Here is a 288358-nt window from a genome sequence, read left to right on the forward strand (position 1 = left end):
AACTTTGCAAGGCTGCAACGTGGTCTTCAGTTCACACATTTACATCTCACTACTGCCTTGAGTATGATACCCAATGTGACAGTTGGTTTGGGCAGTCAGTGTTGCAGAATCTGTTTGGGGTCTAGAATCCAACTCCACCATCCTAGGCCCATTTTATTCTGTTCCAGGCTGCACTCTCATTCAGATTTTATATAGTTTCAGGTTAATCTGTGTTATGTCCTTACTGTTGCCAGGGCCAATTGACCAATGTTTGTTGTTTTGGGTGAGCCTGGATTCCCCACATATGTCCTCGGAGAAAGCGAAGGTATTCTCCGAGGACAACAGGCTTCATATTCTCACAATCCCGCCCACCTCCCCTTGGAGTTTACGCTGGGACCTGGTGTGGCTAAGGTGGCGCTTCCACTGTGAGACCTCTGATCAGTGCATCAGGGAGTGCTTGCAGCGAAAGGTGCGTACCGACAACCTGTGTGAGGCAGGGTGAGTGTAGGCCTCCAAATAACACAGCCAGCCAGCTTGGGGAAATACTTTTCTCTATTATTCCCTGGACATCCAACCCACTTCTCTTTATATAGTTCTGACTCTGGTTTTGTATTGTAGAATGCGTCTGCTGCCTCTAAATCACACTGGGGTCAATTTAGGGTGCCACCTCACCCACTATTTCATAGGCAGGGGTAATCCTTCAAGGAACTGCTCAGGGGGGATAACTCTACTATACTTGTTGTTGCTCTTGTTGCTGTTCCTGCTGCTGTTGTTGCTGTTTTTGTGGGAGCTCTTTCCTGTTATTGATGGCCCTCCACTAAGTACTGGAATAGCCTTTCCATGTTTTTGCTGTAGTGTTAACACCCAGAAGTGTGCAGTATACAAACAAACAAAAATAAAACCTGACTGTCTGGCACTAGGTACACTTCCCCCACTCTTATTCCGGCATGGTATCTGTAACAGTCTCAGAGCTCCAGAGTTTGAGAGTCTCGGATTCCTCTGGCAGAACAAGATCTAAATCCCACCATTGCCACAACAATGGTAGCTATTGTTTGATAGATGCAGGAACAAAAAGTACGTCTCTTTAATTTAGAGGGGAAGAGGTCATGGCCCAAGCACAGTATATTCGATACTGGAATGTGGCACTTTAAGAATATGGTTAAAATAATGTAAAGAGCTATAGAAAAAAGTTTTAAAAGTTATTTTAACACTCTTTAGTGCTACATATGTCCATGGGTCCCCTGCTTGTTTATTACCTTGTTGATGTCACACATCACTATGTTACTTGTATGTTGCTTTATTTTATTTATATTTACTATCATTCTAATGTAAATAAACTGCAATTTCCCCCCCCCCCCCCCCCCATGACACAAATATGGTTTTTCCTAAACTAACAAGCTATTGAAACAATATAGCTGCCTTACTGAAATGGCCAATAGAGGTGTATAAGTTTTCTCCATTAGGGTGATTTTTACCTGTGGTTTCTACATTCATAGTATGTATCGGGTTTTATTGGCACTTGTTGCACTACACATTTTTATTCTTGTTGATGTCCATACATTACATTCCACTGTTTCAATACTTGTTGTGGTGAAGTTGTTTTCCATAACATATTCACATGGACTAAAATGCTGCATAATCAGAGATGGAAGCCTGATGGATCGGCTATGCACTAGCTAATATATACATATGCAGCTGCCATACTGTGGATGTCACCTGTGTTGTGCGCAAACAGCTCCTAGGTCAACTCTCCACTAACCAGGCTGTGACTGTTCTTGGTGAAGGTAAGTTACCCCACTGCATGTAAAGGACTGTTTTCATTCAGCCATAAATAGCCATCAGCCACCATCCCATGGATATTAAGGACCCTATACTCCACGCCCTATTTCATCTCTTTCACCATTTTTAACCCCGTTTCCTCCGTCGCTTAAACCCTTCAGAGACACATCCCCAGTACCCCCGTCCTCTACATCTCAACCTCTCACCAAACTTCATCCCCTTTTCTTGCCACTCTTCTCTTATCCCTCAACATGCTCCCAAGAAAGCAGTACCCCTTAAAATTCCCATGCCATCTATCCATCTCTGCTCTGCTTGCCAACAATCTCTAATTCAATTCTGATCTGTCTTTTCTCGTCCCATCAGTCTTCTGCTCTGAAATGTCTCCAGCCCATTTGACATTTTTTCCTCTCTTCATATCCACCATCATTTCTTCTGTGCCCTTATCTGTCATGTCCAGCATCGCCCCTATCTAGCCCTGTCCCTATCCCCCTCATGTTCAGTATCTGCCCTCTGTCACCATCTCTGTGACCTGTGTCCAAGTTCCTCATCCTTTCCCCCTGCACTCCTGAGCCAGCATCTCTTACTCTCTCTCTCTCCCTGGCTCCAGAAAGAGCTCGGGTTCAGTGTGGCTTACATTACTGTTAAAGGAAAATGATATAACCATTTACAGGAAGAAAATGAAAAACCATACCAAGTCCTGAGAAATAAAAACCTTTATTTTTCAAATGCTTAATACATTAACCAACTCATAAATACCCCAGATCATTCAACCACACTCACACATATGCATATACATATTCTAACTAATACATCAAATACTAACTACCCTTAAACACTTCTGAACAACCTGCCAACCTCAACAATTCTTTATCACAGCAGTTTTAGAGCAGAAAATGTTTTTTCAATACAGTCACCAGATCTTCTTATCATCAATCCTCCTGAGATTCCAACTGCTCAATCACAAACCAAATGCTTTTTCGTTATGCAATATCCTTATGCAATACTAAATATCTATTTTCTAATGTAATTCCACTATTCATGATGTAACGTAAGCCACAATGAGCCTGCAAAGAGGTGGGAAAATGTGGGATACAAATGCAATAAATTAATTATTCAGCATGAAGTCTTAAAGTCTGCTACTCATTTGTAATCCTTAAATTCAAAACTGCTCCATAGTCATTTTCAAATCCGTTGTTCAAACGGTTTCCGGTAGTAGGTCATCAGTTCTAGAAAATCACTTACAGCCAGAAATGCTTAATTCACCATGCATAAAACCAGACCCTACACAGCCTGTGTTTCGCTACTGAAGCGTCATCAGGAGTCGGGTTCCTAGACAAAAATAGTACAATGGCGCATGTTGAAGATAATTCTGGTCTCTCTTAACATCATAAATGTATCCTCTATAACAATATTTACTCACTTTTGCATGTTTCTCACAACTCATGGGTACTGCTTGGTGGACTCAGCCCCATTCGCTTGTATTCACTCTCCGGCGAAAAAATGCCAGTGCATGCGTATGGGTACCTGCACTCCTCTCTGATTTAAACCACATAAATCCCGCCCATTCTTTCACACAGCCAACCATTCCACTTCCCTATTCAATCCAGCTGGTTCGATCGTATCCCACATGAAAATCGTGTGCTGCTCCCGACGCAAGAGCCTTAAAGACACATTACCCCCTCTACTGTTCTTCTGTGCTTTAAGTAATGCAACAAAACGCAACTCCTGGAGCGCGTGTCCTGCCATACTCCAATGTGCTACCAGCGGAGCCTCTTGCTTATAAGGCGAATATTACTCAAATGTTGTGCAATTCTACTCTTAATTTTTCTGATGGTATGACCTACATACCACAGGCCACATGGGCAGCAAATTCCATACACACATTGTACAGTATTACAATCTGTCCTGGATCGCAATACAAACATACGCCCCCCTGAGTGTGGAATCTCTACCATAGTTGTCTGTTTCCACATATCGTGTGCCCTGCATGTGGTTCTTCCCCTCGTCTCTCCTCCATCGTTTTATAATTGGAGAAAATTTCTCCCATATTGCGCCCCCTTGTATATGTAAATCGGGGACTTTCTCAAAACACTTCATGCACTGCTAGAATGGGCCACAATCGTTTGATTAATTTTTCGATTGCCATGCTACCTGTGGTGTAAGGTAGTACACAAGTTAACCTATGGGATTGTTGCTGTTGAATTCTAGGGGCAGACAACCACTCCCTATGGGCATTAAATGCCCGTTTAGCTGCCTTGTGTACCACATTTAAAGGATATCCCCGTTGTTTAAATGAATGAGTTGGTTAATGTATTAAGCATTTGAAAAATAAAGGTTTATATTTATCCATTATAACTGTTGGGATCGATTTAGGATAAAATAATTACAGTTATTGTAATTATTTAAACCCGAGTATATATAAAGCCCTGAGAAATGGGAAGTGACATGATGGCCCAACTTGCAAAAGAAGGGACCCTGAAGAGAGAACTTTGACAATGGAAAAGATCCCAAGGCCATGGTCTTGCATTCTGTTACTTGACAGCAGGCAAAACCGGCTACATCATTTGATCTTGTTACAGAGCAGAAGGAAGATCTAGTCAGTTATATAACTTCATCTTGAACCCTTTTGAAACTTTATGCCTCTAGAATGAAATTGCAGATCTAGGACATGCTCACTCAGACAAGTAAGCATGGTATTGTGCAATGAATTATCCCTCAGTTGTACATTGTCTAAACTGTTGTCATTTCCAACCTTCTTTACGATGTCATTGAGCACCAATCTAGTCCTGTGCTGGTTCATCAAGTGGCTGTAGTTTCAACTGTACAGAAAAAACCACCCACTTGTGCAGTTGGGGTTTGCCAATGCAAGTAAAATCAGACTACACACCACATTTAAAATTCACCTGTTAGAATTTGTGGTTTGTCTTGTTTGGAATATGCTTTTGCTATAAAGTGGTCCCAAAGCAAAGAAATGGGTTGCCACACTTTTTAAATATCCAATAAATTGTAATAGATTTCCAAATATATATTTATCAACAGGCGCAGGAGTACACCAAAGTAACAGATTGCTGTAGTTTGAGCTTGTGAGCTTTAAAGGGCATAACGAGTATGCTTGTCTCATTCCCCTGCAGATTAGGAATGTTGAGGAGTTCAGGTGTCATTATACAGAGCAAGCAGAAAACCAGCCCTGAATCCTAAAGCAAGCCAGTAACTCAAATAGGTAATTCCTGCAGACTTTGTCAAAGGTCACTCAAACATCTGTCACCATTGTCGGTAATAATATTTTTGAGAAAAGCTTTATGCCTATATGGTTTGTTGGCTTGTTGGGCTTGGGTGAGCTTTGTCATTGAAACCTGTTAAATAATCTCTATTCCTCACAGTTCTTGTCAGTTGCCGTTCTAATGGGATGATGCTGGAAGCTATGTAAGCGTTTCAGGCACTGACAAATGCGATCACCCCCCCCCCCAAATTACATCCTTCCCAATGTCTCAAAATAGCAAAGGCTAGTTTGCATGCTGTCCGTTACAGAGCATAAAGGATTCCCACCTATCTTCCAAAAACCTAAGGAACTCAAAGTTAAAACAGCAGGGAATCTCCAAACCCTGGCGGGTTAGAATGAGGTACTGAGCTCCAAGCCCACCCACACCATGGGTCCAAAACTCCCTCCCTGGGACCCATGAAACATATTGAAAAAGCGTTCATAGTATAAATACATAATCCAACCTGGATTATGTTCCATTGGCCCTCAAGGTATGAGTGAAATCGCGATCACACAGATGTTATCATCTACAACACCCCATCACCTGGGTGTCGTGACCTAACAACTTGGGCCAGTAGAACGGTCCTGATAGTTATCAAGACCTAATCGGGTATCAAATGAGTGAAGGAGTGGCCTTGTGGTTAGAGCACCAGTCTTGCAATCCAGATGTGGCCAGTTCAAATCCCATCTTGGGCCAGTCACTTAACCCTCCATTACCTCAGGTACAAACTTAGATTGTGAGCCCTCCTGGGACAGAGAAATATCCAGTGTACCTGAATGTAACTCACCTTGAGCTACTACTGAAAAAGGTGTGAGCAGCACATAACATCCATTGGTATCCTTGAAAACCAGCTATGCCTTGTAGATCAGAGACTTGTATTAATGTAGCCACTTCTTCCCGCTGACCTCTTGTGGAAGAAAAAAGATTTCTCCCACCCCATCCACATAATATCGATTGAGCCTGGTCAATATATTTGAATGCTTCAGGCCTCCCACATTCCATGTGGCTATCTTACAAGGGCTCACCCATTTTTAGAATTTGGAAATGGAAAGGATGAGATTCAGATAAGGGGAAAGTGTCCCCGCCCCAGTGCTTGTTCCCCACGAACCACCATTGGAAACCATCCCTAACCTTTGTGATTAAGGGATCGCTCCCCTTCTGTAAGAGAAGACTAGTATTGCAGTATTTTAGCCCCCTGCTTAAGAAAGCATAGGCGGAAAAGTAATGTTAAACCTGAAAAATTTACAGGAAACAGCAAAATAAAAACCCCACATATCATATGCAGTCAACCTATAAATAAACCCTGAAAACTTGCAACAAATGATTCCTGTAATCAGTCATCTTTTACCCAATGTGTTAAACCAATCCATGGTGGCTAGTGGTGTGCTGTAAGATGACCAGGTGCTTGCTACAAGGACCCACAGGGTGGCCGGGTATTGCAATTGAAACTTAATTTTCCGCTCAACAAGTGTTGTGCAAATAGAAGAAAATGCACGATGTTGTGCAGAGAGGGATGCTGAGTATTTGGGGAACAGCCTGACAATGGTTCCGTCAAAACGAATATCGTATTTTTGCACTCTATAAAATCACAGCACTGCGGCCTTGTGAGAAAAAAGGTGAAACTTTTGTGAATGGAGCCCATACAAACCATCACTCTATAGGGTAAAATTTGCAGTTTTATAGTGATACTGCTGGATTATTCTGTGTATAGGAAGATTACCAAGCAGCTCTCAACCTCACATGACTCACAGCATCAAATGACTCCTTTATTTTATTTGTTTATACAGTTTTGATATACCGCTAAGGCCTCGAGTTACAGGCAAAAAGCAGTTTACAGTAAAATCCAAAATGTAAATTAATTAATTGATGATTAACAAAAAAAAAAGAGGACATGAGAAAAATATTAGGTGAGGCGGAAAAAAATTAGAAAAAAAATGGGTTTTGAGAGTTGTTTGAATTTAGGAAGAGAGGGCTGGTTTCTGATGAAAAGTCTATCCTTTTGTAATAGGCTCCCCTTTCCCACAATGTTGCACAATTCCTAAAAAAATTAAATCCCTCATCCCCGTAATATTGACTGAACTGTGCAATGAGACCTTGGAGCTCTGTTTGCTTCTTGGGGGTCTATGTCCATATTAAATTTCAAGATAGCCATCTTCTCCCAGGAACTATCTAGTGAGGTTCCCCACCATCGTACGAGGTAGGCAAAGTGATCTTCATGTCCACCAGCCACCCAGCTATCTATAATGATTGACTAACCAACTATAACAGCTGTCCTAGCCCTTCAGTGCAAGAGGATAAATTAAACTAGGCATTGCTTTGCTTTCTGTTAATGCTGTAGGCAGTGGCAGAAAGTTCAAGTTTAAAACTATGGGGAAAAATTCAGAATGATTTCCTTGGGCACCTTTACTTACAATGATTTAAGAGTAAGATTTGCTATGCTCTCTGGACTTAAAAGAACGCTTATAGCCACATTCAGATATATCCTGGCAACAGCAGGTATCTCAGATTTCAAGCAGGGAAACACCATTACCAGTACAGTGTTCTAGCCTTTGACCTCATGTAAGCATCATTTTTCAGGGCCGTGCCTAGGGTCTCTGGCACCCCCCTGCAGACTATCAGTTGGCACGCCTCCCCCGGACCTGCCTGGCAATGGGCTCCGCATTCTATAGCGAGGCTCCAAGAATAAAGTGGTTGCTCAAAGCATATACTAACCACAATTGCTCAACTGCAAAACACTAAACACAAACTTGTGCAAAAACACACTCATAACCTCACCAAACCATAACAGCACTAATTCCAAGGACAGGACAAGCTACAACCTTACGCGTGGAAAGGCAGCACTAATTACACCAGGCTCTAAAACACCAGTACACAACCTAGTGAAACAAAAAAAAAACCACCACCAAAAAGGGCTGAAAATACTACTTGCTAGCAGAATACTGCACCTTGATCACACATGAAAACCACATGACACAACAGATATGAAGGCAAAATACTGAACTGGAAAGTTACCTCAAGAAGTCAGACTCAGCATGCAGCAATACTAGAAAAATTGAAACTTACATGCAAAATATCACAGATGCACATTTCCAAAAGCTGACATATTCCAGTTAATAAATTCTGAATAAAATACTTTTTTCTACCTTTGTTGTCTGATCATTTAGTTTTTCTATTCGCTTTGGTCCCAGTGACTTCTGTTTTATGCAGTGTCTTCTTTCCATTTGATATTTTTTCTCTCACCATGTCCATCATCCTCCTGTGTCCTTATGCGTACTGTCTACCATCTGTAGCCCTGTCCCTATCCTTCAGTGTCCCAATCCAGCTCTTAAATTCAGCAGTTTTCCCTCCATCCATATCCAGCATTTCTCCTCACTTCCCTCCATCCATGTGCATATACTTCCCTCCCCTCCATCCATGTCCAGCACCATCCCTCTTTCTCTCCTACCCTTCCATCCAGTGTCATCCCTCTTTCTCTCTCCATCCTTCCACCCATTACCCTCTCCCAATCCTTCCATCCATTGTCTCCCTCTATATCGACCCTTTTCCATTCAGCATGTCCTCTCTCACCCCATCCTTCCAGTGTTTTTCCTCTTTCCCTCCCTACCAGCGTCTTCCCTCATTCTGCCCCCTCCTTCCAGCATTTTCCTCTTTCTCCCTCCTTTCATCCAGCATTTCTCAGTATGACTGCTAGGGTCTCCCCCAGTTTCTCCCCAGCAGCTTCTCTCTCTCTCCTGCCCATGTCCCCTCTTTCTCTCCCCATCTTTAAACTCATCTCTCTCTCTCTCTCTCTCTGTACCCCTCTTCCATCCAGCATCTTCTCTCTGCCTCTCCCCTGTTCTTTTCCATGGCCCCTCTTTCTCTCCCCATCTCTTTTTGGCTCTCCCCTGCTCTCTTTACATGTCCCTGTTTCTCCCCTGTTCTTTTCCATGGCCCCTCTTTCTCTCCCCATCTCTTTCTGGCTCTCCCCTGCTCTTTTCCATGTCCCTGGTTCTCCCCTGTTCTTTTCCATGCCCCCTCTTTCTCTCCCTATCTCTCTCTGGCTCTCCCCTGTCTTCCCAATCCCAACCCTGGGACCAGCATGTCTTCTTCTCTCTCTCTTCCTTCCCTCCCACCCCACTCTCTGGGAGTTCAGCAACTATTTGTCTTTCCTCTCTTCCTCCTGGGATCCAATAAATATCCATATCTCTTCTCTCTCTCCTGTTCCCCCTTCCCCTCCTTCTGTGGGTCCAGTATGTCCCCTGCAGGTCCCAGCATCATTGCCCCCCAGTCCAATAATCTCTCACTCTCTCTGCTCTGCACTGGTCCAGTCATCTCAATCCCTCCCCCCTCAAAGCTTGCTTTAGGTCAATGGCAGTGGCAGCACTCCACCTGGGCTGTCTCCGATCCTGCCCCCCCAAAAACAGGAAGTCATGTGGCAGTACCTGGCAGAGGAAGGCGCTGACATAAGAAGAAAAAGAAGCACGGGGCCGCAGCAGCCTTCAGACATGCGCTGTCGGCTCTGCCGGTCCTCTGCCCCCGGAATGGGAAATTGCCGTCTGGGGGTAGAGAACCGGCAGAGCCGACAGCGTATGTCTGAAGGCTGCTGCAGGCGGCTCCGCGCTTCTTTTTCTTCTTATGCTGGCTGTGGAAAGAAGCAGCGCTGGCGGCAGCAGTGGATCAGCGTAGGTCTTGTTTGTCGGGAGTCTAGTACAACACGGTAAGCAGGGTAAGCGCAGCGCCCTTGAAGGCAGGTGCTCCCCTGCGGTGCTTACCCCGCTTACCGTATTGGCATGGCCCTAATTTTACCATATGAGCGAGAGTGTTGAAAGCACATGGCATGAGCTTTTGGCATGGCATGGCATGAGCTATGGTAAGCAGAATGCGCAGTCTCATCTTGGCATTATGCTTCTGACAATTCAGGAACAGCTTTCCAAGGACTTTACAAAATATCTAGCAGTAGTCACAAACTACTTGGACAGTTGTCTGGTAACGAGTACGTGAGCTGCAACAGTTGTCATGAAGCTGGACAACTACTATGTTAACCACATACAACAATATAGCTACACCTGCCACCTATTCACTATTTAAATCTTATTAACTCTACATATATTGATGCACAATAGGTATTGCTACTTGTCTCACGCTTAAATACATTGAGCCGCACTATTCATTAGGACTGACTCATGAGGTCCAACATCAAGAGTCACAAAGACTACAAACTATCTGACCACCAAGAACCAAAGAGCACCTTTTGCCAGACCCATGAAAGGATGAAGGTGTGAAAATGACCAAAAAAGGGGTCATCATCCAAGAAAAAGATCTTGGTGCCATAGACAATATGCTGAAATCTGCCAGTGTGTGGCGGTGGCCAAAGAAGCAAACAGGAAATAAATGGTAAATAATATCGAAAATACTATAATGCCTCTGCATTGCTCCATGGTGCAAACTCACTTTGAGTTTTGTTTTCTGGTCGCCTTATTGCAAAAAATGTATAGTAGCATTAGAAAAGGTTCAAAGAAGAACGGCCAACATCATAAAGGGATGGAATTCCTCTCAAATGAGGCAAGGCTAAAGAGGTTAGGGCTCCTCAGCTTGGACAAGAGACGGATGAGGGGAGATACAGTTTGAGATCTACAAAATCCTGAGTGATGTAAAATGAGTAGAAGTTAATCGATTTTTTTTACTCGTTAGGGGACATTCAAGGAAGTTACATGCTTCCGCATTCAGTTTAAACTTATTGTACTGACCTTTACATGCATCCACTCTGCAGCCCCCCATTACCTCTCCACTCTCATCTCTCCCTACATTCCTCCCCGTGAACTCCACTCACTGGACAAATCTCTCTTGTCATCCCCCTTCTCCTCCACTGCTAACTCCAGGCTTCGCTCCTTTTCTCTTGCAGCACCTTATGCCTGGAATAGACTTCATGGACCTATACGTCTAGCTCCATCTCTACCTGTTTTCAAATCTATGCTGAAAACCCACCTTTCACTGCTGCTTTTTAGCAACTAGCCACTACTCAATTGCCCTCCCCTTGTCCCTTCCTTCCTTCTCACCCATTACTTCCCTCACCCGTAACTGTCTTGTCTGTCTGTATTATTTAGCTTGTAAGCTCTTTAGAGCAAGGACTGTCTCTTTGTATCAGATGTTCAGCGCTGTGTGCGTCTGGTAGCGCTATACAAATGCTAATAATAATAATAATAATAAATACTTTTAAAACAAATAGAAGGAAATATTTTTTCACTCATCTTCTGGAACTCTTTGCCAGAGGATGAAGTAACAGTGGTTGCATATCTGGGTTAACAAAAGGTTTGTACAAGTTCCTGGAGGAAAAGTCCATAGTCAATAGTTTGAGATAGACATGAGGAAGCTGCTTGGCCTAGGATTAGTAGCATGAAATGTTGCTGTTATTTTACTTGGCCACTATTGGAAACAGGATACTTGGCTAGATGGCCCATTGATATGACCCAGTATGATGGCTTGTTGATGGCAGCAGAATGAGAAGCTACCTGTTTCTGGGATTGCACAACCTCCTGGTAATGGCTGGCCAATGGATTACACAAACTAGACGTGTGTGAGTAGCAGCCTCGCTCCAATCCATTTCCAGTCCTCACCTCCAGCCTTGCTCCAATCCAGATCCAGTCAGCATGCTTTCTGGCACCCTGTTTCTGTTGGACATGTCATCTCTGCTCCTGCCATCCTGTTCATGTCTCTGGCCACAGATCTTTTAAACTCTGAGACTTTGGCCTCTTGCCGCTGCCTGGTCTTGACATGAGTGGCTGTGCCCCATGGCCTTTCTTAGGACACACTGCTGCAAGTCACACCGTAAGCCCATGATTAGGGTGTTCACCAACCAAAAGCAGACATTGTTAACAAGTTGATTACTCAGATGTCCTGCATCCTTTAAGAGTAAGCGATGCAAGATGATCAGACCCTTCTCAGTAGCAACGTGGTGTATTTTGGAATGAGGGTTTCATGGACTGGCCGTTTGTCATTTATAGGTGTCACATAGGTTGTGTATGTCCTTCAAGAAATAACAAACTAGGTGCCATTAAAATGCAGCTGTTCTCGGGGAACAAAGAGGGTAAGGTAATTTTGGGATGGGAGCAGGGAAGGGTGGGAGGGGAGGGCAGGAGCAGGGGAAGGTAAGAGTTCAGGCAGGGTGGATTACACTGTGGTTAATGGGAATAGGAATAATGGGTGACAAGCATTGGTTCAGGGACTTTTGGGTAGCGTTGATGACTAAGATATGGGAGACGAGGAGAAGGAAGGGTCAGAGGCTGGGCTGGCTCTTCTATGTGGAAATGGATGTGGATGGGCAGATCATCTATGAGCAATTAGCAGATCCTGGTTAAGATAGTAACTTGGAATGTTGGGGGTATTATCTCCAATAAAGAGATCGAAAATATTACAGTATCTGCAGCGTATACGAGCAGATATTGTATATTTGCAAGAAACGCATTTAACCGACAGTGAACATGCTAAATTAGAGAGATGGTGGGTAGGTGAATCTATAGCTTCCGCAGCGGTTGGGCGAAAAGGTGTAGTAGCAATACTTATAAGGAAAGGAGTAGCCACACAGCTCACTAATATTGTGAAAGATCCTGAGGGGCACTTTATTTTTGTTTCTGCATTGGTAGCCTGCCAAAAGGTGTTGTTGGGCAGTATATATGCCCCAAATTAGCTGGACCTTAAATTTTATAAAGGGCTAGTGGCGGTCTTAACCAAAGTAGAGGCAACCCCATTGCTACTGGGCGGAGATTTTAACATGGTGTGGGATCCTGCTGTAGACAAATCTCATCCTCCTCCCAGACAGCGACTACCTGGGACAAGGGGATTGCCCAACTTTTGCACATTGCTTGATCTTATAGATGTTTGGAGGACACTACACCCCTCAGATAGGGAATACACTCACCAATCGAGAGCTCATGGCATGCACTCAAGAATAGATTACCTGTTGGTCTCGAGATCTATCTTTTCGGACATTTCAGAAGCTGAAATTGGTCCATGTGTAATATCAGATCATGCCACGGTATGGTTGATGTGGACCCCTGGGACTCAAAATATGGGCGTGAAGAACTGGTCATTCCCTAGTTATTTGTATAAGGATGCGCAGTTTAAAGAATATTTAATAGGGAAATGGACAGTATTTGCGTAATAACAAAGGTTCCACGCCGGACGCTACTTTGTTATGGGAAGCGGCCAAGTCAGTACTGCGTGGAGATATAATCAGCTATGTCAGCCATTATAAGAAGGTCAGGGACCGGGAGATTTTGCGACTGGAAAAACAATTGAGGGGCTTGCGGCGACTCTTCGGACTACAATCGTCGATGGGGGTCCACCGAGACATTCTAGCAGTCCAAACTACCTTAAATTCTTTAATACATGACCGTGTAGTTAAATCCCAAATGTATTATAAGTATCACCTTTATAAACATGGAAATAAAGGCGGGAAAATGCTGGCAAGATTGGCGGCGCCAATGTAGGCCTCGAGACAAATTTTAACACTAAGACATGGGGGACGACTTCTTCATACTGACGCAGAAATAAGTGATGTATTTAAAGCCTTTTTCCAACAATTATATGATACAGAGGACGAGGGGGGCCTAACAGGGGATTTGTACATGGGGAATATTAAGACTCCCACCATAACACCATCAGATAACAAAAGACTGAATACACCTGTTACCACAGACGAGGTTAGCTGGGCAATCGCAAATAGTAAGGCGGGGAAGGCGCCGGGTCCTGACGGACTCAAGGCAGAGTTCTATAAAATGATGGGAGATCCCATAGTGCCAGCATTAACTGAGGCATTTAATTCTTGGATAGCATTAGGCCATCTGCCAGACCATCTTAACTTAGCTCAGATTATAGTACTGCCTAAACCGCAGAGAGACCCCACACTTGTGACATCTTATAGACCTATTTCCCTATTAAACCAAGAGGTAAAATTGCTAGCAAAAATACTTCCTAATAGATTACGGAGAGTGCTTCCAGATATAATTCATGAAACACAAGTGGGGTTCGTGCAGGGGAGATCGGTGGCATATATTCGAGTTTTGAGTGGCTGTTATATCAGACCAAACTGTTTGATGATAACTGCTGCCCAGTTGGGCACCCACTCAGACATTTGTGAGCAACAGATTCAGCAATAGATCCAGCGTCACTCCTTCCCTTATAGGTTCTGTCACCATGAGGCTTTCCAACTGTAGGATTTCAATTGGCCGATTCTGTGCAGGGAGGTCTGTGGGACGAATGCCACAGGACTTCCTCAGATGCTACAGGACATCTTCCCTCATGGGTTTTGTCACCACTTGTCTTTCCGATTATGCAGATGGAACTTTCCAATCCACTGCCGGCAGGTTGAAATTTCCCAGAAACAGCACCTCTCTTTTCTTTCCCAACGTTTGGATATCTGTCATCGGAGCTTTATCTAGTCCCTCTGATTGTGTCGCAAGTCTGTAGACAACACCCATGTGGACAGAGGTTCCATCATTTATTTTCAAAGGCCCATGGCATTTCATTTGTTGCCATATTGTTTCTAACATACAGAGCTACTCCTCCATCTTTACGACCGTCTCTGTCCTTCCTAAATAGATTGTAGACTAGTATGATTGCATTCCATTTATGGGAACCATTGAACCATAGCAACAATGTGTAAGTCTGCTTCTAATATCAGGGCTTGCAGATCTTGAACTTTCTTTCTTATACTACGAGCATTTCAGCTGCATTTCAGTGGCAGTCTCATATTCTTGTTTAGTTTATTTTTTACTCTCACTTCCTGCTGTATTGGTAAGAAGTGATTGCTAAGATTGTTGTTTTCCTTGTTTTCTTTACTACCTTAGCTGGAGGTGGCCACTGGAAGTGACCTCCTTCCACATATCACCCCCGTCTTCCAGTTTAAATGCCTGATTTTTTGAAAGTTTTTTCCGTACCACAGTGAAAAGCAGTCCATTGTTACATTATAGTCTTTTCCATTTATTACCCCATCCGCCTATGTACCTAAAATCTTCTTGATGACACCAGGCTTTGAGCCATCTATTAAAATTCTCGGTATTTTGTTCTGGTCCAGCACATAGAATGCTTCAAAGAAGTCTGTGTTTCTCTATTGAAACTAGTGTGGCTTTTTCCACGACCTTTGCATTGGTGCAAAGAAGGCTTGGTTACAACCTATAAAGTAAATCTTTCTCATGAATCTTCATTGTCAAGATCCTGAAAACCCTCAGAAATGGTTTTGACAACTACTCCTTAATGGTAATTATATATTCCTGTGAACCTCCCTTCAAGGTCTCCGAATGTAAATTTAAATGTTGATTTTGCCTTTTATTGTGCCTTGTCTCTCCCCCAATATTGTGGACTAATACAAGATGATTATAACCTGTTTTCAATAACACATTAATATGTTCTTCATTACAATATTGTGAATATAATCCTCTGATTTCTGTACAAGATATGTTCTTGGAATTGTTAAAAGAAATATAAATAAAGAATTTTAAAAAAAGATTCTGAAAACCCGAATGGCTGGGATAAGCAGCAAGTAGTTCCCCAACCTGGTTTTGGAAGCACCCCAGCCAGGATCTCCACAAATAAGATTCATGAGAGAGATTTGCATGCAGTGGCAAAAAGTACAACTTTAAAACTATGGGGAAAAGTTCAGAATGATTTCCTTGGGCACCTTTGATTACATTGCCTCCTGTGATGGGGAACTTGGCAACTCTGTACTTACATTTTGACAAGAGACCCACACCCCTCCCGTCTAAACAAGGTGATAGCCTATCAGAGGTACATAATTCAAACTGAGTACAATACCTGGCCGCATCGAAGGACTGGAAGAGGCAAGAGTGGTGCAAAATGTAGGAGACGTGGACTGACCCTGGGAAACTCGCTACCACATATCCTTGCTGCAGCTTACAAAGCTTGATTACAAACATCTTACAAAGGTGAATGTGACACATTGCCCCCTAGGATCACAGCCCCACTCATGTGCAAGAACCGTACACAGGCAGGGTCAATGAGGCCCCTTTATTGTTGCAATACATGTTACTGCTTTTTCATAAGAAAGAAAAAAATTGCTACAGAATATCCAATGACAACTAATTATGGTGCGATGATAAAATGAGGGGCTATATTGAACCTCCTAACCTTGACCCATGCCTACATATGATGGAACATTGGCAGCAGCTCACTAAAGTACCCAAAGGCACACCTGCTTTATACCACTGCCCATCCCAATCTCCCAGCAACAGTGTAAAAACTTCACCACACCACCCTCTGTCCCCATGGCTATCATAACTTAACACCTGTGCCTGTTCCTTCCTGTTTATCACCCAATGTTTTTTCTTTGAATTACAAGGTTTAAATAGATTTGCAAGCAAAGTCCTGGGAAAGGAAAGACTGCAGAGAGGTGGGGAGAGAAGTGTCCAAACGGCCCTCCATACCACAGGGCTGGATGAAAGAAAAGGGATCTAATGGACCTTGGAGCAAAAAGACCCTGTGGGATTCACACCTTTCCAACCCCATGCCCTCCAGCTGTGTTTCTAGTAGCTAACTTTTAGGTGACGGCAAATGTCAGGGTTTGCCACTCCTTTCTCAGAGCTCATGGCTGGGAGGAGGCATTTCTCAATCTGAGTCAATAGGCCAGGTATTTGGCCTCCCTGGTCCTGAGGACAGGCTGGCCCCTTCAGTTGGCGAGACAACTGAGGGATATGCACTGCTTCATGCAGATGTGTTTCACATTGGGATGGTAATTCAGTCTCCAGGACCAGTTTGTCTTCTTGACTATGTTTGGGAAAGGCTTCACCTCCACTTACCCTACAGCCTGTCAGTGTCTCTCTGAGGTGAGGCGGAAAAAAATTAGAAAAGAAAATGGGTTTTGAGAGTTGTTTGAATTTAGGAAGAGATGGCTGGTTTCTGATGGAAAGTCTATCCTTTTGCAATAGGCTCCCCTTTCCCAATTCCTAAATCCCTCATCCCTGCAATACTGGCTGACCTGTGCAATAAGACTTTGGAGCTCTGTTTGCTTCTTGGGGTCTATGTCCATATTAAAGTTCAAGATAGCCATTTTCTCCCAGGAACTATCTAGTGCGTATGAGGTTCCCAATTTTCTCCCAGGAACTATCTAGTGCATATGAGGTTCCCCATTTTCTCCCAGGAACTATCTAGTGCGTATGAGGTTCCCCACCATCGTACCAGGTAGGCAAAGTGATCTTCATGTCCACCATCTTCAGTGCAAGAGGAGAAATTAAACTAGGCATTGCTGTGCTTTCTGTTAATGCTGTAGGCAGTGGCAGAAAGTTCAAGTTTAAAACTAGGGGGAAAGTTCAGAATGATTTCCTTGGGCACCTTTTCTTACAATGATTTAAGAGTAAGATTTGCTATGCTCTCTGGACTTAAAAAGAACGCTTATAGCCACATTCAGATATATCCTGGCAACAGGAGGTATCTCAGATTTCAAGCAGGGAAACACCATTACCAGTACAGTGTTCTATCCTTTGACCTCATGTAAGCATCATTTTACCAGAGTGTTGAAATCACATGGCATGAGCTTTTGTCCTGCGATAAAGGGCCTCTGCTATGGTAAGCAGAATGCGCAGTCTCATCTTGGCATCTGACAATTCAGGAACAGCTTTCCAGGGACAGTAGTCACAAATTACTTGGACAGTTGACTGGTAACGAGTACATCCAAATGGAGCTCAGGAGTTTATTTCGAGTACTATTTAGATGTTGAAGCTACTAGGGGTGATTATCAACTATCTAAAATCCTATTTCCCTTCCAATGATTAGAGTTCATTGAATACCTGAAAAACATGGTTTAAGGCCGGGAGTTTCTCATCTACATTGCAGCCCCAGTCTGCATTTGTCAGCAGGTCACTTGTTGGCCAAATGGAGATGTTCACATTCGATTTTGAACGTTATGTAAAACATGGTTATTCTCAAACCAGAAAAGATCCTTTTGGTTCTAAAATCACACTATTTTAGATGTTTTTGTGTTCAGTCTAAGGGAAAAACACAAAAAAAATGCTTTCCAAAGTGAGCTTTCCAAAATCAGGATGTCCAACAGCCACTAAGAAAACGATCTTCAGGTCAAGTACTTCAGATGGCAGGAATTCAGTGGCTCAAAAGGAGCTCTCATCAGCTGGCTGAGAACAACGTTGAGATCCCATGACACCAGCAGAGGTTTGACAGGGGCTTCGACAAAAGCAAACCTCTCATGAAGCAAACAACTAAAGGCTATTCATGTATCATCTACACATTGATGATAAGCACTAATTGCACTAAGGTAAACCCTTAACTTAGTTGGTCTTGAGACCCAACTCTGGTAAGTGTCTCAAGCAGAGTCTGTGTAGGACAAGAGGATCTAGGGCCCTGCTCTCACACCAGACGGCAAACCTCCATTTTAAAGAATAACATCTCTTAGTGGAATCTCTCCTGGAAGCCAGCAAGACTCCAAAAGACCCAAGGAAGCAAATTCTAAGCTCTCAACATCCAACTTGTGAGAGCTTCCTCATGTCTGTCTCAAACTATGGACTTTTCCTCCAGGAACTTGTATAAACCTTTCGTTAACCCAGATATGCAACCACTGTTACTACATCCTCTAGCAAAGAGTTCCAGAGGATGAGTGAAAAAATATTTCCTCCTATTTGTTTTAAAAGTATTTCCATGTAACTTCTTTGAGTGTCCCTTAACGAGTAAAAAAAATCGATTCACTTCACTCCCCTCATCCGTCTCTTTTCCAAGCTGAGGAGCCCTAACCTAGCCTTTCCTCATTTGAGAGGAATTCCATTCCCTTTATGATGTTGGTCATTCTTCTTTGAACCTTTTCTAATTCCGCTATATAGTATTTTCGGTATTATTTACCATTTGTTTCCTGTTTGCTTCTTTGGCCACCGCCACACACCAAGATATTTTTCTTGGATGCTGACCCCTTTTTTTGGTCATTTTCACACCTTTATCCTTTCATGGTTCTGGCAAAAGGTGCTCTTTGGTTCTTGGTGGTCAGATAGTTTGTAGTCTTTGTGACTCTTGACTCTGTTGGACCTCATGAATCAGTCCTAATGAATAGTGCGGCTCAATGTATTTAAGTGTGAGACAAGTAGTAATACCTATTGTGCATCAATGTATGTAGAGTGAATGAGATTTAAATAGTGAATAGGTGGCAGAAGATGGTTGTGTGCGGGAAAAAAACACCCAACCCCAGTTTGGCAAACTATAGAAAAAGTTTTTTTGTTTTGTTTTTTTAACAAAACAGAATGTGTGTTTTTTTAACAAAACAGAACAGAACTAAAACGATTACACAATGTAACCAAAACATATGTGTGTGTGTGTGTTGGGGGGGGGGGGGGGGGGGGGTCTTGCAAGGCCTATCAGACATGATCTGATGAGTCCAATCTGTACTAGGGAAAACATGAGGTTGGACAAGGTCACTAAGATGAGACCTTGTTGTAAATTCATGTTTGCCCTCCTTTCCCTGCCACAACACCAGCATGGTGGCCAAAGTGACGTCTTCAGGGGTCGGCTGAGGTGCTGCAGCACTTGGACCAGCCTCTAAAGCGGCCTGCTGTTCTGCCCTACAGCAGGGGTGCGGTAAGGGCTTCACATCTACGCACATGCAGTGTGTGCCCAAATGAGACTACCACCAGTCCAGCACGCCCCCCCCCTCCCCGGTAGTTTCAGATTTGGCACGTGCCCATAATGCCTGTATGAATTATTTTCTCCTACTCGCGCCATTTCCAGTGGTAATCGGCAGTTGACGCACACCGACCGGTCACCGCGTGTGTAGCCCTTAGCGCTAGATCAATGGGTGGTTTTAGACATGTGCTGGTTTCAGTTTTACCACATGCCCTTTTCCTGTCACATAAAAAAACCCCCCACTTTTTTTAGATGCAGTGAAAACTGGCCAGGTACACGTCTAATACACGTGCCTACACTACCAGAGGCCACTTTTTACCGCAGCCTAGTAAAGAGGCCCCTAAGTTTCCTGAGCAAATAAAAATATTTCTCCACTACAGTCTAGGTATGTGCTGTTAAATTGTTTAAGTATCAGGCCCTCTATTGACCATTTTAAAACTGTAATATAATATTCATAGTTTGTCATTTATCTGTATATCGTATTTGAGAAGCTTTGCTTTGGCTACATTGGATATTATTTTTGGTTTAACAACACCTGCGCCTTTTATTCTATTCATAACACTGTATTTGATCTGTTTTATGACACAATTTGTTGTAATATTTTATTTTATTTTGTTTCTTTATTGTATCCAATGTTTAACATTTCAACCTGCTGTGTAGGCTTATGTCATGTCATTCTGTGCCTGAAAGAAATGCATACTTTGCATTTGAAGGACTTTTGGCCGTGACTCTGGCACTATCAATTCAGTTATAGCAGAGAGAGGGAACAAAGTACAAACAGAGATCAAAAAAACAAAAGAAAAAGTACCAGGAGCCTTCAAAAAAAGGGGGACATAAGAACCCTCAGGGGGAGGAATGCTGGCTTCGGCCTAACCCCTGGTAAGCCTTTCCTCAGCTGAGAGGTGCCCAGCTCTACCACCGGCTGCCTTTCAGGTGCTGTGGAGGACTTGCAGTTCATCTGCATATCCTTACAGCCTTCTCCGGGGTGACACCCAGGTCCACTCCGATCCACTCAGGGCCTCCGCTCTAGGTGCCCAGCGCTCCCACCAGGTGCTGTGTAGGACTTGCAGCCGTTCTGCATTTCCTCACAGCTGTATCCGGGGTGACTCCAGGTCCACCCCGATCTTCCCAGGGCCCTTGCTACAAGTGCACAGAGTTTCCAGGTGCTTTTTGGCTAGGATCAGGCGACCCTCAGGGGGAGGAATGCTGGCTTCGGCCTAACCCCTGGTAAGCCTTTACTCAGCTGAGAGGTGCCCAGCTCTACCACCAGCTGCCTTTCAGGTGCTGTGGAGGACTTACAGCTCATCTGCATATCCTTACAGCCTTCTCCAGGGTGACACCCAGGTCCACTCCAATCCATTCAGGGCCTCCGCTCTAGGTGCCTCGTGCCTAACGGCGCACGGGGCATTTTTCTCTTTACATCTAATCTTCTTCCCAGTTGCTAAAGTACCTCAGTCATTTATGGCCCCAATTCACATTCTCTTCCTAGCCCTGTCTCTTCCTAATCTTTTCCCTCACCCTCTACCTCTCTCCGCTACAGGAACTCACTGCCCATCCATCGACTTCATCACCTCACCTTCTCTCCTACCCTCGTCCTCCCTCTTGGCTTTTAATCTCCGTCTCTTTCTTCCCTCCATTTTGCCTTCCCCATTCCACCTAAATACCTCTCGCCTTACGCCTTCGTGGCCACACCTCTCCTACTCTCCTCCGCTCTCTTTTACTCCTTCTCTTACTCTCAGTCGGTGACATCAATCCCAATCCTGGCCCTCCTCACCAAATATTATCCCAACTCTACAGATCTCACCGCGACCTCTCTAACCTCATCTCTATTCCTGTACTCCCCTCCTCTTCTCTGCCCTTCTCTTGTGCCCTATGGAATGCCCGCTCTATCTGTAACAAACTCCCCTACATCCAGGACTGCTTTATCTCACGTCACCTCCATCTGCTCGCCATAACAGAAACCTGGCTCTGCCCTGATGACTCTGCTTCAGTCGCAGCCCTCTGCCATGGCGGTTATCTTTTTTCACATACTCCTCGCCCTGCTGGTCGCGGGGGCGGTGTTGGACTACTTCTCTCTCCCTCCTCCAGATTTCAACCCCTTCTTCCACCTCAATCTCACTGTTTTTCCTCCTTTGAAGTCCACGCTATCCGCCTTTTCTCTCCTCTGCCTCTTCGAATAGCGGTCATTTATCGTCCCCCTGATAAGTCCCTTTCATCCTTTCTCAGTGACTTTGATGCCTGGCTTGCCTTCTTCCATGATCCTTCCTCCCCCTCTCTCATCCTTGGTGACTTTAATATTCCTGCTAATGATCCTTCCAATGCTTATATTTCCAAGTTACTCGCTTTAACATCTTCCTTTAATCTCCAACTATGCTCCACCTCCACCACTCATCAAAATGGTCACTGTCTTGATCTCATCTTCTTCTCCAACTGTTCACCCTCTAGTTTCCTTGCCTCTGATCTTCCCCTCTCTGATCACCATCTTATAACTTTCACACTTAAATCTCCTCCCTCCCAGTCCCGTCCTATCTTATCTAATTTATCTAGGAATCTTCAAGATATTGACCCTTCAGCTCTATCCTCCCATGTTTCAAACCTCCTCTCTACTGTGGCACCATCCACGTCTGTCAACGAGGCTGTTTCTTCTTACAACAATACTCTTATCCTCTGCCTTAGACACTCTTGCACCTTTGATGACCCGCCCTATAAGGCGTACAAAACCCCAACCTTGGCTGACTTCTAATATCCGCTACCTACGTTCCTGTACTCGCTCCGCCGAACGCCTCTGGCGGAAATCTCGGGCCCTTGCTGATTTCTTACACTTTTAGTTCATGCTGACCTCCTTCCAATCTGCTCTTCTACACGCCAAACAGGATTATTATATCCAACTGACCAACTCTCTTGGCTCTAACCCTCGTCTTCTCTTCTCCACATTGAACTCTCTCCTAAAGTTGCCCCCTTCCCCCAACTCCCCCTTCATTATCTCCTCAGACCCTTGCTGAATTCTTTCATGACAAGGTTCAAAAGATAAACCTTGAATTCTCTACCTCGCCACCTATCCCTCCACTAGTCCGTCCCCCTCTCTCTCCTTCCCCTTATTCCTTTTCCTCCTTTCCTGAAGTTACTATAGAGGAAACTACACTTCTCCTTTCTTCCTCAAAATGTACCACCTGTTCCTCTGATCCCATTCCCACCCACCTTCTTAATGCCATCTCACCTGCTCTTATTCCTTTTATCTGTCACATTCTCAACCTCTCACTTTCCACTGCAACTGTCCCTACTGCCTTTAAACATGCTGTGGTCACACCTCTCCTTAAGAAGCCTTCACTTGACCCTACTTGTCCCTCTAATTCCGACCCATCTCCCTCCTCCCTTTTCTCTCCAAATTACTTGAGCGTGCTGTTCACCACCGCTGCCTTGATTTTCTCTCCTCACATGCTATTCTTGACCCACTACAATCTGGTTTTCACCCTCTCCACTCAACCGAAACTGCGCTTACTAAAGTCTCCAATGACCTATCACTGGCTAAGTCCAGAGGTCTCTATTCCATCCTCATCCTTCTTGATCTTTCCGCTGCTTTTGACACTGTCGATCACAGCATACTCCTCGATATCCTGTCCTCACTTGGATTCCAGGGCTCTGTCCTTTCCTGGTTCTCTTCCTACCTCTCTCTCCGCACCTTTAGTGTTCACTCTGGTGGATCCTCTTCTACTTCTATTCCTCTGCCTGTCGGCGTACCTCAGGGTTCTGTTCTTGGTCCCCTCCTCTTTTCTATCTACACTTCTTTCCTTGGTTCATTAATCTCATCCCATGGCTTTTCCTACCATCTCTATGCTGATGACTCCCAAATCTACCTTTCTACCCCTGATATCTCACCTTGCATCCAAACCAAAGTTTCAGCATGCTTGTCTGACATTGCTGTCTGGATGTCTCAACGCCACCTGAAATTAAACATGACCAAAACTGAGCTTCTCATTTTTCCCCCCAAACCCACCTCCCCCCGTTTTCTATTTCTGTTGATGGCTCTCTCATTCTCCCTGTCTCCTCAGCTCGAAACCTTGGGGTCATCTTTGATGCTTCTCTCTCCTTCTCTGCTCATATCCAGCAGATTGCCAAGACCTGTCGTTTCTTTCTTTACAACATCCGTAAAATCCGCCCCTTTCTTTCCGCGCACTCTACCAAAACCCTCGTCCACACGCTTGTCACCTCTCGTTTAGACTACTGTAATCTGCTTCTTGCTGGCCTCCCACTTAGTCACATCTCCCCTCTCCAATCGGTTCAAAACTCTGCTGCCCGTCTTGTCTTCCTCCAGGGTCGCTTTACTCATACTACCCCTCTCCTCAAGTCGCTTCACTGGCTCCCTATCCGTTTTCACATCCTGTTCAAACATCTTCTACTAACCTATAAATGTACTCTCTGCTGCTCCCCAGTATCTCTCCACACTCGTCCTTCCCTACACCCCTTCCCGTGCACTCCGCTCCATGGATAAATCCTTCTTATCTGTTCCCTTCTCCACTACTGCTAACTCCAGACTTCGCGCCTTCTGTCTCGCTGCACCCTACGCCTGGAATAAACTTCCTGAGCCCCTACATCTTCTTGCCCCATCCTTGGCCACCTTTAAATCTAGACTGAAAGCCCACCTCTTTAAAATTGCTTTTGACTCGTAACCACTCGCCTCCACCTATCCTCCTCTCCTCCTTCCTGTACCCATTAATTGATTTGATTACTTTATTTTTTGTCTATTAGATTGTAAGCTCTTTGAGCAGGGACTGTCTTTCTTCTATGTTTGTGCAGCGCTGCGTACGCCTTGTAGTGCTATAGAAATGCTAAATAGTAGTAGTAGTAGAACTTTACTCATATGCATTAGGAAAACAGTCTTTTGTGTGGACCCAACACGGTCCGTGTTTCGGCACGCAGCGCCTGCGTCAAGGGTCACGAATAGTAGCAGGAAAAAATACGGCAGTATTGTGAAACACAATGCAGTTGTTAAAAGCAATATACTGCAATGTCGTGTTGTCCCTTTGCTAACAGATACTGATAGTGAGATTCTCTACTGAAACAAACGTACTCCCTCGATCGCAAAAAAAAACGTACTCTGCGATCGAGGGTGTGTGTTTGTTTCAGTAGAGAAGAGAGAAGTAGGGTTCTGCTGGGACCGCTGCTTTTTAACATATTTAATGATTTAGATATTGGAATAACTAGTGAGATAATTAAATTTGCCGATGACACAAAGTTGTTAAATCGCAAGAGGATTTTGAAAAATTGCAAGAGGACCTTACTAGACTGGGAAACTGGGCATCCAAATGGCAGATGACATTTAATGTGAGCAAGTGAAAAGTGATGCAAGTGGTAAAGAGGAACCTGAACTATAGCTATGTTATGAGTCACCAAACAGGAAAAGGTGACTCCTAGGTGTCATCGTTGATGATATGTTGAAACCCTCTGCTCAGTGTGAGGTGGCAAAGAAAGCAAATACAATGTTAAGTATTATTAGGAAAGGAATGGAAAACAAAAATGAGGAGGACTAAATCCACTGCTTATGTCTAGGATAAGAAGCATAAAATGTATTGTACTGTTTTGGGATCTTTCCAGGTACTTGTGACCTAGATTGACCACTATTGGTAACAGGACTTGGTGGACCTTCGGTCTGTCCCAGTATGGCAATGCTTATGTTCTTATATACATAAAGTATTTTTGACTTTTACCTGCAATCTGTATGTATGTGCCACAGCTGTGTGAGGTCCTGCAGCTTGCCACTAGCGACAATTTACTTGTAATATTTAACCGTTAACATGATTGTTTCTAGTATGGTGCTATCATCTTCATGGGGAAGAGAATTTTCAAAAGCCATTCATTAATTATTTATTTGGACTTGATACACTGCCATATATATCTACATACACTATATCAAGGCAGTTTACATAAGCTGAAAACGAGAATAAAAGTTGGTAAAAGGACTGTCTGAAATATGTTTAGTTTAACTCTCCATTGCCTCACATACAAAACCTTATGTCCCACTAGGGACACAGAAAGTACCTGTACATAATATGTAAAAAGCTTTGTTTGTATACTTTTAGCTCCAGGGATGCAAATGCACAAGATCACATTTTAAAATCTATGCACATTAAGAACCAGTGCAAAATGTCCATGAGTACAACATTTTTTCAAAATTAAAGTATTTCTATGCTTTTACTTTGAAAATGGTATTATGACCATTGGCCTGGTACTTAAAAGCATTTAGCTGGACATAAGCACTTGCTGATCAGTTAAGTGCTACTCACCAGGACTATGCAAAGGTTTTCTCTGGTACTTTCCATATTAAGAGACATTTTTATAAAGAAAAGTAAGCAGTTACTTTTCTTTATAGAATGCTAGCACGAGACATAAATTCTACCTACAGTACACGGGCATAGACATTTATCAAGCCCTAGAGCTGCCAACACCAAAAATACTCTTCCTTCCCTACCCCACACTTACCTCCCAAACTCTTGATCTCCCCCCAACCCCACATATTATGATTTTTTCTCACTGTGCCCCCATTGTCCTCTTACTTCCTCCTCTTCATAACACTCTCTTTTCTGTAACTGCCTCTATCCCTCCCCCACCTCTTACTGCTGATTGGCTTATTCTGCTGGTCCAGAACAATCAGCGGCAAGAGATGGAGGGTTAGAAACTTCCCCTGGATTCTTACCTCAGTCACTGATTTAGTGCCTGTCTTTTTCTTGGCCTATACTGTCAGTGCTGCTTGTTCGAGCTCTGGATCCTGCCACTATCAACCCACATTGCTACATCTTGTCTTTTATATCATTGTGGAAGCCTGTTTGCAGATATGTAGCCCTACCCCATATTCCTTTCCTGGCTTTTGCTACCACTATCGGTTCCAGGATGAAAACCAGAACCACTCAATCCTTAGCCACAGGAAGAACAGAAAACTGGTTACTGAGGGGGATACATATATTTTATTAAAAGGATTTCCAAAATAAATCCACAAGTATCACTTTTTAGAATTCCCAAAACATGCTACATAAACAAACCATTGAAAAATTATGTCATGTAGATCAGCATTACAGAGTGCAGTTTAAGATTTCTCTTTTATTTGGCTAATAGCCTTAAAATCTACTTGGAATTTACACAAAAGAACAGCTTTCAGCTATCAGGCTTCAGCCCTCTGGAATTCCATCCTTTAGAATAATCAACATTTCACTCTCTTAGAATTGTATTCAATAGGAATATTTATGTTGTATATCATTTTGGTTTATTTTATTCTTCTAAGTCTGTAAACTGCTTTGACAAGTTTTATTTTCAAAATGTGATTTGGCAAATAAATTAAACCTTACATTTTACATTGCTATCAGGCTGTGATTTGGACCTCTGCCTGCTTCTAACCTTGCCGCTCACTGGTTCCCCCAGACCTTTTACTAGGTTTGTGGCCTTGATTTCACAACTGCTCTAGGACCCAAGTGCCTCTGTTTTTCCCTCTGCTCCCTGCCTTACGGGGTGTAGTCAGGCACTAGGGGGTGTAGCCAGACTCTGGTGGCCAGCAAGACCTAGAGGCTAAACCAACAGGTGAGGTGACTGCTATAAAGTGAACACTCTACCTTCCTTTTCTTTCTTCTCCCACACCCCCAGAAGAGTCCAAGATGCTTAGCTGTGTCTATATCACAGAGCAAGAGCACAGATGGAAACATATGCAAGGACCATTTCAGGGATCAGTGCCCAGAGCTTGAGGAAAAAGAACCCCACTCGATAGGGAAAGGAGAAACCTTGCAGAGTGGAGGTCTCCATGCCAAAGAAACCAAGCCTCATGATTCTTACTACTTTCCTGCAACAGGGAATAGCAGCCCAATTAGATGCCACCAGTAGAATGACCATGGAGAACCAAATGGTTCTTGATATGATGTTAGCGTCAGATGGTGGGATCTGTGTAAAACTGGGAACTCAATGCTGAACTTTTATCCCCAACAATACCGCTCCAGATGGATCAATCTCCAGAGCTCCGAAAGGCCTCACCTCACTTTCTGAGGAGCTGGCTCACAACTCTGGCATTGACACTTCCTGGACCGGATGGCTGGATAAAATGTTTGGAAAATGGAAAAATCTTTTTGTTTCAGTCGCAATAGCTATTACTGTTTGTGTTGTCATTTTCAGAGTTGTAGGATGCTGTATCATCCCATGCACTAGAGGATTAGTATAACGGGTAATTGCAACTGCTATAAGCAAGAAAGAACCTACAGGTCATTGTGTCCTGTATGAACGCCTTCTAGCCGATACCGAGCTGGTTGCCGGAACAGAGGAAGAAGGAGAATATGCTCCGATGTATTTTCCAATACGCTATAACCTAGCAGGGCCTGCATATACAAGTCACAGAGTGCTTCGTCATCGACCTTACCTCCTATTTAAACTTCATGCTACAACAGGGACTGTTTCATCATGAGCATGGACACATTCTTCTCATGCCTATTCCCAAGAATCCTAAAGTAGGAGTAGATGTCCTTTCAAATTATCGACCAATAGCATCTATACCTTTGCTTGTTAAAATTATGGAAAGTTTGGTCAATTCTCAACTAACGGACTACATGAAGAATTTCGATATTCTGCATTGTTCACAATCGGGGTTCCGTCCGCAGTTCAGTACCGAAACAGTCCTGGTTACTCTTCTGTCTCATTTTAAAAGGGAAATGTCTACTAGCAACAAAATCTTATTACTTCAATTTGACATGTCCAGTGCGTTTGACATGGTGGATCATGAGCTTTTACTCTACCTGCTGGACACATTCGGATTAAGTGGGAACGTGCTAAACTAGATTAAGGGCTTCCTCTCCTCCCGTACCTACCAAGTCAAAGCTAATTCCGTCATTTCTGCGCCTTGGATAGCCAGTTGTGGGGTGCCTCAAGACTCGTCCCTCTCTCCGACCCTTTTCAACATTATGTTGATTCCATTAGCAAATGCATTATCAAAGCTTGGCCTTAATCCATTCATCTGTGCAGATGACGTGACCATCTATATTCCATTCAAGTCCACATTAGCTGATATTACCGATAAAGTAGACGCAAGTTTTTCCATCATGGAATCCTGGGCAAAGTCATTTCTGTTTAAACTTAACCAAGACAAAACACAATGCCTAATCTTTTCGACCCAGTACAATAAAGTAGTCCAAACTACACTCAACGTTAAGGATTACAAAACTTTCAGTATCACCAAGCCTAAGACTCCTTGGAGTCTTGCTGGACAGCCATTTACAACTGGATACTCAAGTGCAAGCCATTGCAAAAGAATGGTCCACACCATGTGGAGGCTGAAACGTATAAGGCATTTCATAACAAGAGAGCTTTTCCGTACCCTTGTTCACTGGCTAGTCCTATCACATATAGACTACTGCAGTGGGATCTATGCTGGATGCCGGGATTACATACTGAAAAGGCTTCAGACAGTCCAAAACATGGCTGAAAGGCTCATACTGGGGAAATCGCGCTTTGAACCTGCTCAACCACTTCGGTTTCAACTACACTGGCTCCCCGTAGCAGACCGTATTACCTTCAAAATCTGTTCACTCACACACAAGATCATGTATGGTGAAGCTCCAGAATATATGCTTAATCTCATTGATCTACCATCAAGAAATGACATTTTGTCTGCAAGGTCCTACCTCATTCTCCATTTTCCAACCTGCAGGAATGTTAAATACAAGACTCTTTTTGCATCATCCTTCCCTTACATCAGTCCGAAATATTGGAATGTCCTACCGAAACAACTTAAGGAGAAGTCCTTAAAGACGTTTTTATTCATCAAGGCTTACTCCACTGGCAACTCCAATACTTAGCCTCTCCCACTTGCCGTCGCTTCTCCCCTGTCATCTACCCTGTGTTATCCCCTGTTCCTACCCCTCCTGTCACTTTCTGTTTCTGGGCCATCACTGTCCTGTTTTGTATCCTGATTTATTGTAAGCCACATTGTGCCTGCTCATGTGGGTAAATGTGGGGTAGAAATGTACTAAAATAAATAAATAAATATACAATACAAATATAGATACAGAGTTTTTGCCAGTGCTTGATTTGTAATTAAGATACTGTTTGGCTTGTATTAGTTCTACATCAAAGTTTCACTGTGTCCAGGGGGGTGGTTGTAGGATAGTTAGGCTCCTTGGGTTAGTTACAGTAAAGGGGAATCCCAATGCATCTCATTTAGCATACCCACATATTGATTCTTGTTATGGTCTTGTTTTCCACTATGTCAGACCACCCATGTCACCTCTGATACATCGCCTCACCAGATTCTAGGAGCCCTCTGGAAAGGAAGGCCACATACTAGAAGTCACGTGTGCTGGCCCCACCTATGGGCCTGGCAAGTTGCCTTCAGTAAAATACAGGTCAAGCCAGGCCTAGAGCTCAGAACTAGGCATCCAAAAATCAAAGAGCATGTCTGACCCAGACAATGCCACTACTGTAAAATGCTGAATTAAGCGACTGAGAGCCGACAGAGGATGATGGAATCTGTTCTCAAAACAACAGGTGGACAGACAATAACAAGAGGTTGCGAGTGAAGATATTTTGTTGAAGGCCGATAACAATGGGTCAGACGAAAGTAAAATAAGAACATCCAGGGGGGCTGAAGGAGGACTTGGAAACATGTGAACTCATTATTAGCAAAGATGTTGATACTTAGAACTTGGAAACATGTGAAGTCATAATTATCAACTGATAATATGCAAAGACGGCCAGTGGGAAAATGAAAACCTAATAGGGATCAATGATAAAAAAAAAAATGTATTTAAAGGCTAGTAGTTAAGGTATTGCCCCGGAGACTACAGAACATGCTGACGGTAACCATTGTGTGTCACGGAGCGCTGCACTCCCAATATGAGAAACGAGTGTCTGATATATGCCCTGTGATGATTTTGTACTAATCTAGCTTTTGGTAAGTGAGCTAATAAACTTTGACAGCTACTTTCTCAAGTTTACAGAATCCCTGTGTCCTTCTGTTTGTGGAGTTCCTTAGTGCCTAGGCTGGGTAGATTAGTCTGGGACTGTGCGAGGTCTGCTAGGTAATTAAACAGTCAGACAGGGGGCACGTAAATCATTGGGAAGTTAAATTAATTTCCCGGTGCAAACTTAAGGTTTTCATTGATTCAGAAGCATTTCACAAATTCAACCCTTGCAACATTCCCATTTTTGAATGGGAAGTCTCACGCTAAAATAAAGGGCTTGTTTCCTGCCAGTTTTCTTTAGTTTGAAAGTAGGAAGCCATCAACCAAAATACATCATTCTGTTACTTACTAAATCATTCACTTGTCTTGGGATTTCCTTGGCTAGAAAATCCCCTGAGGGGCACTTTTGATATGTCTAAATCCAATTTTGGCCATTTTGTTGAAAACACCCAAAAATCAAGTAGTGAACACAGCAATTTTCGAACCAGAAAAATGTCTATCATTTTGTTTCACAAATGGCCATTTACGAGATGTTAATGCTCAGTGTATTTTTCTTTTGCCGGTATCAGCTACATATAGGTGCAGTAGGTTTTGGAGGGCTCAACACTTTCCACCACAAGTGTGGATATGGGCCTGGGTTCCCTTCTCTATTGTGCACTGCACCAAACCACTGCTTGCTGCTCTAACAGGACTAGTCATAACATCTGAAGCTGTCATAAAGGCTGGTATGTATTGTTTCTTTCACATCTTGGGGGGGGGGGGAGGGGAATCAGTGACCACTGGGGGAGTAAGGTGGGGTATAATGCCTTAATCCCCCCCCCCCCAGTAGTCACTGGGTCATTTAAGCACCTTTTTGTGGCTTAGTCATGATTAAAACAGGTCTAGACCAAAACATTTAACTTTTAACCCTGGATGTTTTTGCTTTGTTTCATTATGGTAGAAAAAAAAAAGTCTAAGATCCGGGAACGCCCAAATCCTGCTCCCTGCATAGAAAACTGCATATGGAAATGTCTTAAAAATGAGTTTCAAAAATAGCAATTTGGACGTTTTGGTATTTAAAAAAAAAAAAAAAGTCCATCTGCCGCTTCGTGGACATTTTTCTGTTTCAAAAATAAGCCCCTTAATCAGGCAAATACTGTTCCAGATGCCTTATTTTGCTATGGTGAGTCTAAGAACCATGGAAGAACTCATTGATTCTGCAGCTGCTACTGGGTCCTCTGTGTTTACATCTTTCAAGTACACGTCTAGTGATCTACAACACTGACAAACACCACCTGAGACCCTCCTGCGATAAAACTGCTTTCCTCACTGTATCAGCGCAGAAGCTCCTTAGGGAGGAGCTCATGGATTTGGTGACTTTCAGAAAGACATACAGATACCAAGCTTTCCTTCAGGTTGCCAGAGAAACTCTTCATATGAGCTTAAGAAAAAAAAAGGTTGTTCTTAACTCTAAGAATAGAAGTTTCTAAAGAGGCCTACTTGTTGTCTGCTATAAACCTACCAAGGGTGCACAGTTCAACGAAACCCCTCCAAGCTTCACCACTGGGGTAGGGAACCCTATGTTCTCCAGAAAAAGGTTCTCAAGAGAGGGAAGGCCCAGCACTGCCTCCCAGGAAACATGGGCACAATGTCTCATAGCAGTTTGTGGCTGTCACTCACCTGGTTCTCTCTGGTGCCTCTACTTTGGGGGGTAGGCACGGCCTTAGCTGCTGGGAGTTTGATGGCATGAAACACAAACTGTATACACCATAGTGAAAGCTAAAGCAATAGAGAGCAGCACACTTGTTATAGCTCTCTCATAGCTATCAATAGAGCCCTAAAGAAAGGTCGTGTAGTTCAGACTCTTTCACCATCTGCAACGTCTTGAGGAGCAAGAATGAGTGGTTCTCTATAACTAGCAAAACCTTTTCCTGTACACCCTGCTTAAGCTGTTTAGGGATGATATCATCACCTATCCTGTCTCTAACCAAACACATCACATCATTCTGCAGGCAGGCATGGATGGTGCTTTGCATGGGATGAGAACAGGTGAACAGAAGCTTTATTTCTTATGGCAGAAGAAAATTTCACCAGGCATGGCATGCTCACTGACTGTGCCCAGAAAGGGCTAATAAGTGCCTCTAAAGGTTGTTGGTGCAGCTGGCACCGATGATGTCCAGGGTCAGAACTCCAACTAGGTGCTCCTGTTGTCCCAGTTGCACTTCCGCAACACCAGGCACTGCTGCAGCAAGTGATGACCCCACCCCTGTTCCTGCCCATAATGGGGCTTCTATAATTCATTTCTTCACTAACATAACTACAGTACAGTCTCGATTATCTGATCTTGGCTAATCCAACCATCTGGCTTATCCAACAGATTCCCCCCCCCCCCCCCCCATCCCTCCCCTTGACATCAAGTTGTCATTAAGGAGCGCGCACGTTCTTTTCCTGTTTTCCAGCTTCACAAGTTATTAAATACTGTATTTTAAATATATGATGTTCTGTATGCATAAAGTATGTTTTCTGTGCATTTTTTAACAGATTACCATTGTTTTCTGTATTATCTGACTTTTCACTTATTTGACAAAGGCTCAGTCCTGTTTACATTAGATACTCGAGACTGTACAATCACTGTCTCTTGGGCTTCCACCATTAGCCATAAGGATACAAGAAATATGGGTGCTTTGGCCCGGAAAAACAGGCAAAAAGTCCATAGCAGCCAAAAGAATACATAGGCATTGCCCCTGCTCTCTCCCTTCCTTATTCAATAAAACAAGAAGAAAGAAGCACTTAACATCAGGGAGTATGAAAATTACCACAAAGTTGGTGAAGATTCAGTATTACCTGGTGAGTTTCTTTGGGCATCAGTCACCTAAGAACAAGAGAAGAGAGGCATGCATGCTGCCTCTTCTGCATTTAGGGGGTCTTTTACAAAGGTGCACTGAATGCTAGAGATGCCCACTGGAATATACAGGCAACTCTAACATTTAGTGCATGCATAGTTAACACAGGCGCTAAAATCGCTATGCACCTTTGTAAAAGGACCCTTTAATGGAGACGCCCCTTAGACCTTCCCCATTTGATCCCTTCTCTGTAATTTTGGACAAGCAGAAAAGGGAAAAGGAAGACCCACCCCTCTGCTGGAGCTTCCACCCATTACTCTCTACACTCCCCTCTCAGTTGTCAATCCTCCACATCAAGAGCAGTATATCAAATATGGCTAAGTGAGCTTGTTTTCAGGATAATGTAGGACATGTGAAGTAATAACCATAATAACAAAGATAGACATTTCACCGCCACCACTGCTGCTCTTTCTATTTGCACACGGTTACTACCCTACCCAGTGACACTCTTCTCATCCCACTGGTGCCTAGCACAGCTCTTTCACTACTTCCTACCACAGCACCTGTCTTGACTCCTTCCTCCAGTCTACCTCTCCTGTTTCTTTATACTTGCAACTTAATGCTCAAAGCCTACCAGTTTCTCCTTTCAACCAGTGTCACCCATAAAAATTAAAATACTTTCCCCAAGTTTCTGCCACCATTCTATTTTCATCACTGTCTACCAATGTGTCTCCTATTCCTCTTTCCAGCAGGCCTCTTCCCTCCTCTGTACAGTAGCTACTGTTCACTCTGTCCTAGGAATGGCAAGAGAAGTAAAAAATAGAAATACAGGTGGGGTAGAGGTGAGAAAAGGAAAAAATATATAGGGCAAAAGAAGACAATACAGGAAATACCCTTGAGATAGCAGAAAGACAAGCAAAGAGGTGGGACAAGCTGTCACAGGACTAGAAATGGGGGAAAATATACAGGCTAGCTATAGGATAAGGGATAAGGAGGGAAGGACGGATAGGCTGGGTTGGAAAACAAACGGCACTAGGCAAGAGAGAAGGAATTATAAGGAGGCTTGCAAGGTCCACTAGGGCACAGCATCAAAGGACCACAGCAGTCCATCCAGCTACCTTGCTTATTGGAGGAGACATCATTGTGGAAACAATTGGTACCAAGTTCCAAAGCATCTTTCCAGCTGGGCGCCTTTAAAAACCTAAAATATGCACACCTGCAGTGAAGTTTTATTGTTCATTCCTGTTCTTAATCAAGAGCCAAGTATTTATTTTGAATGTGGATGCTAGATTTCTTTGCGTTTCCTACTCATCTTTCATATAGATAATTTCACCCGGCTTTGTGAGATGGACTGGCATGTGTCTCACAAGGTCTCGCTTCTGCCTAAAACATTTCTCACAGTCACTACATTTGTATGGTTTTTCTGCTGTATGAAGTCTTTGGTGTGTGGTAAGACTTGATATCTGTCTAAAGCTCTTCTCACAATAGGGGCACTTAAATGGTTTTTCACCAGTGTGGATTCGCTGATGCTCAGTAAGTGTTGAGCTTTTGCTGAAGCTTTTCTCACAGCCAGCACAGTGGTATGGCCTTTCACCAGTATGAATTCGCAAGTGTTGCACAAGGTTTGCGCCACTACAAAAGCTTCTCTCACATTCAGTACACTTGTATGGTCTTGTACCAGTATGTGTTCTCTGGTGTGTAACAAGATGTGATGACTGGCTGAAACTTTTTCCACACTCTGCACATTTGTAGGGTTTCTTCCCGGTATGTGTTCTATGGTGTATGATAAGATGGGATGACTGATTGAAGCCTTTCCCACACACAGTACATTTATATGGTCGCTCTCCAGTGTGAGATCTCTCATGCTTTTGGAGGTTCGCATTTCTAGTGAAGCTTTTCTCACACTGAGAACATTTAAATGGTTTCACTCCAGTGTGCACACTTACATGGGCAATTAGATTTGATTGTGTATTGAAGCTCTTTCCACATTCACTACATATATAGAGTTCCTGTCGTTTGTTGTTTTCTTGCTCATTTACCAATTCTGTAAGTATATAGGGTGTTTGCCCAATGTCGCCCTTCTCTTGAACAGTGGGATATGCTGGTTTCCCAAGTCCACCTGAAGAATTAATGCATTTCCCAGGTGTCTGTTGTACTGGCACCCTTGTCTTTCCTTTGAGTTGATGCTGCTGTTCACATTCCTTTGGTTTTCTTTCTGCTGATGGATGATAGATTTCAGAAAGTTCTCTGGGTTCTTGATTATCTTCATTTAACATAACAGCGTTGTGGCCTGTTGGATTAAAATAAAACCGTAGTCAATTTTGCAGGCTTATAATGAAGACCATTTTTAAAATCCTTACCTTTCCATTGCAATAAAGGAAGGCTTGGTCCATCAACATTACACACAGCTAGGATAGATCTCCATCTACAGTCTCCAGCAGAAACACTATTAAGTGACATGAGGTGACTTTGGTTACATGTCTCAAAAGGGCACATTACAATAGGACCACAGCAACTTGAACACTGTGGAATACATCAAAAAAGCAAATAAGTGCAGTTTCTCAAGAAAAACATTTGAGACTCTAGAATAAAATGGTGCTCTTTCTGTCCTTGAGAAACATAAAAGTAGGAAAAATAATACCCACATTCAATGTTTGGTTATTTTTGATAATATATATGCTGATCCCATATGAAAGATCCATCTAGTCATGTTTCATATACATATGTGTGTGTTTGTGAGAGAGAAATATAATTTTGGTCATCATCGCCTATACATATCAGTCAGTTTAGAGTGTGTGATTGCCATGCTAACAGTGTTGCTTCCAATATTCAAAGCAATTAAAGCAAAGATACCTATAGCAGATATTCTCCGAGGACAGCATGCTTCATATTCTCAAACATGGGTAGATGCTGATCTGCATCGTCCGGTCTGGCATTTATGCCACAGTAAAAAAACAGATTCTCACACATGGGGAATCCCTAGCATCCAGGCTCACCCAAAACAACAAGCATTGGTCAACTGGGTCTCACAACAGCAAGGACATTACATAGATTAACCTTAAGTAGAGGAGTGTGGTAGCCATGTTAGTCCACTCTTAAGGTTATCAATAGAAATCAAACAAAATAAAACATGGAAAAGAAAATAAGATGATACCTCCCACCCTGTCAGACTGTCATAGTAATGCTTGAATGTTTTTTCACTTATATACACGGTCAGCTAGCACATTTGCTTATTTCCGATCTGAGGAAGAAGGGCAACCTTCGAAAGCTAATCAAGAAATGTATTAAGTTATGTCCAATAAAAAAGGTATCATCTTATTTTCTTTTCCATGTTTTATTTTGTTTGATTTCTATTGATAGATTAACCTGAAACTATATATAATCTGAAGGAGGGTGCAGCCTGGAGAACAGAATAAAACGGGTCTAGGAGGGTAGAGTTGGATTCTAGACCCCAAACAGATTCTGCAACATTGACTGCCCAAAACAACTGTTGTGTCGGGTATCCTGCTCAAGTCAGTAGTGAGATGTGAATGTGTGGACTGAAGACCACGGTACAGCCTTGCAAATTTCTTCAATGGAGGCAGAGCTCAAGTGGGCTACAGAGGCAGCCCTGGCTCTGACATTATGAGCCTTGACATGACCCTCCAAGGCCAGCACGGGAATAAGTGAAGGAAATGCAATCTGCCAGCCAAATTGAGATGGTGGGTTTCCCGATGGCGACCCCCATCCTGTTGGGATAAAAAGAAACAAAAAGCTGGGCGAACTATCTGTGGGGCCTTGTAGTCCAAGTGTGCAAGCTGCTTTCACCAGGATGGGTATGAGGTTGGGGGAAAAAATGTTGGCAAGATAATTAACTGGTTCAGATGGAACTCCAACACCACCTTCGGTAGGGACTTAGGGTGCATGCAGAGGACTGCTCTGTTGTGATGAAACTTAGTATAAGGTGCATCCACTACTAAGGCCTGAAGCTCACTGACACTACGAGCTGAAGTAACAGCTACCAAGAAAATGACCTTCCAGGTCAAGTACTTCAGAGGACAGGAAATCAGTGGCTGAAAAGGAGCTTTCATCAGCTGGGTGAGAACAACATAGAGATCCCATGACACTGGTGGAGGTTCAACAGGGGGCTTTAACGAAAGCAAACCTTTCATGAAGCGAACAACTAAAGGCTGTCCATATATGGGCTTACCTTCTACACATCGATAAGCACTAAGGCGAACCCTTACCGAGTTGGTCTTGAGACCAGATAGACAAGTGTAGAAGGTATTGAAGCAGGATCTATGTAGGACAAGTAAGGGGATCTAGCTCTCACACCAGACAGCAAACCTCCTCCATTTAAAAGAGTAACACCTCTTAATGGAATCTTTCCTGGAAGCCACCAAGACCTGGGAGACAAGCTCTCAACATCCAAGCTGTGAGAGCCAGAGACTGGAGGTTGGGATGAAGAAGCAACCCCTCGTTCTAAGTGATGAGGTACTCCGATCTCCACAGTTCTTCAGAGGATAATTCCAGAAGAAGAGGGAACCAAATCTGCCTCGGCCAGTAAGGTGCAATCAGAATCATAGTTCCGTGGTCTTGCTTGAGTTTCAACAAAGTCTTTCCTACTAGAGGATAAGCATACAGGAGACACTAGTCTGCTGAGGGCCTGAAGCCTGGTACAGAACTGAGGGACCTTGTGGTTGATCTGAGTGGCAAAAAGATCTACCGAGGGGGTGCCCCATGCTCAGAAGATCTTGCAGGCTATGCCTATGTGAAGAGACCACTCGTGCAATTGCATTAGCCTGCTCAGTCTGTTGGCCAGGGTGTTGTTTGCATCCGCCAGATAAGTGGCTTGGAGAAACATGACATGCAGGCGAGCCCAATGCCACATCTGGACAGCCTCCTGACACACAGGGTGTGATCTGGTGCCCCCGTGCTTGCTGATTGCAACCTGATTATCTGTTTGAATGAGAATGATTTGATGGGACAGCGGATCTCTGAAAGCCTTTAGAGCGTTCCAGACTGCTTGAAGCTCCAGGAGGTTGATTTGAAGATTTGTTTCCTGGAGGGACCAAGTTCCTTGAGCCCATCTACATGAGCTCCTCATCCCAGGAGAGATGCATCTGACAGCAACACTTTTTGCGGCTGAGGAATTTGAAATGGAAGTCCCAGAGGCAAATTGGATCGAATTGTCTACCATTGAAGAGAGCAAGCAAGCTCTGGGGACACTTAGATGACATCTTTTAGACTTCCCGAGGCTTGATACCACTGAGAAGCTAGAGTCCATTGAGCTTGGGTGTAACATACACTGTGGAAGCCTTGTGGCCCAGCAAGCTCAACATCTGTCAAGCTGTGACCTGTCGAGAGGTTCGAACCTTAGAGGCTAGCAAGACAAGATTGTCTGCTCTGGCCTCCGAGAGGTAGGCATGAACATTCTGCGAGTCGAGCAAGGCTCCTATGAATTCCTATCTTTATACAAGGTGGAGATGGGACTTGGGGTAATTTCAAATGAACTCTAGTAGCTCATCCGCATGGACTCCCAAGCACCATTCTCTGCTCTTCACCAGCCAATCATCAAGATATGGGAGCACATCCCAGTCTGCGTGACGATTCTAGACACTTGGTGAAGACCCTGGGAGCTGACGCAAGGTCAAAAAGTAACACACGGTATTGAAAGTGATTTGTTCCCAGCCGAAATCAAAGATACTTCTGGTAAGCAAGAAGTATTGGGATATGTGTATGCATCCTTTTAGTCCAGAGAGCATAGCCAATTATTTTTCCTGAATTACTGGGAGAAGGGTGCCCAGGGAAAGCATCCGGAACTTTTCTTCAACTAGAAATTTGTTCAGGGCCCTTAGGTCTAGGATAGGATGGGATGCACCTCCCCCCCCTCCCCGTTTTCTTTTGCACAAGTAAGTACCTGTAGAATCCCTGCCCTTCTTCCCCTGGTGGAACGGGTTCGACTGCATGGGCCTTCAACATGGCAGAGAGTTCCTCTGCAAGTACCTGCTTGTGCTGAGAGCTGAACAAATGAGTTCTTGGTGGGCAATTTGGAGGTTTGGAATGCAAATTGAGGATGTATCCGAGACGGACTAGTTGAAGAACCCACCGGTCGGAGGTTATGAGAGGCCACCTTTGGTGAAAAAATTTTAACCTCCCCCCAACCAGCAAGTAGTCTGGAACGGGGCCACAGCGGGAGGTATGGTAGGCACAAGCACCCCCGATACAGGCGCACACCGCTGCATAAGGCCATCCAGCAGCTCAGGGAGCAAGGCCTAAATGCCAGGCTGCAGAACTGCTGAGGTTGATATGGAAACAGGATCTCAGCTGCTTGGAGACAAGCATATTGGCACCTCTTAAACGGAGGGAGAGTGGTCCTCCCGGCGCCGACGCTTCTCAGGTGCTGTATCCCTCGAAGCCCCGGAGCTCCCGGCACCGTGTAATGAGGGAGATCGATGATGGTGCATCTTGGCCTTCGCCCGATGCTCATCACCCATGCTCCTCAGTGCAGACAAGGTTGAATCCTCACGTTGCCTCGAGGTCGGGTCTGACAATAGATAGTCCCAGTGGGCCTGCGTAGCAGGAGGCCTCAAGACACACTGTTCCCAGTGTCCTAAGGTCTCGAGGCAGCCATGTTAACCGATACTCCCAGTGAAACACTCAAGATCAATACCGACACCTCAGACCTCGATGCTGATAAGGATCCGGACCTGGCTCCTCTTCTTCATATGAAGACAGCAGGGCCCCAGACACCAAGAATGGATGTATTTTCCCGAGATGGTCCGGTTGCACCGAGTACAACGCTTGAAGCCACTAGGAATCTTCATGGACATGGATGGGAAGAATTTGCTGGCCAAATCAAATGGCTTGATGGTGCCTGAAAAAGGGAAAAAGGCACACACACACAAAAAAAGGGTTCCTGACCGGAGTCGGGGCCTAAAGGCAGCCCAAATCAAAAAATAAAGTTAACAAACATGGGTCAAAAAGAAAACTAAGATGAAAGAGAGAGAATAAAAACAAGAAAAACAAGCAGAAGGCACTCAAAAGCTCCGAAAACCGAACGTGTAAAGAGCACTGGTAGAACGCAGCCTCTCTTCACACGGAGAAAACAAAACTGAGGAGCTCTGGGTTTTTTTTTTGTTTTTACTTTGGCATAAATGCCAGACCGGACAACGCGGATTGGACGCTACCCACCTCTTTTAACTCCTAACCCTTACTCACTTGTTCAGTACCCTTATTTTATCATCCCCACCTTAGTAATTTCCTTATCCCTTATTTGTCCTGTTTGTCATCTGTCCTAATTAGATTGTAAGCTCTGTTGAGCAGTGACTGTCTCTTCATGTTCAAGTGTACAGTGCTGCATACGTCTAGTAGTAGTAGTACCCATGTGTGAGAATATGCAAGCCTGAATATGTCCTTAGGAAATGACTTTAATCACAAGTTTATTTGATATCTGGGAAGCATTATGACTTGCTGTATCTACTTTTGATGTACTCTGGTATACTGAGAAAAACAGTCTCATTTGAAATGTGCTGCAATACCAGTGTCACGACTTACCACCGGCAAGGCAGGTTAGTTTTCGGTGCGGCGGTCTGGCTAGCTGCCACATTGCTCCACTCTTGCTCCTCCCATTGGCCGACAACGTGGGTGGCCGCCACAGCGTTTTGCCACATCTCCAAGGCATTCTGCTCTGCCCTCTCTCGCGCGGCCACAGCCGCATTCCCAGCAGCCTGCGCGGCGGCGTGGATGGCCGCCACAGCTTAATACAGCGCCGGCTTCTCCTCTTGATTACTCCTCCAGAGTGTGGACGTCCTCCTGACATCAGACGCCCCCACCTCTTAAGGAGGAGCCGGACTACTATCCAGTGCCTCAGCTATGCCTTGTTTGCAGCTAGAGCATTCCCTAGAGCTCTCAAGTACCTTCAGTCTACCATCTTCTTGGACCTTACGTCTGGAATCCGAAGCTGCCTTCTGTCTGCCACCTGCCTGGACCTACGCCTGAAACTTGACGTTGCTTTCTGTCTGCCACTTGCCTAGACCTTACACCTGGAATCTGATGTCTTCTGTCTACAACCTGCCTGGAATCTGACGCTGCCTTCTGTCTGCCGACTGACTGGACCATACGCCTGGAATCCGACCCTGCCTGGACTACGCCTGAATCTTGACGCTGTCTTCTATCTGCCGCCTGCCTAGACCTTATGCCTGGAATCAGATGCTGCCTTCTGTCTGCAACTTGCCTGAACTTACACCTGAAACTTGACGCTGTCTTCTGTCTGCTGCCTGCCTGAACCCTAAGCCTGGAATTCGACACTGTCTGCCACCAATCCTTGTCCGGAGCCTGCATCTTGTTCCTGCCCCATCCTCCATCTAAGTTCTGTCAGCTGCCTGCACCCAGGGGCTCAACCGCTGTGGAACAGCAGTCGTTGCAGGTGAAGAATGGGGCTTTTCAACTGCTGCTCCTATTCTGGAATCAGCACAAGGGTTCACTGATCCTGACAACCAGAGAACAGGAAAAGTTGAAATTTTTGAAAAGGCTGTATCAGCAAAGGATGTGATACAGAAAGGTTGGTGAATGGAATGGTCTCACAGTGGAAATAGAGACACCCCCAGCTGATTTTACTGATCACCTGCCTAACTTAACAGAAAATTTTATAATACTGCACAGTAGTCCCCCACCCCCACCTTGCTACTCTTTCATGCTATCCAGCTGGCAAAACATTTTGTGGATGGGTGGAGGGTTAAATTTTCTGTCTCCATACAACTCTCTACACCAGACCCTGCATACTCTCCAACGCAGTAATTGCCAGAGCCAGGTAATGCGGGAAAGAGCCTGTCTACTTCTCAGCGTCCTAAAATTAGTTTGGCGGCCTCTGCACTTTTTTTCTGCGACATCACCAAACTCCTTTGCTAATGTGGCTCAGATACCACGACTGAAAAGAAGAATAGGAGAATGATTATGTTATTTGCTAAGCAAGAGCACTATATCTGCAGTAAATCACATTTCAACCAGGGATCCACCCCAGGATATTGAGGGAACTCGGAGAGGTTCTGGTGGGTCCTCTTAAAGATTTGTTTAATATATCCTTGCAGACGGGAGAGGTTCCGAGGGATTGGAGAACGGCGGAGGTGGTCCCTCTTCACAAAAGTGGTGATAGAGAAGAAGCTGGAAACTACAGGCCGGTAAGCCTCACTTCGATTATTGGAAAAATAATGGAAGCGATGCTGAAGGAAAGGATAGTGAATTTCCTGGAAGCCAATAAGTTGCAAGATCCGAGACAACATGGCTTTACCAAAGGGAAATCGTGCCAAACGAATCTCATTGAATTCTTTGATTGGGTGACAGGAGAATTGAATCAGGTACGAGCTATAGACGTAATCTACTTCGATTTCAGCAAAGCTTTTGACACGGTTCCCCACAGGAGGCTCTTAAATAAACTGGATGAACTGAAGATAGGACCCGAAGTGGTGAACTGGATTAGGAACTGGTTGACGGACAGAAGCCAGAGGGTGATGGAGAATGGAATTCGTTCGGAGGAGGGAAAGGTGAGTAGTGGTGTGCCTCAAGGATCGGTGCTGCTGAACTAAACATGTATACTCTGGAGGAAAGGAGAAACAGGGGTGATATGATACAGACGTTCAAATATTTGAAAGGTATTAATCCGCAAACGAACCTTTTCCGGAGATGGGAAGATGGTAGAACGAGAGGACATGAAATGAGATTGAAGGGGGGCAGACTCAAGAAAAATGTCAGGAAGTATTTTTTCACGGAGGGAGTAGTGGATGCTTGGAATGCCCTCCCGCGGGAGGTGGTGGAAATGAAAACGGTAACGGAATTCAAACATGCGTGGGATAAGCATAAAGGAATCCTGTGCCGAAGAAATGGATCCTCAGGAGCTTAGTCAAGATCGGGAGGCGGGGCTGGTGGTTGGGAGGCGGGGATAGTGCTGGGCAGACTTATACGGTCTGTGCCAGAGCCGGTGGTGGGAAGCGGGACTGTTGGTTGGGAGGCGGGGATAGTGCTGGACAGACTTGTACGGTCTGTGCCAGAGTTGGTGGTTGGGAGGCAGGGCTGGTGGTTGGGAGGTGAGGATAGTGCTGGGCAGACTTATACGGTCTGTGCCAGAGCCGGTGGTTGGGAGGAGGGGCTGGTGGTTGGGAGGCGGGGATAGTTCTGGGCAGACTTATACGGTCTGTGCCCTGAAGAGCACAGGTACAAATCAAAGTAGGGTATACACAAAAAGCAGCAAATATGAGTTATCTTGTTGGGCAGACTGGATGGACCGTGCAGGTCTTTTTCTGCCGTCATCTACTATGTTACAATGTTACTATGATTCTGTTCAATATATAGGGTATGATACATACCTGTAGCAGTTGTTCTCCGAGGACAGCAGGCTGATTGTTCTCACGACTGGGTGACGTCCGCGGCAGCCCCCACCAACCGGAAAAAGCTTCGCGGGACGGTCGACACGCAGGGCACGCCCACCGCGCATGCGCGGCCGTCTTCCCGCCCGTGCGCGACCGCTCCCGCCAGTTGAATAACTAGCAAAAGATGAAACACACAACTCCAAAGGGGAGGAGGGAGGGTAGGTGAGAACAATCAGCCTGCTGTCCTCGGAGAACAACTGCTACAGGTATGTATCATACCCTTTCTCCGAGGACAAGCAGGCTGCTTGTTCTCACGACTGGGGTATCCCTAGCTCTCAGGCTCACTCAAAACAAGAACCCAGGTCAATTGAACCTCGCAACGGCGAGGGTACAACAGGAATTGACCTACGAAGAACAACTAACTGAGAGTGCAGCCTGACCAGAATAAATTCGGGTCCTGGAGGGTGGAGTTGGATTTACACCCCAAACAGATTCTGCAGCACCGACTGCCCGAACCGACTGTCGCGTCGGGTATCCTGCTGGAGGCAGTAATGTGATGTGAATGTGTGGACAGATGACCACGTCGCAGCCTTGCAAATCTCTTCAATAGTGGCTGACTTCAAGTGGGCCACCGACGCTGCCATGGCTCTAACACTATGAGCCGTGACATGACCCTCAAGAGTCAGCCCAGCCTGGGCGTAAGTGAAGGAAATGCAATCTGCTAGCCAATTAGAGATGGTGCGTTTCCCGACAGCGACCCCTAGCCTGTTAGGGTCGAAAGAAATAAACAATTGGGCGGACTGTCTGTTGGGCTGCGTCCGCTCCAAGTAGAAGGCCAATGCTCTCTTGCAGTCCAATGTGTGCAACTGACGTTCAGCAGGGCGGGTATGCGGCCTGGGGAAGAATGTTGGCAAGACAATTGACTGGTTAAGATGGAACTCCGACACCACCTTCGGCAGGAACTTTGGGTGGGTGCGGAGCACTACTCTGTTGTGATGAAATTTGGTATATGGAGCATGAGCTACTAGGGCTTGAAGCTCACTGACCCTACGAGCTGAAGTAACTGCCACCAAGAAAATGACCTTCCAGGTCAAGTACTTCAGATGGCAGGTATTCAGTGGCTCAAAAGGAGGTTTCATCAGCTGAGTGAGGACGACGTTGAGATCCCATGACACTGTAGGAGGCTTGATAGGGGGCTTTGACAAAAGCAAGCCTCTCATGAATCGAACTACTAAAGGCTCTCCAGAGATGGCTTTACCTTCCACACGATAATGGTAAGCACTAATCGCACTAAGGTGATTCCTTACTGAGTTGGTCTTGAGGCCAGACTCCGATAAGTGCAGAAGGTATTCAAGCAGGTTCTGTGCAGGGCAAGAACGAGGTTCTAGGGCCTTGCTCTCACACCACACGACAAACCTCCTCCACTTGAAAAAGTAACTCTTTTTAGTGGAATCCTTCCTAGAGGCAAGCAAGACCCGGGAGACACCCTCAGACAGACCCAACGCAGTGAAGTCTACGCCCTCAACATCCAGGCTGTGAGAGCCAGAGACTGAAGGTTGGGGTGCAGCAACGCTCCGTCGTTCTGCGAAATGAGAGTTGGAAAACACTCCAATCTCCACGGTTCTTCGGAGGACAACTCCAGAAGAAGAGGGAACCAGATCTGACGGGGCCAAAAGGGCGCAATCAGAATCATGGTGCCGTGGTCTTGCTTGAGCTTCAGTAAGGTCTTCCCCACCAAAGGTATGGGAGGATAAGCATACAGGAGGCCGGTCCCCCAATGGAGGAGAAAGGCATCCGATGCTAGCCTGCCGTGTGCCTGAAGTCTGGAACAGAACAGAGGCAGCTTGTGGTTGGTCTGAGAGGCGAAAAGGTCCACCGAGGGGGACGCTTCTTGTCCTTTTTTCGATGCACGTCACCGGCGCCGGATGGCATGGAGGAGGAGGAGGTCGATCCCCCTCGGTCTCGAGGTACCGGGTCAGACAGGGTTCGGTCCCGTGGCTCACGAGCTGAGGGAGTGACCGGGGCCGATTGCCCACGCGGCCTCTCAACCCCACTCTCACCGGCGGACCGGCGGGCCGACGGGACCTGTTCTCCTGGGGTCGCTGCCATCGGTGCCGATGTCTCGGGCATCGATACCGGTACCGAAGAACCGGCCTTCGATACCGATGCCGTCGAGGTCGACGTCGAGGGGCCGGCGCAAGTTCCAAAAAGACGGTCCCGCAGAACTTGCCTCGCAACCTGAGTCCGTTTCCGGAGACCGAGACACAAAGCACACGACTTGAGATTGTGCTCCGGCCCGAGGCACTGGAGGCACCAAGCGTGGGTGTCGGTCTGCGAGATCGGCCGGCCGCAGCGACCACACTTTTTAAATCCACTCGGGACCTTCGAGGACATCGACGGAAAAATCGCGTCGGCGAAGTCAAAGTCGTCAATGGTGGCTAAAATCACACCACGAAAAAATAACGACCGAGCGACCACTAGGCCGTAATGTGGCGTCCCCGCTGGAAGCGAGGGAAAAGGGGAGCGCGTGCTCCACACGCGCAGAGATTTTTTTTTTTTTTTTAACAAACAAGAAGAGGGAAAACCGAACGGTAATCCGAGCGAAGCGGCGATCCGCGTAAACGCGGTCGAAAAATCCGGCGGCTGAAACAGAGAGAGTGGCAGAAGCACAACTCTCTCCAGTCGCGGAAAAAAAGGAACTGGCGGGAGCGGTCGCGCACGGGCGGGAAGACGGCCGCGCATGCGCGGTGGGCGTGCCCTGCGTGTCGACCGTCCCGCGAAGCTTTTTCCGGTTGGTGGGGGCTGCCGCGGACGTCACCCAGTCGTGAGAACAAGCAGCCTGCTTGTCCTCGGAGAATTGTGAGTGACATTGCCGAAGGGTTAGAAGGTAAAGTTTGCCTATTTGCGGATGATACTAAGATCTGTAACAGAGTGGACACCCGGGAGGGAGTGGAAAACATGAAAAAGGATCCGAGGAAGCTAGAAGAATGGTCTAAGGTTTGGCAATTAAAATTCAATGCGAAGAAATGCAAAGTGATGCACTTAGGGAATAGAAATCCTCGGAAGACGTATGTGTTAGGTGGGGAGAGTCTGATAGGAACGGACGGGGAGAGGGATCTTGGGGTGATAGTATCTGAGGATCTGAAGGCGACGAAACAGTGTGACAAGGCGGTGGCCGAAGCTAGAAGGATGTTAGGCTGTATATAGAGAGGTGTAACCAGCAGAAGAAAGGAGGTGTTGATGCCCCTGTATAAGTCGTTGCATTACAAGATGTATTAGGAGAGACTTGATGACCTGAACATGTATACTCTGGAAGAAAGGAGAAACAGGGGTGATATGATACAGACATTCAAATATTTGAAAAGTATTAATCTGCAAACGAATCTTTTCCGGAGATGCGAAGGAGGTAGAACGAGAGGACATGAAATGAGATTGAAGGGGGGCAGACTCAAGAAAAATGTCAGGAAGTATTTTTTCACGGAGAGAGTAGTGGTTGCTTGGAATGCCCTCCCGCGGGAGGTGGTGGAAATGAAAACGGTAACAGAATTCAAGCACGCGTGGGATAAACAAAGGAATCCTGTTCAGAAGGAATGGATCCTAAGGAGCTTAGCCGAGATTGGGTGGCAGAGCCGGTGGTGGGAGGCGGGGATAGTGCTGGGCAGACTTATACGGTCTGTGCCAGAGCCAGTAGTTGGGAGGCAGGGATAGTGCTGGGCAGACTTACACGGTCTGTGCCAGAACCAGTGGTGGGAAGCGGGGCTGGTGATTGGGAGGCGGGGATAGTGCTGGGCAGACTTACACGGTCTGGGCCCTGAAAAGGACAGGTACAAATCAAGGTAAGGTATACACAAAAAGTAGCACATACGAGTTTATCTTGTTGGGCAGACTGGATGGACCATGCAGGTCTTTTTCTGCCGTCATCTACTATGTTACTATGTAAATCACATTTCAAGGAAAGTGAATCTTTCTAAACATTCCACTGCCAAACTGACAATATATTTTGTTTCCAATAAAGACACACACAAAACAACTTTAGAAACTAAATATATTGTCAGGATCGATATTGGAAGTGACATCATTACTGAAGATGCCTAGATCTGGGGCTCCAGAGAGAGTCTGCAGTACCTACCCTTGGAATTTAAGTAATCCTATTCCTTCTGTGCTTCAATCGTGGTATCTGAGCCACATTAGCCAAGGAGTCTGGTGATATCGCAGAAAAAAAAAGTGCAGAGGCTGCCAAACTCATTTTAGGATGCTGAGAAGTAGACAGGCTGTGGACCGCATGGCCAGGCTCTGGCAAATACTACTTTGGAGAATGTGCAGGGTCTGGTGTAGAGAGTTGTATGGAGACAGAAATTTCACCTGTCTCCGCCCATCCCCACTGGAATTTCCTCCATTTTTGCCCATCTCCTATGCTAAAATAACCTGACAGTAGCCCATGTTAACTTCCCCTCTCAGTGATTATGGGGAGGTCAGTGGACCTGAAAGTGATCCCTGTGGGATTCCTGCTAACCCTGTGCAGCTCTCTAGTCTGGTGCAGAGCCTGGAAGGCGAGCAAATCAAGACTGCAGTGGTGCTGGGACTCCCCAGAGTGATTTACAGAAGTGGTTTGGGGAGATTTAAAGTGGAGACTGAAGTGGTGAAGGTGCAGATCAAGAACGTTGTGCAGGAGATTTTTTTTTTTATTTTTTACTAAATTTTTATATTCTGAACATACATAATAAACTCTGAAAAGATTTGTTGCCCCCAATCCCCAAGTAGGCCATAAGAACCTCATTCTCCCCATTGAGAAAACTAAGATTCAACTCAATAATAACCATATACACAACTGACCACCAAAAGGCCATAACCAATATTAACCAAAGGTTCCCCTTTTAAATATTCAGTAGGACCATATGAAAGTAAGACTGTATAAAATATTTTTGCAACTATTCTTGCAAGGCCACTGCTTGAAGTCTCGGCAGCCATTTTAAAGAAGCAGCAGAAGCAAGTGGATCAGTGGCAGCGGACAGAAAAAGAGTGCATATATAAGTACATAAGTATTGCCATACTGGGAAAGACCAAAGGTCCATCACGCCAAGCATCCTGTTTCCAACAGTGGCCAATCCAGGTCACAAATACCTGGCAAGATCCCAAAAAAGTACAAAACATTTTATACTGCTTATCCCAGAAATAGTGGATTTTCCCCATGTCCATTTAATAATGGTTTATGGACTTTTCCTTTAGGAAGCCATCCAAACCTTTTTAAAACTCCGCTAAGCTAACTGCCTTTACTACATTCTCTGGCAACAAATTCCAGAGCTTAATTACACATTGCGTGAAGAAATATTTTCTCAGATTCGTTTTAAATTTTTAAATTTACTACATTGTAGCTTCATCGCTTCACATCTACCCATTCAATTCCACTCATTTTAAAGACCTCTATCATATCTCCCTCAGCCGCCTCTTCTCCAAACTGAAAAGCCCTAGTCGCTTTAGCCTTTCCTCATAGGGAAGTCGTCCCATCCCCTTTATCATTTTCGTCGCCCTTCTCTGCACCTTTTCTAATTCCACTATATCTTTTTTGAGATGCAGCGAGCAGAACTGAACACAATATTCAAGATGCGGTCACACCATGGAGCGATACAAATGCATTATAACATCCTCATTTTTGTTTTCCATTCCTTTTCTATTTGCTTTCTTAGCCGCAGCAGCACAATGAGCAGAAGGTTTCAACGTATCATCGACGACACCTAGATCCCTCTCTTGGTCTGGGACTCCTAACGTAGCTATAATTTGGGTTCCTCTTTCCCACATGCATCACTTTGCACTTGCTCACATTTAGACGCCCATTTAGACGCCCAGTCTCCCAGTCTCATAATTTTTCACAATCCTCCCGCAATTTAATGACTTTGAATAACTTTGTGTCATCAGCAAATTTAATTATCTCACTAGTTACTCCTGTCTCTAGGTCATTTATAAAAAGCAGCGGTCCTAGCACAGACCCCTGGGGAACACCACTAACTACCCTTGTCCATCAAGAATACTGACCATTTAACCCTACTCTCTGTTTTCTATCTTTTAACCAGTTTTTAATCTACAATAGAACACTTCCTCCTATCCCATGACTCTCCAATTTCCTCTGGAGTCTTTCATGAGGTATTTTGTCAAACGCCTTCTGAAAATCCAGATACACAATACCAACCGGCTCACCTTTATCCACATGTTTGTTCACCCCTTCAAAGAAATGTAGTAGCTTGGTGAGGCAAGATTTCCCTTCACTAAATCCATGTTGACTTTGTGAGGATCTTTCCTGCCCCCAAGAGGCCACTAGACCACCAGGGTGCATTGAGGTACATTCAGGAACAGCACCCTGACTCAGTGCTGAAGGGGAGAGGAGGTGGATGGAAGGGGGCTGTAAAAAGGGTGGATGGAGTGTGGGTGCAGGGAGTGAGGTTAGAAAAAAAGATTGGTAAGCAGGACATACATGGAGGGGAAGGGAACAGGGGGAAATACAGCACTGGGACAGAAGGGGATGGAGAGGAGGAGGAGAGGGGGACATGCTGCTCATGCATGGGAGGGAAAGGAAAGGGGAACATTGCTGCTGATGGATTTTTTCTTTTTTTGAAAATGTACATCTTTTAAAACTTTGTATTTAGCAGAGTACGGAAGAAAATGCATTTATGTTAAGCTGGTTTTCTTGGAGGGAGGTCAAGATGACTGTGCAGCGGGGTGTGATGTGGGAGTGGTGTGGGCTAGGGGTAGGGATGGGGGAGTTGACTTGCGGCGGTGGGGACTGGCAGGGACAGGTTAGATTTCTGTCCCCATGCAACTGTGTAGTATAAAGTTGAGAATGACATAGGGATGGTGATCCGAGGTGACGGGGACAGAGTCCACAGGGCAGAGAACATAAGTACATAAGCATTGCCATACTGTTATAATGCCTCTGTATGTTAAAAAGCAGCGGTCCCAGTACAGACCCCTGTGGAACCCCACTAACTACCCTTTTCCATTGAGAATACTGACCATTTAACCCTACCCTCTGTTTTCTATCTTTGAACCAGTTTTTAATCCATAATAGAACACTTACAGTGGTGGAAATAAGTATTTGATCCCTTGCTGATTTTGTAAGTTTGCCCACTGACAAAGACATGAGCAGCCCATAATTGAAGGGTAGGTTATTGGTAACAGTGAGAGATAGCACATCACAAATTAAATCCGGAAAATCACATTGTGGAAAGTATATGAATTTATTTGCATTCTGCAGAGGGAAATAAGTATTTGATCCCCCACCAACCAGTAAGAGATCTGGCCCCTACAGACCAGGTAGATGCTCCAAATCAACTCGTTACCTGCATGACAGACAGCTGTCGGCAATGGTCACCTGTATGAAAGACACCTGTCCACAGACTCAGTGAATCAGTCAGACTCTAACCTCTACAAAATGGCCAAGAGCAAGGAGCTGTCTAAGGATGTCAGGGACAAGATCATACACCTGCACAAGGCTGGAATGGGCTACAAAACCATCAGTAAGACGCTGGGCGAGAAGGAGACAACTGTTGGTGCCATAGTAAGAAAATGGAAGAAGTACAAAATGACTGTCAATCGACAAAGATCTGGGGCTCCACGCAAAATCTCACCTCGTGGGGTATCCTTGATCATGAGGAAGGTTAGAAATCAGCCTACAACTACAAGGGGGGAACTTGTCAATGATCTCAAGGCAGCTGGGACCACTGTCACCACGAAAACCATTGGTAACACATTACGACATAACGGATTGCAATCCTGCAGTGCCCGCAAGGTCCCCCTGCTCCGGAAGGCACATGTGACGGCCCGTCTGAAGTTTGCCAGTGAACACCTGGATGATGCCGAGAGTGATTGGGAGAAGGTGCTGTGGTCAGATGAGACAAAAATTGAGCTCTTTGGCATGAACTCAACTCGCCGTGTTTGGAGGAAGAGAAATGCTGCCTATGACCCAAAGAACACCGTCCCCACTGTCAAGCATGGAGGTGGAAATGTTATGTTTTGGGGGTGTTTCTCTGCTAAGGGCACAGGACTACTTCACCGCATCAATGGGAGAATGGATGGGGCCATGTACCGTACAATTCTGAGTGACAACCTCCTTCCCTCCGCCAGGGCCTTAAAAATGGGTCGTGGCTGGGTCTTCCAGCACGACAATGACCCAAAACATACAGCCAAGGCAACAAAGGAGTGGCTCAGGAAGAAGCACATTAGGGTCATGGAGTGGCCTAGCCAGTCACCAGACCTTAATCCCATTGAAAACTTATGGAGGGAGCTGAAGCTGCGAGTTGCCAAGCGACAGCCCAGAACTCTTAATGATTTAGAGATGATCTGCAAAGAGGAGTGGACCAAAATTCCTCCTGACATGTGTGCAAACCTCATCATCAACTACAGAAGACGTCTGACCGCTGTGCTTGCCAACAAGGGTTTTGCCACCAAGTATTAGGTCTTGTTTGCCAGAGGGATTAAATACTTATTTCCCTCTGCAGAATGCAAATAAATTCATATACTTTCCACAATGTGATTTTCCGGATTTAATTTGTGATGTGCTATCTCTCACTGTTACCAATAACCTACCCTTCAATTATGGGCTGCTCATGTCTTTGTCAGTGGGCAAACTTACAAAATCAGCAAGGGATCAAATACTTATTTCCACCACTGTACATCCTATCCCATCACTCTCCAATTTCCTCTGGAGTCTTTCATGAGGTACTTTGTCAAACACCTTCTGAAAATCCAGATACACAATATCAACTGGCTCACCTTTATCCAAGTTTGTTCACCCCTTCAAAGAAATGTAGTAGATTGGTGAGGCAAGACTTCCCTTCACTAAATCCATGTTGACTTTGTCTCATTAATCCATGCTTTTGAATATGCTCTGTAATTTTCTTCTTTATAATAGTCTTTACCATTTTGCCTGGCACCGACGTCAGACTCACTGGTCTATATAATTTCCTGGATCTCCTCTTGAACCTTTTTAAAAAATCGGCATTACATTGGCCACCCTCTAATCTTAAGAATAAATTACATATTACTAGCAATAGCTCCACAAGGTCATTTTTCATTTCTATCAGTACTCTGAGATGAATACCATCTGGTCCAGGAGATTTGCTACTCTTCAGTTTGTAGAATTGCCCCATTACATCCTCCAGGTTTACAGAGAATTCATTACGTTTCTCTAGCACCGGTATCCCACCAAACCTTCCTTGGTGAAGACCGAAGCAAAGAATTCATTTAATCTCTCCGCTACGGCTTTGTCTTCCCTGATCGCCCCTTTTACTCCTCAGTCATCATGCGGTCCAACTGATTCTTTTGCCGGCTTCCTGCTTTTAATATACCTAAAAAACTTTTTACTATGTGTGTTTGCCTCCAACGCAATCTTTTTTTCGAAGTCCCTCTTAGCTTTCCTTATCAGCGCTTTGCATTCCTTATGCTGTTTCTTATTGTCGGTTCCTTCTTCCATTGTCTGAAGGATTTTCTTTTAGCTCTAATAGCTTCCTTCGCCTCACTTTTTAACCATGCCGGCTGTCGTTTGGTCTTCCATCTTCCTTCTCTCGTTGGCTCCTGTACCAGCTGATCCAAAAAGCAGTCCTTGATTTCATCAAGGAATTTTACCTCCCTAGCGTGCCCTGATGTTACATTTACCCAGTAAATATCAGGGTAATTGAAATCACCCATTATTATTGTGTTGCCCAGTTTGTTTGCATCCCTAATTTCCTTTAACATTTCTGCATCCGTCTGTTCATCGTGGCCAGGCGGACGGTAGTGCACTCCTATCACTATCCTTTTCCCCTTTACACATGGAATTTCAATCCACAGTGATTCCAAGAAGTGCTTTGTTTCCTACAGAATTTTCAATCTATTTTGATTCAAGGCTCTCCTTAATATGCAATGCTACCCCGCCACCAATTCGATCCACCCTATCACGACAATATAATTTGTACCCGGGTATGACAGTGTCCCACTAGTTACCCTCCTTCCACCGGGTCTCAGAGATGCCTATTATATCTAATTTTTAATTTAGTGCATATATTCTAACTCTCCCATCTTATTTCTTAGGCTCCTGGCATTCACATATAGACATTTCAAACTATGTTTATTGTTCTTATTTACATCATGCTCAGTACTTGACAGTATTAATTTGCAATCTTTTGTCTGATTTTTATTTAAGGACACCTGCAGCCTTATTTTCGAAAGTGATGGGCCCCCAGATTTCGACCCAAATCGGGAGATGGGTGCCCATCTTGCAAAGGCGCCCAAATTGGTATAATCGAAAGCCGATTTTTGGCGTCTTCAACTGCAATCTGTTGCGGAAACGGGTAAAGTTGACGGGGGCGTGTCGGAGGCGTGGTGAAGGCGGGACTGGGGCGTGTTTATCGGCCGAGGAGAGATGGGCGCCTTCAGCCGATAATCGAAAAAAGAAAGGCGTTTTTAGTGCAAATTTGGGTCATTTTTTTTACCCTTTTTTTTCCCGAACAAGTCCCAAAAAAGTGCCCTAAATGAGCAGATGACCACCGGAGGGAATCGGGGATGACCACCCCTGACTCCCCCAGTGGTCACTAACCTCCTCCCACCATAAAAAAAACAACTTTAACAACTTTTTTTTTTCCAGCCTGTATGCCAGCCTCAAATGCCATACCCAGCTCCATCACAGCAGTATGCAGGTCCCTGGAGCAGTTGTTAGTGGGTGCAGTGGACTTCACCCAGGTGGACCCAGGCCCATCCCCCCCTACCTGTTACACTGTGGTGGTAAATGGGAGCCCTCCAAACTGCCCCCAAAACCCACTGTACCCACATGTAGGTGCCCCCCTTCAGCCATAAGGGCTATGGTAATGGTGTAGAGTTGTGGGCAGTGGGTTTTGGGAGGGATTTGAGGGGCTCAGCACCCAAGGGATGGGAGCTATGGACTTGGGAGGTATTTAATTTTTTTTTAATTGTTACAAGTGCCCCCTAGTGGTGTCCTGGCATGTGAGGGGGGCCAGTGCACTACAACTCCTGGCCCCTCCCACGACCCAATGCCTTGGATTTGTTTGTTTTTGAAATGGGCACCTTCGGTTTCCATTATCGCTGAAAAACTAAACCGCCCAGCTCAAATCCGCACAAATCCGATGCATTTGCCGGGCACAAACCATATTATCGAAAAAAAAGATGGCCGCACATTTTTTTCGAAAATGCGTTCTGTCCCGCCCCTTCACGTACCCATTCTCGGACATAGACGCCCATGGAGATGGGCATTCGCATTCGATTATGCCCCTCCTGATCTACTATGGTCTCTTTTGCAACCTCACTATCAGGATACCCTATCTTCCCTGTTGTACACAATATTGTTCCTTTTTATACTAAAAATATTTAAATATAAAATCATGTGTTTGAGGCTTCTGCAGATGAGGAGAGGATGGGCTGAGGACAAGACTTGCGGGGACAGGGTCCTCTAGGACAGACAAAGAGCCTGTGGGGACAAACTTTGTCCCATGTCATTCTCTAGTATAGTGTTCCACTTGAAAACAACAACTGTCCTACTTCGTTTCCTTCATAGGATTCCCATCTGCTAAGAGCTGAATATTCCCAACTAGGGAAGTACATTTAAAAAGGAGATAGAGCAGCTTTTAAACTAGAACCTGGGGGAAGGCAGACAGTCATTCAAAAGCGCATGGTTCGGAACGGCATCTTTCAAAGATATCACCAAAACTGGAAAAATAGGGTATCCCAAAAGCGAGGTTGCAATAGATACCATAGTAGACCAGGTGTCTTTACATAAAAAGCAGACAAAAGATTGCAAATTAACTGCTGAGCAAGGCCCAACAAACAGTTTGAAATGACTATATGTGAATGGCAGAAGCCTAAGAAATAAGATCTGAGAGTTAGAATATAATGCACTAAATGAAAACTTAGATATAATAGGCATTGTTCTGTCCTCCGACAGCCTCGCACTAGTTTATAACGTGATCCTAAAATGTGTGTAATGCCTTTACTGTTATTCTCAGTCCCAAGGACTATCATTGTTGCAGTTTCCCCACTGGAAAAATACATGAGCAATGCACTGTGGGTAATGTAGTTCACAGGCAGTGCAACCACACTTGTTTGGCTGTGTAAGAACTGCTATCACTGGTTGTGAGGCTGCTCAGACCTTCTCTCTCCCCCTCTCTCTCTGCCAAGCTTGGCTCTTTTGTCTTCCTGCTCAGTCTTACTATTCTGTCCACAGAGGTCAGCCAGGTATGACCTTTCCCTCCTATCTCTAGGACTACCCCTTGCCATCCGATAGCAGGCTCTGTCCCCATTGGTCTCTATCTGCTCCTCCCTGTGTGAAGCCCCACCACTTCCTTGTCCTTTCAGCCACGAGGGGCTTCTTCCTCCATTACAGCCAGGGACATGGAGTTAATAACACCATCTCGCTCCAGACAGCTCTGTCCTGCTGAAAATCCCTGTAACGTCTAAGCCCTCACACTCCCTGTAACGAACCTGGATTTTTTACCCTGTAAATATCTTCTTCCAAATGAGATATTGCACATTGCAGTCACCCAGCTTTGGACTATTTCTACCTGTTCAACTACTTTCCCCTCCCCCTACAATACAACTACCTCTCTTCAGATCTCCACCTCCCACAGCCTCCAGATTAAGAAGTCTCTGTATCCTGAACATCTATCTGTGAGTAAATTATCTGTGATTTATTCAATAAAAGAGACTTTACAAAATAATAGAGACTTCAGGTGATTGCTGTGCCAGGGTTATGCTCCATGATATTGGGGCTTCTTATTATCAAGCCCCGAGAGTCATGACAGTAAAAAATCCAGGATTATAACTGAATAGCTGTGAGGAAAGTTTGGAGCAGGACAACTGTGCCTTTAAGAGAACAGAAGGGTCAAGTGTGTGAAAAGAAAAGGAAAATCAGTAACTGCGCATTGACTGGATGTTAATTGATCTGCATTCTAGTGAAGCCATAAGGAAAGCAATGTTGGATGATCTGTTAAAGTTAAAATGCATTTACTAGATAAGTGGAGCTTGTGAAAGAAGCAGAAAATCGTGGAGGTTTAAACTGAATCCAGTGTCTGCCTGCATTCTTGATAGTGATTAATTTAAATACCCTCTCCTGCACAGAAGGGACCCCTTCTCATCTGGCTTGCCAGTAAGCAAAGTAAAAAACCAGAATTAAAACAGCCATCTGCACTGTGTTTAAAGAAATCAGTGACTGCTGGCACTGCCTATGTTAATTGAAATGCATTTAAGTGAACTTGCAGCTAAAGGAAGCAACATTGGACTGTTTAAAGTTTAAAAGCATTTGTCAGAAGAACTTAGCTGGGAAAAAACAGTGGATTTGCAGAGTTTTCAAAACCAAAGCTTTGAGAAGACTGTGCTAGCAATGGGTCACATTCCAGAGAGCCATTAAGAGGCAGATGCACGAAAGTTTAATGAGCCTTTAGTCAAAAGCACTGTCCTATCGCCCTCTCCTGCTGGAGAGCAGCCCCCCCCCCCTTTTTTCTGGGTCATCAGTAAATGAAGCCAGCAGCTAAAGGGTCAGAGAGAGAAGAAAAATGTTTTGTGTTGACAAACCTGTGAACGTTTAACCTTCAAGCAAGATATCAGAGTGAGCCAAAGAATGTGCAGCTAGCTCTTTGTCTGAATATCACACCTCTGCGATTACTGAGGACAATTGGAAGGTCCCCCTCCCCTCTCCCTCCAGCCTCAGAAATCTGAGCCCTGAAGGTCTTTGGGCAAGAAGGGCGGGAGGCAATCTGTTGCTAGGTTACTGCTTGAAGCCACAGCCCTAACTCAGAGCTACTCTCTCCAGTCCTCCCTCCCTCCTCCTTTGCCCAGTAACATAACAGTGAAACTTGATCCAGTTGAATCCAACAGCTTGAAAGACAAACTGCTTCGTGCTGGGTAATCCTTACATCCCCAGCCCCCCTGCACACAAGAGTTGACTTTTCACTTAATAAAGACAGATAAGCAAACCAGGGCAGGATGGCAGAACTTAACGCCTTACAGACAAGACCAGATGAAGTGTCCCCTGCACCAGGCGCACAGAAATGGCCAGAGGGCATCGCATTGTTCAAGAGCAGAAGAACTTGCCAGGTAACCCAGAAACTCCTGGAACTTTATCAAGCAAAGCAAGAAAAGTACAGCGAGAAACTAAGCCGTTCCAGCCAATCGACAGCCAGGTCAGCGGCCCGTCAGGCGCGGGTTATGGCACAGGTGGCCAAGGCTCAGTTTCCTTACATTGCACAAGAAGCCGCCCTGAGGCTAAAACTGGTTGCGCTGGATGCCGAGGAAGCCCGCAGAAAGGCCAAGATGGAGGTTGGAGAAGCGCGCGTAAGGGCGGAGATAGAGGCTGAGACTGTGCGTGAAAAAGCTGGGCGAGACATTATCACAGAAGTGCTCCAGCATGAGAAAAAACTAGCTTCACTAGAGGCAAAGGCCAAGGCTCTCGAAGCTGCTGCAGATCAGAATGACAGAAAGAAACGACTTAACCGCCTTGTCTCTGAAGATCCTGCGCTAAGAACCAAAGCTCATGCGATGGCACACACCCCATCACCTACTAGCACATTAAAGCAATTTGAACCAGAAGAACCCTCATATACCGAGGAACCTGATCTACTTTCGTCAGAGTTTAACGCACCCAAGATGAATGAGCCTAAAGCAGAGCACACTACAGAGGCAAGCTCGTACGACAGTGACTCACACGCAAGCATGCACATGGATGCACTACCACTAGCACTCGCTCCAGAAAGATGCGCTAACAGAGACGCTCCATCTCAGCAACAGAGTCTGAGCCTTCACACAGACTGGAGGCAGGGGGGACACGAGCAGGAACGCTCACCGCAGAGTCCGAGCCTTCACGCAGACTGGGGGCAGAAGAGACATGAGCAAGAACGCTCACCGCAGAATCTGAGCCCTCGCGCAGGGCGGAAGCAAAGGAGGAACGAGCAAGAACGCTCACCGCAGAGTCTGAGCCCTCACACAGGGCAGAAGCAAAGGGGGAATGAGCAGGAACGCTCACCGCAGAGTCTGAGCCTTCACACAGACTGGGGGCAGAAGAGACATGAGCAAGAATGCTCACCGCAGAGTCCGAGCCTTCACACAGACTGGGGGCAGAAGAGACATGAGCAAGAACGCTCACCGCAGAGTCTGAGCCCTCGTACAGGGTGGAAGAAAAAGGGAAACGAGCTAGAACGCTCATCACAGAATCTGAGCCCTAGCACAGGGCGGAAGCAAAGGGGGGATGAGCAGGAACGCTCACCGCAGAGTCTGAGCCTTCACACAGACTGGGGGCAGAAGAGACATGAGCAAGAACGCTCACCGCAAAGTCTAAGCCCTCGCACAGGGCAGAAGCAAGAGAGACCGGAGCAGTCGCTCTCAAGCAGAATATCGGCTGAACTCCTTTGGTCTAAACCAGAGGGAGCTGGACAGCCACACTCCGCATCAAGTGTCGGAAAGGCGCAAGCCAACCAACTGGCAGTGACGTCAGCTGCTCGACTTAAAGCCACAGCAAGAGATGAGCCAGCAGAGTGTCTGACCAGCAAAGATCTGGGGAGCGCAGAGCTTACCCAGTCCAATGACCGCCCTGAGCGGCACAGGACGGAGAAATCCGATTCCGAGGATGCCATAGCAAGTATGAAGCTTACTCCTAAGCAAGAGAAGCACACGATGCTGCACGGGCTGAGAAAGGAAACGGCCACACGTGTAGAAGAATTGAATTCAGATCATCCTGCCAAAAATGGCAGAGTACCTATCAAGGGTACAGAACATGGCAACGACCAGAGCGTCTATGCCGTACACCCAGATGATGCCGAACCGAGTTCTAACCCCGCATCGAATCATGGCGGGGAGACGGAGGAGGAGAAGGCACCAACATTCCAAGCCACTCCGAGATGCACGAAGGCGTGTGAAGGAAACTGCGAAGGTAGATGCCGCACCAAGACATGCTTGACCGAAGTGCACCTTAAAGGACGACTTGACGAAGCAGCCAAAACGTACGTTGTCATAAATGAGCAGAGCAACAGGCCTCTTGCAAGATCAGAGCGCCATGACCTGTTCGACATCCACCAAAACTACGCCCAAGACAGCATCAAAACTTGTGCAAAGGCCGTACAGACGGCAAGGCAAGCAGCAAGCGGTTATGCGATAGAGGCTATGAATGGTGACACCATGCCACAGTCACTCACAAAGTTTGAACGTGACCAGATACCAAATGACAAGGGTGAGAGTCCCACGCTACAGGCTGCCCGGAATCACCCTTACCTGAGGCCCACCACCGACCAGCTTGCATACTTGAAGCCAGACGCTGAGATCTCGCCTTTGCCAGACAGAGATGCACCAGAACCCCTGGGTATCCATGAATCAGGCAAGAGCCCATGCAGTGCTCCCTATGCACACCCACTCAACTTGGGTGGGACAACAGCAGGCGATGCCTGCCTCAAGCGAACAAGAAAGTCAAATGTCAAGGTACTTCACACCAATGTCCTAGACAGCGGGTGCTCTTCCTTGTTCGAGCCATGTACCAACCACTTAACCACCAAAGAAGCTCCCGCCCAGAAGGAACAGAGCATTGTCCCAACGCTCTACAAAACAGTCTCTCCAGCAGATCTAGGAGAACACCTGGGAAGCTCGGTGTTCCAGAATACCAAAGATGGAGACGAACCAGCCTTCTCCATAAAGGATAAAGAGTTCCTGAGCATGATGAACAAAGAGTTCAGTAAAGATGAGTCATCCCCTTCTGTAGACCATGCCAGAGACCTGAAAGATCTAGACTTGGGTGTGGACACACCCTCGTTTCAACGCCGCTTTGGCCTAAACTGGGAATTCACCCTTTGGGTCTCCACCCAGCTGCGCCAGCGCACCCAACGAAGCATCCTGTCTACAGTGAATGGCCCGTATGACCCACCGCCAAGATTTCACTTCCTGGACCACCCAAAGAAGCACAAGCACAGAGAGTCGCCATCCTCCCATGAAGACCAAGGACTCAAAGACTATCTCTCTCTTTTGTGTTGTCTAGTGTTGTTGTTGTCTGTCTCTCGTTTCAGCTCCTGTGTGATGAAGAAGATGACCCTTCAGCCAGTACCACAACTGTGGTCGTGATCCCCCTCTGGTCCACACCTTGTCCTGAGGGTCAGCTGCTGTGCTGGCTACTGTCTGCGTGTTTCTCTCCTGTGTGTGTCAAGCCTCACTTTGGGTTCTGTGTATCTCCTGCCTCTGTCCTGTTTATAAGGAAGCGTAGCACTTCTACCTCGTTCATAGTCTGTGTGCCTATGGGCGCTTCTGCCTTTGCTCTTCTCAGTCTGTTTGTGTGCTGGGTTCAACCTTCAGCCATAGTTCTGTTGTTTGTCTGTGTAGGTCAAATCTGTGTCCTGCCTAGTCGCCCTTGCTTGTTCTAGTCCCTCTCTGCCTTAGCTTCAGCCTTAGTCCTGTTGTTTGTCTGTGAGGGCTAGCTTTGTATCCTGCTTGTGTCTATCCTGGTTGTCTTCAGCTCCAGTCCCCTGCCTGCTCGTCTCTGCTTTGTTTGCTTTCAGCTCCCGTTCCTGTCAAGTTTGTTCCAGCATCCTGAATCCTGTTCCCGTCCAGCTTGTTCGAGCATCCTGAACCTGGTTCCAGCATCTTGAATCCTGTTCCTGCTAAGCGAAGCCCGTCCTAGCAACTGGTTCCAGCCAAACCAAGCTTGTCAGTCCAGTCCTGCTTGGGAGGTTTGCCTCCTGCTGTCGTTCGACGACAATAGGTCAAGAACTCACATTGTTCCAGAGTTCGCGACTGTTTGTTTGAAGTCTGGGATCGTGACAGCCGATGGACAGCCTGAATGTCAATAATGGACCTTGCATGCGATTAATTTGATAAAGTGTGATAATAAGGATAGTGGTATCTACCGATACCAGGCGGGGAGTGTTCTGTCCTCCGACAGCCTCGCACTAGTTTATAACGTGATCCTAAAATGTGTGTAATGCCTTTACTGTTATTCTCAGTCCCAAGGACTATCATTGTTGCAGTTTCCCCACTGGAAAAATACATGAGCAATGCACTGTGGGTAATGTAGTTCACAGGCAGTGCAACCACACTTGTTTGGCTGTGTAAGAACTGCTATCACTGGTTGTGAGGCTGCTCAGACCTTCTCTCTCCCCCTCTCTCTCTGCCAAGCTTGGCTCTTTTGTCTTCCTGCTCAGTCTTACTATTCTGTCCACAGAGGTCAGCCAGGTATGACCTTTCCCTCCTATCTCTAGGACTACCCCTTGCCATCCGATAGCAGGCTCTGTCCCCATTGGTCTCTATCTGCTCCTCCCTGTGTGAAGCCCCACCACTTCCTTGTCCTTTCAGCCACGAGGGGCTTCTTCCTCCATTACAGCCAGGGACATGGAGTTAATAACACCATCTCGCTCCAGACAGCTCTGTCCTGCTGAAAATCCCTGTAACGTCTAAGCCCTCACACTCCCTGTAACGAACCTGGATTTTTTACCCTGTAAATATCTTCTTCCAAATGAGATATTGCACATTGCAGTCACCCAGCTTTGGACTATTTCTACCTGTTCAACTACTTTCCCCTCCCCCTACAATACAACTACCTCTCTTCAGATCTCCACCTCCCACAGCCTCCAGATTAAGAAGTCTCTGTATCCTGAACATCTATCTGTGAGTAAATTATCTGTGATTTATTCAATAAAAGAGACTTTACAAAATAATAGAGACTTCAGGTGATTGCTGTGCCAGGGTTATGCTCCATGATATTGGGGCTTCTTATTATCAAGCCCCGAGAGTCATGACAGGCATCTCTGAGACCTGGTGGAAGGAGGATAACCAGTGGGACACTATCATACCAGGGTACAAATTATATCGCAGTGATAGGGTGGATCGAATTGGTGAAGGGCCTTGAATCAAACAGACTGAAAATTCTGCAGGAAGCAAAACACATCTTGGAATCTCTATGGATTGAAATTCCATTTGTAAAGGGGAAAAGGATAGTGATATCAGTGTACTACCGACCACCTGGTCAGCATGGACAGATGTAGAAATGTTATCAGAAATTAGGGAGGCTAACAAACTGGGGAACACAATAATAATGGGCGATTTCAATTACCTCAATATTGACTGGGTAAATGTAACATCAGGGCATGCTAGTGAGGTAAAATTCCTTGACGAGCAGCTGGTACAGGAGCCAACAAGAGGAGAAAAAATTCTAGACCTAGTCCTTAGTGGAATGCATGATCTGCTGCAGGAGGTAACGGTGCTAGGGCCGCTTAATAATGGCAATCAATATATGATATCTGCTTTGGAGTAAGTACACACAGGAAATCCAACACGTTTGCATTTAACTTTCAAAATGGAGACATGATAAAAACAAAAAAAAACAAAATTTAGAAGAGCAGCTGCGAAGGTCAAAAATTTACATCAGGCGTGAATGCTGTTCAAACATACCATCCTGGAAACCCAGACCAAATATATTCCATGTATTAAAAAAAGGAGGAAAGATGATCCAACGACAGCTGGTATGGTTAAAAAGTAAGATGAAGGAAGATATTAGAGCTAAAAGAAAATCCTTCAGAAAATGGAAGAAGGATCTAACTGAAAATAGCATAAGGAATGGCAAGGCAAATGCAAAGATGGCAAGTCAAAGGCAAAGAGGGACTTTGGAAAAAAAGATTGCGTTGGAAGCAAAAACATATAGTAACTATTTTTTTTTAGGTATATTAAAAGCAACAAGCCAGAAGAATTAGCTGGACCGCTGATGACCAAGGGGTAAAATGGGGCACTCAGAGAAGACAAAGCCGCAGAAAGATTTAATGAATTCTTTGCTTCACTGAGGAAGATTTGGGAGAGATACCAGTGCCAAAAATGGTATTCAGAGCTGACAAGTCAGAGAAACTGAATGAAATCTCTATAAACTGGAAGATGTACTGGCACAATTTGACAAACTGAAGAGTAGCAAATTGCCTGGACCAGATGGTATTCATCCCAGAGTACTGATAGAATTTAAAAATGAACTTGCAGAACTATTGTTAGCAAGAGTATTGTAATTTATCTTTAAAATCAAGCATAGTACAGGAAGATTGGAGGGAATGCTGATTTTTAAAAAGGTTCCAAAGATGATCCAGGAAATTATAGACCAGTGAGCCTGACACTGGTGCCGGGCAAAATGATAGAGACTATTATAAATAACAATTACAGAGCATATTCAAAAGCATGGATTAATGAAAAGCCAACATTGATTTAGTGAAGAGAAATCTTACCTCACCAATTTATTACATTTCTTTGAAGGGGTGAAGGTGAGCTGTTTGATATTGTGTATGGGGATTTTCAATAGGCATTTGACAAAGTACCTCATAAAAGACTCCAGAGGAAATTGGAGAGTCATGAGATAGGAGGTAGTGCTCTACTGTGGATTAAAAACTGGTTAAAAGATAGAAAACAGAGAGTTGGGTTAAATGGTCAGTATTCTCAATGGAGAAGGGTAGATAGTGGAGTTCCCCAGGGGTCTGTGCTAGGACCGCTGCTTTTTAACATATTTATAAATGATCTAGGGATTGGAGTAACTAGTAAGGTAATTAAATTTGCTGATGACAAAGTTATTCAAAGTTCTTAAATCGCAAGAGGATTGTAAAAAAATTACAAGAGGACCTTACGAGACTGGGAAACTGGGCGTCCAAATGGCAGGTGACATTTAATGTAAGCAAGTGCAAAGTGATGCATATGGTAAAGAGGAACCCGAACTATAGCTACGCAATGCAAGGTTCCACATTAGGAGTCACCGACCAGGAAAGGGATCTAGGTGTCATCATTGATGATAAATTGAAACCCTCTGCTCTGTGTGCGGCAGCGGCTAAGAAAGCCCCCTCCCTGCCCATCTTCTTTGCCTAAAACCCACCTCTTCAATGCTGCGTTTGGCACCTAACTCTTACCTTTCAGTAAATCCAGACTGCCCCAATTTGACCGCCCCTATCAGACTGACCGTTCACTTGTCTCTTAGATTGTAAACTCTTTGAGCAGGGACCGTCCCTCTTTGTTAAATTGTACAGCGCTGCGTAACCCTAGTAGCGCTTTAGAAATGTTAAGTAGTAGTAGAATGTTAGGTATTATTAGGAAAGAAATGGAAAACAAAAATGAGGACGTAATAATGCCGTTGTATCACTCCATGATGCGACCACACCTCAAATATTGTGTGCAATTCCGGTCACCGGAAACGGTGCATTAGGGGTAAAAACTATTGGGGATTAAAATCAAACCTTCCCCTAATCGAGCAAATCCAAAAGCAATACAGCACTTCTCTTCCCAGAGCAAAAGCATTCCCACCACACTGGCAAACACAAAGAATCTGCCACCTTGTTGGTACAGTTGATTTTATTTTCTCTCTCTAAGGTGGAAGGTCAGCTTTCACATTATGCTGCTTAATACTAACCAGCACAATAAAAACCTTAAATAATGATTTGAATGTGCTAAAACCGGCAATGTAAGGGTCTCAAAGTGAATTTAGTGTTATAATGTCAATAAAATATTAAAATCTCTGTGATGTATCAAAAAAAATCAATCTTTTAAAACTGCACCAAATTGAAAACCGAGGGTGGGAATCAATGTAGCTTATTCTGCCAACTTAAAATCAGGCAAAAAGTGGCTACATCGGGTGATTGTTTTAATAAATTGCTCATCTCTTGAGACTGCTGGTCTGCTTCTCTTTCTACTGCTGCGCTTAGTTGCAGATCATCCCCTCTCTTTGTTTGCTATAATGGTTTCCACTACTCCACATCTAAAGAGAAAATTGCAGTGTTTGCAATAAAACTGGGCAATATTGAGTGGGGCTCATATAGCATAGAAATCTGTACAGGTATTTCTCCCACAACCTAGTGGGACATTATTGGCAAACTGATCTGGAAAGATCCCAAAACAGTACAATACATTTTATGCTGCTTATCCTAGAAATAGCACTGGATTTTCTCCAAGTGGGAGTTGTATTTGTAATACTATTTGGTTCTGGGGGAGGGTTGTTGAGGTGTGTGGTGTGAATGGGAGTTTGATTGAATGGAAGGTGACAAAAGTATTGAATGGTGAGAGGTGAGGGGCTGGGGTGGTGAGATGGATGGCAGTTTGGGCTTGCGGGGGGGCTCACTTTCTTGAATGGTGGAGTGGGAGTTGGGGATATTCCCACTAAGGGCTGAGGAAGCTGGTGGGGAGGGGAGAAGGTGATTGGGGTGAGGCAGATGGAGTAGGACTTGGATTGGGGGAACTGGAATCTATTCCTATGGAACGATCTCACTTAAAAGGTCCTTTCTTATAATGTTAGGGGAGGAGGAGATTACAAGGGGCCATTTGTCTTGTGCAGGAAACCTCTCTTAGAAGTGGTGCATGAAAAACTTGTTGCGGACGCAAGATTTCCTAGTCTAATATGGGCCTCCAATATAAGGTAAAGAAAAAAAGGAGAGGGGTGCATATGCTGTTTGATAAGGCCCCGAGGATGGGAATAAAACAGGAGCAGAGGGATTATGAAGGATGCCTAATGTGGGTCAGGGTATTCTTTTGATAGATGTTTGACTTTGCTTATTGGGGGAGATTTTAACCTAACCCTGATACTGATCCACAGGTGGCCCAAATGTTGGAGCATAAGTACATATAAATACATAAGTCCCATACTGGGACAGACCAAAAGTCCATCAAGCCCAGCATCCTGTTTCCAATAGTGGCCAATCCAGGTGACAAGTACCTGGCAAGATCCCAAAACAGTACAATACATTTTATGCTGCTTATCCTAGAAATAGTCAAAACTAATGTGAAATAGCAGAGGGTATTCAGCGGGAGAGCTTAATAGATTAATTAACTACGTGAGGTAGAGTCTCATATAACTGACACGGCTATTTTCATTTCACTCTACTGTGAATCTTTGCTCGTGTGTATATTTCAATCATGACTCTTCCCCCACCTACCTATATCATATCTCTTTCAGGTTTCTCATTGACATGCGCATGTCAATGAGAAACCTGAAAGAGATATGATATAGGTAGGTGGGGGAAGAGTCAATAATTGAAATATACACCCAAGTAAAGATTCACCGTAGAGTGAAATGAAAATAGCTGTGTCAGTTATATGAGACTCTATCTCATGTAGTTAATTCATATATTAAGCTAGCCCGCTGAATACCCTCTGCTATTTCACATTGGTTTTGACTATTTGAGAAGCGAGCAGAGTCTGGCCAAGGAATTCTGGTAGTATCCTAGAAATAAGCAGTGGATTTTTCCCGTCCATCTTAATAATGGCTTATGGACGTTTCTTTTTGGAAGCCATCCAAACCTTTTTTAAAACCTGCTAAGCTAACTGCTTTTACCACATTCTCTGGTAACGAATTCCAGAGTTTAATTACACTTTGAGTGAAGAAATATTTTCTCCAATTTGTTTTAAGATTTCAACATTTTTATTGATGACAAAGCGGTATAACACATCCATGACCCAACATTAGGTCCAATGAAGAAAACATATAGAAAGTATAAATACATTACAGCCAGTCATCAATCGTTTTTCACCTTTATGAATACCTCCCCCCTCCCTTCCCCTGTTATAGAAACCAGCCTCTTCCACCCCATCGGTATGACAGCATAAATTCAAACACATTAACCCCCAGAACTACAACAACTTTCATATATCCACTTTATAACAAGTAAACAAAGGCATCGAACTAAAGACAGGTGAGAATGCTGAGTCAAACACCCCCACCGAGAGAATCAGAGGACCTGTGCTCTGATAGCCCTCCCTCCCCCTTCCGGCAGGTGTCTTTATCAGAAAAAGACACGGTCTGAGATACATCCAAGTACTACTTCCCCCCCCCATAACCTCCCCCTTCTCCTAATCCCCCCTCCCGCGTCTGCTCTACCATCACAGTCCCAATTCCAAAGAGGGAAAAACCTTAATCCCAGTCAATTGGCATTAGTTGCCAAGATAGAATTAGACAGCGCTCCAAGTTTGTTGATAATATTACTCCTTGCCTTATGAGACATTGTGTTAATATATCCTACCCAAGTAAGATAGAAATTATTTTGTGTTTTAAGCAGAGAGTCCTGGAGTTCCATCATAAGTAGTTCATGTAAGCGAATCCGCCATTGCCAAAAAGAGGGGGCCAATTCCTGAGTCCAATTAACAAGGATGCACTTCATACCAACAAGGAAAGCTTTATGAGCCAATACATTCTGATAAATCATGCCGCCCTCCAATCCTTTCTAGGAAGCTGCTTTACCTTACACCCTCCAATCCTTTCTAGGAATTTGACTATCCTAATCCAAAAAGCTGTTATAGCCAAACATTTCCAAAAGGCGTGGTAAAAATCATTATGTGCCGCACCACATCGTCTACATTGAGCCAATTCTAAGTACCCCATTCGACACAAGCGTGACTGAGAGGTACATGCCCAATATATCACTCTAATCTGGCATTCCCGAAGGATTGCGCTCTGTGTCCATTTCAAAACCCCTCTCCAACCCCTCATCAAATCTCGTGGGGTGACCATGGAATGTTTAGAAAAGCTCACTTTCCTTGAAATGTGATTTACTGCAGGTAGTGTTCTTGCTTAGCAGGGCAGTATGGGACATACTAGATAAGCATGTATGACTGGAAGAGATAATGGTACAAAGCAAGAGGTCAATATTGCAATAGTAAAGGGTCATGATGAGGCAGCTTGAACAAAAGAAATTGATTAATTCTGAGAAATCATATGAAGGGTTAAGTCTGTTTAAAAATCTGGGGTTTAAAAGCTTGGTGATTTGAATTCTAACTTTTTACCTTGCAACTAAAGTGAAGGAATGCCAGATGGTTCAGATTACTTAGAAATCTAGCTTTGTCGAGCTAAAGGTCAGAAAGGTCAGAAAGACCTTTGTGAGTGATGGATTGCTAAATGCACACACATCTGTATACCATTAAATCTTGAGGGGATACTATTATGAATGAACAAGGCAAGCAGGCAGTTTGTTTAGGATTAGTTTAAAATGCTTAGAAGGAAATACTGTTTAGAAGTTCTTGATACTTAGAATATGTTTTATAAGGATGCTTATTTTAGAATATGTGTGTTCTGTGTAGTTAATATGTAGGAAACCTTTTTAAATTCTGTATCATTCTTTGTCTGACGTTCTAAGTAAGATTAGACTGCAGTGAAGAGGCCAACATGTGTTTTAAGTTATTCTGCAGTTCTGGCTGGTTCAATGTATAAGCTGATAGGTGAAAAAGGTCAGGAAAAGTCTTGATTAATTATAGGTAAATGTAGAAATGGTCCTGAAAGAAATAACAAGCTATGCCATTAAATAAGACTGGCCTTTGACCCTTTAATGAATACCAGAGTTCAGTTAAGCAGTTAGTATGAAATTGACTAGGAATATGAGAAATCAATCATAATGAAATGCAAGAGTTCTGGAGCCAAAATGTCTGGCATGAGGGGCCCCAGGTCACAGGTCAGTTTGAGAAATATTAAACCTATGTAACTGATATTTGTATGGAGCTGATTGGTTGAGGCAAGGTAATCAATCTATTCCTTAACCAATTGGAGAGTAAGGGGGGCTAGGCTAGGCTAGATAGAACTGTATTTAAGTGGGAGCAGAAGCAGCTTACGTCAGAAGGAGAGCTGAAAGAGAGCAGAAGGAACAGACAGAGGAGAAGAGAGCTGAAGAGGACAGACAGAAGCCATAACATCCAGAGAGCTGAGAGAGAGAGAAGAGAGCTAGAACTGATGTCCTGCTTTGTTTGCTGGCAAATAAAGAAGATTTCTCCCTCATTCTGGTGTGTGCTGTTTGACTCCTGAAGTACCACAGGTTCTGCTAACAATAGGGGTAATTCATGCCTCAATTCCTGCAACAATTCTTGGTGGCAGCGGTGGGATCCTGAATCCTGCATTAATCCCAGCACCCAACTGACTGAAGAACATTCGCCGGGTATGTATTCTGTATTCTGTATTGTAATCCTAGCTAGGAAACTGTAAACCAGCCCCTCAAAAATTGGGGGAAGGAGAGTCTGATCAACTCTCAGCGAAGGCCCTAGTACCTTCTAGTCTAGTGGAGATTAGAAGCGAAAACGCTTAAGCTTATCTGTATCTGAGAAATCTGAAATTGTTGGGTGGGATTTTCTGTACTGAATGAATGTGTGATGCCTGAATGTTAATGAGTGCGGACTTCTTATAGCTGCGTTTTCAATTAACGCGAGTTCAATTGGCCAGTGACGGAAGGAAGCGATTGCTGTCTGTCTACCTAGTGTCTCGAGAGTGCGGACCCCTTACTGCACTTTCAAAAATCCCCCCCCCTCTTTGTGTGTTGTAACTGTAAGCATTATGGGAGGGAAATCGTCTAGACAAATTGCTACCCCCCTAGATTGTATGCTTAAGAATTTTAAAAAAGGATTTTTAATTAATGACTATGGACAGACTTTAAGCTCAAGTACTCTAAGAACCTTGTGTGAAGTTGAGTGGCCATCTATGGGAGTGGGGTGGCCCCCTAGTGGCAGCTTAGATATTGAAGTAATCCGGAAGGTCTACAGCATAGTTGTAGGAGAACCAGAATATTCTGAACAACTCCCTTATATAGATTCCTGGGATAGCCTTGTGACTGACCCTCCCTCCTGGTTGAAAACTTATATGGGATCCCCAGTAAAATTCATGTTAGGCCGTGCTCAAAGAAAGATTAGAAAATCTAAACTAGAAGAGGGAAAGAGCCCTAGGAAGCCTACCACCCAATCGGTGGCTTCCGCCCCTACCCTGTCCGAGAAACCCATACTCTCTGATGACCCCTCAGATCTTGAGCCACCACCTTATGGCCCATTGTTGGGGTTCCGTGCCGCCCCTAGAGATCCACGCCGCCCAGCCCAAGCTTCTCCAGTACAGGCTTCTCCGGATAGTTCCTCCCCCACTGTGCGAACCCCACCACATCCTAGGTTGGACTTTTCAGCCAGTCTCTACCCTCCTCTGCCACATCCTTCCCTGTTAACCTCCGAAGACCCGCTTTGGGCTCCACTCCCTGACTCCTCAACTCCTGACAGCCCAGCCTCTCCCTCTAATACCCCTACCCACTCATCAGGGGCCCGGCATCCCTTTCAATGGACTGAATCACCTGTGACCACCTCTCAGTCTATGAGTACCCCTCCCCATCCCTCAGGGTTTCAACACACCTCCACTGAATGGGTTAGACCTGCTGCAATCACCTTTGAGCATGATAGGAGGGTAGCTCCTAGCTCTACCTCAGGTTCTACTCCCACCTCCTCGAGAGTTCTGCCCCTGCGTCAGGTAACCACCACTCGACCGGATCCTAATAATCAGGGTCAGGTTATACAGGCACAGGCCTATCAGTATGTACCCTTCACAACCACCGATCTCCTGAATTGGAAGACGCATTACCCCTCTTATACTGAAAAGCCTCAGGCAGTGGTGGACCTAGTGGCTAGCATTATGGCCACCCATAACCCAACCTGGACTGATTGTCAACAACTTCTCCTGACCCTCTTCACAACTGAGGAGAGGCGGAAGATTTTGCAAAATGCTGAGGCCATCACGCGAGAGCGTGTCCCCGGGGGGACACAGGACCCAGAGGGATGGGTTAGAGCTCGGTTTCCTCGCGCAGCTCCAGCTTGGGATCCAAATGATGGGCAGCACTATGAACTGTTGTCTGGCTATTGCCGGGACTTGCTGGAAGGTATGAGGAAAGGCATAAAGAGGCCCATTAATCTGGCAAAGGTCTCAGAAATTCTCCAAGGGGCAGCTGAATCCCCTGGGGCCTTTCTAGAGCGACTAATTGAAGCCTACAGAACATACACCCCATTTGATCCTGAAGCACTAGAAAACCAGAGAATGGTGAATAGCGCATTGTTGGCCCAGAGTATGCCAGATATCCGGAAGAAGTTGCAGCGTCAGGAGGGATTCGCAGGGATGAATACCACCCAGCTAATTGAGATCGCAACCAAGGTTTTCATTAATAGGGATCAGGAGGTGCGCCGAGAGGCTGACCGGAAGATGCAGAAGAAGGCCGACCTTTTAGCGGCAGCCATTACTAATTCCACCCTTAACCGAGGTCGACCTCTAGCTAATGGGAAGCCAAAGTGGGACCCCGGACCACCAGCCAGGCCCCGAGATTCCTTCAATCAATCCCGGCCAAGGGGGGAGAATCCCAGACCAAGATTGGAGAGGGACCAGTGTGCCTACTGTAAGGAAAGAGGGCACTGGAAAGATGAATGCCCCCAGAGGCGCCAGGGACTGAGAAGGGGACCAGGAGATCGAGGAAGCCGAGGCCGAGTTCGAGAGGGAAGATATGAGCCTGCTGAATCTGACATCATCGGGATAGCCGAGATGGCAGAATGGGACGAATAGGACAGACCGGGTTCCTACAAATTGGGCTCCCAGGAACCTATGGTCAAGTTAACTATAGGGAGCCGCTCAATTCCATTCATGATTGATACAGGAGCTGAACATTCTGTTGTGACGGAACGATTAGCGCCTGTGTCTGGAAAAACTGTCCGAGTGGTGGGAGCCACGGGGGTGTAGAACCGGAGGCCCTTTCTGACGACCCGTAGATGCCAATTAGGCTCACACATAGTCACTCATGAATTCCTTTATATGCCAGACTGTCCAATCCCTTTGTTAGGCCGAGACCTGCTGTCCAAGCTTAGGACCCAAATTTCCTTTGACTCTGATGGCCAGACTTCAGTCTCCTTTCGGCCCCCGACATCCAGCCCTAAGTGTATATTGAGTTTCTGCTGCCCTCTTGAAGAAGAATGGCGGCTGCATCAGTCGCAGGGCCAAGTTGACCTACCCCTGGCAGACAGCTTTCAGGTCAGTGGGGTATGGGCAGAAGATAATCCCCCAGGGTTGGCCCGAAATATTCCTCCTGTCCATGTAGACTTACTTCCAAGTGCCCGGCCAATCCATCTTCGCCAATACCCAATTCCCCGAAAGGCTCTGGAAGGGATCCAAGCACACCTGAATCGTTTGTTATCCCATGGAATTATTCGTCCTTGCCAGTCTCCATGGAATACGCCACTATTGCCAGTTCAGAAGCCAGGGACTGAGGACTACCGGCCAGTCCAAGACTTACGAGTGGTCAACAAATCCACTATCTCATTACACCCTGTAGTGCCTAATCCATATGTCCTGTTGGGATTGATACCTTCTGGAGCTACCCATTTCACGACACTAGACCTAAAAGATGCCTTCTTTTGTATTCGGGTGGCCCCCGCCAGTCAATTGCTTTTTGCCTTTCAATGGGAAAACCCAGTAACAGGAAGGAAGCTTCAGTATACATGGACCCGCCTGCCACAGGGGTTCAAGAACTCCCCCACCATTTTTGGGACTGCCCTAGGGCAAGACCTTAAGACTTTTAAATCTGAGCCTTCCAGGCGAGTTTTACTCCAGTATGTAGATGACCTCCTGATTGCAGCAGTGACCCAGGAAGAGTGTTTTGAGGCTACCAGAGAATTGCTGGAGCTACTCTTGGATGCAGGCTATAAGGTCTCACGCTCAAAGGCCCAACTCTGTCAGTCAGAAGTGAAGTATCTGGGCTTTTGCATTTCCCAGGGAAGTCGGAGACTGGATGTTAGTAGGAAGCAAGCGGTAGCTGCAATTCCCCAACCCAAGTCCAGAAGGGAAGTTAGGGAATTCCTGGGAGCAGCTGGATTCTGCAGAATTTGGATTCCAAATTTTGCACTGATGGCGAAACCCCTTTACCAGGCCACAAAGGGGGGTGAAAAGGAACCATTTGAATGGGGACCTACTGCTCAACAATCCTTCATTGCCATAAAGAAAGCCCTACTCCAAGCCCCTGCGTTAGGCCTTCCTGATGTGGAGAAACCTTTCTCATTGTATGTCCACGAGCGACAGGGGGTTGCTCTGGGTGTGCTGACCCAGATGATGGGATCCTGGCAGAGGCCTGTTGCATACCTGTCTAAACAGCTGGATGGAGTGGCTAAAGGATGGCCAGCCTGCATGAGGGCCATTGCAGCAACAGCCTTACTGGTCCAGGAAGCTGATAAGCTGACCTTGGGGCAAGAACTGGTTGTTAAAGTCCCCCACGCAGTTCTCACCCTCATGGAGTATAAGGGCAACCACTGGTTTACAAATAACCGCATGGTTAAGTACCAAGCTAGCTTATGTGAGAATCCACGGATACACCTGGAAACAGTGGCTACATTCAATCCCGCCACTCTTTTGCCAGCATCTGAGGGACCACCGGATCATGACTGTATCCAAACCATGGATGAAGTGTACTCCAGTCGACCAGATCTTAAAGATGTTCCTTGGAGGGACCCAGATGTAATTTATTTCACAGATGGAAGCAGTTACGTGGAGAACTCCAAGCGATTGGCAGGCTATGCTGTGGTGACAGAGGACAAGGTGATAGAAGCAAGAGCCCTGCCCCAAGGAACTTCAGCCCAGAAAGCAGAACTTGTGGCCCTCATACGAGCTCTGGAGCTAGCAGCAGGACTGGTAACCAACATTTATACTGATTCTAAGTATGCCTTCACAACCCTACATGCTCATGGAGCTTTGTATAAGGAAAAGGGACTCATAAATGCTGCAGGCCAACCTGTTAAGTATGGACCTGAAATACTTCAGCTGCTAGAGGCTGTGTGGGCCCCTAAGAAGGTAGCTGTTATTCATTGCAGGGGACACCAAAGGATAGATACTCCAGTGGCCCGAGGGAATCGCCATGCTGATCGGGTGGCCAAGGAAGCTGCTCGAGGACCCCCAGCAAGTACTGTGACCCCCCTGTTCCAAATTCGATTGCAAGAATGGACGCCTATGTACACCCAAATGGAAGAGAAATGGGCTCAAGAGGAAGGTGCAGTAAGGAGACCTGATGGCTGGTTACATATCCCTGATACCAGAGTTCTGGTGCCACGCCACCTAGCTTGGCCTGTAGTGTCTCAAGCTCATGACCTATCACACTTAGGGAAAACAGCACTAGCCCGACTACTCAATCGAGTAGTGGTCTTGGAAGGATTGGATAGTCTGGTTGCCACTGCCTCTGCCCGATGTACTCTCTGTGCCCAGAATAATGCCCGTCAGGGACCCCGTATTCCACCAGGAGTTCAGTCTAGAGGACTAACACCCTTTGAGTCCCTAGTTATAGACTTCACAGAAATGCCCAGGAGCGGTAGGCTCCGATACCTCTTGGTCATGGTCTGTACCTTTTCTGGGTGGGTGGAAGCATATCCTACAGTCACTGAGAAAGCTACAGAAGTAGCTCGAGCCCTCCTTAGGGATGTCATCCCCAGGTATGGACTGCCCCTTGCCATAGGTTCAGATAATGGTCCCGCCTTTGTTGAAGCTACACTTCAGGCCCTGTCCCGCGCATTGCGCATTACCTGGAAATTGCATTGTGCCTATCGTCCCCAGAGTTCAGGGCAGGTTGAGCGAGCAAACAGAACCTTGAAAAATAGCCTAGCAAAGATTTGTCAGGAAACCCAACTGAAATGGCCACAGGCACTGCCACTAGCCCTCTTCCGCCTCCGATGTACCCCAACTAAAGGAACAGCCCTCTCTCCCTTTGAAATTGTGTATGGGAAGCCCCCAGCCATTTTGCAGGGAATTAAGGGAGATATAGGGATTTTAGGGTCTGCCCAGGTGCAGGAGCAGGTAGCCCTCTTGGGCAAGATAATTTCTGAGCTTCAGTCTTATGTGAGAGAAATAAACCCTGTCCCCTTCCAGGCTCAGGTACATTCCTTCCTGCCAGGGGATAGAGTTTGGGTGAAAGACTGGAAGCTCCAGCCTTTGGGGCCCCGATGGAAAGGACCTTTTACTGTTTTGCTTTCTACCCCTACAGCTGTGAAGGTCGCAGGGATAACTCCATGGGTCCATTGGTCTCGAATTAAGTCTGCTGACCAGACTGAGCCCAGCACGGATCAGACGGAGCCTAGACAGTGGAGAGCAGAAAGTGATCCAGCGGAGCCATTGAAGTTGCGCCTGACCCGAACCAAAGAATCTACTAGCTGAAAAGAAGGGTCAACTGCATATTGCAGGAGCTGCTGAACTTCGGCTTCACACTGAGACTCTTTCTTGCCCAGATTCTGGCTTTCTTGGAATTTGAGAGCTTGATCCTTGTCAGTTGAGGGTCTACCCCAACTGGTATAAGAACTCAAAGACTGAGAACATTATATGAGAGTAATCTGTGATTAGCACAGACTGTTGGAATATTATTGCTTAATTAGTTGCTGTATTTGTTTTAGATTAGGAAGAAAGAAAATGTTAGTAGTTTGGATGCTTTTGTTGTTTTCTACTCCTTGCCTCCTTTTTCCTAATACCCCAACTCGCTCCAACCTTTGGTTACACTCTGTCCAGGAACTAATTAGCCAGGCAAAGATTACTTCCCCTTGTATTGTGTGTTCCCGATTTTCTCCTTATACTATAGATGTCCCAGCTGTTCCTGTCCCTGTGCAGCTCCCAGCTCTTATACCTCCCTACTTTTCGAGTTCAGGCCCTTGGAGCCAGGATTATACTTGGTGGTCCTTTTATAATGCTACCTCCCCCTCTGAATCTTCTCTAAGGCCAGTCTTTACGTCTCCCTATCCAGCTTCTGGAGTGTTTTGTTTAACAAGAAACATCTCAACTGTTCTTCCCATTCCCTGTAACTATACTAATGTTCTCCCAGAAAAAGGGGAATCTGTGTGGGTAGTTTCTCCAGGTACTCCTATGTGCCCTACTACCGTACCTGCAGATTATGACCCAGGTGATTATCTGGCTCCTAAGCGTACCACTGAGAGAACTATAGTGTCCAAGCTTATTTTCTACTTTCATAAGTCCCCGGGGTATGAAGAGTTAATAACAAATGAGCAGCCTGTCACAATTGGGGATTGGCACCTATGGTGTGCAAAGTCTCCATTTCGTCTTCGTTCCCCCTGGGATAGGGGCTCGCATTATGGGCATCCTAATCTCCATCCTGTGCCTACATTTATTGGGAACTTTCGTCGCCCTCTCCTTGGTCATTACTGGCTCTGTGATAATGTCCTCCACATGATTCTTCCCTCTACGTATGATTTTTGTGTATTGGTAACCTTGAATTATTTTCCTAAAGTTATTCCTCTTCTCAAGCCACCATCCCCGCACCGCTCTAAGCGAGAGGCTTTGTCCTTACCCTCCTCCGTTGCCACAGAGGATGAGGCGATTGAATTAGCCCTCCAGTATATCAATTCTACTTATCCTCTGACTAAAAAGAGACTTGTAGCCCTTTCTGCCACGGCTTGGATTCCAATTGGGGTAGCGGGTATTACTGAACTAGGTATGGCTACTCGGAGACTTCAATCCCTACTTCATGTTTTAGTTCATGAGCTGAACGTGGTAGTCAATGCATTGCAGGATCAAATTAATGAATTAAGTATAGTTTCTCGGTATAACCGTATGGGCCTTGATTATCTCTTTGCAGCCCAGGGTGGCCTCTGCACAGTGCTAAATTCTTCAGAGTGCTGTACTATTGTCATAAATAGGACGCATGTAGTTAGGCATGCCATGGATAAAGTCCTACAGTTGGCTAGCCTTAATGTGGAGGATTACCGAGGAGGATTAGACCTTACCTCCTGGTGGTGGTCATTGACCTCCTGGATACGTCCCTTGTTCATTTCCCTAATAGTTTTAGTTTTAGCAGGGTTTTTGTTTTGTTTCCTGGCCTCATGTGCTTCGGCAGTATGCCGTCGGACCTTAACAAGTAGGGTAATGGTGATTCACAAGTCTATTCCTAGTTAGGATCACTATAATCTCCAGAGTTTGAGTTGTGAGACTTATTTCTGCATAAGCTGATTTTAGTCTCAAAGGGGGGAATGAGGCAGCTTGAACAAAAGAAATTGATTAATTCTGAGAAATCATATGAAGGGTTAAGTCTGTTTAAAAATCTGGGGTTTAAAAGCTTGGTGATTTGAATTCTAACTTTTTACCTTGCAACTAAAGTGAAGGAATGCCAGATGGTTCAGATTACTTAGAAATCTAGCTTTGTCGAGCTAAAGGTCAGAAAGGTCAGAAAGACCTTTGTGAGTGATGGATTGCTAAATGCACACACATCTGTATACCATTAAATCTTGAGGGGATACTATTATGAATGAACAAGGCAAGCAGGCAGTTTGTTTAGGATTAGTTTAAAATGCTTAGAAGGAAATACTGTTTAGAAGTTCTTGATACTTAGAATATGTTTTATAAGGATGCTTATTTTAGAATATGTGTGTTCTGTGTAGTTAATATGTAGGAAACCTTTTTAAATTCTGTATCATTCTTTGTCTGACGTTCTAAGTAAGATTAGACTGCAGTGAAGAGGCCAACATGTGTTTTAAGTTATTCTGCAGTTCTGGCTGGTTCAATGTATAAGCTGATAGGTGAAAAAGGTCAGGAAAAGTCTTGATTAATTATAGGTAAATGTAGAAATGGTCCTGAAAGAAATAACAAGCTATGCCATTAAATAAGACTGGCCTTTGACCCTTTAATGAATACCAGAGTTCAGTTAAGCAGTTAGTATGAAATTGACTAGGAATATGAGAAATCAATCATAATGAAATGCAAGAGTTCTGGAGCCAAAACGTCTGGCATGAGGGGCCCCAGGTCACAGGTCAGTTTGAGAAATATTAAACCTATGTAACTGATATTTGTATGGAGCTGATTGGTTGAGGCAAGGTAATCAATCTATTCCTTAACCAATTGGAGAGTAAGGGGGGCTAGGCTAGGCTAGATAGAACTGTATTTAAGTGGGAGCAGAAGCAGCTTACGTCAGAAGGAGAGCTGAAAGAGAGCAGAAGGAACAGACAGAGGAGAAGAGAGCTGAAGAGGACAGACAGAAGCCATAACATCCAGAGAGCTGAGAGAGAGAGAAGAGAGCTAGAACTGATGTCCTGCTTTGTTTGCTGGCAAATAAAGAAGATTTCTCCCTCATTCTGGTGTGTGCTGTTTGACTCCTGAAGTACCACAGGTTCTGCTAACAATAGGGGTAATTCATGCCTCAATTCCTGCAACAATGATCTGCTTTCATATTCTAGATTTCTGAATTCTGGAATTTGTTCTTGGTTAATTTCAGGATTGAATGTTATTAACTCTGGATTTTTTTTTCTTTCTAAAATTAAATAAAAAACATGTGTCTGTAGTTCATAGTCAGAAGACACATGCATGGTTCATCAAGGAATATGTTATTTTTCACCTACACAAAAGGGAATGCTTGAGAAGCACAGACATTACCCAGCTGTCTACTGATTTCTATCACCTAACTGCTAATGCATATCATCTGTGGATCATTCTTATGTTTATGAAAGTCCAATCAAAGGTATCATCACTTATCCTCCTAAGGCTGCTTACCTGTGGAATGGATGAGAACTTGTTCTGAGTCAGCGTCATTCTCATCACTAAAATGTGGCTCTTCCTTCATAATCCACAATGAAAGGTCAGGATGGAATACTGCTGTATCTGTTATCAAAAACAATATAAATCAACAAAAAAGAAAACCAAAGGGGAGCTCACAAAATACGGGTAGTAACAGTACACCGTGGGAAATACCAGACAAATGAGCAAAAAGTCTAATCTAATCTGGTTCTTATATTCTGACCGTTGTTCCGGTACAGATTCACAGCAGTTTACAGCTCTTTATTGTACAAACTTGTAAAAAGGACTCGACACGAGTCATGTTTGTGACCAACTGCCTTCTTCAGCAGTCCATAAACCATGCAATAATATAATCGTGTATATCAGATAACAAAATAAACACGTGTTTGGCATTCAGTGCAGATCTCCATTTAAATATACTGTTCGTTTGTCTGCTATTTCCCACGGTGTACTGTTATTAATAAACACATTAATCTAAGAGTCAAAGATGAAAGCTTTACTCTTATTCATAAATATCCAGTGTAATTTCAACACTACATACTTGCTCAGCTTTAAAAAACAAAACAACAACAACAACAACAAAACACCCCAATTTGGTTCAAAATGAGTTTTCCCTCCACTGGGTATAGGAAATATAACTCCACAGTGGCACCTTGTGGCCAGATGTAGCATGTGTATCTGTATGCAATGGCTTGTGGCTTCTACATAAAAACACTGCTGTGATGGTTAGGCTGAAATAGGCATAAGATTTAAAGTTTGAAAATAAGCACTCATGGTGCCTCTGACTAGTTCCAGTTCCAATTAAGCTGAAGTGCAAAGAAGCAGGAAGAAACTGCTAGGCCAAAACTCACTCTTCTCTGTATATGGAGTGAAGGTATATACTATGTATTTAGTGTAGGCTGAAAGAAGATGGTTGAGGCTAAAACAGTGAGAGTTCATGAAGATTAATGAGGATTAGAGAATGATGAGGGGACATCTCCACGAACTCTGTCCCTCATCCACAGAACCCTCAAACAGCTGATTATATATATATATATATATATATATATATATATATATATATATATATATATATATATATATATATATATATATATATACATACACAGTGCACTCCATTTAAGTGCACGTCGGATAAGCGCATGCTCTATTTAACTGCATGCCGTACTTCGGTCCCGTTTTTGGCACCATCAATTTCTATGGGGACAAACTTCGGTTTAGCGCACCACTGATATGTGCAAGATTCGCTTATATGCATGGTTCAAGGCTCTGCATAAGCGCGCGAATGGAATATGGAAGCGGATTGGCGCGTGACAACCAACGAGATTTCAAATTTACTGCTTCTAACTGCCACAGCCAGAATAAGCGAAAGAATGTTGTTAGGGCGTAGACTGGGGTCGTCATCGCGGTGGAACACTGGCTGAACGAATAGAAGTTCTTAAAAAATTAGAAAACAAACAAAGTCAAGCATCTATTGCTAAAGAATATGGTGTCAATCACAGTCAAATTTCACGTATCTTGAAGCAGAAAGACCAGCTTCTGGAAGACTGGCAAAACAATACAAATCCACACAGGAAACGAAAACGGGCGGGAAAAGCTGAGAATGTAGAAGATGCTTCTCTTCGGTCGTTTTCTCAAGTCAAGAGCAGACAGTTTCCTGTCAGTGGTCCACTGCTTATGGAGAAAGCTAATCAGCTAGCTGAAAGTCTTGGACTAACTGAATTCAAAGCCACTGTTGGATGGTTGGAAAGATGGAAGGAGAGGAACAGCATAAAATTCAACAAACAACATGGTGAGAAACAACACGCTGACGACTTTGGAGCTGAAAATTGGGTTGTTTCAGTTCTTCCTACCATCTTGAACGAGTTTGCACCTTGTGACATTTTCAATGATGAAGAAAATGGTCTCTACTGGCGAACGATTCCTGATGGAACACTTGCATTCAAACATGTCAAAACTACTGGAGGTAAAACATCGAAGGACTGACTGACAATCCTCCTTTGCTGCAATATGGATGGGAGTGAGAAGTTGGAACCCCTCGTCATTGGAAAGAGCAAACAGCTCCATTGCTTCAAGAAAGTTAAGCGACTTCCTGTGTCATATGAGGCTAACGCAAATTCATGGATGACTGGGGAAATTTGGAAGCAGTGGCTAAAGAAGTTAGACACTAGAATGCGGGCACAAAACATAGTAACATACATAGTAGATGACGGCAGAAAAAGACCTGCATGGTCCATCCAGTCTGCCCAACAAGATAAACTCATGTGTACACCTTACCTTAATTTGTACCTGCCTTTTTCAGGGCACAGACCGTACAAGTCTGCCCAGCAGTATTTCCCGCCTCCCAACCACCAGTCCCGCCTCCCATCACTGGCTCTGGCACAGACCGTTAGATTTTGCTGCTTTGTGATAATTGTGCTGCACACGGGGATGATGTCAGGCTAACGTCAAGGTGGTCTTCCTGCCACCAAACACTACCTCTCTGATCCAACTTATGGATCAGGACATAACAGCCAATTTCAAACAACATTATCGGACTCTTGTGCTACGTTGTCTGATCAGCGTTATGGATGACCAGACTGGCAAGGACAAACACGCTGTTGAACTGGCTCGTAATCTATCACTGTTGGATTCCCTACACATGCAGAAAGAAGCCTGGAATTATGTTACACAGGCAACCATTGTGAACTGCTACAATTGGGCAAGATTTGTTAAGGATGAGGAGAGGGACGAAACAGATGCAGCTGTTGCAAACGCGTCAGATGAACAGGTTATTGACATTCCAGCCGGTGTTACTGAAGAGGAGTTCCATTGCTACATAGCTGTTGATTACGATCTACAAACAGCTGAAGACAGTACTGATGTTGAGATATGCGCCTACACAAAGGCAACAACAGCTGACGATGGAACAGATGAAGAAATGAACAGCGAGGCACATGCTGAAGAAATTCAACAACCTCCTCCTGTCACTTTTGCAAGAGCGCTGGAGAGTCTCAACACCGTGCGGGCCTATCTGGAGGCCACTGGATGTCAGTGCTATGACAGTGTTTACCATCTGGCAGACGTAGTCTATGGAACTCACAGACCCAAGAGTGTACAGAGGACTATAACTGACTACTTCAGGTAAGCCTGTCAGTTAACTGAGACTGTATACTGTATGTATAATAATAAACAGTACTGTACATATGTTTATCAGATGTCAAGCTTCTTTGGGTCACAATGGTTAAGTGCATGCTCCGGTTTAATTGCATGCATTTCTTTGGTCCCAGACCCTTGCACTTAAGCAGACTGCACTGTATATACACACACACACACACACACACATATATATACACACACACACACACACATATATACACACACACACACACACACACACACACACATATAGTCCTGCTGGTAAGCCAAAGCTATTCTAAAATGTTTACAGTAGAAGTGAAACATCTTCAAAAGCAATCAAACCTGTGGAGTGGAGGAGTGGCCTAGTGGTTAGGGTGGTGGACTTTGGTCCTGAGGAACTGAGTTCGATTCCCACTTCAGGCACAGGCAGCTCCTTGTGACTCTGGGCAAGTCACTTAACCCTCCATTGCCCCAGGTACAAATAAGTACCTGTATACAATATGTAAGCCGCATTGAGCCTGCCATGAGTGGGAAAGCGCAGGGAACAAATGTAACAAAAATATTTAAAAAAATAAACTCATCCTTCTGATAAGCTGAACCAGAATATATTCCACATCAAACTCATGGTCATTTAGCAAAAAATATTTAATGTAACAGTCTTCAGCAATCAGCCTTCAATAAATAATACTATATCCTAACAGGATCCCGACACTGACAATGTTTTGTTAAACACTTTTTCAAGGAACCCAATGAATGACTGCTGTCACCCCGGGTCTCCCTTCCAGCCGGGGCCCGGGTGGCTCCTGCTTGGCTTGCTTCCCTGGGGAGTAGCCGGAGTTCTATGCTGTGGGTGGGTCTCCTTATCTTGCTTACTCCACGATAGCAGAGGAAACCGGGAAGGTTACAGTTCCCTCCCTTTCTGCGTGCCATTGGTCTTTTATCAGGAGTTCAGTAAACAAAACCAGAAGGCACTGGATAGATTCTCCAAGTCAGATTTCCTTTAATCAGTTTATTTCTAGCAAACCACTTAGCACAACCCTGCTCCACATCGGTAGTGCTCACACAGCTTCATTCCTCCTCTTCTGGTTTACAGTAACAGTTAGTGCTCAATACCGCTGCACCACACTGATCTTGACATTCAAACCCCTGTAGCCTGTCCTTTGGTTCACTTATCACCAGGGCTTTTTTTGAGGGGGTACTGAGTACCGGCACCTTTTCCATTCTCTGCTAAAATTGACGCATGGTCCCCAAATTTTAACGAACGAGCTCAGGCTCTACACACCAATTCTGCCTTGTTATAGATTCTGTGACTGGTTGCAGGGGGCCTATTATGGGGTGGGTCCCTCAGTGATAACCCCATCATGAAGGGTGGCCTGGCATTTGAGAACCGGCACCTTTTTCGCTAGAAAAAATGCACTGCTTATCACAGTCTAATCATTTAGTAGTACTCCTTACATTCTGCCTAGATAGCTTGCTAGTAAAGCTCTCCCACAGCTTTTTCCCAAACTCTGCTATCCTTTCCTCCCCCTTTTTACACAGGTCTGGCAATAACCTGACCCATAAAGCTTTTACCTTTCCTTTGGAGACTCAAGCTAGAGCGGAGATGTATATCAGTTCTACTACTCCCCCTTTCTGCCTATCCCTGTCATTCTTATCTCACTCCATAGCTTCTTCCGCCTCTGCCTCCTGTAGCTGCTGCTCATCACATTGATTGGAACTCATTTCCCAATCATTCCCTTCCCCCTCTTCTCCCTGTGAGTCATGGGTTTTACCTTGCCCTGGTGGTTTCTGGGGACTGCAGTTCTCTCCCCAATATTGATCTCTTACTGAGCTCTTTTCCACCAGAGGGCAAACTTTTCCTCCAGGGGGAATCTGGGACTTGTAGTCCCTTTCCCTGGAAGGAAAGCTCTCCTGTTGTTTCCTCCTCCACTTGTCTAATATAGTGCTCCTGCTACCCTGCTCACACTGCACATAAATACAGCATGATCTCCTCATTGCAGCTTTAAAGTAGTCTGAATGAATACCTGAAAATCTCTCACCCTTATTTTATGTTGTTTCTGTGTCTGGTTGTTTACCCCCTCCCCCCATTCAATCTTGCCCTTCTTGAGATTTGATGGATAACTGGATCAATGACAGAGGGTGATGGTAAATCCAATAAGCACAGAAAGATGAGTAGTGGAGTGCCACAGGGATCGATACTGGGACTGAATCTATTCAATATTTGAGAGTGACATTGTCGAAGGCTGGAACGAAAAGTTTGCCTTTTATTTATTAATTCATTTATTCTTATATCCCACATTTATCCAAAAACAAGTGGCTTACAATTAATAGGAAAAATTACAGTTGTGTTTTACAATTACATGGCAGTACAGAACATCAATAGGAGATATAATTAACTATAAACTCTCAAGGTAGGTTTTTATGCAAATGACACAAAGATTGCAACAGAATGGACACCCATGAGGGAGTGGACACGTGAGACGTGATCTACAAAAATTAGAAGAATGGTCTACAGTGGTGCTTCTCAATCACCTCCTGGAGGTAAACCTAGACAGTCGGGTTTTCAGGAATACCACAATGAATATGCAAAAGAAATCTGCATACCATGGCTCTCCAATATATGCAAATTTATCTCTTACGTATTAATTGTGGTGATCCTGAAAACCCAACTGTGCTTCCAGGAGAACCAGTCTAAGGTCTGGCAGTTATTTTAATGCAAAGTAGTGCAGAAAACCAAAGGACTTTTATGTGATAGGGGGCAAAAGGATGATAAGCATGGATCAGAGAGGAACCTTGAGATGATAGTGTCTGATCTTAAGGTGGTGAAACAATATAACAAATCAGTGGTCAAAGACAGAATGATACCAGGCTGCAGAGAAAGAGATAACTAGCAGAAGAAATGGGTGTTAACACCATTGAACAAGTTATTGGTGAAGTCCCACTTGGAGTACTGTGCTCAGTTTTGAAGGCTTTATCTCACTAAGAACATAAAAAAAGTTGAAGTGGTTGAGAGGAAGGTGCACCAAAAGAAGTATAAGAAAGCAAAGTCACTCACCTGTAACAGATGTTCTCTAAGCACAGCAGGAAACATATCCTCACATATGGGTGACATGATCTGAAGGGAGCTCTGGCACGGAGACGCTCTCCAATGTTCATTTATTAGTGGAGCACTTGATCTGGTGCAGGATGTAATGGTGATGGGGCCGCTTGATAACAGTAATCATAATATGATCAGATTTGATATTAGCTTTGGAGTAAGTATAAACAGGAAATCCAATACGTTAGCGTTTAACTTTCAAAAAGGAGACTATGATAAAATGAGAATGGTGAAATTACAAAAAAAAACAAAAAAAAAAAACTAAGAGGAGCAGCAGTGAGGGTATTTTTTGCATTTTATGTTTTCTGTCATGGTATTAATGTATTCTCGGCTGATGCGATTTTACTGTTTTTAATATTAATTTTTAATACTTGTTATTTTGTTTTCTATTTTTGATACCCGACAGCCCTGCTGGGCGAAACATGGCCTGTGTCGGGCAATATATTTTATATGCAACTCTGTCACTGATCTGCTTTGTTGTCTTCCACAAGAAATACTTCTTTACAGAGAGAGTGGTGGATGTGTGGAACGGCCTCTTCAAATAACTTACATCTTTGCTGGCTGAAAAAGGGGAGAATAGATCACTTACACGCAATCTAAGTAAAAATATCCAAAGTTCTCAATTTGCAGGTATTAATGAATAACGCAATAATGATTTTGCTACTGAAAGAAAAACATGTGATTTATACTAAATTGAACCCGCCGATTCCAAATATGAACTCCAAATCTGCCTGACACATCTAGATTTTAAGTTATACATGCAAAGCCTATTCACTTATAATATTCATGCATTATATATTGGAAATATTCCAACGGACATGCCCGGACCTGTCCGGACGCGCTTAGACAGGTCTACTGGCTGATGTCAGCAGTAAGTATATAAGGTAAGATGGATAAATGCAAATGTGTTAACGATCCGGACAATTTCTGCTACATATGTCAGCTCGTTCGTACCTCAATCTCCACTACCCAGCTTTTAGTGGCCTAAAATATAAGACCGTCTATGCTTCCTCATTCTCTTATCTCAGCACTCAATTGTGGAACGGGCTGCCTCAAGTGGTCAAATTCACTCCTGATTACCCGACCTTCAAGAAGCGACTCAAGACCTTCCTTTTTGGTAGAGCATACGCCGTGAGTCCGCCTGGCGCCACATCCTTCTGAACCACGGCTATCTTTGCGACACATTGTCACCTTCTCCTCTCTCCCTTTCCCTCCTCAGTTATTTCTCTTTCCCTCTTACGACTTTGAATATTGTATTTTGAATTATTGTTTGCTTAATAAACTATTGTACGCCACATTGAGCCTGCCCATGGGTGGGAATATTGTGGGATATAAATGCTATAAATAAATAAATATGTGGCAAATACACTGATCAGCACAAGAATTTGATAAAGCGAGTGTGCCTTGCTTACAAGTATTACTTTGACTGTCAAATTGGAGATCAAGATAAAAGCTGGGCACCTCATGTTTGTTGCACTGTGTGTTACTCTGGGCTAATGCAGTGGTTGAATGGTAAAAGGAAAGGAATGGCTTTTGCAGTGCTGATGGTTTGGTGTGAGCAGAAAAATCACCATTCAGAATGTTATTTTTGCATGACTAAAATCGCCGGATATTCAAAGAGAAACAAGTCACAAATTGTGTATCCTGACTGTGAGTCTTTTCTTAAACCAGTACCACACGATGTAGAGAATCCAGTGCCTGCCCCTCCTGCAGCAGGAATGGCAATTGAAACTGATGCTTCTGATCCTGATGAAGATGTTGATTGGCATGAAGTATTTCCTGATCCAGAACAACTGGAGGGTCAGCCGCACTTGCTGAGCCAATCAGATTTAGATGAAAGTCAGAACTGCTAGCTTCTAGACTTCGGGAATGGAATTTGCTACAACAAAGCACCACAACTTCACACTTTCGTCATCGACACACCAAGTTAGCTGCATACTATGCGATGGAAAGCGATGTCTGTTTCTTTACTGATGTAAATGGTCTTATTTATTTATTTATTTAGAATGTTTATATCCCACATACTCCCAACATAGCAGGCTCTATGTGGCTAACAGCAGCTACAGAAATAACAACATACTAATTCAGGGCGGAACAGAGAATAGGGATCAACATGGGGGGGAAAACAACAGAGGAAACAAAAGAGGGACGGCAGGCAGTTAAGTAACAGTGGAGTAGGCTCTGCAACAGAGATAAGTCTTGAGGAATTTCTTAAACAGAGTGTGGTCAGTAGTCTCTTTTAATGATGATGGTAGAGTATTCCAGAAACGAGGGCTCACAAAGCAAAACGTGGAGGCGAAGAGCAATTTGTATCTGAGATTCCTACAGTTAGGATAGTGGAGATTAGGATAAGTGCGAGACGGCTTTATGGAATTTCTAGGAGGGAGGTCAATCAGGCTGAACATATATACTGGAGCATCCCCGTATATGATCTTGTGGGTGAGAGCACAGATTATGAATTCAATACGTTCTCTTTATCGGGAGCCAGTGGAACTTCTCTCTCAGAGGTTTTGCTGCTTCAAACCGAGATTTACCAAATAGTAATCTTGCTGCCGTATTTTGCGCTTTCTGGAGTTTCTTAAGGGTGTGTTCTTTGCATCCAGTGTAAATCCCATTGCAGTAGTCAAAGTGGCTCAACACTAGAGAGTGGATTAGAGTCCGGAAAAGGTCAAACGGAAGGACCTGCTTGATACGTTTGAGCGAGCGCATGGAGAGGAACATTCTCTTCGTAATAGTTGATACCTGAAGGTCGAGGGACAGGTAGGAATCCAGAATGACACCAAGGAGCTTCAGTTTATCTGCGATAGGGATGGTGAAGCCCAGTGCAGAAATCGTGCCTGGGACAGATTTAGTGAACTGGGAGGAGAGAATGATACACTTTTTTCTTTGTTTAGTTTGAACTTAAATGCGCTCGCCCAACTGGCCATGATGGCAAAACTATTCTGTATGGCGTCAGAGATTTCAGTTACAGAAGATCAGAAGGGAATGTAGATAGTTAAATCATCTGCATATATGTATGGCTGCAGGCCATGATTGGATAGGGCCGCAGCAAGTGGAGACATCATAATATTAAATAGGGTAGGTGACAGGGGGGAGCCCTGAGGGACTCCACAGTGGGATCTCCAAGGCGGCGAAACAGAGGAATGGACTTTGACCTGATAGGACCGACAAGACAGAAATTCCCTAAACCATTCTAAGACATATCCTCCAACACCAAATTCAGATAGCAGAGTAAGGAGGGTGTGGTCCACCATGTCGAATGCGCTGGACATGTCAAATTGTAGAAGTAAGATATTTTTCCCAATTGAAATTTCCTTCTTCAAGTTGGAAAGCAGAGTGACCAGAACTGTCTCGGTACTGTGGTGAGACCGGAACCCGGATTGGGAGGCATGGAGAATAGAGAATTTATCCAGATAATCAGTGAGCTGTGAATTCACCAAGCTCTCCTTAGTCTTGACTAGCAGCGGGATAGTGGCAACAGGGCAGTAGTTAGATATTATGCTAGGCTTGATCTTAAGATCCTTAGGGATTGGCGTAAGGAGAATGCTACCGTGATCGGTGGGGAAGCGCCCTTGTTGGAGCATGAAGTTCAGATAGGAGGTAAAGTCGGCAATAAAACACTCCGGCACTGATTGGAGCAGGTAGTTTGGACAGCTGTCCAGTTTGCAGTGCGTTTTAGAGAATTTGCGAATGGCTAGGGAGACCTTCTCAGTAGAGACTGTGTCAAAGGTAGTCCAAAAGTGGTCAGCTGGACTTTGGCCTTGTGGAAGCGCAAGGTCAGTGAGAAATTCATCTATATTAGAGGTGCACAGGGGGAGCGAGTTGTGAAGTGACAGGATTTTTTCCCTGAAATAGTTTGCCAACTGAATTGCTGATGGCATACCTTCATTTGGTGAAGTAATCGGGGAAGTGTCAAGGAGAGAGTGCAGTTGCCGGTAGAGCTTTCTAGCATCCTTTATAACTGTTAGAATTCTTTTCTGAAAGAAAGTTCTTTTGGCTTGCTTGATTGCATATTTGTACTTGCGGTGGGCTTGCTTCCAAGCTGATAAGGCGTGATTACTTTTTGACTTTAACCAAGCTCTTTCCAGCCGTCTAGTTTGGAGTTTGAGTGAACCAAGCTTTAGATTTGCGATGGCGGGAGGATTTAATTTGCAAAGGAGCCAGGTCATCCAAGATGCAGAGGCATCTGTTATCCCAATGTGTAAGGTAATCAAACGAGGCTGCGGGTGCTTGCCAGTCACACCTATAGATTTGTTCCCCAAAAGATGCCAGGTCGATTTCCCCTTGTGTATAGTGTTTTTATCTACCTCTTCTTATAGACCTCTTTCTGACTCCGTCACACGGGGGACTAAAGGTACTTATTGCATATATCAGGTTCTGTATAGTTTCTCTAACCTCCATTGTCACCCAATCACAAGGGGGTGGCATTAGGAGCCGTAATTGAAAACTAATTCCCATAACTACTGCTTTCTGTTTTTCTGGATCTAGGTATATTCTGGGCCATTTATGTTCCCACATAACTCTTATTAAACATCTGTCTAAGTTTCTGCAAAGACTGAGTGTCACTTGTATTTGATCTACCTGGTAGGCTAAATGTAAGGTAAAGAGAAGATAGAATCAATAAAAATAGAGACAGAGATAGGTTTAGATAGATAGGTACATTTTATTTCTTACCCAAACACAAGTCTTCAAGTTGATACAAATACAGACATCAGATTCTGGTTTCAGCCGCACAGGGCTTCGCCGTCTGACAGAAGCTTTGGAGAGGACTCTCAAACTAAGCCAAAATCTCCCCTCTTTTATACTCTATCTTCTCCATAGAAGTGAATGGTGAGATACCTAGCTCCTAATATTTCTCACTTTCTGAGATCATACTTTCCCATGCGATCTGCTATCTGATGTACCCAACTCCTTCCGTTCTCAGCTACTGCTAATTATCAACATGTTTTGGGAAGCGTTGAGATAACAGTTTCACATCTTCCGGCTGCAATACTTTTCATACCTTTCTCATGAACTCTGTATTACCTCTGTATCATTGTATACCAAAACTAATAAGCTCCATTTTATTCATCTGATCTTTCATTACAGATGCTATATTTGATTTAAAAATTGTACCAATTTGTGTCAGAAGTCATTATTCAGACCTGCTCTTTGCAGATTCTCAAATATTAAATCATTTACTTGTTGTTTGGCCTAGTCAGTACTTTTTCAGTTGTTTTAGGCTGCATAGCTTTGGCCATCACTATTCCAGTGGTAGCCTTAAAGCTAGGCCATATATTAACAATAGTAAGAGGTAAGCTCATCAGGGAGTGGCTGGCCAGCCCTCCGCCAGTTGATCGTAAAGGTCAGCTTGTAGAGATCTGTCCACAGAGCGGCAGACCATTTAGTATTTGCCAGACAAAGGATAGCATCATTGAGGAACTTGTAAGTAAGGAGATCAAGGGTGTGGTCTTTTATTTATTTATTGCATTTGTATCCCATATTTTCCCACCTATTTGCAGACTCAGTGTGGCTTACAATACATTGTGAATGATGGAAATACAATTTGTTACAATTCGATTATGGGTTACATTGTGAGGGTTATGGGAAGACAGTCAAAATATCATTAGGGGAATAGAACAATGGAATGTAACAATGGGAAAATGATAGGGCGATAGAACAATAGTAAGAAACATTCGGGTATAACAATTTTATCTGTGGGTAGTGTTTTAAATGTGGTGAGAGTACGGGGGAAGAGAATTCAGAAGAGAGTGTATTGATGCATTTCTATTAGTGTGTATGGACTTCATGTGTTTTGATCCTTGCTATAAGTTTTATCAAAGAGATGAGTCTTCAATAGTTTGCGGAAGTCGGTTAATTCGTAGGTCGTTTTCAGGTTGCATGGTAGTGTATTCCAGCATTGCGTGCTCATATAAGAGAAGGTTGAAGTGTGCAGTACTTTGTTTTTTATGCTTTTGCACTTTGGGAAGTGGAGATTGAGGAGAGTTCGGGATGATCTTTTAGCGTTTCTGGGTGGCAGGTCTATTAAATCAGACATGTATGCAGGGGCTTCCCCGTGAATGATTTTATGAACTAGGGTGCATACCTTAAAAGTGATACGTTCCTTAGGTAGGAGCCAGTGTAGTTTCTCACGTAAGGGTTTTGCACTTTCGTATTTTGGCTTTCCGAAGATGAGTCTGGCTGTTGTGTTCTGGGCTGTTTGAAGTTTCCTCAGTATTTGCTCTTTGCAGACTGCGTATAGTGAATTACAGTAGTCCAGATGACTGAGTACGAGTGATTGCACTAGGCTGCGGAAGACAGATCTTGAAAAGAACGGTCTTATTCTTTTCAGTTTCCACATGGAGTAGAACATCTTACATTTTACATGTGTCGGATGCATATCGGGATATTGGAGATCCAGCAGTTGGAGGAAACTCAGGCACTGACGAGCATTAAGTGAGAGTTGATTTTCTAAATGAAGGTTCAGGTCACCAAGGATGAGGACATTGGAGAAATTGGTGCAGGAGTTGGAAAGAAAGTCCATGAAATGGGTTTGATTGTCAGCCCAATTCTTCAGGGGCCTGTAGAACAGGATACAACATAGAGGATCATGAAGAGATGTGCTGTGAACCTTGACTGATGCGATTTTCAGATGGGGCGATATGGATTTAGCTATAGAGTCAACTCCGAGGCCCGAGTGATAAATCAAGGCTAGCCCCCCACCCCTTTTTCCTTGTCTAGGCCAGTGCACAATTTTGAAACCAGGGGGGCAGAGGTCTAGGAGAATTGGGTCTAGAGTCACGTATCCACGTTTCCGTGATGAAGAGAAGGTCAAGTTTGTCATTTGACAGCCAGTCTGAGATAGTTTCGGTCTCGTTGACCACAGACCTAGCATTAGCGTAGCCCACTTTAACATTTTGATATAGATCCGGATGGCTCTATGTGCAGAGGATGTATTTAAGGTAATGATGCTTGGGGGTACTGCTGCGTGAGAAGTGTGCCGTTGAAGTGCTCTTGAACGGAGGCCTGGGAGCAAATCCGCCGGGCTCCGATTGGAGAGACTAGATCATTTCTGAGTGGATATCATTACGGGAATGGAACTGCAGAAAGTGCGGAACGAATGAGTCACAAAATAGAGAATAAAGAGAATATTAGAGGTGGGCATGGTAGGAACCACAGCAGAACAATCCAGAATCCAAAGCTGAGCAAGCGTGACTTAGGGGACTGTATTCTTCAGAGGTGGAGTGACCAGGTTGTCTGCAATCCAGCTCACGCAGGGCGCAGGTGACTTGTTAAGCTTTGCAGTGAGAGATAATGGATGACGGCAGGAAGGAGAAATTAAGACCAGTTAGTTGGAGAAGAATTCTTAGTGGTGCAGGACTGAACGCTCCTCCTCCTCAGGCCGCAGCCAGTTAGGTCCTTTAGCACACTGACACTGTTCGAAGAAAGGCAGGAGAGAGTAGGAGAAACAAGGTGTGTCAGAGAGCTGATGTGCTGGTCTTGATCCCGCTGAAGCGGAGTGGCTGGTGCAGATCCAAACACTCTCCAACCCAGGAACAGCCGACGGGGCAACAGGCACAGATCAGGGCGAGCAGGGTAGACGGCCCCCAACAGTTCAAATCCTGGGCAGCAACGGGCCGACACACCCCTCCACTCCGAAGGAGAAGCCTGCCTCCAGGTGCGCAGGGCAACGGCTGCCGCCAGGCCCAACAGGAGCCAACCGCCCAAGCACAGCAGACAACCCCGAACCGCGATCCAGGCAGACGACGGCAAGGCACCCCCGACACAACAAACGGGCAGACCCTGGCAAAAAAACGGCGAAGGTTGTAGGTAAGAGCTGGGAAATCGGACTAACGGCCGGGAGGAACTCGGGGCGCGGCTTGTTAACTCGGCGCCATTTTCATTTTATGATGGAGTTAGATGGTACACATGTTCCCGATGAATGTAGACTATTCATAGAGTCTAGCAAAACGAGTTTGAAAGCTGTCTTGTTGCACAATGGTAACGAAAAACCATATGTTCCATTGGCTCATGGGGTTGGAATGAAAGAGACCCATGCTTCTATGGAGTTAATTTTGAAAATGATCAAATACTCTGAACATAAATGGAATATTTGTGCTGACCTGAAAGTGGTAGCTGCTGCTTGGCCTACAGTTAGGGTACACGAAGAATATGTGTTTCTTGGGCCTATGGAACAGTCATGATGACAAAAATCATTATAAACTGAGACAATGGCCTTTCACAGTCGAGCACACAGTTGGTCGGTACAATGTACAACACAAATCACTGGTCGATCCACTTCAAGTTTATCTTCCACCACTTCACATTAAACTTGGTTTAATACAAAATTTTGTAACTGCACTTGATCGTGATGGAAATGGTTTCCAGTATTTGAAGGAGATGTTTAGCACACTGAAAACCGAGGCTAAACTAAAGGCCGGAATTTTTATTGGCCTCAAAATCAACAAACTAATGCATGATGACACATTCAGAACAAAACTCAACCCTCTGGAACTTGCAGCTTGGGATGCATTTGTGCTAGTAGTGCAGAACTTCCTTGGGAACAGACGAGCTGAAAACTATGCTGAACTAGTAGACAACATGCTTAAAGCATATGAACAACTTGGCTGCCGAATGTCATTGAAAATGCATTTCTTACATTCCCATCTTGACATTTTCCCACCCAATTTGGGACACGTAAGTGCCGAACATGGAGAGAGGTTCCATAAAGACATTTCTACAATGGAGAACAGATATCAAGGCCGCTGGAATCCCAACATGATGGGGGACTACTGCTGGTTTTTGCAACGGGAAAATATGACCGGTCACAAACGCAAAAGCAGATGCCTTAAGCACTTTTAACAGTACTGGGCCTTGCTGAAGTAAGACTTTTAAACTGGAATACGAGGCTTTTTTGAAACTTTGTTATTCCATTACATTTTCATATACTGTTTACTACGAAAACTTTGATGTAGATCAGGTAATTGTTGGAGTAAACCTCGTTCTGTAAAAAATTATTCAATGCTTTCCAAGTGCTTAATTCATTTTGACAAACTTATGCATAACAAAATTTCCTGACGTGTTACAACAATTCTGACTTCGGATTTGGAATACGCACACTGAATTTAGTATAGGACAAATGGTTTTTGCCCAGAAGCACACAAAAATTTTGTTTTTGTTGTGTATATGGCAGATAAAGGGTGTCCTGCAGGGGTCAGTCCTATCAGTGGATACCAATCAGAAGTCTTAATAAACAAAAACAAGGGAACCAAATTCCACTCAACCAAATGTGCTAACAACAAAAAAACATACAGTGGAAAACCTCTCACTTTATTCACTTTATATCTAGTGATCGGCATCACTTTTTGAGATAAGTGTAGTTACACCCTGTTTATCAATATTGAGTGCTTTGGATGTTTTTGATGAACACATTCTTATGATTGATTTCAGCACACGAGTGGAGGTTTTTTGATCCATGATTATGCCACAGCCCAGTTGACATAATAAGCAGTGTGACATGTTGGATAAGATCACTGCTAGGGCATATGAGGCTTTCCTCCACACTGATGCTGATCACTACTTAGTGAGAGGTTTTCCACTATTTGCTTTTTATTGTTACCAATCAGAAATTACATACCCAGAGACAACTGTTGTTGTTGTTAGTTATTTAAGAATGATATAAACTATTGCATCATCACTCTACCTATATTTATTCCCACCAACAGTGACAATAAAATGACGTGAAAAGCACAATTATCTAATCCTTGCAAAATGGAATTCATTAAGTGGGTAGGGTTGCTAGACTATATCCTTTCTAAAACCCATGCAGAATTTTATCCAAAATATCACTCTTATCTACAAAACTTTAAAAATTCTGTGCTACCTGTTCAATCAACTTTGTCAAAAACAATGTTTGAAATAGGGCAGTTATTAAAACAATCACCTGCTTCCCCATTTAACTTAGATTGAGCCCACTAGGGGTAGAGAAAATACCTGCATATAAAATAAATAAAAATATAGTGTACTGTTCTAAGTAAGGTATACTGTAGCTTAAACAGCCAGCATAAACCATCTCCAAGCAGAAGCTTCACCAGTAGACTCTCAGTACTTAAGCAAATCTTCTTTATTGTAGTACTCAGAATAAACAAAGAAAAAGAACTGTGGCCTTCAGCACCTAAGAGTCTGTATCTAGCCACCTCAGAGACAAGGATAAGGAAAATAAGGAGGAGAACTCAGAGAAAATACATGAAGTATGACTTTGGTAAGTCTTTGGGAGATGACTTGGGAAGATGACTTGAGGAATATCCTGGGGAATGCCTTGGGGCGATGACTTGGGGAATGGTGAAAGATCTTGATGGAATTACAGTAGATTAAGGAGGAATCAGCCCCTAGAACAGCTGCTGATCACAAAGGCATGCTAGGAAGACTGGCTGGCCCTAGCTGACAGCTAACAACTTTGTGTAATAGCACTGCTTTTCCTATAGTTTGCAGTTCCTCTGGTACTTACATTTCTCTCTCTCTTTTCCTATAGTTTGCAGTTCCTCTGGTACTTACATTTCTCTCTCTCTTTTCCTATTCATAATGGAGTTCTTTTTCTCTTTCTTTTTTTAAACAGTTTATTGGATAAATTTGCAATTGTACACTGCCCATAAGGCATTTGATGGGTGGTATAGTAAAAAATTAATAAACTTGAAACACACATACATACGCACATATACATATCAAATCCCCGACCCTCATTCAAAGAAAATATTCCTAAGGTGGTTATTTTTGAAGTGTCTCCATGTGTAGACTGCAGATAAAAGCCACTATTTCAAGGGAGTGCATTGGGCTGTGGTTTGGGCAGGTCCGACAACTACACTGGCATTCTCCAGTTTACAATGAAAACATATATGAGAAAAATATCATTGTTCAGTTTTGCACCAGTTCACAGGCACATATAGTTTTTTTAAAAAGTGCTCGTTTCAGCCAGGTCTTTACATGAGGGATTATGGAAGTAATTCTCCGTAATTTCCCAGTGTTTATTTCCACCTCCAGAATGAACCCCCCCCCCCCCCAAAAAAAACAACAGTGTTTCTATCAAATGAGTCATTAGTCAGCTGTACAGTCTGAACAAGCATACACTTATAGCCCCCTTAGCAGCCCCAACCCTTCTGTGGGTTCTAGTCTGAAAAGGAAAATGGGGAAAGGAGAGGGTGGATGTAAGTAAAAATGAAAAGAGAGGGGATGTGGGGTAGAAAGTTACTGGTGAAGTGAATTGTAGGATGTGCAATTTCTGTTTTCTTCTGATTCTCAGTGGCTGTTCATATATAAGGAAAAAAAAACTGTACAGTACGTTTTAAACATCTGTACGTATGAATTCCTACTCACTTGTACTATCTGATTCCAGATTGCCTTTGAAATTATCATCTTCCTCTTCTTGCTTAATTCTTAACAAAATGTCAGGTCTGTTAAGTGGAATGCCTGTTAATAAAGAAACTTGCTTATAAAAATTGTCCACTGCTGGCACCTCTGAATATTTTTAAGTCATCAATATTAAGACAAAATGTTAGCAATTGTAATCAATTTTCTAGAAATATTTACAGTCACCATAAATAAAATGTTACTTCAGTTAACACAGGTTTTCAACTTCCATAGAGAATACTTCTATAAAGGAAAATATTTATCGGGCAAATATTCAAAAGCACTTTATGTTCAGTGGTGGCTGCTAAATGTTTAAGTGCCCTACCCATGAATTTTCAGTGGTGCTATACATATACCCCTGGATTCTATATATGGCGCCTGAAAATCCGCACAGAAACTGAAGTGTATTCTATAACAATGCGCATAACTTAACTGGTTAACTAGCTAATCAGCGCTGTTAATTGGATGTTAGCAAGCAACTATCAGCACTGACTGCCATTAAGATTTATGCACACAACTCGCTAAGTGTATTCTATAACGTGGTGCATCTAAATTCTAAGTCGCATAGTTGAAAAGGGGACGTGGCTATGGGCGAGATGTGGGCGTTTCTAAAATCTATGCACCCGAACTGCGCCTAATTTAGGGGTCCTTTTATAAGATACACTAGCGGTTTTTGGTTGCACTAATCATTAGCGCACATTAAGCAATGGCTGACGCCTATAGAAATATATGGACGACTAACGTGTTTATTTTTAGCATGTGCTAAAAATGCTAGCGCACCTTTGTAAAAAGAACCCTCAGACATTGGGATTTATACCAAGTAAAACATGGCCTAAATGGACGCAACCAAATTTAGCCACTAAGCGGAAATTTAAGTCTATTCTATAAAATTTAGGCATACTTTAAAGAATATGCCTAGGCGTAATATTTTTCCGTGCGGATTTTTCAGGCACCGTATACAGAATCTAGCCCGAATTACTCTGTCTTTTACAATTCTTCCTAATGTAACCTATAAGCGCACTGCAATCTGTACTCCCACATACTCCGCTGTTCCATCCCCAAATGATACCCTGTATTTACTTTGTTTTCGATAACTCTTCACAATGTAACTCAGAATTGTACTGCAACCAATTGCACTTCCATCATTCACAATGTATTGTAAGCCACACTGAGCCCGCAAATAGGTGGGAAAATGTGGGATACAAATGCAAGCAAATAAATAAATAAATAAAATAAATAGTGCTGCTGAAAATTCTTAGTGTCGAATCAGAGCAAGTACAGAGTGTGATCAATCCACCTAAATATGCAAATAGTCAGTAATATTCAGCTGCTATCTGTATATGTAGGTCAGCAAAAAGGCTACTCTATTTATTTTTTTCTTTGCTCTCGAATCGGAAATTGTGCACACTGTTTGGAGTCATTTGCTTATTAAACTAACCAGAAGTGCAATCCTAATTACCTGGATGACAGGCTTGAATAAATTATGACAACTCCATTTCTACTACAACTGGCTTTTACATACTGTATCTATGTAACATCTTGTCTCTTCTTGCCAAACTACAAAGTTCTCAAATGTGGTGCTAGGATTTAAGATGGATATTTCCAAGCCATTCACAAAATGACGACTTGGGCATACGTAGCTGACAGTGTCACTGACTGAATGAACAGAATGCGTTAAGTGTGGATAGAACATTACCAGAAAATGAGACAAGAAAGTATAACTGTCAGAACAGGATAATAATTCCCTACATTAAAAACAAAGCAATAAATTTACTGAGCCTTAACCTAGGGCAGGTGCCAATCACCCCATAGGGTGGGAAGAATTGTTTTTTTATTGTTTGTTTTGCAGCTGAGGCATAGACTGGACACAATGCTGATTTTTAGTTTTACTAGCCTGAATGGATTTTCTTTTTTTGTATACAGGAGAGTAGTGTTAATTTTTACCAGGAATCTGAAAGATTTTCATGTTTTGGATGCTGATGGAGCAGTAAGATGGCAGCCAGTGTACAGTACAAGAACAGTACTGGGCAGACTTCTATGGTCTGTGCCCTGAGAAAGGCAAGGACAAATCAAACTCGGGTATATATATACAGTGGTGGAAATAAGTATTTGATCCCTTGCTGATTTTGTAAGTTTGCCCACTGACAAAGACATGAGCAGCCCATAATTGAAGGGTAGGTTATTGGTAACAGTGAGAGATAGCACATCACAAATTAAATCCGGAAAATCACATTGTGGAAAGTATATGAATTTATTTGCATTCTGCAGAGGGAAATAAGTATTTAATCCCTCTGGCAAACAAGACCTAATACTTGGTGGCAAAACCCTTGTTGGCAAGCACAGCGGTCAGACGTCTTCTGTAGTTGATGATGAGGTTTGCACACGTCAGGAGGAATTTTGGTCCACTCCTCTTTGCAGATCATCTCTAAATCATTAAGAGTTCTGGGCTGTCGCTTGGCAACTCGCAGCTTCAGCTCCCTCCATAAGTTTTCAATGGGATTAAGGTCTGGTGACTGGCTAGGCCACTCCATGACCCTAATGTGCTTCTTCCTGAGCCACTCCTTTGTTGCCTTGGCTGTATGTTTTGGGTCATTGTCGTGCTGGAAGACCCAGCCACGACCCATTTTTAAGGCCCTGGCGGAGGGAAGGAGGTTGTCACTCAGAATTGTACGGTACATGGCCCCATCCATTCTCCCATTGATGCGGTGAAGTAGTCCTGTGCCCTTAGCAGAGAAACACCCCCAAAATATAACATTTCCACCTCCATGCTTGACAGTGGGGACGGTGTTCTTTGGGTCATAGGCAGCATTTCTCTTCCTCCAAACACGGCGAGTTGAGTTCATGCCAAAGAGCTCAATTTTTGTCTCATCTGACCACAGCACCTTCTCCCAATCACTCTCGGCATCATCCAGGTGTTCACTGGCAAACTTCAGACGGGCTGTCACATGTGCCTTCCGGAGCAGGGGGACCTTGCGGGCACTGCAGGATTGCAATCCGTTATGTCGTAATGTGTTACCAATGGTTTTCGTGGTGACAGTGGTCCCAGCTGCCTTGAGATCATTGACAAGTTCCCCCCTTGTAGTTGTAGGCTGATTTCTAACCTTCCTCATGATCAAGGATACCCCACGAGGTGAGATTTTGCGTGGAGCCCCAGATCTTTGTCGATTGACAGTCATTTTGTACTTCTTCCATTTTCTTACTATGGCACCAACAGTTGTCTCCTTCTCGCCCAGCGTCTTACTGATGGTTTTGTAGCCCATTCCAGCCTTGTGCAGGTGTATGATCTTGTCCCTGACATCCTTAGACAGCTCCTTGCTCTTGGCCATTTTGTAGAGGTTAGAGTCTGACTGATTCACTGAGTCTGTGGACAGGTGTCTTTCATACAGGTGACCATTGCCGACAGCTGTCTGTCATGCAGGTAACGAGTTGATTTGGAGCATCTACCTGGTCTGTAGGGGCCAGATCTCTTACTGGTTGGTGGGGGATCAAATACTTATTTCCCTCTGCAGAATGCAAATAAATTCATATACTTTCCACAATGTGATTTTCCGGATTTAATTTGTGATGTGCTATCTCTCACTGTTACCAATAACCTACCCTTCAATTATGGGCTGCTCATGTCTTTGTCAGTGGGCAAACTTACAAAATCAGCAAGGGATCAAATACTTATTTCCACCACTGTATATATATATATATATATATATATATATATATATATATATATATATATATATATATATATCACATACCATGTAAAATGAGTTTATCTTGTTGGGCAGACTGGATGGACCCTATGCTTGGAATAAACTTGCGCCAAGCCCCCTCCCTACCCATCTTCAAATCCTTGCTCAAAGCCCACCTCGTCAATGTTGCCTTCAGCACCTAACCTTTATACCTATTCATGAAATCTAGACTGCCCCAATTTGACTGACTGTACATTTGTCCTTTAGATTGTAAGCTCCTTGAGCAGGGACTGTCCTTCTATGTTAAACTGTACAGCACTGCGTAACCCTAGTAGCGCTTTAGAAATGTTAAGTAGTAGTCATTTACTATGTTACTATATAGAACACTTCTTATTCCTCTCCCTTAGCTTTTTTATTTTTAAGTTTATCATTTCAGATCAATCTTTTTTTCATTCTGTTTTGTTAGTGACATTAACCCTCTTAGGGCTAGGATGTTTTTATAGTAACACTTTTACAGGTTTGGAAAACGTGGGGGGAACCCCCCCCCCCCCACCCCCCCCCCCCCACCCCCCCCCCCACCCCCCCCCCCCCACCTTTCCATAACATTCGGTGTGTCACAGACTTAACTGGTATCCTTCTGTAATGTTGTCTTTGGCTTTACAATGTGCTGGAAAACCCTATGCTTTACTTTTCATCCTAAAGAAGAAAGTGCCTGAACATAGAAACATGATGGCAGATAAGGGCTAAAGTCCCATCCAGTCTGCCGTTCCTTAGTACCCACTAACTCCTCCTTTTCCTATGGGTTCCCACGTGCCCTTCCCACGCTATCTTAAATTCTGACACAGTCTGTCTACACAACCTCCACCGGGAGGCCAATCCACACATCTACAACCCTTTCTAGAGAATTTTCTTAGATTCCTCCTAAGTCTATTGCCTCTTAATTTCATCATATGCCCACTCATTCCAGGGTTTTCCTTCATTTCAAAAAGGCTCATCTCCTGTAATTGAGGTATTTAAACGCCTCTATCATATCCCCTCTCTCCTGCCTCTCTTCCAGCATATAAATGTTGAGGTTCATGAGCCTATCACTTTGTGTTTTATGACCGACTCAATCCTGTTTATATCTTTCCGTAGGTGCAGTCCCCAGAATTGCACGCAGTACTCTAAATGGGGCTTCACCAGAGACTTATACAAGGGAATTATCACCTCTTTTTTCCTGCTGGTCACCCCTCTCCTTATGCACCCAAGCATCCTTCTGGCTTTGACCGTCGCCTTTTCTACCTGTTTGGTCATCAGATACAATCACCCCCAAGTCCCACTCTTCTTTCGTACACAGAAGCACGTCACCCCCTATATTGTATCGTGCCCTTGGATTCTTGTAACCCAAGTGCATGACCCTATATTTCTTAGCATTAAATCTTAGTTGCCAATTATCAGACCACTCTTCAAGCTTCGCTAGATCCTTCTTCATGCCATCCACACCCTCCTAGGTGTCCGCCCTATTATAGTTCGGTATCATCTGTAAAGAGACAAACATTATCAGACAGCCCTTCCGCAATATCACTCACAAAGATGTTAAGAAGAGCCAGCACGAGGACCGATCCCAGCGGCACACCACCGATAACATCCCTTTCTCCAGAGCAAGCTCCATTTAACCAGGTTTTAACACAGTCAGTCACTTTGGGTCCCATACTGAGGGCATCCAGTTTATTATCAGTCACCTGTGCCGAACCATGTCAAAGGCTTTGCTAAAATCAAGTACACCACATCTAGCACCCCTCCCACATCCAACTGTTTGGTCACCCAGTCAAAGAAACCAATCAGCTTTATCTGACATGACTTGCCTCGGGTCCTGCAGGCCAATTGATTTGAGAATCCTCATGATCAAAACACGGCTGCAAGACTTATCCTGGGGAAATCTCACTTTGTTCCTGCTCAGCCACTCCGTATTCAACTACACTGGCTCCCTGTCAAAGACCGTATTACATTTAAAATCTGTTCACTTACACACAAGATAATTTATGGTGAAGCCCCTGAATACATGCTTACTCTAATCGATCTGCCCTCTAGAAATGCCCTGAGATCTGCAAGGACCTACCTCAATCTTCATTACCCCACCTGCAGGAATGTAAAATACAAGACTCTTTATGCTTTGTCCTTCCCCTACATCAGTCCACAATCCTGGAGTGTTCTGCCACGGCAGCTTAAGGAGCTCGTTGACCATCATCACTTCAAGAAGACCTTAAAAACCTTCTTATTCACCAAGGCTTATCCCCCTGGCTACTCCTCTGTTTAACCTCTATCTCTTGTTGGCTCTTCACCCCTGTCATTTACCCGTGTCATCCCATGTACCTTCCCCTCCTGTCACATTCTGTTTCTGTGCCATCTCTGTATTGAATTGTATCCTCTTGACTTAATGTAAGCCACGTTGCGCCTGCTTATGTGGGAAAATGTGGGGTAAAAATGCACCAAATAAATAAATGAATAAAATCCTTCACTTTAGAAGCGTTTCCATTAGTTTATTCACCACTGAGGTCAGACTGGCAGGTCTGTAATTCCCAACCTCCTCCTTACTGCCGCTCTTGTGTAGAGGGTCCACATACGCCCTTCTCCAGTCCTCCGGGATCACTTCCAGGGCCGTGCCAACCCGGTAAGCAAGGTAAGCATGGCAGGAGGGCGCTGACCTCTAGAGGGCGCCGCCGTGCCATGCTTACCCTCGCCGTTTACCTCCAGACCCCGACAGCAGCCCTGCCTTCAGTGGAATACCAAGGGTGGAGAGGTCGGACTGGTCCGCCCTGGGTGTCACTGGGGGGGGAGGTGCTGTGCTCCGCTCCCGCTGTTAAAGAAAAATCGGTTAAGCAGTGTTGCAGGCAGCGCCTCGCTTCTGCCCTGCAGCTGCTTGTAAAAGAAACAATTTCCTTCTCCTCGTCGTCTTCGTTGGGCCTTGCTTCTCTCACTATGTCCCGCCCTCGCGGAAAGAGGAAGTTACCTCAGAGGAGGGCGGGACATAGTGAGAGAAGCAAGGCCCAACGAAGACGACGAGGAGAAGGAAATTTGTTTCTTTTACAAGCAGCTGCAGGGCAGAAGCGAGGGGCAGGAGAAGAGGGCTGCTTCTGGTCGCCATCTGGTCAGGAACATCCAGCTGGAGCAGCCCTGCGAGTGTAAAGCTGGCCAAAAGAAATGCACTTGCCACAGACCAGGGAAAAAAGAGACCTGGTTGTTTTCCCGGTTTTCAACCGGTTGGAGCTGTGGATTGCAAGCAGACTGGACGGACCTGAGTGACAAACTGTGTCCCTGCTGTTGTGGACAACAAAAAGAAGTCAAGCTGAGACCCACAAGGTGAGTTAAAACTGCAGCAGCCTGCACACACTGACAAGGGCGTGCTTTGCCAGCCCAGCAAGTTTATGCAGCACGGGTAGGAAGGGTCTCTGCTCTAAGACTCAGATTTCTGATTTATTAACACTTTTTTAAATGGTTGCTGTAAAGATTCAAGATCCTTCCTGGCCTGGGGTAGAGTCTTTTGTTTGCAACATGCCTCCTGAGGGGCGGGGAGTTTTTAGTATTATTTGCTTCCATCCACACAAACAAACCGCAACCCCTCCCCCCCTTGCAGGAGCCCACAGAGCTCATAACCATGGACTATTGAAATGTTTGTGTTTTTTTGTATCTGCAGGTGTTAAAAGATGGTGCTGTATTTGTAAAGAGAGATCACCAAGGATTTTTTTTCAACTCTTTATGTAGGCCATGAGTGGGAAAGTGCGGGGTACAAATTTAACTAAAATAAATAAATAGCAGCAGAATCAGGTACTGGGCCAGCTTGATCAGAAAAACAGTCACCAGACAACAAAGGTAGAAAAAAATCATTTTATTTTCATTATAATGTTTGGAATATGGCCCCTTTGATAATCAGGTGCTCAATGTTAAAAGTTTATATTTCTTTACTTATTTATGGCATTTTATGCTAGACGGGGGGGGGGGGGGGGTGCCAACTGATAGTCTGCAGGGGGGCGCCAGAGACCCTAGGCACGGCCCTGATCACTTCAGACTCTTAAGGAAGTGTTGAAGCAGTCTGACAGTGGAGCCGCTAGAACATCTCCGAGTTCCTTTAGTACCCTCGGATGTATCCCATCAGGCCCCATCGTTTTGTCTACTTTTAGTTTAGCTAGCTCCTCACAAATACAGTCTTCTGAGAATCGGTCCTGGTCTACCATACATCCGGGGGGGGGAAACGAATGGACAAGTCTTCCATCTAAAAATAACTGTCTTGCATCTAAACTATGCAGGAATTTTCAAGTGACATTACATATATTCCTGTGGTTATCATAATCTCTAGAAATCAGATCCAGATCAGATAAAGAACACTATTATGATTTAAAGGTCACCACTGATAAGACAGAAAATAAATGAGGCAAATGTGAGATACAGAGAGAGACAGCTTTCCCTATGCTGATCTGGCGTTTATGTATCCCACCTTAATTTTTTGGTAGGGGTCTGCTGTTTTCGAGGTTATATTGATTTTTGTTAATTGTCTATTCTCTTGTAGTATGGGTTTGTTGTGATTTTTCTTTCCTTTGTGTTGATTTTGTCCTCATATTGAAGGTCTTCCATTGTTTTGGTTATTGTTCGTTTGGTAGGATGTGTTATATCTGGGCAGTCTATTGATGTTGTGTATTTTGGGTATGATATTGGCTTCTGTGAGAGGGGTGGTTAGTGTATAGTGGATCACGGATAAGAAGTATACTATTAGGAGTAATTTGATGGTGTTCATTGTGGTAGTGGTTCTCTTTGGGCTACTAGGTGACCGCTTTGGTGGTTATGTTGTTGGGCTTTGTCCTTAGGATAGTGTCTATGGAGATCTGAAGTGTTTCTACAGTTCTGTTATGTTATGTTGATGAGCGGGTTAATTGGTTGTAAGTGTTTAGCTTGCTCACATTTTGATGTGCAGGTGTTTTTCCTGTGGATCATTAGTTTACTCACAGTTAGATGCTCAGATATTTTTCCTATGAATCTGGGATTTAAAGTGTTTCGATGATTGGAGGTAGGAGACAAGTGGTGAGGTGGCTTTAAGGGGAGTAATTGAGCCAGTTGATCCCGATGAGCCAGTTAGGGTAGTTGATAAGTTCTACCGCCACTGGCTCCTCATGGGAAGAGGTTCACTTGCCTCTCCCTTGTATGGGGTGGTAACGGCTCTCCCGTCAGTCAGTAATTTCATTTTTTATGTGTGTCCACTAAGCATTTTCCAGCATGCGGCGGTAGCTGGGCATTGTACGTGCGTAGACCATTACCACCCAGTTAATATGTGAAACATTACCGCTAGGTCAATGGGTGGCAGTAAAGTCTCAGGCCCACAATTTTTATTTTGCCACACGTCCATTTTTGGCCAAAAAAAAGGCCTTTTTTGCAGGTGAACTAAAAAATCCTTCAGAAAGTGGAGAAGAGAACCAACTGAAAGTAACAGGATAGATCATAAGGAATGCCAAGCCAAATGCAAAGCGGAGATAAGGAGGGCAAAAAAGGACTTTGAGAAGAAATTAGCGTTGGAAGCAAAAATACATAGTAAAAACTTTTTTAGATACATTAAAAGCAGGAAACCGGCCAAAGAGTCGGTTGGGCCGCTGGACGAAAATGGTGTTAAAGGGGCGATCAAGGAGGACAAAGCCGTAGCGGAGAAATTAAACAAATTCTTTGCTTCGGTCTTCACCGAGGAGGATTCAGAAGGCGTTTGACAAAGTGCCGCACGAAAGACTCCTGAAGAAATTGCAGAGTCATGGAATCGGAGGTAGGGTATTATTATGGATTAAGAACTGGTTGAAAGATAGGAAGCAGAGAGTAGGATTGCGTGGCCAGTATTCTCAGTGGAGGAGGGTAGTTAGTGGGGTCCCGCAGGGGTCTGTGCTGGGTCCGTTGCTTTTTAATGTATTTATAAATGACCTAGAGATGGGAATAACTAGTGAGGTAATTAAATTCGCCGATGACACAAAATTATTCAGGGTCGTCAAGTCGCAGGAGGAATGTGAACGATTACAGGAGGACCTTGCGAGACTGGGAGAATGGGCGTGCAAGTGGCAGATGAAGTTCAATGTTGACAAGTGCAAAGTGATGCATGTGGGTAAGAGGAACCCGAATTATAGCTACGTCTTGCAAGGTTCCGCGTTAGGAGTTACGGATCAAGAAAGGGATCTGGGTGTCGTCGTCGATGATACGCTGAAACCTTCTGCTCAGTGTGCTGCTGCGGCTAGGAAAGCGAATAGAATGTTGGGTGTTATTAAGAAGGGTATGGAGTCCAGGTGTGCGGATGTTATAATGCCGTTGTATCGCTCCATGGTGCGACCGCACCTGGAGTATTGTGTTCAGTACTGGTCTCCGTATCTCAAAAAAGATATAGTAGAATTGGAAAAGGTACAGCGAAGGGCGACGAAAATGATAGTGGGGATGGGACGACTTTCCTATGAAGAGAGGCTGAGAAGGCTAGGGCTTTTCAGCTTGGAGAAGAGACGGCTGAGGGGAGATATGATAGAAGTGTATAAAATAATGAGTGGAATGGATCGGGTGGATGTGAAGCGACTGTTCACGCTATCCAAAAATACTAGGACTAGAGGGCATGAGTTGAAGCTACAGTGTGGTAAATTTAAAACGAATCGGAGAAAATTTTTCTTCACCCAACGTGTAATTAGACTCTGGAATTCATTGCCGGAGAACGTGGTACGGGCGGTTAGCTTGACGGAGTTTAAAAAGGGGTTAGATAGATTCCTAAAGGACAAGTCCATAGACCGCTATTAAATGGACTGGAAAAATTCCTCATTTTTAGGTACAACTTGTCTGGAATGTTTTTACGTTTGGGGAGCGTGCCAGGTGCCCTTGACCTGGATTGGCCACTGTCGGTGACAGGATGCTGGGCTAGATGGACCTTTGGTCTTTCCCAGTATGGCACTACTTATGTACTTATGTACTTATGTACTAAAATGGACCTGCACGTGTCCAATACACACGTCTACACCAGCACAGGCCACTTTTCGGTGCACCTTAGTAAAAGGACCCCTAAAAGAGGAGGCTGTTGGAAGGTACTGTGATATTTTTCATCTCTATTTGGATGCTCCTTTAAATATTTTCTAAGGGCAACATAGAGGGGCATTTTCGAAAGGACGTCCAAGTGAGAATAGGGACATAAACGTCAGAACGTCCCAAATGGATGTCCACCTCACATGTATTTTCACACAGGAAATACGTCAAGACTTTCTGTTTGATAATATGTGAGATAGATATCCATGTGCTAGAGACGTTCATCATGAACAGCAATTTTAGAAACTAGAACGTCCAAATTATGAACGAGGGGTGGGGGGGGGGGATCAAGGAACATGGATGTCTGTCTGGCAGCATTCTTAGAAAATGGCCACACAGATATCCTTGCAGAGCAGAGGGGTAGCCTAGTGGTTAGTTTAGTGGGTTATAAACTCAGGGACCCAGGCTCAAATTCCACTTTAACTCTTTTAGCATTTTTAGCGCATGCTAACAAACAGGGCCCTAAAATGATGTATTTTACTTTCTATTAATATATTTTGAACATGTTCATGCTTTTCTAATTGTTATGTAAGCCACATTGAATCTGAATTCTACTTGGGCTAATTTGGGATATAAATGTCATAAATAAATAAACAAACATGAACCTCTGGGAACAGAAAAATAACTACTGAACCTGAATGTACACCACTTCACTAGCCTTCAGGCTTGCAGGTGGCTTATATATATATAGGTACAGTGGTTTTCTGTTCCTGGAGGGCTCACAACAAAACAAATAAAGACGTCCTTCTTTTTAGACTTGGATGTTTCTTCCCCTTCAGTAATTGCTGTTGGATGTTCTGATTTTGGGCCCTCCCTAGTCCCACCCAAAACACTCTGACAACACAACCCCTTGTTATTGGACGTACAGCAGTGTTGAATATCCAAATTCTGCCTTTGGAAAATTGGGATTTGGACATTTTAAGCACATAGATGTCCGTTTCCGTATTTTGGGACGGCCATAGGCTTAAAAATAAGCACCATAGAGCCATATATCAAACATATAAACGGCGAGTGACCGTACTCACTCGCAAATGCGCAGTAGAGACTTCCCTCTCTGCCCCGCCCCCGCTTCAATACGTGATGATGGGGGCGGGACAGAGAGGGAAGTCTCTACTGGCATGCTGCAGACGTCGGAACCGCTCCCCCTCCCCCGGAGTCGCCGCCGCCCCTCCATCTGGCCCGAGCACTGTGAACTTACATCAGCACGCAGCAGCAGGCACATCAGCAAAGCTGCCGTCGGCTTCCTTCTCTGCCTTTGTCCCGCCCTCGCCGACGTTACGTCACACGAGGGCGGGACACAGGCAGAGAAGGAAGCCCGCCCCGACGGCAGCTTTGCTGATGTGCCTGCTGCTGCGTGCTGATGTAAGTTTACAGTGCTGCTCGGGCCGGGTGGAGGGGCGGCGGCAGCGACTCCGGGGGGGGGGGGGCTCGGAACCCCCCCCCCCCATTCCAACGGCTAGTACTTCTATAAAATATACATCTACAACTAGTCCTACCTGCCCTAACGAAGATGTAAAAAACATTCATATATCGCAACTCCACCCCCACCTACTTTTCCACTGCACAGGAATGTATATATGCAGTGTGTTTATGTAGATTCTGCCAAATGCGCATGTATAGCAGTTATTTTCTGCAAATGATGATATTAACCACATTTAATTTGGCCATTAAACCCCTAATTTCCTAGTCATTGTGGGCTCGTCTATTGTGTTGTTGTTTTTTTTAATAATGCTGATATTCTAACATATATGTGTGTAACGTTCAGGCAGTTGTGAGTGTTTAGCTTATAGAATTGCCCTGATAAGAGGTTATGTAGCCTTCATAGTACAGGCTGTTTCTGGACATTTTTATGGCTGTCCTGTTATAAAAATGTCCCTGTAGTGCTTGAAAGATAAACACTTTTTGAAATTTACTAATATCTGGAGAAGCAACGCCTGTGGTCCTAAACTCTCATGAACAATGACAGCTTTGAATAATTCTTGAACTGTCTCAGTCTGCGGAGTTTTGCATTCACTGGGTCACTTAGAAGAGGGGTTTGAGAAGACAGAGTATCCTTCTGTTTTTCTATCAGGCCACACATCTCACCTAGTGTGATTTTGGCATTGTGATGTCTATAAATGCTTCTTCTCTGACTAAATGTTTTCATTCTGCTCAGGGACTTACCACTTTGTTGCACACAAGAAGCCACCTCATATGCTGGAGAAGCCAGTGGAAACACCTGTACAAGTTTTGTAGAATCCGGCCTTCTTAAGAACATTAGACTCATACCCAGGCATTATGGAAGATGATGTGTACAATGCTGGATACATCTGAACTGCAGCCTACATGCTCACTTAGCAGTTTTTGTCTGCATAACTTGAGGTTATGTATTTGTGCGTGGAACTATGATGTGGAACACTCACGACTTTTGTGTTTTTTTTAATTAAAATTTATGTTTATCCACCAAATATAAAGACATTTTTCTATCCAGAATGAATTTCCAGCAATTTCTTATCTGCTCATAGTTTGTCAAAGTTCCCACATGTGTGTTAAGTTGTTGTCTAGGCTATCCTAGGCTATCCCATGTCTAGGCATGGTCACTGCCACATTGCAAAAACAGCGAGGCATCACTGTTTGATGTATTCCGTGTCTCAGCGCTTGCTTGGGTGCAGTCTTCCTCCTCCTCAGCAACTCATTGCCAGCATGAATGCACATCCCATGCGTAGCTTGCTTAACAGGTGAGCTAGTGAGGCATTGGCTCAAGGCTTGTCTACATAAAGGATGCCAAAATTGCATGGACAACTAAGGCCTATCATGCACATACATAGTAACATAGTACATGATGGCAGAAAAAGACCTGCATGGTCCATCCAGTCTGCCCAACAAGATAAACTCATATGTGCTACTTTTTGTGTATACCTTTCCTTGATTTGTATCTGTCATTTTCAGGGCACAGACCGTATAAGTCTGCCCAGCACTATCCCTGCCTCCCAACCACCGGCTCTGGGACAGACCGTATAAGTCTGCCCAGCAATATCCTCGCCTCCCAACCACCAGCCCCGCTTCCCACCACCGGCTCTGCCACCTAATCTCAGCTAAGCATAAGTTTTCATTAGATAATGGTTTGAACTATGTCCTTGTTATGCATAGTCATTATGCTAGTCCCCCCCCCCCACCCACCCTCCTCCTGAAGTTACAATTTCACCCACACCCACTTACTTCTCCTTCTGATTGTTTATCTGGATAAGTGTCCTTAGTCATACGAGTCCCTGAGGGGCATTTTTGAAAGAAACATCTAAATCAGAATTTGGATGTTTTACAAAGACGTCCAAATTCTGAACAGGAAAGAAGGTAATTTTTGAAAATAATATGGACGTCCTGTGATTTGGACGTCTTTGTTTTTTGGCCGTTTTCGAAAAGAAAAAAAACGTCCAAGTGTAAAACGTCCAAAATCAAGCCATTGGAACGTAGGAGGAGCCAGCATTTTTAGTGAGTTTTGGAGGGCTTGCAATTTCCTCCACAGTTGTAACAGGTAGGGAGAGGTAGGGAGCTGGGTCCACCTGTCTGCAGTATACTGCACCTACTACTAGACTACTCCAGGGACCTCCAGGGACTAAAACTTAGACGTTTTGAGCTAGACCTGCTTTTATTACGAATAAGGCACAAAAAGGTGCCCCAGATGACCACTGAAGAGAATCAGGGATGACCTCCCCTTATTCCCCCAGTGGTCACTGACACCCTCCCACTTCCCAAAAAGTTATTAAAAACATTACTTCCCAGCCTCTGTGCCAGCCTCAGATGTTATACTCAGGTCCATTAGAACAGCATGCAGGTCCCTGGAGTAGTCTAGTGGTGGGTGCAATGCACTGCACCGCACCAGGTACACCCAGGCTCCTACCTCCCCATACCTGTTAGACTTATGGAGGAAACTGTAAGCCCTCCAAAACTCACCAGAAACCCATTGTACCCACACATTGGTACCCCCTTAACCCGTAAGGGCTATGGTAGCAGTGTATAGTGGGGTTAGTTGGTTTGGGGGGGCTCAGTAGACAAGATAAGGGCGTTAGGCGGTGAGAGTCTGATAGGTACTGAGGGGGAGAGGGATCTTGGGGTGATAGTATCCGAGGATCTGAAGGCGACGAAACAATGTGACAAGGCGGTGGCCATAGTGAGAAGGTTGCTAGGCTGTATAGAGAGAGGTGTGATCAGCAGAAGAAAGGAAGTGTTGATGCCCCTGTACAAGTCGTTGGTGAGGCCGTACCTTGCGAAGGATGTTAAAAAAAATGTAAGCGGTGCAAAGAAAAGCTACGAGAATGGTATGGCATTTGCGTTCCAAGACGTATAAGAGAGACTTGCTGACCTGAACATGTATACCCTGGAGGAAAGGAGGAACAGGAGTGATACGATACAGACGTTCAAATATTTGAAAGGTATTAATCCGCAAACAAATCTTTTCCAGAGATTTGCAAAACATCCAAAGTCGGACTTAGATGTCATATCGAAAATGCCCCTCCACGTAATTTTGTAAGTCTAACTGCCCTGTCTACAAAGATGTGCTAGCAGCTGCCAGTGCAGTAAAGCCGACACAGCCCATCACCTTGAATAGGATGTGTTGGCATTGCCGCGTGGTTTTGTAAACAGAAGATCCAAAGTCACAGCTAGTCAGGGAGGCTGTTCCTGTCCTGTTTATCATCAGATGGGTAGTCTAAAGAGTTTCAAGTTGCACTTGACTCTGTGCCCCATCATGATAACTGCGTTCTGAGCCTCTCTGAAAAAGACTGTTGTATGGCTTCAAAGAAGAAACTGCAGGTACAAGGAAGAGATTTATGGTGCTTGGGACCTCACATACCAATAAACTCTGACCTTCTGGCTGAGAGGAGAAGCTTTTTTAAAATTCTGTATCATCTTGTTTAGGCAGATTTGGCTCACTGTTGAAAACCAGCTACAGCTGAGGAAAGAGTGAATTTCATCTTATTGGAGACTCAGTGACCAACAGGGTGTGTTTGGAACATTTCTATGGTTTGGGTTATCTAGAAATATCTCTTTGAAAGGAAATGTGGAAACTTAAAAGAGTAAAGCCTTTCTCCTCAAGGGCTATTTTTCGCAACCTGGTGCAGTCATTAGTGCTGAGCCACCTAGACTACTGGAACGCAATCTATGCTGGCAGTAAAGAGTATATTATCAAAAAACTTCAAACAGCCCAGAACACAGCAACCAGACTCATATTTGGAAAAACAAAATACAAAAGTGCAAAACTACTAAGAGAAAAGCTACACTGGCTCCCAAGCAAAGAACGTATTGCGTTCAAGGTCTGCACTGTAGTTCATAAAATCATTCACGGAGATGCCACGGCCTACATGGTAGACCTTGTTGACTTGCCACCCAGAAATGCTAAAAGATCAGCCCGTACATTCCTTAATCTACACTTCCCCAGCTGCAAAGGACTGAAATACAGACTAACACATGCGTCCAGCTTTTCCTACATGAGCACGCAGTTGTGGAATGCATTACCACTTATCTTAAAAACAAATTATGAGCTAATCAATTTCCGTAAATCTCTGAAGACCTATCTATTCAACAAGGCATACCACAACGAGTAATAATTTAATTATAACACAACACCACTTCAACTTTACTCTGAATATTTTCTCGCTTTATCCGTCTGCTTGTCATCCATGTACTCCATGTAACACCAATGTAACTTGTACTCCGGAATGGCGAATGCCATAACGGAACATTGTAAGCTTAATTCTATATCGTCATCCATGTAACACCAATTGTATCTTTTACTCTGGAATGGCGAATGCCATAACGGAATATTGTAAGCCACATTGAGCCTGCAAATAGGTGGGAAAATGTGGGATACAAATACAACAAATACAAATAAGTCAAATGCAAAGCACTGATAAGGAAGGCAAAGACGGACTTTGAAAAAAAGGAGAAATTAGATCTCACCTGCTAATTTGCTTTCCTTTAGTCCCTCCGGACCGGTATTTTCTCAGTCTCCATCTGCTGGAAGGCGAGCACAACCCATCAGTCCAATCCTGGTCCGGTCCGGAAAGACGCTAAGGAAGATTGCGTTGGAGGCAAAAACACATAATAAGAATTTTTTAAAGGTATATTAAAAGCAAGAAGCCGGCAAAAGAATCAGTTGGCCCGCTAGATGACCAAGGGGTAAAAGGAGCGATCAGGGAAGACAAAGCCATAGCAGAGAAATTAAATGAATTCTTTGCTTTGGTCTTCACCGAGGAAGATTTGGGAGAGATACTGGTGCCAGAAATGGTATTCAAAGCTGATGAGTCGTGGAAAGTGAACGAAATCTCTATAAACCTAGAGGATGTAATGGGGCAATTTGACAAAATGAACTGGCGGAACTATTGTTAGTAATATGTAATTTATCTTTAAAATCAAGCGTGGTACCGGAAGATTGGAGGATATCCCATGTAATGCAGATATATAAAAAAGGTTCCAGAGGGGATCCGGGAAATTATAGACTGGTGAGCCTGACGTTGGTGCTGGGCAAAATGGTAGAGACTATTATAAAGAACAAAATTACAGAGCATATTCAAAAGCATGAGACAAAGCCAACATGGATTTAGTGAAGGGAATTCTTGCCTCACCAATCTATTACATTTCTTTGAAGGGGTGAATAAACATGTGGATAAAGGAGAGCTGGTTGATATTGTGTATCTGGATTTTCAAAAGGCGTTTGACAAAGTACATCATGAAAGGCTCAAGAAGAAATTGGAGAGTCATGGGATAGGAGGTAGTGTCCTATTGTGGATTAAAAACTGGTTAAATGATAAATTTTTTTTTGGTTACATTTGTACCCTGTGCTTTCCCACTCATGGCAGGCTCAATGTGGCTTACATATTAAATACAGGTACTTATTTGTACCTGGGGCAATGGAGGGTTAAGTGACTTGCCCAGAGTCACAAGGACCTGCCTGTGCCTGAAGTGGAACTTGAACTCAGTTCCCCAGGACCAAAGTCCACCACCCTAACCACTAGGCCACTCCTCCACTCAGAGATAACACAGAGTAGGGTTAAATGGTCAGTATTCTCAATGAAGAAGGGTAGGGAGCAGGTTTATTCTCTTTTACTTGTGTATTAGGAAACCTGGTGCTAAGCTTTAGTGCAGAGTCCTAATTCACAGCTTTCTGCATCAGGACTTCATTCATTGATTTCATTTTTATTTTGTTCATCTTATTTTTGCCTGTATATACTTTATTTTTTTTGGGGGGGGGGGATATCCCCAATAGAGGTGTTTTTAGTTGAAGGGAAGAGATTGGGATTCTTGGATTTAGCTCACGTTTTATCTAGGAGTCTTGACTACAATTTAAGTTTCATAGAGCAGAGACTGAATCTTTTATATGTGTGCACAGCATTGCATACAGCCTGTAATGCTATATAATCAATCACTGGTTGTTACAAAGACCCGGAGCCCTGTTGGCTAGCAAGATACACGTGAAGGGTAATTCTATAAACTAGGTGCCTACATTTATCAGCCTCTTGCACATGTTATCGTAGCCTTGACAAAAAAAAGTGTAAGCAGTGCACCTAAGCACTATTTTGCAAGGGTGTGTTTAAATGACATAGAGGGGCATAATCGAACGCGAACGCCTATCTCCATGGGCGTCTATGTCCGAAAACGGGTACGTGAACAGGCGGGACAGACCGTATTTTCGAAAAAATTGACATTTTTCAGCTGGGCGTTTGTTTTTTTTTAGTGATAATGGAAACTAAAAACGCCCAGCTCAAAAACGTCCTAATCCGAGCCATTTGGTCATGGGAGGGGCCAGGATTCGTAGTACACTTGCCCCCCTGACATGCCAGGACACCAACTGGGCACCCTAGAGGTCAGTGCGGTGGACTTCAGACAACGCTCCCACATGCATAGCTCCCTTACCACGGGTGCTGAGCACCCAACCTCCCTCCCCCAAAACCCACAAATGTCCAACACTACCATAGCTCTTAGGGGTGAAGGGGGCACCTACATGTGGGTACAGTGGGTTTTGGAGACCTCCCATTTACCAGCACAAGTGTTACAGGTAGGGGGGTTGGAACTGGGTCCACCTGGCTGAAGTGCACTGCAGTACCCACTAAAAGTGCTCCAGGGACCTGCATACACGCAGGCCTCTAGGACTTGTTGCTGCTATATAACATTGGCACACCAGTTGACACCTGAAGACTAATCTCTCCGAAAACGTCCTTTATTGGAATAAGCACGCTTACTCACAGTTAACTGCAGATCAGAGGTTGTGCCCCACTGGCAACGAGTCTCCCTGGTACTGAGATTAGCAGTAGGTCAGAGCTGGCAGAATGGTGTACAATGCCCTCTTTCAGCAAACATTCAAGGTAAGAACTAAGTTCTGTAACGTGGCTAACACGTGAAAGGGATCTAAAACTGGCTTACAAAAATGGCCACTACCTCATGGACTACCGGAAACAAAACAGGGCACACTCTCTGACCCAGTAAGCAGAGGGAAAAGCACCATGGGAGTAGAACCTACCAACTGCCAACATCGTGAGCAGTTAACACAAGCTACTGGAATCACGGAGCCCAATACCCTACACCCACCACAACGCATTGCTGATGTGACTCTGCAGTGCGCATAACAGAAAAGGTGTCACACTTACCCGAGACTACTCCCCTAACAAGGCTCATATATGGTTTTAACCTCCACCTTAACCATATATCATATAGAAATCATTCATATGTTTTTTATCGCCTCAGCAGTGCACATGACCAACTTCACTCTTTTATTGGACATTCAATAGCACCCAAATCCTCACTGGCGATAATATTTTATTACACTGTTTCTTCATTTACTTATTTAACTGTTCATTTTACTTTTTAATCTCTAAGTTACTTATAAGCAATACTTAACTTGCACTGAACGGTCAGACCAGGGGTTCAACAATGCCCGACATGCATGTTTCGCCCTAAAAGGCTGTGTGTCAAGGGCTCCCCTAAAAAATACATAAATATAAGTGCATTAAAACATCATCTTTAAGGAGGCAGCACAGGTCCCGTATTTTACAAATGCCCAGCTGTCTCCCCATACTATACCCCATATTTTATTCTAAACCATACTTCCAACCTACCCTTAGCCGTTCTTAGTACCAGCCTCGCAATGTTTTCTTTCTGGATTTCCTCCTGCTAAGATGGCGACGGCTTCCTACTCTGTCCTTTTAGCTTCTCCTTCTCCTATTGATGTCTCCAAGCCCCGATTGTAGAACATTGGCTTGAGAAAGGACATAGAATAGAAGATATGCAATGGCGAGTATTGGAACATGTGCATGTGGGCAGGGAGGGAGGATCGGTGAAAAAACTTTTGAATTACAGAGAGCAATGGTATATATATTTCTTGAAAACAGTGACCCCACAGGGACTAAATGCTGAGTTAGAATGGGCTACCTTAATATAAGGAGCTACCTTAATGTAGTGGGGAATTGTGATTGGTCCATCAGACTCAGAGGGTGGAGACATCGATAGGAGAATGCAGGGTTAAGTAACTTACCCAGGGTCACAAGGAGCTGCAGTGGGAACCAGTTCCCCAGTTTCTCAGCCCTCTGCACTAACCACTAGGCTACTCCTCCACTCCACTGCCTATATACAGTGGGGGAAATAAGTATTTGATCCCTTGCTGATTTTGTAAGTGTGCCCACTGACAAAGACATGAGCAGCCCATAATTGAAGGGTAGGTTATTGGTAACAGTGAGAGATAGCACATCACAAATTAAATCCGGAAAATCACATTGTGGAAAGTATATGAATTTATTTGCATTCTGCAGAGGGAAATAAGTATTTGATCCCCCACCAACCAGTAAGAGATCTGGCCCCTACAGACCAGGTAGATGCTCCAAATCAACTCGTTACCTGCATGACAGACAGCTGTCGGCAATGGTCACCTGTATGAAAGACACCTGTCCACAGACTCAGTGAATCAGTCAGACTCTAACCTCTACAAAATGGCCAAGAGCAAGGAGCTGTCTAAGGATGTCAGGGACAAGATCATACACCTGCACAAGGCTGGAATGGGCTACAAAACCATCAGTAAGACGCTGGGCGAGAAGGAGACAACTGTTGGTGCCATAGTAAGAAAATGGAAGAAGTACAAAATGACTGTCAATCGACAAAGATCTGGGGCTCCACGCAAAATCTCACCTCGTGGGGTATCCTTGATCATGAGGAAGGTTAGAAATCAGCCTACAACTACAAGGGGGGAACTTGTCAATGATCTCAAGGCAGCTGGGACCACTGTCACCACGAAAACCATTGGTAACACATTACGACATAACGGATTGCAATCCTGCAGTGCCCGCAAGGTCCCCCTGCTCCGGAAGGCACATGTGACGGCCCGTCTGAAGTTTGCCAGTGAACACCTGGATGATGCCGAGAGTGATTGGGAGAAGGTGCTGTGGTCAGATGAGACAAAAATTGAGCTCTTTGGCATGAACTCAACTCGCCGTGTTTGGAGGAAGAGAAATGCTGCCTATGACCCAAAGAACACCGTCCCCACTGTCAAGCATGGAGGTGGAAATGTTATGTTTTGGGGGTGTTTCTCTGCTAAGGGCACAGGACTACTTCACCGCATCAATGGGAGAATGGATGGGGCCATGTACCGTACAATTCTGAGTGACAACCTCCTTCCCTCCGCCAGGGTCTTAAAAATGGGTCGTGGCTGGGTCTTCCAGCACGACAATGACCCAAAACATACAGCCAAGGCAACAAAGGAGTGGCTCAGGAAGAAGCACATTAGGGTCATGGAGTGGCCTAGCCAGTCACCAGACCTTAATCCCATTGAAAACTTATGGAGGGAGCTGAAGCTGCGAGTTGCCAAGCGACAGCCCAGAACTCTTAATGATTTAGAGATGATCTGCAAAGAGGAGTGGACCAAAATTCCTCCTGACATGTGTGCAAACCTCATCATCAACTACAGAAGACGTCTGACCGCTGTGCTTGCCAACAAGGGTTTTGCCACCAAGTATTAGGTCTTGTTTGCCAGAGGGATCAAATACTTATTTCCCTCTGCAGAATGCAAATAAATTCATATACTTTCCACAATGTGATTTTCCGGATTTAATTTGTGATGTGCTATCTCTCACTGTTACCAATAACCTACCCTTCAATTATGGGCTGCTCATGTCTTTGTCAGTGGGCACACTTACAAAATCAGCAAGGGATCAAATACTTATTTCCCCCACTGTATTATCGGGCTAGGTTTAAGTTGTTAGTGCATAGGGGGTTCATTAATTAGTCCATATGTTCCAGCTAGAGGATTGACATTAGTATCCCACCGCAGGATGGTTCTTTCCTTACTCACTATGACATATTGGGAGTTTACCCATCAGGGCAATTTCTTTTGGTTGGCACCCTTCTTGTGGAATCAGTTCTCGTACAAAATTTGTGCAAAGGAGTCTTTGAAGAAGTTAAAAAAACTGTTGAAAACATGTTTGTTTGTACAGGCATTTGGGGTGGCCGATACATAGGGGAGACTTGATTCTGGGCATCTGTATGATAGCTGTTCAACAGCTAGATCTTTCTTGTATGCACGGATTAGGACTGACCTATATCCTTTTGGCATTCCTTTCTGTATTTTAACTGTTTTCTTATGCTTTATAAACCATTGATTGCCAGGTGGAATAGCAAATTTAAATAAATGGTAAACATGGGCAGGGCTCCCACCTAACATGTACCTTACAGAATACCGTCAATTCCATGAATCCCTGCTCCATTTATACAACTGCACTTACATCAGGTCTATGGCTGACTTAACTGAACTGTAAGGCACACTGATACTGGTTTACACTATTATTGTATAATGGAATCTGAGCGCTCACATGCTCCACTCATGAATACAACATGCCTTGCAATTAATACACTATGCAAGAAACACATGTATGTATTTACAGAATAGCATTTAGACAAAAAATTGGCATATACATGTGTACGAGTGCACATATGCCTGTATATACTAACGTTGTAAACACTTAAGTGCATATCCCAAGTGTAGATGTAAGCCCATAGTTGGACTGAAAAGCATGTAATTATTTTGCTCTATGTAATCAGAGCTCTGCTCCTCTCTAGCAGAAAGGATCTTGATATCATACTGTGTAACTGATAAACCATTACCCAAGCTCCTGCCTCTCGTTGGTGTTCTACTTGTCTTGCTGCTTCTTGCAGCTGACCCCAGGGCTAACACAGCACCACAGGCTTGTGGGAGATGAGGATGGGGGAGGGGGGGTTGTGGTTAAGGAAAAAGGAAAACAAGAAAAGTGTATATGAAGGACAGAGAAAAAAGGTAGATGGCACAACATAAGAGTCAAGAAGGGAGTATTTTAAAAATGGAATATGAAAATAGAGATTAGAAAAACATGAAATTAAACAAACGTACACAAAATGGATCAGAAAAGTTTTTTTTGTTTTTTTTTTAATTAGACATTTAAAAGAAGGAAATTCAAAGTAAGTATTACAAAAAACCAAAACATTTCAAACTGTAGCTCACATCATGGACAGAGAAATTTAAGAATAAAAGAACACTACTAAGATGTATACCAAGAAAAATATCATACTATATAGAGTATACATTATGAGAATATCCACAAAACTACAGGCAATTTGTACTCACTGTAGAAATAAAGAAAAACTGGTGGAGGAAGAGATCTCAGCTGAGCACCTCATATGTCCTTTTCAACAATTTGGACTCACACTGCTGCCGCCAAACTTCTATCATTAACCTGAAAAACCTCCACCAGATAAAATCTGATATTACATTTAATTTCACTTTCTATATAGTATCACTTTACATATAATATATAAAATCACTTATCACTAATACATAATATATAGAGGCTCATTTTAAAAGCACTTAGACATACAAAGTAACATCAACCTATGTACCTACTACTACTACTACTACTACTTAACATTTCTAGAGCGCTACTAGGGTTACGCAGCGCTGTACAATTTAACAAATTTTACCTTTGTATGTTTATATGCTTTGAAAAAGCCTCCAAATATAATATCACTTTATATGTAATATATAATGAGCATATAATATCACTTTATATGTAATATATAATGAGCGGCATTTTCAATATGTCTACATCTGACTTTGAACATTTTGCAGAAAACGTCTGAAAATCCAGTAGCGAACATAGACATTTTTCTGTTTTGAAAATGGCCATTTGCTAGATGTTGTGCTTAGTAAGTCTATCGTTTTGGACCATTTTTGGACAAAAACATGTCTAAGTGAAAATAACACAAAGTCAAGCTATTGGGATATAGGAGGAGTCAGAATTCTTTGTAGACTGGCCACACAGACATCCTGCAGAGCAGTTGCGCACCCTAGGGGGCACTGCAGTGGACTTCACCTAAAAGGTCCCAGGTACGTATCTCACCATTTCCCCTTTGTATTGTATGGGGAGCCCCCCAAAGCACACCTAAAACCTATTGTACACCACTACAATAGCCCCTATAGTTGCAGGTGTCACCTATATCAAGTTTCAAGTTCATTAAGGAAGTTCTAACCTGTCTAACAGAGCAAACTATCTAGGCGGCATACAGGCTACAAAGAGAGAAAATTACTTACACAAACAAAGAATCTGGGAAGAACTACAATAATAATATGTGGGTACAGTGGGTTTTGGAGAGCTCAAACATTTTACCACAAGTGCAACAGTTAGAGTGGGATATGGGCCTGGGTCCCCTTCTCTACAGTACATTGCTCCGACCACTAGGCTACTCCAGGGACCTGGTTGCTGCTCCAACAGGACTGGCTATAACATCTGATCTGTCATAGAGCCTGGTATGTATTGCTTCTTTGACATCTTTAGGTAGTGGGAGGGGGTGTCATGCCTTAATCCCTCCAGTGGTCATCTAGTATTTAGGGCACCTTTTTCTGAATTAGTCGTGATAAAAAAAGGTCTAAACCAAAACATCTAAATTGTAGCCCTGGACACTTTTGTTTTGTTCCATTATGGCAGAAAAATGTTCAAGTTTGGGTAACACCCAAATCCTGCCCCCAACATGCCCCCTTGTGATTTGAGCAACCTGCAGATTAACTGCATTGAAAAATGTCTTTAAAATATGTTTCAAAAAATAGCAATTTGGACGTCCGTCTGCCACTTTGCGCTGCTTTTTAGACATTTTTCTGTTTTGAAAGTGAGTCCCAATATCACATCACTAATATATAATGGGGCTCATTTTCAAATGAGAAAAACGTCCAAAAAGTGGCATAAATCTGATATTGGACATTTTTCTCACAAGAACGTCCAAATTGGTATTTTTGAAACCAATTTTGAGACATTTTTCTATGAAGTACATCAAAAGTGCATTCAAATTACAAGGGAGCATGTTATGGGCAGGATCTGGGTGTCCCTAACACTTGGACGTTTTTCTGCCATAATGGAACAAAACAAAAACATCCAGGGCTTTAAGTTGGATGTTTTGGTCTAGACCTGTTTTATTAACGGATAAACCACAAAAAAGTCCCCTAAATTACCACTGCAGGAATAAAGGAATGACACCCTCTTACTCATTCAGTGGTCACTGACCCCCTCCCACCCCACAAAAATGTAAATGAAACAGTACATACCAACCTCTATGACAGCTCCAGATGTTATGGCCAGTCCTATTAGAGCAGCAAGAAGGTTCCTGGAATTGCCTAGTGGTCAGTGCAGTGCACTGTAGAGAAGGTGACCCAAGGCCATAATCCACTCTAATTATTACACTTGTGGTGGAAAGTGTCAGCCCCCACAAAACCTACTGTACCCACATATGTATGACACCTGCAGCCATTAGGGCTATTGTAGTGGTGTATAGTTGGGTACAGAAGGTTTTTTGTAGGTTTTGAAGGGCTCACCATACAGTATAAGGGGTAGTAGTAGTAGTAACGGTGAGATGTATACCTAGGACCTTTTATGTGAAGTCCACTGCAGTGCCCCCTAGGGTGCCCCACTGCAGTGCTAGGATGCCTGTGTGGCCAGTCTACTAAGACAGCTGGCTCCTCCTACGACTCAATGGCTTGATTTTGTGCGTTTTTCACTTGGACGGGGTTTTTTTTTTGTTTGGAAAATGATCCAAAACGATAGATGTACTAAACACAACATCATCTAGGAAATGGTCATTTTCAAAGAAAAAAAATTAGACATTTTTCTGGTTTGAAAAAGGTCATTTTCCCTACTTGATTTTTGGATGTTTTCAGCAAAATGTCCAAAGTCGGATTTAGATGTCATATCGAAAATGCCCCTCTACATCACCATATGTGAATTATTAAGTATACCTTATGAACCATTTCTACTACACTCCCCCAACAATATCCCAAAGAAACTGTTTAAGGAACTTTATCAAACAGAAACTGCTCCAATTGTAAAAAATATGTTGTTTCCCCTGCCAAGTTACTAAACACTTTCATGGAAACCTTTAAAAAAAAAAAAAGTACCCCCCCCCCCCCCCCCGATACAAGAACTTTTGAATGTAACTCAGGAAACTATTTCATTCTCAATCAGGTGGCACAAGCCACATCAGGAAAAACACTGACCACAAAACAGGTAAGTTAATTGTATTGAAATCTTACTTTAAGAAAAAAAAAACATCTTTGGTATTGGAGAAGGTAGCTAGTAGCTTCAAGAAAATATCTGAATGAGGGGATCTTTTACTAACGCCCAACGTGCACCAATTTGGAGTTATCGCCCATCTACCACGTGGCCCTTGCGGTAATTTCATTTTTGATGTGTGTCCGCTATGTGCATCCCAAAAATATTTTTTTATTTTCTGACGTATGTAGCGGACGCGCATCAAGTGGCTTTCTACGTGTGCAGGTCATTACCGCCTGGTTAACGCGTGAGACCTTACCGCTAAGTCAATGGCTGGCGGTAAGGTCTCAAACCCAAAATGGACGCGTGCCAATTTTGATTTTGCCGCAGATCCATTTTCGGCAAAAATTTTAAGAAGGCATTTTTTACAGGCGCGCTGAAAAATGAATCTACATGTAGCCACAACCCGCCCCTACACTAGCACAGCCCATTTTTCAGTGCACCTTAGTAAAAGGACCCCTAATTTTCAAAAAAAAGAAAAATGTTTAATTTGCAAATCATTTTTTAAAAATGGCTTTGTGATCAATGAAAAATTAGATTAGATTAGGCCCTATTTGTCACATAGGGCCTAATTTTTAGCATGTGCTAAAAATGTTAGCGCGGCCTAGTAAACAGGGCCCATAATTTGATAAGCCTTGCCTTTTAACGCCCCCCCCCCCCCAAGTTTCCACATGAGACTGTGGAAAACCATCCTATTTTTGATCCTCAGTTTTGTTGTCATGGAAGCATTATAACAGATTGTTGGCAAGTGGGAGTAATGTAATATACTGGAGTTATGCAGCGCTAGAACTTTGAGGGTCATTACTACAGCAAGCCTGAAAATTCACTTTGAGCAAGTCTAGGGTGCGGAGCACTAGGAGACACTCCTTTTGGGATGGAAGTGCTGTGCTCTAGAAGTTCAGCAGAGAGCTTGGCACTTGATCCTAGTTTCTTCTCACTTATGTATGCAAGCAGTTCAATCATACCTGGGGGAGAGTGAACAGAGAGTTACCACACTGATATGAAGAAAAACACACAGAAATATATCTACCTGGATGGCATCCTTTTTTATTAAAAAATTGCATAAAGGAAAAAAAGGGCAATAAAGCCTGTGAATTGCTTCTCACCTGCAGTACACAGTGCTGGAATAGTGATCCAAGACATATAGAAAGCCCAGGAATAGGAGTGTGGGATCGGCTCAGGTGATAGATCAACGTGTCCATACCAGGAGTCTTCTAAACGTTTAGGCTGTAGTAGTTGTTTAGGCTGTAGTAGTTGTTGTAATGTAAAGCCTAGCTGTACATCATTTACGAACGCTGGGATATAGTGAGTGAATACTGCCATCCCTATAATAGCAAAGCCACCTGTGCAACAGAAAGAATAGCTTGAAAAACTATACAAAAAATGAACAAGTTGTTTCCAGTGTACAGGGGAATAAAACAATTGTGAGCAAACTGTTGCTAATTTTTTAAAATTAAATTTCTTATATATTGCCTGCAAGCCCATGCAGAGTCAACGAATCTAACACCGAGAAGTGAAATGCATGAAAGAATACTCCTCTCTCAGCTCTGATCTATATCTCTCTGTGCATGTGGAAGTCATAGTATGCCGTGTGAAGGGAGGAGACTGGGCAGATGACGTCGTCAATAAAGTCTTGGAATTTTCTTGGTTGCAAAGGAAATGTGTGTTCATAGCTATAATCAGGAAGCCATCAGAGACATGGAATCGTGTGCCTACTGGGAGACACGAACAGTTTAGGGGCCCTTTTACAAAGGCGCACCGAAAAATGGCCTGTGGTAGTTTAGACATGTGTTTTGGGTGCGCGCAGAATCATTTTTCAGCGCACTTGTAAAAAAAATGCCTTGGAAGACCAGTACCGGTAGGTGAGCAGTCCACCAGACCCACAGCAGACCCCGGAATGAGCTGCAGCACCCGATCCCAGCACCCCATGAGTGAGACAGGCAAGATGAGACACAGTAGGAGTGGGGGAATGGCCCAGGGTGTGACGCGACACCCGACTCCCAGCTGTGGGTCAGCAGGTGTGCTGCGGAAAGAAGAGGCACGGCAAAGCCGTGACACGGGTACTATTGCCTTGTTATTTGGTAATTTACCCCTATATTGTGGTCTTGGATTCCTAAGTGTGGACTTGAGTGAAGTGAAGAGAGGTGACAAGACCTTTGTCAGATATATTAGGGAACTGAGAAAAGTTAGAAATGGAGTTGGAAGACTGAAAGATGCTGAGAATAGCTATGTGGAATGTGACGAGGATAAAGTGAAAGTGATAAACAAATACTTCTCTTTGGTGTTCACAGAAGAAAACCTTGGAGAAGGAACTGCGGTCGGCTGCTGAAGGTAGATCTGGGAATGGCGTAAATACTGCCCCATTCATGGAAGAAAGCGTTTATAAATAACTTGAAAATCTGAAAGTGGACAAAGCTGTGGGGCCGAATGGGATACATCCGGAATACTGAGGGAGCTTAGAGAAATCCTGGCGGGACCTCTTAAAAGATTTATTTAATAAATCTTTAGAGATAGGAGAGGTTCCGCGGGATTGGAGACAAGTGGATGTGGTCTCTCTTCACAAAAGTGGAGACAGGGAAGAAGTGAGAAACTACAGGCTGGTAGGAAAAATAATGGAGTCATTGATGAAAGAAAAGATAGTTAACTTTCTAGAATCCAATGAGTTGCAGAATATGATGCAACATAGCTTTGCCAAAGGAAAATCCTGCCAAACGAATCTGATTGATTTCTTTGACTGGGTGACCAAAGAAATGGATACTTGGATTTCAGAAAAGCCTTTGATATGGTTCCTCACAGAAGAATCGTGAATAAGCTGAGAGAGCTAATCTTAGGTCTCAAAGTGGTGAACTGGACTGAAAACCTGGTTGACCGACAAGTGACAGAGGATGGCGGTAGTAAATGGAATTCACTCTGAGAAAAAGAAGGTGAGTAGTGGAGAGCCTCAGGGGTTGGTACTGGGGCCGATTCTGTTTAATATATTTGTGAGAGACATTACTGAAAGGTTAGAAGGAAAAGTCCGTCTTTTTGCAGATGACACGAAGATAGCCAATAGAGTGGATACCCTGGAGGGAGTAGAAACCATGAGAAGAGATCTTCAAAAATTAGAATGGTCAAAGGTTTGGCAGTTAAAATGTAACACTAAAAATATGTCAGAGCATAATAATCTATTTGGTTTCTAAAGATCTCACCTCTTTACAAAGAAACCTAATAACAATCCTTAAATTCACATTTATTCACTATAAAATATTTTTATATATAATAATTGTGATTGTTGCTCACATATTGAGAGCAATTTTCAATGATGTTATATTCTACTCTAAATCAAGCCATCATCACACCAGATTGTCCACCCTGCCTACCTCATGGACTAAACGAATGTCCTAAAAAAAAAATCTTGATGATTACTTCAAATAGTCCAAAATAGCTCAATACTCAGTATTTCAAAGTTCCAAATCAAGTGAAAAGTCATTTATCTGCAAACTGGAGTGGCCACGAAAATCCTTTCCCAAGTTAGCCAAGCATTCTGTTCTCCTGAAGACACTGGACATAGCGAAATATGGGACCATGTTGGGAACAGAGTGAGATCTGGGAGAATGATACTGTTTGCACTATATCACCTGTTTTTCATTGAGAAGAGGATCTATTCATACTTTGTAATCAAGTGGAGCACCAGGAGTACCCGACTAGATATGTGACTTTTCACTAGATCTAGTGCTTACTCTGCAAGAGTCCCATGAATCCCTGTCAACCTTTTCTCTCAACCCCCCCTCTTGTTCTGACCACTCTCTCATCCTCTTTCACCTTTCTGTACCTTTGCATCCCGCAACACCATTAGTTATCTACCAGCTAGAGAATGACACGGGGACGGGGACCCGCAGTAACCGCAGGGATGGGGACAGAGACAGAGCTTGCGGGGACGGGATGGGGACAGAGCCCACGAGGACAAGGTCAAACTTTGAAGCCTGTTAATGAAATAAGTACCTGTATATGTAAGCCACATTGAGCCTGCCATGAGTGGGAAAGCGCGGGGTACAAATGTAACTAAAATAAATAAATAAATAAACTGGACTCTTATTTATGTTTGAGTGATGCAGACAACAATATTTTGATTTTTTTTTTTTTTGAAAAACAAGCAAACATGCTGGCCACAACTAGCAATATTTGCATGCGGGAACCTGTACATTCCTGCTACCAGCACATCTTCTAAGAAGACATCTTCTATTGCAGGAAGGACTATGGAAGACAAGAGAGCTAGACTGAATCCCAAGATTGTTGATGACTTCTTATTCATCCACAGATTTAAAAATCATAATAGTGCTTCATAGGGCATATTTCTCCCCTCTAGGGCATACAGAACGGGTTGTATTTTGTAGCCCTGGACATTTTAACAGGGTGGATTAGGATTCCTTGGGGTAGTAGAAATCAGCTATTGTTGGGGGTTGGAAGGGTAGAGGATGGTGGTAAGGAGTGTTATTATAGCTGCTCGCTGTTATTATTGTTTTCTATTTGTAATTTATACACAATAGTTGCACAGTATATTGTTCCTTTTTATACTTTAATAGAATGATTTAAATATAAAATTATAATTGTTCGAGGCTCCTGCAGATGAGGACAGAGCCCATGGAGACGGGACGGGGCTGGGATAGAACCTGCGGGGACGGAGACAGAACCCACAGGGACGGGGTGGGGACAGAGACAGAACGGAAGGGCCAGGGGACAAACTTTGTCCCCGTGTCATTCTCTACTACTAGCTATTGGACTAGAGCCCTTTCCCAGATTAATGTGTTCTCTCTCTCCCCATCTCTTTTTGATGTCCTTTTGGACTTTTCATCCAAATCACTTAATGATCAGACTGAATCTTGGTATGTTATCCTGACAGAAGGCCTCAACAGGGTTGCTCAAAAAAACTTTTGTCATGGATTCAAGGATAGTGAGCCCTTGGGTTGTTGCCGGCAAACGGCAGCAGCAGGCGAACCACCCAACCAAGGATTGAAGCTGAAGGACTAGAACTGAAGCTGAAAACAGGCAGGACTGGAACAAGCAGGCCTGGAACTGAAGCTGAAGACAGGCAGGACTGGAACAGGCAGGACAGAATACAAGCAGGGTAGGGACTGAAGCTGAAGGCAAGCAGAAATAGGCGCCCCATTTAAGAGGCTTGGGGAGGCTTACCGTGACCTTCCCCTGGCTGCTGCCCCCCCCCCCCACCACCAAATGCAGGGCTGGCGCAGCAGCCAGGCAGCTCTCCGACGGTCCCTCCTTCCTGGCTGCTCTCCCCCCGCCCCCCCACGTGTCTGTGATTGTGTTTAACCCTTTTACTTTCCGTGGCAGCAACATCAGTGAAGGAGAAGGCACTGCAGGCTCACCTCCAGCTTCTTCCTTCCCTCAGTGTTCCACCATCTGCGATGATGCATTTCCTGTTTCTGCAAGGGCGGGACAATGTGTGAAGAGGGAAGGGAGAAGCTGGAGGCGAGCCCGCAGTGCCTTCTCCTTCACTGACGTCGCTGCAACGGAAAGTAAAAGGGTTAAACGCTTGGGGGGGGGCAGGAAGGAACGGAGAGGAGGACTGTCGGGGAGCTGAGGGAGGGCAGGGAGAATTGCTGGACATGTATGGCATGGGAGGGCAGGGGGAGAGAACAGATCGCTGGACATGGAGAGGAGAATTGCAGGGTAGGGGAGAGAGGAAATTTGATGGAGATGGATGGAGGAGAGGGCAGGGGAGAATGGAGAGTTGCTGGACATGGATGGATGGATGGAGGGGAGGGCAGGGGAGAGAGGAGAACTGCTGAACATGGATGGATGGAGGGGGCAGGGGAGAGAGGAGAATTGCTGAACATGGATGGATGGAGGGGACAGGGGAGAAAGCAAATTTGCTGGATATGGATGGATGGAGAGTTGTTGGACATGGATGGATGGAGTAGAGGGCAGGACAGAATGGAGAGTTGGTGGACATGGATGGATGAATGGGGGCAGGGGAGAGGAAAGAACTGGACATGGATGGATGGAGGGGGCAGGGGAGAGAGGAAATTTGCTGGATATGGCTAGATGGAGGAGAGGGCAGGGGAGAATGGAGAGTTGCCTGATATGGATGGATGGAGGGGAGGGCAGAGGAAATGAGAATTGCTGGACATGGATGGATGAATGGGGGCAGGGGAGAGGGGAAATTTGCTGGATATGGGTTGATGGAGGAGATGGCAGGGGAGAATGAAGAGTTCCTGGACATGGATAGAGGGGAGGGGAGAGAGGAGAATTGCTGGACATGGATGGAGTGGAGGGCAGGGAAGAGAGGAGAAATGTTGGACAAGGATGGACAGAAGGAAACACAAAGGAAGGAGATGCACATGGATGGAGTGGAAGGGAGACAGGGGAAATGCTAGACATGGATGGAGGGGAGGGAAGACAGAGGAAGTAGATACACATGGATGGAGGGGAGGGGAGTGAGGAGAAATGCTGGATATGGATGGACGGCAAATTCTTGAATTTAAGGGCTGGATCGGAACACTTTGAGGGCAAATGTGATTGGAGGAGAGGGCAGGGGAGAATGGAAAGTTGCTGGACATGGATGGATGGAGGGCAGGGGAGAGAGGAGAATTGCTAGATATGGATGGATGGAGGAGAGGGCAGGGGAGAATGGAGAGTTGATGGACATGGGTGGAAGAATGGGGGCAGGGGAGAGAGGAAATTTGCTGGATATGGGTGGATGGAGGAGAGGGCAGGAGAGAATGGAGAGTTCCTGGACATGGATGGAGGGGAGGGCTGGAGAGAATGGAGAGCTCCTGGACATGGATGGAGGGGAGGGCAGGGGAGAGAGGAAATTTGCTGGATATGAATAGATGAAGGAGAGGGCAGGGGAGAATGGAGAGTTGATGGACATGGATGGATGGAGGGCAGGGGAGAGGAGAGGAGAATTGCTGGACATGGATGGATGAATGGGGGCAGGAAATTTGCTGGATGGAGGAGAGGGCAGGGGAGAATGGAGAGCTGCTGTACATAGATGGATGGATGGATGGATGGGGGGGGGGGCAGAGGAGAGGAGAATTGCTGGACATGGATGGATGAATGAGAGCAGGGGACAGAGGAAATTTGCTAGATATGGGTGGATGGGGAGAAGGCAGGGGAGAATGGAGAGTTCCTGGACATGGCAGGAGGGGAGGGGAGAGAGGAGAATTTGCTGGACATGGATGGAGTGGAGGGCAGGGAAGAGAGGAGAAATGTTGGACAAGGATGGAGGGAGGGAAGGAAAGACAAAGGAAGGAGATGCACATGGATGGAGTGGGAGAGGAGAAGTGCTAGACATGGATGAAGGGGAGGGAAGACAGAGGAAGTAGATGAACATGGATGATGGGGAAGGGAGTGAGGAGAAATGCTGGATATGGATGGAGGGAAAATTGCTGAAATTAAGGGCTGGATCGGAACATTTTGAGGGCAAATGCTGATGGAGGAGAGGGCAGGGGAGAATGGAGAGTTGCTGGGCATGGATGGATGGACAGGGGAGAGAGGAGAATTGCTGGACATGGATGGATGGGGCAGGGGAGAGAGGAAATTTGTTGAATATGGATGGATGGAGTAGAGGGCAAGGGAGAATGGAGAGTTGGTGGACATGGATGGATGAAAGTGGGCAGGGGAGAGCGGAAATTTGCTGTATATGGGTGGATGGAGGAGAGGGCAGGGGAGAACGGAGAGTTCCTGGACATGGATGGAGGGGAGGGCAGGGGAGAGAGGAGAACTGCTGGACACGGATGGATGGAAGGGGCAGGGGAGAGAGGAAATTTGTTGGATATGGATAGATGAAGGGGAGGGCAGGGGAGAATGGAGAGTTCCTGGACATGGATGGAGGGGAGGGCAGGGGAGAGAGGAGAACTGGACATGGATGGATGGAGGGGACAGGGGAGAGAGGAAATTTGCTGGATATGTATAGATGAAGGGGAGGGCAGGGGAGAATGGAGAGTTGCTGGACATGGATGGATGGAGGGCAGGGGAGAATGGAGAGTTGCTGGACATGGATGGATGGAGGGCAGGGGAGAGGAGAATTGCTAGACATGGATTGGTGAATGGGGGCAGGGGAGAGGAGAATTGCTGGACATGAATGGATCGAAGGGGCAGGGGAGAGAGGAAATTTGCTGGATATGGATGGATGGCGGAGAGGGCAGGGGAGAATGGAGAGTTGCGGGACATGGATGGAGGGGAGGGCAGGGGAGAGAGGAGAACTGGACATGGATGGATGGAGGGGACAGGGGAGAGAGGAAATTTGCTGGATATGGATGGATGGCGGAGAGGGCAGGGGAGAATGGAGAGTTGCGGGACATGGATGGAGGGGAGGGCAGGGGAGAGAGGAGAACTGGACATGGATGGATGGAGGGGACAGGGGAGAGAGGAAATTTGCTGGATATGTATAGATGAAGGGGAGGGCAGGGGAGAATGGAGAGTTGCTGGACATGGATGGATGGAGGGCAGGGGAGAATGGAGAGTTGCTGGACATGGATGGATGGAGGGCAGGGGAGAGGAAAATTGCTAGACATGGATTGGTGAATGGGGGCAGGGGAGAGGAGAATTGCTGGACATGAATGGATGGAAGGGGCAGGGGAGAGAGGAAATTTGCTGGATATGGATGGATGGCGGAGAGGGCAGGGGAGAATGGAGAGTTGCGGGACATGGATGGATGGATGGAGGGGAGGGCAGAGGAGAGGAGAATTGCTGGACATGGATGGATGAATGGGGGCAGGGGAGAGAGGAAATTTGCTGGAAATGGGTGGATGGAGGAGAGGGCAGGGGAGAATGGAGTTCCTGGACTTGGAAGGAGGGGAGGGGAGAATTTGCTGGACATGGATAGAGTGGAGGGCAGGGAAGAGAGGAGAAATGTTGGACAAGGATGGAGGGAAGGAAAGACAAAGGAAGGAGATGCACATGGATGGAGTGAGAGAGAGGAGAAATGCTAGACATGGATGGAGGGGAGGGAAGACAGAGGAAGTAGATGCACATGGATGGTGGGGAGGGGAGTGAGGAGAAATGCTGGATATGGATGGAGGGGAAATTGCTGAATTTAAGGGCTGGATCGGAAATGCCGAAACTGGAGGAATGACAGGGCTACAGATAGTAGACAGGATGCATAAGGACAGAGGAGGATGATGGACATGGTGTGTGAAAAAATATCAGTTGGAAAGAACACACTGCATAAAAAAGGACACTAGGACCAAAGCTAATAGAAAAACTAAATGCTCAGACAGCAAAGGTAGAAAACATTTTTTATTCAGAAATTATTAATTGGAATATGTCAGCTTTTAGAAACGTGCATCTGTGATATTTTGCAAGTTTCAATTTTTCTAGTATTGCTACATGCCGAGTCTGACTTCTTGAGGTAATTTTCCAGTTCAGTATTTTGCCTTCATATCTGTTGTGTCATGTGTTTTTCGTGTGTGATCAAGGAGCAGTATTCTGCTAGTGTGTAGTATTTGCAGCCCTTTTTGTTTTGTTTCACTAGGTTGTGTACTAGTGTTTTAAAGCCCAGTGTAATTACAGTGCTGCCTTTCCACGCATAAGGTTGTAGCTCGTCCTATCCTTGGAATTAGTGCTGTTATGGTTTGCTAAGGTTATGAGTGTGTTCTTGCACAAGTTTGTGTATAGTGTTTTGCAGTGGAGAGATTGTGTGTTGGCCTTACTGAGGTGGCACCAAAACATCAGAAAGGGTGTAGAGCCTAAATCATGACACACTACCTCTTGAAGAAGGATCTACTACTACTACAAATGGTTGCTAATAAAAGGAGCTCATTGTGAACACTATCAACCCTAAAAGGGTGTTTTGTGGCTCTACATGAGAATTGTGATATTATGATCCCTTGTTTCATATTGTTGACGGTCTGCATTTTCCATCTGGGTGGTATACTGGTGTATTAGGGTCTGCCCAGTGTAATATTTATGGTACAGTAAGGTTCTGTTTTTGCACAAAGTTGTGCATAGTGTTTTGCACTTGAGCGATTGTGGTTAGTATATGCTTTGAGCAACCACTTTATTCTTTGACATATGATATGTATCTAATATCTAAATTTAATAAAAGGTATTAATTGTGACTATTTTATTTTTACTTATTTTTTTTCTGTGTGTTGTCAGACAATTATGGATATAAGCTCCGCCCCTGGCCCCACCCTAACCCCACCCCCTTTAGCCTCCCCAAACAGTTGGGTCACTGACCGCCTATGCAAGCAGGGCTAGAACAGAAGCAAGATTACAGACCAGAGACAAAGCAGAAGCAGGCGAGGAAGTGCAACAAACACACACAGATGAGAACTCATCTGAAGACCTCCATTGCAAAGGCAAGGCATGAAAGTTCCAAGGTGCTTTATAAAGGACTTTACTGACGATGTCACAACTAAGAATGAGGCTTGGCTGCAGGAACACCAGAGCAAGGCTAGAATGCTGGAACACCAGAATAGGACTAGAATGATCTCTGGAACACGACTGGGAAACAGGGAAAAAGCAGTCTACAGCAGCCACGGGGCCTGGTCACTGGGAAGAGTGGTGAGTATAAACATTGGGCACGGCTACAACCGTGACACCTTTCATCAATGTTGTTCATCTAAAAAGGAATGTTTGGTACTCATCTACTCTATGGCTTCTCAAGCATCAGTACTGTCAAGCCTAGAAGCGAAAAAGTCTAAGACTCCTGCCAATCTCCAGAAATGCCATCAATTTCATCAAGATTTTAATTATCATTAAAGGAAAAAAGGGAATTCATTGCCAAGAAACTTCTACCATCCTCTAATCCCTCTAAAGATATTTTTCTATTTACAAACAGATTACAACACCCCAAGTAACAAATATTGTGCACAAACCTCCTTCAGCTGAAGCTCTTTATTTTTTCTCAATAAGATACTTTAGTGAATAAGTCCTGCCCAGTCCTCCAGCACCTCACAATGACACTCCAACCCTTGGTATAGCTCACCACACTTTCAGGCTGGTCCTTCCTCTTGGTCTTCCTTTGATGCCCCAGCCCTTTTGTCCCTGCAAAAAACTATGTCATTCATCAAGACTACTTATTGCCCGTGTGATCCTCTTCTATCCTCCTGGTGAAAAAATACCAGTTGGGTCTGCTGCCAATTTGGTTATCCCTGATTAACCTTAGTTTATCCTCTGGCCAGGTCCCTGGTCTATGGAAGTGGTCCATAGTCCGCCCCATTCTGAAAAATCCCACCCTGGATCCTACTGTTCTTAACCACTATTGCTCGGTCTCCAACTTCTGCTATATGTCCAAAGTTCTTGAAAAAATTGTGTTCACTCAGCTTACATCTTCCTCGGCAATCAGGATTTAGGGCACATTACAGTACGGAAACTGTCATGACTGCCCTCAGTGAGCTCCACTCCCACTTCAATCAATATAACACTGTCTTAGCCGTTTCTTTAAACCTCTCTGCAGTTTTTGACTTGGTTAACCACTCTCTTCTACTTGCTCATCTGTCTTCTCTAGGAATTTCAAGTACGGTGCTGTCCTGGTTCAACTCTTTCCTTTCTTGCCGCTATTTCCAGGTTATTCTCTCCAATACTGCTTCTGAACAAAGGGAATTGGATCATGAGGTACCCCAGGGTTCAATCCTCTCACCTCTTCTTTTTAATATTTTTTGAGTCCTATTCTGCCCTCACCCAATCTTTTGGAATCTATTTTTACGCAGATGACATTCTTCTACTATATCCCACACCTCCCCATCCTCGCCTTCCCTTGCTCCGCTTCATACTTGCCTCGAGTCAGTCGCCAGGTGGCTTAGAGACCATCAATTAGTACTTAACATCAATAAAACTGTTGAATGTTGGTTCTCTAGAGCACCTCTACCCCCTCTGTTCCCTGTTACTCTCTTTGGCACGTCAATCATTCCAGTATCCCAGTTTTCGATATTTAGGCATTATCCTTGACTCTTCTCTCTTTTCTGCCACAAGTCTCGCATTTAACTAAGGTCACCTTTTTGGTTTTCCGTCAACTCAGAGCAATTTGACATCTCTTTGATATCTCAAATCTCCAAGCATTAATCCTTTCCTTTTTTAGCTGTTGTCTTGATTACTGCAATACTGTCTATGCGGGTAGATGTGAAGCATCTTGTTCACACTTTCCAAAAATGCTAGGACTAGGGGGCATGCGATGAAGCTACAATGTAGTAAATTTAAAACGAGTCGGAAAAACGTTTTCTTCACTCAATGTGTAATTAAATTCTGGAATTCGTTTCCGGAGAATGTGGTAAAAGCGGTTAGCTTAGCAGAGTTTTAAAAAAGGTTTGGACGGCTTCCTAAAGGAAAAGTCCATAGACCGTTATTAAATGGACTGGGGAAAATCCACTATTTCTGGGATAAGAAGTATAAAATGTTTTGTACATTTTTGGGATCTTGTCAGGTATTTGTGACCTGGATTGGCCACTGTTGGAAACAGGATGCTGGGCTTGATGGACCTTTGGTCTTTCCCAGTATGGCAATACTTATGTACTACATTGCGAAAACTACAAACACTTCAGAATATGGCCAACAAGCACAGCTCAGGAGAGAGGCCTTGGGGTCATGGTGTCTGAGGATGTCAAGATGACAAACAATGCGTTTGCGCTAGTGATGGAGCCATTGGCTGCCAAGATTCGAGCGAATCAAGAGATAAGGGGCCTTAGAGGAGAGGGCATTGAAACCAAGATACTCCTTTTCGCAGATGACATTCTCCTCACCCTAAAAGATCCTCAAACAGCCCTCCCGGTGGTAGGAGAAGAGATACAAAATTATGGGGCAATATCGGGTTTTAAAATTAATTTTGACAAATTCGAGGCACTTGATGTGAATATACCTAGCTCCACACTAGCCTTACTAAAAAGGCAATTCCCTTATAAATGGGCTACTAATTACATTAGGTACTTGGGGATAAATATAACACGCCGAATAGAGGATTTATTTGAGTATAATTTTCCAGGTAGGGTACGTGAATTATTTCGGGAAATGGAAAGATGGGAAGGCCTGACACTATCCTGGGTGGGCAGGATTAATGCTATTAAGATGATAATGCTTCCGAAATTGTTATATTTGTTCATGGCACTACCCATAGACATACCTGATGCCTTTTTTCGAGGCCTACAAGGCAAAGTCTTTTCCTTTATTTGGAGGAAAAGACCACCTGGGGTAAAACGAGACACAATGTACCAATCCTGAGACAGAGGAGGTATGGGGGGTCCCTTCCTTGTACGATTATTACTGTGCGGCACACATCAAACTTTTAGCAACTTGGTCCCAGAACATAGAGAAGATATGGGTTGGCATTGAACAACATTGGCTGGAACCATACCCACTTAGGGCGATCCCATGGCTGCCCAAACAGACACTTAAGGAGCTAAGCCAGAGAAGCCCTATCTTCTACAATGGCCATTAGCAGTATGGATTAAGATAAGGGAACAATTCTTCCCAGAGCGCACTTACTTTCAACATACTTACCTTAGATTTGCTCCTCAGTTCGGCTCTGAAGAATCTGGCAGGGTATATAAAGACTGGGAAGAAATGGGGTTGTATGAACTGGGACAAATGTGTAAAGAGGATAGGATCCCTACGTATCAGGAATTGTGTCAGGAACATGGGCTCTCCCCGCTTCAGGCTTTTCACTATTTCAGGGTGCAAACTCTTATTAAGCGAAAAGCGGGAGAGGAACTTGAGCTAATTGAAACACAGTTGGAAAGGGGGATGACGGGAGGAGGAGGACGAGGGTGCATTACTAGAATATACAAGGCTCTACTAGCACGAGAGTACCCAGTAGAATATTATACATAAAAATGGGACCTAGCTATGGGAATAACCCATAACCCCTCACAATGGGCAAGGGCTTTTAAATCTTTGCTGCGGGTGTCGGTATCCAGCACTATGGTAGAGAATGGACACAAGATTTTATATAGCTGGTACTACACCCCTAGCCGTCTGGCTAAAATGTTTCGACTAAGCTCAGCAGAATGCTGGAGGGACTGTGGAGAGGAGGGTGATATGTATCACATCTGGTGGTCCTGTATACATGTGCAGATACTGGGCAAGCATTATAGATTTTATTTGCTCAGTGACTACTTTACGTTATCAACTGAAAATGGAATATTGCCTATTACACCCAATATACCAGGGCATATACAGTGAATGATACATACCTGTAGCAGGTGTTCTCTGAGGACAGCAGGCTGATTGTTCTCACGACTGGGTGACGTCCGCGGCAGCCCCCACCAACCGGAAGAAGCTTCGCGGGCGGTCCGCACGCAGGGCACGCCCACCGCGCATGCGCGGCCGTCTTCCCGCCCATGCGTGACCGTTCCCGCCAGTTGAATGACAAGCAAAAACTATGAAACGCAACTCCAAAGGGGAGGAGGGAGGGTAGGTGAGAACAATCAGCCTGCTGTCCTCGAAGAACACCTGCTACAGGTATGTATCATTCACTTTCTCAGAGGACAAGCAGGCTGCTTGTTCTCACGACTGGGGTATCCCTAGCTCTCAGGCTCACTCAAAACAAGAACCCAGGTCAATTGAACCTCGCAACGGCGAGGATACAACAGAAAATTGACCTACGAAGAACAACTAACTGAGAGTGCAGCCTGACCAGAATAAATGCGGGTCCTGGAGGGTGGAGTTGGATTTACACCCCAAACAGATTCTGCAGCACCGACTGCCCGAACCGACTGTCGCGTCGGGTATCCTGCTGGAGGCAGTAATGTGATGTGAATGTGTGGACAGATGACCACGTCGCAGCCTTGCAAATCTCTTCAATAGTGGCTGACTTCAAGTGGGCCACTGACGCTGCCATGGCTCTAACACTATGAGCCGTGACATGACCCTCAAGAGCCAGCCCAGCCTGGGCGTAAGTGAAGGAAATGCAATCTGCTAGCCAATTGGAGATGGTGCGTTTCCCGACAGCGACCCCTAGCCTGTTAGGGTCGAAAGAAACAAACAATTGGGCGGACTGTCTGTGGGGCTGTGTCCGCTCCAAGTAGAAGGCCAATGCTCTCTTGCAGTCCAATGTGTGCAACTGACGTTCAGCAGGGCGGGTATGCGGCCTGGGAAAGAATGTTGGCAAGACAATTGACTGGTTAAGATGGAACTCCGACACCACCTTCGGCAGGAACTTTGGGTGGGTGCGAAGCACTACTCTGTTGTGATGAAATTTGGTATATGGAGCATGAGCTACCAGGGCTTGAAGCTCACTGACCCTACGAGCTGAAGTAACTGCCACCAAGAAAATGACCTTCCAGGTCAAGTACTTCAGATGGCAGGTATTCAGTGGCTCAAAAGGAGGTTTCATCAGCTGGGTGAGGACGACGTTGAGATTAGAGAGTTGCACGGGGACAGAAATCCTACCCATCCCCGCCCGTCCCTGCTGGAATCTTACCCGTCCCCACCCATCCCCGCTGGAATCTTACCCGTCCCCACCCATCCCCGCAAAAATTAAAACCATCCCCACCCGTCCCCGCAAGAATTTAACCCATCCCCACCCATCCCCATAAGAATTTAATAGTACATAAAAGAAAGTTCCAGTCAGCTCCCTTTCTGGATTTGAGCCACAGCACTGTAGGCAAGGAAGGAATAGAAGTTGGAACTTGGAACACTCTGGTGCGCACATGTAAGATTTGTCTCTGATTCACTGGCAGTGTGTGCTGAGGATGAGTCCATTCACGCCACATGCACGCGCCAGTAGGTCAGGTGACATCTGATTCTCGTGCCTGTGTCAGAGCTGAGGTCTGTGCACCAGCCTGGGAGCAAAGAGGATTAACAGTAACATAGTAAGTGACAGCAAATAGACCTGAACGGTCCATCCACTCTGCCCAATAGTCACACTCATGATCAATTCATCATTAAATCAACGAGTGTGATATTATATACTTGATTATGGTCTTTCTTTCGTGTTTCTGGAACAAAGACCACAGGAGTCTATCTGGCCCCATCCTTATGTTCCAACTGCTGGAGTTGCCATTGAAGCCCACTCCAGCCTATTCATGTTCTCATTTGTGGGACACAGACCATAAAAGTCTGTCCAGCACTGTCCTCATGTTCCAGCCACTGAAGTTGCTGTCTAAGCCCTTTCCAGCCCATCCTACACCAGATTGCCATGTATAAGACACAGACCATACAAGTCTGCCAGGTATCAGCTCTAGTTCATCACAGCCAGAGTCGCCATCTAAGTGTCACTTGACATATCCACACACATGCAGCCATTTAAGGTTAGCACGCCTTTTTGAATTCCGTCATCATTTGTGACTCTACCACCTCCTTAATGGAAGACTTTCCACATTTATGCTGTTAAAGCAAGGAAGAAGAGGAGGAAGAGACAGCACTCAAATAAATTGGTATTCGGTAGATGAGAGGCTGGTGCAGGTGCAGCTTACACTTCCCACAGAACTGGTTCCATCCCCGCGGGAACCCCGCAGGAACTGCCTCCGTCCCCGCGGGAACCCCGCAGAACTGCTTCCATCCCCGCGGGAACCCCGCAGGAACTGCCTCCGTCCCCGCGGGAATCCCGCGGGTTCCGCGGGATTCCCGCGGGGACGGAAGCCGTGCAGCTCTCTAGTTGAGATCCCATGACACTGCAGGAGGCTTGATAGGGGGCTTTGACAGAAGCAAGCCTCTCATGAATCGAACGACTAAAGGCTCTCCAGAGATGGCTTTACCTTCCACACGATAATGGTAAGCACTAATCGCACTAAGGTGATTCCTTACTGAGTTGGTCTTGAGGCCAGACTCTGATAAGTGCAGAAGGTATTCAAGCAGGTTCTGTGCAGGACAAGAACGAGGTTCTAGGGCCTTGCTCTCACACCAAACGACAAACCTCCTCCACTTGAAAAGGTAACTCTGTTTAGTGGAATCCTTCCTAGAGGCAAGCAAGACACGGGAGACACCCTCAGACAGACCCAACGCAGCGAAGTCTACGCCCTCAACATCCAGGCCGTGAGAGCCAGAGATTGAAGGTTGGGATGCAGCAACGCCCCGTCGTTCTGCGAAATGAGAGTCGGAAAACACTCCAATCTCCACGGTTCTTCTGAGGACAACTCCAGAAGAAGAGGGAACCAGATCTGACGGGGCCAAAAGGGCGCTATCAGAATCATGGTGCCGTGGTCTTGCTTGAGCTTCAGTAAGGTCTTCCCCACCAAAGGTATGGGAGGATAGCATACAGGAGGCCGATCCCCCAATGAAGGAGAAAGGCATCCGACGCTAGCCTGCCGTGTGCCTGAAGTCTGGAACAGAACAGAGGCAGCTTGTGGTTGGTCTGAGAGGCGAAAAGGTCCACCGAGGGGGTGCCCCACTCTCGGAAGATCTTGCGTACCACTCTGGAATGAAGCGACCACTCGTGCGGTTGCATGACTCTGCTCAGTCTGTCGGCCAGACTGTTGTTTACACCTGCCAGGTATGTGGCTTGGAGGAGTATGCCGAACTGGCAAGCCCAACGCCACATCCCGACGGCTTCCTGACACAAGGGGCGAGATCCGGTGCCCCCCTGCTTGTTGGTGTAATACATTGCAACCTGATTGTCTGTCCGAATTTGGATAATTTGGCAGGACAGCCGATCTCTGAAAGCCTTCAGTGCGTTCCAGATCGCTCGGAGCTCCAGGAGGTTGATCTGCAGATCCTGTTCCTGGAGGGACCACAGACCCTGGGTGTGAAGCCCATCGACGTGAGCTCCCCACCCCAGGCGAGATGCATCCGTCGTCAGCACTTTCGTGGGCTGTGGAATTTGGAATGGACGTCCCAGGGTCAAATTGGTCCGAATGGTCCACCAGAGCAGTGAAGTGCGGCAACTGGTGGAGAGGCGGATGACATCTTCTAGATTCCCGGTGGCTTGGAACCACTGGGAAGCTAGGGTCCATTGAGCAGATCTCATGTGAAGACGAGCCATGGGAGTCACATGGACTGTGGAGGCCATATGACCCAGAAGTCTCAACATCTGCCGAGCTGTGACCTGCCTAGACGCTCTGGTCTGCGAAGCGAGGGACAGGAGGTTGTTGGCCCTCGCTTCGGGAAGGAAGGCCTGAGCCGTCTGGGTATTCAGCAGAGCTCCTATGAATTCCAGAGACTGTGTTGGCTGGAGATGGGACTTTGGGTAATTTATTACAAACCCCAGCAGCTCCAGGAGTTGAATAGTGCACTGCATGGACCGGAGGGCTCCTGCCTCCGAGGTGTTCTTGACCAGCCAATCGTCGAGATATGGGAACACGTGCACTCCCAGCTTGCGTAGATACGCCGCTACCACCACGAGGCACTTTGTAAACACCCGTGGGGCAGAGGCGAGCCCAAAGGGCAGCACACAATACTGAAAATGCCGTGTGCCCAGGCGGAATCTGAGATACTGTCTGTGAGCTGGCAGTATAGGGATGTGAGTGTAAGCGTCCTTTAAATCCAGGGAACATAGCCAATCGTTTTTCTGAATCATTGGCAGAAGGGTGCCCAAGGAAAGCATCCTGAACTTTTCTTTGACCAGGAATTTGTTCAGGCCTCTCAGGTCTAGGATGGGACGCATCCCCCCTGTTTTCTTTTCCACAAGGAAGTACCTGGAATAGAATCCCTGCCCTTCCTGCCCGGGTGGTACGGGCTCGACTGCATTGGCGCTGAGAAGGACGGAGAGTTCCTCTGCAAGTACCTGCTTGTGGTGGGAGCTGAAGGATTGAGCTCCCGGAGGACAATTTGGTGGCAGGGAGGCCAAATTCAGGGCGTATCCGCACCGCACTATTTGGAGAACCTACTGGTCGGAGGTTATGAGAGGCCACCTTTGGTGAAAAAATTTCAACCTCCCTCCGGCCGGTAGATCGTCCAGTACGGACACTTTGAGGGCGGCTATGTTCCCATGGATCCAGTCAAAAACCCATCCCCGGCTTTTGCTGTGGAGGCGCAGGGGGCTGCTTAGGCGCACGCTGTTGACGAGAACGAGTGCGCTGGGGCTGTCCCTGTGCCTGACGAGGCCTTCGGGCCGGCTGGGTATACCTACGCTTGGTAAAAGCATAGGGTGCAGCCTGCCGGGCACGGGAAAAACATCCACCTGCTGAGGTGGATGCTGAAGGCGCCCGGTGGGAGAGCTTGTCGAGGGCGGTTTCCTGCTGATGCAGTTGGTCCACCAGCTGCTCGACCTTCTCACCAAAAATATTATCCCCCCGGCAAGGGACGTCAGCCATTCTCTGCTGGGTGCGGTTGTCCAGGTCAGAGGCACGCAGCCATGAGAGCCTGCGCATCACTATACCTTGGGCCGCGGCACGAGATGCTACGTCACAGGTGTCATATATACCCCTGGACAGGAATTTTCTGCACGCCTTCAGCTGCCTGACCACCTCCTGAAAAGGCCTGGACTGCTCCGGCGGGAGCTTGTCAACCAGGTCCGCCAGTTGCTTCACATTGTTCCGCATGTGGATGCTCGTGTAGAGCTGGTAAGACTGGATGCGGGTCACGAGCATGGAAGATTGGTAGGCCTTCCTCCCAAAAGAGTCCAGAGTGCGAGACTCCCGCCCTGGGGGCGCCGAGGCGGTATCCCTCGAACTCCGTGCCCTCTTGAGAGCAGAATCCACGACCGCCGAGTCATGAGGCAATTGGGGCCGCATTAACTTTGGGTCCGAGTGGATTCTGTACTGGGACTCTGCTTTCTTGGGGATGATGGGATTAGATAATGGTCTCATCCAGTTCCGAAGCAGTGTCTCTTTGAGGACATTGTGCAACGGTACCGTGGAGGACTCTCTAGGTGGTGATGGATAATCGAAGACCTCGAGCATCTCAGCCCTTGGCTCATTCACAGAGACCACGGGGAAGGGAATGCATATAGACATATCCCTGACAAAGGAGGCAAAGGAGAGGCTCTCAGGAGGCGAGAGCTTTCTCTCTGGTGAAGGCGTGGGGTCGGAGGGAAGGCCCACAGACTCCTCTGAGGAGAAATATCTGGGGTCCTCCTCCTCCCCCCACGAGGCCTCTTCCTCGGTGCCGGACATAAGCTCATGCAGCTGAGTCCTCAACCGGGCCTGGCTCGACGTCGAGGCACCGAGGCCTCGGTGTCGTCGAGCGGTGGACTCCCGCGCCGGCGGGGACGAAGCTCCCTCCATCGACGTCGACGGGGACTCCACCTGCGTGGCGGTCGAGACCGGCGCCGCAAGCGGTGTCGGCGTCGAAGGCCTCGGCACCGGGCTAGAGCTCGCCGGCGCCACAGTCAACGGCGCCGAAGGCACAAGCACCCCCGGCGCCGGCACAGTCTGGCGCATCAGCCCTTCCAGAATCCCCGGAAGGATGGCTCGGAGGCACTCGTCCAGGCCCGCTGCCGGGAAAGACGGGGGGGGGGGGGGCCCGGTAGAGGCGTCGGTGCCGGAAGCTGCTCGGGTCCAGGAGACTGCACCGAAGTGCTGGGACCCTGACGCGTCGGTACCTCCACTACCGAGGGGGACCTCTCCTCTCGACGCTTACTCGGCGTCGACTCCTCTCCGGCGCCGGGGGCCGAATGTATCGATGGCGACCGATGACGGTGCTTCTTTGTTTTCTTGCGATGCCCGTCATCGGCGCTAGGCGGCATGGAGGAGGAGGAGGTCGATCCCCCTCGGTCTCGAGGGACCGGGTCAGACAGGGTTCGGTCCCGAGGGCCATGGGCAGAGGGAGTGACCGGGGCCGATTGCCCACGCGGCCTCTCACCCCTACCGTCACCAGAGGACCGGCGGGCCGACGGGACCTGTGCTCCTGGGGTCGATGCCATCGGTGCCGATTTCGCGGACATCGATACCGGTACCGAAGAACTGGCCGTCGATACCGATGCCGTCGAGGGGCCGGCGCAAGTTCCAAAAAGACGGTCCTGAAGAACTTGCCTCGCAACTTGAGTCCGTTTCCGGAGACCAAGACACAAAGTACACGACTTGGTATCGTGCTCCGGCCCGAGGCACTGGAGGCACCAAGCGTGAGTGTTGGTCTGCGAGATAGGCCGGCCGCACCGACCACACTTCTTAAATCCACTCGGGACCTTCGAGGACATCGACGGAAAAAACGCGTCGGCGAAATTAAGGTCGTCGATGGTGGCGGTAAAATCACACCTCGAAAAACAACTCGACCGCGCTGCCACAAGGCCGCAACGCGACGCTCCCGCTAGAAAACGAGGGAAAATACAGCGCGTTCTCTTTTTTTTTTTTTTTTTTTTTTTTACAGAAAAAGAAAATCTTAAGAACGCGGAACAAAATAAAACGAAGGTTCGCGAACAACGCGACGGTTTTCCGGGGCTGAGGAAGAGAGATAGGTGAACACGTCTCTCTCCAGGCGCGGAAAAGAAAAGACTGGCGGGAACGGTCATGCACGGGCGGGAAGACGGCCGCGCATGCGCGGTGGGCGTGCCCTGCGTGCGGACAGCCCGCGAAGCTTCTTCCGGTTGGTGGGGGCTGCCGCGGACGTCACCCAGTCGTGAGAACAAGCAGCCTGCTTGTCCTCGGAGAAATCAATTTGCCACCCAGATGTTTGTGGCAGGCAAATTAGTACTTGCAGCGGCTTGGAAATAACCGAGCCTGCCGGACATCTCAGTGGTATTGGGAAAACTGGAGTACATTCAATTGATGTCCAAACTTACTGCCTTAAGAAAAGGGCGTTTGACTCAGCATCAAAAGATCTGGGAACCTTATACAGCCTGGATGGCTTCCACTGTAAAATCCTAATGCCATATAATTTGCAGAAGAGTGAAATAGGGGAGATGGGAAGGGGGGGGTTGGGGGTATGGGAATTATATCAGAAGACACATCACTGCTATTGATTAAGATTTGGCAATGTTAACGATTTGATCAGTTAATGTATTTTGGAGAATTATAGTGTTTGAACTCTGGCTTGTATAACTTTGAAAATGCAAAATAAAAGATCAAAAAAAAAAATTGACAAACAATGCGACAAGGCAGTGGCCACGGCCAGAAGATGCTAGGCTGCACGGAGAGGGGTATAACCAGGAAGTGCTGTTGATGCCCCTCTACAAGTCATTGGTGAGGCCCCACTTGGGAGAACTGTGTTCAGTAAGAGGCCGTATCTTGCTAAGGAAATCCAATATGTTAGCATTTAACTTTCAAAAATGAGATTGCAGCTGCAAAGGTCAAAAATTTACATCAGGCGTGGATGCTGTTCAAAAATACCATCCTCAAAGCCCAGGCCAAACGTATTCCATGTCTTAAAAAAGGAGGAAAGAAGACGAAGTAACAGCCAGCACGGTTAAAAAGTGAGGTGAAGGAAGCTATTAGAGCTAAAAGAAAATCCTTCAGTACATGGAAGGATCTGACTGAAAATAATAAGAAACAGAATAAGGAATATCAAGTCAAATGCAAAGCGCTGATAAGGAAGGCAAAGAAAGACTCTGAAAAGAAGACTGTGTTGGAGGCAAAAACACATAGAGGGGCATAATTGAACTAAAACGTCTATCTCCATGGACGTTTATCTCCGAGAACGGGTCCGTGAAGGGGCGGACCGAACCGTATTTTCGAAAAAAATAGACGTCCATGTTTTATTTGACAATTTGTGAGCTGGGCGTTTTTGTTTTTCAGCGATAATGGAAAATGAAAGCGCCCAGCTCAAAAACGAATAAATCCAAGGCATTTGTTCGTGGGAGGGGCCAGGAGTCGTAATGCACTGGTCCCCCTCACATGCCAGGACACCAACCGGGCACCCTAGGGGGCACTTTTACAAAAACAAAGGTAAAAGAGCTCCCAGGTGCATAGCACCCTTCCCTTGTGTGTTGAGCCCCCCAAATCCCCCTCAAAACCCACTGCCCACAAGTCTACACCATTACTATAGCCCTAAGGGGTGAAGGGGGGCACCTACATGTGGGTACAGTGGGTTTGGGGGGGGTTGGACGACTAAGCATTAAGCAGCACAATTGTAACAGGTAGGGGGGGATGGGCCTGGGTCCACTGCACCCCCTAACAACTGCTCCAGGGACCTGCATACTGCTGCCAGGGAGGTGGGTATGACATTTGAGGGTGAAAATACAAAGTTGTGAAACATCATTTTTTGTGGTGGGAGGGGGTTAGTGACCACTGGGGGAGTCAGGGGAGGTCATCCCCGATTCCCTCTGGTGGTAATCTGGTCATTTAGGGCACTTTTTGGGGCCTTATTCGTGAAAAAACAGGGTCCAGAAAAACTGCCCTAAATTCTAGCTACAAACGCATACTTTTTTTCCATTATCGGCGAAAGGCGCCCATCTCTGTTCGTGTGATAACCACGCCCCAGTCCCGCCTTCACCACGCCTCTGACACGCCCCCGTCAACTTTGTACGCTTCCGCGATGGAGTGCAGTTGAAAACGTCCAAGTTCGGCTTTCGATTATACCGCGTTATTCGTTTTTGGGAGATAAACGCCTATCTCCCGATTTAGGTCGCAATATAGGCGTTTTTGTCTTTCGATTATAAGCTGGATAGTAAAACTTTTTTAGGTATATTTATTTTAGTTACATTTGTACCCCGCGCTTTCCCACTCATGGCAGGCTCAATGCGGGCTTACATATACAGGTACTTATTTGTACCTGGGGCAATGGAGGGTTAAGTGACTTGCCCAGAGTCACAAGGAGCTGTGCCTGAAGTGGGAATTGAACTCAGTTCCTCGGTTCCCCAGGACCAGAGTCCACCACCCTAACCACTAGGCCACTCCAAGAAGCTGGCAAAAGAATTAGCTGGACTGCTAGATGACTGAGGGGTAAAAGGAGAACTCAGGGAAGACAAGGCCATAACGGAGAGATTAAATGAATTCTTTGCTTCGGTCTTCACCAAGGAAGATGTGGGAGAGATACCAGTGACAGAAATGGTATTTAATGCTGATGAGTCAGAGAAACTGAATCAAATATCTGTAAACCTGGAAGATGTAATGGGGCAATTTGACAAATTAAAGAGTAGCAAATCACTTGGACTGGATTATATACATCCCAGAGTATTGATAGAATTGAAAAATGAACACGCAGACTATTGTTAGTAAAATATAATTTATCTTTCAAATCAAGCAAGGTACCAGAAGACTGGACGGTGACCAATGTAATGCCAATTTTTAAAAAGGGTTCCAGAGGTTATCCAGGAAACTACAGACTGGTGAGCCTGATGTCAATGCATGGCAAAATGGTAGAGACTATTATAAAGAACAAAATTACAGAGCATATACATTAAGTATGGATTAATGAGACAAAGTGAAGAAAAATCTTGTCTCACCAATCTACTACATTTCTTTGAAGGGGTGAACAAACACGTGGATAAAGGTGAGCCAGTCGATACTGTGTACCTGGAGTTTCAGAAGGCATTTGACAAAGTACTTCATGAAAGACTCCAGAGGAAATTAGAGTCATGGGATAGGAGGTAGAGTCCTATTGTGGATTAAAAACCGGTTAAAAGATAGAAAGCAGAGAGTAGGGTTAAATGGTCAGTATTCTCAATGGAGAAGGGTAGATAGTGGGGTTCACCAGGGGTCTGTGATGGGACCGCTGCTTTTTAACATTTATAAATGATCTCAAGATGGGAGTAACTAGTGAGGTAATTAAATTTGCTGACGACACAAAGTTATTCAAAGTTGTTAAATCGCGAGAGGACTGTGAAAAATTACAAGAGGACCTTACGAGACTGGGAGACTGGGCATCTAAATGGCAGATGACGTTTAATGAGAGCAAGTGCAAAGTGATGCATGTGGGAAAGAGGAAACCAAACTATAGGTACGAAATGCAAGGTTCCATGTTACGAGTCACCGACCAAGAAAGGGATCTCGGTGGTGTTGTTGTGATATGTTCAAACCCTCTGCTCAGTGTGCTGCGGCGGCTAAGAAAGCAAATAGAATGTTAGGTATTATTAGTAAAGGAATGGAAAACAAAAGTGAGGCCATTATAATGCCTTTGTATCGCTGCATGGTGCGACCGCACCTCGAATATTGTGTTCAATTCTGGTCACAATTCTGGTTACCGCATCTCAAAAAAGATATAGTGGAATTAGAAAAGGTACAGAGAAGGGTGACGAAAATGATAAAGGAGATTGGACGACTTCCCTATGAGGAAAGGCTGAAGCATCTAGGGCTCTTCAGCTTGGAGAAAAGACAGCTGAGGGGAGATATGATAGAGGGCTATAAAATAATGAGTGGAGTGGAACGGGTAGACGTGAATCGTTTGTTTTACTCTTTCCAAAAATACTAGGACTAGGGGGCATGTGATGAAGTTACAAAGCAGTAAATTTTATACGAATCGGAGAAAATATTTCTTCACTCAATGTGTAATTAAACTCTGGAATTCACTGCCAGAGAATGTGGTAAAGGCGGTTAGCTTAGCAAGGTTTAAAAAAGGTCTGGACGGCTTCCTAAAGGAAAAGTCCATGTACCATTATTACATTGACTTGGGGAAAATCCACTGCTATTTCTGGGATAAGCAGCATAAAATGTATTGAACTTTTTCAGGCTCTTGCCAGGTATTTGTGACCTGGATTGGCCACTATTTGAAACAGGATATAGGGCTTGATGGACCTTCGGTCTGTCCCAATATGGCAATACTTATGTACTTAGATCATTTCAAGTACAATGGTTAAAAACACTCAAAGAAATATACTTTCATGTGGGTTCTGCAAGGCTCACTACTTGGACCTATCCTTTTTACTATTTTTCTAGCACCTCTAGCTTTACTGATTCAGACATCACCTTTTTCAAGTATTTATTTATTTGAATTTGCTCACACTTTTTTCAGTAGTAGCTCAAGGTGAGTTACACTTCTCTGTCCCTTGAGGGCTCACAATCTAATTTTGTAACTGAGGCAATGGAGAGTAGTGACTACACCAGGCAGGCAAGGGACCAGGCAATCCTCACATCCACCAGCCACCCAGCTATCTACATGCCTAATAATCGAATCACCAACTACAACAGTCGTCCTAACCTACCCATCTGGGCACTAGCCCCTGGAGACACTGCTTTTTATATATTTCTTTTTTACTTTTATTTTTATTAAGTTTACAAAATATAAAAGAACACATCTTTAAATAGAAAATGAACATTTACAGAAAATACTATAAACTACTTGTCAAGAAATCTAATAACATACTATTCTTACAGTCCACAGTTATTAGAGGACAAGAGATCAAACTATATAGTGGAAATAAACATTTAACTTAAAAAGCAATAATATCCTAGGGTGCAGATAAACAATCAATCAATTAGAGAAGGAAGTTCAGCTCTATACAACCTGACCCTCTGAAGAAGGCAGCAACAACTTGCCCTGATCCACTGTTTTATTACTGAGAAACATCACCAACTGAGAAGGATCAAAAAATATAATTCTCAGGGTGGTGGATGCTTGGAATGCCCTCCCGCGGGAGGTGGTGGAGATGAAAACGGTAACGGAATTCAAACATGCGTGGGATAAACATAAAGGAATTCTGTGTAGAAGGAAGGGATCCTCAGGAGCTTAGCCTAGAATGGGTGGCAGAGCTGGTGGTTGGGAGGCGGGGCTAGTGCTGGGCAGACTTATACGGTCTGTGCCGGGGCTGGTGGTTGGGCGGTGGGGATAGTGCTGGGCAGACTTATACGGTCTATGCCAGAGCCGGTGGTGGGAGGCAGGGATAGTGCTGGGCAGACTTATACGGTCTGTGCCAGAGCTGGTGGTGGGAGGCGGGACTGGTAGTTGGGAGGCGGGGATAGTGCTGGGCAGACTTATAGGGTCTGTGCCAGAGCTGGTGGTTGGGAGGCGGGGTTGGTGGTTGGGAGGCGGGGATAGGGCTGGCCAGACTTATACGGTCTGTGCACTGAAGAGGACAGTACAAATAAAAAAGTAGCAAATATGAATTTATCTTCTTGGGCAGACTGGATGGACCGTGCAGGTCTTTTTCTGCCGTCATCTACTATGTTTACTATGTGTACACTTGCAAGCAAACTTCAATAGGAAAACAACCCCCAGGGCTAATACTCTCTCAAAAGTAGAAATTGCTTACGACATCTCTGAGTAATTTTGGCCACATCTGGAAACATACAAACTTTCAAAGTACAAAACGTAGTATCTCTATGTCAAAAATAAAGCCTCGGTAACAGCTTACATAGACCTTACACCTGTGTAAAGTGCTGTGCCCTGGTCAACCTTAGTTCCACCTTTACCGCAGGCTGGGGCATGCCCTAAGACATTTGCCATCATCTAATTTTTGCCTACCGGCAGCATAGCATAACAGTTTTGAGTGTGTCCTGGGATCCTGAAAGGGTGGGGGGGTGTCAGGTTTGAGGGGGGTGTCAGGTTTGAGTCCTACAGGTCCTTCTTCTGCTACAGAGCCCATTAGATTCCTCTCCATTAGCGCAGCCCTCTGGTAGAGCACTTGACATTCAAGTGTAGCTGCTCTGATTGTGGACACTGAAGGCTCTTTTGACACTTCTCTCCCTGTCACCCCCCCTCCCCCTCCCCTTTCTCCAGCTCTGCAGTCTCCTTTTCCTAGAGCTTGCCTAGTAGTGTTGGCACCACAGCACCTGCCAAGCCTTACAAATCAGGAAATCAAGCATTTTGTACAATGTGGAGACACAGAACTTTGTATGCCAAATAATGTAATAATTGTATTCCTAACCATTCAAATGTATAAACTATATACACAGTGGTCATTGTTCATTACCCTCATTGAGGTTGGCACCACTCCTGACGGAGCATCCTGAGTTCTGCCACAGTCTGGCCCAGTATTTCTCAATGGGTCGCCAGCTCCTGCAGCAAGTCTTTGCATGACTGAGACTTGCTGCAGGAGCTGGAGTTGGGTGGACCCATCAGCAGGCATGGCAGCTGTTATAGGCAGCCCTCAGGAGCTGTGGTCTTCAGTGTAGGTGAGGGAGTGGTCTCACTGTGCCTCTTCTTCCCCCCTCCAGTAGGGGTATGTCCTTCCAGGGGTCCTCCCCCTCCTCCACCTCTAGCTGTTGTGGAGACACTGGCAGATTGTCTAGTGGACTCTAACCTAACAGTGCTTGATGAAGAGATGTGTAAACGTTGGTCATTTAGGGACCTTAGGAGACTGGGAGGTGTGTATTGGGTTATTGCCGCTGAAAGATATGGCGGGATCCCTGAAGACAAAATTTTATGGGTCAGAGTATGAACTTTGTGCTCAATATGGATGGTAGCCAGTGATGTCAGATAAAGAGAGGGGTGATGTGATCGAATTTCTTGGCATCGCAAAGGTGTCATAAGGCTGTGTTCTGTATGGTTTGCAATCTTTGAATAAGTGTTTGGGTGACACCAGAATAGAAGTGTGGCATAAAGTAGGGTCATTTGGGAGTTTTGATCAAGGAAGAAGGAGGCATGCAATATTCTCAAGGTGACAAAACAAGATCTAGCAAGGCCTGCAACTTGTGGGCCGAATGATAACTCATTGTCAAGGATAATTCCCAAGTATCTAAACTGCTTAACTAGTTCCAATGGGGTGCCCTGGACAGTGACGAGGTTTGTGATCCAGCAAGCAGTAGTCTTTGATGAATTAACTATTAGTCTGTTTTGAAAAAGCCAGGAGGAGATTTTGTCTAAACCAGATTGCAGGGAGGCAATAGCTGGGAGAAGAGAATCAGTGTCCTGAACAGGATGTCATCGGCCCTAGTTCCTGAATGAGAATTGCGAATGGGCTGAGATAAATATTGAATAAGAGAGGTGCTAGAATTGAGACCTGGGGTACTCCACATATGAGAGAGAGTGGGAAGTTGATTGTGCGCCAGCAAATGAAACCACAAAGGTCCTATCTGCAAGAAAGGATGCGAACCATTTAAGGACAGTCCCTCCTAGCCCGAAGATGGACAGGCAGGTAAGCAGGTTGGAATGGTCGATGAGATCGAAGGCTGCAGATAGGTCTAGCGAGAACAGGAGCGCAAATTTCCTATGGCTGAGCGCTTGGTGAAGATCACTTACTAATGCTGTCAGAACCATTTCGGTACTGTATCTTGGATGGAAGCCCGATTGCTATGGGTGAAGAATGTTTGAGTGGTGTTGTCCACTGAGAGGATAGTCTTGTTATGGGCATGCAAGATGGGTTCTGGGCCTGCTGGAGGGCCCTGATTGAGCAGGCACTGGCTGGAGGTATTATGGCACTGCGCTGTTGCATTGATGGGACCATTGTTACCATTTTTGTCAGATACGTGGGAGTGTGTGTTGTGACAGAGTCACATCCAGGATAGCTGGGCTAAGGCAGTTTCAGTCTGAAATATACAAGTCCCAGAAGGCATTGCAGGCAAGGAGCCAGGGGGTGAGATGAAGAACCCAGACTGGACACCTAGCTGCAATAGGGGAAGACATGGGTGTAAGCTGGCAGGACGTGTAGATTGGCTGCCACTAGGGGGAAAGAAAGATAGGAAACCCTGTGTGCAGGAGCTCATCATTAGTCTAATGCTCAACTCAGCTGGTATGGGTGTGGGGGAAGCTAATGGAAGGAGAATGATTGGTTGTGAGAGCAGAAGCCAGGGATTGATTAGGCAGGTGGGAAGGAGTCCCAGGAGAGAGAAGCAGTGGCAGGCTGAAAACCCTTGGGTAAGAGAGGTCCCTAAAGTACTGAAGCAGGCTGAAATCCCTTGGGTGTGAGGAAGTCCCAAAAGTACTTGCAGGATGAAAATCCTTGGGTAAGGGAGGATCCTAAAGTATTGAATTTACCAGTGAAGCTGATGCAGGGTAAAATCCCTTGGGTATGAGGAGTCCCTAAAGTATTGAACTCTCCTGAAGGTAAAGAGTAGAAGGTAGAAACTGCTGCTTTGTGATTATCTGTGATGATGAACTGAAAGAACTGCTTCTATTTGGACTTGAACTACTGTTTATTGTGCACTGGATAAAGAGCCCAGACTGGAGCTGACTGTGAGCCTGTATTGAATCCTGGTATGTGCTGATAGCCTACTGCTTAAAGGGGACTATTTGCCACACACTCTCAGGTGGTTTATATGTGCTTAAGATTGAAGGTGAATGCTGCTGTTGGAACTGTGTATCAGGTCTACTAGAAACCTGCATGGAATAAAGTCCTTAAGATTGAAGTTTCTGGTGGACATTTATTTCTTGACTGTACTGGGAGCCTGTGGCTGGAGGAGATTGTTCTATCCTTGGCTGCATCTAGAGGAACTTGCTTACAGTGTGCATCCCCATACTTATGTGTCCTGAAGCTAAGTGGGAGATGGCAAGAGACCTTGTCGGAGCTGCCGATCTTTCTGGCCACCTCTGCTGGGAGCTCCAGGAGAAAGGCAGTTTCCAGATATCAAGGTGGGAAACCTAGGCAGGGGGGCATCTATCTGTGCAGTACTGATGCTAGCTGTTTTAAGGCCCTCAATGGTGGCGGTGGCTGCACATCACCCCATGAATCATGCCCATACTTTAGGGGTGCCTATGGGGGAAGGGAAGTGTATACATAGGTGGGTGTTTCCATAGCAGGGTTGGGGGCCCATTATAATGTGGAGATTTCAGGAGCCCCCAGCTTGGCCCTTGAGTGATGTCTCACAGGACAGCATACCGACCTTTGGAGCAGACATGGTACATCCAATGAGTGTGTGTTAGACGGCATGAAAGACCATCCATTTGTAGGACAACTGATGCTATGACAGCCCTCTGTGGTCAGTGTGCTGTCCCCCTTAAATACTCATCAGATGCATGTTTAACGTAGAGGTTAGGGCTGTGTGCCCTGGATGCAGGAGATGTGGGTTCAATTCCCACTGAGGGTGTTTGGGGTTACTGTTTTATTTCTCCTGCCATAGTGGCTGCAATGTGCTAGGTAGCTGTGTGTGACATGCTGGGCACTTTTGTATTGGTTGCTGGAGGACGTTGGATCAAAGGGCTTCCTTCCTTCTTTCCATGTCATCTCATAGTGACTCTGCCTATGAATGGTGCTTGCACATGAGTGGTGCTTGATTCTTGGGGGCAATGCTTCACACTCACCTTTCCAAGCTGCTCCTTATTGATCTCTATGCCCTCATGGAGATATTGTATGGAGGCAGGTGGTGGTGGTGCTTCATGATTTGTCTCTTGTGCCTGGGGAACAGGGGGACCAGTAGCTCGGTTTCTGGCAGAGAAATTTGGCTCCCTTCTCAGAGGCATAGCTGTATCCAATGAGGAACGCTCCTCCATGTGCAGAGGTACATATAGCGAATGCTACATACCTGTAGAAGGTATTCTCCGAGGACAGCAGGCTGATTGTTCTCACTGATGGGTGACGTCCACGGCAGCCCCTCCAATCGGAAACTTCACTAGCAAAGTCCTTTGCTAGTCCTCGCGCGCCCGCGCGCACCGCGCATGCGCGGCCGTCTTCCCGCCCGAAACCGGCTCGAGCCGGCCAGTCCAGTATGTAGCAAGACAATACATTTAAGGGAAGACACAACTCCAAAGGGGAGGCGGGCGGGTTTGTGAGAACAATCAGCCTGCTGTCCTCGGAGAATACCTTCTACAGGTATGTAGCATTCGCTTTCTCCGAGGACAAGCAGGCTGCTTGTTCTCACTGATGGGGTATCCCTAGCCCCCAGGCTCACTCAAAACAACAACCATGGTCAATTGGGCCTCGCAACGGCGAGGACATAACTGAGATTGACCTAAAAAATTTACCAACTAACTGAGAGTGTAGCCTGGAACAGAACAAACAGGGCCCTCGGGGGGTGGAGTTGGATCCTAAAGCCCAAACAGGTTCTGAAGAACTGACTGCCCGAACCGACTGTCGCGTCGGGTATCCTGCTGCAGGCAGTAATGAGATGTGAATGTGTGGACAGATGACCACGTCGCAGCTTTGCAAATTTCCTCCATGGTGGCTGACTTCAAGTGGGCTACCGACGCAGCCATGGCTCTAACATTATGAGCCGTGACATGACCCTCAAGAGCCAGCCCAGCCTGGGCGTAAGTGAAGGAAATGCAATCTGCTAGCCAATTGGATATGGTGCGTTTCCCTACAGCCACTCCCCTCTTGTTGGGATCAAAAGAAACAAACAATTGGGCGGACTGTCTGTGGGGCTGTGTCCGCTCCAGATAGAAGGCCAATGCTCTCTTGCAGTCCAATGTGTGCAGCTGACGTTCAGCAGGGCAGGAATGAGGACGGGGAAAGAATGTTGGCAAGACAATTGACTGGTTCAGATGGAACTCCGACACGACCTTTGGCAGGAACTTAGGGTGAGTGCGGAGGACTACTCTGTTATGATGAAATTTGGTGTAAGGGGCCTGGGCTACCAGGGCCTGAAGCTCACTGACTCTACGAGCTGAAGTAACTGCCACCAAGAAAATGACCTTCCAGGTCAAGTACTTCAGATGGCAGGAATTCAGTGGCTCAAAAGGAGGTTTCATCAGCTGGGTGAGAACGACATTGAGATCCCATGACACTGTAGGAGGCTTGACAGGGGGCTTTGACAAAAGCAAACCTCTCATGAAGCGAACAACTAAAGGCTGTCCTGAGATCGGCTTACCTTCCACACGGTAATGGTATGCACTGATCGCACTAAGCTGAACCCTTACGGAGTTGGTCTTGAGGCCAGACTCAGACAAGTGCAGAAGGTATTCAAGCAGGGTCTGTGTAGGACAAGAGCGAGGATCTAGGGCCTTGCTGTCACACCAGACGGCAAACCTCCTCCATTGAAAGAAGTAACTCCTCTTAGTGGAATCTTTCCTGGAAGCAAGCAAGATGCGGGAGACACCCTCTGACAGACCCAAAGAGGCAAAGTCTACGCCCTCAACATCCAGGCCGTGACAGCCAGAGACTGGAGGTTGGGATGCAGGAGCGCCCCTTCGTCCTGTGTGATGAGGGTCGGAAAACACTCCAATCTCCACGGTTCTTCGGAGGACAACTCCAGAAGAAGGGGGAACCAGATCTGACGCGGCCAAAAGGGAGCAATCAGGATCATGGTGCCTCGGTCTTGCTTGAGTTTCAACAAAGTCTTCCCCACCAGAGGTATGGGAGGATAAGCATACAGCAGACCCTCCCCCCAGTCCAGGAGGAAGGCATCCGATGCCAGTCTGCCGTGGGCCTGAAGCCTGGAACAGAACTGAGGGACTTTGTGGTTCACTCGAGATGCGAAGAGATCCACCAGGGGGGTGCCCCACGCCTGGAAGATCTGTCGCACTACTCTGGAACTGAGCGACCACTCGTGAGGTTGCATGATCCTGCTCAATCTGTCGGCCAGACTGTTGTTTACGCCTGCCAGGTATGTGGCTTGGAGCACCATGCCATGCTGGCGAGCCCAGAGCCACATGCTGACGGCTTCCTGACACAGGGGGCGAGATCCGGTGCCCCCCTGCTTGTTGACATAATACATGGCAACCTGGTTGTCTGTCTGAATTTGGATAATTTGGTCGGACAGCCGATCTCTGAAAGCCTTCAGAGCGTTCCAGATCGCTCGTAACTCCAGAAGATTGATCTGCAGATCGCGTTCCTGGAGGGACCAGCTTCCTTGGGTGTGAAGCCCATCGGCATGAGCTCCCCATCCCAGGAGGGACGCATCCGTGGTCAGCACTTTTTGTGGCTGAGGAATTTGGAAGGGACGTCCCAGAGTCAAATTGGAGCAAATCGTCCACCAATACAGGGATTTGAGAAAACTCGTGGACAGGTGGATCACGTCCTCTAGACCCCCAGCGGCCTGATACCACTGGGAGGCTAGGGTCCATTGAGCAGATCTCATGTGAAGGCGGGCCATGGGAGTCACATGAACTGTGGAGGCCATGTGGCCCAGCAATCTCAACATCTGCCGAGCTGTGATCTGCTGGGACGCTCGCACCCGCGAGACGAGGGACAACAAGTTGTTGGCTCTCGTCTCTGGGAGATAGGCGCAAGCCGTCCGAGAATCCAGCAGAGCTCCTATGAATTCGAGTCTCTGCGCTGGGAGAAGGTGGGACTTTGGATAATTTATCACAAACCCCAGTAGCTCCAGTAGGCGAATAGTCATCTGCATGGACTGCAGGGCTCCTGCCTCGGATGTGTTCTTCACCAGCCAATCGTCGAGATATGGGAACACATGCACCCCCAGCCTGCGAAGTGCCGCTGCTACCACAGCTAGGCACTTTGTGAACACCCTGGGCGCAGAGGCGAGCCCAAAGGGTAGCACACAGTACTGGAAGTGGCGTGTGCCCAACTGAAATCGCAGATACTGTCTGTGAGCTGGCAGTATCGGGATGTGTGTGTAGGCATCCTTCAAGTCCAGAGAGCATAGCCAATCGTTTTGCTGAATCATGGGGAGAAGGGTGCCCAGGGAAAGCATCCTGAACTTTTCTTTTTCGAGATATTTGTTCAGGGCCCTTAGGTCTAGGATGGGACGCATCCCCCCTGTTTTCTTTTCCACAAGGAAGTACCTGGAATAGAATCCCAGCCCTTCTTGCCCGGATGGCACGGGCTCGACCGCATTGGCGCTGAGAAGGGCGGAGAGTTCCTCTGCAAGTACCTTCTTGTGCTGGAAGCTGTAAGACTGAGCTCCCGGTGGACAATTTGGAGGTTTTGAGGTCAAATTGAGGGTGTATCCCTGCCGGACTATTTGCAGAACCCACTGATCGGAGGTTATGAGAGGCCACCTTTGGTGAAAAGCTTTCAACCTCCCTCCGACTGGCAGGTCGCCCGGCACGGACACTTGGATGTCGGCTATGCTCTGCTGGAGCCAGTCAAAAGCTCGCCCCTTGCTTTTGCTGGGGAGCCGCGGGGCCTTGCTGAGTCGCACGCTGCTGACGAGAGCGAGCGCGCTGGGGCTTAGCCTGGGCCGCAGGCTGTCGGGAAGGAGGATTGTACCTACGCTTGCCAGAAGAGTAGGGAACAGTCTTCCTTCCCCCGAAAAATCGTCTACCTGTGGAGGTAGAAGCTGAAGGCTGCCGGCGGGCGAATTTGTCGAATGCGGTGTCCCGCTGGTGGAGAGACTCTACCACCTGTTCGACTTTGTCGCCAAAAATGTTGTCCGCACGGCAAGGCGAGTCCGCAATCCGCTGCTGGAGTCTATTCTCCAGGTCGGCGGCACGCAGCCATGAGAGCCTGCGCATCACCACACCTTGAGCAGCGGCCCTGGACGCAACATCAAAAGTGTCATAAACTCCTCTGGCCAGGAATTTTCTGCACGCCTTCAGCTGCCTGACCACCTCCTGAAAAGGCTTGGCTTGCTCAGGGGGAAGAGCATCAACCAAGCCCGCCAACTGCCGCACATTGTTCCGCATGTGTATGCTCGTGTAGAGCTGGTAAGACTGGATCTTGGACACGAGCATAGAGGAATGGTAGGCCTTCCTCCCAAAGGAGTCTAAGGTTCTAGCGTCCTTGCCCGGGGGCGCCGAAGCATGTTCCCTAGAACTCTTAGCCTTCTTTAGGGCCAAATCCACAACTCCAGAGTCATGAGGCAACTGAGTGCGCATCAGCTCTGGGTCCCCATGGATCCGGTACTCAATAAAATACGGACGCGCGAGGTCGACTTTCCGGGGCTCGACACGACAAAAAACACAGCCGTACCGAGTGCGGACGAAAGAAGACTGGCCGGCTCGAGCCGGTTTCGGGCGGGAAGACGGCCGCGCATGCGCGGTGCGCGCGGGCGCGCGAGGACTAGCAAAGGACTTTGCTAGTGAAGTTTCCGATTGGAGAGGCTGCCGTTGACGTCACCCATCATTGAGAACAAGCAGCCTGCTTGTCCTCGGAGAAGCACATTTTGCACGTGGAGGTTTGGAATGTCATGCCGTTGTCGCAGACATTTTCTCAACACTGGGACCAATATCACTGTTGCACGTTTTGTGTAGTGTATTTTTGATTGGCGGAAATGTTTATCTCTGAATGTCTATGATATTTCTGACATGTCCTCTTGCACTCTTGCTATTGATAGCTTCAGGGAAGTACAGTGAACAGACTCTGGCTGTGCTGAAGTTGCTCCAAGATACTTGAAAGCGCCGTTAACAGCCGCTGCCTTGATTTTCTTTCCTCTCATGCCATCCTTGATCCGCTTCAATCCGGTTTTCACCCTCTACACTCGACAGAAACGGCACTCACTAAAGTCTATAATGACCTGTTCCTTGCCAAATCCAAAGGTCACTACTCCATCCTCATCCTCCTCGACCTATCTGCCGCTTTTGACACTGTCAGTCATAATTTACTTCTTGCTACACTATCCTCATTTGGGTTCCAGGGCTCTGTCCTCTCCTGGTTCTCCTCTTATCTCTCCCACCGTACTTTCAGAGTACATTCTCATGGATCTTCCTCCACCCCCATCCCGCTCTCTGTTGGAGTTCCTCAGGGATCTGTCCTTGGACCCCTTCTTTTTTCAATCTACACCTCTTCCCTGGGCTCGCTGATCTCATCTCAAGGTTTCCAATATCATCTTTATGCTGACGACACCCAGCTTTATCTCTCCACACCAGACATCACCGCGGAAACCCAGGCCAAAGTATCGGCCTGCTTATCCGACATCGCCGCATGGATGTCCAACCGCCACCTGAAACTGAACATGGCCAAAACTGAGCTCATTGTCTTTCCACCTAAACCCACCTCTCCTCTCCCTCCACTCTCTATTTCAATCGACAACACCCTCATCCTCCCCATCTCATCTGCCCGCAACCTCGGAGTCATATTCAACTCCTCCCTCTCCTTCTCTGCCCATATCCAGCAGACAGCCAAAACCTGTCGCTTCTTTCTCTGTAACATAAGCAAAATTCGCCCCTTCCTCTCCGAGCACACCACCCGAACTCTCATCCACTCTCTCATCACCTCTCGCCTTGACTACTGCAACCTACTCCTCACTGGCCTCCCTCTTAACCATCTATCCCCCCTTCAATCCGTTCAGAACTCTGCTGCCCGTCTTATCTTCCGCCTAGACCGATATGCTCATATCACCCCTCTCCTCAAGTCACTTCACTGGCTTCCGATCAGGTACAGCATACAATTCAAGCTTCTCCTACTAACCTACAAATGCACTCAATCTGCAGCCCCCCATTACCTCTCTACCCTCATCTCCCCCTACGCTCCTACCCGTAACCTCCGCTCACAGGACAAATCCTTCCTCTCAGTACCCTTCTCCACCACCGCCAACTCCAAGCTCCGCCCTTTCTGCCTCGCCTCACCCTATGTTTGGAATAAACTCCCTGAGCCCATACGCCAAGCCCCCTCCCTGCCCATCTTCAAATCCTTGCTTAAAGCACACCTCTTCAATGTCGCTTTTGGCACCTAACCATTGGACCTCTATCCAGGAAATCCAGATTGCCCCAATTTGATTGACTGCATTTTTGTCCTTTAGATTGTAAGCTCCTTTGAGCAGGGACTGTCCTTCTTTGTTAAATTGTACAGCGCTGCGTAACCCTGGCAGCGCTTTAGAAATGTTAAATAGTAGTAGGATACAGCCAGTGCTATATGTATTCTTGGTGCGGGAAACTCTCTTAATTCAGGGTGAGCTTGAACAGTATTCAAATTAAAAACAAGAGGTTTGAAAAGGTGTACAAGTAAGACTGGAGTGATAAAAATAAACAGTAGCGATTGTTTAAAATCTGTAAATGTTGTGGCTGGTTAAATGTTTGTGTTGAGCATGTAGACTGAGAGGAGGACACATCTGCAGGGAAGTGTGCAGGCAATATCAGGAGACAGCTAAAAGCTTGAACCTACTGCTCAAGCCATCTGCCAAAGAGATAATTTAGCTGAGATGGTGTGGAAAGAGCTGGTGAGTGAAATTCTGATTTTCTTTTAGCAAAAAAACAAACAGGAGTGTAAGTGGGTGCTGAGAAATACTGACTGCTAAATAAAACATTTTCTTTGGATAAGAAGGGTGAGTAATTTGTGAAAATACATTTTGCTTTAGTGAACTTGCCGAAGTTTAAAGTGAGAGACTTACCATCAGTGAGGGATAAATATATAATCTTCACATACTGAATTCTGAGGATTTAGCTGTTTCTTTCTGGCTTTAAAGTTTGTTATGATTACTGTTGAAATCTATAAAGCTGTGGGCTATGGGAAGAGGGGGTGGGTTTGGGAAAGGCAAAGGAGATGCTAGAGGAGAGGAAGGGACAGTGGGAACAATATTAGATTCTGAGCTGGAGAGGAGGGAGAGAGAGGGAGCAAATGTGGGAACCAGACTCGACTTATACATGGTCACAGCCTTTTTGGCCATTTTTAGTCCTAAAACTGCCCTCAACTTATACACAAGATCAACTTATAGATGAGTATATATGGCAGTATTCTGTAAGTTATGTGCATGACAGCCCCGCCAGGACTCCACTCATGTGAATGCTCACCTGCAAAGTACATGCTATGGAACATATGCACATACTTACAGAATAGCATGCTGCAAGATTTCTAGCATTTACATGTGTATATGCACATGTATATATTCCAGTATTGATCTCATTCATGCATATTCCTGTCACCTTAATCTTGGCACTCATTTTACAGAATTACCCCCATATTGTACTAAAACAGTAACAAGGTTCATGTCCATGCTCACCTGACAAAAAGCTGCACACCACAGAGGAGAGAAGGGCGGCTGTGACTTTCTTGCAAAAGAAACTGTAAACACCCAAAAACACAGCAAGGCAGCTAGAGATAACAGCAAGCACCAAGAATGCTCTAATCACATCCAGGAATTCTGTGAGAGATACAGAGAGTGAACTAAAAATACATGCTTAGATTGTGCGCCCACTAGGGTAGTGTTCACAAACTTTTTACAATGGCAGAACCCTTAAAATATTTTTTCATACACTGAGGAACATCCCCCCTCCCCTGTCCCATCCAACTTCTGCTGCCCTTCCCTTCAAGTCCCATCTCCTGCCCTTTCCTGTAGACCAGCTCTCTCTCCCCCTTCACCACCCCACCCTCAATTCAGCTTCTCCCCTTCTCTCTCCGACCACCCCTCCCCAGCCACACCCTCGATCCAGTGTCTTCCCCCTCTCCTTATGTTGTGGTGCATTGGAAGGGCCTACCTTTAATTTAGTTTAGTTGAAGTCATCCGTGCCCAAGCTGCCTGAGCAGCGAGAACTCAATGGTGTGTCTTAGCCTCCAAAGCCAGCACTCCTGTGCATGCTCAGTTTATGATGCATAACTGAGCACATGTAGGAGTGCTGGCTTCGGCGGCTGAAGAACGACACTGACTTCCTCGCGTGCAGAACCCCTGAAAAGAGTTCATGGAACCAGGAACCTAGTTTAGGAATCACTGCACTAGAGACATAGAAAATACGTACGTGAATGTAACTCACATTAGGTAAAGGTGTGAGGTAAATGAATAAATAAAACAGTGCAGAAACCATCACCCTGACAACATAAACCTGTTAAAGGTCTTTTAATACTCACACTACAAAGACATCCAACCTTCCAACACAGCTGGAGGAGACACTCAGCATCCCCACACCCTCGGCATAAAGAGACGATCATGCTCATATCCATAGAATAAAACTACCTTTACCCTCTCAACACACACAGATAGGGGCTATTCTATAAATAGGCACCAACATTCACAATCAGGGTGCACACATTAAGGTAAAATTAGTCCTTATCTGATCATTTTCTTTCCATTAGTCCCAACAGATCAATCCACAGATGAGCGGGTTATGTCCCTCTACCAGCAGGTAGAGAGAGAACCTCAGAAGTTTACTATATGTGGACTTGTGCATCCACCGTAACCTCAGTATTGTCGATACCAAAGCACTGGAAGAAGAAGAAGAAATCCAACATGGAAGTCGTCTCCTGCCTTTATATAACGCCAAAATAGGCTCCTCTTCCACCGCTCCTGTCCATATTTATCTGAAGTGGAAAACTGCAGTTTGATGAGTTGTTCAATCCTTTTTGTTGCTGTTGTTTTTTTTTTTTAAATAAGAAACTTAAACAAGCATGATAAAGAAAAAAAATTAGTGCAAAGCAACAAAGGGCGGGACTCTGAATTGATTTGTTGGGACTAATGGAAAGAAAATGATCAGGTAATGCCTAATTTTACCTTCCATAGCGTCTCACAGATCAAACCAAAAATGAGTGGGATGTACCAAAGCAGTCCCTAAGAAGGGTGGGACCACAGATATCGAACAAGCCCCAACAGGTAAAACTGTTGCCAGAACCCAAAAACCGAAGGCAACAGGAGGGGTGCATATTAGATTGTAAGCTCTTTTGAGCAGGGACTGTCTCTCTTTATGTCAGGTGTTCAGCTCTGCGTGTGTCTGGTAGCGCTACACAAATGCTAATAATAATAATAATCTCACGAGAACTCACTATCCCGAGATGGATAAAAAAATGCCCTCCATGACCAGCAGAAGCAAGATAATCGGAGTTCTGAAAATGGGGCCAATACCAACTACCGGAAGGAAGAGTACTCCACAACCAAACAAGGTGCAAAGCCACTTGATGACTTAACGAGGAAGGCCGACATCTGCAAAAGAAACCAGGTCTAACCCCCTCTGAGATGAACCATCCGAGCCCCAAACTGCAGAAACAAAACTGACATCTGGCGGTGGAAACTCCGTACCAGCCCACAAAGTAGACAGCCACCCTAGGAAGTACAGACCCAGCCCCTAAAGACTCATGAGTAAGTGACAGAGCAAGGCTCAAAAGACATAAGGCTGCAATAACCAAAGATCAGGCAAGACCCAGGGGCTAGAACTGCCATGTAGGCCAGCCAGACAAAACCTAAGGCTCGAAGCCGGCGAGGATTCCAGGCTCATCCACTGTGGCCGGAACAAGGCCCGACAGACAGAAAATCGAAAAAGATCCAAAACCAGAGAGGAAGGCTAACTTGAGTACTCACAAGGAGACCAAGGCCCATCTCCCGAACCAGCCAGAGGTGGTGTGATGCTGCTCTGCAGCAATGAGGATAGGCTCACCTGCTAAAGACTGGACAAGACTCGACAGGCAACCCGAAAGGCAGAGGAGGAGTCCTGCTTCCCTACCAGAGAAGGAGCCAGGCTTGAACAACAGAGACTACGCCCAGAAGTTGGTCAGAGACGGAAGAAGGCTAAACCCCCATAACTAGGGTTACCATATGGCTCCAGAAAAAGGAGGACGGATTGAGCCAGCCGGGTTTTACTTCCATTGCTTTCAATGGAAAGTAATTGCTTTCAATGGAAGTAATTGAGCCAGCCGGGTTTTACTTCCATTGCTTTCAATGGAAAGTAATTGCTTTCAATGGAAGTAATTGAGCCAGCCGGGTTTTACTTCCATTGCTTTCAATGGAAAGCAATGGAAGTAAAACCCGGCTGGCTCAATCCGTCCTCCTTTTTCTGGAGCCATATGGTAACCCTACCCATAACCTACAAGGATTAAGAACCAGAGCAAAAGTTGACACCCCCCCTCCTCCAGAAACCAAGCCAATCACGACCAGCCAAAAAGGTACAGCTGAAAAAGGCTGGAGCCTAGGCATCCAGAGCCGGAAGTCAGGGAAGGGGCGTGGCCTGACAATCTCAAATAAGGAGCAAGACCATAAGACCAAGGCCTTAACCAAGGATGAAGTCAGGAAGCCAAATGGAAACGGATTGACCCAAAAACCAGAGGCAGAAAAGTCTCACCATCCTGACATGAAGAAAGGACTGACAAGCAAAGACAGAGCCAATCTCGGGAACTAGAGATGTAGTCAAACCCGTGAACCCGAGACAGGACAAAGCCCTACTGCCTGCGAAAGTGCATAGCCCTAAACCCAGAGAGAGGGTACATAAGTACAGCCATACTGGGAAAAGACCAAGGGTCCATCAAGCCGAGCATCCTGTCTCTGACAGCGGCCAATCCAGGCTTCCAGAACCCGGCAACTCCCCCACCACCACCCCCAAAAATTAATAATGTTCAATGGACTTTTCCCTCAGGAATCTGTCCACCACTGAAGCCAGAGCCAGGCTCGACACCCCAACACGGAGAATGACTCAAAATGGAAGAGGGTCGACGTCCAGAGATCGATGAAGGCCCAACTGCCAAAGACAGTGCAAATTTTGAAGTCCAGGGACAGCATAAGGGACTGCATCCAGAAACTGTACAAAGCTTGATGCTCAGACACGGAGAACGGGTCGACGTCCAGAGCCGGAGCAAGGCTCGACGTCCAAAGTCAGAGAAAGGCCAGATGACCAGAGATGTAGCAAAGTCTAGACTTCCACAGATGGAGCAAGGCTTGACATCCAAAGAAGGAGCAAACTTCAACGTCCATAGATGGAGCAGGGCTCGACATCCCGAGGTGGGGTCCATAGAAGGAGCAGGGCCCGACGTCTACTAGAGGTATGGGAGGATAAGCATACAGAAGGCCTGTCCCCCAATGCAGGAGAAAAGCATCTGACGCTAGTCTGTCGTGGGCCTGAAGTCTGGAACAAAACTGAGGGACTTTGTGATTGATCTGAGTGGCAAAAAGATCCACCAAGGGGGTGCCCCATGCTTGGAAGATCTTGCAGACAACGCCCATGTTTAGCAACCACTCGTGAGGTTGCATGATCCTGCTCAACCTGTTGGCCAGACTGTTGTTTATGCCCGCCAGATACGTGGCTTGAAGACACATGCCGTGACGGCGCGCCCAAAGCCACATCTGAACGGCTTCCTGACACAGAGGGCGAGATCCGGTGCTTCCCTGCTTGCTGGTGTAAAACATAGCAACCTGAATGTCTGTCTGAATTAGAATGATTTGGTTGGACAGCCGATCTCTGAAAGCCTTGAGAGCGTTACAGATCTACCCACCCCAGGAGGGATGCATCTGTCATCAGCACTTTTTGTGGCTGAGGAATTTGGAATGGGCGTCCCAAGGTCAAATTAGATCGAATGGTCCACCACTGAAGGGAACCGCAAAAGTCAGTGGAGAGATGGATCACATCCTCTAGATCCCCTGTGGCCTGGCACCTCTGGGAAGCTAGGGTCCATTGAGCTGATCTCATATGTAGGCGTCCCATGGGAGTTACATGAACTGTTGAGGCCATGTGCCCTAAGAGTCTCAACATCTGCCGAGCTGTGATCTGTTGAGACGTTCGAGTCATGGACACGAGGGCCAGGAGATTGTCTGCCCTTGCCTGGGGAAGATAAGCTCGAGACGTCTGTGTGTCTAACAGAACTCCAATGAACTCCAATTTTTGAACCGGGACAAGATGGGACTTGGGATAATTGATCACGAACCCCAATATATCTAGCACTCGAATAGTCATTGGCATGGAATGTAGAGCGCCTGCCTCCGAAGTGCTCTTCATCAGCCAATCGTCGAGATAAGGGAACACATGCACTCCCAGTCTGCGTAGCAATGCTGCAACAACTACCAGGCACTTTGTGAAAACCCTGGGCGCAGACGCGAGACCAAAGGGCAGTACACAGTACTGAAAATGCCGAGTTCCCAACCGAAATCGAAGATACTTCCTGTGAGCTAGGAGTATCGAAATGTAGATATAGGCATCCTTTAAGTCCAGAGAGCATAGCCAATTGTTTTCCTGAATCATGGGAAGAAGGGTGCCCAGAGAAAACATCCTGAACTTTTCTCGGACTAGGAATTTGTTCAGGGCCCCTAGGTCTAGTACGGGACGCATCCCCCGATTTCTTTTGCACAAGGAAGTACCTGGAATAGAATCCCAGCCCTTCTTCCCCTGGTGGAACAGGTTCAACCACATTGGCCTTTAGAAGGGTGGAGAGTTCCTCTGCAAGTACCTGACTGTGCTGAGAGCTGTAAGAATGAGCTCCTGGTGGGCACTTTGGAGATTTGGATTCCAGATTTAGGGAATATCCTAACCAGACTATTTGAAGAACCCACCGATCGGAGGTTATAAGAGACCACCTCTGGTGAAAATATAACAACCTCCCTCTGACTGGCAAGTCATCCGGCACGGACACTTTTTCTGAGGCTATGCTGCACTAGTCAAAAGCCCATCCCTTGCTTTTGCTGGGGAGCCGCAACAGCCTTAGACGCACGCCATTGACGAGAACGAGCATGCTGGGACTGAGCCTGGACAGGCTGACGAGAAGCAGGTGTGTTCCTTTCGCCTATTATAGGAATAGGGAGCACTCCTCTTCTCTCCAAATAAAACTCCTAGATGAGGAGGCGGTAAGCAGAAGGCGCCCGGCGGGAGAGAGAATATATAGCATCTTGGTGCTTTTTGATCTGATCGACCGTGTCCTCTACTTTTTTGCCAAAATGATTATCCCCCCCCAGCAAGGAACATCTGCCATTCGCTGCTGGGTCTTATGATCCAGGTCAGAGACACGCAGCCATGAGAGTCTGCGCATCACTATACCTTGAGCAGCTACTCAGGATGCTACATCAAAAGTGTCGTAAGTACCCCTGGCCAGGAATTTGTGACACGCCTTCTGCTGCCTGACCACCTGGTGAAAAGGTTCGGCGAGCTCTGAAGGAAGGGCTTCAACCAAACTGGACAGTTGCCTCACCGAGTTCTGCAAGTGGATGCTCGTGTAGAGCTGGTAAGTTTGGATCTTGGCAGCGAGCATAGCGGCCTGATACGTTTTCCTCCCAAAAGAATCCAAGGTCCTAGACTCTCTGCCTGCGGGCGCCAAGGCATAGTCTCTAGCACTCTTGGCTCTTCTGAGAGCAGAGTCCACCAGCATGGAATCATGAGGCAATTGAGACTTCACCATTACAGGCTCTCCATGGACTCTGTATTGGGACTCAGATTTCTTGGGGACCATTGGATTAGAAAGAGGGAACGACCAGTTTCGCATAAGAACTTCCCTGAGTGTGTTATGCAAGGGAGCCGTTGCAACCTCTGTAGGTGGAGAAGGATAATCCAAGACCTCGAGCATCTCGGCCCTGGGCTCATCCACAACCTCCATAGGGAAGGGAGTGTACTTAAGACATTTCCCGAACAAAAGAGAGAAAAAAATAAAGACTCTCAGGTGGAGACAATCTTCCTTCAATTGGTGGAGTGGGATCAGAGGGGGCCCCATATGACTCTTCCTCTGAAAAGTATCTGGGATCTTCCTCTTCCTCCCACGAGCGCTCATCATCGGTGACGGACAAAAGCTCTCCAAGAGCAGCCCGAACCCGAGCCTGTCTCGACGTCAAGGATGAACGTCCTTGAGAGGAATGTCGAGAAGTCGACCCCTGCCTGGACTGCGGCGAAGCTTCCTCCGCTGACGTCGAGGGAGAATCGACACGGGTGGCGGCCGATGCCGCAAGCGGCACCGAGGACGGGGACCTGACCACAGGCAAAGGACCAGATGCTGCTTCCACAGTCGATGCATAAGGCGCAAGCACCCCTGGCACCGAAGTAGACTGGCGCAGCAGTCCCTCCAGAAGCTCTGGAAGAAGGGTCCTGATGCACTCGTCGCGAGCTTCCATCGGAAAAGGCTGCAGGGCCGGTATAGGAGCCGGTGGCAGAATCGGAGGGGGCTCGAGAGCCACTACCAAGCTGCCAGAAGACCGATGCATTGGCACCTCCTGTATAGAGGGTGAGTGGTCCTCTCGGCGCCGATGCTTCTCGGGTGCTGAATCCCTCGGCTCCCCGGAGCTCTCAGTACTGCGCATGGAAGGAGATAAGATGATGGTGCTTCTTAGCCTTCGCTCTATGCCCGTCATAGAGACTCCTCGGTACTGAAGAGGAGGACATGGAATCCTCACGCCTCCTCGGGGCCGGGTCCAAGGAAGGTCGGTCCAGGGGGGCCTGCATAGCAGTAGGCCTCGAGATGGGTGGAGACCCACTCGATGCCTCACTGCTCCCGGCACGATGTGGTCGTTCGGCAGCCATTACCTGCGCTCTCAAAGTCGATGCTTCCCTCAACGCCAATACTGCCAACCTCGGTACCGATGTCGACGTTGAAGGACCGGACCGATCCGCAAAAATTTTTCACATTGAGCCTCCCAAGACACTTGGGTCCGTTTTTTCATTAAAAGGCACAGCTTACAAGTAGCTGGAAAATGATCGGGCCCAAGGCACTGGAGACACCACGCGTGGGGGGTCGGTACCCGAGATGGTCCGATTGCACAGAGTACAACGCTTTAAGCCGCTGGGTGTGAACAACGAAAAGAAAACTTATAAATAGTGAGAAAAACTAAGAAAATAAGGCACTAAGTACAATTTTTTTTTTAAGTTTTTAGAAAAGCTAAACAAAGAGAAAGTGTAATAAAAAGAAAAACTCACACGCGATCTCCTGGGCCGAAGGCAACACAGAACGAGAAAAAAACTCTGTGTTACCACCGTCACAGAAAAAAAAGCAACTGAGGGCACGCTCGCATCACGGGCGGGAGGCCGTTTGCGCATGCGCGGAGTGTTCTGCTCGCATGACGGAGCGTTATGGAAAGTTATTTGTTTTTGCTGTGCAAGTTTTTCCCGGTCTCCTGGGCCGTCGCGGATGATGACCCAATTGTGAGAACAAGCAGCCTGCTTGTCCTCGGAGAACAAGATCTATATGGAGTAGCAGAATATTGCTGTTTGCACTATTGTGCACTACAGATAGCGAGCAGCAGTAGGACGTTACCCAGAGATCTCAAGTTCCCTGTGCTCGCTCTCAGGTGGGCTGAAACTATTAAGCTACCAGTACACTGAAGGAGCTCCACTGAAAGAGCTCCATAACAAACACTACTTGTCTCAGAAAATGAAAAGAAGCAAGTAGAGCCAATGGTGATGCTGCAAATACCATGGAGAATGCCACAACACAGACCACAATAAGTCCCCATACAGCCTCCCAGCAATCCCCCAGGAGGCAGACTAACAGAAAAATGCCTGTAGCCTATCAGAGAGCTTCTAATGAGCAGCCTACTCGACTATCGGCCAATGTTGACTGACAGGTGGCAGAGGGTGGTGGTAAATGGAATCCACTCAGAGGAAAGAAAGGTGAGCAGTAGAGTTCCTCAGGGGTCAGTGCTGGGGCCTATTCTGTTTAATGTATTTGTGAGAAATATTGCTGAAGGGTTGGAAGGAAAGGTTTGCCTTTTTGCGGATGATACAAAGATAGCTAATAGAGTGGATAGCCTGGAGGGAGTAGAAACGATGAGAAGGGATCTCCAAAAGTTAGAAGAATGGTCGAGGGTCTGGCAGTTAAAATTTAATCAATATTCTACTCAGGATTAACCACTATTTCCGGTTTCACAAATTACTGAAGTATATCTGATTTCACAAATTACTCAAGTTTTTTGGTTTAATGGTCTCGAGTGGGATCAATCTCCATTTCAGACACTTACAGTTCTCCTGAAGATGCTCACAGTGGCGAAACATGGCCCGTGTACAGGACTAAAGAACTTGAGTCTGAGGACCAAATGAATTGAACTATATTTTGCAGAGAAGGGGAAATATCACATACACATAAGATATTCTGCACTGCACCGGGTATACAAGAAAACAACTGGCACCAGGAAAGGCGTTATCCAAGAACTAACAACCCTGAGATAAGTACTTTATATGAATACTAGTAAAAAAGGCCCGTTTCTGACACAAATGAAACGGGCGCTAGCAAGGGTTTCCTCGGAGTGTGTATGTGAGAGTGACTTAGTGTGAGAGAGAGAGTGAATGTGCGAGTGTGTGTGTGTGAGAGTGAGTGAGTCTGGGTGTGAGTGTGTCTGTGAGTGTGTTTCACACAGATACAGTGTGTGCGAGAGTGCGTGAGACACAGACTCTCTGTGAGACTGAGTGTATGAGACCAAGAGAGTGTGTGAGTGACTGTGTGACACATAGAGAGTGAATGTGATACAGTGTGAGACAGCGTGTGAGAGTGAGAGAGTGTGTGTGTGTGTGTGACAGAGATACCTCCCCCCCCTCTCTGGTGTCAGGCCCCCCCTCCCTCCCTTTCTCTGGTGTCTGAACGTTACTGTGCAGGACACTGAGCTCTGGCTGTGCTTCAAGGAACTGACCAATCCTATTTAATAGAATGCACCTCCAACATTCTGAAGCCGAGAAACCTCATGTGGTTGGTCACTTCTGCTTGTGACAAACCCGGAAGTACGTGATGTCAATTCAGGAGATGTATATAGAGAGCAGGAATGCCTCAGCCATGCAGTCAGCTTCAGAATGTTGGAGGTGCGTTTTATTATATAGGATATGTGGGGCCCGTAGGGGCGAGTCAAGAATATTAATAGGTGGCAGGGAGGGTTGTAGTGCGATGATGTAAGGTGAACATTATCACCGAGTGCCGAGTTAAAGCTGTGTAATGTATAGGACTGAGCACTACGCACATTTATAAATATATTACTATTAAGAACATAAGAAATATTTTTTAAAAGGATTATAACAGTTTGAGAAATACCAAGGTTTCAGTAATTGGTTTATACTTGAGTTAAAATTTAATGCCAAGAAGTGCAGAGTGATGCATTTGGGGTGCAGAAACCCGAAAGAGAGATACCAAATAGGAGGGAAGAGTTTAGTAAGCTCGACTCAGGAGAAAGATCTTGGTGTCCGAGGATCTGAAGGTGAATAAACAGTGTGACAAGACGACGGCTGTCGCCAGAAGGATGCTAGGCTGCATAGAGAGGGGGATAACCAGCAGAAGAAAGGAAGTGTTGATGCCCCTCTACAAATCGTTAGGGAGGCCCCACTTGGGAGTATTGTGTTCAGTTTTGGAGACCATATCTTGCTAAACATTGTAAAAAGACTGGAAGCGGTGCAAATGAAAGCTACAAAAATGGTTTGGGATTTGCGCCACAAACTGTATGAGGAGAGACTTGCCAACCTGAACATGTATACCTTGGAAGAAAGGAGAAACAGGAGTGACATGATACAGACGTTCAAATATTTGAAAAGTATTAATCCGCAAACAAACCTTTTCCAGAGACGGGACGGCAGTAGAACTAGAGGATATGAATTGAAGTTGGAGGGGGGCAGACTCAGGAGTAATGTCAGGAAGTATTTTTTCACAGAAAGGGTGGTAGATGTGTGGAATGCCCTCCCGCGGGAGGTGGTGGAGATGAACACGGTAATGGAATTTCAAACGTGCATGGGATAAACACAAAGGAATCCTGTGTAGAAGGAATGGATCTACGGAATCTTAGCCAAGATTTGGCGACGACGCCGGTAATTGGAGAGTAAAACCAATGCTTGGCGGACTTCTACGGTCTGCACCCTGATCGTGGCTGAATAGATATGGATAGGCTGGAGTGTAAATTTTAAGGGGCTTCAATGTTAGCTTCAGAACCTTTAGTACAGGAACAGTGCTGGGTGGACTTTTATGGTCTGTGCCCTGAGAAAGGCTAGGACAAATTAAACTCGCGTATACATTTAAAGTAGCACACACCATGTAAAATGAGTTGATCTTGTTGGGCAGACTGGATGGACTGTTCAGGTCTTTATCTGCCATCATTTACTATGTTACTACAATGATGCAATCACACCAAGGAAGAAATTGAACTATGAGACTAAAGCCCGCTAGAATCCAGCACTTACCGTAAATAAAGTATCGCTAGCCCCCAGGACACCAAGGTACTGCAACTGCCAGTACAGGAATGCACAAATGCCTCCCCCAAGAAGCTAGGGTCCTAAGGTGTACACAGCCTCACCAGACCACAGTCTGCCAGAAGCTGGCACTCACAATCTTGAAGCTGCTGGCACTACACAGGGTACCAAGGGGATGTGCTAAGCAGTAGTAAGAGAGCTGTGAAGACACCATGCAGGATCCCAGGTTGCCAGCATCAAACCACCTGAAGAAAGCCCTTGGTTAACAAAGAAAAATGTCATGTAGAATGCTGCAACTCAGCAAAAGAACCCATGTAAAGGAGAACACACCTCTGTGCCGGCCATGAACTTGAAACCAGCAATGAAGTCATGAAACACAGGTGGGAGAGGCACCCAAGGGGTTGCATACTGCGGATAACCAGCGCCACCACATCTGTATTGGTAACATAGAACAGTGGCAGGTGGCATCCCCAAGCCAATATCCTATCACCACCCCAGAAGCTAAAGGAAATAAAGAAAATGCCTGGACCAGGGAGACAAAACCAGGCCCCAGGATGTACGTCCCCAAAATAGAGCCCTATCAAGGTAGGGGCGACCTTCAAAGTGAACTGGCCTCAGATCCCACTCAAAAGGAAACGCAGTCACAATAAGAAACACCAGGGGGGCCATCCCAAAATAGCTGTAGGGCCGCACAGCACTGTTTTGTTTTGTCTTTTTTTAACAAGCTATGGCTCACAGCCATCATGCCCCAAAAGGGAAAGAAAACGGACACTGCAAGAAGCGCAGGAAGACCAGCATCCGCTGTACAGAGTACCACCACAGCCCTGCAAATATCGCCTGCAAGCTAGAGGGGAGAGACTGGAGTCCGGGAAGCTCATGGATGCGAGAGACTGGGAACAGCAATCTGTTTAAACAGAGCTGAAGCATGCTAAACAGGATGGCAGCTGCTGGCAAACAAAAAGCCACGACACCTGCCAAAAATGCATAGCTCCCCCCCCCCCCCCCCCCCCAAAGCGGTAGAGCCAATCCTCCCAGACAGCATGCATCTGACAAACATGCAGGCCCAGAACCGCCAGCAGTGCTTGGGGAACCGCTCCTGAAAGATCCATGTGGGCAGTAACAGGGAAAAGCAAAAATGACATAGCACTAAATCCCAGTCACAGCTGAAATCCCCCACAAGGGAGGAGAACAAAACAGAGAGCCAAACATTCACACTTTCCTAGCGAAGGTCAAAATACTCCCTGGTTGGAACAGCACAGAGAACTGTTTTGGTCCATCCTGCAGTTTTTGGGTTTTTTTTTTTTTTAGAAAGGCAAGAGATCTAGTGAGAAAAGCCAAAGCGTTAGCCTGCTGGAAGGCAAACATGATGGGAAGGGGAAGGAGAGGGACCTGGCACCATCAGGTGTACCCCAACATGGCCAAGCCCAGTCAAGACCCCACGCTCAACTAAACCCGAGGGAACAGGCTAGGAGCAAGGCCCATCCAGAGAGCTGTACAAGATATGTCCATCCACCTGCTGAGATAGAGAGAATACTGAGGTTAAGGTGGATGAGCAGGTCCACGTAGAGAGAACCTCAGAGGTTTACTATATCTCCACCTGCTGGTAGAGGGACATTACCTGCTCATCTCTGGATTGATCTGTGGGACGTTATGGACAATGGCAGTTCTATAAAATCACGCCAAATATAAGCAACACAAAGAGGTGCACGGAGCACCCATTCTATCATGGCATTAGGACTTATCTAACCCACTATATGTATGCATGTATGTTTCTATCACCTCATATTCTAAGCAGTTTACAAATACAGAACACTAGTGCAAAGTGGCCTTGGTCTGCTAATATCTAGGTGCAACTGCTTACACCAGTCAACAACAAACATGGTTTAATTCAGCATGAGTTCAGGCAAGGGAAAGTTTTACCTCACCAATTTGCTTCACTGAAGACATGAAAAAACAGGTGGATAAAGGTGAGCCGTTGATGTAGTGCAACTTGATTTTCAGAAAGCTTTTGACAAAGTTCTTCATTAGAGATTCCTGAGAAAATTAAAAAGTCATGGGATAGGAGGCAATGTCCTTCTGTGGATTAGGAATTGATTCATAGATAGAAAACAGAGGGTAGGGTTAAATGGTCATTTTTGTCAGTGGAGGAGGGTGAACAGTGGAGTGCCGCAGGGATCAGTACTGGGACTGATGCTATTTAACATATTTATAAATTATCTGGAAATCGGAATGACGAGCGAGGCGATTAAATTTGCAGATGACACAAAATTATTCAAAGTTGTTAAAACACATGCGGACTGCAAAATTGAAGGAAGACCTTAGGAAATTGGAAGACTGAGCATCCAAATGGCAAATGAAATTTAATGTAGACAAATGCAAAATGATAAACATTAGGAGGAATAATCCAAATCATAGTTACTTGATGCTAAGGTCCACCTTAGGAGTCAGCACCCAAGAAAAAGATTTAGGTGTTGTTGTAGACAACACACTGAAATTTGCTGGCCAGTGAGTGGTGGCAGCAGCCAAAAAAATGAACAAGATGCTAGGAATTATTTGGAAAGGGATGGAAAATAAGACCAAGAATATTATAATGCCTCAATCGCTCCATGGTGCGACCTCACCTTGAGTATTGGGTTTAACTCTGGTCGCCATATCTCAGAAAATATATATATATATATATATATACTGGAATTAGGAAAGGTTTAGAAGAACAGCAACCAAAATAATAAAGCGGATAGAACTCCTCTCATATGACGAAAGGCTAAAGAGGTTAGGGCTCTTCAGCTTGGATGGTTGAGGGGGGATATGATTGAGATTTACAAAATCCTGAGTGGTGTAAAATGGATAAAAGTGGATCAATTCTTTTACTCTTTCAAAAATTGAAAAAATCCAGAGGACACTCAATGAAGTTACATGGAAATACAGGGTATGATACATACCTGTAGCAGGTGTTCTCCGAGGACAGCAGGCTGATTGTTCTCACGACTGGGTGACGTCCGCGGCAGCCCCCACCAACCGGAAAAAGCTTCGCGGGACGGTCGGCACGCAGGGCACGCCCACCGCGCATGCGCGGCCGTCTTCCCGCCCGTGCGCGACCGCTCCCGCCAGTTGAATAACTAGCAAAAGATGAAACACACAACTCCAAAGGGGAGGAGGGAGGGTAGGTGAGAACAATCAGCCTGCTGTCCTCGGAGAACACCTGCTACAGGTATGTATCATACCCTTTCTCCGAGGACAAGCAGGCTGCTTGTTCTCACGACTGGGGTATCCCTAGCTCTCAGGCTCACTCAAAACAAGAACCCAGGTCAATTGAACCTCGCAACGGCGAGGGTACAACAGGAAATTGACCTACGAAGAACAACTAACTGAGAGTGCAGCCTGACCAGAATAAATTCGGGTCCTGGAGGGTGGAGTTGGATTTACACCCCAAACAGATTCTGCAGCACCGACTGCCCGAACCGACTGTCGCGTCGGGTATCCTGCTGGAGGCAGTAATGAGATGTGAATGTGTGGACAGATGACCACGTCGCAGCCTTGCAGATCTCTTCAATAGTGGCTGACTTCAAGTGAGCCACCGACGCTGCCATGGCTCTGACACTATGAGCCGTGACATGCCCCTCAAGAGCCAGCCCAGCCTGGGCGTAAGTGAAGGAAATGCAATCTGCTAGCCAATTAGAGATGGTGCGTTTCCCGACAGCGACCCCTAGCCTGTTAGGGTCGAAAGAAATAAACAATTGGGCGGACTGTCTGTTGGGCTGCGTCCGCTCCAAGTAGAAGGCCAATGCTCTCTTGCAGTCCAATGTGTGCAACTGACGTTCAGCAGGGCGGGTATGCGGCCTGGGGAAGAATGTTGGCAAGACAATTGACTGGTTAAGATGGAACTCCGACACCACCTTCGGCAGGAACTTTGGGTGGGTGCGGAGCACTACTCTGTTGTGATGAAATTTGGTATATGGAGCATGGGCTACCAGGGCTTGAAGCTCGCTGACCCTACGAGCTGAAGTAACCGCCACCAAGAAAATGACCTTCCAGGTCAAGTACTTCAGATGGCAGGTATTCAGTGGCTCAAAAGGAGGTTTCATCAGCTGGGTGAGGACGACGTTGAGATCCCATGACACTGTAGGAGGCTTGATAGGGGGCTTTGACAAAAGCAAGCCTCTCATGAATCGAACTACCAAAGGCTCTCCAGAGATGGCTTTACCTTCCACACGATAATGGTAAGCACTAATCACACTAAGGTGATTCCTTACTGAGTTGGTCTTGAGGCCAGACTCCGATAAGTGCAGAAGGTATTCAAGCAGGTTCTGTGCAGGGCACGAACGAGGTTCTAGGGCCTTGCTCTCACACCACACGACAAACCTCCTCCACTTGAAAAAGTAACTCTTTTTAGTGGAATCCTTCCTAGAGGCAAGCAAGACCCGGGAGACACCCTCAGACAGACCCAACGCAGTGAAGTCTACGCCCTCAACATCCAGGCCGTGAGAGCCAGAGACTGAAGGTTGGGGTGCAGCAACGCTCCGTCGTTCTGCGAAATGAGGGTCGGAAAACACTCCAATCTCCACGGTTCTTCGGAGGACAACTCCAGAAGAAGAGGGAACCAGATCTGACGGGGCCAAAAGGGCGCGATCAGGATCATGGTGCCGCGGTCTTGCTTGAGCTTCAGTAAGGTCTTCCCCACCAAAGGTATGGGAGGATAAGCATACAGGAGGCCGGTCCCCCAATGGAGGAGAAAGGCATCCGACGCTAGCCTGCCGTGAGCCTGAAGTCTGGAACAGAACAGAGGCAGCTTGTGGTTGGTCTGAGAGGCGAAAAGGTCCACCGAGGGGGTGCCCCACGCTCGGAAGATCTTGCGTACCACTCTGGCATGGAGCGACCACTCGTGCGGTTGCATGACTCTGCTCAGTCTGTCGGCCAGACTGTTGTTTACGCCAGCCAGGTACGTGGCTTGGAGGAGCATGCCGAACCGGCACGCCCAACGCCACATCCCGACGGCTTCCTGACACAGGGGGCGAGATCCGGTGCCCCCCTGCTTGTTGACGTAATACATTGCAACCTGATTGTCTGTCCGAATTTGGATAATTTGGCAGGACAGCCGATCTCTGAAAGCCTTCAGTGCGTTCCAGATCGCTCGGAGCTCCAGGAGGTTGATCTGCAGATCCTTTTCCTGGAGGGACCACAGACCCTGGGTGTGAAGCCCATCAACATGGGCTCCCCACCCCAGGTGAGATGCATCCGTCGTCAGCACTTTTGTGGGCTGTAGAATTTGGAATGGACGTCCCAGGGTCAAATTGGTCCGGATGGTCCACCAGAGCAGTGAAGTGCGGCAACTGGTGGAGAGGCGGATGACATCTTCTAGATTCCCGGTGGCTTGGAACCACTGGGAAGCTAGGGTCCATTGAGCAGATCTCATATGAAGACGAGCCATGGGAGTCACATGAACTGTGGAGGCCATATGACCCAGAAGTCTCAACATCTGCCGAGCTGTGATCTGCTGAGACGCTCTGGTCTGCGAAGCCAGGGCCAAGAGATTGGTGGCCCTCGCTTCGGGAAGGTAGGCCTGAGCCGTCTGGGAATTCAGCAGCGCTCCTATGAATTCCAGAGACTGAGTTGGCTGGAGATGGGACTTTGGGTAATTTATCACAAACCCCAGCAGCTCCAGAAGTTGAATAGTGCACTGCATGGACCGGAGGGCTCCTGCCTCCGAGATGTTCTTGACCAGCCAATCGTCGAGATATGGGAACACGTGCACTCCCAGCTTGCGTAGGTAGGCCGCTACCACCACGAGGCACTTGGTAAACACTCGTGGGGCAGAGGCGAGCCCAAATGGCAGCACACAATACTGAAAGTGGCGTGCGCCCAGGCGGAATCTGAGATACTGTCTGTGAGCTGGCAGTATCGGTATGTGAGTATGTTCAATAATTTTTTATTAAAGAAGTTGCAATTTAACATTGTAATTGAGTCTTATGTACAATCTTCTTTATCATATTTCTTGTTAACTTTAACCAATTCTAACACCAACAACTATGCACTTTTATTATTATTATTCTCCCCTCTTTCTTCCCTTCCCTCCCGTCCTCCCTTCCCTATCTACCCCCCCACCTGCCCCCTCCCCCCTCCCTCTCCCTCTTCTCTTTCTATTATATTAACATCTTTCAGTCATCTGGTTATTGATTATACATTTGTAACGTATTCAATAGTAAACTGCGGGCTCTACCCCCCATCGATTGTATATAAGGTTCCCAAATTGCCAAAAACTCCTTTTTCTTTTTGGGGGTACGGTATGTGAGTATATGCGTCCTTTAAATCCAGGGAACATAGCCAATCGTTTTTCTGAATCATTGGCAGAAGGGTGCCCAAGGAAAGCATCCTGAACTTTTCTTTGACCAGGAATTTGTTCAGGCCTCTCAGGTCTAGGATGGGACGCATCCCCCCTGTTTTCTTTTCCACAAGGAAGTACCTGGAATAGAATCCCTGCCCTTCCTGCCCGGGTGGTACGGGCTCGACCGCATTGGCACTGAGAAGGGCGGAGAGTTCCTCTGCAAGTACCTGCTTGTGATGGGAGCTGAAAGACTGAGCTCCCGGAGGACAATTTGGAGGCAGGGAGGCCAAATTCAGGGCGTATCCGCACCGCACTATTTGGAGAACCCACTGGTCGGAGGTTATGAGAGGCCACCTTTGGTGAAAAAATCTTAACCTCCCTCCGACCGGCAGATCGTCCGGTACGGACACTTGTAGGGCGGCTATGTTCCCGTGGATCCAGTCAAAAGCCCGTCCCCGGCTTTTGCTGTGGAGGCGCAGGGGGCTGCTTAGGCGCACGCTGTTGACGAGAACGAGCGCGCTGGGGCTGTCCCTGTGCCTGACGAGGCCTTCGGGCCGGCTGGTTGTACCTACGCTTCGCAAAAGAATAGGGTGCAGCCTGCCGGGCCCGGGAAAAACGCCCACCAGTGGGGGCGGATGCTGAAGGCGCCCGGTGGGAGAGCTTGTCGAGAGCGGTTTCCCGCTGATGCAGTTGGTCCACCATCTGCTCGACCTTCTCACCGAAAATGTTATCCCCCCGGCAAGGGACGTCGGCCAGTCTCTGCTGGGTGCGGTTGTCCAGGTCAGAGGCACGCAGCCATGAGAGCCTGCGCATCACTATACCTTGGGCCGCAGCACGAGATGCCACGTCACAGGTGTCAAAAATACCCCTGGACAGGAACTTTCTGCACGCCTTCAGCTGCCTGACCACCTCCTGATAAGGCCTGGACTGCTCCGGCGGGAGCTTATCGACCAGGTCCGCCAGCTGTTGCACATTGGTCCGCATGTGGATGCTCATATAGAGCAGGTATGACTGGATGCGGGTCACGAGCATGGAGGATTGGTAGGCCTTCCTCCCAAACGAGTCCAGAGTGCGAGCCTCCCGCCCCGGGGGCGCCGAGGCGGTATCCCTCGAACTCCGTGCCCTCTTGAGAGCAGAATCCACGACCGCTGAGTCATGGGGCAATTGGGGCCGCATGAGCTCTGGGTCAGAGTGGATCCTGTACTGGGACTCTGCTTTCTTGGGAATGGTGGGGTTAGTTAATGGTCGCACCCAGTTCCGAAGCAGCGTCTCCTTCAGGACATTGTGCAGCGGCACCGTGGAGGACTCTCTAGGTGGTGATGGATAGTCGAGGACCTCGAGCATCTCGGCCCTCGGCTCTTCCACAGAGACCACGGGGAAGGGAATGCTGATAGACATATCCCGCACAAAGGAGGCAAAGGAGAGACTCTCAGGAGGTGAGAGCTTCCTCTCCGGTGAAGGCGTGGGGTCCGAGGGAAGGCCCGTAGACTCCTCTGAGGAGAAATATCTAGGGTCCTCCTCTTCCCCCCACGAGTCCTCATCCTCGGTATCGGACATTAGCTCATGTAGCTGAGTCCTGTACCGGGCCCGGCTCGACGTCGAGGCACCGAGGTCTCGGTGTCGTCGAGCGGTGGACTCCCGCGCCGGCGGGGACGGAGCTCCCTCCATCGACGTCGACGGGGACTCCACCTGCGTGGCGGTCGAGACCGGCACCGCAAGCGGCGGCGGTGTCGACGGCCCCGGCGCCGGGCTAGAGCTCGCCGGCGCCACAGTCATCGGCGCCGGCACAGCCTGGCGCATCAGCCCTTCCAGGATCCCCGGAAGGATGGCTCTGAGGCACTCGTCCAGGCCCGCTGCCAGGAAAGGCGGTGGGGCCGGTAGGGGTGTCGGTGCCAGAAGCTGCTGGGGGCCAGGAGACGGCACCGAGGTGCCGGAACCCCGACGCGTCGGTACCTCCACAACCGACGGAGATCTCTCCTCTCTACGATGATGCTTCGGCGTCGCCTCCTCTCCGACATCCGGATGCACCGAGGGCGACCGGTGACGGCGCTTCTTATCTTTCTTCCGATGCCCGTCACCGGCGCCGGAAGGCATGGAGGAGGAGGAGGTCGATCCCCCTCGGTCTCGAGGTACCGGGTCAGACAGGGTTCGGTCCCGTGGCTCACGAGCTGAGGGAGTGACCGGGGCCGACTGCCCACGCGGCCTCTCACCCCCACTCTCACCGGCGGACCGGCGGGCCGACGGGACCTGTTCTCCTGGGGTCGCTGCCATCGGTGCCGATGTCTCGGGCATCGATACCGGTACCGAAGAACCGGCCTTCGATACCGATGCCGTCGAGGTCGACGTCGAGGGGCCGGCGCAAGTTCCGAAAAGACGGTCCCGCAGAACTTGCCTCGCAACCTGAGTCCGTTTCCGGAGACCGAGACACAAAGAACACGACTTGAGATTGTGCTCCGGCCCGAGGCACTGGAGGCACCAAGCGTGGGTGTCGGTCTGCGAGATCGGCCGGCCGCAGCGACCACACTTTTTAAATCCACTCGGGACCTTCGAGGACATCGACGGAAAAATCGCGTCGGCGAAGTCAAAATCGTCAATGGTGGCTAGAATCACACCACGAAAAGAGAAACGACCGTGCGGCCACTAGGCCGCAACGCAGCGTCCCCGCTGGAAGCGAGGGAAAAAGAAGGGGAGCGCGTGCTCCACACGCGCAGGGTCTCTCTTTTTTTTTTTTTTTTTTTTTTTGTAAAAGAAACAGGAATAATAAAAGAAATTAAAGTAAATTAACGAAGCGCGATCCGCGTATACGCGATCGCAAAAATCCGGCGGCTGAAGTAGAGAGAGCGGCAAGGCACGACTCTCTCCAGGCGCGGAAAAAAAGGAACTGGCGGGAGCGGTCGCGCACGGGCGGGAAGACGGCCGCGCATGCGCGGTGGGCGTGCCCTGCGTGCCGACCGTCCCGCGAAGCTTTTTCCGGTTGGTGGGGGCTGCCGCGGACGTCACCCAGTCGTGAGAACAAGCAGCCTGCTTGTCCTCGGAGAATTTTTAAAACCAATAGAAGAAAATATTTTTTCACTCGAACTCGTTGTCAGAGGATGTGGTAATAGCAGTTAGTGTATCTGGGTTTACAAAAGGTTTGGACAAGTTCCTGAAGGAAATGTCCAAAGTCTGCTATTCAGATAGACATGGGGGAAGCCACTGCTTGCCGCGGGATTGGTAGCATGAAATGTTGCTGCTACTTGGGTTTCTGCCAGGTATCTGTAACCTAGATTGGCCACTGTTGGAAACAGGATACTGGGCTAGATGGACCATTGGACTGACCCGGTATGACTATTCTTATGTAATTTGCCATGCTTAAAATGCACCTTGCAGTGTGTGCAACTCACAGTACTTTATATAAATTGCGTGGGCCACTAAACAGAATGCCCATTATACCCCCATGCTCCACCCATAGCTATGGCTTATTTGCAGCTGCATGCTAAGAGACATGTAGGGCCGCTGAGAGACACAGCAGGGCCCAGGGCAGGACTGGATCGCCAGACTCTCCCCTGGGCTGCATCCCCACTCCCCCACACTGCTCCTGTTTGTGCAATATCATGTTAATGCAATTATCTGTGTCCTGGGCGGCACACAGGAGCAGGAGAGGACAGACTTGGAAGCAGACAGGAAGAAGCTTGCCAGCGCCGTCCTGGGGAATTTGCCCCCCCCCCCCCCCCCCCCCCCGGAGATGTGTGCCATGTTTACAAAAAGTGCCTAGCACTTATGAGCATATTTGCCAATTAAGGGCACTAATCCCATGCCTAAGTACTAGAATTTTGTAAACACTGGCACCTTAATTTGGTGCGCCTTATACAATAACCCTTTATCTCCTGAATTCTATAAATGGCATTTAAAATGATGTAAACAATTGCACACCCAGTTATAAAATTAATTAGCTAAAACATATATGAGCGCACTTGTAGGACCTCACCATAGGGAAAGGGAGTGAAAGACACTCCTCTCTTGCTGTTCAGCTGTTTTCTCCAGGAGTGAGGGGAACCCCTCCTGCCAGCTCATGGCCCAGGAAATAGCCACCAATGTGATCCACAAGATAAAGAGACACTGAAGCATCCACAGTACACAGACACACCTTCTTCCATCAACAGTAGAGACACTAGACCCGTTTACACCTGCTCTATATAGACCCTAACTAGAAATGCCCACAGGAAAGAGACTCTCACCCTCTCAATGTATACTAAATAAAACAGACACCTTCTCAAAACCCACACTAGAGAGACACAAACTACAGATACCCACAGTATAAACAGACTTACCAGGATACACAGGACTACTGATGCAAAGTGGATAGCTCCACAAATTAATACCACAAATACGCCACAGTCCTAAGCTTAGGTGGAACACTGTTGTTATGTAATACCATTGGTTGGATGTGATCACAAGCAATTGTATGAGAAGAACAAAGGAGGAGAGCACCACCCCTACAACGCGGAGAAACTTCATCTTGCTTCTGATTTTAGGATCAACGCCCAATCTGAAAAACAACACACTGGATTCAGTTCTGCAAACAAGACATTAAATACTACAAATGCAGCAGGTTTCAGCTCCCACGAGAAGGGACGAGACATGACAGCATTCACTTCATGAGCCTTGGGAATAGCAAATTATTTCCAATCTAATTTAGAAGCATCCGGCATTCAGACATGACATAAACCTGCTGCTACTATACTAAGATAAATAACAGTCAAAGATAATATATACAGAGCAAAAAGAGAGAAGGGCGCAGAGCCTGGGAACTGTTAGGGAGCCAGAGATCTTGGGACTGAGGGAGTCTGCTAGTGCTGCTTGAAAAGGATGAAGCTCGCCTGCTTTCTTTAGATCTGAGCTACAGGGACAGACGCAATGAAGAAAAACCAGGATTGGTCTAGTCTATCTGGATGACATGTAGTTATTTAGTAGCTTTAACTCATGAGGCTGAGGGAACAGTCTAAGCCAGGTGTTGATGAAGTCAATATAATTTGAAATGTCAAAGAGCTACAAATCATACCTATATTCAGTGACACTATCCGATTAGTTAGCGATGCTGAGTATTCACATAACTGAAGTCAAATGTTTCAAGTCAAACCTGCCATTTTTGCACCCCACCTAGATGTATAATTCATACATTTTGTAGCTGAATATTGCCACTAAAGAGGTTTAAATTACACCTTTAAGTGGTATTGCCCCCCCCCCCCCACAACACCCCAATTTATAAATCTACAAAGATCTGTTCAGAAACCAGGAATTTTGAGCATTCTTCTTCTTTCCAAACCAACCGAATCTGCAAAGAATTAAACAAAATAAGTCATTTGTCTATCTGGGGAGTGAAACAAGTCTCTGAAAATTTAACAGAAACTTGGCATGTGGGGAACATGAGACACGAGTTTGAAAATGGGCCAAATTGGACTGGGAGTTCCAGAGAATTAACCCCCTCCCCCACAAAAGAGCCCAATGCTTTTCTAAGGAAGAGGAGTTTCAGCTTCTGCAACATAGAAACTTAGGGGCCCTTCTACAAAGGCTCAATAGGCTCTACATACGTGCACCAAAACGAGACTACTGCCAAGCTAGCGTGCCCCCTGGCAGTAATTTTGGATTTGGCACGTGCCCATACTGAAGGGACAAATTATTCATTTCCTATCGCACACGTCTCCAGTGCTAATCGGCAGTTGGCACGAACCGACTAGTTACTGCGCATGCAGCACATGAGCCCTTACCACTAGATCAATGGGTGGTATTAAGGGCTCAGGCCGTAAATAGGCACGCACTGGTTTCAATTTTACCACAGGCCCTTTTCCTGGCCTATTGAAAAAAAAAAAGCAAGCCCTTTTTCCCCAGATGCGGTAAAAACTAGCTCGGCGCGCACCAAGAACACACACCCACACTACCACAGGCCACTTTTTGCCTCAGCTAAGTAAATGGACCCCTTAGTGTGAAATGGCTGCAACAGGGAAAGGGAGTTTTCCCCTACTTTCAAACTCTGAAACTGCCCCATCCCCCAGAACTGCCACACCACCCCCCAAATTGATCCATCCCAAAAGCTAACCTTGCAACAACCACGGCACCCTACATAATGCTCTCACACCCTAAAAGTCCCTTGCAAACTGCTCCATCACCCTATAAATTACTTGAATCCCAAAATTAGTCCCCCAGAACTATCCAAACATGTGGTAAACAGGGTTAGAGTAAGCCATTATCAAACTCTGCATATAGTTTGTATCCGCATGTTGGGGGGCCCTGTGTGATATGTTCAGGACTCAAGATTCCCAATTGCCCGGCTTTTTTACATAAGTCAACAGAATTTTACATTGATATCCAGAGGATCACACCATAAGCATAGGTAATATGTCTATAAATGTTTCCCAGTTTAAAACCTAAACACAGGTCTATTTTTAGAATTTCATAACTTTTAAATCTAGCAAAGGATGTACATCCTCCATCCAGTCCTTCCTCTCTGCCCCTCCCCAATATCCTCAAGCTCACTACACACAAAGATAGATCAATACTTAATTCAGAATAAAAAGCCACAAGATCAAACGAGAGACCACAGGCAAGTGCCATGGGATTTACAATTTCAATGTAAGAGGAGACAGATATACTGTACTCAAAAACTGTCCTGAAAAGGAATACACCATAGACCCAATATAACGTTGTAGACGGAGTCCAAACTTTTACACCACGTTGTGAATCCATATTATATCAGGTCTCTTGTTACCCGCAATGGCACCCGCAACTCCAGTTCAGTAAAAGTCTGCACGTCTCATTGATAAATCAAATGGATTTTATTACAAAGATCAAAACATGTAAAAATCTCCAAATATACCCAGAAACGTAGTAACGCGTCTAATGTCTTATAATGTCTCTGCTACACCACTATCTTGTATTTCTAATGTCCAATAATGTCTTCTGTAATACCACTATCTTGTATTTCATGACCATGTAACCCAATTCCTTCTGTAAAACCAAATGTATATCCTCTTCTTATTTCCAGTATCCATGATGTATTGTAAGCCACATTGAGCCTGCAAAGAGGTGGGAAAACGTGGGATACAAATGCAATAAATAATAATAATAATAATTAAAGATTGTATCCGCACATTAAAAGTGAATTTGGTCACAACACAGAAAACAAAGGCTAAAATTAACATCCTGCTTTACTAAATGAGTCCAGAGTTGATTATTTTGATGCTTCTCGTTTCTTCCGTTTTACAATTTCAATAATGGATTTCAAAGGAGAATATAAATTATGTCCACATTTTCCGATTGCAGCCATTGAAGAACAGTATCCATGGCTGCTAAAGCCAATATAAGTTTTGATGGTGGATGTGGAAAGAGAAGAATGAACAATTAGGGAGTGTCTATCACAATTCCTTTATTGCACCAAACAGAGAGCTGACATGGGGCTGTTTCAGCGGTAAGAACCACCTGCCTCAGGGGTCATAAATACAATATCTGTGAGAAACAATACATGCATACAATAAACATGATTTGATCAATTAACATAATAAAAATGAATAAAACAAACATTGTATAAATATAAATGAATAGTGGACTGCATATGTATAAAAACAAACCAAAACAAAAGGTACTATGAAGAAGCGATGTGACATCATTATAGATGTACCTAGGGATACGTATGGAATTATTATAGATGTAGCTAGGGACACGAATGTGTGACGGGAAGATAGGGGTTGAAACTGAAAAAGAGGTGGAGGTGGAGAGTCATCTTCATCACTGCTGTCCCGAGATTGGTTTTCAGTTTGTGCATGACAAAGCGTTCGTTGCAATTGTCTGGTCATTTAGATCACTGTTTCAAAGTCCAGTCCTGGAATACCCCTTGCCAGTAAGGTTTTCAGGATATGCACAATGAATATGCATAAACTTGATTTGCATACACTGTGTCCATTATATGCAAATCTCTTTCATGCATATTCATTGTGGATATTCTGAAAACCTGACTAGCAAGGAGTATATGCAAATCTCTTTCACGCGTATTCATTGTAGATATCCTGAAAACCTGACTAGCAAGGGGTACTCCAACACAGGACTTGGAAAACACTGATTTAGACAATCATTTGTAGGGCACTTGTCGTTGATATGAATCCATTCCATTGTCTTCAATATTACACTGCATAAACAGTTCTTGTCTTCAGAGTCCGACTCACTTTCCGGTTCCCGTTTCTAGCGCAAATGTTTCACGTAACCCTCTCTTCCAGCACTTTTCAATTGTAGATGGGGTTATTACATCCCATGCCCTTCATGCTACATTGAATACACTCGCGACTGCTATCTTTTTCAGACATTCAGTGAGTTATTTCCTTATTAATGATTAGTTTTATTAAATATTTTCGATAATGCATCTTGAATGTTAAAATAATACCTTGGTCCAAAGGTTGAATCTTGGAGGTGGTGTTTTATGGCAGGTAACTGACCTTAATTTTCCCCATCACAGTTGATAAGGTATTCTTCCGAAGGATGGGTGGGGCAGTTGTCCATTAGCAGAAGAGCTTTAGGTTGCAAGTTTTTCTTCCTTAAATGTGCACGCACGGATGGCACAAAAAGTTTGTGAAACCACTCCGCAAAAATATTGGCAGTCATCCATGCTTTTTTACTGTGACATTAAGAAAATGCTAGCATTTGCAAGTTTTTGTGGTGGAAACATCGGGGGAGCTCGATTTTCCTAACCACAGCGGTTTTACATTGTGCATGCCAGTCTTATCGACAAAAACAGAACATCTAAGCCTTATAGCTTTTCTTGTATTGACCATGCTATTCTTTTCCCTTTTTTTAGAAATTTCCATGTTAGCCAATACTGCCTTGCGTCCATTTAAAGAACTAATTCGGAACTAATTAGCTCACACCTGAAACATATGAAAATTCTGGGGTCCAAGCTCTGTGTTGTAACAGATCCTGCGTTAAATCAAACCTCGTTATAACGGGTCTATGGTGTAGTTCTTTTGCCAAAAAAAATGTAGCTGGATTGAAATTAGAGGCACTTTACCTGCAGGATGTAAGTCTTCACACCCTGCTGTCTAAATCCAGTTCGAAAGCATTAAAATGGAGCTACACAATATGGTTTACACTTCAGTGTGCAAGAACAACAATTAGTGAAATATTCAAAAAGTAATCAAGAATAAGAAACCAAAGAGAGTCTTGACTCAAGTCTTCAAACCCCTTTGGTACAATGGGATGATGCAGATTATGTTCATTCTTCTTGGTAGAGTAGCTCAAGCTCTTCAAATTGACTTGGGATCAACTTTGGACTCGTCTTCAAGTCTTGCACAGATTTTCTATTGGATTTAGGTCTGGGCTTTGACTGGACCACTTGAAGATATTAATTCTCTTCTTGCTACGCCACTCCACTGTTGCATTTCTTTGTGCTTAGGATCACTATCCTGCTGAAAGATGAATCTTCTCCCCAATCCCAGGTCTGTGGCAGATTGGAAAATGTTTTCCAGTAGGATCGGCCTGTGCTCTTGATCATAATCTCTGTAGCTGTAAATTCCCCACAACATAATGCTCTATTGTAGAGATTGTGTTAGCAGATTTATATATAGAATAACACATACTGCTTTGCACCAAGACCAAAAAGTTCCAGTTTTTCTCAAACCACAAATTTTGTCCTACATGTGTGTAGTGTTCTGTTTCTTTACAGATGACATGCAGCAAATCGTATGGCTTTTCTTCAACAGTGGTTTCCTTCCTGCCATCATCCCATACAGATGTTTACAGACATATCTTGAAATTGTTAACTGTGAAGATTTTTCCCAGTCTCAATCAGAAACCTCTGTAGTTCTGTTAAAGTAATCTTAGGCCTCAGTGACCTTCCTCAGCGTTTCCTTACCACTTGGCTACTGACTTTGAAAGGATGGTATGATAGTTTTCAGGGTGCCAAGCTGTTTCCTCTTTGAAATGCGGAACCTGACAGTACTCCAGGGGATATTCAACTATAGTGAAATGTTCTTAGTCTTCCCCTAACTCTGCACCTTATAAAACTTCCTCCTAGAATTCTTCTTCTAAATTTACTTTACACAACAGAAAACACCTTACTGAAAATTGTTATATAATCACCTATCACCGCAGAAAGCAAAAGCAGTGTACAGCCAAACAATAAACACATCACCTTACAAAAACACACAAAAAAAATCCTGTTTCTGCAACTCTTACCCCACCCCTCTATTTCTCAAAAAAAAAATTCTCTCCACAACAGCGAATACAAGAACCACTCCTCCTCTAGGGCCCCTTTGCCACATAGGCGCCTACGTGCACCAAATTGGAGTTACCGCCCGGTTACCGTGTGGCCCTTGCAGCAATTTCAATTTTGGTGTGAATCCACTATGCACCATCTGAAAAAAAAAATTTTGCTGGCGCACATAACGGACACACGCCAAGTGGCATTTGATGCACGTAGGTCATTACCACCCAGATTCTTTACTGCTAGGTCAATGAATGGCGATAAGGTCTCAGACCCAAAATGGATGCGTGGCAATTTTCATTTTGCTGCATGTCCATTTTCGTGGAGGGGGGAAGAGGCCTTTCTTACAGGCACGCTAAAAAAATGGATCGAAGCGCGCCCAAAACCCGCGCCTACACTACCACAAGCCATTTTTCAGCACGCCTGAAAACGACTGGCAAGGTGTGTCCCAAGAACTGGGTCGAGAACCCCTGTTCTACAGTAAACTGGGAAAAGGGCCTACTGGCTTAGCAAGGGGCTAAGGAACATGGGTGGGAGGACTCAGTGGATAATGCATTGTGTGGAAGGAGAAATTGAGTGCACAAGATAAGGAATAGGGGATATATGTGGGATGTGTGTATGTGGAGGGGGGAGCTGTGAAGAGAGGGTAAGGGGATGCGTAGAAGGGGAGATGAGCTGGAGGAGACAAGGGATAGAAATGTGGCAGGGGCCTGCGGGAAGGGACAAGAGAGGGTAAAGTGACATGAGTGGAAAGAGAAATGCCTTGGTGGAAACTGGGTGTGCATGCTGTGTGAGACAAAGAATAACTGTGTGAGTTAAGGGTCTGTGTGTTTTTCTGTGGGTGTCTGTAGGTAGGTGGAAAGTAGTCCTACTGCCTCATGGTTGGGGTTTTTGAATGTCTTATGCGGTATTTTCATAGAGTATTTCATAGAGGAATTGCAGGTAGCACCATTTTTTTTCAACTTCTGTTTATAGCTAACAATCATGAACACTGCTGTGTTGCTGCAAGGTTTGCATTGACAAGCTCACCGCTCTCATAGTAACATAGTAGATGACGGCAGAGAAAGACCTGTACGGTCCATCCAGTCTGCCCAACAAGATAAACTCATATGTGCTACTTTTTGTGTATACCTTACCTTGATTTGTATCTGCCATTTTCAAGGCACAGAACGTAGAAGTCTGCCCAGCACTAGCCCCGCCTCCCCCCACCGGCTCTGCCACCCAATCTCCGCTAAGCTTCTAAGGATCCATTCTTTCTGAACAGGAGTTCTTTATGTTTATCCCACACGTTTGAATTCTGTTACCGTTTTCATCTCCACCACCTCCCGCGGGAGGGCATTCCAAGTATCCACCACTCTCTCCGTGAAAAAATACTTCCTGACATTTTTCTTGAGTCTGCCCCCCTTCAATCTCATTTCATGTCCTCTAGGTCTACCGCCTTCCCATCTCTGGAAAAGGTTCGTTTGCGGATTAATAGCTTTCAAATATTTGAACGTCTATATTATATCACCCCTGTTTCTCCTTTCCTCCAGGGTATACATGTTCAGTTCAGCAAGTCTCATATGTCTTGTATTGCAAATCCCATACCTTTTTTGTAGCCTCTCTGCACCGCTTCAATTCTTTTTACATCCTTAGCAAGATACGGCCTCACCAACGATTTACACAGAGGCATCAACACCTCCTTTCTTCTGCTGGTCATACCTCTCTCTGTACAGCCTAGCAACCTTCTAGCCACAGCCACCGCCTTCTCACACTGTTTCGTCGCCTTCAGATCCTCAGATACTATCAACCCAAGATCCCTCTCCCCGTCTGTACATATCAGTCTCTCACCACCTAACACATACGTCTCCCGTGGATTTCTACTCCCTAAGTGCATCACTTTGCATTTCTTCGCATTGAATTTTAATTGCCAAACCTTCCGCAGATCCTTTTTCATGTTTTCCACTCCCTCCCGGGTGTCCACTCTGTTACAAATCTTAGTATCGTCCGCAAAAAGGCAAACTTTACCTTCTAACCCTTCTGCAATGTCACTCACAAATATATTGAACAGAATCGGCCCTAGCACTGATCCCTGAGGCACTCCACTGCTCACCTTTCCCTCATCCGATCAAATTCCATTTACCACCACCCTCTGGCGTCTGTCCATCAACCAGTTCCTAATCCAGTTCACCACTTCGGGTCCTATCTTCAGCCTGTCTAGTTTATTCAAGAGCCTCCTGTGGGGAACCGTGTCAAAAGCTTTGCTGAAATCTAAGTAGATTACGTCTATAGCACGTCCATGATTCAATTCTCCGGTCACCCAAAGAATTCAATGATATTCGTTTGGCACGATTTACCTTTGAGAAAACCATGTTGTCTCGGATCTTGCAACTTATTGGCTTCCAGGAAATTCACTATCCTTTCCTTCAGCATCGCTTCCATTACTTTCCAATAACCGAAGTGAGGCTTACCGGCCTGTAGTTTCCAGCTTCTTCCCTATCACCACTTTTGTGAAGAGGGACCACATCCGCTGTTCTCCACTCCCACGGAACCTCTCTCGTCTCCAAGGATTTATTAAACAAATCTTTAAGAGGACCTGCCAGCACCTCTCTGAGCTCCCTCAATATCCTGGAGTGGATCCCGTCCGGTCCCATGGCTTTATCCACCTTTAGATTTTTAAGTTGTTCATACACACTCTCTTCCGTGAACGGTGCTATATCCATTCCATTCTCATATGTACTTCTGCCAGTCAATCGTGGTCCTTCTCCAGGATTTTCTTCTGTGAAAACAGAACAAAAGTATCGGTTTAGCAAATTTGCTTTTTCTTCATCATCTACATAGCGGTTCGCAGCATCTTTCAGTCTCACAATTCCCTTTTTAGTCTTCCTCCTTTCACTAATATACCTGAAGAAATTTTTGTCACCCCTCCTTACCTTCCTAGCCATTTGTTCTTCTTCGACTCAGTGACTTGCTGAAATAAATCAATCATTAAAAGCCTAAAGCTCTAGCTATGTGCTCTATTACTATACTTCTGAGCAAAAATCTGCATCAAAAAATGTAGACCTTACTCAAATGCATAAGAAAAAATGATGCCTTACCTGATAATTTTCTGTCCTTTAGTCCTACCAGACCAATCCAGAACAAATATGTTCATCCATCAGCAGTAGGCCAATATAGATCATCAATATTGAATGCACCAGTCAGGGTTGCTTGATGGACTAGAGATGATTTTATATATATATATATATTTTTTTTTTTCCCCCAAAACTAGGTTCAATCAATTCTACTGGTTGAGCTAGCATACAGGCATCTACCAAAAACAACTGTTATATCAGTTATTGATCTTTATTCATATAACAAATTAAATATTTCACATTATTGTTCAATACACAACTTTAAAATCCACTCACATCAACCAATTCATTCCAACATTCATCCACAACCATACTCTATTACAAAGCATACTCTATTAATATCATTCCACAGAATGCGACATCAAAAACGCCATCAAAGACCGCTACTGCAATCTCCTTATTCCACACTTTACTCCTTTATAACTTCTTTCATCAGAGGTAGTTCTTTAGATGACTCTCTCCTCTCATTAACAGATTCCAGTAGATTCCAATAGAGTTTATCAGTTCTATAAACATATGTTCAAATCTTTTACTGGAATCTAAGTGCAGTACTCGATGAACATATCTTCTTAGTTTTAACAAACCGAGAATAGCTTTACTCTTCAGTATCCTTAATACCACTTTTCAACCGGCAGGCTAGAGAGATATACATCAATGTTCATCTCTGCCGTATCTACGCCTTGGTTTTATCTTAGTGGCAAAGAATTCCTTTAATCCACGACCCAACACGGACGTGTTTTGCTCCCTTGAGCGTCTTCAGGGGTCATTTTCTAAATAAACAATAATACTATTAAAATCTCACATACACAGTTCATTTTGTCAAAAACTGAAAGACAAAATTACTCACCGGCTACCGCAAGCATTTGGGCATTCGAGCGCGAGTCGCTTGCAGGAACGTCAGAGACGCCTACACATGTGCACAAGCAATGTCAGGGCCCAGTATTTAAATACCCATCACTGAATGCTGAGCCACTCAATTTCCTTATTCAACCCATTAGGAATGACAGTGCCAATTTAAGAAACATAGGACAGAATTATCTCCATTAACGTGTATTCTACCATACACCCAAATGTCTAGTGGTATTATACAAATAATTAAAAAACATTGACCAATGCTGAATATTTATTCTCTAGCCTGCCGATTGAAAAGTGGTATTAAGGATACTGAAGAGTAAAGCTATTCTCGGTTTGTAAAAACTAAGAAGATACGTTCATCGAGTACTGCACTTAGATTCCAGTAAAAGATTTGAACATATGTTTATAGAACTGATAAACTCTATTGGAATCTACTGGAATCTGTTAATGAGAGGAGAGAGTCATCTAAAGAACTACCTCTGATGAAAGAAGTTATAAAGGAGTAAAGTGTGGAATAAGGAGATTGCAGTAGCAGTCTGGGGAGGTGGGGGATAGGTCCCTTCCAAATGCAGGCATATACCAGAAGGAGGAGCCAGGGAGACCACCCAGGCCTAGGCCAGCCTGGGTAAGGCAAGAAGTGTCCCAAGAGAGGGTGTAGAGAAGCAAGGCATCATGGGAACAGAAGTAGGAGGGTGGTGGCATCATGGGAACAGAAGTAGGAGGGTGGTCACCTCTGGGGCAAGAAAAAGAAGGTCTAGAGCCCATGAAGATAGGCAAAGGAGGAGAGGTGGCTGAACCAATGGACTTGATAGAAGCCAGTGCCCAGTGGAACCATGAGCACTCAGGACTTGGCTGAGGACAGCATGAAAGTAGAATGTAGAGCTAAGACCTTAATAGATCCAAGGTGCTACCCAGTTTTGGTTAGAGTGAACTGTTTGTATTAATTTTTGGTTGAAAACACAAACAGCTGGGGGAGGGAGCGTGTATTAAAAACACTGAATAGGAGGAGGCTGTCCTAGCTAGGCTAAGTGCTAGTAAGCCCAGTGCTAGAAGGGTTTTAGTTTTTTTTTTCCTTTTTGTTGGAGGAGATAACCTTTTTGATGAAGTGTTTGAATGGATTTGTAACTGTAAAATAAACTGGACCCGTTTGAACTTTGGGGAGAGGGGCGCTGGGTTTGGTTGGTTGGGCCCTAGAGGCATTAAAGCTAGGAAAATGAAATGCAGTCCTGACTTTTTTTCCCTCTCATGTGAGGGAGGGAAGCTCCTATCCTCTGTGAACTTAGCCAGTCTACAGTATCTGAGAAGGGTGATATAAATCCAGGCTGCAGGCTATTTTGGATGTGGAGAGAAGCAAGACTGGTTACTGTTAAGTGACTATGGGGCTCATTTTCAAAAGAGAAAAATGTCCAAAAAGTGTCATAAAGCAGCATTTGGATGTTTTTCTCACAAAAACGTCCATATCGGTATTTTCAAAACCTGTTTTAGACGTTTTTCTATGCTGTTCTTCTGCAGTGTCCAAATCTCAAGGGGGTGTGTCAGGGGCATGTTAAGGGTGGGATTTAGGCGTTCCCAAGACTTAAGATGTTTTTCAGCCATAACGGAACAAAACCATCCAGGACTAAAACTAAGACATTTTGAGCTAAACCGGTTTTAGAACAAATAAGACACAAAATTATGCTCTAAATGACCACATGACCACTGGAGGGAATTAGGGGTGCTAGGAACACCCTAAGCCTGCCCCGACATGCCCCCTTGTGATTTGGATGCATTGCAGATGAAATGCATAGATAAACTTCTGCAAAATAGGTTTTGAAAATACTGATTTGGACGTCTTGAGAAGAAAAACATCCAAATGGTACTTTATGACACTTTTTGAACGTTTTTCTCTTTTGAAAATAAGCCCCATAATCATATTGAATTACCATAATCAGTCTCCTTCCTCACACCATATTTTTTATGCAACTTCTAGATCCTGTTCCTATCTTATATTACTCTGTCTTAAGCATCTTCAAATTCTGTCACAGGTAGGATGTGGAATTTATAAAAATCCTCAAGTTTTCTTAGTCTTAAAGCAAGAAGTTTTCTTCCTGAAGGTTTTCATTTTGGAGGGGGGGGAAGATTCATTCACTGCAATTTGAAATAGAGTCAAACTCATTGCCCAGTTCTTTATAAAGCAGGTAATTTTCACTCAAATGCCTTACCTTCTTTGAAGTCAGAGTTTTCAATCCCCCACTTCTGTTCTCTTCTTAAAGCACACTTCCATATCATCATGCTGATCAATCCATAGACTGGTGGGTTGTGTCCATCTACCAGCAGGTGGAGATAGAGAGCAAAGCTTTTGCCTCCCTATATGTGGTCATGTGCTGCCGGAAACTCCTCAGTATGTTCTCTATCTCAGCAGGTGGTGGTCACACACAGCAGCAGCTCTGGCTAGGTCTCCAAGCCTAATTTTTAGGTTTTGTTGAGTACCTGGGGTTGAGGGCTCTTCTTGAGCAAGTGCAAACCTGGTGGCGCCTTTTCTCCCCCCTCCCGCTGGCTCCGTTAAAAAAAAAAAAAAAATTTTGGACGTCCTTAAGGGCGTTTATTTCGACGTTTATTTAAACGTTTATTGCAGCTACTCACTGGAACACCAGGTCGTTACAGCTCGGAGCGAGAAGCAGGTAATTTTTACCTTTTTCTAGCGGGCAGGGGGTTCCCCGATCGATCTCCACGTGGCCTATGGCGTCGGAGGGCGAGGGCGCGAAGAATCGCTCCCCGGACCGCGTGTGCGTTTTAGCGGGGATGCAGGGGTCTTAAAGTCTGATTCGCCCTTGTTGGGTGTCAGTTCGGAGGCCGGTCAGTGTCCCGGGTCTTCCTCCGGTGCGGCGGTTTTTCCCGCCATAAACGCCCATCCCCCGCTGCTCGCCTCCGCCATTTTGGCCGGCCACTCTGCTCGGACGGCTTCTTCTTGGGCCGCCCTTGAGCTGGGAGACGTTAATGCCATGGCCGCCCTTGATTTGGGCGACGGCAAAAAAGCGGCTAAAGTTAAGCGCCGTTCTTCCCGCGCGGCTCCTTCACGGAGTGTCGCGCCGGACGCCATCTTGGATGCACAGCATGTTTCTCCCCCGCTCTTGCGAGCGCCGGTTGAGGGTGCGTCTAGGGCTGTGGCCCAGGCTGCTGAAGTTCACAGTCTGGGGGGATTTCTCCCCCGAGTTTATTTTGCTGCTGCATCAGGCCTTTCTTATGCAAAACGCTGCCCCTTCTCCCTTGTCCGATAAAGGGGTTGAGGCCCCTGGAAGTAAACGCCCTCGGGTGGATTCCCAGGCCTTAGAGGACACTGTTTCCTCTGATGTAGATGAGGGCAGCGTATCTGAGTTCTCCCAACGGTCCTTTGGGGATTCCTTGGAGGAGACGGATTCCCGCTCGGATGCAGCGGATGACCCCTCTGCAGCACGGATCTTTCGCTCAGAGGATTTGCCCAACCTGTTAGTGCAGGCCATGAGCATTTTGAAGATTTCCTCTCCAGAGGACGTCTCTCCCTCAGCCCCTGTTGGCTCCGCCATTATGCTGAGGACGAAGCGCCCGCCTAGAACCTTCCACGTGCATGATGCCATGCACACCTTAATTTCGGCTCAATGGGATGTCCCGGAAGCGAGCCTTAAAGTGGCTAGGGCTATGTCCCGCCTCTATCCTTTGCCTGAAAGTGAACGGGAGGCCTTTCTTTGGTCTACCGTGGATTCTTTAATCACTGCGGTGACTAAGAAAACGGCGTTACCGGTGGAAGGTGGCACGGCCCTAAAGGCTGCCCAAGACAGAAGATTGGAGGTGGCCTTAAGGTCGTCCTTTGAGGCGGGTGCCTTAAGTTTGCAGGCCTCAGTTTGCGGCTCCTACGTGGCCAGGGCGTGCCTGACGATTGTGCAGCAGGCTTCCCCCTCGGATACTTCCTTGAGGGCTGATTGGCCGGCCCTGGAATCGGGCTTGGCTTATTTGGCAGACTTACTCTATGATGTCTTGAGAGCCTCGGCTAAAGGTATGGCTCAGACAGTCTCTGCGCGGCGGTGGCTTTGGCTGAAACATTGGTCTGCAGACCACGCCTCTAAGTCCCGCCTGGCTAAGTTGCCTTTTAAAGGCAAGCTGCTCTTTGGGGTCGAGCTGGACAAAATTGTGACCGATCTCGGCACGTCTAAGGGCAAGAGGTTACCAGAGGTCAGGGCTCGGGCTAGTGCTCGCCCCGGTAACTCCAGAGGACGGTTTCAAGAAGCCCGTCGGTACCGCCCGGGCAAGTCGGGCTCCTCTGCCCCCTCTTCCTTCAAGAGGAACTTCTCCCCCAAGCAGCATTCCTTTCGCAGAGACCGCCGTCCCGGAGGTGCGCCCTCCGGTCCTCCCCCAGGGTCTCGTACCCAATGACGGGGTCCTGGTCCATGGCCCAGTGCAGATTGGAGGACGCCTGTCCTCGTTTCTGGGCGAGTGGACCAGGGTAACTTCAGACGCTTGGGTGCTAGAAGTCATCAGAGACGGCTACAAGCTAGAGTTCTGCCGACCCTTAAGGGACGGGTTTGTACTCTCTCCCTGCATGTCTCCGGTCAAAGCTGTGGCAGTGCAGCAGACCTTGGACAATCTGATCCGCCTGGGTGCGGTCGTTCCGGTGCCAGAAAATCAGCTTGGCAAGGGGCGTTACTCCATTTACTTTGTGGTTCCAAAGAAAGGAGGTTCTGTATGGCCTATCCTCGACCTCAAAGGGGTCAATCGGGCCTTGAAAGTTCGGCACTTTCGCATGGAGACTCTCCGCTCTGTTATAGCGGCAGTGAAGGCAGGGGAGTTCCTGGCATCCTTGGACATCAAGGAAGCGTACTTGCATATTCCCATCTGGCCTCCTCATCAACGCTTTCTGCGTTTTGCAGTCCTGGGCCGACACTTCCAGTTCAGAGCCCTCCCGTTCGGGTTGGCTACTGCTCCGTGGACCTTCTCCAAAGTAATGGTGGTCATTGCGGCCTTCCTGCGAAAGGAAGGAGTACAAGTCCATCCTTATCTGGACGACTGGTTGATCCGAGCCCCCTCTTATGCAGAGTGCGGCAAAGCTGTGGACCGGGTGATTGCTCTTTTGAGCTCCCTGGGGTGGATCATCAACTGGGAGAAAAGCCAGCTGCACCCGACTCAGTCCCTGGAGTATCTGGGAGTTCGATTCGACACCCAAGTGGGCAGAGTGTTCCTGCCAATCGGATTGTCAAACTTCAGGCTCAGGTGGACCAGTTCCTAGTAGCCTCTCCGCTTCAGACTTGGGACTTTGTGCAGCTGTTGGGCTCTATGACGGCCACGATGGAAGTAGTGCCCTGGGCCAGGGCTCATATGAGACCACTACAACACTCTCTGCTGCAGCGCTGGACTCCGGTGTCGGAGGATTATACTGTGCGCCTTCCCTTGGACCCAGCAGTGCGCAAGGCGCTGAGCTGGTGGATGAAGACAGACAAGTTGTCTGCAGGGATGCCTCTTGTGACCCCGGAGTGGATTGTCGTCACGACGGACGCCTCTATGACGGGCTGGGGAGCCCACTGCATGGGAAGGACAGCGCAGGGGCTCTGGTCTCCTGCAGAGGCAAAGTGGTCTATCAACCTCCTGGAACTCAGAGCCATTCGGTTGGCGCTTTTGGAGTTCCTCCCGGTACTGGCGTTGAAGCCAGTACGGGTCCTGTCGGACAATGCCACGGCTGTGGCCTATGTCAACCACCAGGGAGGTACCAAGAGCGCCCCTCTAGCCAAGGAAGCCATGAATCTATGCCAGTGGGCGGAAGCGAGCCTGGAACAGCTGTCAGCGACCCACATTGCCGGAGTCATGAATGTTAAGGCGGACTTTCTCAGTCGCCATACCTTGGATCCCGGAGAGTGGCAGTTATCGGCTCAGGCGTTCTTGGACATCACGAAGCGCTGGGGCCAGCCGAGCCTAGATCTGATGGCGTCATCGGCCAAGTGCTGCGCTTTTTCAGCAGAGGACGGGACCCTCGATCCCTGGGAGTAGATGCTCTTCTCCAACAGTGGCCGACACAAGAGCTTCTCTATGTGTTCCCGCCCTGGCCCATGTTGGGCAGGGTACTAGACCGGGTGGCAAAGCATCCGGGCCGGATAATCCTGGTGGGTCCGGACTGGCCCAGACGTCCCTGGTATGCGGACTTGATCAGGCTCTCAGTGGACGACCATCTGCGGCTGCCAGTGGAGCAGGGCCTGTTGCATCAGGGTCCCGTGGTGATGGAGGATCCCTCCCCCTTTGGTCTTACGGCCTGGCTATTGAGTGGCAGCGTCTGAGGAAGAAGGGCTTCTCAGACAAGGTCATCGCCACTATGCTGAGAGCGAGGAAGCGCTCTACTTCTACTGCTTACGCCAGGGTTTGGCGTACCTTTGCAGCGTGGTGTGAAGCAGGCTCACTTTCTCCCTTCACTGCTCCGATTTCTTCAGTGCTGGCGTTCCTGCAAGAAGGTCTGGAGAAAGGCCTGTCGCTCAGTTCCCTTAAAGTCCAGGTAGCGGCTCTGGCTTGCTTCAGGGGCCGCCTGAAGGGTGCTTCCCTGGCTTCGCAGCCAGATGTGGTACGTTTTCTCAAGGGAGTTAATCACCTGCGCCCTCCTCTGCGCTCAGTGGTGCCTGCGTGGAATCTCAACCTGGTGCTAAGAGCCTTGCAGAAGCCGCCTTTTGAACCCTTGTCGAGGGCATCTCTGAAAGACCTGACGTTGAAAGCAGTCTTTTTGGTGGCTATCACTTCAGCCAGAAGAGTTTCAGAGCTCCAGGCACTCTCATGTCGAGAGCCTTTTCTGCAGTTCACTGAGGCAGGAGTGACTATTCGCACAGTGCCTTCCTTCCTGCCCAAGATTGTTTCTCGCTTCCATGTGAATCAGCAGCTCTGTCTCCCTTCCTTTCGTAGGGAGGACTACCCAGAGGAATACTCTGCTCTCAAATATCTGGATGTGAGACGAGTCATCATCAGATACTTGGAAGTGACCAATGATTTCCGGAAATCGGATCATCTGTTTGTCCTGTTTGCAGGTCCTCGTAAGGGTCTGCAGGCTGCTAAGCCTACAGTGGCAAGATGGGTCAAGGAAGCCATTGCAGCGGCTTATGTGGCCGCGGGGAAGGTGCCGCCTATCCAGCTGAAGGCTCACTCCACTAGAGCTCAGGCGGCCTCGATGGCAGAGGCCGGGTCCGTCTCCTTGGAAGAGATTTGCAAGGCGGCAACTAGGGCATCGGCCCATACCTTCTCCAGGCATTACCGCTTGACTGTGGCTTCTCGGGCGGAGGCCTGGTATGGAGCTTCAGTGTTGCGGTCAGGGATTTCAATGTCCCGCCCTGGGTGAGTACTGCTTCGGTACATCCCACCAGTCTATGGATTGATCAGCATGATGATATGGAAGGTAAAATTATGTATCATACCTGATAATTTTCTTTCCATTAATCATAGCTGATCAATCCATAGCCCCTCCCAGATATCTGTACTGTTTATATTCTGGTTGCATTTCAGATTCAAGTTTAGTCTTCAGTTCCTGTTCAGGAGGACTTCGTGTTCAAGTTTTTTCAATTGGATTCTTCAAGAGTTGAGACGAGTTTGTGTTACAGTGAGCTGCTGCATTCCTCTCCCCTCCGTTTTACGGGGCTGGATTGAGACATAAATTCTGCCGGCGCTCCCTCCCGCTTCGTGCGGCTGTAGGGCAGCTATGTACCCCTCCCGCTTCGGCGGTGTTAGGGTCAGTCAGCTCCTCCCGCGGTTGCGGTTGCAGGATAAGCCAGATCCCCCCGCATCGGCGGGGTGGTGTCCCTCCCCCGCTCCGCGGGGATGAGCTGGACGGATTCCCCTCCCCCACTTGTGTGGGGATGAGCTGGGTTAATTCCCCTCCCCCGTTTCGGCGGTGGTGAGCTGGGCAGAGTGTCCCTTTGTGGGTGTAATTCTCTAAGTGCTGAGTCCTGCGGATGGAGCTTGGATATCGACATACTGAGGAGTTTCCGGCAGCACATGACCACATATAGGGAGGCAAAAGCTTTGCTCTCTATCTCCACCTGCTGGTAGATGGACACAACCCACCAGTCTATGGATTGATCAGCTATGATTAATGGAAAGAAAATTATCAGGTATGATACATAATTTTACCTTGTTTTCTCAGGCATTTCCTTAACCTTTATTCTTTTTGAAGGCCAGGTTACTGACAGGCAATTGATCATCTCTCCCATCTTCCCTTTCTACTCTAATATGTGACTTCCTCTGTCCTATTTGATATTGGCATTCTCTTTACTTCTTTTGTTTTTAGTATTTTTGTACACCACTTTGATTGTCTGTAGTATATCAAGTCTTCAATAAACATAAACATAATAGCATCCTGTACAAAATCCACAGTTGTACTAAATCCAAAACTCAGTTCATTCAGTTCATAGTATATAAAAAAAATATGTAGAAACAAATGGTACCAAGAAAAAGATTTTTATTCAACTGCCAATGTCATGACAGAGCTACGCAACATTAGGTTGCCTAGGAAGCAAGTATTACAATCTCATCAGTTACAAAGCTGCAGTTATAATTGCTTGCTACTACATTTCACCTTCAGTTTATATACAGTTTTTTTCTTTTCATCACACACTGCTCTATTCTTTTCATGTGAATCATGATTCTCATACAGGCCATCTGGCCTCTGGTTCCTTTCACTCCCTTTTTTTCTTATCTACAAAAGTTATAGTCACACGTTTTAGATCTCTTGCCAATCGTTCTCTGTTATTTCTTTCCTTATGAATCATGCTCACATGTTCATTCTGCAGACCTGTGCACATTCTGTACAAGGTCAATTATATTTCAACTGCTGCTTGTCCAGCAAGCAACCATTTTCTTTCTGCTTGACTCCATTTTGTATTGCCAATTATTTACATTACCTCCCTTGAACACTGATGACAAACAGTGTTCACATTTATGCACTAATAGTTTCACTAGCATGTTTGAGCTTGTTTAAGATGTAGAATGTCACATTACTCTTTTTCACAAGGCCGTCGTCACTAGGAAACAGTTTCTGTCAAGTGCTATTTTTTCATTACAGATGCTTTAGCATACACATTGTGTATTTCTTTTTTCTCAATCAATTCCTGATTGATCTGGGTTATGTTTACATTTTGTTTTTGAGAGATCATAGTTGTGGCTGTTACTTTTGTCAATATATTTCCACATATTTTCATACAGCAAGGAATCAGACAAGCCAGTAGCAATAAAACTATTATAAAAACAATTGCAAATGTTATAAGACCTTTTAACCATGGGCCCAGTCCTCCAAACCATCCTTTTACTGAGTCCCACCATGAGGTATCCAATATACCTTCATAATCTTTACTTGATAATTTTACCAAGTCAACAATACGCTTCATTGCATTTTTTACAATTATTGATTTCCAATGGAATGATCAAATCAAATAAATTTAGTTGAACAAGAGTGCAGAACTTATAACATGATGGAAGATAAGTGTACAGAATGTTATCACATAACAGATAATCTCCCAACCGTAAAGACTGTAGAGAAGTTAGGTTATGGTATTGTTTTTAATTACCTCTTTTTATAGACCTCTTTCTGACTCCGTCACACGGGGGACTAAAGGTACTTATTTCATATATCAGGTTCTCTATAGTTTCTCTAACCTCCATTGTCACCCAATCACAAGGGGGTGGCATTAGGAGCCGTAATTGAAAACTAATTCCCATAACTACTGCTTTCTGTCCAAAACTGAGTGTCACTTGTATGTGATCTACCTTGTAGGCTAAATGTTAGGTAAAGAGAAGATAGAATCAATAAAAATAAAGACAGAGATAGGTTTAGATAGATAGGTACATTTTATTTCTTACCCAAACACAGGTCTTCAAGTTGATACAAATACAGACATCAGATTCTGGTTTCAGCCGCACAGGGCTTCGCCGTCTGACAGAAGCTTCGGAGAAGACTCTCAAACTAAGCCAAAATCTCCCCTCTTTTATACACAAACCTCTCCATAGAAGTGAATGGTGAGAAACCTTGCTCCTAATCTTTCTCACTTTCTGAGATCATACTTTCCCATGCGGTCTGCTGTCTGATGTGCCCACCTCCTTCCGTTCTCAGCTACTGCTAATTATCAACATGTTTTGGGAAGCGTTGAGATAACAGTTTCACATCTTCCGGCTGCAATACTTTTCATACCATCTCATGAACTCTGTATTACCTCTGTATCATTGTATACCAAAACTAATAAGCTCCATTTTATTCATCTGATCCATCATTCTTTCATTACAGGTGCTGTATATGATTTAAAAATTGTACCAATTTGTGGCAGGACTCATTGTTCAGACCTGCTTTTTGCAGATTCTCAAATATTAAATCATTTACTTGTTGTTTGGCCTAGTCAGTACTTTTTCAGTTGTTTTAGGCTGCATAGCTTTACCCATCACTATTCCAGTGGTAGATCTAAAGCCAGGCCATATATTAACAGTATAAAGCATAGGTTTGAGAGAAAGGAAAAATAGGATTATTTAGTGCCTTAAGTGAAGAACACGCAGTAGGCATAGCAGTAATGGCTTGTATAGAAGAGGCATTGAATTGACATAATGAAAAGAAGAAAGTCAAATTTGTGAGAGTAAGGTTAGTAGAGGTCATATACGAGGTTGTCAGTGTCCGGTTACAGAACATTTTGTTAGCACAAGCTATAGATGTTGCAGTCTGATTTATGACATAGGATCCCTGTAGCACAGTCCAATTCCGGGATTGTATGTCATAAGTATAATTACATAAAACATTAGGCATCTTACCCTGAAGTGAACTAGAGTTTATCAGACACCAATAGTTTAGTGCAGGTATAGTATGAGCAAACAAAGAAGGCAGGCGTTGAGCAGTAACATTGGTCCAATATTGTCTGTGCTCATGTCCCCGACCCAAATAGCAGGTACCATTACTGAAACAATTATGAATACCTTGCAACTTAATCATAGAGTAAGGGTGAATGTGTGCTGGAATGGTAATTACAGAAGTGACAAGTGGAGTGCAAACAATACAGTTAGTCAGATTAAGAGTCTTTGAGGCATGTTGAATTCTCTCAACATATGTATTGAGTCCATAAGTAAGTCCTACCAACAAACAGATTACAAAAGCCTTCATAATCCTTTTTCACTGGTAATGTTGTTAATCAACGTTCTCTGCTCTCTGGAGGTGCAATAGTGGTTTCTATTTCCTCAGGTAGTCCTAGATCATGAGCCTTACGTAAATCTGATAGATGTACCCAGGTGGTATGGTCTGACAATCTTGCAGCTGTGTGAGTTAGCTCTTTTATTTCAAATGGTCCCACGTAAATTGGGTCCTTCCAGGTCTTATGTGTGAAGTTCTTTCGAAGGACCTTTTGACCTACTGAAAAAGATGAAGAAAAAGTCATATTAGGAACTTCCTTTGATTTACAAATTGCCATATCTCTAGTTAAATTTATTATTGGATTTATTTGTTTCCAATAATTAGTTATACCGTCAAAGCCGGTATCAATTTCTTTTACAGGTACCCCTCTAGGGTCTCGTCCTGTATGTAATTGAAAAGGTGAGATCTGCAATTTTGTACTTGGATGACACCTTAACTGTAGCACAGCCATGGGCAATAAGTCCAACCAGGTATATTTCTTTTCTGAGCCCCGATTTAATGAGGCTAGTAAGACTCTAAGTCTTGTTTTTAATAGGCCATTATAGCGTTCCACTAGGCCATTAGAAGTAGGGCGATAGACTGCCACCCGTCTATGCAGTATTCCACATAAATCAGTCATATCTTTGACCAGTGAGTTTACAAAATGACTTCCATTGTCCGTTACCAATTTTTGTGGACATCCATGGGCTGGTAATATATATTTCAAAAAGGTGTCTATTACCACCTGAGCAGTTTCCTTTGAACACGGAAACGCTTCCACCCATTTTGTAAATGCGTCGACCCACACTAAAAGATACCTTTTACCTTTTACCAGTGTTACCATATCTGTGAAATCCAAATGCCACTCTACTCCGGGTCCCGTTGGAATTGGAATGGATCCAGGAGAAATACTTGGTCCTCGATGTACTATATTTTTGGAACAAACTAAACAGTTTAGTACAATTCGTGTGGCATAAGAAAGCATATTTGGATGCCAAAATGAGACTTCCATAGCTTTACTCATGTCAGACGCTGGTAAGTGCAATGTCACATGCCAATTATAAAAATTATTTATCAATTCAGAAGTAGAAATACATATCTTTCCACTCGGGTGTATCCATTTAGTTTTTCCTGCATCCATTTTAAATCAATTAATCAGAACAGGGCCTCTATGTAGGCCTCAGGGCATAAATGATAATAATTCACTCAATATCTGGTCAAACCCTTAACAAAATGCCATTAGCTTAATTCTATACTCAATGAAACACTTCCACATATATCCACTTCCACAACCCTTCTATCTAACTTACAAGTGTACTTTCGTAGCACATAATCATGTACTCCTGCCATGTGGTTATTCACACTATTCACACAACTTGCACATTGGCAGTATATCTTTTACAAGCTTCAAACATCTCAGTAACCTTTCAATGACTGGGAACTTGCTTCCATCTTCTTCATAATGTGATTCCCTATGATTTAAAACTTACATTTAGATCTTTATCATGGTACACCTCACCTCTCTGGACAACCAGGTTTAAGCGTCCAGCTAAAATCATGAGGCATATGATTTATGGAGAAAAGTTAGAACAAGGATGATGTCAGCAAGTAGGCAGGTGCCTAGAAATGTTCTATAGCAGCACAAAGCATTCTCATTCAAGGTACATTAACAACTTCTTAATCTGAGCATTCAGCTAAATTCCTTTACCCTGGAGGGTGCAATATCTCTGGAGTCCCAATTGCCCAAGGTAAAGTAACACAGATATATATTTATCACAAGCATGATGAATTAAACACATTAAGTAGTTTAGTAGACAAACGGTTCCTTGCATAAATCACATTATTAAAACTAAAGTCTGTAATTGTGAGTCTTGTCTGTCTGCCCTGGTTTAGACCGCAAGCTCCTTTGGGCAGGGACTGTCTCTTTTTTTTTTTCTTTCCCAAAGCAACTTGTGCATGTAATATACACAAAGATCAGCAGAGGGAGGAAGTCATCAATAAAAGAAAGAAGAGTGACATCATAAGCAAACAACTGAACACTGAAACAACAAAAATCCACATGAAACCTAAAACTTATCTCTCTGAAATCTCAATTACCTGGGGTACAGAACATACACGTGGGATATTTCACTAGACATTTATTGTACAAATCCTACTGAGGTAGGTACAGAGAATAGGCAAGAAATAGTCTGCAAGTCTCATGAATAACTTAGGAATTTGCATCCCTCCCCTGCAGTGGAGGAAAACAAATTTAGTGCAATACAATTAAGCAACTGTGATTTGCACTGCCTACGAGACTCATAAGGTTTGCATAAAAGGCAACTGAATCATGGCTACAGGCAACTGATATGTCCCTGAAGAAAAGCACAAACTGGACCCCTTTTTTTTTTTTTTTTCGAATGCAGGGTTTGTTTAATGTATCTGTGCAGAAGCGGGTAGGAAACAAGCTGCAACAAGCTCTCTCGGTAACTTTGACATAAGCTACAAATCTGAGTTTTAAAATCCAATGTTTTAGCTTTTGGGGTATGGGATACCTTCTGTGGTTTTCTTTACATTCTTTAGGGACTATGGTCAGTAAATGAACACGATACCATAAATCTCACAATAAATTACAACAGATGCACCGTGCTTTGAACCCAAGTGCAGCATGGAGCTATAAGAATACAAATATTAAATCTAATGTAAACAAAGTGAGGCAACCCAGGCAGTTGCCTAGAAGGGCACTGGGATAGCACAAAATCCTGGTATACAAGGTATATAAAATTTGTAATAACTACACAATCCAAAACTCAGCTAAATAATTCCTATTTATTTCTCCTTTTTTTTTCTTCTTATAAGCCTCAGAAAATGCCGTCATGCACCTTTCAGTAAATCACAAAGTTGAAAGTTAACATAGCGTGACAAAAACAGCTGGAGGAAAATCAAGGCTGCATTCCTGAAGGGAGGCTTTATATTTAACCTCCGTAATACTATACCCATAAGACTTAAAGAAAAGCATGAATTGTCATACCCTTTTTAACAACCAGATTCAAGAAAGATAAACAACATTATCCCCAGCAACGAAATCCTGGTGCTGCATATACAAAGCTTGCACTGTCTGCTGTAGAAGAGACAGGAACCTCAATATCAATATTAATATTAGCCATTTTACATATAGTACAATAGTATTGCAAATAATAGCAAAGAACAAAGAGTGCAAGAAAAAATAAAAAAGAGAGATTGCAAGCAGCATAATGAAATATAATACAGAAGAGAGAATGACGTCAAAAAAAATAATAATACTCACAAAAAAAAAAACCAAGCAGTCCCCGTCTACAAATCAGAAGATTGCAGAGCACCTCTCACGAGCTGGCCAGTATCGTAAGACCGATGCACTGTTGATCAATCAACCACGCTGGCTCTTCGCACGAGATCAGAAGATTGCAGGGGCACTTCTTACGAGCTGATCAGTATCGTAAGACCGATGCTCCTGGACTCAATCAACAGCTCCAAGGATTGGAGTCCCTTCGTGCAGGTCGCCAATTGTACAAAATCCACAGTTGTACTAAATCCAAAACTCAGTTCATTCAGTTCATAGTATATAAAAAAAATATGTAGAAACAAATGGTACCAAGAAAAAGATTTTTATTCAACTGCCAATGTCATGACAGAGCTACGCAACATTAGGTTGCCTAGGAAGCAAGTATTACAATCTCATCAGTTACAAAGCTGCAGTTATAATTGCTTGCTACTACATTTCACCTTCAGTTTATATACAGTTTTTTTCTTTTCATCACACACTGCTCTATTCTTTTCATGTGAATCATGATTCTCATACAGGCCATCTGGCCTCTGGTTCCTTTCACTCCCTTTTTTTCTTATCTACAAAAGTTATAGTCACACGTTTTAGATCTCTTGCCAATCGTTCTCTGTTATTTCTTTCCTTATGAATCATGCTCACATGTTCATTCTGCAGACCTGTGCACATTCTGTACAAGGTCAATTATATTTCAACTGCTGCTTGTCCAGCAAGCAACCATTTTCTTTCTGCTTGACTCCATTTTGTATTGCCAATTATTTACAATCCACAAGAATGAGAAACCCTTACATTTACTACCCCATGGATCAGAGAATATTCCTCAAAAGCACTGCACAATGCCCCTCAAATTTAGTTCCAGATTTGGCAATACAACCATTCATGTTTTGGGACAAAAAAAAAATCCCAGCATGATCTCCAGATGAGTTAAACAGAATTAGTGACAACTACTTTCAAATCTTCCTGCTTAATTTCCACCATTTTGAAATCGAAACAGAAAGAAAAACCACACATCCCTATATAATATATCCATTCAAACGAAATAATACAGTTGATATCACAAACTGCTCACTTTTATTAAAATGCTTTACAATTTGGGCTTAACGTGCTACAATGCTGAATTTCAACGCACACCAAGCCCAAAACTAACACTGCATCAAGAAGACATCCTCACAATTTTTCATTGCAGGTCTGCTTGGAGTTAACATGGTAATAATGCCTATTTAGAACATGGTGTGTGCTCCAACATCAAGATGCCAATGATCAAAAGTAAACATGGGCGCTAGAGACCATAAGCGCATTACTAGAACCCACATTTACCTGCGCAGAATGATCAGAGGGGTGTAGTGCAGCAAACAATGAGTGCACCAGGCCTTAGCACTGAACCATGTAGTCAAGCTCATTTAAATGAGGTCATTTTGTATTCCTCCTCAATAATCAGAAAAAAACACCCGAAACAAAGGTGTCTTACAGCTGCAAAAAATAATACCAGGTCCGAGAAGGCATTAGGGTGTTGGAAGACAGGTTTTCCCACGATTCTCATGCTTCTCCCATGACTCTTTCTGCAAAGTCTACTGGTTTTGATTGCTTTTGGAAGCTGAAAGAAGCCTGTGCAAGCCCTTGAGCACTGGCTGTGAGAAACAACAGACCCGAATGTGAAGCAAACATTGGCGTTCTTGTCTTACATCTAAATTTAAAGTGGTCATGCTTTAAAAAAAAAGCACATATTGGCGCCTGTTACCTGCATCTAAAAATAAGCATCCAGCAAAATAAATAAATAAAAATGCTTGTATTTAGACAGCAGAAAACAGAGGCCAATGTGTGCTTCATGTTCGAGTTTTTACCAGGCACACGTGCACAGGAGCTGAGCTTACCACTGAACACAAAAAGTAGCACATATTATCTTGCTGGGCAGACTGGATGGACCGTGCATGTCTTTTTCTGCCGTCATCTACTATGTTACTATGTAACTCTTCTGCACTTGCATCAAGCACAATCCTCCTGCAGAACTCTCTAATGCTCAAAGCTATGAATGCGCCTATATTTGCATCTCATTAGCTTTCAGCATTAGGGTGTTCTGTGCTCTTTTAGTGCTATTTAGAATAGTGCCAGGGTTTTGATCATCTGCTCCTAATAGCGTACAGTAAGTATAACACCCTAGCCCCCTAATGCTACCATGTTCACCCTCCCATGCCAAGCCCCATAAATGAAAAGTGTTGAAAAATTCCATTTAAAAAATGCTAAGATTTCCAGTTACAGAAAAGCGACTTTTTGTCTAGTCCTGGTTTTAAAGTTACATCTATCACATACATTCCATCCTTCACATACAAAAAGATCCATCATTTACAGCCAAGCCACAAGATACCACCGTATCTGCTCTGACCCAGGGGACAGAGACAGACACCTTAAAACCCTGACTGAATCCTTCAAACAGAAGGGCTACAACCCCAAAATAATCTCCAAGAATATTGCCTCCTCCCTCAAAACACCCAGGGAGAATCTGCTACAGTACAAAAAGAAAAAATCCACAGACAGAATCCCGCTTGTAGTGACATACAATCCAGAGCTGGAAAAACTGAGGAAAATCACAAGAGATCTACAACCTATACTCCAGGAGGATGAATTACTGAAAGAGATATTCCCATCCCCACCAGTACTGGCCTTCCGACTGCCACCCAATTTAAAACACAAGCTAATCAGAAGTAAACTTCCTTCACAGACTGAAAAGGAACAGAAGGGCACACTTCCCTGTAATTTATCCAGTTGCAAACTATGCCAAAATTTTTCACAGGACCCCAAAGTCATCCACAAAGGAAAGATATTAAACATAAAGGGATCTTTCACTTGCTCATCTTCCAATGTGGTATATATCATTCAGTGTAAAAAATGTAACAAAGGATGCTATATTGGAGAAACAGGCCAGATGCTTAAGACAAGATTCAATTTACATAGACATCATATGAACAATACTGGTGCCAGCAGGGTTCCCACGCCTGTTGGTCAACATTTTACAGGACCACGACACTGTACCAGTGATTTCACAGTGAGAATCCTCAAAGGTAACTTTAAAACCATACAAGAACGTAAGACCTTTGAAGTCAGAATGATTGAATATTTTAACACCCAACAGAAAGGACTTAACAAGGATCTGGGGTTCCTTGCCCATTATAAACCATAAAGCTGTATGTCTCTGTTGATCACCCTCCCCTCACCTATCCACACCCACCCTGTTAGAATATCAATGATATGCTTTGATGTCCCCATGCATACTTCCTACCCACCCCCATCCTCCCACCCTGTCAGACTGTCATAGTAATGCTTGAATGTTTTCACTTATATACACTGTCAGCTAGCACATTTGCTTATTTCCGATCTGAAGGGCAACCTTCGAAAGCTAATCAAGAAATGTATTAAGTTATGTCCAATAAAAAAGGTATCATCTTATTTTCTTTTCCATGTTTTATTTTGTTTGATTTCTATTGATAACCTTAAGAGTGGACTAACACGGCTACCACACTCCTCTACTAAAGTTACATCTCAAAGCAGTGTGGTATTTGTAGTCCCACATTCTAGCCATTCAAATTAGTGATACTGCTGCAAGTCCCATAAAGCAGTAGAACAAGATTATCAGAAATCCAGGAGGGACTAGCCTAAAGTATCCCTTCTGGAACTGGATAACTTAGAAACTCTGGATTTAATAACCAGAAGCTGGTAAACTACTGCAAAGTCGTGCTGTATATTTTTTTCAGCTCAAATTATCTGTTGCCTATGTCTTGCTATACCTCGCTTTTGAATGGGCTTTTCAGAAATATAGTAAATCTAAATATTAACGAATACAACTTAGAATAAGTTGTCTACCATGTGTTATGCAAGGGCACTTTAAAATGGCTTATACTGAAATAAAACGCCTTGTAGTATAGGCAGAACAAAAGGACGACACATTATAACTGTTTCTGCAATATCCTTACAGTTGAGGATTAGGTGTGGCTGCAGAGCAGGGTCGCCAGATGCCTGCCGGTAAAATTATCCAGCCCAACTAAAGCCCAAAAATAACGACACAATGTGAGGTGAGGTGAGATGAGGAGCGGTGGGGGTCCGTCCCTTCCCCCTCCCCCACCCCCGGGCCTGGTCACCCATTTACTCTGCCTCTACCTCCTCCCGGCGCCAAGATGTAAACAGATGGCATGGCATGCTGTTATATTTCACAAAATTCAAAGCTGCAAAAGCACCCCACAAACCGAGACTGCAATCCCGCTACCGCTCTTTCTTCCCAATGCAATAGAGCAAGGAAAGGACAAAGGAGCAAAACACTCGAGATACAGACGGGGGCCACGTGCTCGAGAAGAAGCTGAAGCAGGGCAGCTAAGCGCCTCGTTCAAGAGGAAGAAAAGTGCCCAGATAAAGAAGTGAAGGAGTGGAACACTAGATACTATCCGAATACTACTGACCAACAGAACCACCTCATGTTTTGTGCCTACTGATGGACTTATACTTATGCGCTCTACCTCTGCTTTTGGCTTTTTGGCCATACTTTATTATTGCACTGGACATTTGTGCCTTATCCAGTTTTGTTGTTTACTAATGTCAGATGGAATGCAGGGCTATTAGACATATAACTTGTAACTGTAGTAGCAAGGCTTACACAAGATCAGCTTGCACGTAGGCACCAAATGAATAGATGACCTTGGAGGGTGCTGACACCCCGCCCTGCATCTCTGAGCCAGATGCACCTTATCTCCTGTGCTAGAAAGGAGCATTGTGTGTGTGTAGAATAAGCTGCTAAGTTTCGTTTCTCTTGCCAGTATCTTTTCAGTATTATGACGTGTGTACGTACTGAGAACTACAAATATGCACTGTAAGAACTACAACTGTTTACTGCGCATGCCAAATGTGATGTAATTGTGATGTGTAAGGGGCCTAATGCGCAGGCCTAGTAGGGAAGTATAAATGTAAGTGTCAGGTGATGTACGACACACAGTGTCCTGAGATTACTCGGTGCTGTTCACTTGCTAGCAATAAAGTTGCCTTGTTTGGAACCAAATTTGGCCTTTTGGTCTTCTGATTTACTAGCCTGTTTCATTGGCGAGCCAGCCAGGAGTGTTATCAAAAGGGAAATCGGATTATATTCTTCCCCTCCCCCACTGCGGTCGGATCGGGTCATCGATCCCCTCCCGAGAAGGTGGTGAGTGGCCACCGCTGATTTCAGCGTCCATCTCCCGGAAGAGGGCCGATCAACTCCGCCTGACTGTAGAGGGGGCTGTGTGGTTCCGACAAGGCACCTTTTTCTATTTCAGAAAGAAGCGTACGACGGCGCGGCCTGCGACCCCGGCGGACAGGCGAGTATACTCTACGTAGTGACCGGCCCAGTAAGGACCGAAGAAGAGGCGTGATCACCCTCTTTTAGCCAGTGACTAATACGGACTATTGGTATAAGACTAGGTCCCGAAACTCACTAGGCTCCGGCGAAGAAACCGAGCGGCGAACGGGAGGGTTTCTTGTGGCGTATGAAAGTGTGTGAATGGGCTTGCAGTTCCAGGCCGGGCGACCGCGATCTGGTCAGGCCGAGTGTTGAACCTTCTGTGTCTGGTGGAACGAGACCCCTTACTCCTCCACCACCCCTTTCCCCCTTTGTCCGTCACCTGTCCTTTGGCACTCAGGTTAGGATGGGCGGGGGTGGGTCTACACCGTTAGATTTAATGACGAAACACTTTAGCGAAGTGTTCGATCAAGATAAGTGTAGCAGGGCCGGGATGATACAGCGATGTCAATTTATGTGGCCAGGGCTAGGGATTGCTGAATGGCCCCCGGGAGGGTCATTTGAGTATGAAAAGGTGGCGGCGGTCATGAATATTGTCATAGTTGAAGGGAACCCAGGCTGTCCCGAGGACATTCCGTACATCCAAGCGTGGTTGGATGTAGTCCGGGATCCGCCGGCTTGGGCCCAACGGAAGGTAGAGAAAGCCGCCCTCATGGTGGTAAAGCAGAGAAAAGGCCGGAAAACTAAACTTAAAGCCCTGCCGACCCATGCCTTCACTCTCCAAAGCACGGCAACCGTCGCCGTTCAGAAGGCCGCAGGGACCGCCCCTATACGGCCGACCGCCCCTAGCGTTGAAGCCACTGAGGCCACGCCCCCTGCTACCATTGTAAAGACAGAAACCACGCCCAGTACCACCAACACACTTTCTAGAATGAAGCCCCTGAAGGAAACCCGAGGGAAAGTTCAGGGTTTGTCCGAAAAGAAGCCTTCAAAGGCCCCGATACTTGCTACGGCGGAAGCATACGAAGACGATATTGCGCCACCGCCATATGCTCCTATATACCCCGACCTCGCAGGCCTAGCAGAGGGCCCGGATAATGCCGAGGCCTCCGGGTCAGAGTCAGAGGCCGAAGAGATTTCCCAACCAGCCTCACCCGAACTAACTGGCCATGCGACTACCCGGAAGAGTAAACGGGTTGTGAAGAACATTACCCGGTTCCCCCAATCAAGTCCGCAAAAGGCCCTACTTCCCGACCGAAAAGGAGGGCCCATCAATATATACCCAGTCCGACTATCTACCACTTTTACCCCAAACCCGACAGAAGAAGGGGGCCAGCCCATTGAATCAACAGTTTACAGCCACGTTCCCTTCTCCAGTGCCGACTTGTACAATTGGAAATTGCATGGGCCATCTTACGACCAGAAACCCGAGCAGTTGGTAGAATTGGTGGAAGGTATTATATACAGCTATAATCCTACGTGGGGAGACCTCAGACAATTGAGTGCCCATATTCTGACCACGGAAGAACGCCGTCTCTTACAGCAGAATATGGAGCAAGCTGTCCGGGATGCTAACCCAGCTCATGCAAATTTACAGAACCTAATAGAAGCGGAGGCGCCCCTCGCTGCCCCTGCGTGGGATTACCGAACCGCTGAAGGCCAGACCCTTATCCGCCGGTATCAGCAGGCGTACCTGGCAGCCCTGAAGAAGGGGAAGCAGAAGGTTACAAATATGGGGAAAATCCACAATGTAGTCCAACTGAAGAACGAGAGCCCGGGGGACTTCCTTGAACGACTTATGGAGGCATTCAGAAGGCACAGTCCAATAAACCCTGAAGACCCCAAGAACCTCCCAACCGTGGTTATGAGTTTTGTCAGTCAGTCGGCACCGGATATACGAAGAAAGCTGCAGAGGACGGAGGGGTTTGAAGGGATGAGCATCAGCCAACTGAAAGCTATAGCTGATCGCGTATTCGGATATCGCGACCAAGAGGAGAAGACGGAGGCCCGGAAGGAATCGACTAGACGGATGCGGGAGAAGGCAGATGTGCTGGCCACGGTACTGGAAGAGCGCCTGAGGTCTAGACCAAGGGGGAAGGGCAGAAGAGGAAGAGGAACACGGTCCCCCATAGGACGGAACCAGTGTGCAAATTGTCGGCAAGAAGGGCACTGGTGGGCTGACTGCCCGGAAGAGCTACGGGACCGCCCGAGAGAGGAGGAACCATGGGACCGCCCGAGAGAGGAGGAGACTAACGACCGCACAGGGGGCCCCAGACGAGGCCGGGGCCGAGGCCGAGGAGGTCGAGGACGGGATGACCAAAGGGAATGGCAGATGGCTGTTGATGCTACCCGGGACAGTACCGCATGAAGAGACCGGGAGGGCAGAGTCCCCACTGACCCTCTGGTGGAAATTCGAGTGGGGACGCAGTTAATGAAAGCCTTACTAGACACGGGGGCCCAGCGATCTGTTATCACCACTGCCATAGCCCCGGCCACCAAAGAAACCATACCAATTGTGGGGGCCTCCGGGAAATCACTTGCAGCACCCCTCCTCAAGGAGCGCCAAGTCCAGATCGGAGGGACAATGGTGTCTCATCAGTTCATACACATCCCTGGATGCCCAGTCCCCTTGATTGGTCGAGACCTACTATGTAAGCTCCAGGCCACCTTGAAGTTCAAGACCACGGGTGAAGTGGAAGCTAGCTTTGAAGATCGGCCAGTAACACTTGTCTGCCCAGTAAGAGAAGAATGGAGACTACACGTTCCCCCAACTGTAGGGCCCGGCGACTGTCGGTATGACCAGAACACCCCTTTTGCCCAGCAGAGGCGAGCCCTAATGGATGAAGTGCCTAACGTATGGGCAGAAGTGAACTCCGGCGGACTGGCCGTTAATGCTATCCCCATATGGATTGAGCTCAAACCAAATGCTCAAGTCGTCAACCAAGGACAATACCACATCCCCTATGCGGCCCAGCATAGTATGCAAATTCACTTACACAAACTCCTTCAACAAGGGGTCCTTAAACCGATCAGATCCGCGTGGAACACCCCATTACTGCCCGTTAAGAAGCCAGGAACATCAGAATACAGACCCGTCCAGGACCTGAGAAAAGTCAACAACCAGGTGGCCGACATAGTTGCTCTCGTACCGAACCCTTACTCCATTCTAGCCCAAGTGCCAGCCCACAGCAAGTGGTATAGTGTCATTGATCTGAAGGACGCCTTCTTCTCCATCCCCCTTGCTGCCGATAGCCAGAAGTTGTTTGCCTTCACGTGGGAAGACTTACAGACGGGAAATAAGCAGCAATTTACATGGACCCGGCTTCCCCAGGGGTTCAAGAACTCACCCACCCTCTTTGGTGACCAACTTGCCCAGGACCTGAAAACGTACCAGGACGAGTACGGGCCGGTCGTCCAATACGTGGATGACTTGTTGGTGGCCCGTGAGACGTACACGGACTGTGCAGAAGCTACCCTACACCTCCTAAGAACTCTGGAAGCCCAGGGGTACCGAGCCAGCCGGAAAAAGGCCCAGATATGCGAGATCGAAGTCGAGTATCTGGGGTTTCGCCTCCGAGAAGGAACCCGAAGGCTCGGCACCCCCCGTACCCAAGCCATCCGCAACCAACCTACCCCTGCAAATAAGAAGGAATTGCGGGCACTCCTCGGAGCCGCTGGATACTGCCGGATCTGGGTCATCAACTTCGCTGTCCTGACCCAAGACTTGTACGCCAAACTGAAAGGACCTGAACTCGAGGGCCAAAATCTCCAGTGGGAGAAACACGAACTGAAAGCCCTTCAGGACCTCAAGGAGGCCCTTGTGGCCCCACCAGCGCTCGGACTGCCAGATGTGACCAAGCCGTTCCACTTGTTCATCGACGAGAAGAAGGGATTGGCACTTGGAGTCCTTACCCAACTGGTCGGCACCTGGCAACGCCCTGTAGCATACCTCTCCAAGGGAATGGACAACGTGGCACGAGGATGGCCGGGCTGTCTCCGAAGCATTGCGGCTGCCTGTCTGCTGATACACGAGGCCAATAAACTCACGTTTGGCCAAACACTTTTTGTGACTACACCCCACACCATCCGCGGCCTACTCGAGAGCCACGGACCCAGATGGATGACCAACTCCCGATTGGTTAAATACCAAGCCCTCCTGTGCGAAAATCCGGAGGTGCGGATCCTGGACACAACCAACCTTAATCCCGCCACCCTCCTTCCGGCCCCTGAACCACCATTCCACGACTGTGAGGAAGTAATGGCCACAGTGCACTCCAGCAGACCTGACCTCAAGGACCAACCCTGGCAAGGGGGCATCACCCTGTTCACCGATGGAAGCAGCCAAGTAATAGAGGGAAGTCGAAGAGCTGGCTATGCTGTCGTGTCTGAGGACCATGTGATCGAGGCTATGGCTCTGCCGCCTGGAACGTCAGCCCAGAAGGCGGAACTGATTGCCCTCACCAGAGCCCTCCAGTGGGCTGAAGGAAAGGTTGTTAACATCTACACAGATTCCAAATACGCCTTCCTCACCCTCCAGGTGCATGGGGCCTTGTACAAGGAGAGAGGATATCTAACCGCCGAAGGAAAGGGACTCGCAAACGCCACTGAAATCTGTCAACTACTCGAGTCAGTATGGAAACCGAAGAAGGTGGCTGTGATGCACTGCAGGGCCCACACAGGCTGGACGGACCCTATTGCCCGCGGTAACCAACGGGCGGATGATGCTGCCAAACGGGCAAGTCAGCTCTCTTACTCCTCTCATCCTTCTGACCCCGTACTCGTCGTCCAGCTCCCCACAGAGACCCCCATCTACACCCCCCAAGAAACGGAGTGGGCCCGACAAGAGGGTCTGGAGTCCCGCAATGGCTGGTGGATACTACAGGACGGGCGCATATGGATACCCGAAGCCCTGGCCTGGACGGTGGCCAAGGAGGCTCACGACCGCACCCACCTGGGCAGGGACGCTCTGGGGCGACTACTCGAGAAGACCTACTACATCAACAAACTGTCCCTGTGGACCAAAAATGCTTCCAGCCAATGTGCAACTTGTGCTCGGAACAACCCAAGAACGGGGCCCGGTCCTACGCCAGGACATGTTCTCCGAGGCACTAGCCCTTTTCACGTTTGCCAGATTGACTTCACGCATATGCCCCCGGCTCGGGGCTACAAAGCCATCCTCGTCGCAGCATGTACATACACCGGATGGATTGAAGCCCAGCCTACTAGAACGGAAATGGCCAAAGAAGTCACCTCCCTACTGATTCATCATATCCTACCCAGATACGGTCTCCCCAAGCAGATAAACTCCGACAACGGGCCTGCCTTTGCCAGTGAAGTAACTCAACAGCTCAGTACGAGACTGGGCCTCGATTGGAAGTTGCATTGTGCCTGGAGACCCCAGAGCAGTGGAGTAGTGGAGAGAGCTAATCGATCCCTGAAGAACCAGTTGGCCAAGCTATGCCAAGAAGCAAAAGCCAAATGGCCCGACCTGCTTCCACTGGCCTTGCTACATCTCAGGTGTACCCCCAAGGCTACCGGCCTTACTCCTTACGAGATGATGTACGCTAGGCCACCACCACTACCCTCTTTTCCCGACTCCTTGCAGATACAGGGCGAGAATTCCTTAGTGAAGCAGATGAAAGCCTTACACGAGGTAGTGCAAGACATCCAGCAATACACTGAGAGAGTAGCTCCCCTGGTTTTCACCAGTCCTATACACCGGTTCAGGGTGGGAGAGGAGGTATGGGTAAAAGAGTGGGATGAATCTGACTGTCTGAAACCCAAATGGAAGGGGCCCTCCCTTGTTCTCCTAACGACCCCAACCGCTGTTAAAATTGCAGGAAGCCCAGTGTGGATACATTGGACCCGACTGAAGCCTGCTGCTCCTACTAGCAACGCCCCGAAGCGTTGGACTGCGCATCAACATCCTGACACTCCACTACGGCTGACCCTAAGAAAGACGTGAACCAACAGATTCATGCCTGCCCAGCAACAGGAGCTCAGCTTTTGGACCCACTGCGTCTTTGGCTCTGTGTTCATTGCAGCCTTCGTCGTGGGCCTCATTATCTTCTTGCTGCAAAGACTCGGATACCTCCCACCATACATATAATGCTGAGCCTACTCCTCCTCCTTTGCTCGGTCCCGAGCTATCCTGCCACCCTGAGCCAGAATTGCACTGAATGTTTGCGCCTGGTGCGCCATCGTATAGAGGGAGGATATCACCTGGTTACCACCCTCATCCACCAAACGCAGCCCCCGGAAGGCAATTGCAAGCTCCTACCGGCGTGTGCCATCATCACCCCGGATGGCCTCCAACAGTTCCACAGATGCCTCCAAGGCAACCTCACTGTCTGTCATAGTCCCACCAAGCCAAGATACTACAACGTCACCCTCAGTGTAGGACTCCCTGCTTATGTGGCCGGGCCCCCGGGAGTTGAAGGTGATGGCATTCTGTATTACGTCAATTCCACTCGTATCCTTGCTGGCGGCCTCCAAACTGTGGCTACACTCACATTCGACGTTTGCGCCGCCATGGACAAACACCCTTGGTCCCGTAAGTGTGGAAGCCAAAGTTGGCGTCAGGCATATGTGAACGATCACAAGTATGTCTGCCCCTTCAGTCCAGACATGAGATGCTGCTCCCCTTGGGTTTGGCTCCCTTGTGCCGGCGACACTCGAGCCTCGGGCTGGGAACGAGTATGCGCTTATACGGGAGGAGGATATGCCGGATGCACCGGCCTGGGCGAATTTCGTCGAGGTTCTGGTAACTATGTGTCCCTAGACTGGCCCATCCGAGGCCATGATATGCCATGGAGAGGGACGTGGGGCCTTGGCATTGACGGCGGAGGAATGGATCCGCTGACGTATATTACCATATATCAAAGCCTTGAAACGAAGCCTCCCACCCACTACCAGACTACTGTCGTTGGGTACCAAGACGTATTCGATGAAATCGCTCGCGCTGAAGAGGCAGCGACTAAGTTCCCCATCTCCACAGAAGCGCGGAATATGTTCCTCAACCTGGCCGAAAACATCGCCTTCTCCTTGGGAATTACCAACTGTTTCGTCTGTGGAGGCACCGACATGGGGGAGCAATGGCCTTGGGAAGCGAAGGAGATCCGACAGCAAACGTGGGATGCGCTCAACACCACCAACATTACCTTTCCCCAGCGCCTGAAGCCGTACGAATGGGCCCTGAGAACCAATATCATAGGTACCCTCTGCGCTAGTCGAGCGCCATCGAAGCATTATTCTGTACCTGTGGGAGATTCCGCTTGCACGGGGGTCCTTCAGTTTAACGGGAGTCGACATACCTGGTGGCAGACGGACCGACTGCCTGCCCCAGAGCCCATCTGGACTGAACCCACCATGAATGCCACGTGGACACGTGGAGGGAATGCCTCCCTTAAGTGGGTAGCCCCGGAGGGTTACTACTATATTTGCGGCCGCAGGGCCTACGAACAGCTCCCGGCCCGCTGGTACGGTACCTGTCTCTTGGGCACCGTCCGACCTAGTTTCTTCCTTCTGCCCCTGCGAGTCGGCGAGACGTTGGGCATTCCCCTCTACACGGAAAAGGGGCCCGATAACAGTGCCAAACGTAAACGGTCCTTTCCGAGCACTAAACCCAAAGTCCAAATAGGAGACTGGAAAGACAACGAGTGGCCGCCAGAACGTATCATTCATTACTATGGACCGGCCACATGGGCTGAAGATGGTACATACGGGTACCGGACTCCTATCTACATGCTGAATCGCATTATCCGCTTGCAGGCAGTGCTTGAAATCCTTACCAACGATTCGGCCTTTGCCCTCAACATTTTAGCCCGACAGAACACTAAGCTCATTACCGCAGTTTACCAAAATCGCTTGGCTCTTGACTACCTCTTAGCCCAGGAAGGCGGGGTGTGCGGCAAGTTTAACCTCAGTAATTGCTGCTTGCAGATTGATGACCAAAGCCAAGTCATCAGCGAGATAACTGACCGCATGGTCAAATTAGCCCACGTCCCCGTCCAAACCTGGAACAGCGCTTGGGATTGGACTTCCTCCCTAACCAGCTGGTTGCCGACCTCTGGGAGCCTAAAGGGCCTCCTCGTCATGGGGGGCCTGTTTTTGCTGTCTTGCCTATTAATTCCTTTGTCTCTCCCCTTAGTTTTCAGGTGTCTCCGCTCTACCATGGAAAGTATCGCTGACCGCCGAGCTGCTGCCCAACTTATGGCTCTTCAGATGTACTCCCCCATTCCCCAGGCTGACGAAGCTGACGAAGAAGAACCTTGTGGCTGACACGAACTACTGTCCTCTTGAGTCAACTACTGGGCCGCTACCCTTGTGCCAGCATAAGACCGGATACAAAGGGGGGGGGATTCCACTAGGGGCCCTCCGTCTCAACCCCGGCGAAGTAACCAGCGGCTGCGCAAGGGCTTAGGGCTCCTTGTTGCCTCCCTGCTAATACTTCTTGTCTCTCCTTTCCTTTTCAGGGTTCTGGGAGTGATACTCTCCATCAGAATGAATGTCTAGTATCAAAAGGGGGGAATGAAGGAGTGGAACGCTAGATACTATCCGAATACTACTGACCAACAGAACCACCTCATGTTTTGTGCCTACTGATGGACTTATACTTATGCGCTCTACCTCTGCTTTTGGCTTTTTGGCCATACTTTATTATTGCACTGGACATTTGTGCCTTATCCAGTTTTGTTGTTTACTAATGTCAGATGGAATGCAGGGCTATTAGACATATAACTTGTAACTGTAGTAGCAAGGCTTACACAAGATCAGCTTGCACGTAGGCACCAAATGAATAGATGACCTTGGAGGGTGCTGACACCCCGCCCTGCATCTCTGAGCCAGATGCACCTTATCTCCTGTGCTAGAAAGGAGCATTGTGTGTGTGTAGAATAAGCTGCTAAGTTTCGTTTCTCTTGCCAGTATCTTTTCAGTATTATGACGTGTGTACGTACTGAGAACTACAAATATGCACTGTAAGAACTACAACTGTTTACTGCGCATGCCAAATGTGATGTAATTGTGATGTGTAAGGGGCCTAATGCGCAGGCCTAGTAGGGAAGTATAAATGTAAGTGTCAGGTGATGTACGACACACAGTGTCCTGAGATTACTCGGTGCTGTTCACTTGCTAGCAATAAAGTTGCCTTGTTTGGAACCAAATTTGGCCTTTTGGTCTTCTGATTTACTAGCCTGTTTCAGAAGCACCTCCTCACCTTCCCTGAACAAGCTCCCCAGATATAGAAGTGTCCTAGACTTATTAAAAAGCAGATCGTTATCGCCCCGACAAACTACCTTACTGGAAGAAAAAAAAAAAAAACGAGAAAGAAAACCAGATACGTGCCACCGCCCAGATGAGACAGGCTACAATAAACAAGACCCGCCAAGAAGAGACAGACAAGTCTGCACATCGGTCAGATTAGATATCCCCTAACCAGCCAGTAGGTTGAAGGAGGAGCCTCCGAGGAGGCGGGAGCAGTAACCTAGGAGACAGAAGAGCGCTTTCCTGCCTGCTGGTCTGGACTGTGTGGGAATTTTTTTTTTCAATTTGGCAAGCCTGCCTGGTCCTTCCTAGCAGAACTTAGCACAGAGACCTCGTCATCTCTAGACGCACAAGAGAGAGGGAGAGAAGACTGGCAGTGCTCAGATCTCCCCCTGCCCTCCAGAGCTGATGCCTCAGCAGTAGTTCTTACTTCTCAGCACTGGTGGAGGAGACTAGTGCTGGAGAGAGCTTTATCACGTGACTGATCTTTTCATCCTCTCCCCCAACACTACTAATAGCCCTTTGTAGGTTAAATGAATCCCAGACCTTCACTGCACTGGGAAGGTGAAGTTTCATTGCATTCTGATTTAACATCTCCAATCTCTGGGCAAATTGTGAAAGGTAAAGAATATACAAAAAGATACAGGTACAAAAACGTATAGATTGTGAACCCCCTAGGGAGAGAGAAAGTACTTGTATGTAACAGGCTGAACTGATTTGATTGTACCACAGAAAGACAGTATATCAAGAATAGTAACATCTTTCAACCCCTGGCTATCACAGCCCAGGCAGCTCCCTTGGTTTGTGATGCAGTGATGATGCCGCCTGTGACTGACCCAGACTTTATGACAGCTGTGTCCAGTTCATTCAGGGGTTGAGCTGGTAGGGAGCTGCAGCACTGGATGACTGGACCTCTCCCAGTGCACTGCTTTTCCTGCTGGAGGCCCAGTTTTCACAATGACAGAGGAGGCTTATGGCCATCTGATGAATGGAAGGTAAGTGGGAAAATTGAAGGAAGATGGAAGACAGGGCTTCAGAGAAGACAGGAATAGTGATTGCAAGAATTGGGCAAGCAGGGCTCCGAGGCCAAGCAGCCCTTTTGAGTCACTGCTGCCTGCAAATATGTGAGCTTGAAAGAGGAGCACCATGACACCATTTTCTGTAGCAGCTGTTCTGAACCAGAGAAGTTGCATGTTGAGAGGCATATACTAGGAATTAGAGACTGTGTCTAATCTTGAAATCTAAAGGCTCAGCTTGATGGGACCTATAAAGCTTTTCAGAGTAGATGAAAAATAGACTTTTCTCTAAATCTGAGGTGATTTTGTTTTAACTTCCATTCTGGATGTTTCCTGGGTGGGGGGTGGGAAGGTAGAATAGTTTTATTTTAGAAATACTGTCGTTATGCCAATTATCTGCAATGATGTTCCTCTCAGATGAGGTGAGATCCTGCTTCCCTCATCCTTTCTCCCATAAACAATAGGGAGCCTGAGCATTTGTTTGGCTTCAATTGAAGAACTAAATGTTGGATTTGGAGTGTTGAATGATCTAAATTGTGATTATATAAAGGCATGTCATGGAGAATGTCCTGTGGACTTGGAGAAACAGAAGGTACCTGCATTGGTGGCATCAGCTGGTATAGATGTGGAAAGCAGGGTTGAGTCATGCATTTGATATACTGCCCAGTGGTTTACCCTTATGTCAGACTTGTGAGTTCTTATACCAAGTAGAGCAATGATGAGCTCGGTACTCTGACCAGGTTCTGCTTGGTGGCTGGACAACCCTGGGTTTCACCTGCGCTGACCGCCATTCCCCAGAGGTTGAACCCCTAGGTGCGGGTGGCCTGCAGGACTTGCGGGACGGAGCTGGAAGTGGGGTGATGAATGTATCGGCCAAGCAGGCAACAGGTCAAGAGGGTAATCCAGGTACAGGCAAGAGAGTAATCCAGGTACAGGCGAAAGTCAGTAGGCAGGCGGCAGGCAAGAGAGTAATCCAAGTACAGGCGAAAGTCAGTAGTCATGGAAAGACAGTAATCCAGGTACAGGCAAGTCAGTAGGCAGGCAAGAGAGTAATCCAGGTACAGGTGAAGTCAGCAACGAGGGACCAGTAGAAGCAGACTACAGAGTTAGAAACACCTACCAAAGTAGAAGCCGAAGCATGGAGTCCAGGGAGAGCTCAGCTGATAAAGTGCTGGTGTCGGACATCAGCAGGGAGAAGGGGCACAGCCAAAGGACAAGAGCAGGGGAAGGAGGAACCGGAAGACCAATAGGAGAGAATCAAGGGAAGCCAGGCAGAGGAAGAGCAGACCCAGGTGGGTGGAAGCAAAGCAATCAAGGAGCCTGGAGCCAGGCAGAGAGAGAGCAGAAACAGGTGCATGGAAGCAAAGCAATTAAGGAGCCTGCAACCACCGCTGTCTGAACAAACCCAGAGAGAACTACACACACATAGCTCAGGCACTGCCAGTCAAGTGTGCGTGTCGACGGGACCCTGCGCAGCCCGAGGAAACTGCTTGCATTGAGGTAGGGGACATGACACCCTACTAGTTTCACAGTCTGTTGTTTGTACCTGGGGCAATAGAGGGTTAAGTGACTTGGCCAGGGTCGCAAAGAGCCATATAGAGAATTGAACGTGGTTCCCCTGGTTCGCAGCTTACTGCACTAACCATTAGGTCACTCGTACACAAATTCTGGAGGAAGATTTTACTTCATTTCTAACTTTTTTAAACCTCCATTTTTGGTGCTTCATGGTAACCCATACTGATTGTAGATAGAATAGTATAGGGGCTGTTCAGCCATGTACCTCAGTGGCAATGCTGTACATTATCACATGGTGGGTCCTGGTTTTATTTCCCAATGCAAGTCTTGCATTCTCTTGGTCAACTGGGGTTAGGGATACTTCAGAGTTTGCAGCCCTTGGGGAGAGGGTCAGAATCCTAGTGGAGCTGATACTCAAAAACTAGGCAGGAGATGTTTCTGCCCTGTTAAACCCCACTGAGCTGGCCAGCTGCTAACATTCAGTAGCACTTAACTGAGTAGCGCCACTGAATATGGGCTCTAACCAGCCATTCCCTAACTAACTAGGTTAGGGATGGAGGTGCTACTTAGCCAGTTACTGGAGATATTCAGTTTGCTAACCAGCTAGGTATGTGGATAAAGTTAAGCCAGCAAAAAAGCTGGCCTAACTTTATGTGCCAAGTCTGTCTAGATATCAGCCAGTGCCCTATTAACCTCCAGGTGACCATAGATACCCGTATATTCAATGCCTGAAGCCAGAAATGCCCCATGCTTATTGCATCCTGTGGCTGTGAGCGGCCTACAAGGAGGTACTTACTGCCACAGGCTATATATTGGACCCAGTGAATACCTCATGATGACCACAATTAGATCTTAATGATTGGAGGGCTCCAGAAGGAGTCCTGATGCATGGCACCCAGCTGACTGGGAGGGGATAGAAAATTGGGGAGAGGTCATGGTGCCACAGATCACAGCTCTGTTTCTCTTTGAACCAGAAGCTCATAAGGAACAGGAGGAAATAACTATCTCTAAACAAAACAGGTACTACAAGTACCACAATTATTATTTATTGCATTTGTATCCCACATTTTCCCACCTCTTTGCAGGCTCAATGTGGCTTACAATACATCATGAATAGTGGTGCTACCACTGAGTGACTGAAGTTGAACACCCTAGAACTGGCTACAAAAACCATCACTGAAAAACTTAGGTCATCAGGAAAAGGCTTACAAAGTCCTGGTTTTATCCTGCTGAATGTAAGAAATTTGGCGTACTTGTACTTTTAAGACAAAATTTGAACTACAAAGCCATAGGTGCAATGGGGAAAAGCATCACTGAGTCAGTTTCTCCATGGTGACCCAGAGTTTATAGGCAGTTTTTATTGGGAGTCTGATGAGTGAATCAGTCATTAGGGCTGCCTGCTCTGTGGGAAGTTTAAAAACTGTTTGCTTTGATGCAGATTTGAAGGAGAGCTGAAACATAGGTTACACTCTGAGGATTCTATTTGTTTGATGGGACATTTGACATTTATTTATATATTGATGTATTTATTAAGATTTATTTACTGCCTTTCTGAAGAAATTCACCCAGGGCGCTGTACGCCAAGAAACAAGTCAATCAGAGGCAATAGACAATTCCAGCAGTAAAAATATTCAAAACAACAGTACATAATATGGCATAATGTTCTACTTACAATATCAACACAATACACATAAAAATTCTTAATAGACAGCATACAGTATATGTGAAGGTGGAATACATAGATAGGGTAACAAGAGTTAGAAAATAAGGGGACTAATGTAAAAGAAAGTTGTTTTCTAAGGAGTTTAAAACATGCAAAAAAGAAAAGAAAGGATAATATTTGTGTTTCTTTTTAGTTGATCTCTTGCCTTAGTGACATAACTCCATCCTTGGGGCACACCAGTCAGTTGGGTTTTCATGATTTCCACAATAAAATATGCATGAGAGAGATTTGCATGCACTGCCTGAAAACCTGAGTGACTGGGTGTTCCCCGAGGACAGGGTTGAGAAGCACTGGTCTACTCTAGATGACATTATGAGACACCTTCCGGTTCCACCTTTCTGTGATAGTGACAGAATGAATGGCTGTGGCAGGAAATTTGAATCCTAGTCTAGTACTAGGTATTAGCTTGAAAGAAAAGAAGAAAAATAAAGGCAACTAAAGATCATATGGCCTATGCAGTCTACCCATCCATGCCCTCTACTAAACCTTTATCTCCCTTAGAAATCCTATGTACTTGTCCCAAGTACAAATTCAGTCTTCATCTTCACCATGAGGCTGTTCCACACATTCAGCACCCTTTCCATAAAGAAGTATTTCCTTGGATTACAGTCCTGAGTTTATCCCCTTTCACAGTGGCGGCCCTACCATTAAGCCAACTGAGGCAGGGGCCTCTGCTGGCACTCTCCAGGGAGCAGCACTTTCCCCTTCCCTCCTCAACCCTCTTCCCCATGTTTAACTTATTTTTTTCTTTTCCAAAAGGCGGCAGTAGCAGCAGCGATTCCCATAGGCTGCCCTGCCGCCAGCACCAGCCTCTTCTCCCTACTGCAACTAGTATAACGGTTCAGGCCGAGGTACATCAGAATATGGAAGGGGCATCAAGATCAGTCGATAGAGGAAGGAGTTGTAAGAGAATCAGAAGTACGTCTGACGATGAGCCCTTCACATCTCCCCCCTCCAGCCCCACAGTACCCATTACTTCAACACAACCTTTTTTAGAACATCTTTGGCAAAAGAATTACCCCCGGAGGGACAGATATACTTCCACCGCAGGGCCCATACCCCCAGCTTACAACTACTTTCCTTATCACAGAGGCCGTGGAAGAAGCAGAGGCAGGGGCGGAAGACCCAGAGACCTCCGACCCCGTTGGTAGATAAAATTCCCATTTTCAATTTATCTCAATACCATCTTACAGATTTAGAAAACCAAATATTGCAGAAGGGCCTCTCTTTTTCCCCCACAACAAACTATGATGCTCTACAGACACGCATAGACCTATTCAAATTACAAAGGAGACTACAAATTAAACATTTTTTCTCCACCAATTCTGCCTCCAACACTGATACGTCCGTTGTAAAGAGGCAATCTAAATGGGTCCCTCCAGGCCCAGTAGACCCGATTATTAAAGCTTTTCATGAAGTGGTCCTAAGAGATATTACTTCCCTAGAGAACAGTGGTACCAGAATTCCATTTCACAACTTAACTAAAGCAGAAAATATTGCCCTACGAGCTCTGGCATCTAATCGTAATATAGTCATCAAACCTGCTGACAAGGGTGGAGGCTTGGTAATCATGGATAGGACCTCATACATCTCTGAAATTATGCGGCAATTAAATGATACAGAATTCTATGTCCCTCTTCAAGAAAACCCAACTGAATCTCTGAAAAAGGACATCATTGAAGTAGTTGAATATGCTGGTAAGATGGGCTATTTGACTATTAAAGAGAAACAATTCTTAATTAATGAACACCCCACTATCCCTACGATTTACATCTTACCTAAGATTCATAAGAGCTTAGAGAACCCCCCTGGACGCCCCATCATTTCAGGTAATGGCTCAATTTTAGAACCGTTATCTATTTTCACTGATTTTTTTCTAAGACCATATATTCCACTCATTAAGTCTTATGTACGAGATACAGCACACTTTATCAATATACTTGAGGAATATGACGGTGACTTAGAAGGATTAATGTTAGTCACCTTAGACATCGAATCACTGTACACAAATATCCCACAATTAGAAGCGCTGACTATCATTGAAGAAACTATTAGAGATAGGAAAACCAATATCAGGATCCCTAATCGTCTCATCATGACCTTAGCCACCATAGCTCTCACTAAAAATTATTTTGCTTTCAATGGTAATTTTTACTTACAGATCAAAGGCACAGCTATGGGGGCTAGTATGGCCCCCGACATAGCTAATCTTTATGTTGCTAGATTTGAAAGTTTGTTCCTTGATGACCACCCATACAAAGAAGAGATTAAGCTATACAAAAGATATATTGACGATATTTTCATCCTGTGGAAGGGCAATATAGAATTACTCAATGAGTTCCATGGTTGGCTTAATAGTTTAGATACCAATTTGAAGTTTAAAATACAATCCAGTACGGAGTGCATATCATTTTTAGATGTGCTAGTCAGGAAAGAAAAATATTGGCTGACCACATCATTATATAAAAAACCTACAGATCGCAATTGCTATCTACATTATACTAGCTACCATAATCGTGCACTAAAAGATAATCTGCCCTTTTGTCAGTTTTTGAGACTCAAACGTATATGTGCCAATACAGAAGATTTCTTGGAACAATCGAAAAACCTCACAGAGAGGTTCATCCAAAGAGGATACCCTAAAACATGCGTTAAGAAGGGTTTCAACAGAGCATGTAATAGAACAAGACAAGATCTTTTACAGACTGGTAATAAGATTAAGGGCATTCCAGACATTGTATGTAACCTCCGTTTTTCATCATTTAGTCATCAATTTAAAGATATTATCAAGGAACATTGGCATATTATACAGACACTTCCCTGCTTTAGTAACATTACACCGACGTTTGCTCTTTCCAGGAACCCCAACTTGAAAGACCTTTTAGTCCCATCTGCTCTTCCAACACTTGACAGGATAGTTGAAGTTAAGGTTGGTCATCGACCGTGTAACAAATGTTCAGTCTGTGTACATTCATTAACTCTTCAGGAATTTGTCCATCCCATTACCAGGAAATGTTATAAACTCAATTTCAATAGCAACTGTCAAACATCAAATGTAGTATATATCATTTTATGTCCATGTAGCTTAATATATGTTGGCAAGACTAGTAGGATGATCAAGGCTAGGATTATAGAGCACCGTAGCTGTATCAAAAGACAAATTAAGACAGCACCTTTGGTAGACCATTGGATACAGGCTGAACATAAATGTGAAGATATTAAATTTTTCATTCTCAAGACCTTCAAAAGTGGCTGGAGAGGTGGAAATTTAGACAGCACACTTCTTAAAGCAGAACAACGTGCTATTTATGAACTAGACTCAATAATTCCGAAAGGTCTTAATAAGGAATTAGAACTTATACATTTTCTATAATATGTATTCATACAATAGCACTGGTTCATCCTTTATTGAATATATATGCATTCCTTGAATCTGGCTTAATTTTAATTTTATTTATTTTCAATAGACTGATTTCTTTTCCTTTTTTCCTTTATTTATTTTTCCTTCATATCGCTGCAATTCATAATACAATTTTATTTAATAACAATGTTCATTTTCATAAAACATATCCACATAATAATTGGCTCATTTTTCACTGTATCATTAAAAATGCCCTTTCTTTCAATTTGATCAATTTTTCAAAGCAAATATACACATACATATATTATATTATCATGCATGTATATAATAGAAAGGTTACTTTCTTATTTACCAAATTTTTCTAAAATGTTTTCAAAATTAATAATGATCGGTTTAAGGTGAAATATTACAAAAATCATTTCAGGTGCGATTTATCCGCTCATTTTTATAGCATATATTATCTTTCATTGTATTTTGTGAATCCGGCGCTTAAATCTCTTTTAATTCATCACTCCTCAAAATTGGTTCATATAATAGAAAATTCATCTTTTCATTCATATAATTCTTAGAATTACCCATGGCTGGTTTATGTGAAAAATCATCTAATGTATGATCACTTTTGATTCGTTTACATCCCTAATTGACTTAGTGTTGAGATGTATTCATATATTCATATATATTGAGGTTGTTGGTTAAAACATGTTACCACATAGAATTCATATTTATCAGAGATGTTAATACATTCTTCATAAATAACTATTGAGCCATTACCGTCGGTCCTCATATGCATCAGAGACGTCAATATCTTCTTCATAAACAATCATTGAACCATTACCGCTGGTCCCCAGCGACACAGCACTTGTTCATCCATTAAGATAACACTAGCCGAAAACCTTTTACTTGTCCGGTTATACAATACCGTATGTACAAATGGATAGGATGAATGACAGCTTAATTTCAATGTTTAAAGTTAGCTCCAACCGCTAGTGTTTCTATATATATTTTCTTTATTATCTTTAGTTTAGATATGGATCCGCACACTTCTACTTACAGCGGTTTTTAAACCCTTAGACATTCAACTATATTGATCACATTGAATACAACATTAATTAGATCGGTTTAGTTTCATTAGATCCTTTTAATTAAATAATTGGCTATAAATTCGGCCGTTTCAATATACGGACGTCCTTGAGACACCGAACCTCTTAACTTTTATCATCCTACTTACGTCACTAAATGACTGTGGCAGTTCGAAGCGTCATCGTATTTTCTTTTAAATATTGAGAATCTAAGCCATCATAGGCCATCACGTGTGGTTCACATCACTATCGACGTCAGCATATTCATTATAAATAACAGCTGACTCGACATTGCCGGCTTTCAACGTCTATGCAGTCAGTACTGATAAATTAATTTTGATAACATCAGCGGTAAGTTCTCAATTTCATTTTCCCCTTATTGATAGAATTTGCTTTTTAAACACTTGCCACTGCTGGCTTTTAATGTATTAGCAGGTCTATGAATATAGCATCTATACACCTAATTCAATTCCTCATTTTGATAGCATTAACGGTAAACTTTCAATTTTCCAGCATTTTCCTTATAAGCATCACACCCATAGGTTTGCTCTTTAAATACACTGGTTAATTCTAATTATAATCGCTACCTTGATCTTAAGTTCTTTTAAGAAACTATTTAGATTACTGTCGAACATCAAAACTGAGACTATTGTGTATATTGTTAAAACAATGGTATCTTTCAATACTGTCCCACTAACCGTCATTTAAATAGCACCAGCGTCAGCATTATCAGTTTTGCTGTGACCATCACTTTCAAGAACACCTTTATACCAATCAACTATGCATATCTTAAAATTCATATTCACAATGTTTTTTATATATATTAAAACACCATGCAGGTAGTTTTGATACTATATTTTAAACTAATGACTAATACTCAATTTCATTTATATTTTCATATTGCCGTCTAGATCACCTCACTCTTTTTTGTGAGATCGATTTTGGATAAATATCAAAATAAGCCAGTTTGAAGGTATGATTATTGACTCACACTTATGTAAAAAGTTGGTGTCTGTATAGCTAATAATTATCTCTATATATGTTTATATTTATATTCATTTCGATATCCTGTTGTCTGCATCTCTACATGGACTTTCAACTATATTTATTATTTATTATTTATTATATATTTTTTTCATATGTACTTTTAATTCATCGTCCAATATATTATATACTATCCCTTTTTTGGCATCTTTCCTGCATGTATTATATATTATTATATATATTCTACATATCTTGTCTATATATTATTAGACACATTTTGCCTAAATATTATTTAAAACATATTTAAAACATAAATAAATTGAATAGATTTTATTTTAATATATTTTATTGGCAAAATTTACTTGCGATTACATAAATACCCCCTAAACACACTTTAAAGAAAATGTTGTTTTTAAGTTACCTATATCATATAATTTGCTTTCATGTGCTTTTAATGTGTTACTATTATGTTTTTTTTTTATCATATATATTGTACTTTTGTTTTAGACCCCTGAGGAAGGCCTTTTGGCCGAAACACGGACCGTGTTGGGTCATTCACTTTGGGTCATAATAAACTTTTTTGGCTTTTATATTTGTGGCTTTAGTCTGGTCCTTCTGGATAGCTTCCGCTCATTTTTTGTTATTACTCTCTAAATTAACACCAGGATTTTCCTCTTCTTTCACAGAATGCCAGATGTAGTGCCTCTATCCCGAAATCCTGAAGACAACCAGGAGCTGATTACGGAGCAAGATGACAATCCAGAACTGATATTTGAGGCTCCACCATGTACCGGATCAGGAACACCCTCATCTTCCACACCAGCCACCAGGCCAGAAAAGGAGGATCAGAGGACAACTGGACGCGAGCCGACAGCATCTCGAGCACCCAAAGTTCGGAGGGTCTTTAGGCCACGCTCTAAAACCAAAGAGCGGCGTTACCCACTGCGTGAGAGGAGAGCCCCTGTTCGACTGACCTTATAGGAAACAACATATATCTGCAAGGAGGTGTAACCTAAGGGTTAATGGAAAAAAATAAATAAATACTTACCTGGGTTTTCTGGGGTGTGTCTGGGCCCCAGAAGATGATGAACTGGCAGTGCTGGGTAGTTGTGGCTGATTCTGGCCGTTCAGAAGGAGTCCTGCGGGTTAGGGAAGCAGGACAGGCTGGGGCAGGTATTAATAACAGGGGTTTAGTAGGGCTGACCAGCATTCCGTTGGTCAGCAGCAAGGTTTGGAATTCTGAAAAAGGCTTGGGATTGTCTGGGGAGTGCTCGGAATGGCAAGCCAAGGCTGGGTTTCCTAGGAAACGGGTGTTAGTGGCAGTTTAGAGGAGTTTGCTGCTTTGATGGGGAAAGGTGATGTCTGATTGAGCTCTGAGTGCTGGTGAAAAACTGAGGATAAATTGAGGGTAAAAATAGGATTTTCAGAACTGAGGTGTGTGAATGAGTATGGTAAAGGTGTGGTAATAAGGGAAAGTGCAGGAGAATCTGTTTGAGGTAAAGTAAAGGGAATTGATGGTTGACAGAGAATGAAAGCCAGATGGTGATTGGGTTTGAGTGAGCAGAAGGGGGGATTGAATGAGGTTGGATGTGGAAAGGGAGAAATCCATTTATTTAAAATTTTAAAAAGGAGTTAAATGGTTTATGAGGGTTTTTTGTATCCTATGTACCAAGAGAGAGCAAAATAGAATGTCCACTGCCTGAATGAAAATAGAACCTGGTGTAGAGTGAGTGACAACCAAAGCAGTGCAGCGCCTCAGATTAGGGAGCTTCAGTACAGTACAGGTGTTTAGAAGGGAATACTTAATTAAATTTATTTTAATTAGAAAAGCTGACCACAGTATTTGAGTCCTGATTAAAATTCCCACTGAGGTTGCTGAGAACTGATAGGAAGATAAGGTTTTGCTTCCAGTTATTTTATTTAAAGAGTGTGAGGTTTAGGAAGAAGAATACGGAAGGGAAGGAGAATATTACAGCGATCGTCTGGGCCCCCACGCAAGAAAGCAATTGCTCCATCTGAAGCTTTCCGTGCAGCTAAGTGACTGAAAAAGGAAGAGAAACACCCTTTCCCCCCCCCACAAAGAATCATTTTCTTGCAGGGTGATTTTACATGTTATTATAGTTTGAAAAAGGGAAGGAAAGGGAGATTTGAATATTTTAAGTGTTTTAATGATATATGTACTTATCTGATAGGCGTCTAGCTGGGTGTGGGTGGGACACAGTTCTGTAATGAAGTAAAATCATACAAGTGTTCACATGGTTATGTATAGTGGAAATATTTTGCAAAAAGAAAAGAAATTTTATGCAGAGTGATAGTACTTAAATGGTTATTTTAATATTTGCAAATAAATGCTGCATTTGTTAAACCAAAGATTTGAATTTGTGCTTACTAAAACAGGAAAAATCTAACTTTAGTTTATTTTCCCCACACACTCTTTGAGAGTAGGTGGCGAGGTTAGTGATTTGTAAGTCCCTCTAGTTTCAGTGGTGAGCCTGAATATTGGTCACGACTACTCACAACAGATATTCTGATGCATCACCTTTGCTGAAACTCAGGAGGGGTCTTTTACATTTGGCGTAGTCGGCAGGATTTTCCTGGTTTTGGGGTACCCAATTTCATAATTGTGGGGTTCAAGTGAGTAATTTTGAGTCCTGAAAGTCTGGTGTAGTTGGAGTAACGTTTATTTCCCTTTAGAATGTCTGTTACTACAATGAAGCTGTTACAATTTAAAAAAATGAAGTAGTGATGTGCCTTAGTTTGTGGGATGTGCCTTAGCTTTGGGTGGGGTAGAAGGAAAGCAGGGGGAAGCAAGCTCTATTTCCAGATGACCACTACCCTGAAGGAAGTCTATAGTCTAAGAGAAAAAAAAATTGATTTGGGAGAGTTTGAGCTCAGACATCAGACCTGAGCAAGGATGGAACATGAAGCATATTTTGTCTTGGAGGGTACCTTAGAAGAATTTCAGAACTGGAATCGGAGCACCACCAGCTATAACTCTTATTTTGTTACCTTTGAAAGGTATCTAAAATATCTGCAGTGGAGGAAAGAGAAGTTTGGTAACAAAAAGGAGAAAACTTCAAAGGAAACCATTTATTTAAGTGGAAAGTTGGATGAGGAAGGAGAGCCTGTGATTTACAGGAAGAGTGTGCCTGATGGGCCGAGGAAAATTGCTCAGAGCCCCAATTCCACTGAACTTCTCAGTGAGAAGCCCAACACACAGTATCCAGACCAGAGAAATTGGTGGAGAGGAGGTTTCTACACCAGCACAGATAGTCCAGTGTTGCAACAAGGTCCAAGGGGCATGTCTGCAGTGAGAGGGTCCTGGAGACCAAATAGACCTGTGACTTGTTTCCGGTGCGGGCAACGTGGGCATAAGAGTTGGCATTGCAACGCTTTTCTAGATCCAGGAGAAGTGAAGGGACAGAAAATAGAAAATGCATACTCTCAAGACCTGAGGCAGCTGAATGAGGAACATCCTAAGAAGGTATGGCAAGAATTTGCTGAAACCTCTTGGACAGACAAGCTGAATATGGAAGAGAATGTTGTGCCTAAGGATTCTCAGAAACCAGAGTTGCAGAGTGGTTGTGCAAAGGCATCTCTATGTCAAGGATACTTGTTGATGCAGTATCAGACTATCTTGGAACCAGATGCCGATAGGGTGAACAAGTGTGAAAAGCCTAACGGTGACACCTCTTCGGTGTTGGATTCGGTTAGACAACAGTTGAAACAAGTTGCAAGAAATACACAAGAAATCTTGGGCCAAGGGTTGGAGTCAGCTAAAGAAATGGAGACTCGGATTCAGGCTGAGGAGACAGCTTTGGAGAATATCTCTATGCCCAGTATGGAGAGAAAAGTCTCTGCAGAAGAAGGAATAAAAGAGGTGTTTGAGAATAAGGAGGCTGGCGTTCCAACAGAAGATACTCAGTGTAAGGAAGAGAGGAAGGAGGAGAATGCAGATATGGATACCTTGGGTCAGGCTGAAGAGTTGCAGGAGGAACTGTACGTAACAAATGTGGAACAGAACAAAATGAATCTTGGCTTCCAAAAAATAAAAGAAGCAGGTCCCTCTGAAGTAACTGAGGAGAAATCTGGGTTGATGGCTGCTGTAAGTGAAGTATATTCTGGGGAAGTGAAAGAAGAGAAAGCAGATGTGCTCCAAATATCGAGTCCCAGTGAGAGAAAAGTATTAAAAGTGGAAAGAAGTGATATAAATTTTATGGCAGAGAATAAAATGTGTGAAGTCGAGTGTGAAAAAGCTGGTGAGGATGGAGCGGGGTCTGAAAAATTGGTAAAGTTAGTACAAGTGTGGAATACTAATGGAATAAGGAAAAAAATTCCTAGGAACAAAGGGAAGAAGCAGATCGGAAGTGACTACTACAGGTCAAAAACAAGGTCAGAAGTAATGTACGACCAGATAAGAGGAGTGAGTATAAAGAATGCATTTTCTCTGAGGGGAACGTCTATAGGAAGGGTAATAAAGTTGCTGAAAAGAGAATTGGATCGGTGTGGTTGGAATTTTAAGAAAAGAAAGAAGGAACCACCAGATGGTACAGAAGCCAGTTACCCACAACATTTACCACAATTGGCTGTGAGAGATGAAGCTCTCAACTGAAGAAAAAATAAAGAATTAAGACTTCTGTTTTACCAAGGGGAAAAAAAGGGTTTCATTCCAAATGGGAAGTGGGTCGTCTGGAGGTGAGTTTGGTTCCCTTTGCTTTTCTTTGAGACAAATGTATAAAAATTTTTTTTTTGAAATGGAAAATACGAGGAGAAAACAGCTCACAGGGACCTGGTGAAAAAATATAACCTGGAAGTGGGGGAACCTGAAATGACATCTACTCAGGGAAAGAATATTACAAAAAAATGTTGAATTATCGGTTCCTGAAAAGGAAACTGACAGTGTGTTCTCAATCAAGGGAATACTGTTTGGAAAAAAATGATGATTACTGTTTTGTTGTAAAGTTAAAAGTTGTTTATGAAGTGAAAAGTTTAGTTAAAATATATTTAAAGTGACCCTGTTACCTGGGTTGGGGGGTGATTGTATGAGAATAATAAAGAGGGTTTGTTTTTCTTTGGGAGAGTTGGAAGTTAAAAGGGGTTGTGTAAGCTAAATGGGGGTTGTATGTTTTTTTTTAAGAAGTGGATGTGAATGATTGGGACATGCATGAATGAAGGAGGGGAGTTTTTGTTTGGAATTCATGATTGTTGGAATGTTGGAGAGAATATTGGGGACAATATTCATTTTCAGCATGGGTGAATGTAACCTAAGGGTTAATGGAAAAAAATAAATAAATACTTACCTGGGTTTTCTGGGGTGTGTCTGGGCCCCAGAAGATGATGAACTGGCAGTGCTGGGTAGTTGTGGCTGATTCTGGCCGTTCAGAAGGAGTCCTGCGGGTTAGGGAAGCAGGACAGGCTGGGGCAGGTATTAATAACAGGGGTTTAGTAGGGCTGACCAGCATTCCGTTGGTCAGCAGCAAGGTTTGGAATTCTGAAAAAGGCTTGGGATTGTCTGGGGAGTGCTCGGAATGGCAAGCCAAGGCTGGGTTTCCTAGGAAACGGGTGTTAGTGGCAGTTTAGAGGAGTTTGCTGCTTTGATGGGGAAAGGTGATGTCTGATTGAGCTCTGAGTGCTGGTGAAAAACTGAGGATAAATTGAGGGTAAAAATAGGATTTTCAGAACTGAGGTGTGTGAATGAGTATGGTAAAGGTGTGGTAATAAGGGAAAGTGCAGGAGAATCTGTTTGAGGTAAAGTAAAGGGAATTGATGGTTGACAGAGAATGAAAGCCAGATGGTGATTGGGTTTGAGTGAGCAGAAGGGGGGATTGAATGAGGTTGGATGTGGAAAGGGAGAAATCCATTTATTTAAAATTTTAAAAAGGAGTTAAATGGTTTATGAGGGTTTTTTGTATCCTATGTACCAAGAGAGAGCAAAATAGAATGTCCACTGCCTGAATGAAAATAGAACCTGGTGTAGAGTGAGTGACAACCAAAGCAGTGCAGCGCCTCAGATTAGGGAGCTTCAGTACAGTACAGGTGTTTAGAAGGGAATACTTAATTAAATTTATTTTAATTAGAAAAGCTGACCACAGTATTTGAGTCCTGATTAAAATTCCCACTGAGGTTGCTGAGAACTGATAGGAAGATAAGGTTTTGCTTCCAGTTATTTTATTTAAAGAGTGTGAGGTTTAGGAAGAAGAATACGGAAGGGAAGGAGAATATTACAGCGATCGTCTGGGCCCCCACGCAAGAAAGCAATTGCTCCATCTGAAGCTTTCCGTGCAGCTAAGTGACTGAAAAAGGAAGAGAAACACCCTTTCCCCCCCCCCACAAAGAATCATTTTCTTGCAGGGTGATTTTACATGTTATTATAGTTTGAAAAAGGGAAGGAAAGGGAGATTTGAATATTTTAAGTGTTTTAATGATACAGTGGTGGAAATAAGTATTTGATCCCTTGCTGATTTTGTAAGTTTGCCCACTGACAAAGACATGAGCAGCCCATAATTGAAGGGTAGGTTATTGGTAACAGTGAGAGATAGCACATCACAAATTAAATCCGGAAAATCACATTGTGGAAAGTATATGAATTTATTTGCATTCTGCAGAGGGAAATAAGTATTTAATCCCTCTGGCAAACAAGACCTAATACTTGGTGGCAAAACCCTTGTTGGCAAGCACAGCGGTCAGACGTCTTCTGTAGTTGATGATGAGGTTTGCACACATGTCAGGAGGAATTTTGGTCCACTCCTCTTTGCAGATCATCTCTAAATCATTAAGAGTTCTGGGCTGTCGCTTGGCAACTCGCAGCTTCAGCTCCCTCCATAAGTTTTCAATGGGATTAAGGTCTGGTGACTGGCTAGGCCACTCCATGACCCTAATGTGCTTCTTCCTGAGCCACTCCTTTGTTGCCTTGGCTGTATGTTTTAGGTCATTGTCGTGCTGGAAGACCCAGCCACGACCCATTTTTAAGGCCCTGGCGGAGGGAAGGAGGTTGTCACTCAGAATTGTACGGTACATGGCCCCATCCATTCTCCCATTGATGCGGTGAAGTAGTCCTGTGCCCTTAGCAGAGAAACACCCCCAAAACATAACATTTCCACCTCCATGCTTGACAGTGGGGACGGTGTTCTTTGGGTCATAGGCAGCATTTCTCTTCCTCCAAACACGGCGAGTTGAGTTCATGCCAAAGAGCTCAATTTTTGTCTCATCTGACCACAGCACCTTCTCCCAATCACTCTCGGCATCATCCAGGTGTTCACTGGCAAACTTCAGACGGGCCGTCACATGTGCCTTCCGGAGCAGGGGGACCTTGCGGGCACTGCAGGATTGCAATCCGTTATGTCGTAATGTGTTACCAATGGTTTTCGTGGTGACAGTGGTCCCAGCTGCCTTGAGATCATTGACAAGTTCCCCCCTTGTAGTTGTAGGCTGATTTCTAACCTTCCTCATGATCAAGGATACCCCACGAGGTGAGATTTTGCGTGGAGCCCCAGATCTTTGTCGATTGACAGTCATTTTGTACTTCTTCCATTTTCTTACTATGGCACCAACAGTTGTCTCCTTCTCGCCCAGCGTCTTACTGATGGTTTTGTAGCCCATTCCAGCCTTGTGCAGGTGTATGATCTTGTCCCTGACATCCTTAGCCAGCTCCTTGCTCTTGGCCATTTTGTAGAGGTTAGAGTCTGACTGATTCACTGAGTCTGTGGACAGGTGTCTTTCATACAGGTGACCATTGCCGACAGCTGTCTGTCATGCAGGTAACGAGTTGATTTGGAGCATCTACCTGGTCTGTAGGGGCCAGATCTCTTACTGGTTGGTGGGGGATCAAATACTTATTTCCCTCTGCAGAATGCAAATAAATTCATATACTTTCCACAATGTGATTTTCCGGATTTAATTTGTGATGTGCTATCTCTCACTGTTACCAATAACCTACCCTTCAATTATGGGCTGCTCATTTCTTTGTCAGTGGGCAAACTTACAAAATCAGCAAGGGATCAAATACTTATTTCCACCACTGTATATGTACTTATCTGATAGGCGTCTAGCTGGGTGTGGGTGGGACACAGTTCTGTAATGAAGTAAAATCATACAAGTGTTCACATGGTTATGTATAGTGGAAATATTTTGCAAAAAGAAAAGAAATTTTATGCAGAGTGATAGTACTTAAATGGTTATTTTAATATTTGCAAATAAATGCTGCATTTGTTAAACCAAAGATTTGAATTTGTGCTTACTAAAACAGGAAAAATCTAACTTTAGTTTATTTTCCCCACACACTCTTTGAGAGTAGGTGGCGAGGTTAGTGATTTGTAAGTCCCTCTAGTTTCAGTGGTGAGCCTGAATATTGGTCACGACTACTCACAACAGATATTCTGATGCATCACCTTTGCTGAAACTCAGGAGGGGTCTTTTACAGAGGGTAGGGCATAAAGTGAGGAGCAACTGAGGGCACTTCTACGACATAGCTCAAAAGGTTCATGCACAGCTTGTTCAATAAATACACAACTTGAATCTAATTGTTATCATTAACTAATACAGATAGAGCACAGACAACAGCTGTACATGCATCCTTCAGAAGCACACACCATGATACTAGCAATATTGCTGTCCTTCAATCTGCTTAGAGGAGTTTGTGCACAGCAAGAATCCAGGAAATCTACTTTCACTTCTGCTGATCCACATTGATTCTGAGGGATCGTCTGGTTGATAGATTTTATTTTAATATATTTTATTGGCAAAATTTACTTGCGATTACATAAATACCCCCTAAACACACTTTAAAGAAAATGTTGTTTTTAAGTTACCTATATCATATAATTTGCTTTCATGTGCTTTTAATGTGTTACTATTATGTTTTTTTTTTATCATATATATTGTACTTTTGTTTTAGACCCCTGAGGAAGGCCTTTTGGCCGAAACACGGACCGTGTTGGGTCATTCACTTTGGGTCATAATAAACTTTTTTGGCTTTTATATTTGTGGCTTTAGTCTGGTCCTTCTGGATAGCTTCCGCTCATTTTTTGTTATTACTCTCTAAATTAACACCAGGATTTTCCTCTTCTTTCACAGAATGCCAGATGTAGTGCCTCTATCCCGAAATCCTGAAGACAACCAGGAGCTGATTACGGAGCAAGATGACAATCCAGATCTGATATTTGAGGCTCCACCATGTACCGGATCAGGAACACCCTCATCTTCCACACCAGCCACCAGGCCAGAAAAGGAGGATCAGAGGACAACTGGACGCGAGCCGACAGCATCTCGAGCACCCAAAGTTCGGAGGGTCTTTAGGCCACGCTCTAAAACCAAAGAGCAGCGTTACCCACTGCGTGAGAGGAGAGCCCCTGTTCGACTGACCTTATAGGAAACAACATATTTCTGCAAGGAGGTGTAACCTAAGGGTTAATGGAAAAAAATAAATAAATACTTACCTGGGTTTTCTGGGGTGTGTCTGGGCCCCAGAAGATGATGAACTGGCAGTGCTGGGTAGTTGTGGCTGATTCTGGCCGTTCAGAAGGAGTCCTGCGGGTTAGGGAAGCAGGACAGGCTGGGGCAGGTATTAATAACAGGGGTTTAGTAGGGCTGACCAGCATTCCGTTGGTCAGCAGCAAGGTTTGGAATTCTGAAAAAGGCTTGGGATTGTCTGGGGAGTGCTCGGAATGGCAAGCCAAGGCTGGGTTTCCTAGGAAACAGGTGTTAGTGGCAGTTTAGAGGAGTTTGCTGCTTTGATGGGGAAAGGTGATGTCTGATTGAGCTCTGAGTGCTGGTGAAAAACTGAGGATAAATTGAGGGTAAAAATAGGATTTTCAGAACTGAGGTGTGTGAATGAGTATGGTAAAGGTGTGGTAATAAGGGAAAGTGCAGGAGAATCTGTTTGAGGTAAAGTAAAGGGAATTGATGGTTGACAGAGAATGAAAGCCAGATGGTGATTGGGTTTGAGTGAGCAGAAGGGGGGATTGAATGAGGTTGGATGTGGAAAGGGAGAAATCCATTTATTTAAAATTTTAAAAAGGAGTTAAATGGTTTATGAGGGTTTTTTGTATCCTATGTACCAAGAGAGAGCAAAATAGAATGTCCACTGCCTGAATGAAAATAGAACCTGGTGTAGAGTGAGTGACAACCAAAGCAGTGCAGCGCCTCAGATTAGGGAGCTTCAGTACAGTACAGGTGTTTAGAAGGGAATACTTAATTAAATTTATTTTAATTAGAAAAGCTGACCACAGTATTTGAGTCCTGATTAAAATTCCCACTGAGGTTGCTGAGAACTGATAGGAAGATAAGGTTTTGCTTCCAGTTATTTTATTTAAAGAGTGCGAGGTTTAGGAAGAAGAATACGGAAGGGAAGGAGAATATTACAGCGATCGTCTGGGCCCCCACGCAAGAAAGCAATTGCTCCATCTGAAGCTTTCCGTGCAGCTAAGTGACTGAAAAAGGAAGAGAAACACCCTTTCCCCCCCCCACAAAGAATCATTTTCTTGCAGGGTGATTTTACATGTTATTATAGTTTGAAAAAGGGAAGGAAAGGGAGATTTGAATATTTTAAGTGTTTTAATGATATATGTACTTATCTGATAGGCGTCTAGCTGGGTGTGGGTGGGACACAGTTCTGTAATGAAGTAAAATCATACAAGTGTTCACATGGTTATGTATAGTGGAAATATTTTGCAAAAAGAAAAGAAATTTTATGCAGAGTGATAGTACTTAAATGGTTATTTTAATATTTGCAAATAAATGCTGCATTTGTTAAACCAAAGATTTGAATTTGTGCTTACTAAAACAGGAAAAATCTAACTTTAGTTTATTTTCCCCACACACTCTTTGAGAGTAGGTGGCGAGGTTAGTGATTTGTAAGTCCCTCTAGTTTCAGTGGTGAGCCTGAATATTGGTCACGACTACTCACAACAGATATTCTGATGCATCACCTTTGCTGAAACTCAGGAGGGGTCTTTTACAGAGGGTAGGGCATAAAGTGAGGAGCAACTGAGGGCACTTCTACGACATAGCTCAAAAGGTTCATGCACAGCTTGTTCAATAAATACACAACTTGAATCTAATTGTTATCATTAACTAATACAGATAGAGCACAGACAACAGCTGTACATGCATCCTTCAGAAGCACACACCATGATACTAGCAATATTGCTGTCCTTCAATCTGCTTAGAGGAGTTTGTGCACAGCAAGAATCCAGGAAATCTACTTTCACTTCTGCTGATCCACATTGATTCTGAGGGATCGTCTGGTTGATAGATTTTATTTTAATATATTTTATTGGCAAAATTTACTTGCGATTACATAAATACCCCCTAAACACACTTTAAAGAAAATGTTGTTTTTAAGTTACCTATATCATATAATTTGCTTTCATGTGCTTTTAATGTGTTACTATTATGTTTTTTTTTTATCATATATATTGTACTTTTGTTTTAGACCCCTGAGGAAGGCCTTTTGGCCGAAACACGGACCGTGTTGGGTCATTCACTTTGGGTCATAATAAACTTTTTTGGCTTTTATATTTGTGGCTTTAGTCTGGTCCTTCTGGATAGCTTCCGCTCATTTTTTGTTATTACTCTCTAAATTAACACCAGGATTTTCCTCTTCTTTCACAGAATGCCAGATGTAGTGCCTCTATCCCGAAATCCTGAAGACAACCAGGAGCTGATTACGGAGCAAGATGACAATCCAGAACTGATATTTGAGGCTCCACCATGTACCGGATCAGGAACACCCTCATCTTCCACACCAGCCACCAGGCCAGAAAAGGAGGATCAGAGGACAACTGGACGCGAGCCGACAGCATCTCGAGCACCCAAAGTTCGGAGGGTCTTTAGGCCACGCTCTAAAACCAAAGAGCAGCGTTACCCACTGCGTGAGAGGAGAGCCCCTGTTCGACTGACCTTATAGGAAACAACATATTTCTGCAAGGAGGTGTAACCTAAGGGTTAATGGAAAAAAATAAATAAATACTTACCTGGGTTTTCTGGGGTGTGTCTGGGCCCCAGAAGATGATGAACTGGCAGTGCTGGGTAGTTGTGGCTGATTCTGGCCGTTCAGAAGGAGTCCTGCGGGTTAGGGAAGCAGGACAGGCTGGGGCAGGTATTAATAACAGGGGTTTAGTAGGGCTGACCAGCATTCCGTTGGTCAGCAGCAAGGTTTGGAATTCTGAAAAAGGCTTGGGATTGTCTGGGGAGTGCTCGGAATGGCAAGCCAAGGCTGGGTTTCCTAGGAAACAGGGTGTTAGTGGCAGTTTAGAGGAGTTTGCTGCTTTGATGGGGAAAGGTGATGTCTGATTGAGCTCTGAGTGCTGGTGAAAAACTGAGGATAAATTGAGGGTAAAAATAGGATTTTCAGAACTGAGGTGTGTGAATGAGTATGGTAAAGGTGTGGTAATAAGGGAAAGTGCAGGAGAATCTGTTTGAGGTAAAGTAAAGGGAATTGATGGTTGACAGAGAATGAAAGCCAGATGGTGATTGGGTTTGAGTGAGCAGAAGGGGGGATTGAATGAGGTTGGATGTGGAAAGGGAGAAATCCATTTATTTAAAATTTTAAAAAGGAGTTAAATGGTTTATGAGGGTTTTTTGTATCCTATGTACCAAGAGAGAGCAAAATAGAATGTCCACTGCCTGAATGAAAATAGAACCTGGTGTAGAGTGAGTGACAACCAAAGCAGTGCAGCGCCTCAGATTAGGGAGCTTCAGTACAGTACAGGTGTTTAGAAGGGAATACTTAATTAAATTTATTTTAATTAGAAAAGCTGACCACAGTATTTGAGTCCTGATTAAAATTCCCACTGAGGTTGCTGAGAACTGATAGGAAGATAAGGTTTTGCTTCCAGTTATTTTATTTAAAGAGTGCGAGGTTTAGGAAGAAGAATACGGAAGGGAAGGAGAATATTACAGCGATCGTCTGGGCCCCCACGCAAGAAAGCAATTGCTCCATCTGAAGCTTTCCGTGCAGCTAAGTGACTGAAAAAGGAAGAGAAACACCCTTTCCCCCCCCCACAAAGAATCATTTTCTTGCAGGGTGATTTTACATGTTATTATAGTTTGAAAAAGGGAAGGAAAGGGAGATTTGAATATTTTAAGTGTTTTAATGATATATGTACTTATCTGATAGGCGTCTAGCTGGGTGTGGGTGGGACACAGTTCTGTAATGAAGTAAAATCATACAAGTGTTCACATGGTTATGTATAGTGGAAATATTTTGCAAAAAGAAAAGAAATTTTATGCAGAGTGATAGTACTTAAATGGTTATTTTAATATTTGCAAATAAATGCTGCATTTGTTAAACCAAAGATTTGAATTTGTGCTTACTAAAACAGGAAAAATCTAACTTTAGTTTATTTTCCCCACACACTCTTTGAGAGTAGGTGGCGAGGTTAGTGATTTGTAAGTCCCTCTAGTTTCAGTGGTGAGCCTGAATATTGGTCACGACTACTCACAACAGATATTCTGATGCATCACCTTTGCTGAAACTCAGGAGGGGTCTTTTACAGAGGGTAGGGCATAAAGTGAGGAGCAACTGAGGGCACTTCTACGACATAGCTCAAAAGGTTCATGCACAGCTTGTTCAATAAATACACAACTTGAATCTAATTGTTATCATTAACTAATACAGATAGAGCACAGACAACAGCTGTACATGCATCCTTCAGAAGCACACACCATGATACTAGCAATATTGCTGTCCTTCAATCTGCTTAGAGGAGTTTGTGCACAGCAAGAATCCAGGAAATCTACTTTCACTTCTGCTGATCCACATTGATTCTGAGGGATCAACCAGACCATAGGCGTAGTTTGACTGTTTCATTTGGGGGGGCAAAGAATGGGCGGAGCATATTAGCATATCATTTGCATATATACATATGCAAATGAATATGCTAATATGGAGGAAGGAAATGAAATTTACAGGCAAAATATCACAGATGCACATTTCAAAAAGCTGACACATTTCAATTAATAAATTATGAATAAAATACTTTTATTTACCTTTGTTGTCTGATCATTTAGTTTTTCTATTCGCTTTGTTCCCAGTGTCTTCTGTTTTATGCAGTGTCTTCTTTCCAGTAGGCTTCCCTCTGCTCCCCACCCTCCCAGTCCCATCCATCTCTTGCTCCTTCCCTCTGCTCACCATCCCTCCGTCCCATCCATCTTCTGCTCCTTCCCTCTGCTGTGCCTGACCTCTCCCAATCCCATCCATCTCCTGGTCCATCCCTCTGCTCCCCACCCCTCGCAGTCCCATCCATCTCTTGCTCCTTCCCTCTGCTCCCCACCCCTCCCAGTCCCATCCATCTTCTGTTCCTTCCCTCTGCTCACCATCCCTCCGTCCCATCCATCTTCTGCTCCTTCCCTCTGCTGTGCCTGACCTCTCCCAATCCCATCCATCTCCTGGTCCATCCCTCTGCTCCCCACCCCTCGCAGTCCCATCCATCTCTTGCTCCTTCCCTCTGCTCCCCACCCCTCCCAGTCCCATCCATCTTCTGTTCCTTCCCTCTGCTCACCATCCCTCCCAGTCCCAACCATCTCTTGCTCCTTCCCTCTGCTCCCCACCTCTCCCAGTCCCATCCATCTTCTGTTCCTTCCCTCTGCTCACCATCCCTCCGTCCCATCCATCTTCTGCTCCTTCCCTCTGCTGTGCCTGACCTCTCCCAATCCCATCCATCTCCTGGTCCATCCCTCTGCTCCCCACCCCTCGCAGTCCCATCCATCTCTTGCTCCTTCCCTCTGCTCCCCACCCCCCCCAGTCCCATCCATCTTCTGTTCCTTCCCTCTGCTCACCATCCCTCCGTCCCATCCATCTTCTGCTCCTTCCCTCTGCTGTGCCTGACCTCTCCCAATCCCATCCATCTCCTGGTCCATCCCTCTGCTCCCCACCCCTCGCAGTCCCATCCATCTCTTGCTCCTTCCCTCTGCTCACCTCCTCTCCCAGTCCCATCCATCTCCTGCTCCTTCCCTCTGCTTCCCACCCCACCCAGACCCATCCATCTCCTGCTCCTTCCCTCTGCTTCCCACCCCTCCCAGTCCCATCCATCTTCCCTCTGCTCCCCCCCCCGCGAGGTCCAAGATGGTGACTCTGTTTACCCCCTCTCTTCCTCCCTCCCTCCGGTGCAGGCAACAATCTTCAGCTTTTTCAGCGTTCCTGGCAGCGGTAGCGATGTACACGCTGCCTTCGGTCTGCCCCGGAAGCCTTCTCTTCAAGTTCCTGTTCCCACCTATGCGGGAACAGGAACTTGAAGAGAAGGCTTCGGGGCAGAGCCAAAGGCAGCGTGTACAACGCTACCGCTGCCAGGAACGCTGGAAAAGACTGCTGCCTGCGCCGGAGGGAGGGAGGAAGAGAGAGGGGCATAGGCGGTCGGTGGCCCAACTGTTTGGGGAGGCTAAAGGGGGCGGGGTTAGGAGTGGAGCCAGGGGCGGAGCTTATAGCCACAATTAACACAGAAAAAAAATAAGTAAAAATAAAATAGTCACAATACCTTTTATTAAATTTAGATATTAGGTGACTTCCGGTGATGCGGTGAGCGGGTCGGCAGCAGCTTCGCTCGGCTCTGAGGTCCCTCGCTCTTAAGCGCCATTCTTATGAGAATTTAAATTAAAACATCCACCTACCACGATACTGCACAGTGCGCGCACTGTATGGACAAGTTTCTCCACAAATCGCCGACGGAAATGGCACAGAAATCTTCAAAAAAAGAGAAAACTAAAGCGGGGGGAAGCGAATCCAAAATGGCGGACGCGATAGCGGTCGCGGCGCCAACCCCTATATTTACAGACGCGCAATTAGAACAAATAACAATGGCAGTAATAAAGGCCATGGATCCGCGCTGGAACACGCTTTCTGAACAATTGGAGTCTTTTCAGGCAAGGTTGGACGGCTTGGGGAAAAGAACTGGGGACTTAGAAACAAGAGTTTCAACTATCGAGGACGAAACTCAATCACAATCCCCAGACATAGCCTTACTGAAAAAACAATTAGCAGAACAAAATCAGAAACTGGAAGACCTGGAAAATAGATCCAGGAGAAACAATATAAGAATAGTAGGCATCCCGGAGAAGGTTCCAGAAAAAAATTTGGAAACATGGCTGGAAGCATGGCTGGCAAAGGAACTAGCAGTAACAGACTCTGGAAACCCTCTTGTGGTGGAAAGAGCGCACCGCGTAGGCCGCAAAGATGACTCTAAAAATCGTCCCAGGGTGATTGTGGCGAAGATACTTAATTTTAAACATAAAGTGGAAATAATGCATGGATTCCGCCTTAGGAGAACAGAACTTGAGTATGAAGGTCACAAGATTCTGATTTTCCAGGATTACTCTCAGTCTGTTCAGGAACAGCGGAGAGGATTTCACCCGCTATGCTCCTGGTTAATTGCAAACCATTTAAAATTTGCCTTGATGTACCCAGCCCGCCTCAAGATTTTGTTTCAGGACAAGTGGCATTATTTTCAAACTGTGGCTGCAGCTAAATCTTTTCTTGCAGATAAAGGACACGTGGTGGAAGGCTAAGTAGATGCATGTTAACTTGTGTGCATTGTTATATGAAACTTTGTGGTTCTATTATAGAGTGGTGGTTGTTACATAGGATGTTACAGGAAGCGCTGGGAGCGAGGGTCTCTTGCCTCTAACGGGAGAGAACATTCTGTGTTTGCTCACAGAATGACTGGGGTGCAAGATTGGGAATTGGGGAGAAGGGATGGGGAAGGGAGAAGGGAGGGGGGTTGGGAGTTAGATAAGGAAGGTAGGATTAAGCATGGGGAAAGGAACAAGGAGGTCAATGAGGAATGTCAGGTGCTCCAAAAAACGAGGACAAGGTCACTTCTGCATAAGAAGGGGAGGAAAGTCGGGGGCATTAGCATGATTATGCTTACAACTCACTGGGGGGAGGCTGGGTCCCCTGGGGAGAGGGTTGGAGATTGGAATCGCTGCTGGGGCATAATATTCACAATGTATGGCTCATATTAGGAAAACACGCCTTATCTCATGGAACGTGGGAGGGATAACATCGCCAGTAAAACGGGCAAAAATCTTAGCGGCATTAAGACGCCATGAAGCGGATATTGTTTGCTTACAGGAAACTCGCCTTTCAGAGATAGAACATAAGAAGTTAAAGAGGTCTTGGGTGGGGGACGTATTTTCAGCCTCGGCAGATGGGAGGAGAAGAGGGGTAGCGGTCCTCCTTAAAAAGAGCTTAGCTGCCAAAGCAGAATTAATAGCAAAGGATGAGCAGGGCAGATACGTATTGATAAAGCTGTGGCTACAGGGGAAGGAAATGGCGCTGTTGGGTGTCTATGGCCCTAATGTGTTTGAACCTACTTTCTATCAAACTTTAATACAAAAATGTGCTAAACTACAGTGTCCGCTAATAATACTGGGTGACTTTAATTTAGTGATGGACCCAATACAAGATTGTTCAAATCCTAAAAGGGATCCTTGGGGAGGAAGCAAGGCAAAGGCGCTCAGGGTGTTCACGAATACATTGGGGGTATTGGACATGTGGAGAATAATGCACCCGGGTGAGAAAGAATACACTCATTTGTCACGAGCACACGGGACTCTCTCCAGAATAGATTACATCATGGTAAGCAGAGAGCTGTTCCCAGGTGTTTTGCAGGCTGCAATAGGTCCGGAGGAGATATCAGATCACAGCATGGTGTGGGTGGATTTAGAGGCGCCTAGCTATTTTCAAAGTAACCGGGGATGGAGATTTCCAGGGTATTTGTATGGGAACAAAGACTTTGCGCAATTTATTGCAACAAAGTGGGAAGATTATGCCAAATTCAATAACCAACACTTAGATGATCCTAACTTATATTGGATGGCAGCGAAAGCGGTCCTCAGAGGGGATGTTATAGCATATGTAACGGCACGGAATAAAAAAATAGCTAGGGCTATAGTACAAATGGAAAAACAGGCACAGAGGGCAAGAAAACAATATGCGGCTAACCCAAATAAAAAGACATGGGAGCATTATAAGACAATACAAGTAGGCCTTAACTCATACCTACATGAGAAGACTACTAGAGCGATGTTTTATCAAAAATTTAAATTGCATAAATATGGGAACAGAGCAGGCCCCTTATTAGCCCAATTAGTAACGAATTGGAGATCCCACCGGGTGGTCACAGCTGTGAGAGACAGTCAAGGGGCGCTACGGACCAAAAATGAGGATATCAGACAGATATTTGTGCAGTATTATTCTAAATTATATCAAAAACAACAAACGATTAGGGAACAGTCCTTGGATAGTTATTTGGGGGGGCTAGGGGTTCCGCGTTTGCAAGATTCTGAAATAAGACAGTTGAATGAACCTATTCAGGGCCAGGAACTTCAAAAAGTGGTTAGAGGGTTGGCGCTTTCCTCTGCACCAGGCCCTGATGGTTTCTCAGGAGAGTTCTATAAATTACTGCCTGAGGCTTCTCTGGGAGTCCTAGGAGCGTATTATGATACAGTGGTGGAGAATCGGAGGTTCCCGCTCTATGCTAATTCAGCACTTATAACTCTGTTGCCGAAGCCGGGTAAACCTGAAGATCAAGCTGAGGGTTATCAGGCCAATATCACTACTTAATGTGGATAATAAAATATTGGCAAAGATATTGGCTAATAGACTAGCAAAAATTCTGCCGAGGCTAATTGGGGAGGACCAGACAGGGTTTGTACGCGACAGACAAGCAGGAGGGAATGTCCGCAAGCTGCTCCTGGGAATGGCCCGTAGCAAACATGAGGAAGTACCAACACTCCTTCTAAGCCTTGATGCCGAAAAGGCATTCGATAAAGTGGACTGGGAATTCATGTTTGATACGATGCGTTATATGGGTTTTCAAGGCTGGTTTTATGAGGCTATCACGGCATTATATACAGAGCCCTCAGCCGCGATCCTTCTTAATGGAGTGAAAAGTGAGAACTTTCAGATATGTAGGGGGACGCGCCAGGGATGCCCCTTGTCGCCCCTGTTATTTGTTATAGCGCTGGAACCCCTGCTTAGAGCAATAAAAATGGAAAAGGCAATACAGGGGGCTAAGATAGGAGTCAATGAGATTAAGTTGTTGGCATTTGCTGATGACTTACTAATTTTGACTACTAACCCCAGTGGGGCACTCCCGATATTATTAAATATAATCGAGAGATATAGCCAACTCTCGGGGTTTACTCTTAATCTCGCCAAGTCAAATGCCATGATGGTATATGGGGAAGGCAATCTTATTTCCAAGCAATTTAAGGTGAATTGGGTAGATAGTGAAATCAAGTATCTGGGGGTCCGTATACCTAAAGATTTAACACAGTTATATCAACTAAATGTTTTTAAATTGTTGAGAGATACATGTACAAGATTGCAAATGTGGCATGATTATCCACTTTCTCTGTTGGGTCGTATTGCTATAATCAATATGATGATAGTGCCTAGGTGGCTATATACTTTTCAAGTGCTCCCGTTGTTTTTGACAACTTCAGTGGAAAAAAAGTGGACTAAAGCCATTCAACGCTTCCTCTGGCGGGGGAAAAAAGCAAGAATACCGTTGTGGATAGTCCAGACTCCAGTGGAATATGGGGGCTTGGGACTTTTGAACATCAGGAATTTAACAATAGCGAGTGGTATGCGCCACATAAATGATTGGATCAGAGGAACGAGCTATTTTTCAGCCACAGCAATAGAAACCGCAGCGTTACATCCAGTTCACCCAGGATACATGCTGCATGCCCCAAAAGCGATACTGCATATGGAGTTTATGGATACTGGAATCTTCACATCAGCACGAGCGGTCTGGAGATGGGTTTGCAGACTGCACCATTTTTCTGCAAAGACGACACCGTATCTGCCCATATGCGGGAATCTGGATTTCCCACCGGGGCAGCTACACAGCGCTTACCGGAGATGGAAAACACAGGGACTGATCTATTTAACACAGGCGTTAACAGCGGAAGGAAAGATCCAGTCCTTTGAGGAATTGAAAAAAAGATATCAGTTATTATCATCGGACATTTTCTACTATTATCAACTGAAACACTATATAGCCGGCTTACCATGGGAGGATTTGACCGAAGACGTCCAGGAGGAGTTGGCGGAGGCATATTCCATCAGATCCCAGCAAAAGGTTCCTTTGAAATTTCACCATAGACACCTTAAAGATGCAAATACAGAGCTTGATCCTGGAAGGCTGGCAGAGGCATGGAGTGCGGAGCTGGGTGTCACTATCAAAGCTGCAACATTAAAGGAACACATTTTGGGACTGAGGCACCTAACTCAATCCTCAAAACATTGGGAAATGCAGTACAAGGTAGCGCTCAGAGCCTATGTACCACCAAGGCGGGCCTTTCATATGGGATTATCCCCGGATGGAGCTTGTCCAAAATGCGAGGCTGCAGGAGCCACTCTTGGACATATGTTCTGGGGCTGCCCGCAAATACGTACCTTCTGGGACAAACTTTTGAAATGGATCTCACTCACTTGGCAGGCTAGCTGGCAATCCAATCCGGAGATGTTATTTGGAAAATTGCACATTCATAAACCGACCCCACAGGGCATGCGGGAATTTTCGATCAGAGCTATAATTGTGGCAAAATCAAATATTTTAAAATCTTGGCTGTCTAATAAAGCTCCCTTACTTCAATCTTGGAGAGGGGAGATGATACAACTTATGAGATATGAAAGGCTGGAAGCAAAACGACAACCCCCCGCCAGAGAAAAACGATTTTTTCGCAGATGGGGCCCATTTTTGCACACATTGACTCCTAGAGCACGAAGTCATTTACTGAATATGTGAAAAGTAAAGACAAGACTTGATTAACAATAAAGGACTGAGATACCTCCAAAAAGGGAAGGGGGGAAGGGAGAGGGTGGGTAATAGTTTAGTCAGGGAGGGGGGAGGTGGGTGGGAGTTGGGGGGTAAGGAAGATTAAAAGTTGAAGACTAGCTGTTAACTATAGAGACTAGTAATGCTGGAAACGTGTTGCAAAATGTGGAATGTTATGTCTTCTAAAATCAATAAAAATCATTTAAACATAAATTTAGATATTAGATATGTATCATATGTCAAAGAATAAAGTGGTTACTCAAAGCATATACTAACCACAATCGCTCAACTGCAAAACACTATGCACAAATTTGTGCAAAAACATACTCAAACCTTACTGTACCATAACACTAGGCAGACCCTAATACACCAATATACTACCCATATAGAAAATGCAGACCGTCAACAATATGAAACAAGGGATCATAATATCACAATTCTCATGTAGAGCCACAAAACACCCTTTTAGGGTGGATAGTGTTCACAATGAGCTCCTTTTATTAACAACTATATATAGATCCTTCAAGAGGTAGTGTGTCATGATTTAGGCTCTAAAACCCTTTCTGATGTTTTGGTGCCACCTCAGTAATGCCAATACACAATCTCTCCACTGCAAAACACTATACACAAACTTGTGCAAAAACACACTCATAACCTTAGCAAACCATAACAGCACTAATTCCAAGGACAGGATGAGCTACAACCTTATGCGTGGAAAAGCAGCACTGTAATTACACCGGGCTCTAAAACACCAGTACACAACCTATTGAAACAAAAAAAAAAGGGCTGTAAATACTACACACTAGTAGAATACTGCACCTTGATTACACATGAAAAACACATGACACAACAGATATGAAGGCAAAACTGGAAAGTTACCTCAAGAAGTCAGACTCAGCATGCAGCAATACTAGAAAAATTGAAACTTACATGCAAAATATCACAGATGCACATTTCCAAAAGCTGACATATTCCAGTTAATAAATTCTGAATAAAATACTTTTTTCTACCTTTGTTGTCTGATCATTTAGTTTTTCTATTCTTTGGTCCCAGTGTCTTCTTTCCATTTGATATTTTTTCTCTCAACATGTCCACCATCCTCCTGTGTCCTTATGCGTCCTGTCTACCATCTGTAGCCCTGTCCTTATCCTTTCTCCAGTTTCAGCATCTGCCCTCAAAGTGTTCCAATCCAGCCCTTAAATTCAGCAATTTCCCCTCCATCCAAATCCAGCATGTCTCCCCTCCATCCATGTGCATGAACTTCCTCTGTCTTTCCTCCCCTCCATCCATGTCCGGCATTTCTCCTCTCTCCCTTCCACTCCATCCGTGTGCATCTCCTTCTTCCCTCCCCTCCATCCATCCATGTCTTTCTCTTCTACCCTTCCATCCAGTGTCATCCCTCTTTCTCTCTCCATCCTTCTACCCATTACCCTCTCCCAATCCTTCCGTCTATTGTCTCCCTCTCCTTCCATCCATTGTCTCCCTCTATCTCCCTTCCTTCTAAACAGTTCTCTCTCTCGACCCTTTTCCATTCAGCATGTCCTCTCTATCCCCATCCTTCCAGTGTCTTTCCTCTTTCCCTCCCTACCCTTACGTCCAGTGTCTTCCCTCTTTCTGCCCCCTCCTTCCAGCATTTTCCCTCTTTCTCCCTCCTTTCATTCAGCATTTCTCCGTCTGACAGCTAGGGTCTGCCCCAGTTTCTCCCCAGCAGCTTCTCTCTCTCTCTCCCCATCTTTCCACTAATCTCTCTCTCTTCTTCCATCCAGCATCTTCTCTCTGGCTCTCCCATGCTCTCTTCCATGTCCCCTCTTTCGCTCCCCATCTCTCTCTGGCTCTCCCCTGCTCTCTTCCATGTCCCCTCTTTCGCGCCCCATCTCTGGCTGTCCCCTGCTCTCTTCCATGTCCCCTCTTTCGCTCCCCATCTCTCTCTGGCTCTCCCATGCTCTCTTCCATGTCCCCTCTTTCTCTCCCCATCTCTCTCTGACTCTCTCCTGCTCTTTTGCATGTCCCTGGCTCTCCCCTGCACTTTTCCACTTTCTCTCTCTCTCCTCCAGCGTCCTCATGCATCCTACCTTTCTCTTCCCTCCCCTTCTTGCTCCCATCACTCTCACTCCTTTCTCCACCCCCCTTTTCCTATTCCCTGCCATTGCTTTCCTTCCTCCCTGTTCCCCTTAGATGTGGCACCTCACATCCTCCTCTCTCCACCCCCTTTCCCTTTGGTCTAGCAGCTGGCTGGCATAATGCATCGCTCTCCCCCCCCCCCCCCCCCCCCCCGGACTAGTTCGGTATCGCTTTCCCCCTCCGCTCCTGTCATGTCTTTGAACGTCGAGGATTCCTTCCGGTAGCAGCAGAATTGGCAATGATGTAAGCGCTGCTTTCAGCCTGCCCCAGAAGCCTCCTACGCGGGAAACTGTACAGAGAGTGCTTCCGGGGCAGGCTGAAAGCAGCGCTTACATCATTGCCAATTCTGCTGCTACCGGAAGGAATCCTTGACATTCAAAGACGACGTGACGTGACAGGACAGGAGCGCAGGGGGAGAGCGATACTGCAGTAGTCGGGGGGGGGGGGGGGGGGGGGTGGCGGTAATGATCGCGCGGTCCACGGGAGGGAGATGTTCAAGGCAGCGGGAGCTGCACCCGGGGTGGTCCAGTCCGGTCCAGTCTGCCCTGCCCTTGCTGCACTTCTGGCTGGGGAGGCTTAGCCTCCCCAAGCCTCTTATACCGGGCGCCTATGGAGAGGGGTAGAGGTACACGCTCCTCTCCGTCCGCTTGGCTTCCCTGCCCTCTCTGTCTGTCCCGCCGAAAGGAAATGACGTCAGAGGAAGGCGGGACGCAGCTAGAGAGGGCAGGGAAGCCAAGCGGATGGAGAGGAGCGAGTGCCTGCATGTGGTTTTTTGTTTTTTTTTAACTAATGGCGCGGCGGCGCCTCGCGTCGTTTGGGGGGGCATTGCCCCCCCTCGCCCCCCCAGTCTACGCCTATGAATGAGGCCATTAAATTCTGCGGCAATGCAGAGAAGGAAGCAGGAGATTTTGATGGAGCCACAATGCACAAAAATTTTTGCCAGGTTCAGGGCAGTGTAGAAGGGTTAGCAAAGAGGATGTCATGCTACTTTTGCTGTCTTCTGCAACCACAAAGGAATACCTACAAGTTTAAAAGAGAAATGAGAGGGCAACAGAACGAAAATGAAAGTGTCAGCGCACATCACAACTTGTTGTTCTGCGCATAAATATCAGCCTTGCGAAAATTTTATGTGCAAGACATTTTTGTGAAGCTGATCTTTATATACAGTAGAACACGTGCCAATGTGTGCTGACACTTACGTTTTTATTTGATATGTACACAAGAACCTGGTTTTCCCAGTCAGTGTGCAAGTTCTGCATACATAAAATTTGCATATACTTAGCTTTCTGCATGGCATGGTATTACGCTCGCAGTAGAAGCCGTGCACTCATGCCCAGATGATCAAAAGCCCCACACTGTTCCAAACAGCGTCCTAAAAATAGAGATAATAGCATGCAAATTTATGTGCGCTATTATCTCTGATCATGGGGTAAACACAGGCTGGAGTTCCATGGGACCACCAGACCCCAAACAACATGGCTCTGGTGGCCTAGTGCCCCCACTGAACCCCCACCCTGAGCCAGTCACATGGGGGCTGGAGGTCCAGCAGACCTCCAGTCCCCCTGACCCCCCCCCCCCCCGACACAAGTTCAGGCGGGGCTGACGATCCAGTGGGTCTCCAGTCCCCTCTAACCCCTCCAGCATCCCCCCAAGAAAAGCCCTGTTGGCTCAGTGGGCCACGAATCAAGCCCCCCCCCCAACCTAGTGGTCTAGTGGCCCTCTTCCCTGCCTCCCGTACCTGTGTTGGAGGAGGGAGGTAGACTCCCTCCTCTTCCAGCAGCGCTGCCTCGAAAATGGCGGCACCCAGCCCTGCTCAGTGCATCCTGGGATGCAGTGGGTGGGTTTTCACACCATCTATGGGGGGGGGGCGGGGAAGAGGGCCGCTAGACCAGGGGCGTATCTGGAATCCGGCGGTAGGGGGGGCCAGAGCCAGAGAGGGGGGGCACATTTTTGCCTCCCTCCCCCCCCCCCCCGCCGCCGCCGCCGCCTCCTCTCTCCACCCCCTCCCCGCCGTCAACCCTCCCCCGCTGCTTACTTTTGCTGGCGGGGGGCCCCAACCCCCGCCAGCCGAGGTCCGACCCGCAATCTCCATATTTCGTCTTCCGAAGTTCCTCCGTGGCCATGTGCTTCAAGGAAGTAACGCTGCAGTGCTGATTGGTTGAATCCAGTTCGGCGTCTGACGTGCTGCGACGTCAGACGCCGAACTGGATTCAACCAATCAGCACTGCAGCGTTACTTCCTTGAAGCACATGGCCACGGAGGAACTTCGGAAGACGAAATATGGAGATTGCGGGTCGGACCTCGGCTGGCGGGGGTTGGGGCCCCCCGCCAGCAAAAGTAAGCAGCGGGGGAGAGTTGACGGCGGGGAGGGGGGCCAGGGCGAAATCTGCGGGGGCCCAGGCCCCTGTGGCCCCACGCATATACGCCCCTGCGCTAGACTACCAGGTTGGGGGGGGGCTTGATTAGTGGCCCACTGGGCCACCAGTGCTTTTCTTGGGGGGATGCTAGGGGGGGTTAGGGGGGCTGGAAACCCATACCAGAATAGAGAATGACACGAGGACAGGGACCCGCAGTAACTGCAGGAATGGTGATAGAGCTTGCAGTGTCAGGTGGGGACAGATCTTACAGGGATGGGACGGGGACAGAGCCTATGGGGATAGGGTGGGGATGGGGACAAACTTTGTCCCTGTGTCATTTTCTACTTTGAAACCTGTTAATGAACTGGACTGTTACTTGTGTTTGAGTGATGCAGACAACAATATTTTGATTTTTTGGAAAAAAAAAGCAAACATGCTGGCTACAACTAGCAAAATGTGCATGGGGGGATATCCTGTACATCCTGCTACCAGCACATCTTCTAATAAGACATCTTCTATTGCAGGAAGGACTGTGGAAGACAGGAGAGCTAGACTGAATCCTGAGATTGTTGATAACTTTTTATTCATACACAGATTAAAAAATCATAACAGTGCTTCATAGGGCATATTTCTTCCATCTAGGGCATACAGAACGGGTTGTATTTTGTACCCCTGGACATTTTAACAGGATTTGTAGGTATCATAGAGGTACTTAGATAACATTACAAGATAGCAACACTCTGGACTCGGTCTAGGGGGGGTACCTCTGAAGCCCACTAATAAGCAACTTAGCAGTGCTGTAAGAATTAACTAAAGCCACAGATGGAATATATTAGGCTTTATTATATAAAGAAGATATATAAATAGTTCTGAAGCAAAATGCCAAGCTAAATACAAAATTACTTGCTATAAAATTAGATTATCACCAAAATAGATAATACAATATATCATACTACAAACTAACTAAAGGGAGTGATTACACAAATCACAACTGATTTCCTAATGATTATTATGAAAACTTATCACTTGTCTTATGCAGAATACAAGTTAACTGTCCTGACGTAAACCTCTCTATTTCAAACACAACTAAAGACTAAATATCCCAGAACATAGGAATATACCCTTGATCTCACCCTGCTGCCTGTCGGACTCCCAGTGGTGGAGAAGCGGAATTCCTCAGAGTCTCTAGCTGAAAGATTCAGCGAGCCTCTCAGTCCAGGAATAAGGTCCAAGATTTATGTGTCTGAATGTAGGTAGCACAGTCAGTAGATGAGGCCTTGTTGTAGCTGAGCTAACCTTGTCAATTGCTTACAAGGTATGCAGTTCACTGGTTTAGGAAAACAGTCTCTGGCTCTCTTCAGAGCTTTCTATCCACCTGCCAGTCGTCTGGTGTTCTTCTTTCTCGTGTTCTTCTTCCTCACTCCCTCCCGACTGAACTTTCTTCAGTCCAAATCTTTGGTATCCAATGGTCCAGATGATACCTATGGACCAATCGCATAGGATGATCTCATGTCCAGCCACCTACATGTTCCAGAAGCAAACCTGTCATGCCAACTCCTTGTTAGCTCAGATACTCCAGGATGATTGCATATTCCTGTAGCCGCTTCTCTCCCCCAATGTTCCCAGGAGATAATGGGGCTAATTAGCAATACAGAGAATATGTCCTTGGAAAAAGTAATCAGGCAATGCTAAGCAGTAATTTTCCTTTCTGTAACCAAGCTGATTTCTGAGGTTAAAGATGTACTCAGGTCACAGGTTGTAGAATCCATCTTGTTATGGTTCAGGCTTGTGTAGGCCCAGGCCAGCAAAGGTGAGATCTCAGGTAAATACCCCTACAGATTCCCCCCCTTGGAGATGGAAATTACTACAAAGGAGTAAATGCCTTCTCTAACCTAACTAACAATACAACTAGACAGGTTAGGACCAGGACTCATGGTCAAGACTAATAAGAAGCATAAACAGTAAATTTCAGCAACTCAAAACTAACACTCTGTAAATGAAAGCTAGAAGCAAATACTTCATGCAATCATATAACAATGTTCAAAGGTAAATTCAAAAGTGCTACTACAGCAAATTACTGAATACAGGAACAATAATATGGTGTTAGTAATAATGTCTTAACACATGGAAATATAATCAACATCAAATCATAATACTACACAATGCATGGCAAAAGCATCAGCAAAATTAGTACAGAATATGATAAGTAACAAAGATGTTGCATAGTGGAGAATTACTCATTATTGGACTGCACAAAATCTTGCAATGTCATAGTCACAGGAGTTGAACTTTTGCGAGTGATGCAGCCAGTGGTGTGCTGGTAAATGTTTAACAACAGGCTCTCTCCCCAGTCCACCTCTGCGTCCCCCCCCCCCCCCAATTTGCAGAGCAGGCTATAGCCGGTGAGTGAGCCGGTGGGGGGGGGGGGGGGCAATGCATTACTCCAGGGGAAAAAATTTTAAATGATCCCAGGTTCCAATCTAATTCGTGTTTAAAGTGGGATAAAATGCCATAAATAAATAAATATAAACTTTTAATGTTGAGCACCTGATTCTCAAAGTGGACATATTCCAAACACTATAATGAAAATAAAATTATTTTTTTCTAACTTTGTTGTCTGGTGACTTTGTTTTTCTAACCATGCTGGCCCAGTATCTGATTCTGTTGCTATCTGTCCTCTTAACTCCGTTTCCAGGGCTTACTTTCCATTTATTTCTTTACTTTCCGCCTTTCTTCTTCATTTCTTGCCCTACATCCGTAAGTAAAAGCTGGGTCCTCCGCAGACTTGACTGTCCAGTGGATCCAGCTTCTGCCTATTTTCTTCAGTTTTTCTCCTCTCTTCCTTTTCCTTCATCTCATCTCCTTCTTCACTCTTCCCTTCCCTCCATCCATGTCCAGCATTTCTTCTCTCCCTTCCCTGTCTTCCATCCATGTCCAGCAACCCTCCTCTCCCCTGCCCTCCCCTCCATCCACCCATGTCTAGCAACCCTCCTCTTCCCCCTACCATCAACTCCATCCACCCATGCCCAGCAACCCTCCCCTCTATCCACCCATGTCCAGCAACCCTCCTCTCTCCTCCCCTCCATCCACCCATGTTCAGCAACCCTCTTCTCCCCCATGCCCTCCCCTCCATCCACCCATGTTAACCATCTCCTTCCAGTCTCCCCCCCCCCAGCAGCCCATGTCAACCATCTCCCTTCTAGCCCCTCCCCTACTCAACTCCAGACATTTCCTACCTTCTTCCAGCCCCCCCCCCGGCCGATTCCCGCTCCCCAGGTCGTCCATCGTCTCCTGTCTGCCCTCAGCTCCCCGATAGCCCTCGTTTCCTTTCTGCCGCCGCCCTGCCTTTAAATATTGTATTTTTCCTCGAGTCATAGCGCCGGCATTGAAAGCAGCAGGCTCAGCTCGGCTCCAGCCTTCCCTCGCATGGCTCCACCCTCGCGGAAACAGGAAATACATCAGAAGAGGGCGGAACCATGCGAGGGAAGGCTGGAGCCGAGCCGAGCCTGCTGCTTTCAATGCCGGCGCTGCGACTTGAGGAAAAATACAATATTTAAAGGCAGGGCGGCGGCAGGAAGGAAACTAGGGCTATCGGGGAGCTGAGGGCAAACAGGAGATGATGGATGACCTGCGGAGCGGGGGAGCCTGCAGCTCGTGGGGTGGGGGAGGAGAGGCAAGCCGGCTCGCAACAACTGGCTCGCAAGATGCCAATAAATTTAACAACCGGCTCGTGCGAGCCGGCTCCAGCACACCACTGGATGCGACGCAGGGTAAGAACTTCTCGCGCCAAAAGGGTGACACTCAGGAACATGATGATCCACGAGATGGTGAAAAGTGGGATGACCATATGGGTGAGTGAGTCGACAACAGGAACATCAGTTGAGGTACGATGTTTATAATCAGCGACTTGGAGGGAATCATGGTTAACAGCCAGTTCAATTGTATGAGAGTCTGTAGACTGTAAAAATGGCATAATGTCCATAGCAAAGTCAATAGGGTGACCACGAAACACATCTAGAATCTCAAGTTTAGTGACAACAGGATCTGTATCGAGATAAAACAGAAACTCCTTCCACCGTTACAACAGAGTTCTTGGGAACAGCTATCAAACCATTGCAAGGAAGAGAAAAACGATTAATAACATCATGTTTATGGAAAGTAACAGTGAGTTCAGTAGTGGGTGTACTAATTAACCACACAGTATTGACAATAGCTACAATGGTATCTGAAACATCATATTTAGACACAGTAACCTTACATTTCTCTTGAACCTTCTCAGTGGACAACCCAAAAAGAGCTTCTGTGGTGTCTTTCAAAAAGGGTTTTCCAGGGCATAACCAATGAATATCCTTGGTTTTTTGACAAAGGGCCAAATTAGGGACCAGATAATGTTGAGGATCGTCATGTTGGTAAGCAATATACTCAGGAGTCTCAACATGAAGGTACAAATTGTCATGCCAAGTACCCACATTTAAAACTTGTTTAAGCTGGTACACATTTTCGGGTAAAATAAAAGGCAAATTCAGGACAAAGGCAAGTTCCATACTCTCCACATTCAGAAATAATGGAATGGGAGTACCTAAATGAAAAGCAATCTGAATCTGGAAGGGTTCAATTGGCAGACGGGTAACTTTAGCAAACACATCACCAATAACATCAGAGGGGACCAAATAAGGAGGTATGTGACCTTGCCTAAGATTACTGACACTGGTATCTAATTCCCTAAACAAATCCTGAATAAGGTCTTTTACAGGTTGAATAAAAGTACGGTCTTCATTCAGGACACCTTTAACTATAAACAAATCTGCAGTATGGGCATCAATTTTGAGAGTATGCAAGTTGACAAGGGTAACGGTATCTGTAAGGGTTTTATCTTGGGCAATAAGATGGTTCCGTTATTCACCTAATTTTAAGTCAATATTTTTCAAGTCCACTTCAAAGGCTTTTATAGTAGCCTACAGCCGTCGGACAGAGACTGCATTAGCGACAGACATGGATGACCCAAAAAGTGAACCCAGGGCTGAAAAAATAAGACCCCCTACAAGGTCTACAAAATGTTTAGATCTAGACTTCTGGGGATTTACATGTTGAATCATTCCTTTCTCTAGTTGACTCAAAATGTTCTTTACTTGGGCCGTGGCATAATACATATAATTGAAAATCCAAGTTTGAGTCGAAGGGGACTTTTCCTACATACTCAAGTTAAAGTGCTTCAAAATGACATGCGTAGGGTCAAGGGAAACAACAACTTTCTGAGTAACAATCTGAGATTGGGTGATCAAGAAGCCAGGGGTATCTTGTAGGATGACTCCAGACATGGGGCCCGGTTCAATCATCTTGGCCGAAGATCCCAACAGCACAGGGATCAGGAACACAGTCATCAAAGTTTGCTTCTGCATCTACAAAGCAGACTATGCTGTTGCGGGGTTAGTACAATTCATATCAGCAATGTGCACATCTGGAGCGAAATGACTGGGATGACATGGTCTCAACTGATTGATGTGGACCCATTTAAGGAAATCTTCACCTTGAGAATTTTTCTTGAGGCAAATTTGGTATCCAATGGTCCAGATGATACCTATGGACCAATCACATATGATGACCTCTTGTCCATCCACCTGCATGTTCCAGAAGTAGACCTTTGTTATAGATGTCATGCCAACTCCTTGTTAGCTCAGATCCTCCAGGATGAATGCATATTCCTGTAGCCGAAAGCTTCTCTCCCCCAATGTTCCCAGGAGATAACGGGGCTAATTGGCAATACAGAGAATATGTCCTTGGATGAAGTAATCAGGCAATGCTAAGCAGTAATTTTCCTTTCTGTAACCAAGCTGATTTCTTAAGTTAAAGATGTACTCAGGTAACAGGTTGTAGAATCCATCTTGTTATAAGAATGGTTCAGGCTTGTGTAGGCCCAGGCCAGCAAAGGTGAGATCTCAGGTAAATACCTCTACAGATTCCTTGGGGTAGTAGAAATCAGCTATTGTTGGAGTTGGAAGGGTAGAGGTTGGTGGTGAGGAGGGTTATTATAGTTGCTCACCGTTATTACTGTTTTCTATTTGTAATTTATACACAATAGTTGCACAGCATATTGTTCCTTTAATAAAAAGATTTAAATATAAAATCAAAATTGTTTGAGGCTTCTGCAGATGAGGACAGAGCCCGTGAGGATGGGGCGGGGATAGAGACAGGGCCTTCAGGGACAGGGCGGGGACAGAGACAGAACCCACTGAGATGGGGCGGGGACAGAGCCAATCTTTGTCCCAGTGTCATTCTCTACACTGGATCTCCAGTCCCCTCTGAAATGTGTTAGGTGGGTTGGGAGGACTGGAGGTCCGCTGGATCTCCAGCTCCTGTGTCACTGAGGGGGGGGGGGTTCCTGCTCCTGCCCGGGGGGGGGGGGGCTGCATTGGGGGGAATGAGGGGTCTGTCAACATGCAAATGCATGCTGGACAGGGCTCACCATTCTTCCCCAATGGTCTGCAAACCCTAATGCCAGCTCCGAGCTGGCATAAGGTTTGTCGCAGATAGCGTACCAATGTTTGGCATGCTGCTTGCTAATCATTGGGGAGGAATACGTTTAGCATGCATTTGCATGCTACTTGTACTAAGAGCCCTGTTTTGCATGCTAGTTGCGTTCAGAGTCCGTGAGCACATTGTTTCACGCGTTCGGGGGCTCTCTGGTCATGGGGCGGTAGCAAGTGCAGACACTACTATGGCGCTAATAGCCTCTGATGATCTGCCCATCAGACCTCTATGCATAGCTCTACTGTGTGGCTTTCTGCATCAGCCTCATAGCGTGGATACTGCTCCATCTCCTGTTTTTTTGTTTTTTTTTACTGTGGTGTAAATCTTTACAGGCTTCACTAATCTGCACAAGACTTCCATCATTGGGACATTCATCTGCTAGTCTTCATGGCACTTAACAACAAATTTGTTATTGATGAGTTTGCAATAGAATAACAGCCAAACGTATATGAATACAATAACACACAGTGCAGAGCTTACAATGTGAAGGCATCAAACAGTTAACAATATAATCCCATCCCATCTCTGCCCCAAAAAGGCCCCCCCCCCCCAAACTGCAACCTGCATCAATAGATGAACCAACTGTATTGACAACCACTATCCCCTCAGTTAACCTTAATCCTCCCTCTATAATCCCCCCACCCTCCAGCACCAGCCTCTGCACCGGGGACTTTGTTCTTATATCCCTCGACCAGAGGCATGGAGAAGCAACCCCACTACATGTAATTCTGAAGGTCATATCAAATGCAACTTGTTCAAAACAAAACTTCATGCCTTTGGATGTAAAATTTAAATATAATCCAGCCACACATACAAAAAGTGTTTTCATCTCTTGAACGTGCAGTTAGCAGCTCTCAATTCCCATTGTGAATAGGTAGATAGTGTCTGACACACCCAATATTGCAGAATGCATTTCTTACCAACTAGGCAAGCTTTGCAAATCAAAAGGCGTTACCAGCCCCAGTGACGCAAAAAGACCCACACTGATCTAAGAGGGCCCCATAGGTGAACAGGTCACAGGCTGACCAACTACATGTGATAAAAAAAACTAAAAGGTTGCTCCTCCACGATAGCCACTGCCTTCCTTTTCTTACCAAGACCCCGCACCAAGCGGTTACCTGCTGTTTGAACTTTTCACCTTTGGATTTTGCCAGAGCTGCAATATCCATCAGCTCCTCTTGCCTCACTTCCTCCTCCTTTTCTTCCCCCTTCCATTCCATGGGCTCCTCGCCCCACCCATTCTCCAGCTGAAATGTCTACCAGAAGGGGGTTATGGCTACACAATAAAGATGGTCAAGTTGATGAACATTTCAGATTACAGGTTATGGTGTAATAAATGCTTACATGGAGTTCTTTTGATCGAACAAGGTTCTAAAGACTATGAAAACTATAATGTGAACCTATAGGAGAAATATCCGTGGAATGACCTGGGACTATTGATGATTGAAAGTGAAGTTATAGATATACCTGTATGCAAATTGTTTGAACCACTTAAGTATTCAGGATTGTGTTTGTTATAATCCTTTGGAGGTGATGCACTATATGTGTATGTATTTATGATATTTTATATAGTTTGAGTGTGGATGAGATGAATGAGTGTGTTTGGTAGTGTTTGAGGAATTTTCAAACACTATCAAACAGTGAATATATTTATTTATTTATTTTAGTTATATTTGTATCCCGCGCTTTCCCACTCATGGCAGGCTCAATGCGGCTTACATATTGTGAGAAAGAGGGTGGCAGATCGGAGGGGTGGGGGAGGAAAGGGCTTCCTGTGCCCGACAGAGATCAAAAGAAGAAAGAGTGGGGCTATAAGAACTACAAGTCCCAGAAGCCCGAGCTGAGCAGGAAGCAGGAGTGGGAGGAGAAGTCTGCTCAGAGGGAAAGGGGAGGGGAGGTTGATTGGGAGATGAAGTCAGAGGAAGGGGATGAGGAACACCTGTGGGAGAAGGGAGTGGAGGAACAGATGGATTGGCAAGGGGGGGAAGGGGGAGTGGAATCAGAGGAAATGGATATCTCAGCCTTTGCTCAGGGCCAGAGAGGAAGGAGAAAGAGTGCTGTGTGTACTGGATAACAAAAGGTATGAATTCCTTAACCCAGTGGGTGGTTGTCAGGAGTTAGTGCTGACAAATGAGGGCGGTGGGTCTCTAGGTGTAGCCAGTGCTAACCTAGAGGAATTCATACCATAGGGGAAAACTTTGGAACTGTATAGATTTACTTAAGAAAAACTGAACTGTGTGATTAGCCTTTGATTCTGAATAGAGGCCCTAAAGAAAGGGGCCTGTGCCGGGAGCAGGCCCGGGCCAGAGACCTGGTCGGGGACGTAATAGCCGGACTGGAAATAATCTAGGCGGCTAGTCTACCCAAAAGGGGGACTCCACCAGGAAATGTATACTTGCCAGTAGCCGGTAAGGGTTGAACGAAGGGGGTGGGCTACTGGCTGGAGAGAACACAACTGAGTAAGCCTGAGTGAGGTTTGCATAAATTACAAGGATTACAGCCAGCACGGAGAGGTGCACGTAGAGTACAGCCAGCTCAGAGAGGAGCCGAAGTCGGACATTGGTGCGACAGGATTGCAGACAGCACGGAGGGGTGCGGCTGACTTGCAGACAGCACGGAGAGGGGCAACTAGAGTGCAGACAGCCCGGAGAGGAGCTCCAGTCTGACATTTGGTGGCAGTGGTGGGATCGGTCGAGCCCTGATTCCAGTGAGCCGAGGAGGAGGATTGAGCCAGACCAGACAGCTGGGGAGCTTGAACCCAGAGGCGCACAAACCTCCTGCTTCCGGTGAGCATATTGGGAGCAGGGGGGGGGATTGGAGAGCAAGGTGGAAGTGTTGTGAAAGTCCACACTTGGGTTTTGTTTTCTCTTGTGTTTTCTTATAGGAAGAAGATTAAAGTTAGCAAGATGGATCCGAAAGAGATGTTTGCCTTTATGACTCACCAATTTCAAAAGCAACAAGAGATGGCACATAAACTTATGGAGGAGTCGTTGGCAGCCTCCCGAGCACAGCAGCAGCCCCTTTTGGACCTATTTCAGGAATTCCTGCGGGCTGGAGGCAGAGTGGCTGGACCTAGCGAAAGTGGGACACCCTTGCGGGGCGAAGGGACTGCTGCACTGGTAGGACCTGTGGGGGGGAACTGGTTACCTTGGGGAAAATTAACTGAAGTGGATAATATCGAAGATTATCTGGGGGCCTTTGAGAGAGTGGCGGTGACAGCAGGATGGCCTCAGGAGCAATGGACCCTAAGACTAGCTCCTGCGCTGGCTGGGGAAGCTTTAGCGGCTTTTCGGGCTCTGCCCACGGGACAAATAACAGACTATACAAGGCTGAAAGCCGCTATTTTGGATAGGTTTGGGCTAAGCAAGCAGACGTACCGCAGGAGGTTTCGGGAGTTCAAGTGGGTGGAGGGAGAGACGCCTAGGGTACTTGCTCAGAAACTAAGTGATTTGGCGGGAAAATGGCTAGAGCCTGAAAGACGGTCCATGCAGCAGGTAATGGAAGACCTGGTGCTGGAGCAGTTCTTGGAGTCCTTACCTAGAGGGCTCCAGGTTGACTTGATTAAACGGGGCTGCAATACCCTCGAGGAGGCAATCCAGAGTCTGGATTGTTTCCTAGAGTCGCAGCATTGTGCTCACAAGGGAATCCCGCCGGGAGGGGGAGTGGGAGTTCTAAAAGGGCATCAGGTTCCTGAAGGTAGGGGCCTGAGAGTTTGGGAGGGGAGTAAAGGGGAAGAAAGAATGTGTTATCGTTGTGGGCGGAAGGGCCATGTGAGGAGAGACTGTGTTATGAAGTTACAATTGGTGGCAGGAGGGGGGAAGGGGGGCAGGAGGGAGTTTTGCCAACAGGTAGAAGTGATGGGGGTGGGGGTGGAGGGCCTGTTGGACTCAGGAGCGGACCAAACTATGCTTGTCCAGTCCTTGTGGGAGAAGATCAGGGAGAAGGGAGTTGGGAGAGAGGGGAAGAAAGGGCGAGAAGTCACCATACAGTGTGTGCACGGGGCTTCCACTAGATACCCGTTGCGGCAGGTGAGAATTGTAGGCCCTTTGGGGGCTCATTGGGTCTGGGTGGCAGTTCTACCTAAGTTACCTCAGGCCCTTATCTTAGGAAGGGATTGGCCCCCATTTTCGCAATATTTGAAAGAGAGAGAGGGGTTAGTGGTTACCCGGTCCCAGCGGGGTGGGGAGGGGACAGAACAGGAGCAGGCTTTGGCCCAGATATTTCCGTTCCAAATGGAGATATTGGGGAACCCGGGGAAAACCAGGGATTCGGCAGGGCATAAGAGGACGGGGCAGCGTCAGCGGGCTCAGTCTATGAAGGACTGGGAGCAGGCGGCGGATTTCCCTGAGGAGGCAGGGGAGGTGCAGGAACAATTCCCCTCCTTTGGGAGGGAGCAGCAAGCCGACCCTACTCTGCAATATGCTTGGGTGCAGGCAAGGGAGGGGGACAGGGAGGTGCAGGGACCCGGGTTTGTGATAGAGCAGGGCCTTCTGTTTCGGAGACCTGCAGGTAAGGGAGGGGAGGAGGGACGGAGCCAGTTAGTAGTGCCGAGGGGATTTAGGAACCTACTGCTACGGGTAGCTCATGATCACCCTCTGGGGGGGCATAAAGGAGCTCAGAATACGGTTTCCCAACTGTTACGGCGCTTTTATTGGCCCGGTATATATAAAGAAGTGGAAAAGTATTGTGAGTCTTGTCCTTTATGTCAGAAGGTATCCGAACAGGGTCCAGGGAGAGTCCCTTTACATCCTTTGCCACGCATAGGGACCCCCCTGGGGAGGATTGCGATGGACATAGTAGGTCCTCTTCCGAAATCAACTCGGGGGTTCTCCTATATCTTAGTCATTATGGATATGGCCACCAGGTTTCCGTGGGCCATTCCGTTACGAAACATTTCAGCTAAAGTTATTGCTGCGGAACTTATTCACATTTTTTGTGAAGTAGGATTCCCTCGGGAGGTGCTAACTGACCGGGGGTCCAACTTTAGATCACGGGTTCTAGCACAGGTATGGGAGGCCTTCGGGATTGTTCACATTTGTACGGCTGCATATCACCCGCAGACCAATGGCCTAGTAGAACGATTTAATAAGACCCTGAAGGCTTTACTTAGGAAGGGGGTGGGCTCGAGCCCGGAGAAATGGGATCAATTGCTGCCCTTTGTCCTGTATGTAGCGAGGGAGTGTGTGCAGGCCTCCCTAGGGGTGTCTCCCTTCGAGTTGTTCTTTGGGCGAGCACCTAGGGGGGTCTTGGATATCGTGAGAGAAAGATGGGTACCCCCGGAAGCCGAAGATAACACGGTAATAGATTACCTACATGATTTAAAGGGGCGCTTGAGGCGGTTGGGGGTTTACTCCAGAGACAGATGGCAGGCAGCTCAGCAGTATCAGAAGGTCTCCTATGATAAAAAGACTCGGGACCGGGAGGTGGCGATAGGGGATAAAGTGCTGATCATGGTCTCAGATAGTCCTCATAAATTTGGGGGGAACTGGAGGGGCCCGATGATAGTTACGAGGCGGTTGGGCCCAGTCACGTATGAAGTGAGGAATGAAAGAGGGAGGAGGCAGACTTATCATATAAATTTGATCAAACCTTGGCAGGCCCGGGAGGTTTGTTGGGCGACTGCGGAAGATTTAACGGAGGAGGATCTAGGTCCCCAGATATCGGAGATGGATGCTAAAGGGGTGTTGCAGGTGGGAGAGGATTTAGAGAGACCCCAAAAGGAGCAGATAAGGGCTCTTTTGGGGGAATTTAAGGATGTGCTGACTCCTTGCCCTGGGGCAACGAGATTGATGACGCACGATATCGTAACGGGGGAGGGAAAGGTAGTAAGGCAAAGACCGTATAGGTTATCCCCCATGAAACAGCAAGAGGTGAATCGGCAGGTTAAGGAAATGTTGGAATACGGGGTGATTGAGGAATCCCACAGCCCCTGGGCAAGCCCGGTAGTGCTGGTGCCCAAGACTGATGGAACCTGGCGGTTTTGCATTGATTTTCGGCAAGTTAATGCTCTATCGGACCCAGATGCTTATCCGATGCCGAGGATAGAGGAACTGCTAGACCGACTAGGGTCAGCCCGGTTTCTGTCAACACTAGACTTAACAAAAGGCTATTGGCAGATTCCGCTCTCTACTGCAGCTAAGCCCAAAACAGCCTTTTGTACTCCTTTGGGCCTGTTTCAGTTCAAGCGGATGCCATTTGGCTTGAATTCGGCGGCGGCCTCTTGCCAACGCCTGTTAGATCAGGTGTTGAGGCCTCATCAGGCATATGCCGCCGCGTATCTCGATGATGTCATCATACATAGCCAAGACTGGGGGTCTCATCTACTCCAGGTGGGGAAGGTATTAAACGCATTTCGGAAGGCTGGGCTTACACTGAATCCCCAAAAATGTTATTTTGCGCAACGAGAGGTGAAATATTTGGGTTACAAGGTGGGAAATGGTCAGATAAAACCGTTACAAGGTAAAGTCGAGAGCATTCAACTGTTTCCGCGCCCGGAGACAAAAAAATTGATGAGGGGTTTTTTGGGACTAGTGGGATACTATCGAAGATTCATTCCTCACTTTGCTACATTGGCTGCTCCTTTGACTGAGATGTTAAAGAAGGATAGGCCCAATCGGTTAAGGTGGGGGGAGGTGGAGCAGGGAGCGTTTGTGGCCCTACGGCAAGCCCTGTGTGAGGAACCGGTGCTTAGGGCCGTAGATTTTGATAGAGAATTTATCCTACACACGGACGCTTCGGGGACCGGCTTGGGGGCAGTGCTGTCGCAGGTGTTTGAGGGGGAGGAACACCCAGTATTGTATTTGAGCCGGAAGTTGCTCCCTCATGAAACGAGGTATGCCACTATTGAAAGGGAATGTCTAGCCGTGAAATGGGCCATACAAAAATGTCAGTTCTATCTAGAGGGACGGACATTCAAATTGTTTACAGATCATGCCCCTTTAAAGTGGTTGGCCCGGATGAAAGATAGCAATGCCAGATTGATGAGGTGGTATCTGGCATTGCAACCCTTTCAATATCACATTGAGCATAAAGCAGGGAAGTTATTGCCTCATGTGGATGTCTTGAGTCGGATTGCTAGCCTGGGGAATGAGGGGAGGCTAAAGGAAGCGGCTAGCAATCGCTTAAAGAGGGGGGTATGTGAGAGAGAGGGTGGCAGATCGGAGGGGTGGGGGAGGAAAGGGCTTCCTGTGCCCGACAGAGATCAAAAGAAGAAAGAGTGGGGCTATAAGAACTACAAGTCCCAGAAGCCCGAGCTGAGCAGGAAGCAGGAGTGGGAGGAGAAGTCTGCTCAGAGGGAAAGGGGAGGGGAGGTTGATTGGGAGATGAAGTCAGAGGAAGGGGATGAGGAACACCTGTGGGAGAAGGGAGTGGAGGAACAGATGGATTGGCAAGGGGGGGAAGGGGGAGTGGAATCAGAGGAAATGGATATCTCAGCCTTTGCTCAGGGCCAGAGAGGAAGGAGAAAGAGTGCTGTGTGTACTGGATAACAAAAGGTATGAATTCCTTAACCCAGTGGGTGGTTGTCAGGAGTTAGTGCTGACAAATGAGGGCGGTGGGTCTCTAGGTGTAGCCAGTGCTAACCTAGAGGAATTCATACCATAGGGGAAAACTTTGGAACTGTATAGATTTACTTAAGAAAAACTGAACTGTGTGATTAGCCTTTGATTCTGAATAGAGGCCCTAAAGAAAGGGGCCTGTGCCGGGAGCAGGCCCGGGCCAGAGACCTGGTCGGGGACGTAATAGCCGGACTGGAAATAATCTAGGCGGCTAGTCTACCCAAAAGGGGGACTCCACCAGGAAATGTATACTTGCCAGTAGCCGGTAAGGGTTGAACGAAGGGGGTGGGCTACTGGCTGGAGAGAACACAACTGAGTAAGCCTGAGTGAGGTTTGCATAAATTACAAGGATTACAGCCAGCACGGAGAGGTGCACGTAGAGTACAGCCAGCTCAGAGAGGAGCCGAAGTCGGACATTGGTGCGACAGGATTGCAGACAGCACGGAGGGGTGCGGCTGACTTGCAGACAGCACGGAGAGGGGCAACTAGAGTGCAGACAGCCCGGAGAGGAGCTCCAGTCTGACAATATACAGGTACTTATTTGTACCTGGGGCAATGGAGGGTTAAGTGACTTGCCCAGAGTCACAAGGAGCTGTGCCTGAAGTGGGAATTGAACTCAGTTTCTCAGGACCAGAGTCCACCACCCTAACCACTAGGTGATGGGCTTGTGCACTCACGTTGACTTTTGATCATCCACCTCTTGGATAGGCTAATTATTGTGTCAATCATCAAAGGGGCTGTTGGAAGCATTGCCCCTAGAATCAAAGATAAAGAGATAGGAAAGGTACTAAATATCTTATTTTCAGAGGGAGTTCTGAGAAAAGCACTATCAAAATGATAAATAGTAGTAGTAGTAGTAGTAAAACAGCAAATATTACTTTGCTGGAAGATTTGGGGGCTGATGCAGAAAAACTTGCAGTACAGATGGCCCGACTGGCCTTCACCACACAACTCAAGCCTCCCATGTTATCTAGTGGCAACCCTCCATGAATTAATTAAAATACACTCCCAGGCATCCCTGCCCCAACCCCTTTTGGAAGCCCCTGTAACCCTTCTGCCTCTGGTGTCACCATCTACAAAATGGTGGTGCCCTACTCCATGCAGTATATCCTGGTTTACACCAGTTGGGGCCAGTCTGCCATGTAAGGGAAACATGTGGGTACTATCCAGTCTTTGCATTGAGTGTCACATGTCTAGTTATCTCCCAGTTGGTAAGAAGTCAATTTCGGCTAAGGAATGGATCCTCAGAAGCTTAGCCGAAATTGGGTGGCGGAGCAGGTGGGGGGAAGAGGGGTTGGTGGTTGGGAGGCGAGGATAGTGGAGGGCAGACTTATACGGTCTGTGCCAGAGCCGGTGATGGGAGGCGGGACTGGTGGTTGGGAGGCGGGAAGTACTGCTGCGCAGACTTGTACGGTCTGTGCCCTGAATAATATTGGCAGGTACAAATCAAGGTAAGGTTTACACATATGTTTGTCTTGTTGGGCAGACTGGATGGACCGTGCAGGTCTTTTTCTGCCGTCATCTACTATGTAAGTCATTTGTGTGTACTTGGTGCAAAGAGCTCCTAGCTCCTATCTCCAAGTTCAATCTCTTGACACTAGAGTAACAAGACTTGGAGGAACTGAGGCAAACAGACCTCCAGGGATATAGTATAGAAGTCTAGTCTGGCAGCCTCTGTGCTGCTCTGGAGGAGGAAGATCACCTAAAAGGTGGTCATCACCTTGATGATGCAGAAAATGATCCTGTAGCCAGGACCTGCCCTCCAGGTACTGCAATATTTTCATTCCCTGATGATGTAGCTCCAGGGGCTTCTTCCCAGGAGGGAAGACATACTGAACCAAATCAATGCATGATTTAAAGTCCTAACCTTTGCAGCCGCTGATACAATAGGATTTGAACCAGCAACCTCCAGATCTCTGCTTTGGCTCACATCTGGTTGCTTTAATCATTAGACACCTCTATTTCTCCTTCCCGTTCTCCAGTGGTACAAGACAGTCATATCCTGTCAGAAGTAATCACTCAAAGTGCCAAGGATAAGGGTCTACAGAACCACCAATCTTACTAGAGTCATATCATCAATTCACTTAGGGGCCCTTTTACAAAGGCACACAAGGGCCTACGCATGTCCAGCATGCGCCCTGGGCAGTAATTCTGAATTTGGCGCACACCAAAAACACGCAGTAGAAAATATTTTCTATTTTCTACCACATGGTGCTTACCCGATGGTAAATGGCAGTGGGCATGCGCTACATGCCTACCACCCGGATAGCACGTGAGACCTTACCACTAAATCAATGGGTGGCGGTAATGTCTCGGGCCAAAAATGGATGCACACTGGTTTTTACTTTGTCACACTCCATTTTCCAGCCCCTAAAAAATAGCCTATTTTCTAGGACACACTGTCCCAGCTTGCCCAAAATACGCGCTCGCTCTTTTGCCATGGCTTAGTAAAAGAGCCGCTTACTGACAAGTGATATCACTACAGCACCTCTATCAAAAATGTAAAAAAAAATATTAAAAAAACTAAATAAACAGGTGGAGAAAAAAGATAAACATTCCTAAACATGCAAAAATTATAACAAAGAAAACACAATTTGTCAAAAATCCCCCAAACTGCACACCAGGAGAGGAGAAAAGCAATTATGCAATCATACAAAAAAAAAAAACCATATAAAAAAATGACTGTGACACAGTGGGTTATATCTCAAAAGGACATTATTGTGAATGGAGTAGCCCCCACACTCTGGAATGCATTCCCTGAAAGGCTCCGCTTAACACCATAAGTACATAAGTACATAAGTAGTGCCATACTGGGAAAGACCAAAGGTCCATCTAGCCCAGCATCCTGTCACCGACAGTGGCCAATCCAGGTCAAGGGCACCTGGCACGCTCCCCAAACGTAAAAACATTCCAGACAAGTTATACCTAAAAATGAGGAATTTTTCCAGTCCATTTAATAGCGGTCTATGGACTTGTCCTTTAGGAATCTATCTAACCCCTTTTTAAACTCCGTCAAGCTAACCGCCCGTACCACGTTCTCCGGCAATGAATTCCAGAGTCTAATTACACGTTGGGTGAAGAAAAATTTTCTCCGATTCGTTTTAAATTTACCACACTGTAGCTTCAACTCATGCCCTCTAGTCCTAGTATTTTTGGATAGCGTGAACAGTCGCTTCACATCCACCCGATCCATTCCACTCATTATTTTATACACTTCTATCATATCTCCCCTCAGCCGTCTCTTCTCCAAGCTGAAAAGCCCTAGCCTTCTCAGCCTCTCTTCATAGGAAAGTCGTCCCATCCCCACTATCATTTTCGTCGCCCTTCGCTGTACCTTTTCCAATTCTACTATATCTTTTTTGAGATACGGAGACCAGTACTGAACACAATACTCCAGGTGCGGTCGCACCATGGAGCGATACAACGGCATTATAACATCCGCACACCTGGACTCCATACCCTTCTTAATAACACCCAACATTCTATTCGCTTTCCTAGCCGCAGCAGCACACTGAGCAGAAGGTTTCAGCGTATCATCGACGACGACACCCAGATCCCTTTCTTGATCCGTAACTCCTAACGCGGAACCTTGCAAGACGTAGCTATAATTCGGGTTCCTCTTACCCACATGCATCACTTTGCACTTGTCAACATTGAACTTCATCTGCCACTTGCACGCCCATTCTCCCAGTCTCGCAAGGTCCTCCTGTAATCGTTCACATTCCTCCTGCGACTTGACGACCCTGAATAATTTTGTGTCATCGGCGAATTTAATTACCTCACTAGTTATTCCCATCTCTAGGTCATTTATAAATACATTAAAAAGCAACGGACCCAGCACAGACCCCTGCGGGACCCCACTAACTACCCTCCTCCACTGAGAATACTGGCCACGCAATCCTACTCTCTGCTTCCTATCTTTCAACCAGTTCTTAATCCATAATAATACCCTACCTCCGATTCCATGACTCTGCAATTTCTTCAGGAGTCTTTCGTGCGGCACTTTGTCAAACGCCTTCTGAAAATCCAGATATACAATATCAACCGGCTCCCCATTGTCCACATGTTTGCTTACCCCCTCAAAAAAATGCATTAGATTGGTGAGGCAAGACTTCCCTTCACTAAATCCGTGCTGACTTTGTCTCATCAGTCCATGTTTTTGTATATGCTCTGCAATTTTATTCTTAATAATAGCCTCCACCATCTTGCCCGGCACCGACGTCAGACTCACCGGTCTATAATTTCCCGGATCTCCTCTGGAACCTTTCTTAAAAATCGGAGTAACATTGGCTACCCTCCAGTCTTCCGGTATTACACTCGATTTTAGGGACAGATTGCATATTTCTAACAGTAGCTCTGCAAGTTCATTTTTTAGTTCTATTAATACTCTGGGATGAATACCATCAGGTCCCGGTGATTTACTACTCTTCAGCTTGCTGAACTGACCCATTACATCCTCCAAGGTTACAGAGAATTTGTTTAGTTTCTCCGACTCCCCCGCTTCAAATATTCTTTCCAGCACCGGTGTCCCCCCCAAATCCTCCTCGGTGAAGACCGAAGCAAAGAATTCATTTAATTTCTCCGCTACGGCTTTGTCCTCCTTGATCGCCCCTTTAACACCATTTTCGTCCAGCGGCCCAACCGACTCTTTGGCCGGTTTCCTGCTTTTAATGTATCTAAAAAAGTTTTTACTATGTATTTTTGCTTCCAACGCTAATTTCTTCTCAAAGTCCTTTTTTGCCCTCCTTATCTCCGCTTTGCATTTGGCTTGGCATTCCTTATGATCTATCCTGTTACTTTCAGTTGGTTCTCTTCTCCACTTTCTGAAGGATTGTTTTTTGGCTCTAATGATTTCCTTTATCTTACTGTTTAGCCACGCCGGCTGACGTTTAGTCTTTTTTCCCTATCTCTACTTCAGGAAGCAGGTGAAAACTTGGCTCTTCAACCAGGCCTTTAATGGAAGAAGCAACTAACTTGTTAGTCTCACTCACACACACAAGGAATGACACAGGCTGCACATACTTAGAATTGTAAGCTCTTTGAGCAGGGACTGTCTTTCTTTTATGTTTGTGCAGCGCTGCGTATGCCTTGTAGCGCTATAGAAATGCTAAATGTAGTAGTAGTAGGACATGTTTATCCACTCCTACCCTAGCTGAGATAATATTTAATCATCTCTCTGACCTCATGTGCACATCTCTTTAAATTAGTCACCTTATTTTCTAACTCCTCATACTCTCATACCTATGTACATGTTAACCATCTCTCTGGCCTCATGTGCAACTTTCTTTAGTCACCTTACTTTCTAACTCCTCTTACTCTCTTACCTATCTGTATGTTCCATCTTTGCTTATACCCTACACTGTCAATTAAAATGTTCTATTATGTATTGTATTGACATTGTAAATAGTATACCTATGTCATACTTTGTATTGTTATTTTAATATTTTTACTGCTGTAATTGTCTATTGCTCATGTTTGATTTATTCTTACTGTACACCGCCTTGAGCAAATTCCTTCAAAAAGGTGGTAAATAAATCCTAATCAATAATAAATAAATAAAATATATAGAAAATGTAGGACTTGCACTTATCTTCAGTGCACTTTTACATGAAGCTCTCTGCTCCTGAGCTTTACCAACTCACTGGTCAGATACATCTTCTATCAAAGATAATCCTCTTGCTCCCACTGGCACAGTCATTACCATCCTCTAATAAGAACTGAGAGTCAATATAGTTGAATTTTGATCTTCACATCATGTTATTAAGGAGAAAAAAAAAGACCTCAGAGGTAGCAAAACAAAAAGATTTATTCTGTCTCTAAAGCGGTTCAGATTTCTTTCACTGGTCTACAAAACTCCCAGGTATTTTTAATGATGTAAAGCCAAAGTGACATATATTTATAACATTTTTTATTTATTTGTTGCATTTGTATCCCACATTTTCCCACCTATTTGCAGGCTCAATGTGGCTTACATAGTACCGTAAAGGCTTTCGCCTAGTCCGGTACAGAAACAAATACAAGGTGATAGTGTGGTTGAATAATGGCATTCATCAAGTCCGGTAAAGAGACAAATACAAGGTGATAGTGTGGTCGAATAAAGGTACAATGGGGGTTGAGGAGAGGAAAGGTTATATAGTGTCCATTACAAGCTTTGGTTTTGCTGTGATGCTGAGGGGGCCCTTTTACAAAGTGGTGGTACTTGTGCGCCAAATTGGGCCTCACTCAGGAGCCTGGCAGTACTTCCAGCTTTGGAGCGTGGCAACTAGGGCACCGGGGGCGTGCTCTGTGGTAATCAGGCAGCGCAGGTTACCACCGGAGCCCCTACCGCCTCCTCAGACCTGCCAAGTCTCCTGCATTCAGCGGGAGACTTCCGCTTTGGCGGGTCATGTCTCCCGCTGAGACACAGCATTGGCAGCTCCTCCTTCCACCTGGTATTAATTTCCTGGCCACTGCTGCTTCTTCTCTTCAGCAGCAGCAGCCGCGACAAAAAAAAAAAGAGCTACAAAAACATTTTTTTAAAGCAAGCGCGGGGCAGCAGCAGCCTTCAAGCATGAGCTGTTGGCTCTACAGCTGCTCCTTTCTCCTCTCTCTGCCCCTGGAGGAGCAGGAAGTTGACATTGACTTGCTGCTCCGCTTCTGTGACAGAGAGAGGAGAGAGGAGTTGGCTGCAACGCCGACAGCCCATTTGAAGGCTGCCTGCGGCCCCGCATTTGCTTGTTTTATTTTTTTGTTTGTTAACCCTTTTATTTTGTTGTTGCGGCCGCTGCTGCTCAACAGGAGAAGCAGCAGTGGGCAGGAAATGATTATCGGGTGGAAGCGGGAGCGGGAGGCAGGTAAAATGAAGAGTGGGAAGATGGGGTGTGAAGGAGGGTACATGGAGAAGGGCTGGAGAAAGAAGCTGCTGAAAAGGGGAGGATCCTGGCTGAGAATAGAAAGAGGGAAGATGCTGGAAGGAAGGGCAGGGAGAGAAACAGGAGAGACATTGAAGGATGGGGAGAGAGAGGGGGGGCATGATGAATGGAAAAGGGTAGAGAGAGAGACACTGGATGGAAAGAAGGGGATAGAGACTGGATGGAAGGATCGGGAGAGGGGGTAGATGGATGGAAGGATTGGAAGAGGGGGTAGACGTATAAGGAGAGAAGGAAGGCGGAAGGATGCGGAGAGAAAGAGGGAAAACGGATGGAAGGAAGGGGAAAGACGCTGGAAGGAAGGGGAGAGAAAGATGCTGGATGGAAGGTTAAGGAGAGAAAGAGGGAAGACACTGGATAGAAGGATAGGAAGAGAAAGAAGGGAGATGGATGAAAGGATGCAGAGAGAAAGGGGAGAGACTGGAAGGATGTGGAGAGAGAGAGAGAGAGAGAGAGAGGGAAAACTGAACAGAAAAAGGTAGAGAGATAGAATGACACTGGATAGAAGGAGGGGGAGAGAGAGACACTAGATGGAAGGATCAGGAGAGAGGGTATTCAAGTGCATTCACTCTGCTTCTCCTCAGTACCTCTCCACTCTTGTCTCTCCCTACACCCCCCCTCGGGTACTCCGTTCTGTTGATAAATCTCTCTTATCTGTCCCCTTCTCCTCTACTGCTAATTCCAGACTCCGTTCCTTTTATCTTGCTGCACCTCACGCCTGGAATAGACTTCCCGAGCCTGTACGTCTAGCCCCTTCTTTGGCCATTTTCAAGTCCAAACTTAAAGCCTACCTCTTTACCACTGCTTTTGACTCCTAACCCTCACTTACCCTGTCCTTTTTTTCTCACCTCTTTATTCCCTTACCCTTAATTGTTCTGTCTGTCTGCCTGTCTTATCTAGATTGTAAGCACTTTGAGCAGGGACTGTCTTTATGTGTATGGTGTACAGCGCTGCGTATGCCTTGTAGCGCTATAGAAATGATAAGTAGTAGTAGTAGTAGGGTAGATGGGTGGAAGGATGGGGAGAGAAAGAGGGAAGACGCTGGATGGAAGGGTAGGGAGAAAAAGGAGACGCTGGATGGAAGGAATGAGAAAGAAAGAGGGGAGACACTGGAAGGATGGGCAGAGAAAGAGGAGAGCTGCTGGATGGAAAAAGGACAGAGTAGTGAAAGACTGGAGAATAAGAGGAAGGGGCATGTGGAGAACAAGGGTGAGGAAAAGATGAAAAGCCATAGGTGATGAATGGACAGGAAACCCTGGCAAGAGAAAAATGAAGGAAAGCAGAATCAAGAGACTGGGAGCAACACAATTAGAAAAAGTAAATGGCCAGACAACAAAGGTAAAGAAAATAATTTTGTTTTTAATTTAGGATAAAGTAATGTGTTAGCTGTGTTAATAAAGTTTAATAAATGCAAATAAAATACAAAATAGAAAATAAGGTGATACCTTCACTGATTTTAAAACATTTTTGATTAGCTTTCAGAGACCAACACTTCCTTCCTCATGTCAGTAGAGGATACCATAACAGCATTATACTGACCTGAGGCAGGAGGTTTTGGCCTCTGAAAGCTAATTGAAAAGGGTATTAGGCTATTAAATAAAATATTTTCTGAAATGGCCGCGGGTTTGAGGTGTGCCAGGGGTCGGAACCATGTAGAGTGGGTGAAGCCAATGCAAAGAGGGCGGGGCTGTGGTGTGTACTAAAATCTCCCTCTCAAAAATTGGGACCCCTTGGCAGCTCTGCCTCCTAAATAGGAGACAGTAAGGGCTCCACCAGAAAATGGCTGCACAGCAAGTGTTTCACTTACCACAAGGCCATTTCCATCCCCCAACTGGAATTTCCTTTACTGGGTGGTGGTAAAAGAGGACTTCAGCATGTGAAAAACCTGCATGCCCTATGCCACCACACAGGGCACCTATTGCCGCCGCTTGGTAAAAGGGGCCCTAAGTTAAAACTTTGTTCAGCATAATTTTAAGTTCTACAGGCAAATTCAACTTACTGTTAGGGTAGGCTGCTCTCAGCAATGCTCACAGAGCTCTTTCTGCTCTGGTGTCCTGATGCCTCAGGTTAAACAAATGTTTATTTTGAAATACACCATTTCCTGGAACTTGGTTGCCAGATAAACCTGGCCAGCAACCTGTGGCACAGATGCCTCAAAGGTACTGAAAGGTTTTTAACAGTCTAGTTCAGAAAAAAATATTCCAGTCCACTATCCAGCTCATTTTCGAAAGTGATCGCCGGCCATCTTCCGACATAAATCGGGAGATGGCTGGCGATCTCCTGAACCCGGCCAAATCGGTATAATCGAAAGCCGATTTTGGCCGGGTTTAACTGCTTTCCGTTGCGGAGCCGGCGAAATATCAATGGGGCGTGTCGGTAGTGTAGTGAAGGCGGGATGGGGTGGGATGGAGGCGTGCTCACAAGATGGCCGGCTCCGCCCAATAATGAAAAAAAAGCCAGGCTTGTAGAGCAATTTCGCCGGCTGTACTTGGTCCCTTTTTTTTCATAACCAAGCTTCAAAAAGGAGCCCCAACTCACCAAATGACCACCGGAGGGAATCAGGGATGATGACCTCCCTTTACTCCCACAGTGGTCATCAACCCCCTCCCACTCAAAAAAAAAAAACCTTTTTTGCCAGCCTGTATGCCAGCCTCAAATGTCATACCCAACTCCCTGATAGCAGTATGCAAGTCCCTGGAGCAGTTTTTAGTGGGTGCAGTGCACTTCAGACAGGTGGACCCAGGCCCATTCCCCCCCCCCCCCACTACCTGTTACACTTGTGGTGGTAAATGGGAGCCCTCCAAAACCCCCCAAAAACCCACTGTACCCAAATGTAGGTGCCCCCCTTCACCCATAAGGACTATGGTAATGGTGTAGAGTTGTGGGGAGTGGGTTTTGGGGAGATTTGGGGGGCTCAGCACCCAAGGTAAGGGAGCAATGCACCTGGGAGCTATGTTTATTTTAATTTTTAGATGTGCCTCCTAGGGTGCCCGGTTGGTGTCCTGGCATCAGGGGGACCAGTGCACTACAAATGCTGGCTCCTCCCATGACCAAATGCCTTGCATTTGGCAGGTTTGAGATCGTCGGCACTAGTTTCCATTATCGGCAGAAATCAATGCCGGCCATCTCTAAAGCCAGCCAAAATACTGAGATTTGGCCGGCCCCGACCATATTATTGAAATGAAAGATGGCTGGCTTAATTTCTATTATAGGTTGGGAACTATGGGCTGCCCCAGCTGCTCTGTGTTTTGGGTGTCCTCACTTTGATTAAGGGTGATAATGATAAACGTCTGCAGCTGCTCTTCCCATTTGGAAGCTTGCATCTGCTTTATTGGCGCCTCTTTAAAACAGCTTACTTAAAGTAGTTTGTTACATTATGGGCTGGTATTTGAAAGCGTTTTAGCTCCAGTTATAGTAAACCTTGTTTTCCCCACTGTATGCTTGTGTACACTTGTTTGTTTGTGGTTTTGTTTTGTTTTTTTTGGGGGGGGGAGGGGATGACCTTTTTGCCAATTCTTGAAAGATAACTGGTGTGTGGGTTTGGTTTCAGACTGGTTGTTAGCTGGTAGCTTAGCATATACTCTGCATTTTCTACATGTGACCAACTCTCCATTCTCTACCCTCCAGGAGTTCATTGCTGTGTGTGATGTACTCCCTCACTGCCCCCCATTCTCTCTCTCGTTTGTTGAAGAAGGCAGCCTCTGGTACCTTGGAGCCAACAGATTCTTGCACCACAAGTTCAAGGTAAGCTCATACCTCTCAGACACCTTTTCTGTTTCTGCTATGTAGGTGCTAAACAAACACTTCTTCCATCTTGTAGGACAGCTGGTCAAGAGGAATGCAAGAGACAGCAGTGGACTGTAATACACTGGACTCTGAGAGCCATGATTGTTTCTACCCAGTTCATTGTACAGATGTCTTGTTCTCTATTGGACACATTCGGTTGTGGCTGCCTGTGGGGTGCGGGAGGGGAAGAGGCCCTGAGAATGGATGTGTGCATCCCTCATGGTCAAGGGCTCCCCATTCTGTCTCTGTTCTTTGCATTCAAATCTTACCTCTATGTTCACCAGGTTCACGGGTATCCACAGTAGGTAGTTTTTCTCCTGCTTTCCACCTCATGTCTCCCCACTAGGTTCCATCCTTCTTTATGTGGTGAACCCCAGTCCCCTTTTATGAAGTGCCCACCCATTCTCAAGGTTGTTAGGGGTGGGAAGGGGGAAACATATATGCACTGAATGTCTTTTCCACATTATTCAACACAGTCCTACAATCCTCCATAGTTATGGAACAACAACATTTCTAAATTCTAGCTTGTAAACTATTTTCAAGGTGGTCACAGGTACAGAGGGTTTCTGGTTACAGTTCCTAATCCAAATTACCTGCAGGTGGCTACAACCTGGTGGCTGGAGTGGCCTAGTGGTTAGAGCACCAGTCTTGAAATCCAGAGGTTGTCAGTTCAAATCCCACTGCTGCTCCTTATGATCTTGGGTGAGTCACTTAACCCTCCATTGCCTCAGGTGCAAACCTAGATCCCTCCTGCAACCAAAAAATATCCAGCATACCTGAATGTAACTCACCTTGAGCTACTACTGAAAAAGCTGTTGGCTCCTCCCCTTCGCAGCGCCATCCTCAGAGATGGCCGGCGCCGTTCGATTATGCCCCCCACGTCACTTGATCCATTAGGCTCCAAAATGTTCAGTCTATATAACCTGCACTGCTCTTGCTATTGCAGTCTTTTCATCCTGTCACCACATCTATCCATGCACTCTCTTGATCACTAGCAAAACATTTTTTTTTTTAGTTCAAACATTTTATTGAATTTTTATAACAAACAAATACAACAGAGGAGAACGATGTAAACTATAAATAAAACAATCACATCATTGTCAATGTCAGAGGGGAAGAAATTCTGCTACAGTGTGGTAAATTTAAAACGAATCGGAGAAAATTTTTCTTCACCCAACGTGTAATTAGACTCTGGAATTCATTGCCGGAGAACGTGGTACGGGCGGTTAGCTTGACGGAGTTTAAAAAGGGGTTAGATAGATTCCTAAAGGACAAGTCCATAGACCGCTATTAAATGGACTGGAAAAATTCCTCATTTTTAGGTACAACTTGTCTGGAATGTTTTTACGTTTGGGGAGCGTGCCAGGTGCCCTTGACCTGGATTGGCCACTGTCGGTGACAGGATGCTGGGCTAGATGGACCTTTGGTCTTTCCCAGTATGGCACTACTTATGTACTTATGTACTTATGTACTTATAATCTGTTTATAATTAACAGAAAAACAATCATAATATCTATTTATGAGATAGCAGTGGCGTTCCTAGCGTCGACGACACCCGGGGCGGATCACCGATGTGCCCCCCCCCTGGCGAAATGACACCCCCCCCCCGGGTGCACGCCGCTAGGGGGGGGTGCCACGGCACGCGTTGTCGGCTGCGAGTTTGAATCGCTACGCTAAAGTCTCTCGTTCGCTGCAGCTCCCTCCCTCTGCCCCGGAACATCCTGGAGGCAGTAATGTGATGTGAATGTGTGGACCAAAGACCACGTCGCAGCCTTGCAAATCTCTTCAATAGTGGCTGACTTCAAGTGGGCCACCGACGCTGCCACGGCTCTAACACTATGAGCCGTGACATGACCCTCAAGAGCCAGCCCAGCCTGGGCGTAAGTGAAGGAAATGCAATCTACTAGCCAATTGGAGATGGTGCATTTCCCGACAGCGACCCCCTTCCTATTGGGGTCGAAAGAAATAAACAATTGGGCGGACTGTCTGTGGGGCTGTGTCCGCTCCAGATAGAAGGCCAACGCTCGCTTGCAGTCCAATGTGTGCAACTGACGTTCAGCAGGGCGGGTATGCGGTCTGGGAAAGAATGTTGGCAAGACAATTGACTGGTTCAGATGGAACTCCGACACAACCTTTGGCAGGAACTTAGGGTGAGTGCGGAGTACTACTCTGTTATGATGAAATTTGGTATAAGGAGCATGAGCTACCAGGGCTTGAAGCTCACTGACTCTACGAGCTGAAGTAACTGCCACTGAAAAGGCTCAAAAGGAGGCTTCATCAGCTGGGTGAGGACGACGTTGAGATCCCATGACACTGCAGGAGGCTTGAAGGGGGCCTTGACAAAAGCAAGCCTCTCATGAATCGAACGACTAAAGGCTCTCCAGAGATGGCTTTACCCTCTACACGATAATGGTAAGCACTAATCGCACTAAGGTGATTCCTTACTGAGTTGGTCTTGAGACCAGACTCTGATAACTGCAGAAGGTATTCAAGCAGGTTCTGTGCAGGACAAGAACGAGGTTCTAGGGCCTTGCTCTCACACCAAATGACAAACCTCCTCCACTTGAAAAAGTAACTCTTTTTAGTGGAATCCTTTCTAGAGGCAAGCAAGACACGGGAGACACCCTCAGACAGATCCAACGAAGCAAAGTCTACGCCCTCAACATCCAGGCTGTGAGAGCCAGAGATTGAAGGTTGGGGTGCAGAAGCGCTCCGTCGTTCTGCGAAATGAGAGTCTGAAAACACTCCAATCTCCACGGTTCTTCGGAGGACAACTCCAGAAGTAGAGGGAACCAGATCTGACGGGGCCAAAAAGGCGCTATCAGAATCATGGTGCCGTGGTCTTGCTTGAGCTTCAGTAAGGTCTTCCCCACCAAAGGAATGGGAGGATAAGCATACAGGAGGCCGTTCCCCCACTGGAGGAGAAAGGCATCCGACGCCAGTCTGCCGTGTGCCTGTAGTCTGGAACGGAACAGAGGCAGCTTGTGGTTGGTCTGAGAGGCGAAAAGGTCCACCGAGGGGGTGCCCCACTCTCGGAAGATCCTGCGTACCACTCTGGAATGGAGCGACCACTCGTGCGGTTGCATGACTCTGCTCAGCCTGTCGGCCAGACTGTTGTTTACACCTGCCAAGTATGTGGCTTGGAGAAGCATGCCAAACTGGCAGGCCCAACGCCACATCCTGACGGCTTCCTGACACAGGGGGCGAGATCCGGTGCCCCCCTGCTTATTGATGTAATACATTGCAACCTGATTGTCTGTCCGAATTTGGATGATTTGGAAGGACAGCCGATCCCTGAAGGCCTTCAGTGCGTTCCAGACCGCTCGGAGCTCCAGGATGTTGATCTGAACATCTTGTTCTTGGGGGGACCACACCCCCTGGGTGTGGAGCCCATCGATATGAGCTCCCCACCCTAGGCCAGATGCATCCGTCGTCAGCACCTTCATGGGCTGCGGAATTTAGAATGGATGTCCCAGGGTCAAATTGGTCCGAATTGTCCACCAGTGCAGCGAATTGCGGCAACTGACGGACAGGCAGATGACATCTTCTAGATTCCCGGTAGCTTGGCACCACTGGGAAGCTAGGGTCCATTGAGCAGATCTCATGTGAAGACGAGCCATGGGAGTCACATGGACCGTAGAGGCCATATGGCCCAGGAGTCTCAACATCTGCCGAGCTGTGATCTGCTGAGACGCTCTGGTCTGGGAAGCGAGGGACAGGAGATTCTGAGCCCTCGTCTCGGGAAGAAAGGCCTGAGCCGTCTGAGAATTCAACAGAGCTCCTATGAATTCCAGAGATTGGAGATGGGACTTCGGGTAATTTATCACAAACCCTAGCAGCTCCAGAAGTTGAATAGCGCACTGCATGGACCAAAGAGCTCCTGCCTCTGAGGTGCTCTTCACCAGCCAATCGTCGAGATACGGGAACACGTGCACCCCCAGCTTGCGTAGGTACGCCCCAACCACCACGAGACCCGTGGTGCAGAGGCGAGCCCAAAGGGCAGCACACAATACTGAAAGTGACGTGTCCCCAGATGGAATCGGAGATACTGTCTGTGGGCTGGCAGTATCAGGATGTGAGTATAAGCATCCTTTAAATCCAGGGAACAAACCAATCGTCTTTCTGAATCATGGGGAGAAGGGTGCCCAAGGAAAGCATCCTGAACTTTTCTCGCACCAGATACCTGTTCAGGCCTCTCAGGTCTAGGATGGGGCGCATCCCCCCTGTTTTCTTTTCCACAAGGAAGTACCTGGAATAGAATCCCTGTCCTTCCTGCCCGGGTGGCACGGGCTCGACCGCATTGGCGATGAGAAGGGCGGAGAGTTCCTCTGCAAGTACCTGCTTGTGATGGGAGCTGAAGGATTGGGCTCCTGGTGGGCAATTTGGTGGAGTGGAGACCAAATTCAGGGTGTATCCGCTCCGCGCTATTTGGAGAACCCACTGGTCGGAGGTTATAAGAGGCCACCTTTGGTGAAAAACTTTCAACCTCCCCCCAACCGGCAGGTCGTCCGGCACGGATACTTTGTTGGCGGCTATGTTCCCATAGATCCAGTCAAAAGCCCGTCCCCTGCTTTTGCTGTGGAGGCGCAGGGGGCTGCTTAGGCGCACGCTGTTGACAGGAACGAGCGCGCTGGGACTGTCCCTGTGCCTGAGGAGGCCTTCGGGCCGGCTGGGTGTACCTACGCTTGCTGTAGGCGTAGGGTGCAGCCTGCCAGGCCCGGGAAAAACGTCCACCTGCAGAGGTGGATGCTGAAGGCGCCCGGTGGGAGAGCTTGTCGACAGCGGTTTCCCGCTGGTGTAGTTGGTCCACCAACTGCTCGACCTTCTCGCCGAAAATGTTATCCCCCCGGCAAGGGACATCCGCCAGTCGCTGCTGGGTGTGGTTGTCCAGGTCAGAGGCACGCAGCCAGGAGAGTCTGCGCATCACTATACCTTGGGCTGCAGCTCGAGATGCCACATCACAGGTGTCACAGATACCCCTGGACAGGAACTTTCTGCACGCCTTCAGCTGCCTGACCACCTCCTGAAAAGGCCTGGACTGCTCCGGAGGGAGCTTGTCGACCAGGTCCGCCAGTTGCCGCACATTATTCCGCATGTGGATGCTCGTGTAGAGCTGGTATGATTGGATGCGGGTCACGAGCATGGAAGATTGGTAGGCCTTCCTCCCAAACGAGTCCAGAGTGCGAGACTCCCGCCCAGGGGGTGCCGAGGCGGTATCCCTCGAACTCCGTGCTCTCTTGAGAGCAGAGTCCACGACCGCCGAATCATGAGGCAATTGAGGCCGCATCAACTCTGGGTCTGAGTGGATTCTGTATTGGGACTCCGCTTTCTTGGGGATGGTGGGATTAGATAGTGGCTTCAACCAGTTCCGAAGCAGTGTCTCCTTAAGGACATTGTGCAACGGCACCGTAGAAGACTCTCTAAGTGGTGATGGATAGTCGAGGACTTCGAGCATCTCCGCCCTCGGCTCATCCACAGTAACCACGGGGAAGGGAATGCTGATGGACATATATTCCTGACAAAAGAGGCAAAGGAGAGGCTCTCAGGAGGCGAGAGCTTCCTCTCCGGTGAAGGAGTGGGGTCGGAGGGAAGGCCCACAGACTCCTCTGAGGAGAAATATCTGGGTTCCTCCTCCTCCCCCCACGAGGCCTCCTCCTCGGTGTCGGACATGAGCTCTCTCAGCTCAGACCTCAACCAGGCCCGTCTCGACTGCGAGGAACCATGTCCTCGATGATGGCATCGAGCGGTGGACTCCCGCGCCGGCGGGGACGAAGCTCCCTCCATCGACGTCGACGGGGACTCCACCTGCGTGGCGGTCGACACCGGTGCCACAAGCGGCGTCGGCGTCAGAGGCCCCAGCATCAGGCCAGAGCCCACCGGCGCCTCTATCAACGGCGCCAGGGGCGCAAGCACCCCCGGTGCTGGCAGAGCCTGGCGCATCAGCCCTTCCAGGATCCCAGAAAGGATGGCTCGGAGGCACTCATCAAGGCCCGCTGTCGGGAAAGGCAGGGGGGCCTGTGGGTGCCGGTGCCTGAAGCTGCTCGGGTCCAGGAGACGGTACCGAGATACCCGCGGACCCACGCAGCGACACCTCTTCGACCGAAAGGGGAACGCTCCTCCCGGCACTGCCGCTTCCTGGGTGTCGAGTCGTCCCTCGATGTCCCGGAGCTGCCAGTCCCGTGCACCGTGGGCGACCGATGACAGTGCTTCTTGGCTTTCTTGCGATGTCCGTCATCGGCGCTCCGCGGAAGAGACGAGGAGGAGGTGGAGCCCCCCAGCCTCGAGGTATCGGATCCAACAGGGTTCGGTCCCGATGGCCCTGAGCAGCAGGAGTGGCCAGGGCAGACTGCCCGCGCGGCCGCTCACCACCGCCGTCACCGGCAGGCCGGCGGGCCAAAGGTACCTGTGCTCCTGGGGTTGATGCCATAGTCGGCACTGACGCCGTCGACATCGGTACCAACACCGAAGACCCGGCCATCGACACCGATGCAGTCGAGGTCGATGTCGAAGGGCCGGCGCAAGTTCCAAAAAGACGGTCCCGAAGAACTTGCCTCGCCACCTGCGTCCGCTTCCTTAAGCCGAGACACAAGGTGCACGTCTTGGAATTATGCTCCTGGTCGAGGCACTGGAGGCACCAAGTGTATCGGTCTGAGAGATCTGCCGGCCGCACCAACCACACTTCTTGAATCCGCTCGGGACCTTCGAGGACATCGACGGAAAAATCGCGTCAGCGAAGTCAAAATCGTCGATGGTGGCGGTGAAAAGCACACCCAAAAAAGAAAGAAACGACCGCGCGGCCACAAGGCCGCGACGACGTGCCCTCGCGACTAAGAACGACGAGGAAAACTCTTTTTCGGTTTTTTTTGAAAGAAAAATAAACGCGAACGTGTACAACAACAAAGAAAAAACCGCGGGCTAGGCCGCAATCCGATTTCCGGGGCTGACTAAGAGAGAGACGTGAACACGTCTCTCTCCAGCACGGAAAGGAAAAAACTGAGCGGGAACGGTCGCGCACGGGCGGGAAGACGGCCACGCATGCGCGGTGGGCGTGCCCTGCGTGCGGGACTGCCTGCGAAGTTTTTCTTCCGATTGGTGGGGGCAGCCGTGGACGTCAACCCAGTCATGAGAGCAAGCAGCCTGCTTGTCCTCGAAGAAGGGATGCTGCATGGTAACCCAGAACTACTGCTGGCCCAAAGTGGCCGCCTATGTTA

General features: G+C 45.9%; 2 protein-coding genes across 2 annotated transcripts; both read right to left on the reverse strand.

Annotated features, from left to right (window-relative positions):
• Positions 1 to 31499: 31499 nt before the first annotated feature.
• LOC115457899 (zinc finger protein 239-like) lies at positions 31500 to 96632 on the reverse strand. Its single transcript, XM_030187581.1, has 3 exons — positions 96542 to 96632; positions 78952 to 79059; positions 31500 to 35662 (listed from the first exon to the last, which is right to left on the reverse strand). The coding sequence occupies exons 2-3, from the start codon at positions 79019 to 79021 to the stop codon at positions 34677 to 34679; spliced, it is 1056 nt and encodes a 351-aa protein (XP_030043441.1). The 5' UTR covers positions 79022 to 79059; positions 96542 to 96632; the 3' UTR covers positions 31500 to 34676.
• A 26771-nt stretch (positions 96633 to 123403) lies between these two features.
• LOC115457900 lies at positions 123404 to 207670 on the reverse strand. The gene is made up of 6 exons (XM_030187582.1): positions 206901 to 207670; positions 205645 to 205646; positions 182619 to 182836; positions 161174 to 161314; positions 124004 to 124240; positions 123404 to 123862 (listed from the first exon to the last, which is right to left on the reverse strand). The coding sequence occupies exons 3-6, from the start codon at positions 182803 to 182805 to the stop codon at positions 123702 to 123704; spliced, it is 726 nt and encodes a 241-aa protein (XP_030043442.1). The 5' UTR covers positions 182806 to 182836; positions 205645 to 205646; positions 206901 to 207670; the 3' UTR covers positions 123404 to 123701.
• Between the last annotated feature and the right edge of the window lie 80688 nt (positions 207671 to 288358).

This window comes from Microcaecilia unicolor, chromosome 14 (genome assembly GCF_901765095.1).
Source record: "Microcaecilia unicolor chromosome 14, aMicUni1.1, whole genome shotgun sequence".
NCBI lineage: Eukaryota > Metazoa > Chordata > Amphibia > Gymnophiona > Siphonopidae > Microcaecilia > Microcaecilia unicolor.

Bases quoted from the DNA above. Each gene is read 5' to 3' on its own strand.
- LOC115457899 (XM_030187581.1), bottom strand. From the start codon at position 79,021: ATGAAGGAAGAGCCACATTTTAGTGATGAGAATGACGCTGACTCAGAA. The intron at 35,663-78,951 runs GTAAGCAGCCTT...TTAATCCAACAG, and splicing joins AGTTCTCATCCATTCCACAG to GCCACAACGCTGTTATGTTA.
- LOC115457900 (XM_030187582.1), bottom strand. From the start codon at position 182,805: ATGAAGTTTCTCCGCGTTGTAGGGGTGGTGCTCTCCTCCTTTGTTCTT. The intron at 161,315-182,618 runs GTAAGTCTGTTT...TATCTCTCACAG, and splicing joins CAGTAGTCCTGTGTATCCTG to AATTCCTGGATGTGATTAGA. The intron at 123,863-124,003 runs GTGAGAAGCAAT...ACTCTCCCCCAG, and splicing joins TCCAGCACTGTGTACTGCAG to GTATGATTGAACTGCTTGCA.